This window comes from Haliotis rufescens, unplaced genomic scaffold, assembly GCF_023055435.1.
Source record: "Haliotis rufescens isolate VD_foot unplaced genomic scaffold, xgHalRufe1.0.p SCAF_55, whole genome shotgun sequence".
Classification (NCBI taxonomy): domain Eukaryota; kingdom Metazoa; phylum Mollusca; class Gastropoda; order Lepetellida; family Haliotidae; genus Haliotis; species Haliotis rufescens.
In genome coordinates, this window is record NW_025964279.1 from 934,423 (window position 1) to 1,165,476 (window position 231,054).

The 231,054-nt window shown below is 40.5% G+C and overlaps 7 protein-coding genes and 1 long non-coding RNA gene across 15 annotated transcripts; 5 read left to right on the forward strand and 3 right to left on the reverse strand.

Moving 5' to 3' along the window:
* The first annotated feature begins 3,210 nt into the window (after positions 1-3,210).
* Positions 3,211-60,195, forward strand: LOC124144983. Its single transcript, XM_046514607.2, has 5 exons — positions 3,211-3,477; positions 11,884-12,069; positions 21,798-21,953; positions 52,203-52,298; positions 58,293-60,195. The coding sequence occupies exons 1-5, from the start codon at positions 3,306-3,308 to the stop codon at positions 59,471-59,473; spliced, it is 1,791 nt and encodes a 596-aa protein (XP_046370563.2). The 5' UTR covers positions 3,211-3,305; the 3' UTR covers positions 59,474-60,195.
* A 15,363-nt stretch (positions 60,196-75,558) lies between these two features.
* On the reverse strand, positions 75,559-91,136 carry LOC124144984 (deacetylase Atu3266-like). Of its 2 annotated transcripts, none has more exons than XM_048385192.1 (6): positions 86,705-86,856; positions 83,368-83,484; positions 81,325-81,475; positions 79,277-79,362; positions 77,271-77,659; positions 75,559-76,015 (listed from the first exon to the last, which is right to left on the reverse strand). In XM_048385192.1, the coding sequence occupies exons 1-6, from the start codon at positions 86,802-86,804 to the stop codon at positions 75,773-75,775; spliced, it is 1,086 nt and encodes a 361-aa protein (XP_048241149.1). In that variant the 5' UTR covers positions 86,805-86,856; the 3' UTR covers positions 75,559-75,772. The 2 variants fall into 2 exon arrangements, with proteins under 2 accessions (XP_048241149.1, XP_046370564.2); XM_046514608.2 differs by lacking the exon at positions 86,705-86,856 and adding an exon at positions 90,695-91,136 and having other exon boundaries at positions 75,561-76,015.
* Positions 91,137-95,497: 4,361 nt separating this feature from the next.
* Positions 95,498-161,307, forward strand: LOC124144985 (protein split ends-like). Of its 5 annotated transcripts, none has more exons than XM_046514609.2 (18): positions 95,498-95,694; positions 111,400-111,669; positions 131,846-131,992; positions 135,914-136,180; positions 136,367-136,542; positions 136,868-137,068; positions 137,885-138,069; positions 138,514-138,645; positions 138,909-139,136; positions 139,562-139,707; positions 139,988-140,137; positions 140,778-150,772; positions 151,136-152,916; positions 153,241-153,373; positions 154,293-155,083; positions 155,397-155,600; positions 156,292-156,450; positions 156,852-161,307. In XM_046514609.2, exons 1-18 carry the CDS (start codon positions 95,612-95,614, stop codon positions 156,981-156,983), a joined length of 15,180 nt encoding a protein of 5,059 aa, XP_046370565.2. In that variant the 5' UTR covers positions 95,498-95,611; the 3' UTR covers positions 156,984-161,307. The 5 variants fall into 5 exon arrangements, with proteins under 5 accessions (XP_046370565.2, XP_046370567.2, XP_046370566.2 ...); XM_046514611.2 differs by having other exon boundaries at positions 151,136-152,907; XM_046514610.2 differs by having other exon boundaries at positions 138,520-138,645.
* On the forward strand, positions 116,252-124,924 carry LOC125374363. Its single transcript, XR_007218585.1, has 2 exons — positions 116,252-121,247; positions 121,575-124,924. It is a non-coding gene; the product is annotated as an uncharacterized LOC125374363 (long non-coding RNA).
* A 7,161-nt stretch (positions 161,308-168,468) lies between the features above and the next one.
* LOC124144987 (metal tolerance protein 9-like) lies at positions 168,469-188,021 on the reverse strand. Of its 3 annotated transcripts, none has more exons than XM_048385184.1 (10): positions 187,928-188,021; positions 185,445-185,648; positions 182,244-182,415; positions 180,980-181,073; positions 180,196-180,331; positions 177,906-178,062; positions 176,328-176,498; positions 175,310-175,438; positions 174,552-174,665; positions 168,469-173,004 (listed from the first exon to the last, which is right to left on the reverse strand). In XM_048385184.1, the coding sequence occupies exons 2-10, from the start codon at positions 185,499-185,501 to the stop codon at positions 172,700-172,702; spliced, it is 1,335 nt and encodes a 444-aa protein (XP_048241141.1). In that variant the 5' UTR covers positions 185,502-185,648; positions 187,928-188,021; the 3' UTR covers positions 168,469-172,699. The 3 variants fall into 3 exon arrangements, with proteins under 3 accessions (XP_048241141.1, XP_048241139.1, XP_048241140.1); XM_048385182.1 differs by having other exon boundaries at positions 185,445-185,651; XM_048385183.1 differs by lacking the exon at positions 187,928-188,021 and adding an exon at positions 186,846-187,125 and having other exon boundaries at positions 185,445-185,651.
* A 2,686-nt stretch (positions 188,022-190,707) lies between these two features.
* LOC124144988 (ATPase family AAA domain-containing protein 3-like) lies at positions 190,708-202,814 on the forward strand. Its single transcript, XM_046514616.2, has 15 exons — positions 190,708-190,962; positions 191,819-191,895; positions 192,319-192,480; positions 192,873-192,942; positions 193,207-193,372; positions 193,942-194,011; positions 195,013-195,168; positions 195,520-195,576; positions 197,109-197,234; positions 198,373-198,497; positions 199,135-199,186; positions 199,386-199,456; positions 200,056-200,223; positions 201,528-201,636; positions 202,524-202,814. The coding sequence occupies exons 1-15, from the start codon at positions 190,752-190,754 to the stop codon at positions 202,713-202,715; spliced, it is 1,812 nt and encodes a 603-aa protein (XP_046370572.2). The 5' UTR covers positions 190,708-190,751; the 3' UTR covers positions 202,716-202,814.
* Positions 202,815-208,204: 5,390 nt separating this feature from the next.
* LOC124144989 lies at positions 208,205-214,462 on the reverse strand. Its single transcript, XM_046514617.2, has 5 exons — positions 214,137-214,462; positions 213,370-213,518; positions 211,988-212,166; positions 211,083-211,264; positions 208,205-210,051 (listed from the first exon to the last, which is right to left on the reverse strand). The coding sequence occupies exons 1-5, from the start codon at positions 214,405-214,407 to the stop codon at positions 208,604-208,606; spliced, it is 2,229 nt and encodes a 742-aa protein (XP_046370573.2). The 5' UTR covers positions 214,408-214,462; the 3' UTR covers positions 208,205-208,603.
* Positions 214,463-220,098: 5,636 nt separating this feature from the next.
* On the forward strand, positions 220,099-228,893 carry LOC124144990 (troponin C-like). The gene is made up of 2 exons (XM_046514618.2): positions 220,099-220,383; positions 228,032-228,893. The coding sequence occupies exons 1-2, from the start codon at positions 220,179-220,181 to the stop codon at positions 228,088-228,090; spliced, it is 264 nt and encodes an 87-aa protein (XP_046370574.1). The 5' UTR covers positions 220,099-220,178; the 3' UTR covers positions 228,091-228,893.
* Positions 228,894-231,054: the final 2,161 nt, after the last annotated feature.

The following is a 231,054-nucleotide window of genomic DNA, read 5'->3' on the forward strand; positions in this document are numbered from 1 at the left end:
GGTGTAAATATACTCATTGCTATTCACACCTTATTGTAATGTGATGTGAAGACATTGATAATACTAATGACTAAGTATTTAATTGAACAGTACTATCATTCCCCGAAAATGCAATATTAAAAAATCAACGGAAGAGATGTGAGGTGACGTGAAATGGAGTTTAACCTGGCGTTCAAGATTATTTCAGTTATGTAGCGAGTACTTGCGACGTGCGTGCGTGGTTGCTTGTATTTGTCCGGACGTATGCCAGCATTTCCGGCCAGCCCACTGACATACCATGCTGCAGTTTAACATGGATACCAAACTCAGACACTGTTTACGGACTCCAAACCGACCTGTCCTTGTTTTATCCCCTCAATGCCGAACTGCAGACAGGGTAACAACAAGTACCATATTTTAATGGGTTTTTTTGTGATGTGTTTGATACCGCCATGGGATCGAACCCCGACCTTCCGCTCTCCGGACAGCCACTCCATCCGCAACACCACGGATAGATGCCCGTAGTCTAATGTAGAATTGTTTCTCTTCGCTGTCAAGGTTCGCTGGGTTTTTATTTTGTTCGAACCCAAGCATCGTCCCACTTATGACCCTTGGTGTTGGCATTGATTCAATCTTAAGGAAGACCCAGGATGCTCAGTTGTCTAAAGCGCCGTAGAGTTGCGCCCCACAGCCGCGCCAGAACCCGCATGTCAACGGTTCGAATCCATTATTAGCCATGGATATAATTCTTTTCTTTTCTTTATAGATATACCCCTACTTTCTTGTCTCACCAGTGTGGTAAACGTGGACATGCGGCATATTAGAAGTACCTGGAGTTCTTGTTTAAAGCGACGTTTATCCAACTCACTCACTCACGGATTGATCTACCCGTGAATACACGGTTAAGAATTGATCTACAGCAACACGTGCTTGTCGTAAGTTACTAACGGGCGAATGGTCGAGTGGCACACGAAGCTCATGTCTAATGTCCCCCGCCGTGACATTGCTGAAATATTGCTAAAAGCGGCGTAAAAACATACCCACTCACTCACTCCAGTCTCGATAATTTACAAACCGTCATTTTGCTGCGATTCTGCTGAGTGCGACGTTAACAACAAACAAACAAACACTCATTGTTCAGTGTAAAGACGCAGCATGCTAATGTTTTTTAGGACTGAGTGAGTGTTTTGGACATATTTTAAGTTATATCATGTGGGATGTGGGAGGACAGTGATGCAGATATCGGACGTTACCACGTCGACGAAACCCACAAGCATGTGCATGGTGCTGACAAACGTAGAAACATGATCAGGGTGAATACGAACAATTCGCTGTGCAGAGTTGCGTCCCTTTGGCACGCCAGAAACCTATGATCATTATTTCGAATCCCTGGTCGCCCCGATTATGTTTCTAGATTTGTCAGCAATGCTCTTGGGTTCACCGAAGTAAGCAGTTTTTGGTTGTCTTGTCTACTACAGCAATATATTTGTGAAACTAAATTTTGTTTTGAGAAGATGTATGTTTCTGCTTGATGCTTTATTTCAAAGATCAAAGTTTTGTAGTCCGTATTGTTTAAATTCATTTTTCAGATTATAATGCTTTAATAGGTCATGCTCAGTATAGTTATGTCTAAAAAGGACAATATTGAAAATTAGAATTTGTAATTTCGTATGAGTTACACCAATGATATCAATGTTACTCCATTGACCAGAGTGGGTGAATATGGTTTTACGCCGCCTTTACCAATATTCCAGCAATATCACGGCGGGGGACACCAGAAATGGGCTTCACATATTGTACCCATGTCGGGAATCGAACCCGGGTCTTCTGCGTGACAAGCGAACGCTTTAACCACTAGGCTACCCGACCGCCCCTCCATTGACCAGAACCGTTAGTCAAATATCAAGAAATATATGCCACTTTTCACTTCTTATTACACACAATCGCCTTAATTACAATCGCATATGTGTTATTTTAGTGTCATTTTTATGCAATGAAAATGGGATTTCTTTACATAAATGCTAAACTAAAGTCTCAAAACCTTTTTAAAAAGGTTCTTTTTATGTTTGTGTTGCACCAATGACACTTGTTGATTTGGTTTGTTGTTTAACGTCGCACTCAGCAATATTCCAGCTATATGGCAGCGCTCTGTAAATAATCGAGTCTGGACCAAACAATCCAGTGATTGACATCACGCAATTGGGATCAATGACATGCATCAACCAAGTCAGCGAGCCTGACCACCCGATCCCGTAAGTCGCCTCTTACGACAAGTATAGTCGCCTTTTACAGCATGTTTGGGTTGCTGAAAACTATTCTACCCTGGATCTTCACGGGTCCAATGACACTTGTCGCTACCCCACATTTCTCCGCATTTGACATAGACATGGCTGCAGGTAGTTCTTCAAATAAAGTAATACATTTTCTCATAAACCTGGAATGATATATTGCCACAAGACCCATTACTAAATTATCATAACAATGGAATCGATGTAAATGTAAAACAAATTGACGATAAATTGTCATTGGTGTAACACTAATTTAAGATACGTTTTATGGTTTTAAATGATCTTACAAAATATCGTTTTCTGGATACATGAAACACACATTTAAGTCACATTGACTTTTACATTCCATAAAAGGTGAACAGGGGAAGGGACAATTCAGTTTCTTTTCAATTTTCAAAGGGGGATTACTTTTCCCCCAGCTGTTTATGATTTGTTACACCACTGACAGTGTTGTTGTTTTCACAAGCATATAATTGTGTATGTGTATGCCTTATATAGAGTGCAATACTAGGTTATTCACGAGGTGTAACGAAAAGATCATAAAAGAACCATATGAATAATGAAATTGGTCAAAACGTTTCATTTAACAGGAAAAGATGCAACCTCAAAGTGATGTCACAGTCCACTGACCAGCCAATTTTCTGTATTTGGAATTATTTAATTTAAAAAAAAAATATGATTATATTACGTGAAAGGTGATTAAATCTTGTTTACTTATGTAAAGGAGTGTATTTAGTAATCAAACATATTTTTGATTTCTGTCATTTTCTTACAAATACTCAACTGACCATAAACAGGACCAATTTTGATAATGACACGTATATGTACAGATTTTTGTAACGTAAAACAACCTGTAAACTGCTGGTTAAGTCACTTGAAGTCTTATATGGGTAGTCATTTGTAGAAACCAGTTGTATCGAAAATAGCATCAGCCACCTGCTAATGGCGTCTGTAGAAACGAAATCTGAGACCTGAGGATTCATAACTTTGTGAACTTTACAGGAACATTTCACAGCCGTTATTAGATGTCATAAACCAATGGATACAAAACTGCACGAAGCAGTTCGCTATGGAAGTGTGAATGACGTCAGAAAAGCTCTCGGACAAGGATATGATCCGAATTTAATAGGCCTTTACGATTGGAGCCCTGTGCACGAAGCTGCACACAACGGTGAAACTAAAATACTTTCATTGCTGTTGAAAAACAAAGGTGAAGTTAACCACTGTCATGTTACATCTTTCGAATCAAGAGATGTTTAAATTGTTTTATTATAATTGTTTTCTAAATGTTGGGGTGTGAAGTTAATCTTGTTTCCCAATCCATGTTTATCATAACCTGTCTCAAAAGTTTGAATGAGAACTGCGTTAGTTCGCTGCTGCTTTGAGTGTGGTAAATATCGGTATGTAAACATGAATTGTTTTGTGCGTAGCTAGGTGAAACATATACTCTCTTTCGATTGATAACACTGTGCAAATAGGTGTCATGTGTTTTCTACCCAATACACTTGTCATTTTCTCACAGGTACCATTTTTTTTGTGGCACTGTTAATTCTTTTTTTTCCCATCCTGTGTTGATTGTTTAGCACTGTCGTTATATTCCATGACATAAAGTGTGATTGCAATTCACGATATTTAAAGCAAATTCATGTTTGATTGTGAGCATATATTTAACAACCCAGTGACAAGTTTTGTTTGTTGTTTCATGCCAGACATGTACTTCAGCTGACAGACGGCAGCATCGAAATAAATTATTATTATTATTATTATTATCATTAGCACCACACTGTACCATAGACCATGTAGACACCACAAAATACCAAAATCTGCAATATTATGTGCATATGGTGTAACCTAAACTATCTCGAAGATCTGTATCCTTTCACCTTTATATGCTCATCTTTAGGAGACACTCAAAAGCAATACATTCCAAATAAAAAAATATTTAACTCAACCTTCAGTCCATCAATATATTTACCTTACGGCAACCTCAAATTATAAAGATTTAAAATCTGTCATGTTATCTTTCAAGTATGCCTTCCAAGGAAGAAATGTCTCATACGAAATGTGTGAATCTGTGAAATGATTTTGCACTATATTGTATGCACTTCAGGTTTGTGGCCTTTTATACACTGTACATTTGAATAGTATCACATAATCAACCAAGTAAACAATGTGACAACTCAAACAAAAATAAGTCACCTCTTGTGACAAGCAGTAGAGTGCTGAGTACCTTTTCTAACCCGGGAGAAGGGAAACAACTGGACTGTCTACTTTATATACCATACACAGTAGTGAATTCTTCATCATATGGTTCCTTTTTCACATGTTTAATCAGTTTCAAAGCAGCTTTGTGTAGAAGTTGCCTCAATATTGTTTGCTTGGTTATTGAAATGACTAATCTTAATTTGTTTTTAAAAAGAGTGGAGCAAGTAAAAATAGCAGCTATTTCATTTTGTTTTTTGACCAGATCAATTAAGTACTTGTCTTGCATATTTTTATACCAAAGTATCACGAAATATCTGAAAATATAATTAATATCTCTTTTTCAAATAAAAACTCAAACACTAAATTCATTACTGCGCTGTGTGTATTATCATTCGTTCTTGTGAATAATACACACCAACCTCTGGAGTTTGTTTTGTTTGAAACATGCTGTTCTGTCACTTCGGGTAACGTATTTGCAGGAATGAGCCGGAGAGTACAAAATGTCAATGTCGCTGTAAATTTGGAGATACATGTAAGAGGTTACTATCCACATTTTTGTTTCAGGATTTGTGAAAAATATTTTTACAATATCTAAAAAGTGACAGGCAGATCTTTCAAACAAGTATTGAGATTAGTTAAAAATTATATGACACCTAAATGGCTTGTCAAATGATAGGACCATAATAATTCAATATTGGATGGTGTAAGTCAAATTCCAATTCTGGTTTATGCAACATTTCTACATGACAGTGTTTTTGGAAAAAACTACAATTTTTTAATTAAAATAGGCATAGAGGAGATAAGCAGGAGGTCATGTCAACGACCTGAAAATAGCTATCCTGATATATCATCAGAACTATCTGATCATTGATGTTCAGATTATTTATGTTAAAATCTGCGAAGAGAAAATATTAAAGTCTTTAAGATGTTTTGTCCTTGAAAGTATCATCACTTTTTGAGAAAAGAATCTACAGAAAAAATAATAACTGTTTTGGTGTTACCCTCTCACACCAGGCAAAAACCTCATGCACAAACTTGTCTGTTAGCATCATTATAATACATTTTATGTTCTCAAATGGATTGTATTTGCTGAGCTTATGTTTTACTAGACTTCACCTTCACTCTAGTGGCAAAGTCACACAGTGCTTATAAGTACAATTGGCAGAAGTAATTTAATATTTTTGATAAGTATCTGAAAGGACATTTATGAGTTCTCCAAATGAGTATCACCAGGATAATTTATGCAAGCTCATATCTGTCCACTAAACAGTATATATATGCTTTATTTACCATGTTAATGTATATAGATTTTTATGAAGCTAATAATTCCAAACACTCAACAGCTGTTAAACGTCGACCACGATCTTGAGGTTTATAGATAATCTCTTAATCTGTAGATTAGCATAATTAGCCATGTCCACAGCTTCAACTGTTCCCCATGCCTGGGCTCTGAATGAAATAAACACTAATCAGTCAATGCCTTATCAAGGTCAGTTGTCTGCGACATTACATTGTTACCAAGTTTTCTGTTGTTAATTAAATGTGTAGATTAATACCTATTGTGTATCAGGGAATGTGTAACTAACTTTACAAACAGCATCAGGCTGAAACTCAGGGTTTTAGATCGATTCATTTCCTGGAACATTGACTAATTATATTGCAAAATGTCCTGAGATTTTATTAAAATGTGTTAATGAGACAGCACATTCATAAGAATGTCCTTTCAAACATTAATATAATCATGGGTGTCCCCCCATTAGTTAGACGTCCCAATAGTTAGACAGCTTATAACAACACTTTAAACGGTTGAGTGCACACTAATCCTTATGCTTGTTACCCCAGACTTTAAAATGGAATAGTCCAGATAAGATCTGACAAACAAAGCAAAGCAGCTTTAAACAGATACTTTAATATTATACTTAACATTTAATGACACTTTACATTTGATAAATTTTATACAGTTTGTAACAACACTTTGTGACCATGTGACAGTTTCTGGTAATGTGCACATTTACATTTAATTACTTTTACAGTTTATTTATCCCAGACGAAGCAAGTGTCCACAAGCATCTAAATACTCAATAGCAGACTTGTCACCCTGTGGCAACTGATCTTTGAGGCGTACCAGGCGGTTCTCTGTCTCTCTGTAGATTCTCTTGCGCCAGCGTGGTGTGGTGTGGTTTCTTCTCGCGCTCTTTTATGAAGATTACTTACAAAGTTCACTCTGGTTTCATCTTCAGGCGTATGTTTATGTTCCGACTGATTGCGAAGAAAGTCACTGACAGTCGTACATTTCACATTGCACGTCTTGACGACACATCTCTACTTTCCTTAAACCAGCAATATCGATACTGATAATGATACGTACCCCAAGATCCTTTTCATTTGTTTGATAAGTAGATAATCTAAACTCAACTCCTTCAACTGATCATACAGTAAGACAATTAAGCTACTCCATAGTTCACATAGTTAATCTCATGCCTATTGAACCTGTGCTGAGAGAAGGTTATTTAGGTTAATTAAACGAAATTGTAACATATATACTCGCTAAGCTGTGAGTCCCCTATCCCTACAGTACTTCAATCTAATTAGGACTGATCCATTACACCTGTAGGTATATTCCCTCTTTGCCTAAAGAAAAATGTCGTAACAATTGGGACGTCTAACTAATGGGACGTCTGACTAATGGGATATAACCCTAATCATGTCTCTCGCAAAATCACAGAAAATACACAACAGATTAATGTATATAAACACAAAGGTTCAAAGAAGTTCTTTATTTGCCCTCAACAGGATGTCCTCTTTTTAGAGTTATTTTTTACTGAACTGCTCTGTGAGCACTAGAATTGAAAAACTGGTTCCTGACAAGCCCAACTGAACTAATAGTCTTTTGTAGAAAAAATTGAATCATTCTATGTGCCAAACACTTTTGAGCCTGCAAACCTGAACTGGTCTTTTAGGCATTTTTCTTAAAACAAAGATTTGTGTTCTTGTATGGATAAATTTTTGCTGAGATCACTGGACCAATTTTAATTTTTCAAGACTTCAAGCTTCAGACAAGTGGTTGGTTGGTTGGTTTGTTGTTAAAGGCCGCACTCAGCAATATTCCAGCTATATGACGGTGGTCTGTAAATAATTGAGTCTGGACCAGACAATCCAGTGATTAATATCATGATCATCGATCCACCCAATTGGGATACAATGACATGCATCAACCAAGTCAGTGAGCCTGACCACCCGATCCCATTAGTCGCCTCTTACGACAAGCATAGTCACCTTTTACGGCAAGCATGTCAGACAAGTGAGTTAGGTTGGTTACTAATCTCAAATATGACTGGATAAGAAGGGCCAAGTCATCTAAGGCACCACAGTTTTCACTGTGCAGAGTTGCATCCCTTAGGCATTCCAGAATCCTCTGATCATGGGGTTCAAATCCCAGATTCGCTGTGATTCTTGGTTTGTGAGCACCATTTCTGTGCTCGTGGGTTTCACCAAAGTAGTTGACGTCTGAGACCTGCATCACTTAATACGTCTTTCCTACTTCGAACTATCATGCCAGATATCACCGAAATACTGTTTAAACTTCAAACCGGCATTAACTCCCTCTATAGGTCAGCAATCTTAGAGACAGGAGAGGGGCGGTCGGGTAGCCTAGTGGTTAAAGCGTTTGCTCGTCACCCTGAAGATCCGGGTTCGAATCCCGACATGGGTACAATGTGTGAAGCCCATTTCTGGTGTCCCCCGCCGTGATATTGCTGGAATATTGCTAAAAGTGGCGTAAAACCATACTCACTCACTAGAGACAGGAGCCATAAAAAAAATGTTTGTGTATATTGGTGAATTTCCTGAATACAAATAACATACATTAAATATATTAACAAATACTTGCTCTCATTAAAAAACACCATTTTGTTTTAATATTAGCAAAATTTAAGGAAAGCTAATCTGTAATGTAAGGAAAAGAATTGGCATTGATATTAGGAAATTAAAGCTTAAATACGTCCTTTCTTTGTTTCAGTTGAGGAGTTGGCAAACAGTATAGAAGGGTATTTGTGTGACAGCTTCTGCTATCTATCTATTGAGCATGTTGAGTGTCTCGCGTTAATTACATAAACAGCTTGTAAATACACCTTTCCTTCCTGCTAGCCAATAGAGAGATCTGTTGTCAATGTCTGTCAATCAGCGGAGCTCTATAACCATGATAACCATTATAACACCTAACCCTGCTTTCAGTTGTGGTTTCAATAAACATCACTGATCGTCCTGTAGTAGTGCAGTGATCCCTTGCTACAACGCTACCTTCGGGGTCCAAATAATTGATGAGCGTTATAGATGATCAGCGGTTTAACGAAGGTCGAGTCGTAGATGGTAGATGACCAACAAAACAGTATACATGCTCTGCCTACCTAACATGATCTACGTTGCACGTTTCAGAGTTTAAAAAAAGATTAGTATAGAAGTTATTTATGATTCGTAGTGTAAAAAAAGATTTATCAAGTATTAATATGCGCTTTCAAAAAAAACCCATATCGTATCCCTTCGGGTGAATAAGCAGGTAGATATGTAACAAACTTAGTCAATAAAAGTATGAAATTTGATTTAAAACATCACTAATCATGATGATTTACCATTTAAAATGTATTTCCTGCTCTCTAAGTCATGTTTTATATGCAGAGATTAAGATTACCGCGTGTATTTACTCGTAAACTGAGCCGGAAATAGCAATCAGCTGTGCACACGTTTCCTCCCAATCTACCGGTGATTCAGTTAAAACGTACCCAGTGATACCACTTCAAAGAATTTTGATGCAAACGTTAGTCCAGATAAACAAGGAACATTTTTATTTATTACCAGATATTATAATAATAGGATTAAATTGCGTACTTCAGTTCCTATATGTTGACTGGTATTTCCGGTGTTACGTGATCGCGGTGATCAGCTGATTTTCTGAGATGGGGGAAAACAGTGTGTCATTGGAAAACTTGAGTTTATTGAAAATGTCAGTAAATTTTGGTAGCCATGCCTTACCACTCGCTTTTACCGAGTTAGCGCTATAGTGAAGGGCGCAATAACGAGGGAACACTGTAGTACCAAGATGGCTGTGAGTGAGTGAGTTGGGTTTTACGCCGCTTTTAACATTATTCCAGTTATATCACGGCGTGTCAGCTTAATGTGGGAGGAAAGCCCCAAGTGATGCAGGTCTCAGACGTTTACCACTTCGGTGAAACCCACGAGCACGGGTATGGTGCTGACAAACCTAGAAACATAATCGGGGTGAACCGGGATTCGAACCCACAATCATAGGTTTCTGGCGTGTCCAGGGGACGCAACTCTGCACAGCGAATCGCGGCACCTTAGACGACTGGGCCACCCGTGCCCCCTCAAGATGGCTGTGGACATGCTGTGATATTGTTTAGAATCTTATGTTAAACTTGTCATGAAAATGACAGAATAGCTCATAATTTGTTTGCATATTCCATAAAATAGATAAGACGAAAGGTAAATGTTTTTTAGGCTTGTACAATTTATCAACATCCTTAAGAGGTGGTACAATACGTTGATATCTCATATCACATGATTAGAAACAAACGACTTGTGGTCGTTGTTTATGTATAGGTTAGACCACATGGACCCAGTGTCTTATTGTGAAATGGTTAATTAAACCACGAGGCATGCAGCGCAGAGTGGTTTAATCAGCCATTTCAAGGATTAGACACTGGGGTCTGCATGGTCTGAGTGGTCTAACATACTTAAACCATGTCCAACATTTATTCCACCTAAAATGTTTAAAAAACATTGTTTTGTTAAAGGTGTTTTGAAAGATATTCAGGAACTCTATGCTCAACTGTGAGAACACTGTGTGAGTCGGCCCCGCGTGAAGCACGTGAAATGTGTTCCCCGAGCCTTTCGCACGTGTTCCTCGCATTTTGCTGATTTGGGTTATGAAATGCATGTCCCGGTGCAAGTGTACCATTCATTTTGGACCAACACAAGCACATTTATCAATCAACTAAATATTGCTTGCCCATGTTGATGGGCCTATTATGAGCAAATATAGCCCTGATCAAGATAATGGTAATTTCTAAAATCTGTTCGTTTCGTTGAATGAAAAGCTACAAAATCACAAGCACTGTACAAATACTAGAATGCATAGCGTAACATCCTGTATAAAACTTGCATAAAGCACATTTCGCAGTTCATAAAGCAATAAGCAATTGGTACTGATGTAAGTAAATATTTAGTTGTTAATTTCATACCCTTTCTCCCATGTCGCCGTGGCAGAAGACGACATTCGTTAGCCTTCAGTGCGGAATTCACGGGTTCGAATCCTGCTGGCGACAAACGTTTTTCATGAAATTGTTCTATCATCAAGACAAATGATAGGGGAAAAACAAGTTCCGTCATTGCCAAGTGCTGTCTAACTAACAGTTCAGTTAGTTAGACCACGGTCAAATACAAAGGAGCCATGGTTTAACGGACAATTAAACACTGCAGGGAGAATACACCACTCATAACTCCACCCTCATGGTATATTCTCCCTGCAGTGTTTTTTTGCACGATAAACAACTTCCACTTGTCGTTTATATCTTAAATATACTACTCAAAAGAAGTTAAAGAACACCCGATGTATTGCTGTTGTGAGCTGATGGGACACACTTGGGCCAGCCCGTGAACAGAAGGAAAAGTCCCTGAAACAGCATGTTAAGCGGAATATATTTTCTTTGATTTTCGTTGATTTAATGGATTTTAAAATACCAATTTGTCTTGGCCCAAGGCAGTAAAAATACATTGAATACTGCAGGGATGGAGATTAGCACAAGCCTGCTGGCCTGGATGCGAAAGTGTGACGCCTTAGATGACTTGGTCAGCGTGCCCTGTTTAACTTGGAGCTTTCCACCCGTTGTTCTATGCAGAATAATTCCTAAGAACCCTATACTAATCATAAGGGATAATTAAAGTTAGGATTGAGTGGTTACATGTTGTGACCTGGCCTATTCTGTACTATTGTACCCTAACAGATCGCTGTCCCAGCGGTAGAAACTAACATGTTTGGTCCACTAGTCCTTATAATGATAACATATAGCAAAACCCTTATAAATTGGCAAATTTCTACTCGTCCTTATGATACCTTTACTATTGGGCAGATTGGCAAGGACTATAGGACTAGTGCCAATTTCTAACGCTGTGTCCAGAGTATCTCCTGCCTATTTAATCCAAATTGAATTTTCGACTCAATCGTTGTTTGAAGGGCATTTATGAAGATACATGTATCTGGATATATTTGCACAATATATGTATTCATAACAATATTTGGTTAATTTCAATGCCGTCGTGTATGGATTCGTCTTATCACAGAGATGTGTGTGTATGCTTTGAACTGATGATCAGTGTTATAATGGCTGTATTTCAGGTGATGCCAATGTCTGCGACAATCTCCGTGGCAACACAGGTCTGCACTATGCTGCTGAAGAGGACCATCTGGACTGTCTCAGACTCCTGCTAGAGGTCGGAGGTCAACCTGAGATTTGCAACAGCGATAACCTGACAGTATTTGGTGTTGCCACGGGTGAAAGCAGAGATTTCTTGGAGCAGTTTGGTAGGTGACTTCCTGATATCCTATGTAACAACACAAGACTCCAGGAAACAGCTGGCCAAATACATGATAAGAATTGCCTGGAATTGGGCAGAGAGTATTCCTTGCTTGGTGTAAAAATAAGCTGAGAATAAATATCGAGTGCACACAATTCCATTGACGTAGGTAATAATAATGCAGCGCTTCGAGTGGTCAGCCTCGCTGACTTGGTTGATGCATGTCATCACATCCCAATTGCTTGGATCAGTGCTCATGACATCAATCACTGGATTGTCTGGTCCAGACCTGATTATTTTCAGACCACCGTCATACAGCTGGAGTATTCCAGATTGCAGCGTTAAACCTCCAACAAACAAAAACAGTCATACAAAATTTTGATTGTGGGATAGACTGCCCCCCCCCCCCCCCCTGCCTCCCCCATTGCCCATACACTCCAGAGAACCAACTAAAATGAGAATCAGGTGGTCACAATGTCAGCTTGACTGCATACACAGTAACCAAAGCTCATGCTATCATCCCCTGGTTTGCCCTGACTAGATGATATTATTTTGTGGGGATTCCGGATTAGAATTGCAATTGTTGCTGGTATTAGAGAGGACTTAATGGATCATTGCAATACTGCTGATGCAGCTTAAAGCAATATTTACTCACTCCCTTGATGGAGCAGTGAGCATGTTCGGTGACTTGGTTAATTGTGTGCCATCATACCCCAATGGTGTGGATTGTTGCTCACAATATCAACCATTGGATTGTCTGGTACACATTCGATTATATACAGGCTGCTGTCATAAAACTGGAATATTTTGCGTGAGGCGTCAAGGGACACCTACCCACACACACAGATATTGCCATGGTATGAGTGTAATGTTTACTCCATCTTTAGACATACATCATGAGTTACACCGAGTTCAGGGGGCACGGGTGGCCCAGTCGTCTAAGGCGCCGTGACTCCCTGTGCAGAGTTTCGTCCCTTGGGCACGCCAGAAACCTATGATTGTGGGTTCGAATCCCGGTTCGCCCCGATGATGTTACTAGGTTTGTCAGCACCATACCCGTGCTCGTGGGTTTCACCGTAGTTACCACTTCAGTGAACAGTTCTCAGTACGCCGAGACCTGCATCACTTGGGGCTTTCCTCCCACATTAAGCTGACACGCCGCGATATAACTGGAATAATGTTAAAAGCGGCGTTAAACCTAACTCACTCACTCACTCACTCACTCACTCACTCACTCACTGAGTTCATGCAAGACAGCACTTTTGCCCCATTGACACCGAAATATTATGTGGCACACTAAAAAAAATATGAGCGGAACATCTTGGCCCCTTTTTTTTAAAGAATTTTTTTGGGGGGTTACGAAGTACCAACCAAATTGTAATGGGACAGAAACAGTAATAAATCAATCGGCGTACTGAGAACTGTTCTATGAGTGATACTGATATAAAGATGGCAAACAGGGCTTGAATAGACACCACTGGTTTATTTGTCCACCCAGGTAACAAGACAACGACTGCTCAGTCCAGATTTCCACTATTCTCTGGACTACCCTCAACACACATGAGAATGTCCTGACTATAATCAATTTTGTTTGTTTATGTTATCAACATGGGGTACATTGACAAGATTGATTGCCGCCAGATAGATGTACATGGTTTAGTGACCATTGATTTCACCGAGTGCTATTGATTAGACTGCCAATTACTACATGACTTGGTGACATGGCTGGTTCAGTGAGCGATGCGAACAGTCAGACATGCTGTCTGGTTTTCACATGTATTGGACTGCCTTCACGGTCTAGTTGATAGTGCTTCTGCATGGAGAGTAGTTTTAGGTCGGTGACTCAAGATCTGCCGTATCATACCAAATGACATTATAATAAGAATGGTACGTGTTGTTACCCTGCCTGTTTAAATAGGTACAATAATCTTCAAGTAATGACCTTTTATAAGCATGTGAAACTGGACTTTGTCTCAGTTGTATTATGTGGACATATCACAGAGTCTGAATATAGAAAGTATATTATAAACAAAGTGGAACCTTGTATCACCTGGAAAAAAGTTATCCTTAGTCAGCAATATTCCATTGCTCCTTGACTGGTGGCCTGTTGTCTGGACCAGCCAAACTCCTATCCCTGATGAGAGTTGTTATTTGAACAAGAAACTCAGTGGCTAGCTCTGAGAATTGCTGTTAGACAATAGAGATAGAGTTTACAGCATTTAATAGTTCTTTATAATCAGCTGTTAATTTGTTTCTTCGTTGGTTGTAAAATGCCACTCTCACCAATATTCCAGCTATTCTGACACTAGATTGAAAATAATTGAGTCTGGACCAGACAATCCAGTGATCGAAATCATGAGCATCGATCAATGCAGTTGGGACATGCATCAACCAAGTCAGCGAGACTGAACCAGTTCAGTGTAAATAGGAATGCTTTTAGGGTTTGTCTAACTTTGACCACTGCCTCCACAGCCACACTTTGTTTTAGAAACCATGTTGGGCTTTGACATCTGAGACCCGTGAAGATCCGTGGTAGAATAGGTCTTCAGCAATCCATGCTTGCCATAAAAGGTGACTGTGCTTGTTGTAAAAGGTGACTAACGGGATCGGGTGGTCAGGCTCGCTGACTTGGTTGATGCATTTCATCGATCCCAATTGCGTGGATCGATGCTCATGATATCAGTCACTGGATTGTCTGGTCCAGAGTCGATTATTTACAGACCACCGTCATATAGATGGAATATTGCTGAGTGCAGCGTTAAACAACAAACCAACCAACCAACCGACATCCGAGCAATATCATGCATGTCTCCATTATGGCCCTCAGAAATTATTTTTGACATGCTGTCATGGGTCAAGGTCATCCTTAAGGTCCAATGAAAAGGTTGTGACTGACCAATGTATAAGGTTAAGGACACAGTGGAGGTCATTCGTAAAGTATGTTTGCCAATTTCACTAAAATGGCTTTTCTGAAGACTTTATTCTTTGTTCTTATGCACATACTCGTTATATTGTTTGAATTCTTACATTTGACAAGTGATGACACATCATTGTGACCTACTTTAAATGAATAGCATTTGCTATTTTGTGAGAAACCATGATTTTCTTGGAGATCTGAGGAATATCATGTATATCTCTTTTATGGCCCCGGAATATTTGTTTATTGTTATTGTCATACTAACTGTTTGATTGGTATTCTAGTTGGTAAGTAAACGTTGCTAAATGCAATTAACAAGTTGTTGTTATCCATTATGGTCAAGGTCATCCTCCCAACCACAGCCTGAAAATGTTTGTTTTCACCATTTAGCTCAAAAGGATTTAGTGTACAGTAGAACACGGATATAACGAACTGCAAGGGACCAGAGAAATCAGTTCATTATATCCGTTGTTCGTTATACACGTTTTCGCTCGGAAACGTCCGCCATCTTGGATAAGACAAAACACAGATTTTCCAATGACAGACATAAAATTTTACAGACAATATTACATGTACAGGTAAGATTAACACAATGCATACTTAACAAGGTTGATCCGTTTCCGCTGATTGTATTGATTCGCCGCCATTGTTTTGATTCGCCGCTGATTGCATACAGCCAGTTGTCAGTGACACTTGACACTGAGTGAGATTTTGCAGTTCGCTATACACGTCACTGATTAGTGATAGATGGGCTTGTTGGTGATCAGATATCAGCTCGCTGTAGAGAGTTCATTATATACGTAAATTTTATATGATATTATATAGGAGATCAATCAGGGATTTTTTAACAGTTCGTTGTATCCGTTTGTTCGCTATATCCGTGTTCATTATATCCGTGTTCTACTGTAGGTCAATGAAACATTCTAAAGGCAGAGTTCAGATCAAAATAGGTTTTGAGTGACCTTTGTGAAAGGTCAAGGTTACTGTGAAGGTCATTCATGATGTACATGCAGATAGTTTTAGGTCCTAGGCTTGTATTTGTATGACATGTTTTGAAGATGTTTGCATTAATATTTTCAACTAGAAATAATCAAGCATGTTATTGCAGAAATTGAGGATCAAGGCTAGACTAACATCTAGTCTCTGAAATGAACATATCGTACAGAAAAAAACAGTTGTTCAGTTATCTTAATAAAAATATCATAAAAGGGAGCCCAATGACTTTCTTCATTTTCAGATACTGCAGTAATCTAAACTTGCCAAACATTATAGACTTGCATGGGCTGTATTTGATATATATTTGTATCAGGGTCTGTAAGACAGACGAGATCAAGGTCATTAATCTGGAAGTGGAAGGGCATATTACTTTCTTATTTAGTAGCTAGATCGAAACATACATGGGACTTTTGACGTAAAGCTGTCTTGCTTTCGACATGCGTCTCACAAACATGCACTTTTTGTTCTGAACCTCACTGCATGTTTTTTCCCAAACCAGAAGTGATATCATTCAACCCTAATCCTCATCTTCAATTTCAAAACACAAAGTATTATTTGAACAAAGGGACTTTGAGAAAGTATGTTGATCTCTTGAAAGAGTTATTTGGGTCCCGCTTGCTGACACAGTGAGTTGTTGTGGTTATTCGGGGCAATCCTGTACATGCCGTGATTCAAAATTGTGGGCTTCGTTTGTTTTGTTGACAGAACATGACATGTGTGATTAACATAACATGTGCCCCATCCTGTCATGTGCACTCTGCTCGGTCTCGGGTTGAGGGAAATGTTTACAAAGGTGATTATTGAAGTTAATGAGAAAACATATGTTGATGACACAACTTGCTGTTATTCATGTGAAGTATTGTCATCATGTAATAATCCAATAAGTATCTGGTTGCAAGGTAATTATAGTTAAAATTATTGATGCACAATTCATGTTTGTTTGTTGTTTAACGCCACAATCAGCAATATTCCAATTGTATGATGGCAGTCTGAAAATAATTGAGTCTGGGCCAGATAGTCCAGTGATTGACATCTTGAGCATCAATCTATGATGCAGGGATGTTGAATAAAGGAAGATCTGTCGCCATGTTTTTGTGAAATGATAATTCGTACATGAGGGTGGGGTTTGGGGTGGTTCTTCTAAACCTTGAAATGGAAACATTATTGAAGAGGAAAAACCCCGCATGTCCTCAGTTGAAAGTGGATTCATTGAGTTAGATCATGATGGGGATCTTTCTTTCATGAGCAGTCATGTCATGACCAGTGGGACACATTATAATGATGGACACACAAATCAGTGATGTCATGATCAGTGGAACACATTATAATGATGGACACACAAATCAGTGATGTCATGACCAGTGGGACACATCTTAACGATGGACACACAAATCAGTGATGTCATGACCAGTGACCCACATTATAATGATGGACACACAAATCAGTGATGTCATGACCAGTGACCCACATTATAATGATGGACACACATATCAGTGATGTCATGACCAGTGGGACACATTATAATGATGGACACATAAATCAGTGATGTCATGACCAGGGGCCCACATTATAATGATAGACACACAAATCAGTGATGTCATGACCAGTGACCCACATTATAATGATGGACACACAAATCAGTGATGTCATGTCCAGTGGCCCACATTATAATGATGGACACACAAATCAGTGATGTCATGACCAGTGACCCACATTATAATGATGTACACACAAATCAGTGATGTCATGTCCAGTGGCCCACATTATAATGATGGACACACAAATCAGTGATGTCATGACAAGTGGCACACATCATACTGATGTACACACAAATCAGTGATGTCATGATCAGTGCACGCATTATAATGATGGACACACAAATCAGTGATGTCATGACCAGTGACCCACATTATAATGATGGACACACAAATCAGTGATGTCATGTCCAGTGACCCACATTATAATGATGGACACACAAATCAGTGATGTCATGACCAGTGACCCACATTATAATGATGGACACACAAATCAGTGATGTCATGTCCAGTGGCCCACATAATAATGATGGACACACAAATCAGTGATGTCATGACCAGTGACCCACATTATAATGATGGACACACAAATCAGTGATGTCATGTCCAGTGGCCCACATTATAATGATGGACACACAAATCAGTGATGTCATGACCAGTGACCCACATTATAATGATGGACACACAAATCAGTGATGTCATGTCCAGTGGCCCACATTATAATGATGGACACACAAATCAGTGATGTCATGTCCAGTGGCGCACATTATAATGATGGACACACAAATCAGTGATGTCATGTCCAGTGGCACACATTATAATGATGGACACACAAATCAGTGATGTCATGACCAGTGGCACACATCATACTGATGTACACACAAATCAGTGATGTCATGATCAGTGCACGCATTATGATGGTGTACACATGAACCAATGATGTCATGACCACATAAACACACAAACCAGTGATGTCATATATGTGGCACACTTAATGATGGTGTACACACAAACCAGTGATATGTGGCACACTTCATGATGGTGTACACACACAGCAGTGATGCCATGATCAGATACTCTCATTGTGATGGTGTACACATAAACCAATGATGTCATGACCACATAAACACACAAACCAGTGATGTCATTTATGTGGCACACTAAATGAGGGTGTATCAACAAACCAGTGATGTCATATATGTGGCACACTTGATTATGGTGTACACACAAACCAGTGATGTCATATATGTGTCACACTAAATGATGGTGTCCACACAAACCAGTGATGACATTTATGTGTCACACTTGATTATGGTGTACACACAAACCAGTGATGTCATATATGTGTCACACTTAATGATGGTGTACACACAAACCAGTGATGTCATATATGTGGCATCCTTAATGATGGTGTACACACAAACCAGTGATGTGTGGCACACTTCATGATGGTGTACACACAAACCAGTGATGTGTGGCATACTTAATGATGGTGTACACACAAACCAGTGATGTCATATATGTGGCACACTTAATGATGGTGTACACACAAACCAGTGATGTCATTTATGTGGCACACTAAATGATGGTGTCCACACAAACCAGTGATGTCATATATGTGGCATCCTTAATGATGGTGTACACACAAACCAGTGATGTGTGGCACACTTCATGATGGTGTACACACAAACCAGTGATGTGTGGCATACTTAATGATGGTGTACACACAAACCAGTGATGTCATACATGTGGCACATTTAAAGATGGTGTACACACAAACCAGTGATGTCATACATGTGGCACACTTAACTATGGTGTACACACAAACCAGTGATGTGTGGCACACTTAATGATGTTGTACACACACAGCAGTGATGTCATGATAAGATGCTCTCATTGTGATGGTGTACACATAAACCAATGATGTCATGACCACATAAACACACAAACCAGTGATGTCATATATGTGGCACACTTAATGATGGTGTACAGACAAACCAGTGATGTCATATATGTGGCACACTTAATTATGGTGTACCCACAAACCAGTGATGTCATGAGCAGTGGCACACATCAAAGAATAAGGGTTGTGTTAAGCATCATAGTTTATTTTGCTCCAGATACCTGCTGCACAGTGTTCCATTGTCTCTCTGAGAAATATATTCCGAGAACCATTTGTGCAGTTACCAAAAATTCACAGCATTAGCACAGACCTTGTCTGATGGCCATTAAGCCATGTCCCGATCATTGTCCCATCTGCTTGACCTCCGTTTCTAGGTTTGTCAGCACCATACCCGTGCTCGTGGGTTTCATCGAAGTGGTAAACGTCCGAGACCTGCATCACTTCAGGCTTTCCTCCCACATTAAGCTGATACGCCCGTGATATAACTGGAATACTGTTAAAAGCGGCGTTAAACCCAACTCACTAACTCACTCGCTTGACCTCAGTAGAATGAGGAACTAAAAGTTTCTGTGCCAAATTCTGGACAGTATGGCTGTTTGTTTTTTTAAGCCAACATGCAAAGTAGGGGTTGCACTTCATTAGCAACCAAACTATAAGTTGCATATTGGACCCATGAAGATCCGGGGTGGAATAGCTCTTCAGCAACCCATACTTGCCGTAAAAGATGACTATGCTTGTTGTAAGAGGCGACTAACGGGATCGGGTGGTCAGGCTCGCTGACTTGGTTGATACATGTCATCGATCCCAATTGCGTGGATCGATGCTCATGATGTCAATCACTGGATTGTCTGGTACAGACCGCCATTATATAGCTGGATATTGATGAGTGTGGCGTTAAACAACAAACAAACAAACAAACAAAGAAAGTTACATATTGTTTGTGGTTGCCTAAAGACATCAGAAAGCTGAATAGACAATTAATATTTGACCAGGAAATATCCAGAAAGTATATTGGCTTAATAAATATTAATCAGTCCTTTTAGTTTTGTAATTTCAAATAACAATGAACATCAGGGAAAAGGTGGCTCCTTGGTGTGAGTGCGTGTGTGAGTGTGTGCGTGTGTGAGTGTATGCGTGTGTGCGTGTGTGAGTGAGTGCATATTTAAGATTGACTGTTGAAGTATATAATCAAGGATCTGTATCATTTATTTTTATCTGTATTTTAATGACAAGAGCCATTTTCTTTCATCCATAATTTGAACACTGGTTCTACTGAAAAAAATAAATTAAAAATATGCCATGCACGTCAATAATCACAATAATAGCTTGGCTGGCCTATTGCTTCAGTTTTCTTAAGATTCCTTTCTGTCATATATCATAAGACAATGTAAGGGAAAAACATCTTCAAAGATTTCAATTTCAGAGGCTAAACTTGCTAAATGTCTAGCTGTTAACAACAGACCATTGAGTGGGGAGATAAGATAATTCATATTTTTGATATTTTGCCAATATGCTGTTATTATCTGGAATGACTGGGATCCCGTCTGCCTAAACAAGCAGTGGCGGTGGCCAGTTTCACCTAGCCTGCAATAGCACGCCATTAAACATTGCATTCATTGATCATTGGTAACACGAAAACAAGCAGACGACGACTACGTGCAAGTTGTGAGAGAAGTATTGCTCTTGTCAGAACTAAAATCAGCGTGGCAGTTCGTTAAAAATGTTATCGCCCAAAGTAAACTTTTTGAGGTGTAGACATGTCTCCAAATGTATTTACATTTGTAAAAAAGGATGCGCACCAATAATCGGACATGGTACAGATTTGTACCTCATTATTTGAGTGGCTAAAACCGTCAAGGTACTTTTGCGAACATACAGTGGAATCAGTTTATTATCGGGACAGACACTTAATTAACTGAGCTGTGATGGCCTGAGCTGTAAGTGAGATATTCATCATCATATAAACAATGCCAACACTCCTTTAATAATACAAAACCCATGTCACATGGAGAGCTTCAAATTTATACAGCAGGGCAAGGTAAACACCGTAACACCAACCCTTCGATTTTATGACCAAGTCCAAAACAAACAAATATGGATGAATGAGAGCCGCCTCCACAGAGACTCTTTGTGTGGGTAGATACAGCTTGTAGGTCACCATGCTATGGTTACTTTGATGGCTTCAGGTGAAACGGACATAGGTGTGACCTCTAACCCCTCCCACTCATTGTAGTTCGTGCCTGTCTGCCTGGAAGACCAATCCATTTTGTTTATGAAGGGGGTGGAGGTAGTGAGCTGGGCCAGACTTGGGGCATGTGGGATTGTTGGCTATGATCTGGTGTGATCTGTCAGTGTGTTTGTACCATATGAAATTTTCCTTTTAGAAATGGAGCCGGTAAATGATCCGGGCAAGATGAAGCCAGGAGAGGGGAAGGATGATCTGAACAATAACATGGATACCGATGAAGAAGAGAAAGAAGGGAGGAGAAGAAATTTGTCAACAGGTGTGCTCAGGTGTGAGAGTCAAGAGGAATTCCCAGGTAGGCTATGGGGAGGGTTTCGTCGGACGGGGGGGTAGATTTCCTCATGTTTGCCAGGAGATTGGGTTGTGTTTGTCGTGTTCTGTGAGGTCTTGAGTTATTACTTCATTCTTTTATTTAAAATTAATAGATCACGTATGTTGTTTATTCAGCTATTCTAATGTTCAGATTCTTGTAACCCCCATGCCGCACCCACTTACTCCATAAGGTTTCCATGGTAAGGTTCAACATGAAGGAGTCCTCACAAAACCCTTTTGTTAAAAGTACCTGGTTCAAGTTCTCGTGCAGCAAACATCAAGGATCTAAAGACCCCCGTTCATTTCTAACACTGGTTACACATGAAGAATATGCAAAGTAGTCTTCCAAAAGTGTAGTATTTGTTGTGCAATAAAATGCTAATGAGACTGTGGAGGCCATTTCCTTGTTAGGAAATATGTGTCCAAGGCTCAGACTAGCAAAACTGTCTTATTCTAAGCTATGTTGCCTCTGTTCCCTCTGTTCGCTCTGTCCTCTATCCATCTATCCCCCTCTATCATCCTCCATCCCCCTCTATCTTTCTCTATCCCTTCTCTAATCCTGTCTATCCTCATCTATCCCCCTCTATCATCCTCTATCCCCCTCCATCCCCCTCCATCTGCTTCTATTTCCCTCCATCCCCCTCTATCTTTCTCTATCCCTTCTCTAATCCTGTCTATCCTCATCCACCCCCCTCTATCCTCCTCCATGCCCCTCTATCATCCTCCATCCCCCTCTATCCTCCTCCATGCCCCTCTATCATCCTCCATCCCCCTCTATCCTCCTCCATGCCCCTCTATCATCCTCCATCCCCCTCTATCATCATTCATCCCCCTCTATTTTCCTCAATCCCCCTCTATCCTCTTCCATCCCCCTCTATCCTCCTCCATCCCCCTCTATCCTCCTCCTTCCCCCTCTATCTTTCTCTATCCCCCTCTATCCTCCTCCGTCCCCCTCAATCCCCTCTATCTTCCATCTGCCTCTATTTCCCTCCATCCCCCTCTATCCTCCTCCATCCCCCTCTATCCTCCTCCATCCCCCTCCATCCCCCTCTATCTTTCTCTATCCCTTCTTTAATCCTGTCTATCCTCATCTATACCCCACTATCATCCCTTATCCCCCTCTATCCTCCTCCATCCCCCTCAATCCCCCTCTATCCTCCATCTGCCTCTATTTCCCTCCATCCCCCTCTATCTTTCTCTATCCCTTCTCTAATCCTGTCTATCATCTATACCCCTCTATCATCCTCTATCCCCCTCTATCCTCCTCCATCCCCCTCCATCCTCCTCTACACCATGTGATTACCATGTTTACAGTTGGGATTATCTGCATAATCAAAGCTACAAGCAATGAAAGTGTTGATGACATAAGCCGTGTTTATTAATCTGATTCTCATCATGTACTGCAATATAAAATGGCCTAGTTGCATATTAATGAATAAATATGCATGCTCACATTGTTTAATGTCCATAAAGTTGATTTACATTAGAATGTTGAATCATGACTTGTAAGCAAGTAAGCCTAGAATGTGTTTTCACCCTTGATGGGGACATATTGGGTTATGTCATCATATTCAATAATTATTTAAAAACTGCACTAACAAGACATCCGTGGAGATTCCAGGTAAGGATTAGGGCTGGGACGGGTAACTCGGGTACTCGGGTCGGGTTGGTACTGAGTACTATCGGATACCCACAGGACTACCCGGATACCCACAGGACTACCCAGACCCGTGGTTAGTCACGTGATATATTGTTTCATGCCGAAGACCCGGGTTTGATTCCCGACATGGGTACAATGTGTGAAGCCCATTTCTGGTGTCCCCCGCCGTGATATTGCTGGAATATTTCTAATAGCGGTGTAAAACCATGCTCACTCACTCACTCACTCACTCACTCACTCACTCACTCACTCACTCACTCACTCACTCACTCACTCACTCACTCACTCACTCACTCACTCACTCACTCACTCACTCACTCACTCACTCTGTACCTTGACTAACTGAAGCCATTGTCTGGTCATGATGATTGCATCTCTCTTTTCCCACATCAGGATTAGTATTACATCCCACAGGATCGTATCACTGCCATCAAACATCACTTTGACTCTATCACTGGCATCAAGCTTCTAGCGAGCTTGGGAATGTAAATTAGACAGAGATAAGTGGGAACTGTAGTGGAGATGTAATCTTTTAATAAAATAGAATTTCAATATCAGAACTGGTTTCTACATTAAGAAGTGTATGTAATCTGGAGAATTCATCTTTGGATTATGTTGGGTTCAATGTTATGAAATCTTTGTGGTTGATTAGACTGTTGAGTCATAGCGTTTGGCTTTTAGAAAGTGGGTATGTCGGTAATGACTTAATGACCGTGTGGCTAGACAGGGTGAGCGGTCTCATGGGTAAAGTATTAAAGTCGGTGAAGCGAAGAAGATTGTTGAGCTTGATAATGGTACAGAGGATGTGATTAAGGGGTGGAGTAAAAGAAATAGCTCTGAATTATATACTGAAGAGTGAAAGTAACTGATCATATCAATTTATTTACATGTAAATAAAGATGGATGATTATGCCCTGTGCGAAATTGAGCATGTAAATCAAGGGGTCATTGTTACCACCCTGATGCAGAACAGGGTAGAAATTGTATGTTTTTAAATCACATTATTGTGAATTGATGCTCACATGACCTGGTTGAAGACTGATTAGACTTGGCAGTTACAGTGATAAGCAGTGATGATGCTCGCATTATCAACCACTGGTTTGCTATTCAACACTGATTACATGTTGCAGTTACAGTGAAATAGCAGTGATGATGCTCGCATTATAAACCACTGGTTTGCTATTCAATGCTGATTACACGTTGCAGTTACAGTGAAATACTTCAAATAGCAGTGATGATGCTCGCATTATCAACCACTGGTTTGCTATTCAATGCTGATAACACGTTGCAGTTACAGTGAAATAGCAGTGATGATGCTTGCATTATCAACCACTGGTTTGCTATTCAATGCTGATTACACGTTGCAGTTACAGTGAAATACTTCAAATAGCAGTGATGATGCTCGCATTATCAACCACTGGTTTGCTATTCTAGCTGATTACATGTTGCAGTTACAGTGAAATACTTCAAATAGCAGTGATGATACTCGCATTATCAACCACTGGTTTGCTATTCAATGCTGATTACACATTGCAGTTACAGTGAGATACTTCAAATAGCAGTGATGATGCTCGCATTATCAACTACTGGTTTGCTATTCAATGCTGATTACACATTGCAGTTACAGTGAGATACTTCAAAAAGCAGTGATGATGCTCGCATTATCAACCACTGGTTTGCTATTCAATGCTGATTACACATTGCAGTTACAGTGAGATACTTCAAATAGCAGTGATGATACTCGCATTATCAACCACTGGTTTGCTATTCAATGCTGATTACACATTGCAGTTACAGTGAGATACTTCAAATAGCAGTGATGATGCTCGCATTATCAACTACTGGTTTGCTATTCAATGCTGATTACACATTGCAGTTACAGTGAGATACTTCAAAAAGCAGTGATGATGCTCGCATTATCAACCACTGGTTTGCTATTCAATGCTGATTACACATTGCAGTTACAGTGAAATACTTCAAAAAGCAGTGATGATGCTCGCATTATCAACCACTGGTTTGCTATTCAATGCTGATTACACATTGCAGTTACAGTGAAATACTTCAAATAGCAGTGATAATGCTAGCCATCAAGAAAGCTGCATTCTTTCATTCACTTAACATATTTGCCTTGATGTTAATCTCCAACACCTCCAGGACACCATCAATGTGTTTGCCTCATTATATTTGCCCTGAAGCAGTGGAATCCATGCTGTTTTATCTTCCATTATGTGAGGTCCACATAGACACTTGTCAATATAGGGTATTGTCTCACACATTCCTCATCACTGATGACAGCTAGGTGATATTGACAAGGTTGTCTCATGGATTTCATTAGCGCCACATGCTTTTGTGTGAGAGGAGAAGGAAATTGTTGGGGTTCCTGAGCAAATAATGTCAAGTGACATTTTCATCTCCAGCTTTGCTCTGAGACCATGAACACCCTGTGTGGGTTTCTATGACAAGGCATTGTTTGTCAAATGTATGATAGGTAAATTCGGAGGTTTTCACTTTTGTTTTGTTTGAGCTGGTCAATTTCACTTCCAATTGTGTATTGTTGTTGAGGCCGGTTATCAAGTTATCAATATCAAGTCTTGTCTTCTCAATGAAAATCATTTTTAAAAACATTGAGATTTTGATTGGTTATTAATTACGTATGCAGGCTGTTATTATTCAAGTCTGGACCTCTAATCCGGTGATTATATGATCAATGTTGCAGGGGTCCAATTCAAACCCAAAATCACCTCAGGCGTGACGATGGAACTGGTGCACGATAATATCATACTCCACTAGATATGTAAACACTGAACTTACCGTATTCGACGTAATAAGCGCCCAGGGCGCTCTCAAAATTAAAAATAGGGGGCTCTTATTAGAATATTATTTTGGTGAGAGAGAAAAACAGAGTTGAAAGATACATTTCGTGGTTTATGCTGACAGCCTGAAATGTGCATGTACGACAGATGTATTGTTCCAGAATTTAATTGCCCATAATTAAGATTGCATATAACACGAGTGCGTATTATACGTGAATAAATAAGTCTTGTGTACATTGATCAATAGGAAGGGGTGCTAATTTGGATTGTTCACAAGCCAATATATTAGCAAATATCGTCGTGGGCGCTTATTAGAGCGGGGCGCTTATTACATCGAATACGGTAATTACCATATATAACTGTGTATCAGGTATATTTTTTGTACCTTGAATTTGGAGGGTTTTGATGTTGTTTCTTTCCTCAACACAAAGACATTACTGTGAGCATGTAACCCTGGAAACACCATGTCAACAAATCCCTACTGAAGTATATGTATATGTGCAATCATAGGGGTCTTTTTTCTTCAAATGTCACCGAAGTGTGACCCAGGAATGTCAGATATGTTACAAAATGTACACCTGTACGTTTGACACCTGCAATTCATTAGACGGACACCTGACAGGTAAATAACCATGCCGGACCTAATTTGTGACCTGGAAGCTCAAGTATGTGTCCAGTTTGACCGCTTGACCACTTAGCTTTAACTGTAAAGGTTTCAAGAACTTAATAGTCTTTATAGCAATGACTCATTGATCCTTATCTTTGAAGTGATAATAAATTATATATAGGAAAGACTGGTCGGCTCAAGGAAGAGGTCAGATAAGGCACAGGGTAATGAAGGCTATTTTAGGCTGTCCGTCATATTTCTTCACAAGAAATGGATTGTTTGTTTTCACTGAGAATGCAACCTTGAGGGCATGTAGTGCAGAGTGAGGTGTTTATTATTCAGAGAAACTTTGGAAAGTTTAATGTCATTAAGTGAGTGAGTGGGTGAGTGAGTGAATGTTGACTGCAATCAGTAATATGTCTGTCACAGCGACCTGTAACTCATCGTCCCCATGGGAATCCTTGGTGAGAATTGGTCCCCAATGCTGGTCCAATCACATTAAAATCAGATCTTAGTTCTTGCTATCGCTAAACAAAGATCTGAGGACATCCCATTACAGGTCACGTCAGAACGACCTTTTATCCGACCAATCAAAGCGTCGCTTACCAGATCATGAAAGTGACAGTCGGATGTGTTTTCTTATCATGCAACCTCGAAAAACGTTAACGCGGGGTATTCCGAAGGACAGTTACGACCCGTACGACTGATTCCGTCAAATTATCATCTATCTCTTGCTTCCGTGGGATAAATATTTGAACGGAGGCGTTGCAGAGTATGCGGGAAGCACTGCTACACAATCTTAACCATATATTAGACATTCCGGAATGTTCGATTGTTCAGTTTTCAAAATTTTAATCGAGAACATATTTTTTCATCAAGCGTAGTCTGAAATGGAAGTCTCCAGGTTGAAACGAGTGCCGTAAAACTCGAGAAAGTTGCTTCCTAATTGGCTGATGTCCACTTCTTGTTAGTCATTTAAGTGGTCAGTCAAAGTTTGCGAAAGGTCGTTGTGATGTGACCCGTAATTGGATGTCCTCAGATGTTTGTGTAGCGGCAGCGAGAACTTAGATCTGATTATAATGAGATTGATGCTGGTCAAAAGAGGCAACTTAATCGATTAGGTGGTCAAGCTCTGTGACATTGTTGATGGTGTGTCGTCGTAGCCTGTGGGCTCTCACTATCAATCATTGGATTGTCTTGTTCAGAGTCGATAATGTAAAGACCGCCATCATATAGCTATTAAACAACAAGCAAACAAACACTGCATTATCAAGTGGTTTGCGATGTTATCTTTGTTTGGTCGAGTATTTTGGGAAATACATCATTATCTGTGAAGTCAACCTGAAGTTTCAAGCCGTTTTAATTTGTCGTGTAAATTGTATGTGCATGTACCACCACTGGAAAATCAGGTAATTAGTACATGTAACATGTTTCGTTCCACAAAGTGATCTTTGGGCTACGATTGTAGTAAGTCTGTTTTGAAAATAGGAGTTACGATCACCTTAGTGCTAAGATCCCTTTGTGGAAGGGGGCCTTGGTTGAAATTCCTCCTATTTCAATTTCACCCCACTTTTAGTTCTCTATCCAACTCCATCCCCTCAAATCCTCAACTGTATACAGAGCCTGCAGACCTGTTGAGCCCAAGCCACTCCAACATATTGATGTTTCATACTTTGACAGCTCATTTCAAGCGTGATGGACATAACTGAGTTACTATCATCAAAAAGACCGGAGCAGTGAACGCTCTTTAAGCTAGAGGCAACTGCTAAGCCATTTAATTTGCTGTTTACCAATTACTGTTATCAGCTAGCGGGCGAGGAAGAATGTGACACGTTCTGCCTAACAATGATGGCGTGTGCGGCCAGTGTTTTCTTATGTCATTGTGGTATGTGGTAATTGGCTGGGCCTTAGCAGGGGCTGAGGAGTCGTTGTTCAGTTCATTACTCTCACAAGGGATGTTAATCTGGGTTATTGCCTGGTTGCCAATTAGGGAGTGTGTGAGTTATGCCCCTTGGAAATGCTTAAAAGGAATACTGGTTTGATCAAAAAGTGAGTCCACCGTTGAAATGGATTAAGTATTGGTAGGATTAGGAGTTTTTAGCTCACCTGACTGAAAGTCAAATGAGGTTATGTCATGGCCTGTTTGCCCGTCATCCGATTTTATGCTAATATTCTTCTCACTGTGTGTTAAATGCTGAGTAGGGTCAAAAAACAGATTGTGATGGATGTTGTGACTCTACAGACAATAGAATGTTACACACCTTACTTCGAGGTTGAAAAAAGGCCAGAATATCTTTTTACTAGAACTTATTTACTCTTGGATTTCTTGGATGATCAGTTTTCAAAATTGAAAAAGAAAGTTAATATCCCTTGCTGTTAAAAATTAAGGGGGCAATGCATTACACTTGAGTGCGCATTATAGTTATCAAAGTGTCTGAGGGTGATTATGATGTATACGCATGGGCATGGATCGTTACTTGTACTATCAACCTTTGGTTCCAAGTGGCATTAAACTCAACTCACTCACTCACTCACTCACTCACTCACTCACTCACTCACTCACTCACTCACTCACTCACTCACTCACTCACTCACTCACTCACTCTTGCTCAGACTCAGTTATTTACAGACTGTCGTTAGGTAGCTTAGATATTGCTGATGCGGTACAAAACAAAGTTCAGTCACTCACTCATGATAAGAGAACTTGTACCTGCCAAAGCCTATAAACATTTGCCCAAACACAACCTTGTATGTCAGCCAGTGCATGAGATTGTCATGGCATGAGGACATGTTACAATGCATGAAGTTTTCATGACAGTTGAGATATGGTGACAGGTTTGCATCTGATTTCATGAAATGAAGATAAACATGGTATTTGCTTCAAAGTTTGTTCAGATAAGGAGTGGAGTACTATCACAATGTGTATAATTCTTCAGCTCCTTCAAACCTCCTCTATACACAATGTGTTTTGTATGTCTTGAAGGAGTAAACAAAAATATTGTATGTCTCTTGCAAAAGTCCCCCACAAAAATACAAATATTGTAAGGAAGAATTGTTGTTTTAGATGAACATATGAACTGAATTGATAATTATTAACAAAGGCATCTTTTCAGTAGACTTGAATTGTACTTGAACTGCAGACTGCTTGGGAATAACGATTTCATATTCCACCTCGGACCTGGGATTAATAATAAAAATGTCCTGAAAAACATTTTGTTGTGAAAAAAAGAAAGAAAGTATTTGGCCCCTCCAGAGAAAAATATTGAATGTTTCGAAGTGAAATATATCCTGTCTCTGACAAACGTACCAGCCCCACCCTCCAGTAATAAGTGATGGGTTTGTTTTCATTTATTATGTCTACCACACAGTCTATTAAAGAAATGAGAAAATTACTTTATTAATTTTGTTCAAAAATTAATTGAAGAGTCTACAAAGGTATATAAAAGTGTAACTTCATATAATAAAATATTGTCGACACTGCGTTTCAACGCTGTGAAATACACTGACATTAATCTTCTGTTATCATCATTGTCATAAACCAACCTTGTCTACGCTATAAAACAAGATCCTGTTTGAATGAAACTGACATCGTTGTCGTACATTTCGGAACCTCCTCACATTCCGGACACACCCCTGTGTTACCTACACTTCCATCTGACAAGATACACGACATCAGCTGGCCATCCTTCACATTCACAAAGTAACGTGGGGGTATCAGATCGAGACTCTCGGAGGCAAACAAACCTGGAAAGATGGGTGTAGGCTGATGAGACAGGATTAACCACCTGTCATACTCAAGTGATGGTTCAGATAATGATTTGTTTGTATTGCTGAAATCTATTAGTACGTTGTAAGTTGTTGAGGTATTTGCATATACAGTTACAACTTAGGTGGTTTAAGGATAGAAAGATCACCTGTTACATTTTTATATAAAGTTTTTAGTACAAAACTTAATGTGTGATTTCTAAGTTTCACTGCTTTCTGTAGTGGCCAAGTTATTTTGAGCTTGAATTTGTGATTTCATTGCAGACCATGTAAGTCAAAGCATTTGAAGAGTTGCCTCCCTTTTCTGTGATCGAATCCCATATTTGCTCCAACTACAATCCTTGGTTTCTCAACCACCTCTGTAGTCTAGTAGATAGAGTGTCTGCTCGGAGAGCGGAAGGTTGCTCTCAGACCCGTGAAGATCCGGGGTAGAATAGGGAAACCTATACAAAGGGAAACCAATCCCATCCAGAGTAAAAACTAAGATTAGCTTATCCAAAAGGTCACAGACGTCACTAATCGATAGTAATGTTGTCCACTATGACAATTAACAGTTTTTCTGATGTTAAATCTGTGGTGCGTTCTTCATGTTGTTGACATGTTGATTCAAATAATAACGTTTCACAAAATAAAGAGGCAATGTTTGAACGTAAAGCAGATTAATTATGTGAAACAAGCCCCGTCTTGCACGCCATTTTGTCAAGTTTATTCAGGGACTACAACCAGCTTAGCTACTTAAGATTGGTCCGGACCAATTGTAAGTTTCGATTGTAGCTGACAATGATCTTAGCCTACAATCGCTTTGTGCAAGTGGATGGCGATTGTAGCCGAAGCCTGAGATCGTGATCTTAAGGATTTACAATAATTGTAGCTCTAAGAGTAAGATTGTTCTGCGCAAGTGGACCCTGGATTCAAATCCCAGATTCAAGTACTTTTATCCATGGGTTGTGTGCCATGCTCATGAGTTTACTAGTCTGTCTCCCAGACCCAAGAGAATAACTTTATATGGATCCAACTCTAGTCTAGAATGATTTGGTAAGTCTAGATAGCTTCAGCCTGAAATTAAGGCTTTTTCTGGGCTCCATTTGGATTTAATTTTTTAGATTTTGTAATACTTTTTTTAAAAATAAGATAACTTTATTTCTGGGACTAAATGTCAGTCTAGAGTTTCTCCAATATAGTAAACATCTACGACCTTCGTTTCTGCCTGCTGTCACAGTGATAAAACTGAAATACGGTACAAAATACATGTACTTATAACCCCTCTCCCTCATTCATCCTTTAGATACGGAGCTGTCTTTCTGGCCCATTAACCCCGTCAGATGACTATTGTTCCACCCAGCCCACGACCCTAGCCTCCCGCTTGAGATAAACCCTAACCCATTGTATCCCCCAGCCAGGTACAGGTGTGAACTGCCACACTGCATAGAATCCACAGTTACTGCTACTCTGTCAGTGTATTGCAAGGTGAATAGGTTATTGCTAAGTGAGAGAGGGAAAGTGTATTTGATTGGTAAATTTCACATGGTAATGAAAATAGGAAAGGGAGCAAATATATACCATAGGTAAATTTGACATAATGATGGTTTCAGAACATGTGGGTCACTTGACCGATAGTGTGTGTGTGTGTTGTGTACTGAGTGTGTTGTGTTTACTGAAAGTAAATATTTTTTCAGTGTTTATATTCTTATTGGATAATTAGAGCAAGACCACTTTGAGCTGTGACAGTATACGGTGGTCGTGATGAAGGGTTGCCAGCTGTATCCCTGTAGTCTGTAATCGGGGCGGTCGGGTAGCCTAGTGGTTAAAGCGTTCGCTTGTCACGCCGAAGACCCGGGTTCGATTCCCGACATGGGTACAATGTGTGAAGCCCATTTCTGGTGCCCCAGCCGTGATATTGCTGGAATATTGCTAAAAGCGGCGTAAAACCATATTCACTCACTCACTCACTCACTCACTCACTCACTCACTCACTCACTGTAATGAATCAGGTCTCAGCAGGCCAGTGGTGTGCTCCACGTCTCCATATTGTTGGGGACCCGTGAAGATCCAAGGGGTAGAATATGTCTTCAGCAACCCATGCTTGTTGTAGGGGCGACTTACGGGATTGGGTGGTCAGGCTCGCTGACTTGATTGATTCATGTCATTGTATCACAATTGCGTAGATCTGTGTTCATGAAATCAATCACTGGATTGTCTGGTCCAGACTCAATTATTTACAGACCACTGTCATATATAGCTGGAATATTGATGAGTGTGGCGTTAAACAACGAACAAACAATATTGTTGGGGTACAATGAGACACAGAGATTTATCATGGCAGACAGATTTGGAAAAAGTTATTTCATTAAAATAAGGGATAAGTTCAACAGTATTCCATCATTGCACATCATGCGATAATGTCAATTAAACGTTGAAGCCTCGTCTTCTTTATTGGTCCTGATATCAGTGAAGTACAAGTCACCTCTCCAAAGCCATGACATCTACAATAACATGGAAATTTGTTTCACTTCAATTTGGGAAATTATACTGACATTTGCTGCAGGTTAGGGCCGAATATCGGCCTCTGGGCAGGTCTAGATATATCCACGGGCACAATCCGTCAGATCACACATTGCAACCACTCACCTCATTAACACAAGGACAGGGCACTGGGGGCAGAAATGAACTTGGAATGTTAAAGGGGGACTATGTACAACAGCCTGGTACCTATCTACAGCCTGTGTCTTGACACTGTAATTATTCCTGTTCGCAAGACCGAGGCAGTGTCTGTTCAACTAGGGTCATCATTTACTGTAAAATTGGCGTTTATCATAAAATTTGAGTCAGAATAAAAGGTAGTTAGGACTGACTTGCATCCAACCAGCAAGGACTGCAATGGCTTGAGCATAGACCCACTTTAAATATTGACATGTCTTAGTGAGTTATTGTTGGCTGACCATCCTTCACCTTTACATAGCTGGACAACATTGAAGTGTGATTGAACCCAATTTTCCATTTTGTAAATGATTCTTGTTAAGTGCTATTTTCTGATCACATGAAACTGACCAGAGTTAAGACGTGACAATCTTGTCGTAAAAGGCGACTAACGGGATCAGGTGATCTTGGTTGACACATGTTTATCGTATCCCAATTACTTGGATCGATTCTAATGACATCAATCACTGAATTGTCTCATTCAGATTATTTACAGACCGCCGTCATCATAGCTTGAATATTGCTGAGTGAGGCATTACACAACTAACAATAAACCAATCCTCCAACATCAAGCTTACAAGCCGTAATAAGACTGGAATACTGTCTTTAGTGGCGTTAAATCTAACTCACTCACTCACTTACAACATATGGAGGATCCATGGGTCTTTAGATATTTTGTCTGTTGTATTTTTACGAGAGAATCCAAAGTATATGTCATGTTACATCAAGGGCTAAGTATTTGTCTCTTATACAGACACAGAAAGAAAAGCATCCAAGAAATCTATACTATTTTGGCAGGTTTAGATTTCTGAAAATAAACAGATTTCTTGGACTCTTATTTATTATATAAGACAATTCAACGAAACAAAGTCATAAAACAGTTTCATTTCAAGGACTAGGGGCTGATCTCACTTAAGGGGCGGTCGGGTAGCCTAGTGGTTAAAGCGTTAGCTCGTCACGCCGAAGACCCGGGTTCAATTCCCGACATGGGTACAATGTGTGAAGCCCATTTCTGGTGTCCCTGTCGTGATATTGCTGGAATATTGCTAAAAGCGGCGTAAAACCGAACTCACTCACTCACTCACTCACTCATTCATTTCAAGGACTAATGCCAGTCAAGACAAGGCATCCCAGAATTTAATCCTTATTTCTTCAATGAGAAATCCTGATAATCTGTGGATCCTGGTAGTGGAACGAGGGGGGAAAGGTAATTCCACTTTCGGAATCTACAGATTTGAGTGATTTCTCCGACTTTAACCATGTTCCGGTTGATATAAAATTTCTCTATAATTTTACATAATGACCTTTTGTTACAGCAGTTTTTCCTGATGAAATGCACATTCAGAATTGTCAGTGAATTTCTGGCTCCGAATCAACTACAACAATAGCAAGATGTCGCCATAATGGTTTAAGAAACTGCTAACCTGTGACAGTCAGAGAATGAGGTCAAGTTGACCTAAAATAAAAACTCCACTAACTGAAGTCCATTCAAATCAATCACCAGTTTCCGTTTTCATGCTTCTAAACCTAACTTGCATCCATTAACATATCTATTGTAAAGCACTACAGTAGATCAGTGACGGTGAGCTTTCTTAAAATGTAAAGGTGTTGAAGCAAGTCTCGATTTCTTTTACACAGTTTGCTAAAATGCAAGATTAAGATACAAAGTTCTGAAGAAAAAAAACAGCTATTAATTCCTGGTATGAAGACTATTCAATCTTCCACCCTTGTCAAATTTCAAGTCACGTGTACAAGTATTGAGGATAGCTGTTGAGCTATCCCACCATGTGTCAATGTTGAGCAAGGAAACAAGATAATATTTTACTCTTGTGGAAATAATCTGAAAACCAAACAATTACGGTAATGACGCTATTGACACAGTAGCTGTAATACACTTGCTGCGTGGCCAGCCGGACACTGGTGCATTTCACTCACTCATTTGTGATTTGTGTTTTCTTACTGTATGGAGTTGAAATCCATGATCTATTCCTGTCATCGATCCCAATTGCGTGGATTGATGCCCATGATATTAATCACTGGATTGTCTGGTCCAGACTCGATTATTTACAGACCGCCGTCATATAGCTGGAATATTGCTGAGTGCGGCGTTAAACAACAACCAACCAACCAACCAACCAACCTTGTAAGGATATGTCCTGACACTATGGCATACCCAAAAGAAGTTGAAAGTTTCTAAAGCTATAGAAGCAGTGCTTTGTGCTTGACACAGTTCAGTGTGAATCTTGAAACGACAAGGCTATCGACAGCCTGTAGGGTTGTGTTACTTCTGCACTGAGGAGGAGATATACATAATACATATACACATAATCACAGTCCCAGTGAGCCAGCTTGTACATAGCGGACATGTGAGGCTTCCACATCAATGTAACTGACGATTGGCGTTTTTTCAGTCTGTGGCATATTTACACATCTCAACAGGTTGGTCCAGTGTTTGTATTTTTACATGAATCGGTTGTAAGATGATGGTGTGTGTTTCAGTGCTGTTAAACCGGAAAGCTGTCTGTTGTTTTTTTCAACCTCTTATTCAAACTTAAATTATCACGTTAACTTGAATATGTGATCATGAAGGTGTTAACAGCCAAGAATGTGATTGCAACACAGTAGTTGACAGTGTTAGATGTGTAGGCCTAATGTTACAAGGAACATTAGCCTATAATCATCATCATCATCATCATCATCACAGTCATCTGTTTATGTACATTAAGTGCATGCGAAATATTGAGCACAAAGCAATGTGCCTCATAAAAGTAGTTCAGGCGGATAGAATTATTTGTGATGTAGAAATTGTCTATTTGATATGATATGTGTTGTGAAGCTGTATTCCCTGAAACGTTTGTAGTTTTGTCTTTTTGAATACCATCAACATCAAATATTGTCATTACATAATGTTCATCATCATCATTGTTCTTGTTTTCTTCATCATCATCATCATCATCATCATCATCATCATCATCATCACCACCACCATCATCATCATCATCATCACCACCATAGCTAACATGACCAACACCACACAAATTTATTCCCCAAATGTCCAAGTTTTGCCTTTGATGTTTCAGAAATATGTGAATACGTGAATTTTTTAACATATTGTGGTGGCCAAGTCTTCCCTTGTATATCATTACCTATTATTTACAACGACACAGCACACTGGCATATAATTGATTGTCAACTGTTGCTCTATAGAACTGCACCTGTCACTGCAATATCATATTGATTATTCTACAGTGAATATGTATGACATTTAATAACTGCGTACAACATGTCAATCCTCATACACTCTGCATCCATATTTATTTTCAGAAAAACATTAAGGATAACGCCGCCAGTGATCAGTGTTGTCTTTAATTTTCATTTATGTTTAAATCTATGTCCTGTTTAAGACATGCAGAGTTGCATGCTTTTGGCACAGGACCTATGTTCGTGGGTTCAAATCCTGACCGCCCCAAGTATCTTTCTAGGTTTTCTTCAGCACTTGCCCATGCTCGTAGGATTCACCAAAGTGGTAAATATCTGAGACCTGCATCACTTCGGGCTTTCCTCCCACATTAAGCTGACACGCCGTGATATAAATGGAATACTGTTAAAAGCGGCGTTAAACCCAACTCACTCACTCTACTCTATCCTAACAACAACTCACTTTGGTATGACAAGTCGACTGACCCTCCGCCCTCGTCAAAAAATTTCACAACAAAAATAACTGCTTCCTTTTATTATATAAACAATGCTGCTTGTGCTGTGTCGTTAACCATACCTGTGTTTGTTGGTAAACATTACATGTAAACTGTTGTGTATATATCCCATGTACAGTATTGCTGTTTGTAAACACTCACGCATACACATATTTTTTCGCAAAATAAATACATTAAATATTCCATGGGTAAACGTCTAAAAGCTGCGTCACTTCAGGCTTTCCTGACACTGTAAACATGGTAAACTGTAAAACAAAATAATAATTGATTAAAAAAAGATATCTGAATATCAATGTCCTCGCTAATCCATGTTCTTGTCATATCCCAAATATATATACTGCTCAAACAAAGAACACCAATTCTTTCGTATTACTATCGTTAATCTGTCATGCCATGCCAATATAAAAAATTGAGTGTTTTGTTTTGAGCAGTTAACTATGCACCTTTCCCTGAATATTTGACATCTTAACCGAAACCATGATAAAAGAAGGGGTGTCATCGTATATGTAGCAATCCATTGTTGATGTCAATGTATCAATACAAATTTATGAATGTGGCTACTAACTTAATTATTCATTGCCACATGTAATAAAGCAGTCGTATCTCATATTTAGCATTAAATTGATCATTTGCAGGTCTAGATTGTTGTTTTTTATCTACACACATACAAAATAACTACTTTTGTTATTACTCAATATACACTGCTTCTGTGGTCTCGTGCCCGGAGAGTGTAAGGTCAGTAATTCGATCCCCAACTGCGTCATACCAAAAGATGTTAAAAGATGGTACGGTACTTGTTGTTACCATGCCTGTCACTCGGCATTTAGGGGCTAAAACAAGGACAGGTCAGCTCGGAGTCAGAGAACCTGATCTGAGTCGGGTATTCATGTTAACTGCGGCATGGTATCTCAGTTGGCCAGCACTAGAATACCAGCATTAGCCCGGACTAGTGCAAGCACCGACATACACACGTGTGCATACACGTCACTATATAAATACAATAATCTTGACCCCGATGCTAATTCCTTGATTCCATCTGCTACCCTCTCTCTATTACATCATAGCCATAAAACCCATATTGGCTGTCCTCATATTATAAGATCTTTTAGATTTTCAACAGATGTTCTCTTCACCGCCACTATCTCTGAACTAGTTTCAGGTAAACCCTATTCTCAGGCTTATGCAACTGTGCATGCATGAGGCTGGAAATCGTGACTTATTTCATGTGCGTGCTGAAGTATATATCAACACATTTCATGGTGTTCAGCACAAATTTGGATATGTTATCACTCTGTAACTTCAAGTTCATCTACAAGACAAGACACAGACATCAGATAAAACATACTATGCTTATCAGTCATCCATAATTTTAATATAAATCAGAGCTCCAGATAAGCTGCGTATCTGCGTAAAATATGCATACAAAATGCAGAAATACGGAGTAAAATAAAATCCAAGCGTGTCAAATACGCAACGAACATTACAAATTCGCTGCAAAAATAAAACTTGTGCGTATCATCAAAATATTGTGAAGTAACCCTGCGTATTCAATTAGCAAATCAGCAACTTATTTTGAAATTATAAACGGACATTCTGTCAACCTTGCCAAACTCCACAATGACAGTTACATCATGATCATTTGCCATCACACTTTCTTGTGGAAGTATCGTGGTATTTTTGAGTCCTATAAAGCTCTTGAACCAACACGACACCAGTTTGCAGGGCCTAGATGAATAGTGTTTTTAAATATTTAACTTAAATACCCACATGTGTAAAAACTAGTGGGTAACAGAAATTTGAATACCCAGATAGATTTACTAATACCCAATGATTTTAAAATGCACCAAAAGCTTATCTGGAGCTCTGTTAATGTAACAAGAAAAACGTCATACGTCCACTGACATGGTCCGATTTACAGTTAGGATAAGCTAAAACTGTTTGAAATTAACATCCATTGTTCGTGATATTGATACCATTACATGGTATTTAACTGACCACCTGTAGTGAAATCAGCGACTTACTGAGGAATGTACATATAAGCTTTGACTCGGTGTGTTGCTCTGGACCAGATCCTGGGATTAGCTGGACTCAAGTGTTTAAATGTCTGTATGGAGAAAGTCTTGGGATGTCTACACATGGGGTGTAGACTTGGAGGATTCGCTCTTTTTCTGCATTGAATTTAGACATTTCTACAACCTGGATTATCTGCTGTGATGTGGATGAGTCTTCAGCCCTTATGGGGATGTTAATTCACTGAGGAATATACAGTGACTGTCTTGAGGTATTCCTTTCAATTTTCATTCTGGATGTCTTTAACTGTATAGCTGATTGAAACAAGAGCATGTCTGAATAAGGTTTGTTTTTGTGTGTTGACTTCATGAATAACACGTAGGTTGCAGTATATTGATTATAACAACCTGTCAGTCTGGTGATTGATAGCAGCTGTCACAACATGCATTTCACATGTGTCCATTGTTCTCATTACCTCATTATGGAGGGTTTAGATAGTTGAAGAATTGATCAATTATCAAGTGTTGATCATGATGAAGTGAGCAGTGCATATGAGTTGTAGATGAGTCTGATTATTTATAGGATGTTGGTGGTTGAGGAAGATTTGAATATGTACATGAGGGACGAAGAGAGGACAGAACAGGATTAAGTGTGATGTGCCGGAAAGGGATGGAGAGAAAGAAAATGAAAATGGTTCTCATTACAAGATGTCAAGTACTGACATGAAAAAAGTGACATTGATTACATTATGGATGGAAAAAGACGTTTTTTCTTTCTTTTTTTGCTGCAATTATTGAATGGTATAAGGTAGAAAGGAATAGAGGGATAGAAGGAAAGAGTGGTTGGAAGAGAATGTAGTTTGTGAGAGGGGAAGAGTGATTAATGGTGAGAGGATGGAAAGAAGGAAGGAGGAAGTCGTGTCCATCAGGAAGAAAGAAATGAATGAATGACTCATTGTGGGACTCAGGGGATTATTGAAGGAATCAGAAAGTGAAACATGAGTGCATTCCCTGGCTGGTGTTTTAATAGGTCATGCAGTTTATTTTCAAAAATAACTTTTTACATGATACCATTTGGGAGGTGACACTGAAATACACGGATGTTGTGTGATGACCTGATGATAACCAACTGCAATATACGCGAGTGGCTGTGGAAGTAAGGTGACCACTTCACATGTACAGAATAATTCCACAGCAGACCTGCTTGATTCCGGTAATGATTGATGGCATTTAACTTTTGCGATAGTATGATGTGCACAAGTACCTTCACGCAATTCAGGTTTCTTGGCCTTTTTGGACAATGTCCACAATATTTGCTCAGGAATTGAAGAAGTAGATTGAGGTTTGTTGTTTGCCATCTGAGCCTAAGTCATGAACATGCCATTGCCAACTGGTTTCATTTTGAATTAAATTTGATAAGTAGCTTAGGTGTGGATTATTTGTATTTGGTAATATTATTACAGCCATGAAACTATCAGAACTTTCATACTGTATTGATGTGAACTATTGATGTGTTGACTTGTCATCACTATCATCAGGTCAGCATTGCCAGGAATTGATAACACTATTACCCCTGAGGTAAGAAGACATTAGAATAGTTCTGTTGAAGGAGTGAGTGAGTGAGTGAGTACGGTTTTACGCTGCTTTTAGCAATATTCCAGCAATATCACGGCGGGGGACACCAGAAATGGGCTTCACACATTGTACCTATGTCGGGAATCGAACCCGGGTCTTCGGGGTGACGAGCGAATGCTTTAACCACTAGGCTACCCGACCACCCTCTGTTGAAGGAGCTCAGCTGAGATGAGTGTAATGTGGGTGTGTCCAGAACAGCTTCACCCCCAGGCTCTGAGGACATGAATTGTTGTGAGAAGGTTTGGGTGGGTGGGTGTTCTGGGTGTTGGTTATTTTTATCAGTTGGCAGATTTTATGAGGCCTTTAATCTACAGGCAATGATAATTCTACTCAGTTTGAAATCCAGGCACGTCTCTTTCCCTATCAGTTTGTCTTAAATAATGTACACAGCAATGTTCAGGGATGTGAAATCTCTGTGGAAATTCTGAAAATCGCGTTTTTTAAAACAGTAGTCCTAGGAAAAAAATCATCTTCCTCGTAAAAATATAATCAAAGATTTAAAAAAAATTCTCGGGGAAAAATATAATCGTGTTTCTGGACAACCATCGTGGATTGTCGAGTTTTCAATCAGAGCTTTCAGCCTCACATATGCCTTTACCATTTGTCATGACACATACGTTTTCTATCACGAATACTGGCACTATAACGTGGGGTGTGGCATCACACAGAAATTGGAAATGCTCAGAAGATGGCTAGTTTTTAAAGTTGTCTTTTAGCTTATAAGCATGATAACATGATTACAGTTGTTCAGAGAAAACTGTCTTGTTTCATCAGCGTTCGAAAACCCATAACCTTGTCTTAAAATTGGAAAATCTGACACTTATGATATTGTTTATGCCAGAGAGTTAAACCCATTAGGACCCTCTTGTACTGGTGTTTGTTTAGGGACTTTAATAGGGCGTGTACAAGAAATGATCAGACTTGATTGATGGCTACAAGGAAGGTGCCTTCCTTTGACTAATTTAATGTGTCATCTTCACTGACATTGTTCCAAGATGGATGGATTCATGCTCATTGTATTGATCACAAGTTTGTCTGGGCCAGACCCTGTTTATTCTGGTGTGGACTCTTTGTCTTTTTGGTTTTGGTTTGGTTTGTTGTTTAACGCCGCACTCAGCAATATTCCAGCTATATGACGGCGGTCTGTAAATAATCGAGTCTGGACCAGACAATCCGGTGATTGATATCATGAGCAGCGATCCACGCAATTGGAATCGATGACATGCATCAACCAAGTCAGCGAGCCTGACCACCAAATCCCGTTAGTCGCCTCTTACGACAAGCATAGTTGCCTTTTACGGCAAGCATGGGTTGCTGAAGACCTATTCTACCCCGGATCTTCACGGGTCGGACTCTTTGTCAGGGTTGGTCCTTAGTATGTTAGGTTGCAAGAGCTGACTAAGATGGAGATCGGGAGATCAGGCTGTGTCATTTAGCCAGTTGAGTGGGCCTTTGTTCATGTTTTCAGTAACTGGTTTGCCTGGTCTGGACTTGATCGTTTACGAGAAGCTTGATACACCTGGAATATTGCTGACGGTGGCATTTTACAGCTTTCACACATTCACTCAGCCAGATTGAGGTTTTGAATGAGTTACAGAAAATAATTTTAGGGATAATGCTGTGAAGCACACTTCTACTATTGTGTGCATTTTAAACTTGTAACAAAAGAAGGGGTAGCCGAGTGATATAAGTATTCAATTGTCACAACGAAGGCCCGAGTTTGATTCTCCATATCGGTACAAAGTGTGAAGCCCATTGCTGGTGTCCCCCAACCCAGATTTTGCTTGAATATTGCTGAAAACAGTTTAAAACAATTAAACAAGCCTCCCACCAGAACAATATGGTTACAATTGGTCAGTAAGGAAATGTTTAATTTCAAAATCTGTATTTAGCTGTGGGGAGGTTCCGATGTTCAATGGTGATGTATTTGATATGGGTACCTTAGTTGTGTTTTGGAACTTAACTATTGTATGTTTGTATTTTGAGGGTCAATCCAATTTTTAAGTGTAAAAAAAAAAGTTTGCAGAAGTTTAAGAAATATGTTCGGTGTGTATATCTGTATCAATGTACCTACACAGTGTCGAGAGATGCACAACAGTGATGAATCCATCTTGTCGGTGACAACTCACCCATATGGTACCTACATACATGTGTCATTAGGATCATATTCATAGCTTATAAACACACTTGAACAAATGTCTTCCAAGCAAACATGGAACACAGCAACGTGGATATACTAGACCCATTATTGTCTCCTGGCTTTTATATGTTCCTGGGGTCAAGCCGCGATATTAGCTGGTTTTCTATGGTCAGTGAGAAATATGATATTTCATGTATAGAGGGCCATTTGCTGTGGAAGAGAGATTGAGTCACAGACACAGGGTATGTTAGGCAGGGACAGGTGAGTGTGTTTAGACAGTTTATGGCTGGACTAATGTTAAACTGTAATTAGACATAGGTGAAATGCTTGCTATGATTTACAATGCAAAGCTGTGGTAGCCTAATTTTTTTCCATGGTATTCCATGGTAGTCCTTGATCTCAATGGTTTTCCATGCTGAACTGTGGGAGCCTAATTCTTTTCCATGGCATTCCATGGTAGTTGAAGATATCTATGGTTTACCATGTTGAACTATGGGAGCCTTATGATTAACCATGGTAGTCTAAGATATCTATGGTTTACCATGCTGAACTATGGGAGCCTTATGATTTACCATGGCAGTCTAAGATATCTATGGTTTACCATGCTGAACTGTGGGAGCCTTATGATTTACCATGGCAGTCTAAGATATCTATGGTTTACCATGCTGAACTATGGGAGCCTTATGATTTACCATGGCAGTCTAAGATATCTATGGTTTCCATGCTGAACTGTGGGAGCCTTATGATTTACCATGGCAGTCTTAGATATCTATGGTTTTCCATGCTGAACTGTGGGAGCCTTATGATTTACCATGGTAGTCTAAGATATCTGTGGTTTTCCATGTTGAACTATGGGAGCCTTATGATTTACCATGGTAGTCTAAGATATCTGTGGTTTTCCATGTTGAACTATGGGAGCCTTATGATTTACCATGGTAGTCAAACAGTGTACCGTGGCCATTTGAAACCATAAACAATGTGCTGGTTGACCTTGGGCCTTGAACACCATGATTTTTTTCTAGCGAGACCAAAAATGTTCAACCATTTTGCAAAACAGAGCATGAATGGAATCATTGAAATACATCTAGTCATCTTCCATGACACAGCTCGGTTTTGTTCACATCCATTGCCAGCAAGATTGGAGATTAGTGAAGTGAATGTAATACATCTGTGATGTACGCTCAGTTAATTACTCTTATACTGGCCGGGCACCTGTGGTGTTACATGTGATTATATAACATTGTGTGTGTCCAGCTTGGCAGTGGGTGAAGAGCTCTGGAATCTCTGCTGACCACATGGCAATGACCTGCTGACAGTTTTATTACAAAACAAGATCCCCCTAGAAGTTTTTTTTCCAGGAATTGTACTGGTGAATATGCTATTCTCAGACAGTCAGTCGTGTTTTGCCTCGTGATGATTTGTAACACGGATGTGGTCATTTATCTTTCAGCATTACCATGATCGTGGGTTGCACCAAAGTTGTAAATGACTAGGCATCCTTGTTCGTTTATCTCGACTTGCCTATTATGATAGAATTACAATACACCCCTGGAGGGGAGTTTGGGTACCCTAGTGGTTAAAGCGTTTGCTCATCATGACGAAGATCTGGGTTCGATTCCCGACATGTGTACCATGTGTGAAGCCCATTTCTGGTGTGCCCCGCCGTGATATTGCTGGAATATTGCTAAAAGCGGCATAAAACCATACTCACTCACTCAATACACCCATGGACTTATCATTCAGTAGAGCCTTGGAGCAAGGCTATAGAAATTGCTCTGAAACATTTCCCATCCTGAATAGTGATCTATATGAGTACACCCTCTGAGGGACCAATCATTAATTAAGGGTGGGAGATGCTCTTATATACTGGAAAAACAAGGACCAAGTCCTTGTAGAGAAAATGCAAAGGCACTTTATGTTTTACTGTAAAATAAAATGTCCATGTTTTTCAAGACCCTCCCCAAGAGATGTTATATTTTTGGTTACCCTCCCCTGATTCCCTCTAACCCACCCACCCCTATAATAAATGACCGGTCCCTTAATGAAATTCTGCCTGCCCTGAAGTAACCTTAACATTAGAAGAATTACTCAGGCAAATTTCCATCCCTGCACTCAATCACATGTGTAATTCTGGGTTTAAGATAAAGTCATTTTGGAGGCTGCTGACTGCTGTCATCCAAAAGATACTTTCAAGTTTGGTTATGAAATGGAAGAATGTCCCACAAAAAAATCATAAAATTATGAAAAGGTCTGAATGCAATTTGTCGTAAGCTAAATCACTGTGATTTCTGCTGTGCATGTGAGCTGTCTTTAACTTTTTAGCACCTCGATAAATCATGTTGACATTGACACATTCATTAAAATATGTTGATCCAGCAGTTTTCAAACACACTCCATTCATGATGTAATCGTTCGCCCCATTTGTTTCTAGGCTTGTCAGTACCATACCCGTGCTCGTGGGTTTCACCAAAGTGGTAAACGTCCAGTGACCTGCATCACTTTGGGCTTTCCTCCCACATTAAGCTGACACAATGGATATAACTGTAATACTGTTAAAAGCGGCATTAAACCCAACTCACTCGCTGATGATGTAATCACATTACATGACTAACAATGGCTTTCAAAGTTATCATGTTCAAAACGTTGATCAATCTGTATATTTCATCATGAAATCCACAACACACTGTGTAACCCTGCTACAGCGAGATTTATTTCGTGAGATTTTCATCATGCAATTGACAGGGGGAAATGTACATAGCCGCGACCTCTTTGATGTCACCCATGACCTGTTGGTGTAGATTTCATAGGCCAATGCGAAGTCTTTGAGTGGGGCTGTGTAGCTTTAGTTGGGCTTGTAGGGGAGATGTGGCTTGCAGTGGACACGGATTAGATTTGCTGCACGTATGAAGGGACAATTTCAACATCCATGTAAGTCAGACCTCACATTTCATGCATGAAGTCATCTTATTATGCGTTTTGGATTTATATTTGTGATTTTTCTTTTGTGTTAATTAGGACGTAGTGTTGTTGTGTTCAACAAATGTAGATGTTAGACCGTGTGTTCCTGCAGATCGGGATACCTGCTCATGTCTTGATCTTTATGGGGCAAAGACTTGAATAATCAGTTAACACAACTCTCAACAAACATTTGACGTATGAATGTTATACGTATTGGAGATCTAATAGTAATATCCTTGTGTCAGTGTTTCTATGGTACTTAACAGGTTTCATGTTCTGTGTTGAAGGATCGGGTGTAAGTATGTTTTGTAAGACTATTGAATGTGATTAGTATTAATGTAAGTGCATAATACCTTTGAATACCCTACCTCTATTACATCATAGTCATAATTCCTGCTAATGGCTGCCATGTTTGATGTTTCTTTACATGTTATTTCATGCTTGATGGAAGTGTTTAACTCTTCAAAGATTCAGGCAATACTACCAGTGTTGTTGAAATGTTATCAGTTTGGATAAAATGTTACCAGTCCTGTTGAAATGTTACCAGCCGTAAATTGTTCATGCATTACTAATTTCATTGAAATGTTACTTGTCGCTATAAGATGTTACTAGTCTTGTCAAAATGTTACTAGTCATGTCAAAATGTTACTGGTCTTGTCAAAATGTTACTGGTCCTTTCAAAATGTTACTAGTCTTGTCAAAATGTTACTGTCTTGTCAAAAGGTTACTAATCTTGTCAAAATGTTATTGGTCTTGTCAAAATGTTTACTGGTCTTGTCAAAATGTTACTGTCTTGTCAAAAGGTTACTAATCTTGTCAAAATGTTACTGGTCCTTTCAAAATGTTACTAGTCTTGTCAAAATGTTACTGGTCTTGTCAAAATGTTATTGGTCTTGTCAAAATGTTACTGTCTTGTCCAAATGTTACTGGTCTTGTCCAAATGTTACTGGTCTTGTCAAAATGTTACTAGTCTTGTCAAAATGTTACTGTCTTGTCCAAATGTTACTGGTCTTGTCCAAATGTTACTAGTCTTGTCAAAATGTTTACTAATCTTGTCAAAATGTTACTGGTCTTGTCAAAATGTTACTGGTCTTGTCAAAATGTTACTAGTCTTGTCAAAATGTTACTAGTCTTGTCAAAATGTTACTGGTCTTGTCAAAATGTTACTAGTCTTGTCAAAATGTTACTGGTCTTGTCAAAATGTTACTAGTCTTGTCAAAATGTTACTGTCTTGTCAAAATGTTACTGGTCTTGTCAAAATGTTACTAGTCTTGTCAAAATGTTTACTAATCTTGTCCAAATGTTACTGGTCTTGTCCAAATGTTACTGGTCTTGTCAAGATGTTACTGGTCTTGTCAAAATGTTACTAGTCTTGTCAAAATGTTACTGGTCTTGTCAAAATGTTACTAGTCTTGTCAAAATGTTACTAGTCTTGTCAAAATGTTACTAGTCTTGTCAAAATGTTACCAAACCTGGTGAAACGACATCCTGTCAGTCTGCAAATTTGCAATTTTTGTGAAACATCTAAATTGTCTTGTAAATTGTACTTAATTAATCCTCTCCTGTTAATCTCATTGGCTTAAACTGTTATCTTAATCCTATCCAATCGGCTTTATATTCTTATCTTTGTACATTAATCCAATGTCTTTGTCACTGACTTTGTCATTGTGTTGTTATCTTTATACAGTCATCCCACCTTGTGTTGTTAAATGTCATGATATATATATATATATTTTATAGTACTCTATGCACTTACTAAGCATTCACCTGATGAAGGAGCAAGAAGTAGCTCTGAAACGTACAAAGAATAAAAGAAATTACTGTGCATAAAAAAGTATCATGTATTAATTAATTTTAGTTAATTTAGAATTTTGTGTAATGAACAAAAACGACTTTTGGAAAGATGATAAATGCAACAATTTTGCATCAACTGAGAAATGCTTGTTAATCACCATTCCATACAGTATGTCAACATTTTGAAAAGTCGCAGCGAAGACATTTGAGATTCAAGAATGATTTAGAACAAATTATTCCAAGGTGTTGTAGCCTGTCAAAATATCAGTGTACCAGGTACGTTACTAATGACCAACAGGTGATTGACGATACATGTATATTCATGTTAGTATTTTCATGGTCAGTGGTCATGACTGACCAGTGACATTCATTACACTAATGGGCAAGTCATGAACAGAGCATGGAAGTGATGGACAGATAGCAGCTTGCAATGTCTGCAGGCAATGAACATTGTGAGGTATTTCATGATTGTTAATTTCCTTTGTTCTGTGTGACACAGCCTGTTGGTCACATGCGATTACAGGCTTGATGTTCTCTGTGATTTGGAGAATGTTTCCAGAACACAGCTGATTAATATGATGTGGGTCGTTGATTTGGATGGCTGGTACAGTTTGATGATTGGAGATAACGTGATATTTACAATCAGATCCTATTCTTGACCTGGTATGGCTGGCATGGAACCCTGTGTGGATGGATCCCTGGTTAAATGAGGTTCCCTGCAACCTGTGCTGGTTGTTAGAGGCAACGATGGATCACGTGGTCAGGCCACTTTGGGTCCTGGACGATGTTAGCCATCGTACACTGACAGTGTGGATTGTTGCTAATAATGTCACTCACTGGATTGTCTGGTCCAAACTCTAATATTTACAGGCATCCGTGATACAGTTGGAATATTGCTGAGTGTGGTGATAAACCCCAAACACCAAACACCACAAGTAATACACCACACCACACGTAATACACCACACCACACGTAATACACCACACCACACGTAATACACCACACCACACGTAATACACCACACCACACGTAATACACCACACCACACCACACCACACCACACCACACCACACCACACCACCATTCCACACCACACCACACCACACCACACCACACCACACCACATAACTCCACACCATCACTCCACACCACACCACACCACACCACACCACACCATCACTCCACTCCACTCCACACCACACCACACCACTCCACACCATACCACACCACACCACACCATCACTCCACACCACACCATCACTCCACACCACACCACACCACACCACACCACACCACACCACACCACACCACACCACACCATCACTCCACACCACACCACACCACACCACACCACACCACACCACACCAAACCATCACTCCACACCACACCACACCACACCACACCACACCACACCACACCACACCACACCACACACTGGCATGGAATATCAGTTTCATATTTTTTCTTCATTTTCTGTACAGGTTAAAGTCAAATGCCTTTCTTCTTTTGTACCAGTTATTCTTAGAAGTTATTTTGCCTAAGATCTTTCCATAATGTCACATGTCAAGAATGTGTCACAAGCTTGACATTTACTGATGTCAATTTCAGTACTTAGGTGTCCATTTCACCTTTAAACCTTTACACCATGTAGGTGCTTTTGCCACTGAACCCACTTAGTGCTCTGGCTAATGGCTATTACATCTTGCTCTGCTGTGGTCATCCTTGACTGAGATAGGGCTTTCCGTGCTACATGACCCAGAAATGTTGAAGATGTCAAGAGGGGTGTCTATTTCACTTCCGTAACACAGCATCCAGTTGAGTGTGTTCTCTCTCAATCTAGGTATCATTAACCACAAATGTTGTAACAGAATCTTCTTTTTAACTTGAGATAGTCATGGTTGATAGTCTGAGTGAATGAATGATGTTTTATGTCACAGTTGTCAAATTCCAGCCAAATAACCGTGGCCTGTACAAATTCATCTGGGCCAAGCACAGAAGTGGTTTATGGCACAGCAGCATGTTTGTTTGTTTGTTTTTTAACACCGCACTCAGCAATATTCCAGCTATATGACAGCGGTCTGTAAAATAATCGAGTCTGGACCAGACAATCCAGTGATTGACATCATGAGCATCGAGCCACGCAATTGGGATCGATGACATGTATCAACCATGTCAGCGAGCCTGACCACCCGATCCTGTTAGTCGCCTTTTACGACAAGCATAGTCGCCTTTTACGGCAAGTATGGGTTGCTGAAGACCTATTCTTCCCCCGGAATCTTCACGGGTCTCACAGCAGCATGTGTAATTAAGGGATGGTCCTTGACGTCTTCTGTGTTATTTAAATCTAGGGACCCCTTACTCTAGACTTAAACATTGGGGTAATGACAAGGGCTCCTTGACATTATGTGAGTAATTTTGTACTGTGCATTGGTAACCACCCTGGTGTCAGAGAACAGTGGCACACATTCAGCGTGGTGACATTGTGACCATCCAATCCCTTTTTAGTCACCTTTTACTCCAAGCATGTTGTACTGGGGACCCATCTCCCCTGGAATCCCTTTGCATTTGTCCATGTATTTGGTGCTTTGATGGTAGTCATTCTTGAATACCTGACATCCTTGACAGATTATGATATTAATAATGTTAAATGATTTAAGATTCATGTGGTGTATGTCCCCTATCCAAGACCCGTGAAGATTCCGGGGTAGAACAGGTCTTCAGCAACCCATGCTTGCAGTAAAAGGCGACTATGCTTGTCGTAAAAGGCGACTAACGGGATCCGGTGGTCAGGCTCGGTGACTTGGTTGAAGCATGTCATCGATCCCAATTGAGTGGATCGATGCTCATGATGTCAATCACTGGATTGTCTGGTCCAGACTCGATTATTTTACAGACCGCCGTCATATAGCTGTAATATTGCTGAGTGCGGCGTTAAACAACCAACCAACCAACCCCCATCCAAAACTTCACAATTTGTCAATTTAAATAAACTCCGGCATAAACTTAGTTTTGTGTGTGTTCAAATGGCTCAGCACTCTTGTACTAGCCTGCAGACAAGACAACACACGGCATATTTTACCTTCAATGAAAGGCTAGGCTAACCCTTACTTGTAAGAAAAGACAAATGACTGGCTCCAGGCCAGTGATAATTGATAGTACAACACATCGCTAGGTGACCCACAGGGCAGATTGGCATTTAATAGCTAACATGATCAAAGCTGTGACAAATCTGTGTTGAAAGAGGGCTCTTTATAACAGAAGGAAGTTATGTATTGTGTTTGAATTAAATACTGCTCTAGTCTTATGATCAAACCCAAATTGATAATGGTTCAGGTATTGGACAAATTTATATGTGTTCCTATAAAATTTGTCATATGGACTCGTGACCAAATGCTTGTATTGGTCTGAGTAGAGTTTAATGGTTCATGTCATGGTCATGATGGTGACTGTAAATGCATGATAAGTTTACAAATGTAAAAAAATATTTAGATTTTACTAAAACTGGGCCAGACAGACTAGTGACAAAGAGTTAGCAATGTACCATTGTTTGAGACCCGTGAAGATTCCGGGGTAGAATAGGTCTTCAGCAACCCATGTTTGCCGTAAAAGGTGACTATGCTTGCCGTAAAAGGTGACTGTGCTTGTGGTGAGAGGCGACTAACGGGATCGGGTGGTCAGGCTTGCTGACTTGGTTGATGCATGTCATCGATCCCAATTGAGTGGATCGATGCTCATGATATTAATCACTGGATTGTCTGGTCCAGACTCGATTATTTACAGACCGCCTTCATATAGCTGGAATATTGCTGAGTGCGGCGTTAAACAACAAACCAAACCAAAACCCCAAAAAACCATTGTTTTGAAGTGGGTTAGAAATGGTCTCTCGTCTGTTGTGAGAGGGGGAAGGTACGTGGGGTGGTACGGTGACATAGTTGATGCATGTTATTGTAGCCTGACAGTGATGTGCATTGTTCATAACATCAATAACCGGTTAATCTCTCCCAGACTCTATTATTACAGGCGTGATATATCATTGAATAGTGCTGAGCGTGGCGCTTTCCTTGCATCTGAAGCTGACATGCTGGGGAATCTATCTTCTCTCTCTTTCGGGGCGGTGGATAGCCAAGTGGTTAAAGCGTTGGCTCGTCACACCAAAGACCCGGGTTCGATTCCCCACATGGGTACAATGTGTGAAGCCCATTTTCCGATGTCCCCTGCAGTGATATTGCTGGAATATTGCAAAAAGTGGCATAAAACATCACTCACTCACTCACTCACTCACTCGTACTGACCAATATTTTTTGGACATGTAATAATGATATTGACATCTGAAAAGCTGTCAAGATTTCATTCTCTTCATTTGCCAGTTTCCCTTCATGTTAGATGTAACTAGGAATGTTGCAGGTGTTCTACTACCAACTGTCTGTTGTCCATTGCAGCCATGGGACACCTCCACCTGTCGTTTGAGTACCACATCCACAAGGGCTCACTCAAGATCAGGGTGTGGCAAATCTCCGACCTGCTCCTCCCCCCACGTAAGTACATGTGAAATAACATAGTAAATATTCTCTTACAAATAGCAATTGTGGCCCATATTTTAGTAGAAATCCATAATGAGAATAGCTATCATTTGCTGAAGGTCACTGCACATTATCACAAAATTATTAATTTAACGGGGGATAAATTGTACACACATACAAACTGTCATACGTTTTATATTGTGTAATGATCATTGAATGCAATCTTTAAGCTGGGTTAGAAATTAGCCCTAGTCCTGTAGTCCTTGCCAAACTGCCCAATAGTTAAGGTATCATAAGGACTAGTAGAAATATGCCATTTTTAAGTGATTTGCTATTTGTTATCATTATAAGGACTAGTGGACTAAGAATGTTAAAGGTGTTTAAGGATACATCAAATGTGTCCAATAAGATAGATAAGATAAGATAATATTTATTGCAGAAACGTTCCATTACGGGACAGATGCAATTTTAAAAGACAAGACATTATGATTCATATATACATATATACAGACCAGTTTTACAGATACGTAAACATCCGTCTTTAAAATCAGGGAGGAAAGAATGTTATAAAAACAAACAATGAGAGATTGTTACGATCCTGTTTAGTGCTGCTAAAGCATGTTAATCTTGGGACCATCCAAATTTTGACTTTGAACCACTTTGACCTTTTGACTTTCATGCTTAATTTCCAACACTGCATTACCTGGTCACGCCGCCTACTCCCAACACAAGCAGTACGTCTGTATGAGTTACAGGACCACCCAAGGCGTGACTGCTAGGTCCTGTCTAGTGTCATGTCCGCTCTGGTTTTACATCCTTTGACCAGATAAGTACTTTGTCGGTCAGTCTGTCCACACTTGTGTCCAGTCAGGACTGGAGCGTCATCAGATCTGATTGATGTGGTTGCAGAACTTCAAGGAAGCAGGCCATCTTTCCAAAATATAATCTCAGCAAAATGATATTTGAAAGCCTCTGTTTCAATGGAAGTTTCAACAGATTGCTTAATGGAACAGGGGCCAAGACATTACTTTGATGTCAATGAACCCAATCCATAGTTGGCTTGCCGTAAAAGGCGACAATGCTTGTCACAAGAGGCGACTTACGGGATTGGGTGGTCAGGCTCGCTGACTTGGTTGATGCATGTCATCGTGTCCCACTTGCGTGGATGTGAGATGGGCCCCCACCTGAGATAAGGTCACTCGTACTCATGTCTGATGTCAGTGAATCGCAGATTTCTGCAACTCTCACAAAAACTCTCTCACATTTATTTGTCAAAGAAATAATACAATATTATCTACAGTTTATATTGACAATAATATACTTAATAGTATTCTGACATTAGAATAATTGTAAAACAAATATATTAAATGGTCAGATTTTGAGGAAAACTGTGCTAATTTTGGACAAAATTAGCTGTTTTTTTTACAGCAAGATTTTTGAATGTACATTTTTTTAATATTTACTTTCTTACAAAAGTGTTTGTAACATCTTGTGGAGAAGTGACGGGTAGCCTGCAGAAGGTGATGCTAGGTGAATCAGCATCATACCTTTACTTGTGGATTTCTACAAAGTTACTTTGGCCTTCCTCTCACATGAAGCTGGTTGTGTGATGCTTGACACATCATTAGTAGCATAGAACAGTGTTCAGCCTCTAGCAATATGCATCTGTTATAAAGTGGTAGAACTGGAAACACAGTTTAGCGACCAGTCTCTAATTATGTACAGTTTTTGCTTTTACGCCGTCCCATACACAAAAATATGCAAAGGTAAAATACTGGGACACAAAAAACAAATCTAGATGCGTCCTTGAGATGCCTAGAAATTCTATTTCAATCTAAATAATGTTAACTTCAGACGTAACTTGTTTTGGTTTGGTTTGTCTTTCACTCGAGAGCACAGTCCAAAAAGCCATGTGACAAGCGTGTATCCAGTCATATTTCTCTTCCATGCCTGTCTGTAACTGCATCGCTGATTGGTTTAAAAAACAGAAATAGAAACGTAAGCCAAACGCAGACCTCGTAACAATATTTTGTCCATATCACTTCCAGAAATGCTATCAGAAGATGCCAAAAGTTTGAGCGAGAAGAATATGAACACCAACATTTAATTTCTTCAAGCATTTTGACTTGATCTACAGGACTTGTGTTAATTTTTAAACCTGATGAAATTTTGCCAATGTGTTCATGAGATTTAGTCATAACTGAAGCTGTTGTTCGATCTAAAATTCATGTCATTATGTATTCTTGATGAAACTTGCAAACAGAAGCCTGAAAATGTCCTTCTAGAATGTTAATAAGCGGCACCATGAATCATCCTGCAGTAATCGGTCAGTTAATGAGCTTGCTGACATTCTCAGCATAATCAGTGCTCTGTAATGGCTGACATTTCTCCAGTACTGCCTGATTGAAACCAGTTAAGCCAGACTTTTCATTTTTTTGGTTGAAAGATTCAAAAGTGAAACATTTTGTCGGGAGGTCTTGAAAAAGTAAAAATGACATGCATTGTACAGGATATTTTTAATCATCTTAAAGTTTGATTTTGCTTGGTTGGTGATAAAATAGAATAATCTTGGTCTGGCTTGGTCCTCATGAATATTATAAAATGCTGGAAAAACATTGTTTTAGTCCCATAAAAATGCCTTGGATTATTTTTATTGTCAAGGCAATCGTAACCGTCGGCTGAATTAAAAAACCTTGTCATTCAGGTTTATTTTTTTTGTATTTTCAATTTTTTAAGGTCAGATGAATGAACCAAGCAAACAAATGTAAGGTCTCCGTGAACTCATGTCCTATATGTTTAGTGCTGTCATTAAAGGCTGGCCGATGGCTCTGTAGATTACATGTAAATACCAGGTACATATTTATCCCTAGGCTCTGTAAAACCTGAATTTTCAATCACCTGTCAATGTGATGAAATTAAACAGTTTTTACAAAGCAAGTGACCGACTTTGACCAGTCTATCTTGCACCAGAAGTGGGTAGTCCAGTGGTCTAAGGTGCTGCTATTGGCTGGAAAAAGTTATGTAATGTAGCCAGAAAGGAATGTGGATATGATAATTGATTCTCTTCTCATATTTTTATGTATTGAGTCAAATTCAGTTTCAGAAAAGGGGTGCAACAAAACTCCCAACATGACGCTACTTTGGCATATTTGTACAACTCATGCATGCAAAATAATTTTTATAACTGGCTTCATAGAATAAATTGTTAAGTTTGCCCTTCAGGCTGCAGAAACTTATTTTAACTGGGCCTTTTTTATTTTTGCTGTACCATTGGCACTGTTATCAGAGAGGAAATTTAAACCTTATTTTGTTGATTATCAGACGTTGCCCACACACTGCTGATAAACATAACAGGAAGTGGTGAGCTGGAAAAATGTTTTACATACCGTATTTGACGTAATATGCGCTTGGGGTGCTCTCAAAATTAGAAATAGGGGGCTCTTATCATATTAGAATATAATTTTGGTGAGAAAAAAGATCGTATATTTCATGGTTTATGCTAACAGCCTGAAATGGTACAAAAGAAAAGTATGTGTGTATTATACACGACAGATATATTTTCCAGAATTCAATTGCCCGTAATTAAGGGTGCATATAACACACAAGTGCGTATTAAACATAATAAATAAGTCTTGTGTACATTGATCATTTGGAAGGGGTGCTAATTGGGATTGTTCACTAGCCAATATACATGTACAGTGTATTAGCAAAATATCGACGTGGGCGCTTATTAGAGCGGCACGCTTATTACGTCGAATACGGTATGTGTAATTTCATGACAGGTTAATGATTTCAGATTTATTTTGAATTGGAAAATGTGCAGAACTGCCCCATTTAGGAGATATGTCGCACATCATAACTGATAGAGACGCAACAATGCCACACTGTAGAGGGAACACTGCCCAAACATGATCAGATCAGCTCCACAACAGTTTGTAGACTGTCTGGTCAGCAGATTATTAGAGATGTTATCAATAACCCTGGTCTTTTATATCATTGTGTGTGATATCCTGAAATTCATTTTTTTAAATACTAATTTAAGAGCAGCTTCATATTTTTCTGTATCTGTTAACGAAGGCCCTTCGTCATAATGAATAAATTGCAGGTGATTCTGTGGCTTTTGATTGGGCAACCAAGCAAAAGATTTTGCATTTTTGTTTCCACAAACAAAAAAGAAAATAGGACACACCCACCTCACAAACTATTGTTTCCTGATTGGCTTGAGTCATGTTGCCGATTTTGTACTGTTGTCTACAGTTTCTTGTGTTAATGATTAAACAAGCAGTCTGTGAAGCTATTATTATGATGTATTTATTTACAAGAATTAACTTCAATTTCTTTGTGACATTTATGGAATTATAAATATAAAAATCATTCTGCACTCTTTGCATAAATCCGCTACACATTTATACCTACAAAAAACGAAGAAAATATTGAAGTCAAATTGTAAGAGGTGTATGATATGTTTATGATATAAGAATTATTTTGTAATGAAAAACGTGGCCAAAATCTCCATAGAAGATATTTCTTGCATCATGGCTGATATATAGATATGCAACACTCTAGACATGAGCACTTTCAAGACAAAATATGACAGAATTTGATTTTGTAAATAATAATGTTTAAATTCTTTATTAAGCTAATGTTGTCTAGGGGGGTTGTCATTGATTGATTAGAAAGTTTAGTATTGTTATATAGGCGCAAAAGTATCACTTTATATCGATTAATAACAAAATTAGTTATTCTGTTTATGTATAGACCTGCATTTAATCAACCTGATGCTAAATATGAACTAGACTGATCCATCAAAATGTTAAAAAATTGAATCTTCTGCCTTCATATTGTCCATCTTAACCAGGGGGCATGGGTGGCCCAGTCGTCTAAGGCGCCGCGATTCGCTGTGCAGAGTTGCGTCCCTTGGGCACGCCAGAAACCTATGATTGTGGGTTCGAATCCCAGTTCGCCCCGATTATGTGTCTGGGTTTGTCAGCACCATATCCGTGCTCGTGGGTTTCACCGAAGTGGTAAACGTCTAAGACATGCATCAATTGGGGCTTTCCTCCCACATTAAGCTGTCACGCCGCGATATAACTGGAATACTGTTAAAAGCGGCGTTAAACCCAACTCACTCACTCCATCTTAACCATGGTAATCTTATGATGTGTAAACATGTCTGTGACAGTGAAAAATTAATTTGTATCAATATTCATAAATTTGTTTGGATAAAGTATGGACATTAAACATTTATAGATACATCAATATAAGGGAGTGGAGTACTCTGTTTGGGTGGGTGGGTGCTGAGTAGGACACACAGTACTACCCATACCTGTGGTTAGTCACGTGATATATTGTTTAATGACAAAAACTCTCTATAGCTCAGTGGTTACTCTACAAGTCACTATTGTTTGCAGACCCGTGAAGATTCCGGGGTAGAATAGGTCTTCAGCAACCCATGCTTGCCGTAAAAGGTGACTATGCTTGTCGTAAAAGGTGACTAACAGGATCGGGTTGTCAGACTCGCTGACTTGGTTGATGCATGTCTTTGATCCCAATTGCGTGGATCGATGCTCATGATATTAATCACTGGATTGTCTGGTCCAGACCCGATTATTTACAGACCGCCGTCCTATAGCTGGAATATTGCTGAGTGTGGCGTTAAACAACAAACCAGCAACCAGACTATTGTTCGCATTTCTGATGATGCACACATTCCTTTTGACTTGTATATGTTCGAGTAAAGATAAAGCTTCAGTCAACTTCAGCATGATCTGATCGTTTTGTACATGTATCTAAATATCTTTTGCAAGTGCTGCGGTAAAACAATACCCAATGACACATTTTGTTCCCAACTCTTCAGATCTTCAGTAGGTATACCTGGGTTGGGTCGGGAAATATAGGGTGTTGGGTACCCGGGTTGAAAATATTTACTCATCACCCCTTAATCAATATCACAATATTTGATAACATCCATAATTATAGTAGTTTGATATTTGTTTGTATATTTTTCAGCTCATACATCAATGATCAACACTATCTTTGTTCGGAGTTACCTCATCCCAGACAAACCCAAGAAGACCAACAGGAGGACTGAAGAGGTGAAGGTCGCTCCTAGTGAGGCCCACGTCGCAACCAACCGTTCTGCAGAGAATCCAGGAATCCAGTACGTCTTCATGCCATCCAATTTTCATTTCGCAATGCCGCTGCAATACACCGGCGTGACAAAGGAAATCATCAACGAGAGAAGTGTTCAAATCGAAGTCTGTATGACACAAAGGTACACAAAGCGGATTTTCTTGGTTGCGATGATCAACATGCCGCTCAAGCTTGCTGTGAAGAAGCTTATACGAGAAAAGATCCCATTAATTCCATGCATGAACTATACAATCCCCAACAACATGAAAGTTTACAGTGCCAGTGAACTGCAATTGGAGAGTAGCCTTGGAGTGTTTTATAGTTCGCCTATGTTGCAAGACTTTGGTAAGGGAGATTCACTGTCTGTGCCTCAGACACCAAGATCCGCCAGTGATATTGAACTTCACGGAATTACCATTCATGAAGAGAAAGTGCCTTCAACGTCCATTAATATGCATAACGGGTCACATGATTTTGACTTTGAACCAGAGCTAGATGAGGTCAAGGTCAAGCGAAAAATTGTACCTGATTTCAGTAGTATAGACATTCCTGCCAGTGACCAGGTGTTGCCAGGTCAATTGGAGGAGGTCAAAGTTCAAGGTCAGAAAAAGAATGGAAAGGATTGTGTGGTGAACGTGGGTTCAGGGGATCAGAGTGCAAACTCAAATCACAAACTCAAGAGAATCAAGCCACCAAAATTCAATGGTGACATGGAGATTGAGATGGAAAATGTACCGAAGTCTGTCCCCAGTCCTGTACATTTAGAGGAAGCTGTTGCTTCTCCAGGTCCATCACGGCCAGAAACTCCAGTCTGGGATTACTACGACTTTGATGATTTTGAGCTAGGAATGGAACCAATTGCAAATGACGTTGAGAGTAACACAGAAAATGGCAGTGATGCTAAAATGGATTACAAAGGTGTAAATCTCAGTCAGTCGGCCGTTGCTGCCATGCAAGGAAAATCAACCTCAAAGGTCAAGGACGTCAACCAACCAAGGTCATATATTCCGACAATAGTTGTGGATGATATTGAGAATGAAGAAATGATTCGATTATAGGTGGTGCCTCATGGAATATATGTTTATCATTGTGAAATATTTGTGGATATGATATGTTGCATTTTTGTGGATATGCAATGAGGTTCTGTGATAGCTTAGTACAAGCTCAGTTCGTTTGTGGATATTCTAGTGCCAGCTTATTCTGTTTGTGGATATATTACTAAATATTCTTTGGTAGTAACACAAGAATTTCCGTTCAGTGCCAGCCACGAAGAAGACACGGCTACTGATATTTTCAAGTTACCTGTGCATATAGTATGGATGTGGATCTATATATATACAGCTATATTTACCAGCTCCTATGGATATAGATATTTATGTGGTAGTGTTATCTTCCAACCCATATATACAACAGCTGAAGGAAGTGCACTTATAGAAAGTCTACAAGCAAGTGTTGTGCCTTAGCAGAGACAATTGTCTCTGTCCTTATCCAATGAATGGCTAGCTTCCAGGAACTGGCCACCATGTGTCGGTCTTTGTCCACTGTCCTGGATGTGAGAATCTCACAGTGTCCAGGCTTACAGGTTGGATGTATGATGCTCCCTGTCTCCTTGTGGATTCAATTGGATGCAATTTCATTTTGTGTGCAAATTGCATCGAAGAGTGAATTATCGTATTCGACATAATAAGCGCCCAGGGCGCTCTCAAAATTAGAAATAGGGGGCTCTTATTAGAATGTTATTTTGGTGAAAAAAACAGAGTTGAAAGATAAATTTCGTGGTTTATGCTGACAGCCTGAAATGTTTATGTACGACAGATATATTTTTCCAGAATTAACTGCCCATAATTAAGGGTGCATATAACACACGAGTGAGTATTATACGTGAATAAAGTCTTGTGTACATTGATCACATGGAAGGGGTGCTAATTGGGTTTGTTCACTAGCCAATATCTTAGCAAATGTTGCCGTGGGCGCTTATTACGTCGAATACGGTAGTTACATTTTTTACTCTTGGCTGTTCTACAAGGAAACCTAAATTATCGTGTTCAAAATTATGGTATTAAGTCAAAGGGGTTCTGACCATGGCCCTGTTCCACAAAGCTATCTTAGTGCTACGACTATTGTAGAACTGAATTCTTAGAAGGTATAGAAGTTGGAGTAACATGAATACATGCCACTGTTATGGATAACAACTTCTTTATTCTTTGAAATGGCGTTTAGGGGTACCCCTTTATCAGGTAAATAGTAAAGATATCAATAGTATTCACTATTGAGTTAAATTTTATGTTAAAGTATGGGAGTTACAATGATCTTTGCATGAAGATTGCTTCACGGAACAGTTCCCAGGTCAGCATCCTGAATTTAAAACTTGGATATTGAGGAGTTGTTCTGTTGTCAAAGCCTTAAGGAATACATTGGGAACACTGATGTTTTTTCAGGCTTTTTGATAAAACTGTGACTAACCTGATTAGAAATGAAACATTTGTGTTGGGTAGAGTGTTATAGTACATTTAACTTGTAATGGCATCAAATTTTCCTCACCAATCTCAAGTAAATAACCTGATAAAAAGTAGTACATCTGTTGAAATTCGTTTAAACAAATTCAAAGAAAAAAGTGATCTGTCAGTAGCCACAGCATTTGGACGCTGTAAATCAGGACAAACCCTAAAACATGTTCAGTGCCTTATCCAGACTTACATCATCCGACTTGGGTTTTGCTTTCGAGATTGTGACGTTGTAAGGTAACACCATTCGAGTAATGCAGTAAATAGATACCAAAATGGATTCTGTACAGGATAAACACCTTTTTAGAATATACACCTTTTCATCTTTGCACTGAGAGCTTTAAACCGCCAAGTATGACCAAGTGTTCTTAGAATATGCCTGAATGGATACCTCTTTTGAGTACTTTTGTCCTGTGTGGCAAATGACAGTGCAGAGTTATTTCTTTTGTATAACAAGGACTTGTTCCTATGGTTACAGTGAAGAGGTTTGGTGTTACATATTGTTGGTTTAAGAAGTTGTTGTGTTAGGGCCTTGTTGTTAAATGGCTTTTAATACAGTATAATGCAGTTAGTCAACTGATCCAATGTGTTTAAAGCTGTTACGAAAATAGTAGCAGGAAGACATGCCGTTGAAAGTTAATTTTACATTTTATGAATGCTCATGAATATTTATGTGGAGACTGAATGTTTAACAAATTTATGCCGGAGCCAGCTGGTCGTTCACAACACGTTGTCATGTATATGTGTACAATGTGCCAGTCTCATGATTGTGTGCCTGTTTTACACTGGTTTACATGGATCAAATACCTTGGAACTTAACCACCTGATTGAAATCCCTGCCTGTAAATTGTTTTCAGGCAAAGACCATCACCCTTCAGATTGCTTCTGGATGGGGAAGGGTATTGGATGTGTAAAGTGTTTCACATTGCTTTACAATGCACAAGACCATATTGAAATACGTATCACAATATATTGTATAATTAAACATTTTGAATTCAGAAGCAATTTGAAACGTCAGTGCAGGATATGAAGTTCACAAATAGAATAGCATAATGTTTAGTCATTCTATAAATACGCAAAGATGCACGCTCCGGGACAGTGATGACTTGGTGTTAACCACTGCCACAGAAGAACTCCAAGAAGCGAACTTACATTATGTAATTACGGAAACATTTCAAAGGTATTTGGCAAGTGGATAACTCATGATAAAAATCACTATTTGAAATCACCCAAAAACCGAACATTAAAATATAATATTGTGATACGTATCATGGTGAAAATAAACCTCAATTTACTATTATACCGGTAATACAGCACACCCCTACTACTGGAGAACTTGTAGAGCAGTTGACCTGTTGTACCAAGTCTCTCTGTTCAAAGTGTCTGTGACCTAAGTTCACCTAATTGAGTGGGCACTGACGCATTATAAGGAGCCTCTCCTTCATTATCTTTTTTTCATGGATTTCCTTATTTAAGCATCCTCAATAATCCAATGTATACTACCCAAAAGACAGATTAACTATAGTAATATGAAGGAATCAGGTGTTCTTTAACTTCTTTTGAGTTGTATATCATCTTCCCAAGGCAAAGGAGTTAACTGACCATAAAAGTCCAGTTTCCACCCTTGCCGAACTAGGCTGGTATTATGGAGTTACATTTTGGCTGGACTAACGAGTCTATGCATAGTCCCATCAAAATCGCGTAATGAAATTGACATCCTGTTCGTAAACTGTCATACAGATTTTGGTCGCGTGCAGGATTTGCAAAGCACGTCTACCGCCAGCTCGGCGTCAAAAGATATTTTCAAAATCATTTCATGTTTTAAATCAAAGTGGTCACGTGATTTGATGCACTTCCTGAAGTAAGACCCGTTTTATTACAATATACATTTTGATTCTCTTTCGGATCATCTTGACTGGGTCCCCCAATTTTGTTTGAAGCAAATGTAAGTGATATGAGAGGTGGAATCTGATTGGTCAATACGATGGACATAGAAGGGACATAACTCGTAATAGCCACTGGTGGCACTACGATCGAGCCCAGAAATTCCAGCCTAGTTCGGCAAGGGTAGAAACTGGACTTTTTCGCAGTTAACGCCCTTTCCACGGGAAGATGGTTGTATATATGTTAAGTACTATATATATATGAATGATGAGTTTATACGTCTTTATCTCAAATTTATTGTATTGTATACATCTTTAATCACTTCCTACTCTTCATACTGATACTAATGTTGAATTGCATGGAAGCACCCTGAACAGCGTGTTGATGCGTCTACAGCTCTGATGACATGACCTTGATAAATGTTTTGTAGGTGAAGAGATGATCTTGTTTAAGTATTCATATTTTGTTTGACCAAATTGATATTATTAATATATAAAAATGCATTCCTTTATGTCTTCATCATCACCAGATACAATGTTTCAAACCATGTGTTTGCTTTCGATCAAGTTAGCATGGAAGCATACAGAAACTGAAAGTTCCTGATCCTACTAATGTTACTGGGTACTGCAATTGACTCTGGTTCGATTTGCCACAAAGGTACAACTTGTGAGGTCCACCATACAAGGTGCACCCTGTTGTAATATGGCTTTTACAGACAAAAACTGCTTCATTGTACAGCTCTTCTACTTGTCACTAAAACAATTACCGAATTTGCTGTAGTAAGCACCCTGCCAATTATTTTGCCAGAGACAAATGGTAATATATCATCAACATTTGACAGCACATTCTTTTATATGATTACCAAATTTGAAACATATCTTCAGGAGGTTTGGGATGATAATAAGTCAATGTTCTAGAAATTGAACAGGGCCTGTTCCACAATGCTATCTTAGCGCTAAGACTGTCGTAAGTCTATGTTAAAGTATGGGAGTTACGATCGTCTTACGGCTACGATCGCTTTGTGGAACGGGACCCAGATCTGAAGCTCTACCTTCTCCAACCCCTGACAAACTGTTAGATGCAGCTAAAACCAAACATTTACATATTTTCTTGTGTATCTTACAGATCTATTTTACAGAAAACAGCAAAGCAGAAGTGGTATATTATTCCCCAGTTACTATTATAAAAAATGTTTCAGTTTTATTGACTGTGGAACCAAGTTTGATAAAATTATCTTAAAAAGAAATTAACTTTGAAAATGATTTTAATGACAGTCCTCATTTACCAATTTTCTAAGCACTCAGGGTACTTTTTACTGTGGATACGGTAGTCATTGTTGAAACACAGAAATAGGTTGACTTATAAGTGAATAATTTATTAATGTAGGAATTCAGGATGTGGTTTTAGGAATGTCAATTTACATTAGGCCTGTGTATTGACCTGGATTTTGTATAGCAATATATTGCCATACTTTAACCTGTAGTGCGTATTGCAATATACCGTATTCGACGTAATTAGCGCCCAGGGTGCTCTCAAAATTAGAAATAGGGGGTGCTCATTAGAATAAAATTTTGATGTGAAAAAAAAAACAGTTGAAAGATCGTAAATTTCGTGGTTTATGCTGACAACCTGAAATGATACAAAAGAAAGGTCTGTGTGTATTATACACGACAGATATATTTTCCAGAATTCAATTGCCCATAAATAAGGTTGCATATAACACACAAGTGTGTATAATACACGAATAAACAAGTCATGTGTACATTGATCAATCGGAAGGGGTGCTCATTGGGATCGTTCACGAGCAATTATTGCCATGGGCGCTTTTTAGAGCAGGGCGCGTCAAATATGGTATTGCCAATTTACATTTTCATGAGTTAATCAGACACCTTAATTATATACTCTTGGTATTGAGAGCAACACAAACAGGCTATCACTGTGAGGAGCTTGATAGTCGCGACGTGTACACGCTAATTGATAAAAAGATCGTCAGGCAAGTTGTATCAGAAAGATACTATTTTCCATCTCCATATCGATTAGGAACACATAAATATACTTATTTATATTTTCCCCAATATATTGCTACATTTACAAACGTATCGCAATACATATTGCCGAAGATTTGCACCACAATATACAGGTGTACCGGTAATACCCCACACCCCCAGTTTCCATAAAGGCTAGGTGTTAGGTTTTCATGAAAGAGCCTGTTTGAAATGAAATTATACAATACTATCAACATGAAGGTGTTTGGAAATAAGAATAGTTTCAAACACAGCATTTTGTTGGGGTGTTAGAACAATATGGGGCAGGTCATTCTGTGAAAGAAAATAATCTCCCAATAGAAGGGAGTAAGAATCCAGGTCGACTCCCTAGCCTTGCTGGCCATCCACCAACATGAAACCGAATCTCTCAGTTCATGCCTCAAAGGCGATGTATAATCTCACAGAGGAGAGTCATGTATTTGTAATGCTAATATCAGGTAGGAAAGATAGTGGCAGTGGCGTTTGATAAAATATAACCTGATTAACAAGTCCCACACAAACAGTGAACATGTTGTTACAACAGATGCCGGAAGGCTAACCTCTTGTGTGAGATGTTTTAATTACCGTATTGGACGTAATAAGCGCCCTGCTCTAATAAGTGCGATATTTACTAATATATTTGCCCGTGAACAATCCCAATTAGCACCCCTTCCGATTGATCAATGTACAAAAGACTTATTTATTCGCGTATAATACGCATTCTGGAAACATATATCTGTCGTATATAAACATTTCAGGCTGTCAGCATAAACCACAAAATTTATCTTTCAAGGCTGTTTTTTTTCATCAAAATAACAATCTACTCAGAGCCCCCCATTTCTAATTTTGAGAGCACCCTGGGCGTTTATTACGCGAATACGGTAATTCATCTATTGAAAGTGAAATTTGTACTTTGGCTTTTTGAGAATATGTTCTTTGCCGGATATTTCACTGTATTTTTAATAAATCTTGAAATTAACTCACAACCACCGACAACATGTTCTCATATTCCAGATATATTTATTTCTTATTTCGGCCAGATCAGTTTAACTTCATGTTTTACAGATTTGTCCCCCCAAAATATTTAAGGGCAGGAGAGGTGAGAATAAATATAAGAATAAGACTTTTAAGTGAATGAGTGAGTGAATTTAGTTTTGCGCTGCTTTTAGCAATATTCCAGCAATATCAAGGCAGGAGGCACCAGAAATGGGCTTCACACATTGTACCCATGTTGGGAATCAAACCTGGGTCCTTGGCGTGATGAGCAAATGCCTTAACCACTAGGCTACCCGACCTCCCCCACTCTCTTTTGAAGTTTGGGTTAATTTAGGGAAATACAGTATCAAGGTGAAGTCTTGGCTGAAGCAGGGAAGAGAATAGCTAAGTCAAAATTTCAATGAAATATGAATACATGTATTTCCAATTACAGATTTGGGAGGCTTAAAAGTAATTAAATTCTTCTGGCCTGACTTTAAATCCTCCAGTAAACTGACATTGAAATAAACATGCTGTATATTGTTGACCTTTTCACATTTTGCCACATTTAAAACCAGAAATGGCTAGATATGGTGTTATCTAGAAAATGTCATTAAAACATTTAACGCTTTGTCCTTTACCTTGGTAAACAAAGCACGTCCACAGTTTACTGTGAATCTACCAAACTGATTGAAGGAAAATACCTGGACCTTGCCCTTAGCAATAAATCTAATGATAATGCATAGGATTTTCTGTTTCTCATCGTATTACCAATATGTTATGATCGTTCACAGTGTATACAATATTTAGCAATTTCTCTGAAAATTAAGATGTTGTACTCCGTTATGTCATACACTATCCTGCTGGAATCTCAAAACCTATCTGAAAGACTGCATCTTGAGTCCCCTTTAGTTTGTCAGGAATATATATTTCCAGTTTAACTAAACCTTGGTTCATTGTCATGCTGTATTGTGTATAGAAAGATCACACCCAGAATGCTGTGTACACTACTGAAATTCAATTTTATGTTTTTATAGATCTTGTAATAGGTGAATCATATGAATGAAAGCATGACCCTTTCAAACACATAACTTCTAAACATACATATTTTGTAACAGGCGTTGTGTGCTATCTATTTTAAGAAACTTGCATGGCAACTATTTACAACCCAAGGAAATCATATAAGTCAGTGAAATACAGAGGTGTATTACGTTCTGTTGTAAGAATCTCACACAGGTTGTATGTTTCAAATGTACATGTACTATACTAAATCAGGTCAACAATAGCTTGCATGGAGGGTTATGGCCCAGTCATTTATACAAGGCAGCTGGGCTGATCTGAACTAGGGGAGATAACCCATTCACACATTAAAAAAAAATCATGTTTTTGTTATATGTAATAAATATTTAAAAAGTGTTTTTTCCAGAAAAACAGGTGTATCGGCATTAAGAAAAGGGCATCTTTTTTAGTAAAAAAATTAAAAAGAAACTTTATATACCAGAACATGCATATTCATACTAAAAGGTTTCTTAAGAATATTCCAATGAAACAGTCTCTTGGCACCATTGCAGACCAGTAAAGTAAGGTTAGGTATTTTCCCACCCAGATTTGATACCTGAAGAAAGTAAAAGCCGTCTTTATTCGGCATAACACCAAAACCAATTACTGGCAAATCCTTCAGCATTGTTATCCGTCACTCTTCATGTTATCAATTTCAAGACAAAATCCTCAAATGGATTGGTAATCCCTGCTGATGCTTCTTTCACGTAACTGGATTCCTGCTAGATTCTGGCACAGTGGTACTTTGACATTCTGCCATGAAGCCCGAGCAAACAGACATGTGTTGGAAGCTGATTGTTCATTTGTATTTGGATGCTGGACAAATTAGCGTGTAACAAGAAAGATCTGTTGGTGATCGGACTCTGCAACTGATAGCGTTCCTGGGATTTCATGACTTCCATCACTGTGTCAACTGGTGGGAATTGTTTCTTGGATACCGTTTTATTGATTTGTTTCTCAATATTGCTTGATAAGAGTGAGTGAGTGAGTTGGGTTTAACGCCGCTTTTAACAGTATTCCAGTTATATCACGGCGTGTCAGCTTAATGTGGAAGGAAAGCCCGAAGTGATGCAGGTCTCAGACGTTTACCACTTCGGTGAAACCCACGAGCACGGGTATGGTGCTGACAAACCTAGAAACATAATTGGGGCGAACCGGGATTCGAACCCACAATCATAGGTTTCTGGCGTGCCCAAGGGACGCAACTCTGCACAGCGAATCGCGGCGCCTTAGACGACTGGGCCACCCGTGCCCCCCTCAAAGATAAGAAAGAATTGAGAGTTGGAGTATTTGGGGAAAAGGGTTTCCAATATCTTTACTGCATTTACAAAGATGTTTATTTATCTAATTTGTACATGTACTAGTAAATCATGTTACCAATCATAGTTTTATATAACTTGATAACTAGTTGTTACTGTTAGTTAGTTTTAGGCTAGGAAATTGATAATTTTAACATCTTTGAACCTGAAATACCTGTTTGCAATCTCCAATAATTTTAAAAAAATATATCCTCACAGATTTCCAGAAATACTCGCCAGTTCCTAATTCTTGCTGTTTATTAACAGAGAATCTGTTGTCCACAATGGCTACTGAGTGTGGATTATCCATTAGTACATGTAGTTACAAGAGTGATCACCAGGGAAAACCCAACTCACAGATGTAACAGGCTGATTGTGCTCCATCCTCCTCGATGATTGCAACCACCTTTTGGACCACAGGACAGACTATTGCTGAAACATAATTTGCTGATGTTAAACCCTGATCACTCGACTTAGCAAGTTATTGTCTGGCGAACACAGCACTCAATAATGACCTTTAAAGGTGTATGGTGAAGTATTTTAAACTTTGGCATTAAAGGTGGTCAGTAAAAGCTACTCATAGGATTCCAGACCTAAATTGTCACAAGACATATGTATGTCTTTATTAAATATGGTATGGATAAGTGTAAAAACAAGTGCGACGGATAGGATTATTTATCTAACAAAGATTACTGTCTTCTGCATTACTAGTCAAATGACAAGGACAGCAGCATAATGTCCCTTCAAAGGCCAGATAGACAGGGAGCAAATTACAGTTTGATAAAATTATGAAAATGTCCTTTTGCCATTAATTTTTGTGTCCTGCAAAGTCCCAACAAGGTTTGCAGTACAGTATGTATACCGTATTCCACATAATAAGCGCCCAGGTCACTCTCAAAATTAGAAATAGGGGGCTCTTATTAGAATATAATTTTGGTGGAAAAAAACAGTTGAAAGATCGTAAATTTTATGGTTTATGCTGACAGCCTGAAATGATACATACGAGTGCGTATTATACACGAATAAATGTCTCATGTGCATTGATCAATCGAAAGGGGAGCTAATTGGGATTTATATTGGCAAATATCGCCATGGGCGCTTATTAAGTCGAATATGGTAATCATATTCCTACACCATCATTTTACAGTCATTGAAATATTGCCGACCCACCAAAATTAAATGTATCAGAACCTTATCGCTTTTTAGTTACATGATTAATCTCTGACTGACATGTCCCTGGTTATTGGATTGATATGAATTTTGTATCAATTATTCGAAAGAATATTATATTTCATTGGAAATAGATGTGTATTTCTCTTGTATACAAACCTAATCAAATCTTAAGAACATGTTGAGTTTCATACATCTATTTTTGTATTAAAACCTTGCTAACATGCTCTATGCCTTTGATCAGATTTCATTAGAAGTCCTTGAGACAAGTCCTTATGGTTTAAAGTGTATAAAGTGTATAATAGTGTACAGTTCAGTATGTTTATGGTTACATATATGCTGTTATATATACTCTTATAAGCAAGCAGGTTCTTGCTGAATAGTTTTCTACTGAAGACAATGGAAATTCTTCCTAGGATCACTATGTTACTTACCGTAAATAAATCTTCATCACATATTGCTCCTGTGTTGGATTTTCATTGTGACTATTATTGCATGCATGTGTGGTACCCTACTGCTAATACAGTAGTCAAATGTGTAAGAAGTGGGTGGTCTGGCGAGTGTGGGGATGTTATATTTTATTTTGAACTGTTCGAGTCATCAGGGGAATTTTATGCTTACCGTATTCAATGTAATAAGCACCCACAGCAATATTTGTGTATATATTGGCTTGTGAACAATCCAAATATAACCTCTTCCGATTGATCAATGTACACAAGACTTATTTATTCGCGTATGATAGACATTTGTGTGTTATATGCACCCTTAATTGTAGGCAATTAAATTCTGTAAAAATATATCTCTTGTACAACGAAATTTATCTTTCAATTTTTTTACCAAAATAATATTCTAATAAGAGCCCTCTATTTGTAATTTTGTGATTGCCCAGGGCGCTTATTACATCGAATACGGTAATTTGGATACTTGGGACTCCCAAATAAGTTGACATGTCTAAGTTTAAATGATGATAAATATTGAAAGAATTCACAGGGACTGGAAGGTGAGTTGGAGACAACTGGGAAGTCAACACAACCAAGTTGTCCCCAGCAACATTTGCTGGAGAGAGGATCAGGTGGTCAGACTTGGTGACTTTGTTGATTGTGTGTCATCGCACAGTGTGGTTTGTTGCCCATACAAATCGCAAGATTGTCCGGTCAAGACCAGTTATTTTAGGCCACTGTAATGTAGCTAGAATGCTGGGGACAACATTAAAGGGCAAGTTCACACGGAAATTAACCTATTTTTCTTGTACTTTTTCCACATTAAAAGTGTTAACCTAGAAGTGTCATAGACAAAAATATAAAAATATCACAATTAATTAACATATTTTTCGAATTAAAACGATTTATATTTTTCACATTTACCAAGTGTTCTATTTCCACAACAAAAACACCATGGCTTATGCCCCTTACAATATGACGTCATTGGTGCCAATTGATAAACATTATGACGTCATCATGCTTTGTTAGAGCCGCTTCACGTGGTGTAGGTCTAGGTGTGTGATTCTAGCGTCTCAGATGCCAGCCAGCATAGTGTTATGCTGAGTCACCACTGCGCCGGAGTGTGTCGTAGGCCATGTTGTTTTACCGCAAACTGGTACTTGATATCTTTTGCGTTGAGAATAGACAGGGACCCAGTTGAATTGGCACCAATTACGTCATAATCTAAGGGGGATAACTCAGGCCTGTTTAGCTCGAAAAACGAAGGCCTCATAACGGCATATCATTTTCACACTTTTGTGAGCTTCCTACTTTCACTGTGAAAAAAATGAGTGTATATTTTCAAACAGATACTAATTAATTCTAAAATTGCGTTTTGTTTAGAAAAAGAAAGAAAGTGATTTTTGCGTGTACACTTCCCCTTTAAACAACAAAGTCTTGACTGCAATGAATACTGTATTAACATGAAGTAGAGTATCCCAGGACAAGACCCCATGATATTGTCCGAGTCCATTTATCAGGATCAGGTTGATACAGTGGGTGGTTGGGTATGGCGCTTCAGTACTCTGTGCATAAGTGCATCCTTTGTTGAGGGTTCGAATCCCAGTCATCCTGATTGGTTTTAGGGTTTGTCAGCACCATACCCATGCATAGGTTTCACCTGCATCACTTTGGGCTCCCACATCAAGAAAGGGGCGGTCGGGTAGCCCAGTGGTTAAAGTGTTCGCTCGTCACGCCGAAGACCCAGGTTCGATTCCCGACATGGGTACAATGTGTGAAGCCCATTTCTGGTGTCCCCCGCCGTGATATTGCTGGAATAATGCTAAAAGCGGCGTAAAATCAAACTCACTCACTCCCACATCAAGATGCCATGCCATGATATAACAGGAGTACAGTTCAAAGCATCAATAAACCAGACTCACTCAATATCTAGATCACTGAGTATCAGCTTGGATCGGTGCTCATGCTGTCAACCACAAGTTCTCCAGGCTGCTGTTATACAGGTGGAATATTGCTGATGAAACACACCATCACCATCCAGTCATCATTTGAAGGTTCAACTCAAGTAATGGCATTGTTCGAACAAGCTTGAGGAATATGGCTGAAACCTTATTGGGTTGTCTTGCACCATAATAGAAATCACATTTGTTCACAGCATTGAATTAATATAAAATTTGAATTTTGTAAGAAATCAAACAGTGTTTGAATTGGAAATGTGTAGCACAATGGGATTCAGATTTGTTCTATCTCTAAATTATAATAATACTTTAAATATTTTCATTAAAATTGAAATAATATTTGATCATGTTGACTCGGGAAAATGTTTATGCATGATCCCCTCAGAAAGCAAATAACTGGTAAAAGTGTTATTTAGGTTGGATGTCTAATCATGGTTATAAATATAGTTTGTCATATTGTCTAAATACATACACCCCCCATTTTCCTGAGAATATACAATGTACTCGACAAGTTGCTAATATCTTTAAACTGAAATCAATAATTTAACAATAGATTCCAAATGCCTTCCTGCGGACTGACTGAAGGTATTTTATAGGAGCTTCAGGCAATATTGTCAGGGTTATTATCAACAGAAAGTGCCACAGCTTTGTGTTGTAGTCTGTCAAACAGACCCTGATACAAATACATGTATATCCAATACAGCCCATGCAAGTCTATAATGGTTCGCAAGTCCAGGTTACTGCAGTAATGAAAATGAAGAGAGTATCTGGGCTCCTTTTTTTTTCTATTTTTATTAAGATAATTTAACAACTGTTTTTTGTTCATTTTAGGGACTAGATGTCAGTCTGTGTTGGTTCAATTATAGATAATTTTCACAGAAGTGTGAATGAAAACAATATGTAGCAACCTACAAATGATCATGTTAAGTGTTATCTGGTTTGTAACAACGTCAAACCCGTTCCTCTACACAAACCTTGCACTGACTTTTCCTTGAAGAAAGTCAAACTTTTTCCAGGCTTAGGCATTATCGCCATCTCCATAACACCCATGTAAATATTCCCCCAAAAGCGTCGTCATAATTATTGTTGGATTTTCAAAGACCATACCCAATAACAAAAAACATGCATGAGCACAAACATCATCAACTTGCATGTTAATCATGCACCACTTTTACTGATATTTTGGGGGCATGGGTGGCCCAGTCATCTAAGGCACCGCGATTCACTGTGCAGAGTTGCATCCCTTTGGGCACGCCAGGAACCTATGATTTTGGGTTCGAATCCCGGTTTGCCCTGATTATGTTTCAAGGTTTGTCAGTACCAAACCCGTGGGTTTCACCGAAGTGGTAAATCTCTGAGACCTGCATCACTTCGGGCTGTCCTCCCACATTAAGCTGACATGCCGCGATATAACTGGAATAGTGTTAAAAGCGGCGTTAAACCCAACTCACTCACTCACAGACTGATATTTCAGGTGAGGTGAGGTGGAATTGGGTTTAACGTCGTGTCCAAGATTATTGCACTTATATAGCAACGTGCATGCATGTGTGTGTGTGTGTGTGTGTGTGTGTGGCTGCTTGTACCGGTACTAGTCCGGACTGATGCCGATTTATAGTGCTAGCACACTGAGATACCATGCCGCAGCTTAACATGAATACCCCACTCAGACACAGTATACTGACTCCGAGCCGACCAGTCCTTGGTTTAGCCCTTTAATGCCGAGCGCCAGACAGGGTAACAACAAGTACCATCTTTTAACGTCTTTTGGTATGATGCGGCCAGAGATCTAACCCCGGACCTTCCACTCTCCGGGCGGACGCTCTACCACTGGACCACGGAGCCGGTCTGACTGATATTTCAGACACCAAGTCACAACAAAACATTCCAGTTATATTGTGTCTGGATTCGACAGCATAGTAAGTGATATCATGGGCAATGATCCACAATGTTTGAGTACGAGGATACACAATCAACCGTGTCTGACCACCTGTGACATAAGGTCACCTCTAAAGTCATAGGTTAACACAGAATTAGGACCAAGGCTAAAACAGAACCCCCACATGAACAACAATAAAGTATGAGCAATGATTGTTTTATGCCACACCAGCAATATTGCATCTATTAGGGGCAATGTCTAAATGTTGGCTTTATCACTTTTATAAATATCACAAAACAATATAAACTGGCAGAATTTTTATTTCCCTTTGATAAAATATAAATACGGTTGTATCATAAAATAAATCGAATATTTGGCAGTAATTGCCTGAGATCAAGTAATGCACATTCTTTCTTGACTATATATGTAATAATAATCATTGGGGATGTCATTGACTGGAAATATGGCATCGGTATATATCGCATCAAAGTATCACATTACATCGATTAATCACAAAATTAGATATTCTGTATGTGTAAAAATAACAATTTACTATCAAGACCATCTTCCAGAGGCAAGAGAGTTAACTGACTTTAAAAGTCCAGATTCCATCACTTGCATTTGTTTCAAACAAAATGGCGGCGCCCAGTCAAGACGATCTGATCGATCATAAAGATCTATATCACGGGAGCACTTTGATTAAAAACATGAAAAGGTTTGGAAAATATCTGTTGACAAGTTGCTGGTGCAATTGCTTTGCAAATCCTGCACTCGACTGAATTCTGCACGACAGTTTACGAACCGAATTTTGATTTCGTTGCGCGATTTTGATTGTACTATCGTTAGTTCAGCCAAAATGTAACTCCATAATACCAGCCTAGTTCGGCAAGGGTGGAAACTGGACTTTTATAGTCAGTTAACTCCCTTGCCTCGGGAAGATGTATCAAGACTTGCTGAGAAACAACTTGCTAAATATGAACTTAGCTGATCCATCACATTTAAAAATGGAATGTTCTGCCTTCGAATTGTCTATCTTAACAAATGTCAACATTTATTTTGCAATGAATTATTAATTTAGTGTTGATATCAATACATATTAATTATCACTACATTGACATCATGAGTGAGTGAGTGAGTGAGTATGGTTTTACGCCGCTTTTAGCAATATTCCAGCAATATCACGGCGGGGGACACCAGAAATGGGCTTCACACATTGTACCCATGTCGGGAATCGAACCCGGATCTTCGGCGTGACGAGCGAATGCTTTAACCACTAGGCTACCTGACCGCCCCTCATTGACATCATGATATGCAGGGACACCCCCAACAATCAATCTTCTGTCTTCACAAAAACTTAAGTAAATTCTACAGATAACCTAATATTCAAAGATAACACAGATGTTTATTTCCTGATTAAATCACTTGGGGAAGAAAAATTTGAAATTCCCATCAGTAGTACTCTCCAACTTATAACATTATCAACAAAATAAAAAAACTTATATTGTGACAGACATGTAAAGATGGCATGAACAGAAAAGCTGTTAAGTAGATACAGTCAGTTTCAATCTCATTAAAATCAGACCTCAGTTCTCACTACCACTAAACAAAGATCTGAGGACATCCCATTACGGGTCACGTCAGAACGACCTTTCATCTGACCAATCAGAGCAGCGCTTACCAGATTATGAACGTGACAGTCGGATGATTTCTGATCATGCAGCCTCGAAAACTTTAACTCCGAACAATAGTTACAGGTTTAACGACTGTATCCATACAATCCAGACCATCTATTAGCCATTCCAGAATTTCTTTTGTTCAGGTTTCAAATTTGTAATCGAGAATTTGTCAAAATATGTTTCGAAGCATAGTCGCCAATTTGAAATTAGTGCAGTAAAGCACGAGAAAGCTGCCTTCTGATTGGCCATTCCACTGGTCGGTCAGAGTTCGCGCAAGGTCGGTCTGACATGACCCGTAATGGGATATCCTAAGATCTTTGTTTAGCGGTAGCGAGAACTAAGATCTGATTTTAATGAGATTGATCACTCTTAATCTCTGTGATTTTTTGTCTAAGATTCACATTTATCATATTCATTTGTTTTTTCTATAGGCAAACTGTGCTGTCCTTCAGACATGAAGCCCGATGAAGTCGGTTTCAGTATTTCAGTTATTCTACGATAGTGAGGGTTTAGTGGCGTCCCGAACATCGGTGCTATCCCACGCATTTATACCATGTTTGATGCTGTCAATGTTGGGATAGTTTGGGTGAGGTGACACATCGAATCGCTTGCCATTTCGCCAGACCCCGACAGGGATAAACCGTTTCTTCACCTTCCGAATTTGACCATAGCAGTCCTCCAAATCGATGTCACATTCCTCGATCTTCAACATAGAGATATCAGCCTCTCTTCCTACCTGGAGAGAAGAGGGGAAGCAGCTATATATGGAATGAACTTCAATCAGTACCAGCAGGATCAAGTTCAATATAAGTACTTCAACAGAAAATATGTCAGAAACAAAACACTGTGCCTTGTTTTTACTTGACGGGTAACAAGAGTGTGAGTGAGTGAGTATGGTTTTTACGCCGCTTTTAGCAATATTCCAGCAATATCACGGCAGGGGACACCAGATATGAGCTTCACACATTGTACCCATGTCGGGAATCGAACCCGGGTCTTCGGCGTGACGAGCGAACGCTTTAACCACTAGGCTACCCGACCGCCCCTCTTCTCTGATGAAGTTTACGATTTACATGACTATAGTATACAGTACCAGCAGGATCAAGTTCAATATAAGTACTTCAACAGAAAATATGTCAGAAACAAAACACTGTGCCTTGTTTTTACTTGACGGGTAACAAGAAAGCAAGCATTTTACATTCAAGACTTTGGCTTGCATGCAGTAATCTTTAAGCCGACAAGGTAAATCTTATTGAAAATTATATGTATGTAATTGTGGTTGAGACTCTAAACAGTGTTCTCCACATTTTCTTGAATGTCATCATTACATTAGATCTTCTTGTTAGGTCTAGATCACCATTACATAAGTTTTCCAAATTTAGCATAAAATTTGACATTAATATTATTCTATAAGGCGACCCAAACTCAGATGACAATGTCAGTGAATTTCTCTTTAAAGCCGTACATATTTTCTTTAAATTTAAACTAATCCATGCTTTTGTCTCCAATTGTGCTTGTTGTAAATAATACTGAACCATTCTGTACTTTTGAAAAGGAAAGGATCAAGTAGGCTCCTGGAGCTTTTTCCCAATCCTATTGAAAGTAAACAAGAGTTTGCCACTAACCTGGCTATATCCCCCGCCCCTGTTGCAGAATCTATGACATAATTAAATCTAAACAAACCCTAACCTTATTTAACCAAGGTGGAACTTGTCATGGAAATTGTAAAAAAAAGAAGAGTTTGGAACCTAAGTCCATCTTGTTGCCATGGAAACGTAAAAAATAAAAATTTCTTAAATTCCTAAACAGCAAAAGGCACCAGTTCAGCATGTACTTGACAGACCTGCAAAGTTTCATGAAAAAATATTGAACGGTTTCTGAGTTATGCTCCGGAAACGAAACGTGACAGACAGACGGATGGATGGGGCCCGTTTCTATATCCCCCGCCAACTTTGTTGGGCAGGGGATAATAAAATATGTTTGAAACAAACCTGGAGAGACCCAAGACAATTAGATCGTTTGATGGCAGCTGCAGGTTGTGACGTCACAGAGGCAATGACATCATTGAGAGGCATTCCAAGTGCGTACATCTTGGTCATGACCGTTGCTAGGTCATATGCCGGACCGTCCACACTTTCACAATGGAGGTCAGTGCTGATAATGTCTGGCCAAAACCCTTCTTTGGTACATATTTCAGCCACTGTCCAGCCGAACGAACCAGCACCGTGTCCAATGTCGAAATAGATCCCTCTTTTTTTGGCTTCCCATACATCTGGGTGAACAGCTTTTTTGTCCTGGTCAAGGATGTGTGACAAATGGGGCATGAAGGCGTGTGTGTAGATATCACCGGGCTTCATGTCTGAAGGACAGCACAGTTTGCCTATAGAAAAAACAAACGAATATGATAAATGTGAATCTTAAACAAAAAATCACAGAGATTAAGAGTGATCAATCTCATTAAGATCAGATAGTAGTTCTTGCTACCGCTAAACAAAGATCTGAGGACATCCCATTACGGGTCACGTCAGACTGACCTGGTGCAAACTTTGACCGACCAATGGAATGACCAATCAGAAGGCAGCTTTCTCGTGCTTTATGGCACTAATTTCAAATTGGCGACTACGCTTCGAAACATATTTTGACAAATTCTCAATTACAAATTTGAAACCTGAACAAAAGAACATTCTGGATTGGCTAACAGATGGTCTAGATTGTATGAACTATCATTCAGAGTTAAAGTTTTCGAGGCTGCATGATCAGAAATCACATTCCGACTGTCACTTTCATAATCTGGTAAGCGATGTTCTGATTGGTCGAATGAAAGGTCGTTCTGACGTGACCCCTAATGGGATGTCCTCAGATCTTTGTTTAGCGGTAGCGAGAACTGAGGTCTGATTTTAATGAGATTGAAGAGTGATGGGACATTTTTAAAACACGAGGGTCTGATATTACTTGGAAATGCAAAGATAATATGTGTTTAGGTGGTGGTGAAAGGGGTTTTAATAATGTGATCCAAGATTATTTCATTCAGAAAGCGAAGTGTGTGGTTAATTGCTTGTACAAGCCCCACTCAGACACAGTATATCCGAGACGGCAAACACTTGTTTTATCCCTTTTATGCAAAGTACCTGACAGGGTAACAGTAAGTACCACATTTTACAGTTTGACGCCACAGGAGGATTGAATCACCGACCTTCCACTCACCGGGCAGACGGTCTATTCACTGCACCAATGGAGGCGGAGATTATATGGCCCGGGTACTGTGGCAGTTAGTGGCATTACTTGTTTTATTTAAATGATTTTAATCTTAATTGACATGAAAATCACCATCATTGTTCTTCCATCAGTTTTTCTCCACCAAACTCAAATTGCCTGTCCCCTTGTGAACGGGTTCCTTGTATCCAAACCAGCTTACAAGGGTGTCAGGTGTTCATAAGGGAGCAACCATTATATTTGATTTTAGAGGGACAGGGGTCTAAATTAATAAAGCCTCTGTTTTAATTAAACATTCTGTATGTATGTCTCACAATGTAGGAAAATAAATAGTGTTATTTATATTTAAATATTTAATCTTAAAATACAAATGGAGCACATGTTTATGTTGGAAAATATAATTAAGCTCCTAAACATTAATAGAAGGCTGTTCTGAAGCCAAAATCCATCCCCGCTACGCCCCACCACCTTAAATTCAAATGGTTGCTCCCTTTTGCATTCCCGAGAGTATTGTGTGTCATCGTACCCAACAATGTGTATCAATGCTAATGCTGTCAAGCACTGGTTTGTCTATTGAACCCATGGAGGGGTGGTCGGGGAGCCTTGTGGTTAAAGCGTTCGCTCGTCACGTCAAAGACCTGGGTTCGATTCCCGACATGGGTACAATGTGTGAAGCCAATTTCTGGTGTCCCCCGCCGTGATATTGCTGGAATATTGCTAAAAGCGACATAAAACCGGACTCACTCACTCACTCACTCACTCACTCACTATCGAATCCACCCACCTTCTTGCTTAGCGACTGGGACTGTGGACATAGTGTGGTGGACCATGAGTGGAACACCACTCTCGGTAGAGGCAGCCAGGGCTCTTCTGGAGAAACACAATCATTGTCAGTTAATAACCTTTCCAGTGGGTTGTTTCAGTGCGTTTTCATGATACAAATTATTTCAGTGGTCACGTTCAAAGTGACAGAATGATCAAAGGGCAGCAACTCTTTAAGCCCTATAAGTAGCGAAGGATTTTACTGCACATCATTCTTTTTTGCAGTTGGCATAATATGTCTTGAAGGCATAAAATGTTTGTGAAGCCAACAAAAGGTTGAGGTATGGGATATGTGAGGAGAGAATAGATTTCAGGAAAAGATTCAGAAATGTTCCATATACCAACACTTACCTGTCACCCTCTTCCATATACCAACCCCACCTGTGTACCTCTTGCATATACCAACCCCACCTGTGTACCTCTTGCATATACCACCACTACCTGTCACCCTCTTCCATATACCACCCGAACCTGTGTACCTCTTCCATATACCAGCCCTACCTGTGTACCTCTTCCATATACCACCCCTACCTGTGTACCTATTCCATATACCAACCCTACCTGTGTACCTCTTCCATATACCACCCCTACCAGTGTACCTATTCCATATACCAACCCTACCTGTGTACCTCTTCCATATACCACCACTACCTGTGTCCCTCTTCCATTAACCACCACTACCGGTGTACCTCTTCCATATACCACCCCTACCTGTGTACCTCTTCCATATACCACCCCTACCTTTGTACCTCTTCCATATACCACCCCTTCCTGTGTACCTCTTCCATATACCACCCCTTCCGGTGTACCTCTTCCATATACCACCCCTACCTTTGTCCCTCTTCCATATACCACCCCTACCTGTGTACCTCTTCCATATACCACCCCTACCTGTGTACTTCTTCCATATACCAACCCTACCTGTGTACCTCTTCCATTAACCACCACTACCTGTGTACCTCTTCCATATACCACCACCACCTGTGTACCTCTTCCATATACCACCACCACCTGTGTACCTCTTCCATATACCACCACCACCTGTGTACCTCTTCCATATACCACACCACCTGTGACATCTTCCATATAACACCACCACCTGTGTACCTCTTCCATATACCACCACCACCTGTGACATCTTCCATATAACACCACCACCTGTGTCCCTCTTCCATATACCACACCACCTGTGTCCCTCTTCCATATACCACCACCACCTGTGACATCTTCCATATACCACCACCACCTGTGTCCCTCTTCCATATACCACACCACCTGTGTCCCTCTTCCATATACCACCACCACCTGTGTCCCTCTTCCATATACCACCAACACCTGTGTCCCTCTTCCATATACCACCAACACCTGTGTCCATCTTCCTTATACCACCCCCACCTGTGTACCTCTTCCATATACCACACCACCTGTGTCCCTCTTCCATATACCACACCACCTGTGTCCCTCTTCCATATACCACCCCCACCTGTGTACCTCTTCCATATACCACCACCACCTGTGTCCCTCTTCCATATACCACCACCACCTGTCCCTCTTCCATATACCACCACCACCTGTGTCCCTCTTCCATATACCACCACCACCTGTGTCCCTCTTCCATATACCACCACCACCTGTCCCTCTTCCATATACCACCACCATCTGTGTCCCTCTTCCATATACCACCACCACCTGTGTCGCTCTTCCATATACCACCACTACCTGTGTACCTATTCCATATACCACCACTACCTGTGTACCTCTTCCATTAAACACCACCACCTGTGTTCCTTTTCCATATACCACCACTACCTGTGTTCCATTACCATATACCACCCCTACCTGTGTCCCTCTTCCACATACCACCACTACCGGTGTACCTCTTCCATATACCACCATCACCTGTGTCCCTCTTCCATATACCACCACCACCTGTGTCCCTCTTCCATATACCACCCCTACTTATCCCTACCTGTGTCCCTCTTCCATATACCAGCCACCACATGCCCCTACCTGTACACCTCTTCCTCCGTCCTGCCATTGTCTGTGCAACTCTGTGACACTCTGACCTTGACCCCGACAATCATGTCTGTGTTCTGTGTGACACACTGAACACACTTGGTCACATCCACCTGGTTCAGATGGTCGCACTCGCCACCCGAGGCTGTCACACAGGAGAGAAATCTTTATTACAGGCACACCAAAACAAGCGTAACAGGTGTATACTCCGGGTACAACAAGAACTTTGAAGTCCGAAGATCCAGTTCGTTAAAAGCTGAATTCGATACTTCATCATGTCCTGGTATTTTCGAATGAACAGTAATTCATCTGGGGGGAAATATTGAAGACAAATGAAATCGGGACATTTCTAATGACTTGGCGTATTCTATATTTGGCGGAGGTAACTGATCCATCACGCTTGAACAAGATAAGACAAACCCTGTTCCCACCAACACTTGTGTACGTGGCTTTGTTAATTGGCTTTGCCTTACATAGTCTTATGCATAAAAAGGTTGTCCACCAGTCTCGAGGGGGGCATGGCAACATAAACGTGTGTGTTTGTTTGTTTGTTTGTTTGTGGTTTGACGCCGCACTCAGCAAGATTCCAGCTATATGACGGCGGTCTGTAAATCATTGAATTTGGACCAGACAAACCAGTGATCCAACCATCATAAGCATCGATCTTCGCAATTGGGATACGATGACATGTAGCAACCAAGCCAGTGAGCCTGACCACCCGATACCTTAGTCGCCTCTTACGACAAGCATAGTCGCCTTTTACGGCAAGCATAAACTAACACAGAGGGGACATCAGCCCATGTCCCCCGAGGGACCAGTTCACAACTCATTTATCTTACCGCACACCTGAATAAATATATATATATACTGCATGAATGTCCGAATTCCAGAGTTAGGCAAAGTAGCAGACGACAGAAAACAAACTCAGTTATATTCCCCCATTCCTGACCAACTCGCGTTATTCCGGGACAAGCCGAATAGCAGGTTACGGAAAGGGGCGAGTGGTGATGAATGTTATTCCCCTGGCTCAATTTCATTCGAAAAATATCGTTAATATTCGGAGAATGGCATATTACATAATTAATTCGAGATTCAAAATTGTTGCCGATGTTAGCCATCAGTTCGGCAATTCCAGCGGGGAACATAAGAAACGTACCTTACATATATGCTTGCTCATATGGTGGAACAATCCCAATTAGCACCCCTTCCGATTGATCAATGTACACAATACTTATTTATTCGCGTATAATACGCATTCGTGTGTTATATGCACCCTTAATTATGGGCAATTAAATTCTGGAAAAATATATCTGTCGTGTATAAACATTTCAGGCTGAGAACATAAACCACGAAATTTATCTTTCAACTCTGTTTTTTCCACCAAAATAATACTCTAATAAGAGCCCTCTATTTCTTATTTTGAGAGCGCCCTGGGCGCTTGTTACGTCGAATACGGTATATAAGATCGTAAACAAAGACTTCCGGTTATTATCTCACCTAGTTTGATAAGGCACAATGGCTTCCTTAAAATGTAATTCCACAATACATATCCACCAAAAGGCGTGATTTAGTATCGTTTACATCGTAAGTAATTTAATTGGCTTCGAACACGTCCCTTCTGCGTGACGCTTTAACCACGAAGCAATCACACTGCCCCAAAACCAAAAGAATGGAGGTCCAGCCTCTGATATTAATGGTTGGATTCTAAAAGTAATCCAGGATTATCCAGGGTGTTGTATTTCTATATACCCTTGACCCATTCGCTTCCATAGCTTCCTTTCGGAAGTGACATCATCAGCTCCCTCGCTCCTCTCTTCAACTCAGCACAGAATTTCTTTAGTTTATCTTAATAGAAATTTAATAAAAAGGAGCCCAGAGATACTGCAGAAATCAAGACTTGCCAAACATTATAGACTTGCATGGGCTGTATTTGATATATTTGTATCAAGGTTACTTTTGCGAATAGGTCAGGAGTATATATCAAAACAGACTTTTTAATGGTCTCTTGACTCATCTACGTGAATGAAAATGGCCTACCCCCGGCCGAACAGCCCGCCGACGCCAGTCCATGGGATGCGATGTGAAGGAACGCCAGAAGCCGGGTATCGCTTCTCTCCGCGATGAACTTCCTTAATCCAGGAAATGTAGACGCACCTGTGGGATATTAGTAGAGTTGATATCCTTTAATTTAAAACAGGGGCGGTCGGGTAGCCTAGTGGTTAAAGCGTTCGCTCGTCACGCCGAAGACCCGGGTTCGATTCCCGACATGGTTAAACTGCATGTGTGAAGCCCATTTCTGGTGTACCCCGCCGTGATATTGCTGGATAATTGCTAAAAGCAGCGTAAAACTAAACTCACTCACTCATTTAAAACACCCTCGCAACCCTGTCTATTAATCTGTCAACCGTATTTTCTTTACGAACAACCACATATAAATTGCCACCATGACAGCGCACTTAACTGCATGTGAATACTGTCCTTGTTTATATCATATGGGTATATATGACATCTACATATGAAGTGTATAATTCCGTCTACATTACGTTTAGATGTCATATATAACGCCGATTTCAATAGTATTCCAGTTTTCCATGAGCACGGGTATGGTGCTGACAGACCTAAAAACATAATCGAGGCGAACCGGGATTCGAACCCACGATCATAGCTTTCTGGCGTGTCCAAGGGACACAGCTCTGCAAAGCAAATTCCGGCGGGTAAGACGACTGGGCCACCCGTGATGTACGTAAATTAAATCTAAGAATCTCATAAGAATATCAAACATCAAGTCCAATCAGGCAGCGACCTGTTCAAGTACACGCAGGCTCAAATCAGCCGAGGTGGATCAAATTCTGTGCCTCTTGAACCTTGCACTGAACGTCGAACAAAGATGGTGCAGTTGCGTGCCACGTGTTCATTCTGCACGTACAGCTGTGATGAAGGGGAAGCCCTTTTTCTCATATGCGCAGTCATTTCAACAGAATGCGAAGTGCATACGCGCTTGGCAACGGAATGCTAATTTAGAAATCATGCAGCGTCAGTGTCCCATATCATGTATTAAACACGATGCTATGTCTAAGTCAGTTCCGTATTGTTCATGAGCGACCGAATCGATGAACTTAACCGACTACAACTCCCTTAACATGTATCCGTTGTGAGTGAGTGAAGTTTTACGCCGCTTTTAGCAATATTCCAGCAATATCCAGGCGGGGGACACCAGAAATGGGCTTCACACATTGAACCCATGTGGGGAATCGAACCCGGGTCTTCGGCGTGACGAGCGAACGCTTTAACCACTGGGCTACCCGACAGCCCCACAATGTTTGTTGAAACGAAGCTAAAACGCTTCCTAGTATTTCACTGAAATATTTTTGCCATGACACATTCACGATGTCCAATTTATTTTGTTTGTTTGTTTGTTGTTTAACGCCGCACACAGCAATGACGGCGGTCTGTATATAATCGTGTCTGGACCAGACATTGCAGTGATTGATATCATGAGCATCAATCCACGCAATCGGAATACGTATCAACCAAGTCAGCAAGGCTGACCCCCCGACCCCGTTAGTCGCTTCTTACGACAAGCAAGCTGAAGACCTGTTCTACCCCTGATCTTCACGGGTCACACCAATAAGTTATTTCAATATCATATATACTTCACACGCTGTTCTCACATGTGGGTCTTTGAAGGGTACCCACCCCAATTCATGGAACAGAACCCGCGATAGTCCGGGTTAGAATAAGCCTCAAGAACTATTTCATTTCGTAAGTGGCGATTAATATAAATGGTTGGTTGGTTGGTTTGTTGTTTAACGCCGCACTCAGCAATATTCCAACTATATGACGGCGGTCTGTAAATCATCGAGTCTGGACCAGACAATCCAGTGATTGACATCATGAGCATCGATCCACGCAATTGGGATCGATGACATGCATCAAAGCGAGTCTGACCACCCGATCCCGTGAGTCGCCTTTAACGACAAGCATAGTCACCTTTTACGGCAAGCATGGGTTGCTGAAGACCTATTCTACCCCGGAATCTTCACGGGTCTTGGATGGGGGACATACACCACATGAATCTTAAATCATTTAACATTATTAATATCATAATCTTTATAGGATGTCGGGTCTTCTGGCTCGATGGCTTGGCTGAATTTGAGTCATCTTACCCCGACGTTATTCATAATATCAACCACTAGTTTGTCTCGATTATTTGCGGTGTAAAACACACACACACACACACACACACACACATACACACACGTTCACTCATTCACGGCACACTGAAACTGACAGTGTGGGTAGCATGGCATTGTTGCAGTAATATGGAGGCAATTTACAAAATACAGGTATTTCGTTAAATAATATTCCAGTTTAGCTTGGACGTATTATGTTTACACCAGCGATAAGACAAACGCTCGAGGCTCTTGTCTTTGCGTGACATCCATCCACATTGCTAACACAACTTGTAATATTGCAGCAGACGTCAATTCACAGCCACCTATATATAACACTGTCTTGCATCAGCAGTTACGTCACGACCATATATTTGGGTTTGCATGCGTGCAAGTCACACGTGCAGCATATGAACATAGTGCACGTGCACAACACGCATTCTGACACGACCTATTTTTCTGATGATAGAGAACACTGAACCTTGAGCACGACTCTCCTCTAAATATATCGTCGGCAACAAAACGCCTGAAAAAGACTGCAGAGTTGCAAGCACGCGGTCTACGCCCGTGATACTCCCGTGTGTTATTCTGCGTATGTAAATGTACACGCTATTTTACACGGGCATATTGTGGGGGATTGAAAATCACTAAAAGACGCACTCAGCAGTATTCCATCTATATCACTGCAGTCTGTAAATAATCGAGTCTGGAGCAGACAAATCAGTGAGTGAAAGCATGAGCAACGATCAACGCCTGGGTCACGATGCCACGCAGACAACCACGTCAGCGACCACCCGAGAGGTGAAATGGGGTTTAGCGTCGCGTAAAGATTACTGCATGTGTGTGTGTGTGTATGTGAGTGTGTGTTAGCCCGTGCACTGAGATACCATGAGTATCCCACTCAGACACAGTATACTGTTTGTTTGTGTGTTGTTTAACGCCGCACTCGGCAATATTCCAGCTATATGACGGCGGTCTCTTTCGGCAAGCATGGGTTGTAAAGACCTATTCTTTACCCGGATCTTCACTGGTCCACTGACTTCGAGCAGACCACTTCTTGTTTACCCGCTTAATGACGAGCGCCAGGCAGGGTAACAACAAATACCATTTTTTAACGCCTTTTGGTTCGACGATTGAACTCGAACCCCCGACCTTCCCCTCTCCGGGCAGACGCTCTACCACCGGACCACCACTACACTCACTATAACACGATTCTGAAACATTTGACAGGTCGTTTGTAGTTAGGAAAATATTGTCAAGCATATGAACATGAAACAAAACATTGTCTCCACAATATGTCATCGGTTTCGGTGGTAGATGCTGCCACGTTGGTTGCCTGGCAGGAAATATCGCAAGCATCCTCGAGAAAAATACTCCCGAAAAGCAGACACTGTCTCCATTCCCGGTGCCGCGTAACCTTTGTCGACATCAGGTAATTGCGGATGTGGCGACACGTGCTTACATTGAGTATAGTATGACGGTCTCCAGAGAATATTGTGTAACATTTAGCTTTGGCTCAGTTTCCACGGACGCATTCCCCGCGTATAATGTCACCATTGATGCACGTAGACAGTCGTCACTGGCGACGTTGCCTGCATGTTACGCAATCGTCGCACGTCGCCAAAAGGTATTTTGAGACAGTTTATACATTGATCACACATTTCGGAGAGTAAGACTGTTAATTGTGGTCCAGACGCGTGTTGAAAGTTTTTATGAGATTTTGAAACGATATGTTATATTTTTATTGTTCGTTTTGACTGAAGCTGTTAATTATTTTTTTCTTGTTTCTGCAAAAGGAAATAATGATCACTCACTATGGATTAGGACTTGTGTGATTGAACTTCATCAGCAAGACAGCTTGTGCCTCATGATTGTTGAGTGCTCACTGATCCATTGACCGGGGAAGTAATAATAATAATAATAATACTAATAATAATGGAATCATAAATGGACTTTATGATTTCGTACTTGTGGAGCAGCAATAGGATTATTATTATTAATATTAGTAGTTGTTGTTGTTGTAGTAATAGTAGTAGTAGTAGTAGTAGTAGTAGTAGTAACAGCAGCAGTAGTAGTAGTAATAATAACAGCGGTAGTAGTTGCAGCATCAGTAGTTGTTGTAATTGTGAGAGTAGGCGTAGTAGTAGTAGTAGTAGTAGTAGTAGTAGTAGCAGCAATTACTGCAGTAGTAGTAGCGTTAGTAGTTGCAGCATCAGTAGTAGTTGTAATTGTGAGAGAGGTAGTAGTAGTAGTAGTAATAGTAGTAGTAGTAGTAGTAGTAGTAGTTGTGGGTGAATGAGTAAATATTACTTTAAGCCGCATCAGCAATGTTGCTGCTAATCGCGGCAGTACAAGCACTAGTAGTAGGCGTAGCAGCAGCAGTAGTGGTGGAAGGCGTAGCAGCAGCAGCAACAGTAGTAGTAGTAGCTGCTGCAGCAGTTATTTTTTTTCATACATATACTAGTATTCAACAAACCTCAACACGAACAAAACACAGCAAATAACGCAAAACAAAGCCACGTCAGCAATACTGGTTGTATTTTACAGGCGCTTCGCAGCTTCTGTCTTTGTCAACTTTACATTATGGACTGTGACTATCCGTTTCTTGAAAAGGAGTGTGTGCATGTCAAAATGTGTGATCAAAAGCTGGTTGACGAAGTCAGTATGTACACAATCCTGCGGAAAATATGGTTCAGATAGATGTATATATACACCAAAGGATTTCGTCAGGGAAGTGAATAAGCTCTAAATATAAACATGACTTAAATAGACTGTGTTGGCATGCCTAGTAGTATGACATGACCTTCTTTAAACTTGCACGGTTGTTCTTTATCTTCTTTAAATATTGGATAGAAATTGGAGACGCCACATCAATAGTGCCTGCTGTAGCTTCTAAATCTACAACGTAAGGTCATTTGATATAGTTATATTATTGAAAAGAGCATTTACTATAAGGTATTAACGATCCTAGTCCGCCTCTTCAATTTTATTGAAATTATTAAAACAAAATAAGACTCTCATTATTTATTTTAAAAGTCTTTGCGTAATTATTTATTCAAAATGTATTTATTTATTCAATTATTTCTCAAACGTGGACATCTGGTGGCAAGTATGTCACCCGCACAACTATATTTAATTACTTTAAAATATGTTAAATTTTGTATTTAAAAATATAAATGTATATTTGATGAATTAGTTAATAAAATAGGTGAATTTATTCATTCATCTCTCTCTCTCTCTCTCTCTCTCTCTCTCTCACACACACACACACACACACACACACACACACACACACTGGTGATACAGGCCAAGCGGTTTGTCGAACGTATTAGATGATGTGGCAATGTAGGTTGAGCACGGTGCACCAACAGATGCTGTCCGACGCAGGCACAGCTGCAGTATTGTAAGCAGTCCGTTCCAACCACGCGGTGCGGTAAATGCAAATAATGACCATTATCTTCCTCGTCATGTAAACTGCCACGTTAAGTGCTGTAACTTGTCGCGAATGGAACGCAACCGCGAGTGTGGCTTGGGATATGAAATGACATAAATAAGATACGAGATTCTATCATTTCCATGAAACGTGAGGATAGTGAGTTAGTTAACAAACATATGTTAGTTTTCGTGAGTAAGTCAGGCTTTACGCCGTTTTGGGGGTTTCTGTACCTACGTTAGTGATTGAACCTTGGTCTCGATCGGGATAAGCGAGTGCTTTGAGCAACAGATTGTCACATTAGTGGCAGTGAGTGAGTATGTAATTTTACGACGCATTCATACCTGTAAATAAAAAAAAAAGCACAACAGATGACACACACTGTACCCATTTGATAAATTGGCTACGCAACAGTTAGTGTTAATATGGTCGATGTGTTGTAAACATATTAATGGGTCAAGTGAAATTTACAACGGGAACAGCGATGCAGGGAATCGGGGCACGATCACTCGAGATCAGCAGTGTCATAAAATCTGATCCCGATCCACCCGATCCACACTTAAATCGGAAACCTGACAAAGAATGTAGATCGAGGTGAGAGCGACGATGATAAAGGACCATTGTAACTCTAATAAGCATGGCCGATTTAACTCGCGTTTGATAGGTTATTGCAGAATTTGAGGCCTGTCATTGGTTCGTTTACAGCCTTGTCGGCAGGATATTAAAAGCAATTGTTACGTCATAATCTGGGGATTCTGTTAAAAGTGTGACGTCACAATGTTTAACGTCATAGTGCTTAACATCAGCGAAACAATGGCCTTTTTAAGAATTGCGTTTATCGTTTATGGGTTTTTAACGTAAACACCGGATTTACAATGTTCACACCTGTTTTACCTTCATGCGTCATGCACGTAACGAGTTTTGAATTCAATTAATGTAAATACGTCAATGAATGAGGTGAGGTGAATCACTTGCAATTTATTTACAGGATCTTGACCTTTAGACGTGAGACTTCCTTTAGTAACTGAACTAAATTCCCTTGGTAAGTATTCAACATAATAGTACGTAGGTATGGGGGTGCCATTAGACTTGCACAAGTCTCTAAGGAAATGATTATTAGTTTAAATCATAATTCCTAGATAATATAAATATTAAGAACAAGTTGTCCACCAAAAAGGCTGTGTACTGTCCGCTTATCAAGACTTGCCCATTATAAGTACACAATTAATACACATCCATGGTCTTCGTGACTTGGAGCAAGGCTAGTGTGCCATTTACTTGCAGCAGTTGAGCTCACGTGTAACCTAGCATCGTCAGCGGCAGTAGCAGTGGTAGTACAAGTAGTCACCGTAGTAGTAGATGTAGCCGTAGTTGTCGCGTTAGTGATAGTTAGCACTGGTTGAAACATTCTGCGGTGTTGAAATATTGTATTCTCCAAAATTTGCTTTGCTTAAATAATAATAATACCTTATAACACCTAATAATACCTTATAATATCGGAATTGCGATATGTACCAACGTGCTTGCGAAATGATGGTACATTTGTCAGCACCTGGTTTGAGCTGCTTTCATTGAGAACATTATTGCATGTAGAATACTGGATTGATCTCCTGTCTTGTGCGAATATCCGATACAAATGTAATACCCAAATCACATAATTCTTCCAACTTGCATCATTCTCTTTGACATAAGTAGGCTTCCCCAAAGATAAGTAATTATCTCTCGCAATCGACAAGCGTGAGAGAAGGGCCACACCCACCTGCCGAGCCTGCGTCGACAGCAGTCGTGACGCCACGTGCAAGACAACTCTCATCGATATTTATGCCTAACGGAGTTGCATGTTGATAGGCGTGCACGTGACAATCGATCATCCCTGGAATCACAATATACCCGTCAGCGGAGACCACATGCTGAGGGTCAAAGGTTACGGACGAGTCCATGTCGATCACTGCAATTTTCCCATTGCGTACACCTACACTCCCCCTTCCATCAAGGCCAGTAGCAGGATCAACGATTCGGCCGCCGCATATGGCGAAATCCACTTGTTCCATTGTTTCGAGCAGTTTATGTGTACACCTGTGTATAAAACAGCTACTGTACACAATCAAAGCTATAATCCAAACCTCGGGAGCTAATTTAGCAGTATTGTTTGTTGGACACAGAAAGTAGGCCAGTCTCGTCCGAAATCACGAGGTGTATAGCCTGTTTCAAATTATATCGGAGATGGGCCAGGTAAAACCTCGCTCGTATTTTCATTTCCTCGTCTACAAACAAAGTATTGGTCACAGTTATTGCAACTTCGTTGACGTATTCCAATTGTCTTTTTACACTAAAATGTTGTATTTGTCACACATCTCCAACACAGTCAGTTTGTGACGCATATTCTGTGGATCATTTTATCATAATTTACCTGCATGCTTGCCTGCCCATGCTGTTTGCTGGAATCAATATTTTAAAATGGTATGTTTCCCTTATGAAGAGATTCTGAGTGTCTAGTAAGTATTATTGACACACCGTGTTGTTTGAATGGGACACAGCGTCCTGTTGGGGTACTGAGACTGAAACGGAGACCCGGTGAACGGACACGCAATTTACCGTAACACTCATTGTAAAATGCACAAAGGTAAATAATATTTTTTATCTCGGAAAATAATAGGTACGATTTTACAAATATCTTTTCTGTTAGATTGGGCTTTTTAAATAAATATCATTCGACCGAGAAGAAAGAGGAGCAAATATTAAGCAGCTAATGTATTGTGATGAAAAACAAGATTTGTGTTCCGTCACAAAATTGCATGTGTCCAAATAATATCCAAACCAATAAATTGACCCAAACCAAAATCCTCGATCCGGCGACACACATTGCCTCATCGTGAATATTGAGGAAACCGATCCATTTTTATGTCATCTTTATTAGCCAGACATTGTGGAAATTCAGGGTCACAGCATGCATTTGGTCCAAGTATGGGAGTCACGATCGTCTTAGGGCTAAGGTCGCTTTGCGGAACAGGGTTGGTCGTAAGAGATCTGAAGGTCAGCTCTGTGACCTGGCTTACTGTATGTCATCGTGTCCGAATGGCGGGGATTTTTGTTCTTGTTTTCAGACACTGGTTTGTCTGGCCCCAGACTCGATTATTAACAAGCCGCCATGGTGTAGATGGCAGTGTCGTAAAACAATATTCATTTACGCTAACATGCGACATATTAATGCTGTTATGATGTTCCAATACCCATTAACGGTAGTTTAAGGCATGTATGAAACGATATAGATTACGAGGGCTCGGTTCCATTTTGGGAATTTTCATTGCCAAAGAAATCCACCGCCCAAAACATTGATATCTATGTCAAGTTAAATAAAAGACAGTGAGTACACAGCCAGAGTATGATAAAAAAACAACCTCAAAGATTTAAAAAATGAACATGAACCCTTTCGTTGTTGGACGTGTCTTTTTGTGAAGACAGATCTGAAGGGGGTGATGTTTTCTACTTCCCCCATAAACTATTATGGCAACAAATATACTCATCCATACACACAACACCGAAACAGGGAAATCGGGTGGGTTCGGTTGAACGTTTGTTTTGTTTGTTTGTTGTTTAACTCCGCAGTTAGCAATATTCCAGTTATATCATGACTGCGGCCTGTCAATTAACAAGTCTGGTCTTGACAATAAATGATTGATATCATAAGCAACAATACACACCTGGACACGCAACCAAACCTAACTGGGGACGTGTCGACGATGTTTCAGTTACATAACGACGTGTCAGTTTAAGGAGCACAAGCGCCCATTGCACACACACAAAGAGCGGGCTCAAGACTGTTTCCACTCTCGAGGACGGGTATCTGGTACGAACCATGAATCACTAGGATTGAACTCACAGTCTTTGGATTGTGGGTCGACTAAGGGACGCAATTCTGCACAACGAATTGAGTGCTTTATACGACCGTGCCACCCATCCTCCCACATGAAGCTGGAGACCATGCACAGTTGCAGTCGAGAACTATTACATATTGGTATGTAGGTTAATACGTTGGGATGTGTTTCTTCTCAATGCGTGATCGGTAATAACTGAACGGATGTGCGCATGCGTGCATGGTGGCACGAGGAAATCGCAGATCATGTGTCTCATTGACTAACCACACACCAGGCGTGCCAACACGTAATGTACTTTTATCATAGACTCCGGGATTGGGGTGTAATTTCTGAACGTGTCTTTGAATTAGCTAATCGCTTTATTCTTTATCCTCGATTTCTAAGAAGAGCCACATACGAACTGTATAGGTGTTACATCAAACGGAATTAAAGGAAACAACAGGGATAACAACAGAGGATTTATACGTCTTTGCGTCAGCAGTTTTTCGAGCATATGTTAAACATGGTTAGCAACCATTCTAGGGCTGGGACGAGTCCAAATTTACTACCCGGGTACCCGCCGCCCTCTCACCCGCCCCACCCGGTACCCACTGAAGGTCTCAGGAGATGTCTCAAAATGTCCGATTGGGAACTTTTTTAGCATAGCCCTGGCAAAACGTATTTAGATACATGTATTTAACAATCTGGTCATGCATACACTGAAGTTGACTTAAGTTATATCTTTATTCAACCATATGACAAGTCAGAAGAAATGGGTGCATAGTCAGAAAGGAAAGCAAACATTAGTGACTTGTAGTGTACCCATAGAGTTCCAGATAATTTTAGTCATTAAACAATATATCACGTGACTAACCACCGGTCCGGGTAGTCCGGTGGGTTCCCGGTCCTACCCAGTACCCACCCGACCCGGGTACCCGAGTTACCCGTCGCAACCCTAAACCATTCAGTACACGTGTGCGTTCGTGCGTGCGTGCACTTCAAACCTCATGTGGTGTGACCAGCGTATATTCATAAAAATATTAATTATGCAGATGACAATGACTCAATTGCGAGTGATTCCATGACATTTTATTGGCAAACCGAGCAAAGGTTTAGCGTTTATGCTTCCAGAAAGCACGGCTTCCTTGTTGTCTGATAATAGGATGGATGGGTCTTAATGTGCTCCATTGTCACGTATTTCGTTGTTTTGTTTAAATTTCTGTGTTTTAATTATTCAATGATTGAAGTAATTATTGTTATTTGTTAACTAAACGTAGATTTAAGCTGTGTGCACACCTGTTTTTACGTTCATATCTCCATATATCCAAACGTTTGATGTAAATTCTAAAATGGTACATCAAAGAGTGAATCAGGTTTTTACAACTTTCATAAATATTCCATCAATATCACGTCGGGGGTGACAACAAATGAAACGTACCAGACGGGGCGGGGGAGAGCGGGTTTCACGTCAATCACAATGTAGGCATATATCATATATTTTTCAGCCATAATCATAATCACTGTGTCATACAGGAAGTGGTCGGGTGGGGAGTAGGCTAACCATTGGTCAGTAGTCATGGCCCACTCCATCGTTTTTCAGCCTCAAAGTAGCCCTAATGCTTTAAAGCCTAGAGCCCATGTTCTGCCAAGGTGTAACACTGTTATTAGGTCCATGTGTGGAACAGACATGCTGTCTTGTTGCATTAGGGTAATCATGAAACTGTAGATTGGTAATTGCACATTTAACTTTGAGTGAGTGAGTGAGTTGGGTTTAACGCCGCTTTTAACAGTATTCCAGTTATATCGCGGTGTGTCAGCTTAATGTGGGAGGAAAGCCCGAAGTGATGCAGGTCTCAGACGTTTACCACTTCGGTGAAACCCACGAGCACGGGTATGGTGCTGACAAACCTAGAAACATAATCGGGGCGAACCGGGATTCGAACCCACAACCATAGGTTTCTGGCGTGCCCAAGGGAAGCAACTCTGCACAGCGAATCTGCACAGCGAATCTGCACAGCGAATCGCGGCGCCTTAGACGACTGGCCCACCCGTGCCCCCCATTTAACTTTAAGTAAGCAGACACGGAAAGTGGTGTTTCATGGCCTTGAATATTCATTTTCTAGTTCTTCCAATAGTCCCGAGTCTAGTCGCATTTAAAGAAATGAACTGACCTATGAAGAATATAATTACTTACATAGTTTGGGAATTGTCAGTTGAATGGGTGTTGTTATTATCGGTTAATCTCAATTATTAATTACGAATTTCATCAGAATTATTATCATCATAAAGTTTCGTGTTGATTTATAGAAGTACACTAGTAGTACCATCAATAAATAGGTTCGTTAATAAAGATTTTGTCATTATTTGTTTAAGTTGATAATTTTGACGTTTAATAGATTATCTACGGTATTGGATATTCTTCGTCTCGGCGGAGTTATTGAAATCCATTGCATATTTCGCACAAGTGTAGTCTAAGCCTGAACATATACAGAAAGAAAGGCACACTACCAAAGTATATATTGCAGAAAGAAACAGATACAGTGTTTTAAACACCGAGAAAAACTGTGGTAAACAGGATAATATATTCTGGCACGTCTCTTTCAGAGCTCAATGAACAAATACAACGCCGCCGCCTCGGGGGAGTATTTATTGAAACAGGCTATAGCTGGATGAAAGGTCGGAACAGAATCTGAAAGCTATGACGTCACTTCTCTCTGTGTGCTATTCCTAGCGCGTCGAAACGATCCAACGATGTATACTCACGCTGGCGGATAGGTTTATGGAACGCGTTTGTTTCATTAAACCATGTAGTTAAAGAAGAAATGGTTCGAGAAACACGGTATTTGTTGGTTAGAAACCTACCCGAAAAGTGTACAGAAGATTCAGTGAATAACCATTTTCAACGGTAAGTCACCTCATACTATTTTTGTGGCTGTGGCCGTTCGGTTGTACCCTCGGCCATTTTGAGCCAGTCTGGGTATAAGAAATGATTGACATTTGGCGCAAAAGAAACGATACATATAGTTGACATGTACTATGCATGGTTTTATGTTATATCTGCAGTATTTTGGTGTTTTGATCAATGTTTAGTTCGGCGGCTATGACAGACCATACTGCTCCTGTTTGCAATAAACATGGCGTATTCAAGGTTCGTCTGTGATCGAAGCCCTACCATTGCTTGACATGTGCTCGCTTCGCTTTATCAATATGGGTCAAATTTGATTTCCCTTAGTCGCACAAGCGTACATTTTGTGGTTTCTTGCGTTAATAATGTTGTGTCCGTGACAGAGATGTAGGTGTATTAAAATGTGCAAAGCACGTGTTCATTTGTTAATGGTGTTGGTTGAAGACAGAATAACTTTGGTTGGTTTGTCACCGAATAAAGTCATTTCAATAATTTCTCGTGGATCGTGTGAAGTGTCGGAAATAGTGATATTTACTCTGAAATATGGCCCAAAACATTGATTACATAATGTTATCGATTATGCAGGGCAGTCGGTTCTCACTCCCCCAGCTAACAGAAATTGGCGTGAATTTGTGCAAAACAATACTCCCTGTTTGTCAGTTTTTGAGTATTTTTCGTTTTAAAATATTAACAGCCAACAACTCATTTCTTCTCCAAGCTAAGTTGTACTCATGACTTGTGAAAAGAGTAAGACAGCATTAACCATGTTAACATTCTTCGTCTGAATGGAAAAACCTAGGTCTGTGCTGATTTGGATAATCTGTGCTACTCTGTGATCAATGTTTGTAACTATGTATATTGGTGAAATAATTGTGTTGGTGACCTTTTGATTGTTGGATAGACAGACTTGTAAAACTTGACTGTCCCTATTTAACTCTCACAAACTTCCAGATGATTTCTCAGTTTCTCGGTTGGTCTGGATAATATGAATGTTGAATATTGATTGACAGAAAATGCTATGCTTATGAAAAACTGTTGTATGAAGTCAGTGTTTCCAGTGAAACATATGCTCCTTCATATTCAACAATTATTGTGTTTGGTAGTGAAAGATATGTATTTTTACTGACATTTTCACTGTTTTGTTGATTTGTTTTTGACAGGATAACTTTGTTACATTGATCATGTGACTATATTATATATATTTAATGACATTTATTAGGTTTCATTTATTGTTATCAGTAGCCATAGTTTTCATTGGTAATGCTTGAAATATGGCTTGGATCAGCAATGCTATTTGATGTAGAATTACACACAAAAAAGATATTGGACACATCCTTCATTAAATGTGTGTGTGTTATGAAGTAGAAGTAGGAACAAAGCAAGGATTGTGATGAGATCTGTATCATGAGGGCTGTGTGATGCATACAAATTGCAATGCATATCATAATACAAGGGTACACTGGATTGTCTGGTCCAGACTCGATTATTTTACAGACCGCTGTCATATAGCTGGAATATTGCTGAGTGCGGCCTAAAACAACAAACCAACCAACCAACAAGGGTTGTGCCTCTCATGATTCACTACTTGGAAATTGTGAATATTGTGCAGTGGTTGAATCAGTCTTGGATACATATTATATTGCTTATTGATTGTGTTCTGATATGTTATGAACAAGATCTTGAGCATTTCTCGTAAAACTGGAAATATCGATAATTTTTGTCATGACACTGTATTGCAGACTAATATGTGTTATCAACTGAGTTTCATTGTATTATTATAACCATAATGTATGTCATTATGTACAGTAGTATGTTATTAATCAGGTTCATGTTATTTATCTGAGATTATGGTATTGGTGAAGGGAATTCAGAGAATTAGTGTAAAAGCTCCAGTCCAGGTTAGAATTGGTCCCAAGCAATAACAGGCTCAGAGACCTGCATAATTCTGTGTCACAATACAAAAGTGGCATGAAATGTTGCTTCATGATATCAATCACTGGTTTTTGTGGCCCTAGTTTGATTAATGCTTCCATCATATTTCAGAGTTTCATTCAACAACAAACTAACAAAAACTGTAGAAGCAATCACTGCAAGCATTAACAGTTGTTTGGGGGAAATTAGTTTGTCCATCCATACCTTTTTATGTGCTCAGTGTCATATATGTGAACTTCAGAAGTTGTTTCTAAAGCATCAGTCATCATTGTTCAATAACCAATGCCTCCAGCTTATGTGATGGTAGCCTGATGTTTCTTAATTGCAATTCTTCATTTCAATATAGGATTGTATTCATGTGTTAACCTTGTGACAATGTTTATCTGACAGTTCCCGACGACTGTAAGAAACTGGCACTGCACCTTCAGACGGTTCTCAGTTGTTCAAGTAGCCATGGTACTTATAATAATCTCGAAGGTTCTCCTCCACATATTGTTATTAGGGCTAGTAACCAAATGAGATGGGTTTCTTCTGCTGTGTTCAAATTTCGCCAGTCAAGGACACCAACAAACTTAGATCTGTATGTCTTCGGCAAACTGCTGATTGGATTGAGCTCTGCTCCATGCAATCACTTGCTTTTCTCATGGCCTTGGTCTAATTTCCAACAATGGGGACAAATGTGAAGCCAATTCTCAGGGTTCACACGACGCAGAAATCCTGTGTAGTTGATACAATTTGTATCCAAAATAATTATATATTTTTATAAGACTTATTTGTATCAACATATTTTCTTTCTTTTTTTTGTTATCAATGTCTTGTAGACAAGAAATGACTCTAAATTGTGCTCATATCTAGATGACTCCAGGTTTTCATAGGCTATTGTCCAGGCATTCTGACTGTCCCTGCCATCAAATGGCAGCCTTACTCTTGATAGCTTATTCTGTTTTTTTGTCAGAATATTTAAGTAACAATTGCACAAAGTGGTATGTTTGAAAATGTCCTTGTGCAGATACATGTTCCTTCTTTGTATCATGTGATCACATCATTCAACAATCCATATTCCTGTTTTGTAACTGTTTCCAGTTTGTTTAAATATAAAAACCGAACCATATCAATTATGGCCAGAACTGGCAGGTTTGAACAAGTATGTTCAGAGCTTTGGATAGATAAAGCTTTGGACACATTGGAGAACAGAATTCATTATATACTCTTCAGTGATACAAAACGAACACTACTTGTGTATGCATGAGCAATACTGCCATTCCATGCGCTGTTAAAAGTATGAATGCTGTTAAGCATGAATAACATTAATCATCTAAGATGGCATTCCATTTATGCTTGATGTGTAGGACTTGACAAGAAGTCATGAATATAATATCTGATTGTGCCAGAATCTAAGACCAGTGTATGAAGAATATTTGGTCTGGTATTATGCAATGTTTTTGTACTTCTTATGTACCAAAGCTAGATGTTTAGTATCAGGAAAATCACCTAGTTCTGGTCATTCGATCCTGTGTACGGTTAACTGTTTGTTTGAACTGAAGTTAGCAGTGGTGGCAGTGTAGCTTGATGGCATGAACTTGTCATGTCTATATTAACTACTGCAGTTTTAGAAATTGAAGGACTCCTTCAGCCTGGCTAAATATTGAGGCATTACCATTAGTGTTGTGAAAAGGGCCGTTGTCTTCCATCCTTCAAACACTGTACCCAAGTCTCTCCTGTACAACTTTTGTCAAACATAATCATAATATATACAGAGTCTGCAACTTGAGCCACTTGTCTGAATCTATTACAACTCTGTTTGGTCCGGTATGCACAGCTAATAATAGTTCATATGCACAAACACTAAACTCTACTGAAAAGGATTTTGAGACAAGTTCGGACTAGTTGACTCCAATGCTTTTGTCAGAGACCAAAATGTATGTATACCTATTTCTTTTTGATACAATGAGTAGTACTGAACAAGTAGATACTGAGATACCAGATACTCTATGTCATTACCGTGTATCCCTGTATCTTGTGTTACAATAGAATCCCAGTATTTTTTTGTAGTCTTTGCCAAGAGCTTTCGAGCCCACTGTCAAAAATGTTGTGGCGTTTTCAGTAGATTTCATTGTTACTCTATGAAGTATTCTGAACTGAACGTGCCTGATGGAAAGACATGACACTTTACACCTGATCAGTGGGCACACTCTTGAACAGCATCACAATCCTTTTTATTTTGTGCTGACTGTTAAAATATAAACACCAAAGTCATCACCATCATGTTAAATGTTTGTTTTAGGGGGTTCGTACGTTCAGATACTATATATAAGCAAGCCTCAAAGCCCCACCTCATTGAAACACTGATTGCCATTTTACGATAGTTAAGAAGTGGCTAAAGTTGTTCAAGATCCCATTGACTCCACATTTCCAGTTCCGTGATGTGCCAGATGCTGTTATTATCAATCTAGCTTTGTAAACATCCTGATGAATATTGTCTCAAAAGGGATATTAAACACAAAAACATTTCTGCTGAACTGTTAACAGCATCCATGGTGCACTGATGTAAAGTGTTATTTATTCTTTAAGGAATCGAGATATTCCTCATTAGGATTATTTGTCTGAGTGAAGAACAAGGGAAATACAGACATTAATATAGCTGTTTCTGGCAGAGGTGAGAATGAATCTAGAAGTCACCACATCCGATTATCTTATTTATATTCAATTTGGTAGTTGTATTCTAGTATACAAATTTTGCTTCTGTTGCAAATTGCCAAGATGTTGAACACATGATAATGTGTAATAAATATTGAGATATTATTTGTTCACATCAGATATTAAATATTGTGTACCTGTTGAAACTCTGCCACACACATCTTCAGGGAAACAAGCTGTCTTTTTGTAGTCACTCATGATAGATAGATATGTTTGAAATTCTATATTCTTTTAATTGTCCTTTGAATATTTTAACTTTGGAACTGAAGGACTAGTAGCTGCTAATGCTGCCCTAATTTTGAAAGCCATGGCACACGTTTGCTTGAAGTCATTTTGATTGGCTCACGGGTGCTAGATGGCAGTTTTGTAAAGGTTTCCTGTTCAGCTTTTGATCAAACAGGTACAATATTAATCCTTTGAGAGCAATTTCAGAATTAATTGGACTTTCCATCTTGATTATTCATTGCTGAAATAGAAGTATTTGTTTCGCAGGAGGCATTTACTACACAAATTACCTTTATAATATTCGGTGTAAAGGCCAGATATAAATAATAGCTTTAGATCTGGAAACACAGACCACTCATGCACTAATTAGTTGTATTGTGTCCAACTCTGTCTGTAGAATGTGGCATTTCCAACTGCTCTGACTGGTGACAGCTGTTACATTTGGCAAGAAGCCAGAATGCTAATTAGCTTGTATACACACTATATACTAGTTCCCAGTTCCCAGCGCATTCCAAACAACTGAGTCATGTGTGTGGTATTGATAAATCCAGTCCTGCAGTTGATTTATCAGCTCCAGCACAAAGTTAGAATCACATTAAATGACCCTTGTCCTCAGAGATGGATTATTGCTGCCATGTCACAATCATAAATTTTCAGTGATTGCTTCAGTAATATCATTTGGTATGTTGTTTACTTCACGTTCAGCAGCTACGTTGTGGACAGTGAAGGAGAAGTTGCCTGTGGCAGTGAAGTTAGTAAATGCCCTTGGTGTCTCCTGTAGCTCTCCAATCCTTCGCACCATGTTCACAGGTCAGCAACTCAGTAGCCCTGGCACAGTAAAGGTCATGGTCATATGTTTATGGACCACACAAATCCCAAAGTCATCAGTCGGCCATTAATGTCATTTTCCATGGTAATGTAAATGTTTCTGGTGTTAAATATGCTATATATTTGTATCCAGAACAGTATTATTCATACAAAATTTGCATATATTCCCAATCTCTCTCTTGCCATTGAGCCACAGGAAAGGTCAGGTCCATCATTGGACTGAATTTTCAATATGATGTTTGAGTTTTGCAAGGTGGCAATTGGTATTATATTCCTCGTCTGTCAATTAAAACATCCTGTGAAGTAGTGCGTTTTACATCTTAAATGTCCACAACATTTGACACAGAACATGCCTGGAGGCTGCAGCTGGCGATCATCAATCAAATGAAGTACGAATCCAGATGGACAGCACTGAAGTTATATTTTGCAAGTTATGATTGATTTCTATTTCTGCATTCCAGCCTTCATTTGCAATCATATTTTTCATAGATGCAATTTGAGAAAAAATATTTGTTGGGCTGTTGAAATAAGCTGTGAAAGTGGTATCACAAGTCCAGCCTTCACCAGTAACACTTGATGTTCAGTAAAATGTATTCAAAAAGCCACTTGTTCCTTTCAGGGCATTGAAATGAATGCAAGCAGAAGATACTGAAGGTCAACAGGAATTTGCATTGTCATTTTTTCTTTGAAAAAGCAACAATATTTTTTATTCTGTTTGGTGGCATTTAATTTTAGAGAATGATTTTCCCTGATTTTTTTATGCTGTGTGTGTTATTGGACATGGTGAACAAGATTTTGGCAATCAAGAAAATGGTTTTAATAGATCTAGGTCATTGATAAGTCCTGTTGAACCATAAAGGACAGATTTGACGTAAGAAGAAATTTGTCATGAATATCATGAAGCAAACGTTTTTAAGACTCCTTCCTTCCTCCTAATGTATCAAAACAGCCATTAAGGACTGGATACATCAACATGTGATTTAAATAAAAAAAATCAGCCATAAAATGAAATTCTAGACACGTCACTTAGAAGAATATCTTCCTTGTATGAAATTTGAATCAAATGAACATAAGAAGATTGGGAGTGAATTAATGATTTTGTTTTCTAAAGCTGTTCATAAAAACTGGTTTTGACAGTTGACCAAAGGTGTTATGAGTATGGCATATGTACGCCATTACATGAGTGTTACATAACTTGATAAATACCCCCATTCAAGCTTATTATGCTGAGTTTAAAAGGAATAATTTATCAGTCAGTTACAAAATGTTTGAGGGGAAAAAGGCGAAGACAGTGGTAAATATATTTCACCATGTCGTTTTACCTGTGAAAAGAATGTTTCTGTTATACACACATGATAGTACATGAACATTTTCCAAAGTGAAAAAGAGAAATGATTTTTCAATCTTGATGGATATTGATAAACACATTCATTCAAGTAAACTGACTTGTTGAATCCTACTTGAAAGCCACCACCAGAACAGTTGAAGAAGAAGATAATTTTACAATCAGCATTATTAAAAAAAATCTTAGACATCAAAAGGGATTTTTTTTAAAATGTTAATTTCCAGAACATCTTGTATCAATAGTATATGAATCATAAACTGATGTGGAACATTTCCTGCAAAGAAAGAAAGCCATATTGAAAATATATTAAGTAGGTCAACTGTTTCCAGACATCAAATGCTGAAGCAAAATCCAGTTATACATGGCCATGCTACTGCTGTAAACACTGACATGGTGAAGGCAACAATGAGGGTTCAGTGAACACCACCAACATAAATGATTCCACATGAAAAAGACAGACTAGGATATGGGTTAATACAAGTTCAATCAGAAACCCAAAATATAACCGACATTGAGATAACTTTCACTGTACACAAACTTAATGTTGCGAAGCAGAACAACATGAACATTTTTTTTATTGTCATGCAATAGTAAATCAAAGTATTCAAAATGGCCTCTGCTTTCAGCCTTTGACTAAGCATGCTTTCAGCTATATATCATGGCCTACATAAATTTACATAATGAGGCCTTGCTGTGCTGACAAACCTTAAAAAATCAACAGCAGCCTTTCCGACAGACATGAAACTTTGAAACTTTGATATATGTTCATGAAAGTTCGTATTCTGGAAAGTAATATTAAAGATACAGTTTAATTGAAACAGTTTGCTAAAGCAAGTAGCGTATGGCGGAAAGCTAGAATCCTTTGTGTTATTCCTGGTCCCGGGCAGCGCATATATATCCGCTCTAATTCATATTTGTTGGAATTTTCACGCACAGTATTAATTCCATATATTTCACAAAGGTTTGATATATTCCTTTTCACACAATATTCACTGGTGAGAGACTTTGATGGGCAGAAAAATGGCTGGAAAATCGTTGTGGGTCTGGTTTGAAAATTCAGCTTGCAGCCAGGCCCGGGCGAGGGCTGAGATAGTGGTCCCAAAATAGCCCAGATACCAGCTCGCACAAACACTGGGCTGTTTGAGCCTGTTATGTGCTGGTTGCCATGACAACATGATTAATCTTTGCTTGCTTTTATCTCTAGCCTTGAGTGTTTTGGCATCTTGCCAGGGGTTTTGTTGGCAGAGGGCCAGCTCGTGTTTGCCCCAGCAAATCATTGGATCTAGTTGAGACATGCAAAGTTTCCATGGCTAGGTCAGTGCGCAGGCTGTTTTGAAAGTCAACCACGCAGCCAGCCAGCAATTTTCAGTTGTGTCCTGACTTCTTTTTATGCTACCGTTGTGGAATGGGAAAATGCAATAAACACATCTCAATCTGGGTGTATTTTCAGCAGTTTTGACTCTGCTACAATCAATATGCCGATATAAAGCTAGTTTATTTCAATAAATTGAGTATCCCTTTGGCCCAGAAATGTGACGGATGAACGGCTAATATGCGCAGTTTATTATTGCAACGCGAGTTGTGCTATGGTTGGTCCTGCCTGCCACATTGATTTGCTATTGTGGGGAGCTTGGAGCAGGGCTTATTTGGGATTAATTGTAATATGGGAGAGGTTTTGATGTGCCATGGAGATGGATTTATGTTAATGTGTGGGGCTCAGATACATGTGTTCTGATTTAGATGTCACTTCTTGTCAATGAATTATGTTAATTTCAAAATGTCGCCATACTGTAGGAACCAAGTTTCTTTCCTGTCAGAAATAAGAACAGTGTCATAATGAATCATGATTTTCGTAATCTGTTGAAAAGGTGTGCTTATGTACCCTACCAAATTAAATTTAAGTAGCTTTGTTTTTTCAGAATTCATTCAAATTGTTCTTATTTCACACCATCTCTCAAGCTTCATATATGTCACTGATGTTATATTTGTGAAATTAAAAGACACTGTACTTGTGTAATGCCCTGAAATTTACAGCTCTTTAGAAAATGTGACCGTTGAACCCACGTCCCACCAGCAAGCAGATCATGTCAGAACAGGAGGCCATGGCAGCAAATTAGGTTTTGGGTGTGCACCTTTCAGTAACAACCTTCAATTGACATTGGGGTGACAATAGTATTCATCGTCATTATAGCACTGGAAGCTCGTGTCAGACATGCTGACAATCTTTCTTCCGCATTTCCATATTTTTTTAGTCCCATAATAAACTTAAATCACATGAATACCAATGCTCAAGCATGCTGAGTGAATGTAGGAGAGATTTTATCAGGATATTTCCTTTGTGAGTTTGACATTAGCATGTCGTGTTGTGATGGAAGCGTGGTGACTTAGCATAAGAGTTATAAGAGTTATAACCCGAACAAGCTGACGTTGAAGTGCAGCGCATTGTCATGTTGTTGTTGCACATATTTTCTAGGGGCTTTTGAATTAATCTAAATTTCACTCTTTAGGTTGTGCATTATAACTTGAAGTATATTTCTGAAATATTTCATAAAGTATTGAATCTTAAAAGATGACTTGCTCAGGTTAATATTTACAGAGAATTTATTCCAGTTTGGAAGTGTTGTTTTTGAAAAGTCGCACTCATGGTTTGAAAAGGAATTCTGTCACAAAGATATATTTGTAGATATAATTTTACTTATTCTGAAGTTCTAATATCAGACTGGCAAGCTCGTCTTTGTGGGAAACTGACCATTGTACAGTGGAAGGATATATACTTGATGGACTAATTTTGGCAAGGAGAGAAGCATATTTTGAAAATATGAGCTTGGGTGTGTTTTACATTGTGGCAAACATTAAATAAATTACAATTGAAATGTTATTAACAAGCTGATGAATTACAGGGTTAGAAACTAACAGTTTTGTCCACTAGTCCTTATAATGATAACATATAGCAAAACTCTTAAAATGGGCCAATTTCTACTAGTCCTTAGGATACCTTTACTATTGGGCAGTTTGGTAAGGACTACAGGACTAGTGCCAATGTCTAACCCTGTGAAATTGCCCGACAGCTGTTTGAACAGTAGTGAAACCCACCAATAGACTCAATCCAATACACCTCGGTAGGTAGTGCGACTCCATTTAATTACTGGCTTATCATTTGTGTTGTGTTTGCATTTCGTAACAGTGGCATAGACAGATTTTAATTTGGAAGGAATATTAAGGATATGGATCTATATATTTCATTACTGAAGTGTAGCAAATGCCATATTCTCGGTGCTATCTAATCAGTGTTTCTCGGAAACCAGCTGTGAGATAGATACAGATCACATGACCTCAGCGAGTGTTGCTTATGACAAATAGCCCATAATAGTGTGATGAGTCATAGCAGTGTGGAGAGTCAGTGAGCAACGTGGCAGATGTGCCTGGTGGAGAGATCAGGTGATTCTACAACTAGGAAAAGGTCAAGCTTGGGAAATGTATATCCAGACAGCACTGAAACAAGAAGTCCTGCTATGAACAAGATAAAAATAAGCTACAGAGCTTCTCTTACAAAACATTATTGATTTTCGTGTCACTTTCCTAGACTCGCTTGTTTTTCAGTAGTTTGTGTGAGGGCTGAACTTTCTCTGCTGCTGATCTGAAAATTAGATTCTACAGTGTACGTTTGGAATTTTGATATCCTTCCTGGCTGCATCTAGCCTCATTATTTTGGGTGTTGTATCTAAATATAACAGTGTTTTGATGTTTGTGGGTGAGGAATTTGATATTAACGGGCTTATCTGTGGAATTTGAAAGGAGCTTTTGGGTTTAAATAGTGTACATTTCATAGTCACATCAACTTTGTACTGCCACTTGAACGAAATGATAGCGATAGTAGGGTACAATGTACAATGTGTCTTGTCCATTTCTGCCATGATATATTTACGGAATATTGCTAAAAATGGCATAAAACCCAACTAACTCACTCAATAAAATCGTCATGCAGAATCATGAGTATATATACACATGTCCTCTCAAATCGCTTCAAAATTCAATCCAGTCTGACTTGGAGGCAACTGCTGATTCCCATCCTTGCATGTGAGAAATTAATATGATTCACATGAAGATTGCACAACATTTTATAGCATTTGTCTGTGCCAAACACTTTCCCAGTCTTTTCTTTTTGAATCATTTCAGGGGATTTTTAACATGTGGACTATTATCAGCTAAGTGTAGGAGACAAAAACACTTCTTGACACAGGCTTTGGACTACTGGCTGGTCAGAAGCTACTATTTGGTACATTTCTGATGAACTCACCCCTTGGTTATGGCTTCTCAAGATAAAATGGAAATAGTCTAAATATTTTACACCACATTCCTTTCAAGAAACATGAAATATCACCCAAAATAACAAAATCTTATCTTGATGCTAAAAGCTATATTCTTAATGTGACTTGGGGCTAAGGATGTTTGCCTCGAATGCAAGCAATACTGTGCACAGTAATTGGCCCATCTCCAGCCCTGTACAAGTCTCAGTCCATTATCTGTCTCTCCACAGCGACCAGAGCATGTAGACTGTTGTTCAGCTTGATGATATAGACCCACACCCTGGGAACCCGAGTGTCATTTGAAACTTGGCTAGCTGCCAGTTGACCTTTGCCCTATCCCAGTGATAACACTGGGCGGAGATTCTGATGGTGTCTCTAATGAAGCCGCAGTAGAAGTAGAACGGGGGGACAGGGTAGTATCCTGTAAACAGGTCGCTTCCCCTCAGGGTGTTTACCACCAAGGAAAGTGACAATTGTGACTCAAAGCTTGGCTGTTTGCCAGCTGAGCAGGTTTGGGGTTTGCTGTGACCCGTACAGGCAAATCTATCATGGCAAAGTCCACAGTCCTTGGATAGATTTCAAAAGTCAACGATTGACATTTTTATGACCCAACTTGTTTGGTGACTGGGTAATGGTGCTTGTACAGAGATTGCCTGGCTGTGTTCATATGTAATATGGGTGGAGGTAAATAGGTCCTGTTGGATCAAATAAAGCTACATGTGATTAAATACTTGAATGTTAGGTCAATAAATCATTGTTGTGTGAATATATTCCTCTTTCAAGTGAAAATTCAGTTCAATGGATGAACGGATGTGATAAAAGCTGAAACTAAGTAATTGTTAAAAATGGTAGGTTGCAAAGGAACAGTTTGGCATTTGAAGATGAAGAATTTGGTTTGAAATAATTTGGTCAACTTTACAGAAAGAATCAACAGTCATCTGCTATGACTTCAGCATTTCCTTCCACAACAGTTTATTATTTAGACGTCCATTCCCCTTTAAGACACATAATGCGCAGAAGAGAAAACTAAGAAAGCCTAAATCAGACATGGCAATGTTTCCACAGCCAAAGGGTAGATATCTGGTGTAAACATGTTTATATTGCTGGTATTCACCAGCAAGGAGCATGCCACAGATACACGCAAAGTGCACTAGTATCTTCTCAGAGTACTATCTAGATGGGAATTACAAGCAGGTGTGCACCTAGGCCAGGTTCACTGTTCCTGCCGAGTCAAGCCTGTCTATCTTCTATTGGCTGTGTTGTGTTGTTGAGCTGAACAGCTAGCAAGGCTGGTGGGTTAGCAGAGATCTCACATGTGAATTCAAGCTGTCATGGTGGATCGGGGTGTAGCTGATAGCAGAAACGTCTAGAAGGCTGAACCAATTGCACTATGGTTTGATCACATGATATGCCCTGCATTGGAAGTGAATAGAGGTTATTATCAGTGATTATGTTAATGGCTGGACAGGATACAAAACAAACAGTCTTTGGATTTTGGAGACATTAATAATATACTGCTCAAAAGAAGTTAAGGACCACTCGAGCCTTTCAAGTCATGGCGTGACAGATTAACAAATACTATGAAAAAAATGAGAGAAGTAACTAGTATGTTCCTTTCTCCCCCCCCCCCCCCCGATTTTGAAGGGGTGAGGATAGTGAGAGAAATGATTCAATAGTTGACCAAAAAACACACAAATAAACAACACTAAAAATAAACAACACTAAATGCATAATATGGCAACACTAATTACTGAAAATAACATCTGTCGAATTAGATAGAAATGTGTTTTGTTGACTAGCTGAAACATACACCCTGTTCACACACAAAACTACTTGCTGTGTCTGTTATGAGACAATCAAGCAGACAGGAAATGGACGAGCACTCACTTATTAATGTTGAAAAAGCATGTCTCATCACTGACACAGCAAATACTTTTGTGTACAAACTCAATATGTTTTTATAGCTGTTTGGTCTTTTGTGTGCAAAATTGACGAATAGCAACGCATAATTTTCATTTTCCGACACGTATTTGTTCTTTTTGTGAGTATGCCTGAACTCGGAATATGTATACTTAGGTAAAGTGAAGTCAGTTGTTCACTTGATAAAACATATATGATACAAGTCGAAATAAGGAATTGCATCAAACATGTTTTGCGTCGAAGTTGGAAATGTCCTTCATGGTTAGAGTTCGTAGAAAGTGCATGCTGGAATAAATGCATAAATTCCTGTATGCTTGTCTCAAGGCAAGGCAGATGTGGTTGCAGAGTGCTTGAATTTGTAACAGGGCCATTTGCAAAACAATTCAGGTGCCAAGGTCATGGTACAAGAGAGAAGACAGACCAACATTACAGTGTCAGGTGTTGTGCAATATTAATGATGAATGTTCCCCAGTTCGTTATCAGTTTCCAATGACAGCTTCATGCTCTGATAGTTGGGTCGTTGCAAGCAGCAGCTGTTGGTATCTTGCCTCCCAAGGACATGTATAATGTAGTCACTCAGCATATGCATAGCTGATAAACCAACAGTCGGACCCAAATTTCAATATAGGCATGTTTGAGTCAATGCCACAGATGTTTGCTGGGCATTAGACCTTGTACCCAAGTGCCAGCTTGTTTGCAAGTCATATTGAATTAATACGTGGGCAATCAATTATAAAAGGGCCAAAATATGAACTTGTACTTTTGGTCAATTTTCTTTTCACACACTCTTGTAATGTGAGCCATATCACTTTGTATCTCAGATTTTTTTAGCAAATCATACTTTTGAAGTAATTTAGATGTTCATAATGTATAAACATACTGTATCTTGTATGAAATGAATCGGCATTTCATGAAAGTATTCTTCTGAATGGAATTTGTTTTTTCTAACTGTAACTTTGGCATTGAGACCCAGACTCCAACCCGAGGTAATCACTAGGGTGATATGATTGGCAGCAATCGTTCCTGATAAGAGTGTTAGCAAGTACATCCTTGCTTGTGTCCTTCATTGAATTGGAAGTCAACAGACCCTGGCTCTATGAGTTATGTATTTCTGCACAAGGTCTTTTTTATTTGTGGATATGGTGTAATAGAATTGACTCTTGGTACTATTTTGCCTTGACTTTATCTTTACAAGTTTCCAAAAAGGGGAATTTCATGTCATTATTCTTAATATGACTAATATGTCAGTTGAGATTTGTTTTGTCCCTGCCGTGATATTGCTGGAATATCGCTAAAAGTGGCGTAAAACCATACTCACTCACTGATTAGTTTTGAAATATTTAAGTTTTGTTCCAGGGTCATAATAAATGTTCATATCTCCCTGTTCGATGTAAAAGATTTTCTCACAACCAGTCTGTCTGTAAAGGCCCTTCCTTACTCTCCTGAGCAATAAAATAACATGTATATCTGGCCAGTCCCGCCTAGTCAGTGTTTCATACAGCCTCAGTTTCAGACACAGATAGACAGAGTGTGTCTGGTGGCACATCACTAGGGACAGTTAAACTAAGACCCCACAGAAACATGGAAATTATGGGATAGTATTCTCTGTCTATTTGAACCACCCATAGCCAAATTGACACACAGATTTCCAGACATGGCAGTGCTTGGGAATACATTACTAACCTTATTCAGTAGTGCACTGCAAAAGTTGAAATCCAGTACCACTCACCGGAGACATTAGGGTCTGTTGACATTCAACATGTTCTGAAATTGATATTACAGCCTGAATGCATACCACCATGTTATGGGAGGATGCTGAAGTACAGGATCAATAGATTTGTCCTAAAACTAGAGAAAATCAATGGAAGTATGTTGGTAATACTTGGCTAAAATGTTCATGGTTTGTTCATGGATACCCATTGTGCTATAAAGAATATAGGCCAGGAATGTATTCTGTTGAGGACCAACCATTTCATATTCGATGTGGATTGAAGGTTTTCAGTCACTGCTTCGATAAAAAAAATTCTGTGAAAGGAGGAGCCAAGCCAATATTTGTATCAGGACAATTTTATTGTTCAATGTTGTTTAAACTTTGGGAGAAATTATTTTATGGGTTGATTTCAGGAACAATATTTATTACCAAAAAATCCCAGCATCCATAAAATCAAATTGTCTGCCCCTTGGGTAGACCTCGAAATCAGTTCCTTCTTGGTACTTCAACTATTTCAAAGCACTAATAGATGAGCTCAGCTGTAATGGCCCAGTTTTAATCAAATGTGTCCTTTTTAAGTTCTACATCTGGTTTCAGGAATGGAACAAATAATACAGATCCTCCATTAAATCAAATATTACAGATCCACAATTGTTGAATTTCAGACAAATAGAACATAATTTTATTTATTTAGTTTTCCCTGTTCCGTCTTTTTCACCTTGAACTTGTTCCAATTTCAGATATGGTAAAATCCAGAGTGTAAAACTCCACCTGAATAAGGAGAGTGATGGCGGCCCAGCAGCCACAGTGGCGTTTATGGACATCAAGTCAGCGTCCAAGGCCCATGGAGCAGAGAACTTACTGGAGAACTGTTCCCTGAGAACGGAATACTGCGAGGGATCTACAACTGGAAGCATTGTCACTCGGACTCATGAACCCGACCGCGGAACATTTCATGTCCCAACCGGAAGTGCTGCCCGTGGATCAGGATCATTCCCTTGGCCAAAGGGGTAAGTTGACATTTCTGCCTGCCGATGTTGGTTGATGGTGGTGTTTCTATCGTTGGGATGGCGTCAATCTGTCGTCCAGCTCCCGGTGGGAGAAATCCGGGTGACAGGTCCGCTCGTCTGACATGTACTGTAGTAGTCTATCTCTTTCTGCCAAACATCCAACACATCACTAAACCAAATGCCATACGTAGAACAATGACTTAGTACAAGACTTACCCCTTGCGTATCTTCTGCAGTGTTCACAGAAAGCATTAACAGTCGTTCACATAGTACTAGACACTGTAGCTGCACGTCTTTTGGGATTGTCACGTGACCAAAGTAGATGCCTTTCATACCTGCATCTACGCAACTGGGTGATCACGCAGTTGTAGAAATTAAACCGTAGAAGTATGAGCTGACTTCCAGGTGCAACAAAATTGAGACTGTTTTCTTGACTTTGAGTTCAATTCAGCATTTAGTTACTTTTCCGTTGCTAGACAGGGACACAACCCCTGACCATCTTTGGAGCATTGCCTATCAACTTGGGACTAACAATACAAACTGCCATTTTGGATTTTGTTTTGGAACACTACACCTACATAAGCCTTTGCCTTGGTCGGTTTTGTTTTGTGCTGTGCGTGTAAAGTAAAACTTCAATTGTGTGGTTTAGTTGCTATTTCACATCGTGACCAGCTTTTATTTTGCTCCCCTCTTATGTGGAACATTGTACTCTTTTGGATATTCTATTGGAGTACCACCGGTGTACTTTCCCATCATGGATTTTTGTTTTAGTCCCTGCTCTCAATTGGAGTTGCTACCCTGGAGTATACAGCTCACTGGATCATAACGATGGATATATCACGTTCTCTAAGATTATCACTCTTTACTGTCTTTACACACTTTCAGAAATACCATGCAGTTAACTGTCGTGTATGGAGTATTGATATTTGCGTGCGCGGTTGTTGAAACTGTACTTTTTTCTCGCTCTTTTATTTTGGATTTACACATTTGACGTTGTTTAGCAGCGGAAAACGGATATTTACCCATCGCTTGGATTTGTTTACGTGGAGTACACTATTGGAGATCTCAACATGGATTTTACATACCTCATGGATTGCTATGCAGTCAACAGTTGCATTAATGCACACATGGATGGACAGGCAAACGGACATACTAGCAGACGTGGATTACTTGGAGTACTTTCCTACAGACACAGTGTTTGCCTGATGTAGCCTGGTGAAAGCCAGGTATGCTTGGTAGGCATGGAAAGCTCACTGATGGAGTACTTGCTGTGGATACCACCCCTTGGATTAAATACCCAAATGGATTGTACTGTCTGTGTGTTCTTTGATGGATACTATGTATGTGATGCCAATGGATACCTGATGACCATGGTCAAGACTGGATATGGTTGCAGCCACTTCGTCCACAGATGCGACCAGACATGTAGCTGTAGCCCATGTCAGCAGCTGGCTGAAAGACGTCTGCTTCCTTTTCTGGCAACTGTTGTCTGCTGGTTGCAGTCTGCCAGGTCTTCCACTTCAGACCATGAACAACACAGATCACCATCAAGAAGGAAAAAGTGCTTTTGGTTTTGCAATTTTGTTCAATTTTATGTTTTATTTGAAGCTTGAGGCAATGTGACTTAAGAACTGATATGTTTACAGAACTTTCAGGCCTTAAAACTTACATTGCAGATCAAGTATTTATTTTTGACTGAAGACTTTAATTCAGTCCAGAAGCACAAAAGCCCTTACCTGGTAAAGATTTGGTTTCAGTATTTACCATTTGACAGTTACAATTTTAAGATCCGATAACAGCTACTTAGTTTTGTTGACAAATTGCATGAAATTGAAGAAAGGAATATTTGGATGAGAACTTCTCTTGATAGTAAATAGTTCCATTTCAAAGTACATTCTTACATCATACGAAAATAGAATTATCAAACTGTTTTTAGAAATCTCATTGGAGAGTTTGATAGAGACAAAAACTTCAACTGCAAAAATAATCCAAAAACTAAATGGATATTGCAAGGAAAAGAACCATGAGAGGGATAGAAAAAATCTCATTATGTTGGTTTCTTGTAGGAGTTCAAATATGAAGTCATGTTTCTGAAATTACCAGCATTGCAAGTGCTTCTTTGACGTGTCAAGCCTGTTGGCTTGTTGCTTCGCCACAAAGAGGTTCCAGGGCTGACACTCAAACAGCCAACCTTTAGATCTTAATGGACTGCTTTGTCGAGATGACTAGCTTGAATAAATTTCAGATGTGCTTAGCAACCATTTTGAAAATGCAGCTTTGTTTGTACGAGTTATTTATGCAAGTTTGCTACGTGCCTGTCCTTGTGCTATGACATTTAGGAAATGATGCGCCTTGCCCAGGATTCCTCTGGGTTCTCCTGGACTTTGGCCAAGAATTCTGAATACCAAGCACAAAATGTGTTGGAAATAACCACAAGTGCTTTCCCTGGCTTCGCTCTACTAACAGGAAATGCTCTCTGTTTGGCCTTGTTCTCATCTGTGAAGTGAGTTTTTCTTTCTTTTCTGTAAATCAGAATTGACTTCAAGGTGCAAATGTCAGGAAGTTTATTTTTTCCTCACAAAATTGCCAACTAATCATTTGTTGAATTTATTGATTGTTACTTTTTTACAGGGCTTTTTAATGCTCTATTTAGAAATGTTTTGACTATTTACATGTTTGAGATTTTATGAAATAAACATTTTCAAATATGAATTGACAAAGGTTTTGTTGTTTGAGCCGTGGAAATGGAAGAATGGTGGCAGCAGAGAGATGGTGACCTTGCTGGAGTGTCAAGGTCATTTCTATCAGTACAAACAGGCAAGATTCACTGAAACAGCTGTATATATATATGTCACATGCCTAGTCCGTGTACACTTTCACACACAACAGTACACACAAGGAGGTTTTCATACACTGATGGTGGAACAGTGATGGCTGAGGTCTTATTGGGTTGGCTTGAAAAGTGTGAACACAGTCCTCGTGGATTGAAGTATTTATTCAGTGTAATTTGGCCAAATTCACCTTCTGTGACTAAAAAAATCTTTTAAATAGATTTGTTTCACAGTTTTATGTTGCCTGTTGTAATGCTGGGTTTACATTTCAGTAAATCTGACAGTACTAAGGTGAAACTTCTGTCTGTCAATCCTCACTTGTTTGTTTCTGCCTTGCTTTTGTCAAAAGCCTTTGTGGAATTAATTTTCTTTAGATTTTTATCAGTGATTTTTTACCCACCTTAGCTTTCCGGTATGCCATGGCATTTTGTCCAGCCTCGTCTACTTTGTCCCCAATCACTATGATATGAACTGAGTGCTTGGCACAAGGACTTCACCCTGGCATTAAAATCACAATTCTTTATTTTCTTTAAATGGGAAAAAAATTACAAAGGAACATTTAAACGTCTGAAATATCTGAAACAGTGAATGGTGTGTACGGTATAGAAACAAGATGTCGTTTTTTGTGACAGGCACCTTTCTCTTCACTGAACTTGGGTTGTAGATCAAATTTCTTTTTCAAATCTGATGACACTTACCACAAATGTTTTCAAACCAGTGTTCTTGTTAAATTTATAGAATATTACATTGATCAATACCATAATACCCACTCTCATCAAACAGACCACATTATACGTCCCACCACCAGCCATACTCGTCTCACTTGGATAAATAAAGGTTTTCCTGTATAAGACACTGCGCCCAGTATTTGTGTATCTGGTGAGTGACGCTTCCATGCATTATGTTACAGTATCATAACATCCCTTGCAGACTTGTGGTTCTGTGGTTAGTGAATAGTTGGGTTCATGGACAGTTGAGCTTGTAACCAACTGTCCTTCCAACTTAAGATTATACAGTCATTCGTTTCAACATGGAACACACCCATCTCAGGGATATACATCTGAAGATGTTTGCTTAACAGCCCCCGTCTAGTCTGTACTCTGCACAATGGAAAAAGAGTGCTGCATATAACTCCACCTCACATTAGGTTTGCATACATGTTGGATATGTCTTGTGACGATTAGATCGTCTGTGTTCAGTGTAGTATAAGATGTTCATAGAAGATCCTGTTGTCTACACAGCGTTTCTTGGAAGCTGTGGACTTTTTTTTTTTGCTGTTGAAGAGAACCTGTTTATAGGCTTGTCAGTCAGCTTTTGCATTGCAAGCTCAGGCACAGTGTTGAATTGTTTCCAACAACAGCGACGTCGAAATGTGCCTTCAGTATGCACAAATAGAATGGATGCAGGAAAATATAAATGTTTCGTTTTGAGGGACACATAATAATAATCATTGTAACAAATTCTGGACAAGAAAATTAAACGTCTTGTTTTTAAAATAATTATCAACTCTTTAAATAATGAAACTAATTATAGCAGGTCCCATGAAGCCACAGTTTTGTAAGTGAAGGTAAAACCCTGTCAGATGTAAATTGTCATGAGAATCTTGCAGAATAGGTTAGAAAAGAGAGAACTGTTTGTACAGAGCAGTGGACATTGATACCATATGTATATTGTGGTGACTGGTTCAGCCTTTAATTGTCATTTAGACTTGACTAAAATTCTTTGTACTTTTCCTCAGTCAAATGCACACAGGTTTAAAGTGCAAAGGGAAGGCTTACAAAATCTGTTATTTTGTCATCAACAGCTATTTATTTTGTTGCTTTAGAGCATCAATGAAAATGCATCCAGTGAATGTTCGTAAATGTTGTCATGAATTCAGTTCGTCAAAACACCTTGTGTCATGTAAGTCCACATACTCCCCTTCATAACACACCAGTTGGAGTACAAGCGGCTTTGAAATGGATTATGTGAATATGAGACGGCAGGTGTGGCTGGTTATGATGATCATGTCGTTCCGTTGACAGCATGACTGGGCTGATTAATTATTTACCACGCGAAGTATAGACTTGGCATTGTGCCAAAGCTGGCATGATTACACAGTCCTAGGACTTATCCAGCCTATTAGGTAACAAGTGTTACCTCACTTCTTTGTTGATGCTGAAACTTTTACAGTTCATCCCCACAGGGTGGAAAACGTCATTGTTAGACCCTAATCACACGTTGAAGTCTGCCCATGAGAACAATAAGTGGACATTGTGAAGTCTATTACTATATGATTAAAAGGGTTCAGCTTTTGGATTAATCTCGATGAATGTAGACTGTTTTGTGGTAGGTAAGCTCTGGTAATACCACTATTAGTTTTGGCCGTTTCGGTTGGAAGGGTTGAAAGAGTGGTTAATGCATCCTTTGTTATTACTCATTTCAAAATTGATTATGGTGTAGGCCTTGAGGAAATGACCATTGATGAAATGGTCTGTGGAATATTTACGCTTTGTTGCCATGGTTGTATTTGGGGATTGATATTTCATGACAAAGGACTCACATTTTGCAATTTTACCACTACATTTAGCTTGGTGTTTGGGTAGTAAAGAATGGCGGAGTGCTCAGCGCATTGTGACACTGTGATGAAGTCAGTTCTCCAGCTCAGATAATAAATCCAAGCCATGTCAGTCAAAATTATTAATGATACATTCTCCAGAAGATCTGTCTCCATTAATACATCAACTCTTGTAAATGCTGTTATTAGTCTCATATTGTCTGCTGCGTGCAATGTGTAAGTCCTACTATGTTGAGTTATATATAGTTATATTTGTACTATAGATTTTGTAACCTGCCCCTTGAGGGTGTTTTGTACAATACAATATCTTGTGCAATGATATGAGTATTGTTTTGGAAAGTCATGTATCAATACAAGATGATACAAGTAGGGAGAGAGGCTCAAGCCACAGTTTCAGTCAATTTGTTTTCAGAACATGTGTCATGTTGTCTATCTATCACACAGTCTCACAGTTCCTGAACTATTATTTTCTCTTCTGCCTTGCTCTTTCTGTAATGCAAAAGCCCCAAATGAAGCAAGTGTAGATTTCCCTCAGGTTCAGAGTCTGTTATCATCTGCAAGAACTCCTTCAGGTGTCGGTATACAGAGTAAACATGAAACTATCATCGCTCGCTTGACCAACATCCTCACTAGAGGTCAGAAATCTTTTCTAACATTTGCATCTTAATTAACAAGCACAGGGTGAGTCCTGCTCCATGTGTGTGAAATATGTATGCCTTGTATGCAGTCCAGTTAGTATCCAACAGGCAAGTCAAGGTGTATCTATAGCCCATTTCTGGTGTCCCCTGCCGTGATATTGCTGGAACATTGCTAAGAGCGGCGTAAAACCAAACTCACTCACTTTACAGGACGATCTCAGCTGATTGACTTTTTCACTTACTGGTACTCTTTGTCCCAAAACCGATTCATTTTGTACAGACAATGTTTGTATAGTGCTCTCTCAGTGTAGGACATCTTCGAAGTATTAGACAGTTGTTGGTCTTTTTACTTTCATTGAAAAGGTTTCCTTTGTAAGAAGATATGATAAGGGAATGGACTATGGCCACATGAGGGGATGACAGCAGCACTCAATGGAGAGAGGACAGACCTCAGCAAGAGGGCCAATATATGGGCAGACTGTAAAACCTGGGGACCTTTATCTGATGGTTGTAGAATGGGATTGTTTTTATTGATAATGACCCCAGCACATGTCGTCCCAATGCAGATGTTTATGGTGTCTGAATCTCCCATCCTCCTGGGGCTCCTTTTCAATTTAATTGATTCTATCAAAATGATATATTTTCAGAGACTATGAGTTAGTCTACACATGCAACCTTACTGTCGATATGAATTGTATCAACATGAAGTGCATTGCGCCAGCCCTACCTGGTCGTGTCCAAGTTTGACCGTAATCTTGTGTAAATGATACTATGTGGTGTGAGGGCATCCTTGATCAATGAATATGCAACCAGTGGTGTTGATGGCCAATTCTGAAACTATTATATGTAAATAGATGTTTCTCTTATTGCTAACAATCTTTTTGAAGTTAGATGACAATCCAAGACTTGAAAAGGTCCTCCCTTGTTTCACTAGTGGTGAGGTTTCCGTTTGGTGTGACTGAGACTATTGTGGAAGGAACAAATTCAGAATCGACATAGCCACTAATCATGAAGAATGTCTTGAGGCGAGACTTTCCACAAGGTAATTTGATTGCCTTCGCTCAGTGTCTGGTTGCCATGGCAACCACTCAGGGAGCAGGATTAATAATTGATTTTCTTTCACTGACTAGGTTCTACGGGGAATAAATCTAATTTGCGAGTTTTTTATTCTTCGATTAGAAGCCAAGGAAACTTCCAAAGTGTGTGGGCAGTACTAACATCAAACGAAAATAGAGCGAGCAGATTGATCAGGCGATGCAGTGAATGGCCCCCAGTCAGGCCTGGCTTCTACTTTATCAAGTTTGCCTGCCATCTTTTTGCCTGTTTTTGTGCTTATTGGTTGGATGAAGGTAGCTGTTGATGATTTGCTGGCAAGGAGAACCGGCAACTGATGCAATAGCCTCCATTTTATATGGCTTTGATTTTGGACCATGTTCAGATTTACCAATATCATTCCCTTGTTGATTGGAATCTGCTCCAGTGGATTTAATTTGCAGGGAAATGGAAGAGGTCTGGATTTTTTCTAGTGATTTGGATGTATTTTCAAAAAAGGGAATATCATTGCATAAGCAAAAGAATGTCCTCCTGTGCTAGGTTAGTGTTGTAAAGGCTGCAACATTTTTGAAGACAAAGTCAATTCTAGATTTCCAGACGCACCGAAATGAGTTTAAAAAAAGAGATGTTATAATTGACTTCAATGCAGTGGGGAATTAAAGATTTGTTTTGAAATTTAGTTTACATAGTAATGAATTAAAAATGGAGCAATCTTGTAAATGCAGTACACAGTCACCGGTTTGGTTCAAAGGTTACTGTTATTGTCAGTCGTCCTTCACACATGATACCAGGCTGGTGTTACATTAAACATTGTTGACATCAGAAATAACAATGACTGGGATTTGTCTAACATGCAAAATTTGCTGTCAGCTAGATGACTCATAAGGTCATACAGTCTGCTGTGTCGAGCAGATGTCATTCAACTTGGGGGGAAAACACAGTTGAGTCTGTATGCTTTCTGCTGCACCTTGTCTGTTCACCCTTTGTGTTGGATTGGGTGTTCGCTTGCTCTTATTGATTTGTTTTGTCTTGAATAAACAGGACATCATGGATGACAGATGTAAGAGTTTGTGCATAACATGTCAGATCCAGAAGTGACATTTGCATAAATAATGTTGCTGACATTATAGCCAGTGTACTTTACTGAAATCTGTTTTCAACTTTCAGCACTAGTTTTGGGGGATATTTTTGTGTTGTAAATACATGCTATGCTCATTAGACCTCATACAAGTACATGCTACTGATTGGAACTATTCGTTGTCTTCAAACGCACATGCTAGTCTTGATGTCGGAGCAGACGTGAAAATTAAGGCCTTCGCTCTTGGATACTTTGAAGATTGACCTAATTAGACGTGGTCCTTATCCATTTCAAAGGTCTGATGCTCAAAGTTAGTCAAACAGTCACTGTTAGAAGCATGGGAGTGTCATATATATCCTGAAGGAGCTCTTACACGAGACAGTCGGATATGGAAGCTCCTCCAATCTGACAATGACAGAATGTCATCAAAGTCGGCAGCTGCAACTGGGGCTTCCAAGGCTCCCTCCTGGACTTTGTTGTCTCACCAAACAGAGTTCTTCAGCATGTATGGCCAGTCTTAGATGGCGCTCACATCGTGCACTTGCCATCTTGACTTGATGTATGTTCCATAATGAGGATCTCCAAGAGTCTAGCTCAGCCTTTGCACATGCTAAGAGGAGGGGCTTGACAGAATTGAATGTGTAGACAAAAGAAAATGAGACTGGTTGGAACAAAAGGAAATGAAGTTTGGATTATAGAATTGAAATGTCATGTTGTCCAACTCATAGAAGTGAAAGGAAGGAGTATTTTTGTGATGACGTTTTAAAATTCGTGCAGAAACTGACGAGTGAATTCTAGTCTGTGGTTGCCCTCAAGCACTGCTGTGGCTCTCCTCTAATACTTGCGTCATTATTAGTTCTGCCTCCAACACATTTTGAATAAACATGTGCCAGGTTTTCTCATTTGTAATGACAACGGGGAAAGTGATACATTTATGCGTTAGGTTATCAAATCACTGCAATACCAGTACTTTATCTTAGTTTCTATTTCCACTGAGTAATGCTGTTTCCTGGGGTACAAAAAGTCAAATAAACAATATTTGAGTATGACATAGAAAACTGATGGCAAACATCATGGTTATTTTTGCGATGAGGAATTCGCGACTGGTTACGAGTTAACGTAATCTCATCATGGTCAATAATTTCACATTGCCACACTTAAAATATGACCCCTTGCCATCTGCTGTGACAACTCAGCAGGCTGAACCTCAAGGCTGTCTACAGGAAACAGCCTCTACATATCTCCCTGGCATCTGCTTCCCTGTCAGTTTGTCATAAGGAAAACAGGATGCAATCACTGAGCAGTTGTGTGGCTGAAGGTGAGGCCCATGTGGATCAACAGGACATGAATACAGCCTCTCTGCATATTCACTGGCCTACACATCCCTTGTGTAATCGCTTCAGCATTCTAAAGTAGACTAAGTAAGGCTTTTGAAGTTTTTGTTGAATAATTCATGCTTTCGTTTTTTACTTCCACAAATACTTGTTGTTTTACAGGACAGCTATGTTTTTTTCTGAAAAATTCTTTTCATATTTTTTTACCATAAATATGAAATAATGAGGATTGCCATAATAAATGAGTTTTTATAGTTGACCATCTGAAATTTCACATTTGAAGTAGCTGACTTTCGAGAGGGAAGTATGGGAAGAAACATGATGAAAATAGATTATGTTAAACAAAAATATCAACATTCTCACAGTATAACCTAAACAAAAAATGCCTTTCATTTGCACATGCTGTTTATTCAGGGCTAGTTTTCCAGTGTAACTGAGCACCAGCTTGTACACAGTCGACCAAGGAGAGAGCTGAAGCTATCTGGACCTGGCCCTGCCTCGTCAGCAGTTGAAAACGTGTAACATTCACATACCAGATACCTGTGTATTTCCATTAAGTGCCACAGGTGTTGTGGCCAGCCCTTGATTCCAGCGATTTGATTGGGGCAGACTTGTACTGTATCTACAATCATCGGCCATTGTAATGTTGCTAGCCCTGTGTTTATCTGGATTTTCATCTGCCAGTGAACAGGATATATTTAGAAGGAAAAGGTGGCCTGTTTTTGCTCAAAATGTTGGATAGTTGCCAGTTCACCTTTGTTGAGTATTGTATGAACAAATAGGCTATTTTGGATCATTATGGAGTTAAAATGTGACCTTTGTGGCTGCAAGGAATATGAATATCCCATTTAGGATAACCTGGACATGTCCTACATCATTAAATATTGAGATGACTTTTGTTTGGAGCTGGTTTATTTATGATGTGAGGGAAAGACATCATCAGTGATAAGCAACTTGTGTCTTAGATCTGTTTGTTATGTTTATGTGAATGTGTGGACATGTTGGGAATAGTTTGTCAGCTTCACATTAAGTAAATCTTTGACTTGTTTAGGAAAAATGAATGTTTATTATTGTGTGAAAATGTCATGAAGACATTTTAAAGGCATTTATCAGTGACAGTGTGAAGCAGGGTTTGGAGTCAGTCAAGTTCTAATATCTGGGACAAGAGTTAAAGTACATTTATGTTGATCACGAATAATGTGCAGCCAGAATTATTTCATAACTATGGCAAAATTTGTTCGAATGGGAAGAAGAATTATGTTACGAACACCAAGTATCTTCAGAACTTTAATATGGCACCAAGAGAACAAATAGCAAGCACACACTCACTTGAAGCATTCTCAATCTTTGGAAATTTGCATTTTCCCATTATGTCAGTATGAACTACCAGTATAAGAGACATTTGGAATTGTCCAACTTCTGGGAGAAAAGCATGACATCAGTGTTGATCTGTGAACCAGGAAGTTTCCTTTTTTCACATAGCTGCTCCCAACGTACTTGTTAAAGCGAGAATGACCTTCCATCGCCAGCTTTGGCTACCTAAACCCATTTGCAGATTCTACAAGTGGGTTCTCTGCCTGTAGGTTTGAATTTCAAACAGGCACAGGGGAGGAAATCTGTTGGAGCATATTTGAAAGAGGTTGTTGAAGCTGGTGCCAACTGAAGAAACCAGCCTTTCAGAATTGCCGTTTCTGATAAGGGCAACTTCAGGCAGTTGCTCACAAGTGAAGAATGTGCTGCTGTCCCCAGGACATTCAAGTTGAAGATATCACAGACCTCACAGCAGCTTGCAGCTTTGATTCAGATAGAAATAAAAACAGTTCTTGAGAGTTAGTCATGGAAACCTGTTTAATGTCAAAAGATAAGCTGTGGAAGTTAAGATATTGCCCAAACTTGAAATAATCGCTTCAATAACTTTTAAAGCGATCTTCCAGTTTTTTGTTTTTTCCTGTTTACATGAAACCAGTAATGGTGATTATGGCACACATGATCAGATTGTAATCCGAAATAGAATTGATTAACTTATGTGTATAAAACATTTGGGATTTATGATTGAACTGACTTTCATTCATGTGAAGGGAATATTGAATAAGCCAAATTAGGTTGTTGTGTCAACATGATGTGTTAAGTGTTACATAGGTCACAAGTAGCTTGTTTCCATTTGGTTACAATTATCTGTGGCCAGGTCAGATTGACCTAAACCTGATTTGGTTACATGAGGCACGAGATCTCATTTCAGGATGCTCACTGACAACATTGACTGATGGAGTATCATTGTGATTTATCCTCCAATAACCACACCATTTTGAATGGCTGGCTAACTTTTCCATGAAATTTATACTCAAGCTACAGAACTAGTTTCACTGTGGCATCTTTAGGAACTTCACTCCTGTTCAAAATGAATTTGTTTTGGGGTGGGGTGGGGGGGTGTCCTTAAATTTGCTCCTACAGGATTTAAATCCAGGGACCCCCTAAATCTTTAAATTTTAACATAAGGGCAGTGACAACCCCTTGAATTTCAAGGGTGATTTTGAACACTGATCTATTTCTAAATATTAGTAAATACCTCTTGTAAGTGCTTGTGTAATTGGTGTTCCATTTGGTGTACATTAATTCGCAATGCAATCACCATCACAATGGTAGGTCAAATATCAAAAGAACCCTTTACATGTGAAGTGCAGTTTGTAATTTTTGTACTGCATATTGTATCGTGTATTGTATCATGACTTTATGGAGTCGTGTATTGCATCGAAATGAAGTGTATTGATTAACATGTTTTAAACTGATTTAAAGGTGGCACGTAGATCAATGCTCATGATGTCAATCACAGGATTGTCTAGTCCAGTCTCGATTATTTACAGACTGCAGTCATGTGGCTGGAATATTGCTGAGTGTGGCACTTTTCCAGTCATTTTTCAACCAACATGCCATGTGCACAAGGTTATGATATCAGGCACCGACTTGTGGTTATTGGCACAGACTCCCAGTGTACAACTCTAATGCAAGCTGATTTGGAGGCAGACAAAGCAGAGGAGAAAGCATATTTAATGTATTGAGCTCCAAGCAACGTGATCAGCTTTGTCTATAATAGCTGCAGATAGAAAACTACATAGAAAAAAACACACATGAGAGGACTAAAGAATCAAATGCCATTGCATTTTCTCATGTCCATCTGTATCACAAGTGGGTCTGTTTCTATGTTGTGATAGAAGTCCCCACAGATCCCTGACATTATTTCAGTGGCCTCTTGTCTGAACCAAAATTTCAAAATTTAGATAGATGCTTTTGACAAAAAGAACAAAATAATAATATGGTTTGCAAACTGAATATTCCTGATGTAAAGAACGTGAAATTTTCCAGACTGCCTTTTGTAGATTGAAGGTCCATTCACTCATTTTATGCAGACTTGGTTTTCTCCCGTCTACAACCATTTTGTGCTTTCTTTCTTCTGTTCCTTATATGTTCTGATGGATATTGCACAATGCTCTGTTTTCGCCTCACGATATTCCATTACATGTCTGTAAATAACTCCTGATTTATTGATAATCCTGATCACAGCAAGCCATTTGGTCAAATTGATTATCTTATACAGAGAGGACAAAATATCATTGGTGGCTAGCTGATATTTGACGTGGCTAACAGGCAGACATTCATGGTTTACTACGAAATAGTTTTTTGAAAGGTATTTTGTCAAAATAGAGAGAGTTCTGACACTGGTTTTGATGTCTTTTGTCAATATCTGATACTTTGTTTTGAAGCAGACATTGTGACATCCTCTTGAATTTCAAACCATTTATCACCATTTTATGGTGATATTCAATAAGAGAGTTCTTGTTCCTCTGAAAATAGCAACAGAAATGCTGGAAAACTGTAAAAACAAAGTATCTGTTTATGATTCTTGCACAATATCTGAATGATCAGTATCGGAAAAAGTTGGAGAACTTTGTCAAGCTTTACTGATGTCAGCCTTCACCAGAATTGACGGGGGTAAGATGGCCGCCAGGTTTTGTTCGTGTCTTCAGTTTCCCAGTTCAAATATTAATGGAGACTGGCCAGGGTTGACAGCCCTTTCACAAGACAAAAGCAAGGAGCACAAAGGGACTGCTGAAGGGGTGTGGACGCTGAGCTTCTGAGATATGAGGCTTTCACAACTGTTGTACTTAGCTGGCCGAGTGGCAGACCTCTTTGTTCCCAGCAGATTTTGAACAGGGTAAAATATAGGGCTGACCTTTCTGGATCACTAATAATGTTAGTGTGAGTTGTTCATAATTGAAGAGTGGTGGCTGGTTCTGACATCCAGCATTATGTATGAAATCCTCAGAGATGGCTTGACACAAATGGCACAATGCTGTTTTTGATCCCAGCAAATAATTGGCATCACAAAGAAAACATGATAGAAACTTGAAAAAAGTACAGTTGAACTGAAATGATGATCAACATTAGAAGGGCTGTTCAAACTCTGGAAATAAGTCTTTATGTAATGGAATCGTGAAAAATAATGGACCACTGACGTGTATTTTTCTCATCCTTCTCATCCTTCTGTGACAAGAAAGAATCATCTTAGATGAGCTTAATTTCATTAGACGAAATGTCACATGCAGTGTTTCCATGACAACCGTGGCTTGACATTTCTCTTTCATATTGAAAACATTGTCTTTAATGTCACATGGGAGACACTGTCATTACTCTCGGCAAATCAATGTTCATCTAATATTCAGCGGAATTCCCTGTCGAGAGAAAAAGAAATCGGCATAATACTACTTTGTAGTTACTGATCAGGATGTAGATGAAGAACAGTGATAATAAAATTCCATCAAGTAACAGGTGAGTTGAAAGAGAATACAGAATCAAATATCCCACAGTCCTACCGTTGGGGGTCAATAGCCCAGCTATCGGAGGCGAAAATCTCATTTCACTCTGAATACAGATAGCAACCCCATGGGCAGTGTCAGACATTATTGACAACCACCTTCCAGTATGTTTGATCCTCAATTACTCTAATGGCCTGTTGCCATGGCAACTACCTTGGATCAATTCTCTCTGTACACTGCACGATCCAACTATTGAGAGCCTGGATGGTTTTGATCATGTCTATAATGAGAAGCTATCTGGAGACAGGTTGTTGGAACAAACAGCATTAAGCACTAACATTGCTTCAGTGAAATATCTATTCAGTTCATGGATTAGGTTGAATTAATTCGAACTGACTAAAACTGTGCCTATGACATATTTTCTTCACCAACTGGTGCAAGTCTCAAGGAAAATGGGAATGGCTATTCAGCCAACTTTATAAATCCCTGGTATCAATCATTAATGAGTACTAATTGTAAATTTCAATCACAGTAAGAACTGAATCAGCTGCCAAACAAGATTGTCAATATGCCATGGAGGATACCAAGAGCCAATGCCCACTAAAGTTGGGAGAATATTTACATCAAAGTCTGTGAGCTGAAATGCTTGTGGTTAGTTGGTTTAGTGCAAATTGCCTGATCGGTTGATAATGTAGACTGCTGTATTAAGGTACTACAGAAGGTCCTTTGTTCTTGTACTTCATTATGCTGACATTTCAGAATGCTAACTGGTGTTCCATATGGTGATTTTCTTTTCCAGCACTTGAGTAAAAATACATGGCTTTCTGCTTAATGGATCCTATACGATTCTGCCTTCTTTTCGAACGATCCCTGGAACTAATAATAGTGGAATGGGAATGGACATTGCGTGATGGTCTGATCAACCTCCCTGTGACTGCAGAGTGAGGTTACAAATAATGAATGAGGAAGCCTTTGCCAGACACACAGCTCTGCATGCCATTAAACAACCAAGACTAACTAAAAACATGCTTCTCATTCCAGTAGGCTTAGACAATTGCAGGGGCTTCATCAAATGCTCCTGCAGAGACCATCTGGGAGCAATTGCCCATTGTACCTGACCAATGAGGTTAAACTGGTCCTGCAAACCAGCTACTCGCACCTGGCCTCAACAGCCATTGGGTTGAAGGAGGCTGTTCAGAGTTCAATATACCATCAAGGCTTTGCCTTAATTGGCCATAAATATTAAAGGGGCATTGGCTGAAATATTATCTTGACAGAATTGTTTAGAGTGAGTGGTGCAAATGACCATTCCAGGGACAGATAAAACATCTGGAGTTGAGGTGCCCCAGACCCTGAAATAGCAAAGCAGGTTTGAATTTCTGATATGTGCGGTGGTATGCAGCTGAATTGGTGTGGGTCTACCACTTGAGACAATGAATAATCCAAGCCTGTGGGTCTGGTTGACCATGAAATACATAGATGTTGTCAGTGGATTAAGCTGTTGGTGTGTAATAACAATCTTTCCCAGGGGCATACTTGATCTGCATCTTCTGTCTGGTCAGTTCTCCCCAACTGGACAATATCTGTTTATAGTACTTCTGAAGGGTAATAACTCCACTGAAGTACTGTAATTCCTCGTTACATGGCCTTGACCTTTGGTCAGCAAGGCCTGCAGGCCGCAGCCCCAAGGTTGTCTGTCTGATGAGGTAACTTAATGAAATACTTATGATGTAATGATCCAGTCCACATCTGCTGGCTGTTGGGATCACAATGAGACAAGCAGAAAGGCTAATGGATCTTTTCACTCTTCATGTTTAGATAATGAGGGAAGGTGCGGATGAGAAACTTGCTTATGAAACCTTCAAATCAAGATGGTCGAATAACTGTTTGAAGTAGCTATTGGCTTTAACTTTAACACTGAATTGGAAAGATGACCAACGGCTGACCTTGCTGTCCGAGGGTGATAGTCTAACTGAGTTTATTAGGCAAACATGTCTGATCAGGATACATGCTCAGAAGGGCCACTTCCGAATAGGAAATAGGTCGAGGAAAATATTTGATGTTAGTCCTTTTGAATGATTTCTTTTGAATAATTGTCTGGTCAGTTTTATTCATTTTTGCGCACATAAATGTTTGATTGGAATTATGTCATTTGAAGTAAAAAACAGCACATCACATAAGACTGAATTGTGCAGCTTTATTTGACCATATAAAACTTGCATCAGATCAATCTGTTATTGAAAAATGCAACCTTATGTTTGTCTTCACCACGCGCAAGTTAAAATAAATGATAAATTTGTGTGTGACTAAGCCTGACTGTTCAACACAATAATCTGGTTTTCATATCAACATATTAAGAGGCAGCCATTGTCAGGAGGGAGCAGCACCTGGCCTGTTTCAACTGGTCAGAAATTCATTAATCACTTCATCTTGGCACAAGGAGAAATTGCCATGTCCAGCTGATGGAAGTTCATTACGAGACAAAGATGTAATACAGTGCCTTGATTTATGAAGGTTCTGTGCCCTTTGAATTCTATTTGATATGTGCATTTGCAATGTATAAACTGTTGACCACCCAAGAAGTCCACACATTGGAGAAAAATTAGCACATCACACATATAGGCAACACAAAGATGCAGTCAGTAGTGTCATCTAATTAAGTAGAATTGTTCTTCTCATCTTGTTTTGTGAAACTACTAATATGGTGTCGTGTTGAACTGATTCTCAAGCCACTTGTTGGTTGCATTAAACAGAAGAGTTTGAAATGATTCATGAATTTTGAAGAGTCCCTATCATGACCCTAATGTTTAAGATGACAGATTTAAGGTCCTTAGATTTGAATACCAGTACAATGGTGGAAGAAGACCAATAGACCCTTGCAATACACTCAACACTGCATGAGAAATAAGACCCTTCACCAATCAATCTCAAACTGATCAAGCTCTAAAATGTAGATCTGTTCAACATTCCTGTTTGATTAGGATGGAAAGCCCATCAGCATCCTGTGTTGTGCATTCCTTTGTGAGCTGTACTTTAAGGGTTCAGTTGAGAGTGTTATTCCTGCTAATAAGTGTAGACAGTCCAGGAACTGTTCAGCATAGCATGAGACCATCCCCCTCCTAAGAGAAGAGTCATTGCCTTCTTGTTTTCCTGAAATACTTTCCAAAGATTAATGACTGTGGTTGTGTAAGCTCCCTGGTGTGTGATACTCCCTTGATCTCCCCCAATGGCAGAATAATGACTGAACCATCTTGATTAAAGTTGCTATTTTGGCTGACTCAAAAATGTCAATACTGCAGCCGAACTGAAAAGTAAATCCATGGTGAAGCTTTGATCACGACTTCAAATCCAGTGCATATTATGTGCCTAGTGACGTCGGCATTGCTTCTGCTTCGATACTTCACCAAGGCAATGCAATTGATCACCAAACCTTTTGAAGCATTCAACAATAATACCACCCAATGGACCCTGTGTTCAGTCTGGTGTTGATATCACAGCCCTTTATTAGATCCCCTATAGAGAAGAATTCCCATCATTCACACTGTGACCCTTGTGCTAAATCCCTTGTGTAAGTCCTGGTCATCAGGGGGACCCCCCATCAGTTGCCCACACCATCATCCTTCCCCTAGGGAGGGGGGAGGGGCACAGACATCCAGATCACACTCGCAGGCATTATTATGGCCCAATAAAAAGGCTTTGGGTTCTGGTGCTTTAAAGTACACATAAGTGCATGGAGGTTCGTTGGGGGAGAGAGAGGGTTTGCTTCATGGCTAGATAGTAACGGGTGTGGAAAGGGCTTGTTAAATGTCTCAAGATTGATCAGATATGGTTGGAATGAAAGACATCCAGTGAAGTTGTTGTTCAAACATTTAGGTGTTGAAAGCTTCTCCTCTGTTTGGTTTTCAGCTGCTAATGACTTGACCAGACATTTTGGGTTGGAGGAACACAAATGACATTTATGGTATTATATCAAATGTTGATTTTGGGTTTGTTTGTTTAAGGAATGACATGTTTATGTGAGGAAGAAAAACATTTTTGTTCCAGTAATATGGATGGGTCCCATGGCCACCCAAGACTTCAGGCGTTGTCTCTGAAAATATATGATTTTGATAGAAAGAAGCAACTACATTTAAATTGAAAAGGAAACCCCATGAAATGGCTGTTTCAGAATCTGAACCTGAGAAAAATCCTGCTTCATTTAGGACTACAGCATTATCATAAGGGCTGAGCAGAAGGGAAAATAATAGGTTCAGGGAGGAGCCAAACGTTATTATTATTTGTTTGTGTAAAAATGTCTTTTATTATTCCCCCGGAACAAATTACTTATTGTCAGAACCGTCCCAGGCTCATCCACAATATCAAATGGTCAGGCCCATTGTCCTCACGGTATTGTTCATGCTACCTATGTACACTGTTTTTGTGGTCAATAAATAAGATGGCTCTGTGAGTTTCTTTATATAACAGGCAGTACATATGCATGGGTGTTTCACAAATCCATACTTACACAGTGTTTTGGAAAACTGTATTGACAACCTTTTTCAATAGGATGTAGTGACAGAATGCAATGGCCATTTATTCTGTTCTCAAGTTCATAGGTACTGCAATCAGTGGAACCTGGTGCATATGTACTGAAGTATATGGAACTGATTACCCTGGTTTATGGTTGGTGGAGCTTGTGATGGAGGTACTGTGTTGAGTTCCACTGGTATTATGCTCTGTGGATTGTCTGTTCTACATCTGCAATCCTGCTCTGTCACAGTGCAGGGTTTCAGATTGGTTCATTTTCTAATACATTGTCATCCAAAATGTCCTGAAGACATTTTCCACAGAAAATCACTGCAGCAGTCTGTAAATAAATAAATGGCCTCCATTCCTCTTACCTTGCCCCTTTTCTAACCCAGAATTCTTAGCAACCATATGTATTCAGTGGAAATGATTGCTGTTGTAATAGCTAGTGGAACTGATTACTCGCACAACTGTTTGCCCTGGTATTCTCGTCAGTGGAACTGATTGCCCTGGTATTATAGTGCAAGGATGCCCTGGTTTTATCGTCAGTGGAACTGATTGCCATGGTATTATAGTGTGAGGATGCCCTGGTATTATAGTGCGAGGATGCCCTGGTTTTATCGTCAGTGGAACTGATTGCCGTGGTATTATAGGGTGAGGATGCCCAGGTATTATCGTCAGTGAAACTGCCCCAGAAAAGTTGGATTGCTGTTGAAGGGAATGAAGTGCACGTGTTGAAATGTTGCTCAACATACCCCATGACACCACAGAATGCCACAATATAACCTATTGTTCATGTCAGTTGCAAGGCCTAGCTTACACTTCAATGCCTAGGAAGATCAAGAAAGATGCTTTTGTGCTCTGACTATTGTTGTTTATGCACGACTGCCTCTTATGCAATTTTTGTTTAATTGAAGGTTTTCCTTTTTAGTGAAAACACAATAACACAGACTGAAAGAACTACGGTCTGTGCTATTGCATAGCCTAGATTTTAATGTTATTGATGTTTAACCCATATTTACGCCTTCCTATCCCAAATGGACATTAGGCAATATGAGTATTATAATAAAGAAGTTATAATGTGCCTAATTCCACTCCAGTGAATGCTCCTGAGGCTATCATGTATTGTGGATAATATCTCTGAAAGAAGGAATGACAAAGGATATTACCTTATGTTGATGTTGATAATATTGCAATTGAAACACAGTGGAATCTGTCAAATATACATTCTTTACTTTCCACTGTCATCATTTTAGCCAATGCCCGAAGCCCTGTACTAAAACATGTGCATGAACATTTGGATATTAACAGCATGCTTTCTATTTTGGCATTATGAACCAGTTTGTATGAATATGTTATGTTTTCCAGAACTGAAGATGAAACCCTGCCTCCAAGTGACACAACTGCATTTGAAAAGCCAACTAGCGTATTTAATAATGATCAACAGTATCGAGGACGCCCAAGGGAGAGGATATTTGGGGTGGGCAAATTCACCCATGGAAAACACACTGATAGGTGAACTTGTTTTCTGTCTATTTAGCATGCTTGTTTGTCCGTGTTTCTCACTGATGTATTTGGGTCATTCAACCTTGAACTTAGTACACAATTAGAACAGTATGCTTAAACTATTTGGCTGAAGAAAAAAAATTCAGTCGGTTTTCAGGCAGCTTTTTTTTTATTACAATATGTGGAAATATTTGTGTTGTGCAGCTTCAATAATCTGCAGTGGTTTTTTTAAGCAAAAATAAGATTTTGACTTAGTCACTGATGTCTCAATACCTATTTAGCATGTTTAGTCCTAATGCATGCAGTTTTGAGTGTGCTGTGTTAGCACAATTTTCAAGCAGGGTCATGTACAAGTGGTACCATCTGGTACGTGTGGTGGGTTATCATGTATTTAGGGTACTAAGCTTCTAACGACCATAAGATACTAACGACTAAGATGCTGAGTGTATTATGACTAAATGCTGATCAAGTGAATACTTTAAAGGCAGTTTTAGCTCTACTAAGCTGTTCTCGTACTATGTTGGATCTTTCATACAGGTATCAATGAGTGTGTGTGTATCTGTGTGTATTTTTTTAATACCGCCTTCATCAATGTTCCACCTGTATCATGAAGGCCTGTAAATAATTAATCCTGGACCAGACAATCCAGCGATTCACATCATGAGCATCTATTCACGCAATTGGGATACGATGACATGCATCAACCAAGTCACCAAGCCTCACCAACTGATTCATTCAGTTGCCTCTTATGACAAGCATAGGTTGCAGGGGACCTATTTTAACCCCGGAATCCCCACATGGAGACAAGCATGGGTTGCCGGGGACCTATTCTAACCCGAAATCCCCACATGAAGTCAAGCGTAGGTTGCTGGGGACCTATTCTAACCCGGAATCCCCACATGGAGACAAGCATAGGTTGCCGGGGACCTATTCTAACCCAGAATCCCCACATGGAGACAAGCATAGGTTGTCGGGGACCTATTCTAACCCGGAATCCCCTTGGGAGAGGTATCGATGAAAATCTAGGTCAATGAGAGAATCAATGAGGTGATGTTGCGTGTTGAATTCATCAGTGAGACTGAAGGTAGATGATATGAGGTGCGAAAACATTGTGATATCCATATGCTAGGTATAATACAGTATACATGTCCATTTCAATATATGTAATACAGTGCTACATAAAATATAATGTTTTTTCCTTAATAGTATGACACATGATCATATTGGCTTATGAATACTGTTTTCTCTTAACATATATGAAGGTTGAATGTGCGAAGTAGCATAAATATGAAGATATCGTCAATTATGAGAGGGTGTCATTATAAGGAGAAATTTGGATATAGGGATTGGGTAAATTTGAGCACAAATTTGTCACCAACACCACACATTCTTTGTTATCAGTCCTAGTTAACTTATAGGTCTTCTAAGTCATCTCTGTCACAGTATTGGATCCAGAACACAGATGAACATACAAAGGACCAAAATCCTATTTTCAATAAAACCTGATAGATAGAGCTTCTGTCCATGGTTCGATCCCCGGCCATGTCATACCAAAATATGTTTAAAGATGATACTTGCAGTTACCCTGCCTGGCGCTTGGCACGAAGGTGCTGAAATAAGTACATGTGGATGTTAAACTGCGGCATGGCATCTCAGTGGGCTGAGACTAAACCAGCATTAGTATAGATGAGTACAAGCAGTCTCCCTCACACCACACCACACCACACCACACCACACCACATCACACAGAAAATTGCACATTTAATAGATTTCTTCAAATGACCATTCTGTGGTATTAAGATATTGCTGTTAAATTACTCTCTTAAATCCATTTATAGACAGACAGAAATTGCATGACTCTTCTCCGCACACACAAACCAGTTTTGCCAAATCAACTTTTAACATATCATTCTCTATCCAATTCCTGTTGATTCTATATTCAACATCTTGCTGTATGGCCATAGTCAGTGGCATTTGAAATTTGTAGACCACACTGCCATTTTGAAATTTCTCATCTGATCTGAATTTAAACAAGATAGATGAACCCTCGAGGGAAATTACCATCCCGAGCTACATTGACTCCAGTTAATAAATCTTTACTCATTCCAGCCATTTTATTTTATTTTTTTTCGCTACATGTAAAAAGCCTGAGTCATCATGGGTCATGAGATGAGAATAATAGACATGCTCACGTTGCCAGGCTCATTTTTGTTGTCATGTGACATATAATTTTATGATGCTGTGTGTGGAATGGTTGATGAGTGGCTCTTCTCTACTTCAGCACTAATTACACAGTAACCACTGTATCAGCTTTGTTGGCTGCTAGTGTGATGAGGAGAGTGTTCCTGTAGCTTGTTATCAATATGTTTTCGACATTACATGCCCGTTTTGCTCCCTTACCGGCTGATCATATTAGTTGGCAGTGTGTTAGAAACTCTTGATGAGAACTTCGACCGGTGTTGCTTCAACTGTTAAAAGTCAGTTGGCAGGTCAGTATGATATGACCCTGGTTGTTAGCTATTTTCAACTTTGCTTCCTCTTTCGAACAATTGCTCGTTCATTATCAATCTTTATCGTGCAGCAGTGTTAAATTTACAGTGGTATTTATTGTTTGTGAGTATGCAGTGTAATGTGTTATTATGATGCACTGCATGTGCTTGTGTCATAGATAATGGCGGAGTGTTCCGGATGCAGGTACTCGAGTTGTTATTATGTCTCCTTTATAGGTTAACATATCTGAGCTGTACTGTACGACTTCATGCTTCTCAATATTATATTAAAGGCTGGTTTGTTTGACTAGTGTGCAGAACACAGACTGGGCGCGATGTTTTAAGGACAAATAATGTGTGACATTTGGTGACCTAGATGTATTATCATCCTGTGAACTTATGCCCATTTAAAGAGGGACATTCATGCCTCGTATCACATGAGGTATTTGTCGGCTGAATGGCTGGTGCTTTGACAAGTTTTATTCATTTCTATTGACGTTATTGCGAGGTGAAGTTTCTTGTGGAAGTGAAGAGGTAAATAGTTTTGTTTTCCTGACTTTGCCTGATATCTTCACTTCGGTGACAGTTGCAGATATACGTAGTTGTGGTGTCAGGGTATTACATTTGTCTAGCTGGTGTATTGATTAGGTGATATTTTGTCAAAGTGAACTACTGCCAGGTGTTTTAGATTTGCCCAAGGAACACATCTGGGTTTGCGTCTTGCCAGTAGGGTTCTTGAGGGATATTTGTGTTACAACAGTCATGAATAAGACATGCTTCCCAGATGAAACCAACAGTTTCCTTTCAGTCCTTGTGTTATTGTATTAGGTGTTATATGGTTTTGTTTTGGACGTTACCACACTTGTTTTCTGTGCTGACACGTGCTGGGAAATAGTCATGAATGGGACGACAGAAGTATCATCATTGGCCAGAAATCTCTTGTTGGAACCTTATTGTGACCATTGACTAAGAGTAAAGATTTTATGGTATGATGCAACAAGGAAAGTTTTGTCTGTGAAAGGAACTGAATCTACTTTCAACTGGTCATGTGACTTGATTTGTGCTGAGGTTGACATTTTCCATCCGATCAGCAATATTGCAAGTTGGTTGGAATATATTAACTTGAATGTTTAAGTTGCAGAAAGCCACATCTCGGGTTATTGGTACCTAACAGCACATTACATGTGTGTAATGCCTAAAGAGCCTAATCAGAGGGGTTTTTTTAAGTCTTGAATGGACAGAGTGAGAGGCTTCCTAGACATGGCATATTGATTTCTGCTGCTGTCTTGATAGGTTGGTTATGTCTAAACTTACCATTTCCAAGGTTGGACAAAGACTATATCTTGCTAATAGGGGCATGTGACACATTTTTCCATATCTTTCGTATTTATTGGGTTGCTCATCTGAATTGCTTCTTTACCTTTTTCATTTTTCTTTCTAGAACTGGAGCCTATCCCGGGAGACCAGGAAGACCGCCGATTGATGGGTATGGTCCGGAGAAAGAAGGGTATGACAGAACACGAGCAGTGTCGCCACCCCATCCACCAGTCATCGCTCGCCCAGCAGAGTTGCCAGCACGTATAAAATCTGTTTCCATATCCCGGTCTCCTAGCCAGAGTCGGTCCCGCTCACCAAGGTCAAGGTCTCGATCAAGCAGTAGTGGAAGCTGGTCTTCTCCCAGCAGCAGGTCAAGATCAAGGTCACGGAGGTAAGGGCACCGTGAATGGAGAAGTGAGGTTGAGTTGATGACACAGGAACAAAATATGAAATGCTCAACTTGTCCGATTCAACATTATTTTTGTTCTTTGTTGGGACATCATAAGTGAACAGCAACACATTTTAAGATGTAGTTCAAATGTGGGGATGTCTAAATAGTTTCTCATGTTTTTATCAGTCAGGGAAGCAGTCATGGCAGTCGGTTACAAGGGTCGGTCACAGCAGGGTCCAAGCTTCCATCGTTGGATGGCAAGGACTCTCAACACGATAAACAGAAGAGTGATGACCAGTCGAGTAATGCTGAGAGGAAACCTCTTGGCATCTGTGTGACAGGGTTACCACTTCGCTCTAGTGGTATGTCTGCGCCATATATTTTTGTACTTGCTTCGAAATTACAGAAATTGCTTTCAATTCAGGTCATTTCACATGTGTTCCTACCCGTGTTTGACAACTGAGAGATGAAATTTTGTTTGGGTGGAATTATTGCTTTGTGTAAATTCAGCATCATGTTTCAAGGTAGTGTTTGTTGGCTAATTTGCTGCTTATTTAGTATTGCAGATGATGTTTGCTTTTATCAAGTTTTTGTTTTCTCCTGTGATAATGCCATTATGGTGATGTCAGTTTGAGGTGAGAGTTTCTTTGTTGTTATTGTTGAATTGAAACTTGGTTTTCCTTACAGATACAAGTTTACGTGATGGGTTGTTCCATGAGTATAAGAAACACGGCAAGGTAACATCAGTGCAGGTCGTCGGCGATGCAGGCGAGCGCTATGCCGTCGTCAGTTTCCGCAGGCCAGAGGATGCATCCAAGGCTCTAGAGGCATCTCAGGATAAGATGTTCTTTGGAACTCGCATCAAAGTTACCCAGCACGAGGGTGTAGGTTAGTATGCAGAAATTCAGCTTTATTTGAAATCCAATTATTTGATATGGAATTGGTATGGTTTGGTTATTATCCTATTGTAAGGTGTCCAGGCACAGTTTTTGCTGTTAGTGGTCATTTTTGTTGTAAAAGGCTTGGGCATATGGGTTTGGTGAACCATTGGATGCGTGACTGCAAGGTAATAATACATATCGTCATGGCTTGGAAGTGACCCTTGAAAGGGTGACCAGTGGCGAAGATGGCACAGGGTATTCTGATCTGTGGAATGGGTGTCTCACTCATGCAACCACCAGGTGTTGCATTGGGTCATTGTGACGCGCATCTTTCACTATCATCAAAAACTGCCCTGGACCCCTTGAACTTGGCTCTTTAGCTGAAATACGCTATCATTTGTTGACTATATTTTGTGCTGGTGTAGTGGGAAGATCAATCAGTAATTATAGCATTTATTAAATTGACTTAAATATTCAGTGTAATTATATTGACCTTTTCACTATAAATATCAATGAAGTTTTCAAGATAATGTGCATGTATCTTGGTTAAAATGTAAAATGTTAATATTGACATTGCCTTTTGTTTCTTAAGGGACAGTTGGGGGAACCCAGTGGTTAGTGTGTTAGCCAGTCATAAGCAAAGCCTGGGTTCTATTCCCCCTTATGGGTTCAGTGTGTGAAACTATTTGTCCCAACTGTGACATGGCTGCAAAAATGCTAGAAAGCAGTACAAAACGTTACCTTCTCACCAATGTTTTTGTATATTTCCATGCATATGTGACCAGTCCATTGGGATCCAAGAGCTTTCCTTTGTTCTCTGTAGCCTCTCAAACAAGTATGGACTGTCGTCTTTTTGCAGAAGTAGATGATACGGAATTCCGTCCTTCCGAGTCCGAGCTGGATGAGTACCATCCAAAAGCTACGCGGACATTATTTGTAGGAAATCTGGAAAAGGATACAACAGTATCGGATCTCGTCGAGATATTCAAGGAATATGGAGAAGTTATAGTGAGTTTTACATAAAATTGGATATTGATATTCAAAACTCTTCTCAAGCTAACTGTCAATTTAGTATTTTCTGTCAAACCGTATGTAATTTAAATATTAAAATAGTTTTATCTAGATTCTTATTATATAAGTAGTGTTCTTGATCCACCATGTTGATGTCTTATATTTGCTTTTAGAAGCTTCACCCCATGGAGAATAAAGGAGCAAAATACACTTCCAGTTGCCGATGATTGTCAGAAGAGTCAACTAAAATGAGATTTGGGTGGTTTCAATGTGACCACACAGACCTCATTTAATCTTCCATTATGACAATCATTCGGGGCTGGGGGCCTATTCTGCTCCAATAGCTCCAGCAGAAAAATTGTATCTCTCAATTCTGTCCGATTATCATTTGAAACAATGAGCTCAGACAATGACATATGTTACTATATTTTGTACGTTTTGACCCAGGATGTTGATATCAAGCGTCAAGGCGCAGCTTCTGCGTATGCGTTTGTCCAGTATGCTGACATCGTCAGTGTTGTGAAGGCGTTGCGACAGATGGAAGGGGAGCACATAGGAGCCAATAAAATTAAGGTATCTGTTGGTGTAATGTGGTGTGATTTAAGTGATTTGTGAATCTTTTAGAATGATACTTAGATTTCGATTTTGATTGGATAGTGTTTATCATGGTATTCATCATATGTTAGCATCTTCAAAGAACAGCAGCACTGAAAGGTTAATTTGTAAAAAAGAACATTTCAAATGCCCTGAGAAGTTAGTTATGATATCTGTTTACTGTTTACACATTCCTATTTTTAAAACTGCTAGGTGTTTTTCACAGTTTCATTCGTTTTCAGCTTGGCTTTGGCAAAAGCATGCCTACAAACTGCGTATGGCTTGACAATGTAGGTGACAATGTTGGTGACAAGTATCTCTGTCGAGTGTTCGGTCGCTATGGAGAGGTTAGTCACGATGTGATAGACAGAACTAAAGGAAGAGCTTTGATCTATTTCTCCAATCTTGATGATGCCCAGTACGCTGTCAATGAGATGAGGAATCGGAGTTTGGGAGGCAAGAAAATACAGGTAAGATCAACAAAACACATTTGAAGTGTCATTTTGCTGTTGTCTCAAAATGGAAAGAAACCGAAAAAAACTGAATGAAGAAAAATTTAATTTTAATTTGATGATACTTTAGTTGAAGATATCCTGCCTTATGTTTTGATTTTATGTTTGATGTTTCCTGTGCAGTTTTATTGTATGATCATACATGAATTGGGGGCGGTCGGGTAGCCTAGTGGTTAAAGTGTTCGCTCGTCACGCCGAAGACCCGGGTTCGATTCCCGACATGGGTACAATGTGTGAAGCACATTTCTGGTGTCCCCCGCCGTGATATTGCTGGAATATTGCTAAAAGTGGCGTAAAACCATACTCACTCACTCAATCACTCACTCACTACATGAATTAGCTTTTTGAAAAAGTAGTCCAATTTGAAATGACATATTTTTCAGATTGACTTTGCTAGCCGTGAGTGTCAAAACAAATTCTTTGACAAGATGGAGAAGACGGGGCAGCTGCGTCCTGGAGAGTGGCCAGATGAACGAGGGGGAACTCGATTCAGGAGAAACTTTGAATTCCCTGAAACTTTCCAGGAAGAGTAAGTCAATATCTGTTTTTTCTCTCTGGATTTTCAGCATGATGTTAGAATATTTTGCTAATTATCATTACTTATAAACAAAAAAGTACTTAGAATTGGAGCTTTTTCAAGGCCTTGTTTGGTTTGTGTTTATGAGACACAAATGTGTTTGTGACAGCACAAATATCATGTCAAGATCTCCTCATGTTGTGTCTGTGTTTTATGTAATAATCTAGAAGGCGCAACGGAGACAACAAAATTGAAGACATGCAATCTTAAAGATTTTGAATTTGATCTCCAGGCCGACTCGAACTTTCACCCCCACTACACAGTTCAAGAAAGGCTTTTTCCGGGGAGCCAGAAACAGCAGGGGCAGTACCTCGACCTACAGAGATAGAGGGAGAGGCTCCACTGAGGGCTTCCAGGAAGAGTTTGCCTCTCGCAGACAGAGGTGTGTGTGTGTGAAAAATTGGATATGTTTTTTCGTCCTTCATTGTTTACTTTTTAAAAACTAGGTGATTGGGTGGCCCTTTTTGCTGTTTGCAGGACTGATTTGATAAAAATATTGTCTCTAAATGAGGTTAATGCATGTATTTATTGACCTGAAAAAAAGTAATATTCACCTCAGACTTTGTCCTTGGTCACCATTGCCTGTTTTGGTCCATTTTTGTTTATATTTTCTAATAAAAAGACTCGCAGATTTAACATGTGTTAGCTACAATAACGTTCCAACAAATTGAGGCGTAGGTTTGGGGAATACCATTTCCTTATAATTCCCATTCTATTTTCAGAAACTGAAGCCATTACTGTAAATTATCCCATGTGACATGATTCTCTGTGAATGAATATGGCCGAAGTCTTTGCATAATATATTAAAGTGTGTTGTTTTATCTTAATTAAAGTCTTCAAATACACTACATACACCCTCATGGATGTGCAGTCTCAAAGCTGTTGTGTTGATTGCCTGTTATGGTAACCTTACTTGTACCTTCATAAATACCCATATATACCCATTATTGTGGTTAGACTATGGTTTTAAGCCTTTGCCCAACACCTTCTTCCTTGTCTCTAATGCATTTCTATTGTTTCAGGTCAGCTGATGGGTTTTCCCAAGGCAGTGGTGAATACTTCAAGACAGAAGATTCCTATGAACAAGAACTCAGGGAATACGGCCATAGTCAGAGACAGAGAGAACGTGGCCACAGTAGCCCTAGACGTACGGATGAACGTTATGATGAGAGACCGTCACGGCGGTCATCTCGGGACTTATCACTGGACTCTTATGATGATAGGAGTAAGGATAGATTGGACCTTTATGGGCGGAGTGATAGCCCAGGCAGTGATCGGAACTCTTACCGCTCAGAAAGTCGGTACCGAAGTAGGTCCGACGATAAAAGTTATTCCAGAGATCGGTTTGATCTCGAAAAACACAGAGACTTTGATCTTCATAGTGACCCAAGTAGGAGTCAGTCTCCAGTATCATTCCACAGCCCCACCAGAAGTCCGACACGGAGAAAAGATGATGAATTATCAAATCGGTCGTATACTCCTCCAACACCAACTGAGGAAGAACCACCTATGTACCGATATTATCCTGATGACTATTCACGGAAAACCCGTTTAGAACGGAGTAATTCAATTCATCGGCATGTGTCTATGGATGATTCTGTGTCTACTAAAAGTCAACCGTGGAGTGTTGTGTCAGTGACTACAGGGAAACCTCAGTCAGAAATTGTGAAACCGCCCGAGAAAATGTCTTCTCGGAAACGTTCTTATGAGGAAGCCATGCTAAGCAAAGACCTCGCCAAAAATTCCAAGAAATTGGAACGAAGTGAAAGTCATAGTGCGACTTTAAAATCAACAGCCTCAAAAATCAGTGTGACAAAAGCTTTCCTTGCGGAAAAGATGAGACTTGAAAAAGGTGATAAGACACGTTTGATACCAAAAGCATTCATTGAAGGACAGATTCATGGGAGTCCAGGTTCAACCAACAGCCACCCAGAATCAGAAAATGGTTCATTAGGTGAATCTGACTTATTAGAACTGCATAGTAAAAAGGCTTTACTACTGCAAAAGATTCAGCAGTTAGAGGACACCTCTGATGCTGATCCTAACCTCAGTGAGGATGTGCGTAATGTTGTGGCAAGAAGATTCGATGGAACTAAAGGACAGCTAATTAAGAGTCTTCAGAGTGGTAAGCTAGAGGAAAAGAAACTTGAACTTGCTGAAGAAATTAAGAAAATTGACAGTACTAAAAGTTATCGCAAACAGATGGAGAAATTACGGATACTTGAGACAAAAGTGACTGCTGATGATATTGCACGAAGGAAAAAGTCACCTTCGTCAGCCCTTCCTGTGATAGTGACAAAGTTGGATGAGAGTGAAGGTGAGGACCACCATACTGATTCTCCAACAGACACTGGCTCAAGTTTCCGGCAACAGGCTAAGCGCCGGAAATTTGATGTGAAAGATGGTGATATAAATTCAAAAGTGCGTACATATCGACGGAACGATAAATATATCAGTAGTGACGATGAAATGACTGAGAAAGGTTTGAAAAAGAAGGATTTAACAATAGATTCCTACAGTAAGAATGTGAAATTACACGATGGACTTACAAAATTGGATGTTGGTTATTCAGGGTATTTCCCTTTGTCCAAATCTCCCCGACATGACATTCATACTCCTCTGGAGCCAGTGGAGAGACATGAAAAGAAGTCTCTCAGCCTGCCCATTATTATTAAAGAGGAGTCGGATACCACTTTAGAAGATCCTCGGATTAAGAGACATCAACATGCTTTTGACGACAGGATATCATCATCTGCTGTTGGCAAGGAGATCTCTCCTCATGTTGTGCCTGCTGATAGCTCTACAAACTCTCCAAAAGAAGAGCAATTGACTTTTGTGATTCGTAATAGTCCGGAGTACCAGAAAAGTCCCAAGGCTTTTGAGGATATATCTGTGAGTCACCATGCTGATGATGTGTCTGAACTTAGCCCTAAGGATATTAATCTTTCAACAAAAACCTGGACTAGACCATTTCCTTATGAAATGCCAGAGACTTCTGCTAAGGAATCTATCCAAGAGAAAGGCCTGTCAGAAGTGGAAGGTGTTGTTGACTCTACATCTGTGATGATATCAGCAAAGGAGGAAACAAGTCCTTCCTCTGCTGCTATTGAAACTGCTATTGAAATAGATGATTCTTTCTCGGATAGTAGTTCAGAGGAACCCAAGACTCCTGGAGAGTTAAGTCTGGAGGAGAGAATACGAATCCTGGATGAGAAGATGAGTATGCCAGTAATGAACAAACCTCTGGAAGCATCACTTCTCACTCCAAGTACGTCCGCTTCCTCACTGACCTCACCCCTGACTGGACTGTATTCTAAATTCAGGATCAGGAAGAAGCAGGATGCTACCCCTGGTCTTGGTTTTAGCCAAGGTTCAGAGGATAAGAAACCTGAGCCCTCAGACATTGTGAAGCAGTTGATGTCCCGACGGAGTAAAAGTATTCTTGATCAAGATTCTAAACGTCTTGAGCAGATTAACGAGAAATATGAACCAAAAGATGTGACAGTGACACTTGCCAATTCCCCACCCAAAACTTATAATCAGGTCCAAACAAAAGCTGCTGTGAAACAGATGCCAGTAACATCAATGAGTGCTCTTCAAGGAATAATGGGTTCCTTTAGTTTTGATGGTTCAAGTAGTTCATTCCAACCCCCTTCCTCTATGTCCCATTCACTTCATCAGCAGGTAGTGCATGCTCCTCCATTGCAGCAGTTCCCAGGATCAACGTCACCAGCACCTCATCCTCTAACACCAGCACAGTTAAAAGAATCTACTAGTCACCATTCTACACCATCTTTCACAGTACCGTCATTACCAGTGCAGCCACCTCATCAGCAACAGCAGCAGATAGTATCTACCTCAACAGTTCACCCTCATCTTTCTCCATCAGCTGTCAGTACCCAACAATTGTCACCACCAATCAATACCCAAATGTCTGCATCATCTCAAATGTTGGCCTCGTCTCATTCAGGGTTCATGTCTGGGTTCCAGTCACCCAAACATCCAAGTGTTTTTCCTCCAGAAACTCTGAAGCAGCAACTGAAGCAAATCCCTACCAGTGCTGCTTCTATTGCAGGTAGCATTGTAGTGGAACCTCAACAAAAGTCAAGTCACCCTTTAGTTGTTGTCAGTACTCCAAACAGTGTAAGCGAACCTGTCTCAAGCTCAACTGGAACCATGTCAGTATCTCCAACAGCAACAGCCATCCCAACAGCAAATAAAGAAATGCATCACCTTGTTGCTCCAGTGCAGAAAAGACGACCCTCTGATTCATTACAAACACCAGTCATGTCCTCCAACCATAACACAGAACCCATGGACACCCAGTCCTCACCTTCCAGAACTCCCACTACATCCAGAACGGACTCTACATCTTCATATACCAGTAGTCAGTCCATTACTAGTCCTGTTGTAATTCCTCTGGAAAGTAAGAAGGAAGCTCCTGGTGTTGCCAAGTTCAATCCTGATCAACACTCGACTCCACTGAAGAAAGAAGCTTTACAGCCGAAGGAAGAAAAAGAAACAAAACATTCACTCCCACCTGTTTTGATGCGTTCAAAGTCAAGTGATGAGAGAGCATCAAAGTCAACTAAACTGTCATCCCAAAGCAAGTCTTTTGAGATGACAGAGAAGAGGCCTGAAGCATCCAGTGATAAGAAGAAGGAAAATGTTCATAAAAGTCATGACAGTCACTCCCAGCATTCTAGCCACAAGGAGAAATCCGATGCAAAGAAAGATGGCGAGGACAAACACCACCACAAGGCATCTTCAACAGATAAGAAGGTTTCCAAGTCCCATAGTCAAGAGAAGGAACACAGGGAAGAAAAGAAGCATGAATCCTCATCTCACAAGGACAAGATACGCCATGACTCAGGAGCCAAGCTCAAAAGTCACAAAGAAGTTGATAATACCAGTAGGGAGAAGACCAAACCCAAACATAAAGAGAGTGAGAGCAAGAAGGAAAACAAAGATCACACTTCTGAGAAATTCAAATCAAAAGACAAAGGTCATGAGGACAAGAAGCATGAAAAGGACAAAAAAGCTGAAGAAAAGAAGGCTGAGGAAAAGAAATCTGAGGAAAAGAAGGAAGACAAAAAATCAGAAGAGAGGAAAGCAGAAGAAAAGAAGGATGACAAAAAGATTGAAGAGAAAAATGAAGGAAAGAAGACTGACGAGAAGAAACCAGAGAAGAAAGATAAGGTAAAGAGCAAGGAAACAAAACCTGACAAAGCAAAAAGCTCCTCTTCTCAAAGTGAAAATAAGTCAGCATCCAAATCTCAAGATAAAGGGAACAAGGATCACAAGGAGTCAAAGAAGTCCTCTTCTTCCTCTTCCTCTTCATCCAAAGACAAGGTGCCTAAAGATTCAAAAGATCAGAAGGACCAGAAGAAAAAAGCCAAGGAAGGAGAAAAGGTGGAAAAAAATTCAAAGACTTCATCAAAAAGTGAAAAAAAGACTGAAGGAAGCAGAGACAAATCAGAGTCTAGAAGCACGAAAGAGAAATCTGAGAAGAAAGAGGAGAAGAAGGAAGAGAAAAAAGAAGATAGGAAAGAAGATAGGAAAGAAGACAGGAAAGAAGACAGGAAAGAAGACAGGAAAGAAGACAGGAAAGAGAGGGAGAGGAAGGCAGCAGAGAAAAAAGCAGCAGCCATAGCAGAGAGGAAGATGCTAGCTGAGTTTCTTGTCGATGACTTTGAACCATATGTATCAATGTATGATAAAGTCAAGAGACGGTCTATTGAGAAAAGCAAGGAAAATGAAACAGAAGATGTCCGTAAATACTTTGACCGGTTTCAGAAAAGACGGAAGCAGAAATCTAAGTCAAACCGTGGGGATGACAGTGATTGCAGCTCCTTTAACTCAGATGATGAGAGTGGAATGTCAGGTACACAGAACTCTGAAGAAGAAGAACCTGAACCTCCAAAAGAGAAAGTGCGGAAGAAAAAGACTCAGGTTATTGAAAGTTCTTCCTCTGATGAACTTGAAGAATATATCAAACAGAAACGGAAGAAGAAATCTAAGACAGTCATGCAGAAAAAGGCAAGAAAGTTTCTGGAATCATCCTCCGATTCTGATGATGATATGGATATTCTAAATGATGATGAGCCTATCATTAAGTCTGAAAGCAAGAAGCCTTCTAAGAAAAGGAAGTCAAGGGAGAATTGGAGTGATGATGATAATGATGACTTTGAAGAAGTCAAAGTTGAGAAGAGGTTAGAGGACAGATCATTTGTTGATGCTTTCCCATCTGAAATGAGCATAACTGAACCAGAGACAATGGATGAAGGAGAAAAGAAAAACGTAGACCTGGGAAAAAATGATAAGTCCAAGAAACCAAAGAAGAAGAAGCCAAAGGACAAAGAACCATGCTCTGCATCAAAGTCAAAGAAAAAAGATACTGATAAACCAACCATTGAGGAAGAAGAGGAAGAGGTATTTCAGCTGGAGGATTTGATAAGGAAAGGAGAGGCAGAACTTCGTCAGATGGAGGCTTACGCAAAGAAAGCAGAAGAAGTGAAGGAAAAGCGGGCAGAGGAGATTAAGGAGAGAAAGATGGATGAACTGAAGGAAGTAAGGGAGGAGAAGGTTGATGAGGTGAAGGAAAAGAAAACTGAAGAAATGCGGGAACAGAAATTGGAAGAAATGCGGGAAAAGAAATTGGAAGAAATGCGGGAAAAGAAATTGGAAGAAACAAGGGGAAAGAAATTGGAAGAAGCACGTGAAAAGAAATTGGAAGAAGCACGTGAAAAGAAATTGGAAGAAGCACGTGAAAAGAAATTGGAAGAAGCCCGTGAAAAGAAATTGGAAGAAGCACGGGAAAAGAAATTGGAAGAAGCACGGGAAAAGAAATTAGAAGAAGCACGGGAAAAGAAGTTGGAAGAAGCACGGGAAAAGAAATTGGAAGAAGCACGGGAAAAGAAGTTGGAAGAAACACGGGAAAAGAAATCGGAAGAAATACGGGAAAAGAAGTTGGAAGAAATACGGGAAAAGAAATTGGAGGATAAAGAGAAGAAGAAAAGTAAGCTTGAAAAGCAGAAGACTCCTAAAGAGCACAAGACCTTGAAGATAGAAGAAAAATCTGATAGCCATATGTCAGAAGGTAAAGAAGAGAAGAAGTCAAAGAATAAATCTGAGGATAAGTCATCAAAACATAAGAAATCTGAAAACAAGGTTGAAGTCAAACCTGAGGAACTGAAGACTGTTAAAGTAGACAAGTGTGAACTAAAGCCAGACACTTCTAGTTCAAAGAGTAAATCTGAGTCAAAGGTTGAAGAAAAAGCAACTAAAAGCAAACCTGATACCAAGCAAGAAGACAAGCAAAAACCCAAGAGTGAATCTGCTGAAGAAGAACCTAAAACATCTGCTCCCAAATTTGATTCTAGGCCTGATGAAACAGATGAAGAATCTAAAGTGAAACCTCCAAAGATTGATGCAAAGGAGAAGAAGTCCAAGGCAAAGACAAAGAAACCTAGCAAAGAACCCTCAGATATTGAACCTGAAATTAACAAGCCATCACCTGTCTTATTCACATCAATTGTTAGAGACCCTGAAAAGAACATATTTTCTGAAATGCATAAATTATCTGAATTTGGAAACAAAGAGACCAAAGTTGAGCCACCAGTGCAGTCAGAGACTTTCCCCTCCTTTGATCGGCACTCTAGTCAAGAGGAGGACTCCGATAAAGACCTTGAACCTCCAAAAGCAAAGAAAGCAAAGAAGAAGAAGAAAAAGAAGGATGGGAAAGGCAAGGATAGCAAGATGGAAATAGATGACCATCCAACAGTAAATAACACTGAGAAACGAGAACCCCTCTGTTCAAGCTTTGGACAGAAATCTTCAAAACTTGATGGCCCAGACATTTCAGAGTTGGCCAAAAAGACGTATAACTTTGATGCCTCACAAGATTCAATCCTTGAGAAGTTTGAATGCAAGTCTTTTGGAGAATCAAAGAAGAAGGATGGTCCCTTGTTTAGCAAAAACAAACTGAAGAGTCCTAATAATGATAATAACAAGTCAAAAGACATTCTGAAAGATTTCAACAAAGATGTTTCCAAAGACATTCATAAAGATATTAGTGCTAAAGAAAGTGTTGTAGATTTAGTCACTGCAACTGTCAAAGAGCCTCCTGCAGTTGATCATGCATCAGTGGATTCTAAGTTTCATGAATTTGATGTCATTTTGTCACCAGAACCCTTACCTGATATCAATGAAACTCCTGTCCCAGTTGAAATCCAAGTGACAACAGAGACTGAGAGTAAAGAAGCTGATATTGGTTTTAACAACAAGGCTGAAACGAAGAAAAGCAAAAAGGGAACCAAAAAGGACAAAGGTCCAAAGACTGACAAGCCAAAGAAGACAAAGAAAAAGGATAAGGAGAAACATGTATCTGAAAATCTGATAGAGAAACTGATAGAGAAACCTATTCCTGAGACCGTAGAAAAGAAGGAGGCTGAGCTGAAACCTAAAATTGCAGCTGAAAATAAACCTGATGTACTTGAATTTAAGACTAAGGAAATAGTTAAACACCAGTCTCCCAGGGCAATTGATTCTTCTCCAGATATGATGAAAGTATTTGACATCTTAGCCAGCCCTCCAAGGGAATCTGAAGATACTGCATCACCTCCCGTGGAAGTGAAGAAATCACCTTTTTTATTCCAATCTCCAAAGAAGGAGGCCATTGTTGAACATGATGAATTTACTTTTGAGGACAGTAATGATGCACCAGAACCCTTCCCTAAGAAGAGTTTGGATCCGGATTGGACAAAGAGATTCAAACCAACATTTGAAGAAGCTAAATCTGCTGATGACTCTCCACGATCACTGGAAGAAATGGATCCAAAGAAACTTGTTATACATTTCCCAGAAGAAAAGGATGATACAGAAACACAGGAGGACCTAACAATCCACCTTGGAATCCCAAACACAGCATCCTTGCCCAAGATTCCAAGCTCAATGGCAGAAAGGACTCCATCAACAGATGCTCCAAGCTTTCCCTCCTTGCAAAATTCCCAAAGTATCTCATCCATTTCAATGGTGTCCCCAGAACATCCAGAACCTGAAGATACCTATCCCTCTTATACGGACATAACTAATGATGAAAAGGCTGCTCAAGCTGCATCTGATGAAGCTGCTCTAGCAGTAGCATCTATCTTGTTTGAAGACCTGGATCCAACAAATGCTTTCAAGAGTGATGTCCCTGACATTGCATTACAACCTGCTGATGAACATCTGGAAGAACCAGTCTTGGATGAGAAGGACAGATTGTCTGATTTGAAAGAGGCAGAAGCAGCAATTGCTCATATCCAAGGTAGTGATATGTCTCCACACCTTGTTGGGAAAGTTGATCTTGAACCTACTCCATCTGATAAACCGGAAGGCCCCCAGCAACTTGAAGAAGAAAAAGAAGAGGTACCTGGAATACAAATGGATAAACAGGTTGATCCTATTCCCAAACCCTCGGAGAAAGTTCAGCCTGAAACTCCTGTCACTATTGCTGATAAGCCTATTCCTGAAACAAGCATATTTAGTTCTCCAGATATGGATTCTAGTCTATTTGATGACAGATTGGTCATTGCAGAACCCAAACCTGAACCTGCTCGCAAAACTCCCAACAAGAGAGTTCCAAGGAGAGGTAGGCGATCAACCAGGAATAAGGGATCTCGAGATGAAGTTGAGGCACCTGTTGAACCAATTCATCCAGAGGATCAATCCTCTTCAGAGCCACTCAATAAATCTGGCTTGAGTTCTGACAGTGATAAATGGGACTTTGATAAATCTGAAAGTGAAGACATTCCTCAGCATGTTACCCCAGTGATAGACCAGCCAAGAAGATTAAGATCTCCAAGGGCAGATAGGTCTCGTGGACGAGGAGCCTCGAGACCTGGGAGGAAACCCAGAGCGTGTAACATCAACAAAGAAAATGCTGCAGAGATTTCAGATCCTGAGCCAGTGAAACCAGTCTGGGGTGAGGAGACCACAAGAAGGTCTTCAACTTCGGATGAGAGCTTTTCAGGTAAAACATACCCATTCAGTTCACGCCTGGAGATGTGTGAGAGTGCCATGGCAAAGACAGATGACCAGGAGGAAGAGGATTCTACTAATTACAGTTTTCCAGAGCCAGAAGAGGGCAATTTGGTTATTGCTTCTGAAGAAGATGACAAACCATCTCAAGATGTCAGCCCATGTACTCCTCAAAGATCTACTCGTAAACGAAAACTGCCAAATTACAAGGCAATGGTATCGGGAACCTCCCCACGTCCAACCAGATCTTCTACCTCTCCCCGTGCTCAGAGAGGCGATGCTCAGTCTCCAAAGAATTCAACATCCCCAAGGGGCCGAGCTTCTCCAAAAGCTGCCGAATTGGGGTCTCCTATTGTCAAACTTGAAAAATTGGAGATGGATGGTGGAAAGAAAGAGTCTGGTCGTAGATCAGATGAGTGGAAATCCCCAAAGTTTCCAGCATTTCCAGAAGATAAACCACCAACCTCCAAGGAAAATATCTACAATTTTGAGACCAGTGAGCAAGATCAAGAGGAGAAGACTGAACACTACCGCACACTCAGAAGTAGGAAGAAGAAATCGGCTGATGCGGAACCAGTTAAAACTGAAATTGAGACTGGACCAGTGCATCAAACACCACAGACCAGATCAGCTATTCCTCCACCTCAGCCAACCTCTGTTCCTCCTTACTCAACACCAGCTTCACTCTCTACTCCAACTGCATCAGGCGGAACTTATCTGACACCAGCTGAAGTTCAAGCTCAGGCCATCAAGAACATCATGCAGAGTGTTGCAGCAGAACATGCAGCAGAGCAGTCCCTAGCTACTCATCCTGTGTCCAATGATTCCTCGTCCTTCATGAGCCATGTTGACAAGATCATTGATGATGTGTCCAAGGGAATCTTTGGTATGAGTGATGGTGGAGAGAAGCAAGAACCTCTGAAGCATGAGAAGCCACCAGAGACATCAGTGCCTGTGTCCATGCCTGTGCCAACCCCACCAATTGCAGCTACTTCAGGTTAGACATTTGGATTTAGTAGAGTTCATGTAGTCTATTTCTTAGTTTCAATCAGGTTTTTATCAATACCAACCTGTGACTCCCAATAAACATGTCTATCACTCCCTTTAACTGTTTCTGATAATGATTCCAAATTGAGAATCTGCTATATTCCAAGGATAGGTTTCAACTCTATCATTGTCAAATACATCAATATTAGAAAGATTTAGTTATTCTGATGATGACATGACACAGAGGACCACATGAAAAGCTATGTGTGTAACTGGTCATTATTACTAAACACTTTGGGGGTAGTATAAAAGTAAGCCTTTTGTATGGAGTTTGTGTTGAATCTAATCCACATTAACCATTTATTATTTTCAGAAGAAAAGTGTGTCAACTCCAAAATCTATGACATCCTTACTCAGAATCTGAAACAAGAGCATGCAATTAAATCTGAACATTCCCAACTCAGTCGACCATCTGAACCTGGAAGTTTACTCTCAACATTTGTCAGCATGCCTAGTCCTGCTCTTGTCACAATAGCTTCACAGATCCGCAATGACCCTGGGATGTCTCCAATTTCTTCCATGCACCATCCAGTGCCCGAAAATCCCATGCTTCAAGCCCCCAGCCCTATGCCTACAGCAAAGATGCTGAACACAACCATGCCATTGCCGGCACCTATTAAGCATGAAGACAATCAGATTAACAAACTTTCCTCACCATCTAACATTTCTCAGTTCAGTGACAATGTGCAGAGACATGGCCATCATGTGGGTAAATCAACAGCAGGGCCTGTAACACAGCCAATGGTTAGCGTACCAACCAGTACCATCATGCAGAACCCTGTACCATTGATTAGCAAAGCTTTGGCTTCTCCTGTGTCAGCTCCAGCTCAGCCCAAACCAAAAAGCATTCCTCCACAAATGACAACACCTCCACCTCCACAGATGTCAAGCTCTGGGATTCAGCCACAGAGACCACAGAGTGTGCAGCTACCTGTGACCCATGTACCAGTCAGCAGTGCAGAAACAATGAACATTCAGAGGCCGCCAAGTGCACACAGTCATGTCCAATTCCAGGTGATGCCAGGAACGCCAAGAGACCAGCCTCCCAAGTCTCAGCTTCTTGAACCTAAACTTGAACCAGGTAAACCCGGCCCTGAAGTCAAGGGAAAACCATATCCACCTCCTCACATGGGTGCACCTCCATTCATGATCCCTGGGATCCAGGCAGGTCAGAGGATGCCGGGACCTCCTGGCTTTCCCTTCATTCCTCATGTAGACCCAAGACTTATGTCACCAGTGAGTCCCAGAGAATCCCCGAATCACAGCAAGGAGGGTCTCAGAAAGCCAATGACAAATCCTCATGCCATTAACCCAAGAGACATGTCCCGTCCTCCAAGTCAGGGACAGATGCAACCTCACTTTGTTGGGGACATGCCCAGACAAGCAACATCTGAAGCCTTGCGACAAGCCCACCATCAGAGGGATCAGAACCGTCAACCAGGACCTGTGGAACAGATGAGACAAATTGCTGAACTGAAACGACAGTCTGTATCAGATGTTGCCGCTGACCAGTTGAGACAGAGGGCCCAAGCTGATCATATCCGTCAGCAGCTGGCAGCTGGGGAACAAATCATATCTGCTGAGCAGCAGAAACGTCATCTAGAGGAACAGCTGAGGCGGGAAGAACAGATGAGGCGAGAGGAGCAGATCCGACATCGTCCAGAGATCCACCACATGCAAGAGCATCTGCAACTGCAGGAGGCAATCCATCAGGGCCGTAGTGGAGAGAGACAGAGGGAAGGTGAAGTCTTACCTCACATTATCAGACCTACAGACGATCCTCAGAACCTGGTGAGAAGGGAACAGATACATAGAGCAGAACAAAGGTTTGCTGACATGCGTCACGGAGGGATGGAAAGGACGACAGACATTCAGAGGATAGTGAATCAGAAGATAGAATCCGAGGTTCGTCAGGGGCGTCATCCCCAGTCAGGACCACAGCCCAGGATGCATGCACCATCTCCCGACGTTGCCATCTGTGTCAAAACTCCACCTGCAACATCAGCAGCCAATGCCTTCATCGCTGGAGTTGTCGTCGGCCACCCGAGTTCTCTCTCTCCCAAGACCGCCAGCCCTGTAGGCCAGGTGAGCAAGGTTGGGCAATGCTTACTTTGTTGTTGATGCGTAACTCAATTTATGGTTTAACTAGATCAGTTTATGCTAAAATTATAAATATAATATTTCAAAAATACTTTAAAAGTGGACAGTATGAATGACAGATTAAGACAAATAAAAGTTACAGTTCAAGTCAGCAGTTTATGTAATAATCCAGACTGGATAACGCTCCTCAGTATAAATTCAGGTCAAATTCTGTCCCTATGACCAAATGAACATCCAATAGATGTGGAGCATGCCCAGTAAACCAGAAGGTAAAACTAGACATCAGTATGTCAGTCTGAATATTTGCTGCTGTTGCAGGTGATTGAGCGTCTGCCTAACCCACATGTGCCTGTGTCGGGTCAGCCTGGGCGCATGATCTATCAGGAGGCCCAGATGCAGCAGCAGCAGCAGCAACAGCAGCAGCAGCAGCAGCAGCTCCGGCAGAACAAAGGTGAGGAGGCTCATCCGAAGGACATCCACATCCAGATAACATCAGTCTTTTTAGCTGCCACCCCAGGGTGTTTTCACAGTACCCCATGATTGTTTCCCTGGGTCAGAATAGAGAGCCACTTCAGCATTAGAGCCTGCTAGGTCCCTACGTCTTATTAACTAGTAGACCCGACTCCGTGGTCTAGTGGTAGGGTGTCCACTTGGAGAATGGAAGGTCAGGGTTCGATCCATCCCAGATGGTACTTGTCTGGCGTTCCGCTGTTAAGGGGCTAAAACAAAGACTGGTCGGCCCGTATACTGTGTCTGAGTGGGGTGTTCATGCTAAATTGCAGGATGGTATCTCAGTGGGCTAGCACTATGAAATCGTCCGAAATTAGTCAGGACTAGTACAAGCTTGCACGGGCGCACACATCGCTATATAATAATCTTGGATGTGATGTTAAACCCCATTTGACCTCACCTATTAACTAGTACCCTTGCAAAGAGTCCTTGACGCTGTTTTATGCCTCAATCTTAGACGATGATTACTTTGATACTTTAGCATAGAATTATGACAGATACTTTGTGGAAAGGTCTGAGGGTCATTTCTCAGTACTTAATCAGGGTTCATATTCCAATGATAAGGACTATTGCTCATCTTATAAACCACTGGTACAGTCTCCTGAGATATAATTGGAGCTTTGCTGAGTGTAGTGTAAAACAATATGTAGTCAATCAGTGAACCTTGGTGCCCTTCTGTTTTAGTTCAGTTTGACATTGAGTGAATATGTGAGCCCGACCACAAATAGATGGACAATACTGATGCTTCATGGAGTCTTAGGTTCATACACTGTTTGTTTAGCTGGTTGTGTGAAGTTAACTCTAGGCCACAGAATGGATAGATGTGTTGAATGTACATCAATGTTTCTTGTTTGCTTTAGATGCAGACAGTCCTCGGAATGCACCTACTCCATCATCACAACCAGAGATGAGGCCTCCATCCAGAGAGATGATCTACTTCATGCAGCAGCAGCAACAACATCAGCAACAACAACAACAGCAACAACAACAGCAGCAACAGCACCGCCAGATGATGCTCCAGGAAGCAGCTGCACGTGAGAGGAAGATGCCTGAACATCCTCATCCCTCCCAGTCCCCCACAATCCTCAACCTGGCCGACCCTGAACTCCGACAGGAGGGTCGCAGCAGCAAGGGACCACAGCCAGCCTATCCTTTGCCTTACGATCACAAGATGATGATGTCTCAAGCTGACGGGCGGATCCCATCCTCAACACCCAGTGCGTTTGTTCCACCAGGAGGGATGGTTGGACAGAGACCCGAAATGCCTCCAGGAGTCCCTCCCCATCTCTACAGACCAGACCTCTTCCCACAGGGAATCAGACTGCCCATTGACCCACGGATGTATCCGGGTATCGACCAGCCAGGCTTCATCCCTGGTCGCGACGTGTCGCTTGTTGTACCACCAGGTCACTTCCCACCTCAGATTTTAGACAAGATGAGGATGGAGCAGCAGCAGCAGGTGGAGGCTCATCGTTCTGCCTCCCGCCAGGAGCAAGGTGGACCCCAGGTGATGATGCCTGGGAACCCTACCCAGCCCCAGAGTGCCCACATGCCAGGTCCTGGGGTGCCAGAGTTGATCCAGCAGTCCCTCATGCAGACCCGCAGTCCCTTGTACGACATGCCCAGAGACAAACACATGAGAAAACTGGAAGTAAGTTTGACACAGAATATGACCTGTCATGAATAATTGCGTAAAATGAGATCAGCTATTTTGTGATAAGTGAGGAAATTTGCGAAGGCAGATAAGGTGTAGTCCCTGCCATGAAGGATTTCATACGTTCAAAACTTAGGAGACCCAGTATATCTGATCAGGATGTTATAGTGCCGTATGACAGTGAATGTACTTACCATTAGATCATGTTAAGGTATGGGGTGGAATGCGAAGATCATTTTGTGTAGATGGACCAAGGCATTCAGACGATTGTAGAAGTTACCGTCTTTACATGTGCAACGTTTTCTTCCAGCAATACCCAGTTGTGTGGCAAGGTGCCGTGGCGCTGAAGAATGACAACAGCTTGGTACAGATGCACTATGTTGCTGGTAACAGTACCCTGCCCAAGGTCACCCTGCCTCCCCAGATCCCAGGGGGTGCCCTACAGCCGCTGAGGATAGCCCAGAGGATGAGGATGGAACACTCACAGCTGGATGGAGTCTCCAAGAGGATGCAGGTTAGCATTAGTATTGATGTTTTCATGTCCATATGAAATATATGTATGAAGGTATGGATCAGGCCTGTGACCTCAATTTATTGGTTTTTGTCCCACACTCCATAGATGTTTATATCCATGACTGACATACCGTATTCGATGTAATAAGCGCCCAGGGCGCTCTCAAAATTAGAAGTAGGGGGCTCTTATTAGAATATTATTTTGGTGAAAAAAAACAAGAGTTGAAAGATAAATTTCGTGGTTTATGCTAACAGCCTGAAATGTTTATGTACGACAGATATGTTTTTCTAGAATTTAATTGCCCATAATTAAGGGTGCATATAACACACGAGTGCATATTGTACTCGAATAAATAAGTCTTGTGAACATTGATCTATCAGAAGGGGTGCTAATTGGGATTGTTCACTAGCCAATATATTAGCAAATACCGCAGTGGGCGCTTATTACGTCAAATACGGTACCTGTTTTGGCAATCAATATTCAAGTCACTGAATATCACAATGTTTATAGAAGTGCTCAGTTCTAGTGTTTGTCTTGTGAGATAAAATGGTTCACGAGAACTCAATTGACTTTCCTTTCTGAAACCCTTTAGTTTCCTTGTGTTATCGTGCTGTCGAGTGTGACTTTGACACTAAGTGATTGTATCCTGTTTATCCTGTTCTTGTAAGCATTGCTCCATATCCTGTTTCAGCTGCAGAAGGATTTCTGCATCCTCATGGCTATCCCCTTCGGCCGGGACCACCAGGACCTGGAGGAGCAGACCAAGGCCTTGTCTAAAGGTGTCATAGAGTACTTGCTTCTGAAACAGGCAGCTGGCATTGTCAACATCCCGATGCCAGGGTCAACTCAGGTGTGTAGACCCTCGTCTTTCATCCTTCATATGTGAGGGGCAGTGTGGTAGTGGACAGCGTTTATCTGACACCCTGTCCCATGGGAACCCTGGTTACGATAGATCCCCAGCACACTATAACTTGTAAGAGGCAACTTGTTAGTAATGGGTGGCCAGGCTCGGTGACTTGGTTCTGACAATGAGGGATGTTGTCTGGTCAAATTATTATAGACTGCCATGATATAGGTGTAATACTGCTCGGTTCAATTCCCCAATTTGATACAATGAAGCCATTAATTTTCTGATGTCAGTAAGCTTAAAAAAAGTTTTATGGTGCTGTTTTCATGTTGGTGTGGCTCCTTTTGATGTCTTGGTTTTACTTGTACACAACAAATTGTGATGTGATCTGCTTGTATTTCCAGCCTGCCTATGTGGTGCACATCTTCCCACCTTGTGAGTTCTCGCATGACTCGGTAGCCCGGAACACAACAGGTCTGGTGGAACATATTCAGGATTTGGCTCATGCACTCATCATCATCACTACCGTGGGCTGAAGAGGGCATCGTACAGAAGAGTGCCCCACGGAGGAGGAAGCTTGAATATGCTTGCAGTATGCTTGGGAGAATATTGACAGACTGGATTAGCTTACTGGGAATATGCTTGCAGAATACAGGAACTACGCCAGGAGTAGATTATGTTATGAGGAATACATTCAAATATCTGGAGGAAGAATGGAGTACTACATGTATTTATTTGGAGCAAGCTATTACTTGGAGTACCATTTGGAGATTATGGCAAGGATACCCAAGGATGCCGAGGTGTATCATGAGCCGATACTTTAGGTATCCTGATACCCAGTGGATAGATACCCAGGGTGCAGCTTCACCTATGGATATACTTCGATGATAAGCGTTACCTGATATACAGATCTGATATACAGCCAGATCTTCTGGCTATCTCTGGCAGCACAGCCATGAGGTATGTAACAAGCCTGAAGATACCCGATTACGGAATATACCCGGAATAGAGTTTAACCCGATTGCGACAAACACTGGAATATACATTGAACCTGGATATGTAATCTGTGAACCATTTCCAATGATGTGGTTTATCACCTTTACCGAATTTTGAAGACAATAGACTTCTTGAACGTCACACTGATATTTCCCAAGGCTTATTTATGAAGAAACAGTTGTACATGTGTGTTGGATTAAAAACTGAACAAAGTTGTTCTTTGCAAGCCAAAATCATTAGATTTTGTGACTTTACTTAACTAATGGGAACAATATGCCAGGGAGGTAGCGTATGTAGTGGTTTTTGCTTGTCTGTTTGCAGGCAGGGACACCTGTGTGGCTGGTGGCAAGCTTATGTGCTTATTCATAACACGGATATGACTATCATGATTATTATTATTATTATTCTGATTTGTCTGGAATTGCATGGACCTGCTAAAAAAGACTGGGTCTGTTCAGTTCTGGATGTGAAAAGGCAGCTATTTTGAGTTTGAATTGTTTTGCTCGTTTGTGTTTAGTGTATGTACTGACTGTACAGCCACTGTATGGATTACTGTACGGATTGTACAGGGGACCACCATTGAGGGTGGGTGATCATAGAGCTTTAATGATGCATGCAACGACCACAAAACAAGCCGGCAGAGTGCAGGAGGGCGCAGATCGGTCTGTCTGTCCGTCATGTCTGTCGAGCTGTCAGTGGTACCGTGTGCTTCTAAGGATGTACATTGCGATCTCAGGACCTCATTTCAGTGTCGCCGGCACCTGGCCGACCTCAGGATATCTTCTCATGGAATTGCTAGTGTGCAGTAGACAGAGCACTCCTTAAATATGGAGCCATCAACTGGGTTAATTTTACCAAATTTCCTTTTTAAGTTGATAATTTTAGCTGTCTCAGATTGTGTTCTTTAGACTTGCTTCTATTTGCATGGCTGGCTTGAAGGTACATTTTATGTTGTCCTATCAGTATAGTATTCAGACAGTTGTTTTTATAGAGCTTGCGTACGCACACACAGATCAAAACACGTAAGCCAAAGACAGAATATTGGACTGTAAGATATTCTGTGGTGGGCTTGATGTCGGGAAAAATGGCACTAACTATGAATGCTCAAGAGGGCTTAGCGCCCCGTGTATATATGTACAGGAAATTGTCGTGTACAGCTGTAAGTCACTTCATTCATAGATTCATTTTGATCATCACAATGTGTGCTCTGGCAAGCCATTTGTAACATAAACTGCAGATGAAATAGAAATGTGATTGATTACAATGTTAATTGGAATTTAAATCTAACACCTTTTTGACCTGAGATGCAATGTATTTATTTTAGCGCAAAATATATCTGATGAACTCAGTTTCTTGTGTGCAGCCCTGAGTATGGAATCAGCAATTTTCACCTATTGGGAACTTATTTGCTGTCATTCGTTTCCACATTTTCATGTATTTAACACCATCTTCATCATCATGTTGATCATTAACCATTATGTTTATAAGTCACGTCACCCCATGTCATAATGTCATTGGCTCATGGAAATGTTGTCATTTCATGTCGTCAGCGCGTAGATGTACGTGTAATGGGAGGCTACTCTCACCAGATCAGGGATACCATTCTGTCATGTAATGCGTCCTCTTCTGCATCCGTTTGTCCGTCTTTGTTATGTTACGGTTCCTAGAACCTGTGTCTTGTACTTAAGCTAAGCTCGCAACAGAATAACTCGGAGGGTTTCTCCTCACAATGATTTTGAATTGTAAGCAAACACCTGTATCAAATATGCTGTGAAATTTATTAGAATGCAGCATATTATGCCGAAATAACTTTGTGATTTTAGGTTCTGAGGCTTGAAAATTTTGGAAGGTATTTATGTCTTTGTGCTATTTAATAATAACGTGTATATGGAGAGGAAAGTGACATACCATTCCACCCAGTAGTGTGCAATATTTCATCGTTGGGCTAGGCTACATTGATTTGAAATTGTATGGGTGATCTTGTGACGAAAAGAACACAGAAATATATTAATACTAGTTTCTCGCCAGCTGATCAGCTGTTAGATGGAAACTTAATGAAAATGGCACATGATTGTCTAGCCATAGTTTGTAGTGCTATTGTTGAAGTACAAACAAAGTGATAACTGTCAGTTGTGAGAGTATCGTGAGAAATTTATCATGACGTGAAGAGCGAGGAGAGTTTAAAACTTGTCTTGTGAAAATAGGCTGCTGGGTAGCACTTCACAGTTGACTATTGACAGAATTGGGTTTATGGTTGCCAAAAGTCCGCCATCCACTGCCATGAAGCTTGTCAAGTCCTTTTTGAATATGCTGATTGTAATAATGGCTGAATCAGTACATATCATTGCACTTGCGGAATGTGTTTAGTGTTTATCGTCAGGAATGTTTGAGACAGGTAAAATATTAAAGATGTAGATCAGTGTTGATTTATTTATATTCTCATGAGACAAATATAGAATTAATTTATTTTTTACTACCTGGCATAATTGATTTATTCATAAGGAATAAAGAATTATGTACTGTTGCTTTTGGTAATTTAATCTGCAAGACAAGTAATGGTACAACTATAAATTATTTTTACATCTGCAACCATGCATGCTTGGATTTCTCTTGCTATTTAATATTTAATGAAATGTTTCAAAAGGACTTGACTGGCACTGCTTTGTTTCTTATGACTACGCGATAGAATTCCACCATGTTTATGTGAGTTACTGATAATGTTGTCATGAGTGTGTACAGATTGTAGTTGTGGCAAGCCATGTGCTCCTTGTCATATGAATGGTGTAAATATCAATCTAAGTTAATTCTAGTATCTCATGTGGATCACATTCATAAGTAAGTTGCCAGTATCGCTGTCAATACGGTTTAATGTCCTGAGAAATTTGAAGTGATATTCCTTCCTTTCTAAACCTTTTCTAGATTACTAGATTTCTGATTTCCCCTCTCGTGTTTCTCTAAGAGATCTTTCCTTTGCCTATCAAAGCAAGATGTTACACACAATAGAAAACATGCTGGATTGAAGAGGGAAGTAACAGCGTTTTGTGTAGTTGTTTTTTCCTAAGATGCTGAAACATGCATTTCAATAACGATATTCTTAATTATATTGGAATTCTGATTCTGATGTGTCATTGTTTGGCTTACATGTATTTGTTATTTCTTCTCAATGGATTCTTTTGAAATTCGCCTGAATTGAATTTTGTAGCTTTTTTGGACTTGGTAGCTATTTTGTTTTTGAAGGAAATAAGGTTTTCATTGTGTGTATTTCTTGGTTTGGATCATGACTTTCTCCTCAAAACTGCTGTGGTTTTGACTCTTGAAATATCCCACTTTTTTCTCGTACATCATCGTTTGTTTCTATTGCACTGTGTTAAGGGATTGGCCGAGACTGTCATCAATTTCACTTAATACTAAATACAGGGCAATTCATTTTCATTATGGGTTGGTAAGTTTCCTTGTAGTTACAGGGTGGATGGATGTTAACAGTCACATAGGTATAAAAATGATACTAATATTTTACTAATACGGTTGCTGTAGATGTAGATGTGATAAAGATAGATTTGATGAAGGGAGGGGTGGATTTAACTTATGATGACTCAGCATGTTCATTTCTGTGAAATTGGTTACAGTCTGCCAATCCTATTTTTGTTATTAAGGAGCTTCTGAGTGGTAGCCATGGGATGTGTTGACACAGATCATGATGAATTTCTCTCAAATTTAGCTGGCAGCATTTTACGTGACAAATGTACCATTTATTTTTGAAAAGACGATTAGTTGTATATTTTCAGGTGTAGAGTGTTAAGTTGTATATAGCTGTTGACCATGCATGATGTGATAAACTCTATGGAATAAATGTACAGAACTGTAGCAATGTTTACTGTTATCTTTTTCTGTATGGTAACAAAACAAGCACCTTGACATGCATTACATGCAAGCAGCGTAACAGGACTCCACAAAGCAGTCATAGTGCTTTGACTGTTCATAGGTCTATGGTAAAGTATCGAGTTTAAGTTAGCGGTACAATTGCTTTGTGGAACAGGGCCTTTGAACAATTGACTGCCATACATGATGGAGAAATCATAAGATTCTGTTGATTCTGGAATCTGATGCGAATGATTTCTATAACTTAAATCATGTTTTGGTTGATATATTTCTCTCATGTTGCATAATGACCAATAGTTGCTTCTGTTTTACTGTCACAAAATGTAGGTTCAGAATAGCTAGAGTTTAGAATCATCTGCAAGAACAATTGTGTGAAGTCATAATGATTTCAAAATGACTCATTTCACCTGAATGGAGTTTCTTGCAATGTTCATGGCCAATACTTGGCACAAGAAGACATGCTTGAACTCCTTCTGGTAGTCCCGGGGCGGTCGGGTAGCCTATTGGGTAAAGCGTTCGCTCGTCACGCCGAAGACCTGGGTTCGATTCCAGACATGGGTACAATGCTTGAACTTCTTCTGGTAGTCCCCTGAATGGAGTTTTATGCACTGTTTTTAGCCAATAATTGGCACAAGAAGACATGCTTGAACTCCTTCTGGTAGTCCCCTGAATGGAGTTTCGTTCAATGTTTTTAGCCAATAATTGGCACAAGAAGACATGCTTGAACTCCTTCTGGTAGTCCCCTGAATGGAGTTTCATGCAATATTTTAGCCAATAATTGGCACAAGAAGACATGCTTGAACTCCTTCTGGTAGTCCCCTGAATGGAGTTTCATGCAATATTTTAGCCAATACTTGGCACAAGAAGACATGCTTCAAACTCCTAGTAGTCCCGTGAATAGAGTTTCATGCTGTGTTCATGGCCAATAATTGGCACAAGAAGACATTCTTGAACTCCTTCTGGCAGTCCCCTGAAGGGAGTTTCGTTCAATTTTTTTAGCCAATAATTGGCACAAGAAGACATTCTTGAACTCCTTCTGGTAGTCCCCTGAAGGGAGTTTCGTTCAATTTTTTTAGCCAATAATTGGCACAAGAAGACATGCTTGAACTCCTTCTGGCAGTCCCCTGAAGGGAGTTTCGTTCAATTTTTTTAGCCAATAATTGGCACAAGAAGACATGCTTGAACTCCTTCTGGTAGTCCCCTGAATGGAGTTTCATGCAATATTTTAGCCAATAATTGGCACAAGAAGACATGCTTGAACTCCTTCTAGTAGTCCCCTGAATGGAGTTTCATGCTGTGTTCATGGCCAATAATTGGCACAAAAAGACATGCTTGAACTCCTTCTGGTAGTCTCCTGAAGGGAGTTTCATGCAATGTTTTTAGCCAATAATAGGCACAAGAAGACATTCTTGAACATCTACTGGTGTGGAGGTTCACCTCACAATGTTGTTTTACTGGGCTTTACCTGGTGCAGTCAAACCAGGTACCAGTGGTCTGGGGTTTGAATCCTAGGTTTGCAAGATTTGCGTCCTTAAGACTGGTTTACCAGTACGTCAACAGTATGTCCACAAAATTGTCACCTTGGGCCTTCCTCCCACATCAGTTGACTGAAATACTGTTGTATTGCAGTGTAACCATGGTAACACCCAGTCCACTCAAGGTGTTGTTTCACAGGGTTGCAGGATATGAGTTAATATCGGGCTTGTCTCAGTCATGACGTCAATCGCAACTGGCCATTGTATGCTGATTTTATTAATAGAACACTTAAAACTACATAGATCTTGAGTGTCAACAGTCAGGCTTGCTGCTGTTGAATATTTGCCATCTTTTTATTATTATTATTATTATTATTATTATTATTATTAATATTATTATTTTAAAACGTTCTACATGACCAATGCAAATGCTTTCATTTCAGAGCGTGGAACAAGTTTGAGGTCATTTTCTTTAATCTGTGATGGGAATCCGGAACAGGAACTCAACCTGTCACGAAGACGTGTCATGGTTATCTTCAAATGTCATGTGCAAGGCTCATGATCACACACTCTGCTTCTGTAATGCAAATTACTCAGGATCTCTGGCATCTTATTCATCATCTTTTACTCGAGATCATCAGGCCAGACCTTTTTTTTCTTTTTCTTTTTTTTTACAGAGCTTTGACCCAAAATTCAGGTGGGTATGTAGGGAAAAAAACTAGAAAAAACACACCATGATAACAAATACAATATCCAATATATTATTTATTTCCTCTTGCAAATTATCATAAGTCTTTGTGCTTTGAAGTTTTTAAGATACATTTTCAACAGGTTTTAATTATATACTCACCGACAAAAGAATCGCGAATATCATACGTGTTGGTTCGTATACTTTGAATTAATCATATTCAAGATATATTAAATTGGTTTGGTGCAAAAACAAACAAACAAACCAAAGCTCATGTGACGTCATAGATCCTTGACTCCGGATTAGCGTGTAATGTTTGGAAATCACATGCAGCATATGATAAGAATAAAGACACACTGTGGTAACCCTACCTGATTGTTTTGTCATTCATTGGTACACATTGAAACATCTCTTCTTTACAACAGCCCATTCCTGGTGTCCCCCGCCGTGATATTGCTGGAATATTGCTAAAAGCGGCGTAAAACCATACTCACTCACCCACTCTGCGTTCGATTACCGACATGGGTACAATGTGTGAAGCCCATTTCTGGTGTCCCCCGCCGTGATATTGCTGGAATATTGCTAAAAGCGGCGTAAAACCATACTCACTCACCCACTCTGCGTTCGATTACCGACATGGGTACAATGTGTGAAGCCCATTTCTGGTGTCCCCCGCCGTGATATTGCTGGAATATTGCTAAAAGCGGCATAAAACCATACTCACTCACTCACTCACTCACTCACTCACTCTTTACTTACATCCTCCTCTATATGCTTCTGTAGTTCGCGTTTCTTTTGGGGGTGAGTATAGTATTTTCAATAATTTATATTTATGTATAGCGACTGTAAATAAGTTGTTTTTTTTAAACATATCTGGTCGGCGGAATAAAAAAACCTTTCCATTATCATTGTTTTCCTTATTTTTTAGAGTTGGCAGATTTATTAAACCAATTTTAAATTTTGTTTGTCCTCAGTTATTTAAGAAATGGATATGCCAGTTTGCCAGACAACTGATGCTAACCATGAGGACCAGACTATCAGACACATGCATCAATGCATGATGTGTCATACATTACACTTGACTTCAGCTTACTCCAGTATATACCATTTTCGATGTCATAAGCGTCCCGCTCTAATAAGTGCCCACGCCGATATTTGCTGATATATTGGCTTGTGAACAATCCCAGTTAGCACCCTTGCGATTAATCAATGAACACAAGACTTATTTATTCGTGTATAATAAGCACTCATGTGTTATATGCACCCTTCATTACTGCAATTCAATTCTGGAAAAAAATATATCTGTCATGTATAATACGCACAGACTTTTCTTTTGTATCTTTTCAGGTTGTCAGCGTAAACCACGAAATTTACGATCTTTCAACGCTTTCACCAAAATTATATTCTAACTAGAGCCCCCTATTTCTAATTTTGAGAGCGCCCTGGGCGCTTATAACGTCGAATACGGTAATTGAGTTTCGAGGCAGAGTTGATGGACCGCCACAGGTGTCCTTTCTGCATGGGTTTATGTGAGGTGCTTTTTATTCTGAATTACCAATTGTGTTTCTCTTCATATTCACAATGTGGTTCATCATTCTAACGAGGGGCGATGGGGTGGTCCAGTGGTTAAAGTGTTGCTCATCTCATCAAAGGTCCGGGTTTGATTCCCCACTTGAAATTGTGTGAAGTCTTCCAGTATTCTGTGCTCTGACAGTGCTAGAATATTGCTAAAAGAGGTGTACAAACATACTCATTGTTCTGATAATCAAAAACAAAAATGTACCGGTACCTCATGCAGTAGGGCTGAATGGTAGAGGTTAAGAGTCTAGGCGTTTACTATTCTGGGGGATTTTTGTTAGAGACAGAATATCTTATAATTCTTTATTTATTTCTTGGAATGAGGAACAAATCAACTTTCGTTTTTGTTGTTAAAACTGATATAATGTTCCTGATTTTAATACCTCAATCATTAATCCATATCTCAAAGAAAATAGGAAAGTTCAGGTCAGTGGAGGAAAATTGAACATTTTTTTGCTGTGCATAAAAACTGATTTCGAGTTTAGAGATAAACAGTGTTTTCAATGTGGAACTATGTCCCCTGCAGAATTAACCTTCCTAAATTCAGTGAAATCAAGGTGATTTATACACGAGTAAAAATTATATGTTATTGTGTCATCCTAACCAGACATTTCACATGGTGGTTACGACTTACATCTGCTGTTTTACCTGTGAATATCCGGGTTAGAATAGGTCTTCAGCAACCCATGCTTGCCGTAATAAGGCGACTATGCTTGTCGTAGAGGCAACTAACGGGATCGGGTGGTCAGGCTCGCTGACTTGGTTGAAGCATATCATCGATCCCAATTGTGTGGATTGATGCTCATGATATTAATCACTGGATTGTCTGGTCCAGACTCGATTATTTACAGACCAACATCAGAAAGCTGAAATATTGCTGATTGAGGTGTTACACAACAAATTAAACACACAAATAACAGATATTTTGAACACAGAGTTTGTGTACAATACTGCCACACTTCAGTGAGTGCGGCGTAAAACAAACAAACCAACCAACCTAAATTTGGATTAAGAATACTTAAGTAAGTCTTGCATGTCTCAGAGCCACCGCACGTCACTATTATAATGTCCCACTGCTCATTGTGATGCAAACCCTTCCAAGCTCTCTGTTGGCCCTAAACTATATCCTCTTTCTTGATTTCTATGAAACCTATTATTGTACATGCAAAATATTATAATAATTATTTTCATAATATGCAGAGTTGGTTGGTTGGTTTGTTGTTTAACACCGCACTCAGCAATATTCCAGCTATATGACGGCGGTCTGTAAATAATCGAGTCTGGACCAGACAATCCAGTGATTAATATCATGAGCATCGATCCACACAATTGGGATCGATGACATGCATCAACCAAGTCAACGAGCCTGACCACCCGATCCGTTAATTGCCTTTTACGACAAGCGTAGTCACCTTTTACGGCAAGCATGGGTTGCTGAAGACCTATTCTACCCCGGATCCAGAGTTAAAGACCTGATTTGAATGAGATTACATGTTAACATACATCTAGGCCACATAAGTATACAGACACACAGGAAGATGGGTGTTCTTGTCATATGGGTATAAGAAACACAGCTAAAAAAGAATTACTGTTAAAATGTGGTTGTTCTTCTTTGTCCAAATACAACGACAAACAAGCCAAAGATATTCACAACAATTTATTAAAAGAAAAAGATAAATAACATTTGAAATGAGGTATGTGGAAGTATTTGATTAATCAATATTATAACAAAAAATTGTTTGGTAATGTTACAGCCATCTTCCCGAGGCAAGAGAGTTAACTGACTGTAAAAGTCCAGTTCCCACCCTTGCCGAACAAGGCGGGTATTCCTGGGCGCGATCGTAGCGCCACCAGTGGTTATTACGAGTTATGTCCCTTCTAAGCCCCTCCTATGGACCATTTAAATTCCACCTCTCGCATCACTTGCATTTGCTTCAAGCAAAATGGCGGCACCCAGGCACCTAGTCAAGACGATCTGATCAAAACTCAAGATCTATATTGTGATAAAACGGGTCTTACATTGCGAAGTGCATCAAATCACTTGAGCACCTTAATTAAAAACATGAAAAGATTAGTAAAATATCTGTTGACAACGAGTTGGTAGTACATATGCTTTGCAAATCCTGCACTCGACCCAAATCTGCATGACTGTTTGCGAACCGGATTTCGATTTCGGTGCACAATTTTGATTGGACTATGCATAGACTCGTTAGTCCAGCCAAAATGTAACTCCATATAATACCAGCCTAGTTCGGCAAGGATAGAAACTGGACTTTGATAGTCATTTAACTCGCTTGCCTCGGGAAGATGTGTTACAGCAAGTTCGGAGTAGGACTAACTTGAAGATCTTGGCGATCTTTACAAACAATTAATCCTTTTTTCACATGAGATGACATTGGGACAGGTTCGTTTTACACTCACTACTGGTCAAAGGGAGATAATCCATGTCTTTTTGTTGAACACAACACGGCTATCCTATCATGAAAATATTGAGCAAGGATGGTGTAAGTAGCAAATAAACCATATGTCACGTAAAATTGGGGGCACGGGTGGCCCAGTCGTCTAAGGCGCCGCGATTCGCTGTGCAGAGTTGCGTCCCTTGGACATGCCAGAAACCTATGATTGTGGGTTCGAATCCCGGTTTGGGACCTGCATCATTTCGGGCTTTCCTAGCTGACACGCCACGATATAACTGGAATACTGTTAAAAGCGGCGTTAAACCCAACTCACTCACTCACTCATGTAAAACTAATAACATGGCAATAACATACTTTGCAGGGGATGAAAATACGCCATTCACCATGTTGACTCATTTAAGTAGTAAAAGGTTTGTTTAATGCTGCACTCAACAATATTCCAGCTATATGACAGCTGTCTGTAAATCCAGTGATTGGCATCATTATCATCGATCTACACCAACTGGGCTATGATGACATGCATCAACCAAGTCAGTAAGCCTGAACACCTGATCCCGTTAGTCGCCTTTTACGACAAGCATAGTCACCTTTTACGGCTTGCATGGGTTCCTGAAGACCTAGTCTAACCCGGATATTCACAGGTAAAACAGCAGATGTTAGTCGTTACCACCATGTGAAATGTCTGGTTACAATGACACAATAACATATCATTTTTATGCGCCAGAGCTTTGGAAACACAAAGAAAATGGCAACCCACACAAATCCACCAAATTAATTTGTTATTTGCTATTAACATGATGGATGCTATTAATACGTTCACAGTAAGTTTCACTCTTTGAATGAGGAATACTTTATGTTGAAAGTTTAGCGATTACCAGGGACACGTTGGACCACAGGAGTCCGTATCTAAAAATAGACACCCTCATGCATATTCATGACCATCTCCTTCGGGCTCGCGTGTGGAGATGGTCATGAATATGCATGAGGGTGTCTATTTTTAGATACGGACTCCCGTGGTTGGACACATAGGCATAAATGGGATAAAACAAGGACTGGTCAGCTTGGAGGCTGTACACTGTGCCTGAAACATCAATAAATCCTGACTTACATGAAAGGAAATAGTGCAGAAAACGGGAAAGTGATTAATTTTTTACATGAAAAATGAATGTACAACCAGCCAAAATTCTAACCACAAACTGATGAGTGATAGAAGGGAGGTAACTTCATCAGTGATACAAGGGAGGTAACTCCACCAGTGTTTACAGCTATGTTCTAGGAATATTGTTCATCATGATGTTCAGAATGTCATTCTCGCTTAAATTAAAGCGTGTGGCAGTTTTGATACTTTATAAAATATCTAGGTACTTAGCAAACCTTTTTTATGGGCAAGGTGTAAATGGGCCTAGTTGCCCAAACACCCATAACACATTTTACTCATCAATCATCAATCAATCAGCTATTGATGCATCAGACTTGTGTGCTACATTCACATTGCAAATCAGGTTTGTAGATCCCAATCCTCAGTGATTTCTTCAGATCCAAAGTACAAAACAAAAAAACAAAATACCCAGAATGATTGAAAGCAACCATATCTTAATTAGTAACATACATGATAATAAAAAATATATAACGGAAGACCCACTGCAACAGAATAAAAAATATCTATTTAGGTGGTCATTTTGGAATAATACAGTTGTTTCCATTCATCAGGAGTAGCAATAACCACACCAAGTAGAAACAAAACAGGGACATATTAAAATAATATCAGTAAACATCAACATTCCAACATGAAAGCAGTACCTTTGTAAACAAAATCTCAATCTCATTAAAATCAGATCTTAGTTCTCGCTGTCGTCAGAACAACCTTACGTCCGACCAATCAAAGTGTCGCTTACCAGGTCATGAAAGTGACAGTCGGAATGTGTTTTCGAATCATGCAATCTCGAAAACGTTAAAATGGGGTATTCCGAACGACAGTTACGGCCTGTACGACTGATTCCGTCAAAATTATCATCTATCTCTCGCTCCCTTGGGATACAAATTTGAACGGAGGAGACGTTGCACAGTACGTGGGAAGCACTGCCATACAATCGCCACCATATTTTAGACATTCCGGAATGTTCGTTTGTTCAGTTTCAGTTTGTTCAGAGTACTGTGTCAACATATTTTTTAAGCATAGTCAAAATGGAAGTCGTCAGGTTGAAACGAGTACCGTAAAGCTCGAGAAAGCTGCTTTCTAATTGGCTGATGTCAACTTCTTGTTATTTAATCGTTTCAGTGGTCGGTTCAAAGGTCGTTCTGACGTGACCCGTAATGGGATGTCCTCAGATCTTTGTTTAGCGGCAACGAGGACTTAGATCTGATTTAAATGAGATTGACAAAATCTATTTGTTTAATAAATGATAAGAAAACAATATTATGCTTGTAATATGGGTGTGTAAATATCCATGGAAATATAAAACAAAAATATATATGTGTACATTATATTAGTACATTTGTTCTATGGGTCTGTTGGACGAAACAACAATGAAAGAGAATTGTTGTATTCATTTGCTACAACAAACGTGAGTCTCTGGATTCATTTACATTCACATATCAGTGCATACAAGCAGACCCTGCACAGAAATGGCTTTAGCTTAAAAGTCAAATACAAACGTAACCATGGTAACTATGATCACATCATTATTAATTTTAATTTTAAAGTCCATCTCTGTTTCTTTGAATATCTAAGTCTCAGTATCATCAAAATTATGATTACTTTTCAGTTGTCAGTATATATGATCACTGTTACATTTCTTTTTGAGTACTTTTCATCATTATCACACATCATTATCACATCATTATATCACATCATTATCACACATCATTATCTCACATCATTATCACACATCATTATCACACATTATTATCATACATCATTATCACACATCAAGTTTCATCTGCCACCATTATCTACATTACATCTTATTGAGCAGACAGATTTGACACTGAGTCGATGCCGCCCAAACTGGATTTGTGTAAAAGTGATATGAGCTGGAAGTGGCTTACAGGTCCACATATGTCAAAGGACGTTAGAGGACTCGCATCAAAGCAAGGCTGAAGGCAGCGTCAACGTTTCCTGCCCTGTGAGACTAACAAATTCCTCACAGCGATAGCTCATTCGCGGAGCTCTCTATACTATCGCTGCCACCAGTCAAAACTCCCCACTGTCATATGTGGTCACAGCCATGTTTGGAGTTGAACTCGCAACAGACGGACCATTATGCTTACAAACAAGCGATGACAGCCAAGACGCCGAATACTCTTGGCCTAACTAAATTATTTCCTTTCTTCGACTATTTGAATTCCTATTTCATTTCAACTATCATGTTATTGGTGTAGTAAGAATGTAAGGGGGAATTTGGGTGATTTTCCGTCTGCAGTCTCGAACCAATCTGATCAAACAAACAAAAAGTTAAATTCATCTGGGAAATATGGTCAGTCGTAAACCTTTTCAAAAATAACTGTATTGGCATTCCAAAAGACAAAAATAAAAGTATAAACGTTACAACATTTGGGGTTAGAGGGCAAATTTTCAGATTCTTGTAATGGCCGCGCCCACACTGGTGGCAGCGACGTTACCGAGAGTGTAACGAAGGTGTCACGTGCTGGGAAGGAGTTTGTGAGACTAATAGACAAGGGAGGCAACTCCACTCTCACCAAAACGCCACATAGATGATAAATCAAACAGTGAAGTATCAACACAAAATAAAACATATATACATACACAGCACATTATAGATATGTCAGTGAACTGTAAAACACAATATGGATGATATATGCCCAGCTACTGAATAATTTGACACTCAGGTACATAGTGTGCTTTGGCCATCAGTTATTTCCATTGATGATTCATATATTGCTTCATGTAGTGACAGAGTGTATCATTTAAGCCCAAGCAGATACATTGCAAGGTTAGAAGATGTAGAGGCAGTCCATGCTTGCAGACGATCGAGCCTGGACAAGACAATCCAGGGTTGACATCATGAGCATCGTTCAACGCAATTGGGATACAATGACATGCATTGTCCAAGTCAGGGAGCCTGACCACCCGATCCTGTTAGTCGCCTCTTACGACAAGCATGGGTTGCTGAAGACCAATTCTAACTCGAATGTTCACTGGGGGACTGCCAACACAACAAGGGGACTGCCAACACAACAAGGGGACTGCCAACACAACAGGGGGACTGCCAACACAACAGGGGGACTGCCAACACAACAAGGGGACTGCCAACACAACAGGGGGACTGCCAACACAACAGGGGGACTGCCAACACAACAAGGGGACTGCCAACACAACAGGGGGACTGCCAACACAACAGGGGGACTACCAACACAACAGGGGGACTGCCAACACAACAGGGGGACTACCAACACAACAGGGGGACTGCCAACACAACAGGGGGACTACCAACACAACAGGGGGACTGCCAACACAACAGGGGGACTGCCAACACAACAAAGTCCGGGAGACACAAAGTACAAGAGGGCCGCAGGTCAATGATTAGAACCCTGTCTGGGTCGTACCAAAAGATGTTGAAATATGGTACTTGTTGTTACCCTGCCTGACACTATGCTTTAAGTGGATAAACAAGCAGGCGATGTCCGTATACTGTGTCTGAGTGGGGTAGTCATGTTAAACTGCAGCACGGTATCTCAGTGGGCTAGCACTATAAAATCAGCATTTGTCTGGACCATTACAAGTCGCCACACACGCAAATATAAGTTCAATAATCTTAATCATGACTTCAAACCCCAATGCCTTGTAATAACAATGTCCTCTATGATACAAACTATAAGTAAATGCCGTAACCTGGTGGGTTGAAAAGAAAGGTTCATTGAGATTCGTTACCTTGCCTTTGTAGGGTGTATCATGATTTTGTTGTAAGGAGTCTGTTTGACAAGACCTTTTGGAGAAGTGCTTGAGGCCATGAATACACGGAACACCTTACTCCATTTCCGGAATCTACATCTTCCATCCAAGATTCTGATAATTAACTCTTACTTATAATTAACTCTATTTTCTTTCTCTTATTCATAATTTAGGATTGTTGGAGGATTTTGAGTCAGAGGAAAGACGTGAAATATCTTTTACACGAACTCAATGTTCTTCCTCTAACCATCAACTCCACCACTTCACATTCTTCCTCTCATCATCAACTCCTGCACCACCAACTGTTCTATACAGTCTTATGTTCTTCCTCGGGTCTGTGCGTGGTCTCGTAGTCGAGGTGTACGAAGGCTCGCTCCACCCGGTCCAGGTTCTCCAGGCGCTGCTGCAGCGACTCCCCGATGTTGTGCGCCTCCCCCAAGGACATCGTCTCCGGCAACACGATGTCCACTTCCACCAGGTAGTTGTTGCCGAAGTGGAACGCCCTCACTGTGTCGATGTGAGTGATCTCTTTGTGATGGTTCAGAGATATCCAGGTTAGCTTGCTAAGAAAGTCAGGCTTAGCCGTGTGTCCAGTTAGCAGTTTGATTTGCTCTGGAAACATACACACATTGATGCAAATGTAAGGCTAGGAGCTTTTGTTTATTGTTTTACTCAGCAGTCAGCAATATTCCAGCTGTACTCATGGGGGATGGAGTGAGTGAGTGAGTGAGTTGGGTTAAAGCCGCTTTTAACACTATTCCAGTTATATCGCGGCGTGTCAGCTTAATGTGGGAGGAAAGCCCGAAGTGATGCAGGTCTCAGATGTTTACCAGTTCAGTGAAACCCACGAGCACGGGTATGGTGCTGACATACCTAGAAACATAATCAGGGCCAACCGGGATTCGAACCCACAATCATAGGTTTCTGGCGTGCCCAAGGGACGCAACTCTGCACAGCTCACGGGTGATGGAAGATAGCAGTGTAAAAGAAACCTGTATTGACGATGACAACTACATAGCGCTTAAGCCATGTACCATTTTCAGGAACCAAATGTCATGGGCATAGTGCCAACAGACAGAGGGACAGTAGTACCCAAGGGTCTCCAGTCCTCTACGTCTGAGATACAAAACATCACAGCAACATTGTCTTGCTGGGAACGCCAGGCATCACTTGTCATTACTCAAGAGTATCTGATTCTTGTGCAGAAAAAGCATCTCATAAAAGACATGGATAAATATGCATTGTTTTTCAAGTATGCTACAAGTTAAGGATGGAGAGGTGTTCCTTTAGAATCTAAGTGTAAGTGTACTTAACAAAGAAAATCAACCAATCTCATTAAAATCAGATCTTAGTTCTCGCTGCCGCTAAACAAAGATCTGAGGACATCCCATTACGGGTCACGTCAGACCGACCTTGCACGAACTTTGACTGACCAATGGAATGACCAATCAGAAGGCAGCTTTTTCGTGCTTTACGGCACTAATTTCAAATTGGCGATTACGCTTTGAAACATATTTTGACAAATTTTCGATTACAAATTTGAAACCTGAACAAAAGAACATTCTGGAATGGCTAATGGATGGTCTAGATTGTATTGATTCAGTCATTAAACCCGTAACATTCGTTCAGAGTTAAAAGTTTTCGAGGTTGCATGATTAGAAATCACATTCCGACTGTCACGTTCATAATCTGGTAAGCGCTGCTCTGATTGGTCGGATGAAAGGTCGTTCTGACGTGACCCCTAATGGGATGTCCTCAGATCTTTGTTTAGCCGTAGCAAGAACTGAGGTCTGATTTTAATGAGATTGAAAATCAACCAAAAGGAAACATGTCATTTGAAATTCTGTTCGTCACACATGTTCATAATTTCTCCTGTATTTGTCCAGTTTACTTAATCATACTGGCTGTTTGAAAATCAGATCAAATCTATTGAGTGAGTAAGTGAGTTTGGTTTCACGCTGCTTTTAGCAATATTCCAGCAATATCATGGCAGGGGACACCAGAAATGGGTTTCACACATTGTACCAATGTGGGGAATCGAACCCAGGTCTTTGGCTTGACGGGCAAACGCTTTAACCACTAGGCTACCCCTATGCCCCTCAAATCTATGGAACCAATTCAGTTGTCATCACTGGTGAAAAAAGCATAGTAAAACTCACCGGCTCCAGTCCTCCACCAGCTGATGAAGATGAAGAAGCCAATGATGATGGCACCGATGGGGTCGATGAACACCACATTCTTGTCCTGTACAATCCCCACAAACTGGGCTGATCCTGGAGTTGACACGTATAAGTTCTATGTCAGCAATTTGGTACAAACTTGGCAAATACATGACAGACAGACAGACATACAGTGAGGTGAACGAGCGAGCGAGTGAGTATGGTTTTATTCCAGCAATATCACAGCGGGGGACACCAGAAATGGGCTTCACATATTGTACCCATGTCGGGAATCGAACCCGGGTCTTCGGCATGACGAGCGAACGCTTTAACCACTAGGCTACCCGACCGCCCCTTACAGTGAGGTGAGGTGAGGTGAGGTGAGGTGAGGTGAGGTGAGGTGGTGTTTAAGACACAGTATACCGACTCTGGACCGAATATTCCTTGTTTTATGCCATTAATGCCGATCGCCAGGCAGTTCTGCAAGAAAACCCCAATGCATCCTGGGTAGACTGTGTGCTTTAGTTATCTGAACTATTCACAGACTATTCCTGTTGATTAGTTCTGAGATTATCTTTTTATATATGTCTGGGCGACAAGCAGACACACACAGAGACACATGAAGACACACACATCCCAACACCAAACTTGTTAGAATACTGACAATACTGTACAAGATAACTGCAAAATTGCAACACATTAATTCTACAAGTTGCCAGCCCATTTATGATGCCGACCAGAACAGTTAATTAACTTACCAAGATATCCACAGACGATGGCGACCGTGTTAGAGACGATGTCGTTCCGATGATCCTGCATGAGAATCGCCACAGAACTACCGTGACGCCGATAGAAGTAGCACATGAGGAACAGCGCCAACTTTATCACTGAAACAACAACATAGACCCACTGAACCTTGACACTGTTGAACATGTTAGACTTGACACCACATCACGACACAGGAATTGTGCATTGGTCAAAATTAAATCTACTATCACAATACTGTAGTTGTACAACTATTGCAGTACTATATCCTTCTTCTTATTTATCATCATGATAGTATTGTTTGTTGTTAACGTCACATTCAGCAATATTCTCGCTACATGACAATGGTCTGAAAATAATCCAATCTGGACCAGCCAATCCAGTGATTGACATCATGAGCATCGATCAATGCAATGTGACAGGCATCAACCAAGCCACCAAGTCTGACCACATGACACCAACCAGCAATTCTAACTTACAAGACCAATTCCAACCCACATCTTCATGGGGGCGCTATTGTAACAATTAACTGTACGCAATCAGTGGTGAATCAACACAATGGCGGCGAAGCAATACAATCAGCGGTGACGGATCAACCTTGTTAAATTTGCATTGTGTTAATCTTACCTGTACATGTAATCTTGTCTGTAAAACAAACATTAAACATATACAATTTATGAGATTGTGTCTAAGTGTCAGTACACTTGCATATGCTATCATGGCGGGCAATAGTAAGAGGAAAGCTGGCATAAAAACCAAGAAAGACCAAAGCTGACGAACTTGCAGTGGAATTAGGCCATGAAGATTTCACGTGTAACACTGCAATAACGTGTATTGTGTTTTGTCTTATCCAAGATGGCGGACGTTTCCGAGCGAAAACGTGTGTAACGAACAACGCATATAATGAACTGATTTCTCTGGTCCCTTGTAGTTCGTTATATCCATGTTCTGCTGTAGTTGCCACGCCCCCAATAGGTATCAGTTGACCACCTGACATGCTAGTTCACTCACCGACCGTGCTTGCTGCAATAACTATCGTCACAACATCAAACTGGGGGACAGCTCCATCGTGATTGGCCAGAGATATGATCTTCTGTATGGACTCAATGGTCAGCTGCAGTGATGCTAGCGACATCACAACTGATAATATCACAATCGCCACAGGTTCTAACTTTGTTCGACCTGGAATATAAATATGAGCATTTCTGATTAAATGCAATGTTTTTATACTTACCTGACGCTACACCTATAGCACTGTGTAGCGTCAGGTAAGGTAAAATTTAGGTTAACTCACATGCCATGCTGAACCCACTGGAAATACTTCATAGATAAGGGACAACAATAGGTGACTTAGTGAGAATGTGATGGGTACTCAATATGATAGTACCAAGAGTTTGCCACTAACGTGGCTATATCCCCCGCCCCTGTTGCAGAATTTATGACATAATTAAATCTAAACAAACCCTTACCTTTTTTAACCGAGGTGGAACTTGTTATGGAAATTGAAAAAAAAGAAGAGTTTGGAACCTAAGTCCATATTGTTGCCATGGAAACGTAAAAAATAAAAAATTCTAAAATTTCTAAATAGCAAAAGGCACCAGTTCAGCATGTACCTGACAGACCTGCAAAGTTTGATGAAAAAATATTGAACGGTTTCTGTTGGGCGGGGGATAAAAATACCAACATGCCATACCCTATGGACAAAGCACAAGAGATATTACTGCTACTACTCTCCCCGGCCGCGTCATACCAAAAGAAGTTAAAAGATGGTACTTGTTGTTACCCTGTATGGCGCTTGGCATTAAGGGGCTACAACAAGGACTGGTCGGCTCGGAGTCAGAATACTGTGTCTGAGTGGGGTATTCATGTTAAACTGCGGCATGGTTTTTCAGTCCGGACTAGTACAAGCAGACACAGACACAGACACAGACAGACACACACACACACACACACACACACACACACACAAACACACACACACACACTGCTACTGCTGCAGGTTATTGGAAGCTAATACATTTTTACAAATCCCTCATACAGCAGTGTCTGTTGATGCTCTGATGCTGAGTTAGCATCGGCAGTAACTTGAGCCATTGACATGTTAAAGTGCACACAAAAGAATATATATATAACTTTTTTACGTCTCCTCTCCTCCTTTATCCATCCTGTTCAGTAAGTTACTTGGCACATATTCTACCTCACAATGCCCCCAGGGTGTAACAGAAGCCTGAAACCTTGCAGTGCAGTAGTGCAGTAAATAACTGTACTCTATGATTGGTTGGTTGGTTTGTTGTTTAACGCCGCACTCAGCAATATTCCAGCTATATGATGGCTATATGGTCTGTAAATAATCGAGTCTGGACCAGACAATCCAGTGATTGACATCATGAGCATCGATCCACACAATTGGGATCGATGACATGCATCAACCAAGTCAGCAAGCCTGACCACCCGATCCCGTTAGTCGCCTTTTACGACAAGCATAGTCGCCTTTTACGGCATGCATGGGTTGCTGAAGACCTATTCTACCCCGGAATCTTCACGGGTCGTACTCTATGAGAGTTGTTCTGTACAGAAAGGTTGACTGACCACTTGGGTACAAGTGCGGATTCCTCTTCTTCATGGTGCTGGACGTCCACCAGATGATGATCCCCGACAGCAGGTCCACCACCGAGTCCACCAAACTGGAGATGATTGAGATTGAGCTGGACAGAGCTGCCGCCACAATCTTGGCCACGAGCAGCACCTGCAACATTGATCATGATCATCTATAGATCAAACAGAGATTGAGCTGGACAGAGATGCTGCCACAATCTTGGCCACGAGCAGTACATTGATCATGATAATATATAGATAATCCAGAGATTGAGCTGGACAGAGCTGCTGCCACAATCTTGGCCACGAGCAGTACCTGCAACATTGATCATGATAATATATAGATCATACAGAGATTGAGCTGGACAGAGCTGCTGCCACAATCTTGGCCACGAGCAGTACCTGCAACATTGATCATGATCATCTATAGATCAAACAGAGATTGAGCTGGACAGAGATGCTGCCACAGTCTTGGCCACAAGCAGCACCTGCAACATTGATCATGATCATCTATAGATAATCCAGAGATTGAGCTGGACAGAGATGCTGCCACAATCTTGGCCACGAGCAGTACCTGCAACATTGATCATGATCATCTATAGATCAAACAGAGATTGAGCTGGACAGAGATGCCGCCACAATCTTGGCCACGAGCAGTACCTGCAACATTGATCATGATCATCTATAGATCAAACAGAGATTGAGCTGGACAGAGACTCTGCCACAACCTTGGCCACAAGCAGCACCTGCAACATTGATCATGATCATCTATAGATCAAACAGAGATTGAGCTGGACAGAGATGCTGCCACAATCTTGGCAACAAGCAGCACCTGCAACATTGATCATGATCATCTATAGATCAAACAGAGATTGAGCTGGACAGAGATGCTGCCACAGCCTTGGCCACAAGCAGCACCTGCAACATTGATCATGATCATCTATAGATCAAACAGAGATTGAGCTGGACAGAGCTGCTGCCACAATCTTGGCCATGAGCAGCACCTGTAACGTTGATCATGATCATCTATAGATCAAACAGAGATTGAGCTGGACAGAGATGCTGCCACAGTCTTGGCAACAAGCAGCACCTGCAACATTGATCATGATCATCTATAGATCAAACAGAGATTGAGCTGGACAGAGATGCTGCCACAATCTTGGCAACAAGCAGCACCTGCAACATTGATCATGATCATCTATAGATCAAACAGAGATTGAGCTGGACAGAGATGCTGCCACAATCTTGGCAACAAGCAGCACCTGCAACATTGATCATGATCATCTATAGATCAAACAGAGATTGAGCTGGACAGAGATGCTGCCACAGTCTTGGCCATGAGCAGCACCTGTAACATTGATCATGATCATCTATAGATCAAACAGAGATTGAGCTGGACAGAGATGCTGCCACAGTCTTGGCCATGAGCAGCACCTGTAACATTGATCATGATCATCTATAGATCAAACAGAGATTGAGCTGGACAGAGATGCTGCCACAGTCTTGGCCATGAGCAGCACCTGTAACATTGATCATGATCATCTATAGATCAAACAGAGATTGAGCTGGACAGAGATGCTGCCACAGTCTTGGCCATGAGCAGCACCTGTAACATTGATCATGATCATCTATAGATCAAACAGAGATTGAGCTGGACAGAGATGCTGCCACAGTCTTGGCCATGAGCAGCACCTGTAACGTTGATCATGATCATATATAGATCGAACAGAGATTGAGCTGGACAGAGATGCTGCCACAATCTTGGCCACAAGCGAGCACCTGCAACCTTGATCATGATCATATATATTGAGCTGGTACACAAACCCAGTGATGGGTTGACAATGGCTGTTACTGGTACGTCATTTACGAAAAGAGGTGAGTCAAGGTGAAATGGGGTTTAACGTTGCGTCCAAGATTAATGCACGTTATATAGCGACGTGCACGCACATGTGTGTGTGTGTGGCTGCTTGTACTAGTCCGGGCTGATGCCGATTTAAAGTGCTAGCTCACTGATATACCATGCCGCAGTTGAACATGAATACCCAACTCAGACACAGTATACTGACTCCGAGCCGACCAGTCCTTGTTTTATCCCCTTAATGTCGAGTGCCAGACAGGACAACAACAAGTACCATCTTTTAACGTCTTTTGGTATGACGCGGCCAGGGATCGAACCCGGACCTTCTGCTCTCCGGGCAGACGCTCTACCACAAGACCACGGAGGCGGTCTATTTACAAAAAGAAGACACATGACAAACATAAGACTTGTTTGAAAGCTACTTACAAAATTAGCAGCAAATGAGATTTTGGACATGATGGAAGCCACTTTCTGACCATACTCTGGTCCCTCAGAGTTGTGCTGACCGTGCTGCAGTGTCTCGTAGGCTGTGATCAGCTCATCCTGGGCCTTGTAATACGACCTGTAACAGCAAGAGAGGAGTCAGTCAGTCAGTCAGTCAGCCAGTGTCAGTCAGTCAGTCAGTCAGTCAGTCAGTGTCAGTCAGTCAGTCAGTCAGTCAGTGTCAGTCAGTCAGTCAGTCAGTCAGTCAGTCAGTCAGTCAGTCAGTGTCAGTCAGTGTCAGTCAGTCAGTCAGTGTCAGTCAGTCAGTCAGTCAGTCAGTCAGTCAGTCAGTCAGTCAGTCAGTCAGTCAGTGTCAGTCAGTCAGTCAGTCAGTCAGTCAGTCAGTCAGTCAGTGTGGCTTACACCAAGCTACAGTCATGGATCAGTGGTTGATGGAATGAGTTTCAACAACACTTCAGTTCAATCATGGCATTTCAGCTTATTGGGAGAGGAACCCAAAAGGATCCAGCTAAGGGACATAACTCTGTTGTAAGATTATGGCAGTGCCAATCGCTTTTACACCATAAGGGTTTACTGTGCTTCAAGGTCCTTGCACTTACAAAGCAACATGGATGCATGTGTAGTTAATAATTGTGTAGGTCGATGCTCATGATGTCAATCACTGGATTGTCAGGGCAAAACTCGATTATTTACAGATGGCCGTCATTTAGCTGGAATATTGATGAGTGTGGCGTTTAACAACAAAGAAATAAAATGATCTGGTCACCTCATTCTCCGTGTTAGTCGTGTGTTCGGGTCTTGATTCACAGCCTTCTTGTCAGAAAATGCTGACAATGGGATTCTCCAGGAATGATCATCACCTGTACAAATCAATTTGAAAGTGACTGGCCATTGTTTGTGTTTGTTTGTTTGTTGTATAACACCGCACTCAGCAATATTCCAGCTATATGAAGGCGGTCTGTAAATAATCGAGTCTGGACCAGACAGTCCAGTGATTATTATCATGAGCATCGATCCACACAATTGGGTGAGTGAGTGAGTGAGTTGGGTTATCGCCGCTTTTAACAGTATTCCAGTTATATCACGGCGTGTCAGCTTAATGTAGGAGGAAAGCTCGAAGTGATGCAGGTCTCAGACGTTTACCACTTCGGTGAACCCAACGAGCACGGGTATGGTGCTGACAAACCTAGAAACATAATTGGGGTGAAACCGGGATTCGAACCCACAATCATAGGTTTCTGGCGTGTCCAAGGGACACAACTCTGCGAATCGCGGCGCCTTAGACGACTGGGCTACCCGTGCCCCCCCACACAATTAGGATCGATGACATGCATCAACCAAGTCAGCAAGCCTGACCACCTGATCCCGGTATTCGCCTCTTACGACAAGCATAGTGGCCTGTTACGGCAAGCATGGGTTGCTGAAGACCTATTCTACCCTGGATCTTCACGGGTCCCGTTGTTTATGCCGCTGTCAGCAACATTCAAGGTATGTCAAAGTGGCCTGATAATACTGTAGTGTGGACCAGGCAAATCAGTTGTAGAAAATATTTGTAAACCTTGTATTTTATTGATGTCAACTATTTATATTTTCACTTTTCATTGATGTGTTGCCATTAGGACAGGACTACTGCATTACATCATCAGTTTTGTTTGTTTGTTGATTAAAGCTGCACTCTGTAATAGTCAAACTATATGATGGTGGTCTGTAAATAATCGAGTCTGGACCAGACAATCCAGTGATTAATATCATGAGCATCGATCCACGCAATTGGAATCGATGACATGCATCAACAAAGTCAGCGACCCTGACCACCCGATCCCGTTTGTCGCCTTTTACGACAAGCATAGTCATCTTTTACGACAAGTATGGGTTGCTGAAGACCTATTCTCATTGGGAAACAATGACATGTATCAACCAAGTCATCTTGTCTGACAACCCTAGCGTTAGTCGCCTCTTTCAACAAGCATGGGTTGTTGAAGGCTGATTCTTCATGGGAGATATCCATCAGTTGTAACACTTCATCTTACCACTGATGAGGTTTCCATTGGCTGGAACAACCTCTGTCATCAACACCATGCTATGCACGGACAACTGGGAAGATTCATTGCTCCTCACCAGGGAGCGCTGTCGTGGTGCCACGCCCATCAGCACTCTTTCATCACTGGCAGATTTGGGAAGAAGTGATGTAGATGCTGTATCCTGTAGAGGAAACACATTCCCAAGTGAATATATTCAATATTTACACCAGACCAATACATTTTCTTGCTTTTCAAATGTTCTTGATCAATATGCCAACAGGCAGAAAATAATACATATCAATCAAAAATTATCAGGATTGACTTGAAGGTAATTTTGCAAATAATAGCTGAAATAATGTATTTTAGGACATAACAAAATTAATGAAATTCACTGGCTATTTCAGCAGATCAATCTATTTTCTTGTTCACAAATATTCTGAGGCAGGAAGATCAATAAAACAACATTCAGTTATTACGGTGTGTCAGTCTATTTGGAAAGGAAAGTCCAAAGAGAATGTTGGAAAATCCATGATCATAGGATTACAGAATGCCAAGGGGACATAACTTTGTACGACATGGCCACCAGCTGACCCACATTGTAAGGAAATCGATCAGACGTGTACATCAGAGTGAGTGAGTGAGTTGGGTTTAACACCGCTTTTAACAGTATTCCAGTTACATCACGTCGTGTCAGCTTAATGTGGGAGGAAGGCCCGAAGTGATGCTGGTCTCGGACTGTACATCAGAATGACAATTACAACATTTGCATGTTTTGGATAAAAGTGTGTATGTGTGTGTGTTTGTTGGTGGCCTCCACCCTCAGCAGTATTCCAGCTATATGTCACAGTCTGTAAATAAACCAGGCAATCCAGAGGTGAGATGAGGTGAAATTGGGTTTAACGTCGCGTCCAAGATTATTGCACTTATATAGCGACGTGCATGCACGTGTGTGTGTGTGTGGCTGCTTGTACTAGTCCGGACTGATGCTGATTTATAGTGCTAGCCCACTGAGATATCCAGACAATCCAATGATCGATATTGTGAGCAATGACTTACACCATCGGGGTTTGATGACATGCAATCAAGTCACTGAGCCTAACCATTAAACCATTTGGTTGTCTCATATGAATAGCACAGGGTACTGGGAACCTACTGTTATCCCAAATTTGGTTGTCTCATATGAATAACATAGGGTACGGGGGACCTACTGTAATCCGGAATTTGGGTGTTTCAAATGAATAGCATAGTGTACTGGGGACCTACTGTAATCCGGAATTTTGTTGTCTCGTATGAACAGCACAGGGTACTGGGGACCTACTGTTATCCTGAATTTGGTTGTCTCGTATGAACAGCACAGGGTACTGGGGACCTACTGTAATCCGGAATTTGGTTGTCTTATATGAATAGCACAGGGTACTAGGGACCTACTGTAATCCGGAATTTGGTTGTCTTATATGAATGGCATAGGGTACTGGGGACCTACTGTAATCTGGAATTTTGTTGTCTCGTATGAACAGCACAGGGTACTGGGGACCTACTGTAATCCGGAATTTGGTTGTCTCAAATGAATAGCACAGGGTACTGGGGACCTACTGTAATCCGGAATTTGGTTGTCTCAAATGAATAGCACAGGGTACTGGGGACCTACTGTAATCTGGAATTTGGTTGTCTCATATGAATAGCACAGGGTACTGGGGACCTACTGTTATCCGGAATTTGGTTGTCTCGTATGAATAGCACAGGGTTCTGGGGACCTACTGTTATCCCAAATTTGGTTGTCTCAAATGAATAGCATAGGGTACTGGGGACCTACTGTAATACGGAATTTGGTTGTCTCAAATGAATAGCATAGGGTACTGGGGACCTACTGTTATCCGGAATTTGGTTGTCTCATATGAATAGCATAGGGTACTGGGAACCTACTGTTATCTCAAATTTGGTTGTCTCATATGAATAGCACAGGGTACTGGGGACCTACTGTAATCCGGAATTTGGTTGTCTCAAATGAATAGCACAGGGTACTGGGGACCTACTGTAATACGGAATTTGGTTGTCTTATATGAATAGCACAGGGTACTGGGGACCTACTGTTATCCGGAATTTGGTTGTCTCATATGAATAGCACAGGGTACTGGGGACCTACTGTTATCCGGAATTTGGTTGTCTCAAATGAATAGCACAGGGTACTGGGGACCTACTGTTATCCCAAATTTGGTTGTCTCACATGAATAGCATAGGGTACTGGGAACCTACTGTAATCCCGAATTTGGGTTGACTCACATGAATAGCATAGGGTACTGGGGACCTACTGTTATCCGGAATTTGGTTGTCTCATATGAATAGCATAGGGTACTGGGAACCTACTGTTATCTCAAATTTGGTTGTCTCATATGAATAGCACAGGGTACTGGGGACCTACTGTAATCCGGAATTTGGTTGTCTCAAATGAATAGCACAGGGTACTGGGGACCTACTGTAATACGGAATTTGGTTGTCTTATATGAATAGCACAGGGTACTGGGGACCTACTGTTATCCGGAATTTGGTTGTCTCATATGAATAGCACAGGGTACTGGGGACCTACTGTTATCCGGAATTTGGTTGTCTCAAATGAATAGCACAGGGTACTGGGGACCTACTGTTATCCCAAATTTGGTTGTCTCACATGAATAGCATAGGGTACTGGGAACCTACTGTAATCCCGAATTTGGGTTGACTCACATGAATAGCATAGGGTACTGGGGACCTACTGTTATCCGGAATTTGGTTGTCTCATATGAATAGCATAGGGTACTGGGGACCTACTGTAATCTGGAATCCCTACAGGGTTTTGGACTTAAAATGTATCTAAAAGGGGATCATAGCATGTTTAAAAGTTTTCAAGAAGCCATCATAATGTTCAATCCTCACCCTCTTTCTTACCCAATATGGTTGCCCTATGTTCTACTATCCATAGTCAGGGGCGGTCGGGTAACCTAGTGGTTAAAGCGTTCGCTCGTCACTCCAAAGGCCCGGGTTCGATTCCTGACATGGGTGCAATGTTTGAAGCCCATTTCTGGTGTCCCCCGCCGTGATATTGCTAGAATATTGCTAAAAGCAGCGTAAAACCATACTCACTCACTCACTATCCACAGCCATTGTGACCACACAATCCCCTCTTGAATAGTGTATTGACCTGACATACAATGTAATCAATAAAGTAACACAAACCAGTGTTAGAGATTCCCTCATGGACAGCTTCTCTAAGGAACGAGTCTTCTTGTCCATGTTGGTATCGTTGAGCTGGGACTGGGATTTCACTGATTAAGATTGAGGATTAATCTCTGCAGGATTCAGCTGTGTAGAATAAGCCATCTTGCATTGCCTTTATCCTTTATGAATGTAATCCATTTTCTTTTGTGTACACTGGACCATCTGCTGAAGATATACATGACAATAAGAAATATTTGATCCTCTTGATATAACAGATGTGACTGTGAGAGTGAATTTGATTTTTTTCAAAGAATTATCAATAATGTAATAACACAACAGAGCTGGATAAGTGCTGAGACAAATGCCACAAACCAATAATCAGGACCAGTGATTTGTGTGTGTGTTTGTTGTTTAATACCACACTCAGCAATATTCCAGATATGTGACAGCTGCCAGTAAATAATCAAGTCATCATCAGACAAATGATCCACGCCATTTAGGCAGGATGAAACTTCATCAGCCAAGTCACCGAGCCTCAAAACCCATGAAGATCCGGGTTAGAATAGATCTTCAGCAACCCATGCTTGCCGTAAAAGGCGACTATGCTTGTTGTAAAAGGCGACTAACGGGATCGGGTGGTCAGGCTCGCTGACTTGGTTGATGCATGTCATCGATCCCAATTGTGTGGATCGATGTTCATGAATGTAAATCACTGGATTGTCTGGTCCAGACTCGATTGTTTACAGACCGCCGTCATATAGCTAGAATATTGCTGGGTGCGGCGTTAAACAACAATCAAACAAACAAAACAAACCGAGCCTGACCATCCCATCCATCCCGTTGCCTCTTACGACCAGTATAGATTGCAGGGGACCAATTCTAACCCAGAATCTCCATGGGACCAGTGATTTGAAATCATTGAGATCCTACAGGTGAGCAACAAACATAAAAAGCTAGTCTCCTCATCTTCTTAACCTTGATCAGCAGAAAGCGTCTGCATATTTTTGACATAAAGAGATAAACACAGCTCACAAGGTATGCAGTCAATTGCTTAAAATGTCAACAAAGACACCCAATTAACCAAAGTTGCCATCAGCATGAATATTAAACAATAATGATTTGAACCAAGTAAATACATGCCATAGTTCAGCTCCCTCAGTCTAGCAATTTCAGAGAAGATGTTGACAGAGCCAAATACAGTAAACTATGGTTATAACGAACTCAAATGGACCAGTAATTTTAGTTCATTATAACCGTAGTTCGTCATAAGCATATATATACAACATCCATACAACAAATGGCCGGGACCAAAAATTAAGTTCGTAATAACCGTCAGTTCGTTATAAGCGTGTTTTACTGTATACATTTTTAGAAAGTGTGAGAGCAAAGTCAAACTTTAAAAATTCCACACATAATTACTGTGTATTGATCCCACAAATGTAGCTGTATGAATAGTTTCAACTTTATTGTTCTTGTGGTTTCTGCGGAGTTCTTTACAGAAGACAACATACAAACAGGCCTTGGAAAATAATCTGCTCATAGGTTTTCGGACATCATATGTTTTGGGAGAGTCATGTTTATCCCTATTACTCACGCTATAACAATTAAGGGGTGTGGTGCCACACAGACATTGAAAATTCTCAGATGATGGCCTGTTTTTAAGATAAAGTCATCTTTTATAAGTGAGTGAGATGTTTTACACTTGTTCTTGCAATTAACAAGACATTACAAATGTTTCTTTAACGTCCAAAAACCCTTTAACACGGAGATAATATTTTCTTTCATAAACTGATGATGCAAATTGTTTATGTAGCATACAAGTCCTTGTGTGACCATACATATCTGTGGGATTGCTTTTAGTAAACAGCCCTTTGATTTTGCATTTTAACACTTAACAAAGGTTATGCCAAAGCATAGACCATAAAATTAATATATTTATAAGTTCATGTGTTTTGAATAATAAAAATACGAAATGTTTCGTATTCTAGCTTTCATTTGTTTCTTCAAAAATATTGTAACCCAGCGTTAGAAATTGGCACTAGTCCTATAGTCCTTGCCAAACTCCCTGCTAGTAGTTAAGGTATCATAAGAACAAGTAGAAATTTGCCATATGTAAGGGTTTTTCTGTATGTTATCATTACAAGGACGAGGCTAGTGGACGAAAAGGGTGCAGGCTAAAACGGCACCTCAGCAAAACGTCACCGATTTCTCTGGCGAAAACGGCACCGCATTTGGCGAAAACGGCTACCATGAGTCGGGCGAAAACGGCACCTCTATTTTTAATAACCATAACAACGATGTTTGTAGTAATATATAGGGTTTATTTACATTGTATTTGATTACTGATGTATTTACCTTTCCTCTTTTCAGAGATATAAGTAAATATAGGGTTTATTTACATAGTTTCTATCGCTGGTAGCCTTTGCAAAAACTGTCTAACTGCAGAATGTGAGAATGTTGAGTGATGAAATATATTTTGATTGTTGAGTTGATGTGCTTACATTTTTGGGGAATTTGTTTTCGCCAGGCCATTTAGTGTACTTTAATCGATGGGCCGCAATGAAGAGAAACAGACAGTAACCAAAGGCCTATTCACATTAGAGTTATCGCTCTTGGGTAAGTTCTAAAAGTAGGCGTGGATATTAAATGGATTTCTGTAATTGAGCACAAATCGGTCTGGGTGTGATGGTGAATATTGTATCAATTTTCCCATTCATGGGGACAGAATATTATGCACACGCACACACATTCAGATTAATATTTTTTAGAAAAAGACCCGTAGAGTTAAAAAAATGTAAATTCTCTTCATTGTATTAACCAGTAGACACAGTTGTCACGGAAACAGACCGATTTCTGTTTTACAGGCAGAATCCTAAACAAGGGGAAATCACCAATAAGTGTTCACCTCACATTCTTTTATATGAAGAAATTATTAAAAATGTGCTCAAGCAATGCCGTGCAATAGTGAAAACAGCTGAAAATGCATAAGTGCACTAAAATTACTTCAATTATTTTCTCCTCTTCTCAGGGAATAAACGACCAAAGAGGAGTGAGATCGGCCACTAAAAATAATTATATTTCAACTAGTGAGCAGTGAGGATGATGGCCGTTTTTTCTACGATCCTATTTCTACACGCCTGGATAGAACTGTAAAGAAAACACATCGTCATATTATTGATTACATTTCATAAACTCATAATTGTCTTATTTTTTCTTCAATAACTTGCAAAAAATGATAATGTTCGTCAAATGCACCGGAATGTATTCACTGAAAGTAAGAATTACTGTATGAAAAATATTGAAATATTTTGTGTCCTCGCTCATTCAGTTCAACAATTTAAACAAAACTGTATTCTAACCTGCAGAGATGTCAGTGTGAAAAGAACAGCGCCAGAGCGGATCAACAGAGTTGGTGAAATCGCCACATATTTCTGGCGAAAGCAGACCACTGTCAGTCAAAATTGTCAAAATATTAAGTGGATACATACTAAACTGCAGGGCAAAAGGTGGGGTGGGGTGGGGTGGGGTGGGGTGGGGCGGGGCGGGGTGGGGCGGGGTGGGGCGGGGTGGGGCGGGGTGAGGTGAGGTGAGGTTTAACGTCGCGTCCAAGATTATTGCACTTATATAGCGACGTGCATGTACGTGTGTGTGTTTGTGTGGCTGCTTGTACTAGTCCGGACTGATGCCGATTTATAGTGCTAGCCCACAGAGATACCATGCCGCAGTTTAACATGAATACCCCACTCAGACACAGTATACTGACTCCGAGCCGACCAGCCCTTGCTTTAGCCCCTTAATGCCGAGCGCCAGACAGGGAAACAACAAGTACCATCTTTTAACGTCTTTTGGTATGACGCGGCCGGGGATCGAACCCAGGACCTTCCGCTCTCCGGGCGGACGCTCTACCACTAGACCACGGAGGCGGTCGCAGGGTAAAAGAAAGTATACACTTGAAAAAAGGGTTTGACCTGAACATGACAAACGTTATCACAACGTACGTTACTTGACTGAAACAGTCGCTGAAACAGTGCAAATTTCATGTACAAAACATAACTGTGGTATTTACTTGCATCAAATACATCACCATCAAATAACCACAGCCAAAAGTCCACGCGTCAAAACGGCCACAAACACATGACGCGTTAAGGGGGCCACAGCAAAAGGCCAAGAGGGTCACAGCAAATCGTTAAAACGGCCACAAAGCAAAAGTGGCGACATTATAAATATAAAGTACACTTTGGATTTATGAAAGAGAGCAAACTAATTGAAACTAACCTTATTTACACATCACATGTAGACTTTATCATGTGACCCTTTTGACTTTCGGTGTGTATTTTTTTACCTGTTCCCGTCTGACCCATACAGTTAGTAAGTGAGTGAGTTTGGTTTTCCACCGCTTTTAGCAATATTCCAGCAAAATCATGACAGGGGGCACCAGAAATGGGCTTCACACATTGTACGTACGTCGGGAATCGAACCGGGGTCTTCGGCGTGACGAGCGAACGCTTTAACCACTACCCGACCGCCCTTCCCTATAAGGGGTATTGTTCAAAATAACAATCTATCTCTTTTGAAAAACTCGAAAACATCATTACCAGATACATCATAAAATCGTTCTGCGTAATTATCTGGTATTATGACTATGAGATAAAAAAAACAAACCACACACACTGGAGAAACGAGGATGATACATTTATCGATCATTACAAATTAATGATGATTATGATGACATGGACAGTGATAGTGGACACTCTTCTGCGTGTGTATGCAAGAAATCACATGTATATTGTCAAGACTGCCCAGGGTAGCTTAGATAATAGATGTTGTTTAATATGCATCGGGTCAAAAAAATAATTATTGCACCTCTGATTAATTTTTCTTTCAAACTGGTTTAATAGGGAGTGAAAATAATCATACATGTCTCCACAGTTTTTGGGAATAACACAAAAAATGTACGCAGAATGTGTTTAAATTCTGATTGAAAACATATCATCTCCAGCCCACCTAAACACCCTGCAGTACACTCCAATTCTTTCAAGAAAATGAAATGAGTTGTGTATATTTATTCATAAAAATCTATATGATAAATTAGAAAATAATCACATTTGCTTATGCCTTTGCCCATTTCTATAATTTGTAGTTATTATTACACAAATCTGCATGATCTTAAGTATATGGCATAAAGTATACCGAAAAAAACGTAATATAGATCCTGCCCAGAACAAACTCCGAAATCGCTAAATTACCGATGCAGGTTTTCGAATGTATCGTTGACCTCCAATGCGCATGTATTACGGAACCACGTGAAAAATCTAGCAGACAAGCATGTCATGGTTGTTTGGAATCAACACCGGGCAGGGGAACCCTCCTCAGTACCCTGCACCCCCTCCGCCCCCACCCCCGGGAAGTGACGACAAGGGATCAGGTTCCAAGGGTGGCGATGGGGGAAAGGGACTTTCTAAAATGGATGCATACCGGTTTGATTCTGCAGCATTGGAGAGGGCTGCGAAAGCTGCAAAAGATCTCGAAACATCTAGTACGAATACCATTTTGTTTATATACTTGCTCCACAATAAATGTCAGCCGATTAATATCATATTTTTTTTAATTAGTTGTGTCACTTAACATTTTGAGTCCATTTGGTAAATTAATGTGCTTTGAATGCTTATGAAAGTCAAACTATGTGACCTTTACCAACAGTTTAAGATGTTTCATCATTCGAATTTATTGAGTTCCATTTAATGGATGTTAACACCAGTATATATGCAGTGTCCATTAACATTATTTGTTATTATTAACATGATGAAGGAAATCGTTATTTGAAATCACCTTATATTTTGTATTATAATTTCATATATGTTGATCAGCGGTCCAGATAATCAGTGTTTTTTGCTGATGAGGTAAAATAAATCACCATTACCAATTAATTTTGAGTTGCCCGAGTACAAATATGCAGGAAAATTGTCAAAATCCCTAAGAATAACAACACTGTGTTATAACCCAGTGAAGACATTTCAGAACAGATAAATATCTACTTGTTGAATGCAGTGAGTGACCTCTGTCTACTGCAGTGAATGATGCACAAAAGCTCTGTGTTAGTTGTATTACTATGCATGCAACATGTGACACACTTGGGGCAACCCATAAATGGTTGCAAATTTTATGTTTTTGGAAAAAGAGATTCTCTTTGGCTTTTATGTACCCAATAGACTCTCCAAGGGAGTAATAAATATTTTGAATACCCAAAGAAAACTGTCAAGATCAACATACACAATGTGCATGATAACATGAGTAAATACTCAATGGTTACAAAAAATACCTGGAGACATGACACAATAAGCATGATAATTAAATGAAATAAGTTTGCATCACCGAAATATGAATTTTTTCAGAGTTTTCCAAAGAAGCTTTGGAACTCACAAAACAACAAGAAATCACCACTCAATTTGAACATCAAAAGAAAATAAAGGTATTTATTTCTTCTGCACAATTATTGTACATTAATTGTTTTTTGTATACCAGCTATTTTAACGTAAGAATATTTTTGACTCGTCCATTCTCTACTAGTACTATTTGTTTGGTTAGTATTTATAAAGAGCCAGAAATTTGAAAAGAATTACTGAATTGTTCTTGACAGGATTTCCTGATAGTCATGTCCAGATCATAAGGATGCAAGAACTGATTGTTTGTCTTCATGCTTGATGCTTGAAATATCTGAAAATGAGGAATCTGTTTGTGTTGATATTTGTCTTGAAATCATGATGTAAATGGTTACTCTTAAATAAATGTTGAATCATTTAAACCATTTTGTTACCAACTGAATGAAGTATTGACCTTTAAAATTTCGTATTTTTGTTTTTTTTCGGTGAAGCTTGATGCTTTTGTTTTGTAGGAATATGAAGGCCAACTTGAACAGATGAAATTGGAACAAATACGAGTTGCACAAGATGAGAAGCGAAAAACATTGGCTGAGGAGACAAAACAACATCAACAGAGGGCTCAGTACCAGGACCAGTTGGCCAGAAAACGTTACGAGGAGCAGCTAGCACAACAGGTGAATGTGGCTTGTTTAACCTTGTCTTAATATGGGATTCTGGGGAAGAATAGGTCCCCGTCATCATTTGTGGGCTGCCCCCGTGTTGATTCCAGGTTAGAATTGCTCCTTAGCAAACCGTGCTTGTCGTAGGAGGCGACATTATGCACCGGGACTTGGTTGATGGTGTGGATCGTTGCTCACAATGTCAATCACTGTATTGTCTGGTCCAGACTTGATAATTTACAAGGTGCAGCTTTAAGCAACAAAACGCATTTATTTTGATTATTCAAATCATTAGGATTGTCCTTTCAACTAATAATAGAACAAGTGTGTGTTTAAGTATTGTTGTTTTAATACAGTTAAATTGATAACACAATTAGAATGCTAAAGAACTTGAATTTGCTTTTTAGGCAAGAACTCAGGAAGAGACATTACGGAGGCAAGAAGAATCTGTACAAAAACAGGAAGAGATGAGAAAAGGTAAGGTCATCATCATTATCATGATCATAATCATCATTCCGAATTCGAATCGGTCCTCAGCTGGTCGAAAGGCGACTTAGTCATTGCGTGGGGTGGATAAGGTGGTTAAGTTTAGTGATTTGGTTGACGGTGTCATCGTACTCTGATGGTGTGGATTGTTGTTCACTTGATTCTCTGGGCCAGACTCTACTATCTACAGGCAAACGTCATATAGCTGGAATATGTCTGAGTGTGGCATTCAATAAACCAAAAATATATTTCCAGCAACTCTTGAATACGAGGCTGATTTGCGCTACAAGAATGAGATGAAGAGAATAGAAGCTGAGCTTCGCGGAAAGGCAAAGATAGACCGGGAGAATCAGGATATTATCCGAGACCAAATCAAGCTGAAGGCTCAAGAGCAAAGACAGACAGTATTAGAGTCAATCAAGTGAGTAGCACCTGGTCCTGTGGACACGGGTCACAGGTCACAGGTCAGGAGAAGTAAAGCAACGTTGGTTGCAGAATAATGTTTGGCAGCTTATCTCGTGAGAGTTTCTAGGGCTTCGGTCCTGCCCCACACTGAAGCACATGTTGTACATGTGGTGTCGCCTATGGCAAGGGACGGTTTGAAATATGCCTCATTTCTCTCAGCGGTGAATGGGGACGTAGTAGGATGAGATTGTAACCTCGTGTCTAACAGGCAGCTTGGGATGTATACTCCCCAGGGAGCTGAGATTTAAATTGAACACATACTAATGCATTGACCATGGTATTAATGTAGCGCTTTGAACATGTGTTAGGGTGTTGATTTGTATGTCATCGTACCCCAGTTGCGTGGATCGATGCTCGTTATATCAATCACTGGATTGTCAGGTCCAGAATTGATTATTTACAGACCACCATCAGAAAGCTGAAATATTGCTGATTGAGGTGTCACACAACAAATAAAACACATAAATAACAGATATTTTGAACACGCAGAGTTTGTGTACAACACTGCCACACTTCTGTTTCCAGAACCGCAGGATCGGTGTTGGGGACTGGGTTCCAAGCATTCATATCCGACTGGGACAAGGTGTCTGCCACAGTAAGTCTGTTCGTGGAAAGCCAAGTAGGACTTTAGTTCGTCGTTAATGCTGATCTGTAAATAATCCCGTCTGGAGCAATCCAGTTATTGACAACATGAGCATCAATCCATGCCATTTGGATACAAGGACATGCAATCAACAAAATCACTGAGCCTGATCACCTAATTTTTAAGGAAATCTTGGATTACGATGCACAGAAAAAATTTCCAGCTGCCAAGATGGCGCGAAAAAGAGAGAGTGATGAGTTAATGGGCTTGGTCACATGGTTCCGGTGCGCATGCGCAGAGTGAGGGTGCGTTTGGGTGAGCTGTTTTCTCTGTTCTTTGGGAACAGCACAGGACGTTTCCACTACCTATTCGGAAGAGAGAGAGATAAGCAATAAGTATGAGTCAGGATAAGTATAAATGATAGTTTTCACCGGATTCCCCACGAAGAGGTAGGTCTTAAATGATGATGATATATACATTTGCTTTTGCTGAATAATTGTTTTCGTCACCAGTAACCTTTGCTGGTTGAAAGAGGCGATCAAATGGATTGGGAGGTCCGGCTCAGTGATAGGGTTAATTGCGTGTCAACATACCCCAATGGCATGGATCATTGTTCACAATATCAATCACTGGATTATCAGGTCCAGACTCCTTTATTTACAGGCTGCCATCATTTAGCTGGAATTTTGCTGAATGCGGCATTGAAGAACAGCAAAAAAAGAAGAATTGTGATAGTGAATATCCAATGGACTTATGCTTCATGTCTCATGGGACCATTTGTGTCATATTCTAATGCATTTCGTCGGAGAGAGTTTTTCAGTCAACGGTCTTGAAAGAGGAGCCAAACATGTCTTTTTAATTTCATGACATTATTTCTTCTTTAAGTGGGACCAAAATCATTATTTGTTTTTAATTCTCAGTACTCCACCCCCCAGAATATCAAATAATCGTCCCCTAAAGCTGCAACACACAGACCAGCCCTTGTACAACTGTCACTCTAATTCTGTTCCCAGGCTGCCGGCCTGACATTGGTGGCCATCGGCGTGTACGCTGCTAAATATGGTACAGGTGTCGCTGCCAAATATGTAGAGTCTCGGTTGGGGAAGCCATCGCTAGTTCGAGAGACCTCACGGTTCACAGCGCTCGAGGCTCTCAAACATCCAGTAAAGGTAAGAGCAATAGCAGAATCACTGGATTGTCTAGTCCAGACTCGATTATTTACATACCGCCGTCATATAGCTGGAATATTGCTGAGTGCGGCATTAAACAACAAACAAACCAACCAACCAATCGTGCTTTACTCCAAAATGACATGCCATGATATAACTGGAATAAAGCTGAGTTAAAACTCTCACTCATGCACGCAGCCACGCACTCAACCACCCACCCAGTAAGAGTGAAGTCTAACATGATGGCACACATAAAGTGAGTGACAGTAGGATTATGACAATTATGTTTGAAAATTTTCATTCAATACTCTCTGTTGATAACAATGACATTCTGGATGTTTTATGTTGCAGACTGTACAGAAACTTCAAAAGAAACCTCAGGATGCACTACAAGGAATCATTCTTAGGGTATGTCCAGCACTTTGCCTTCCTGATTAAGAAAGTGATGTGGTTCCGATTACCCAGCTGTTCCCCAACTTTCTTCCAATGATACACACTGTTAGTGACAAAGATCACACATGAAAATATCTGGCAATCATTGCTGATTTTACAGTACCGTTAGTTGCAGTTTTTATTTGGCCTTTAGGCATGGCAATATTTGTGTGTCCATGGAACTCTGTGTATGAGCCATACTGGTAGGAATTCCATAGCAGAGAAGCTGGACAGCACTCCTTACTGGTCATAAAGTACAGAGAGAATCTCATCCGAGTGCCTATTGCATCACATCTGTCAACACAGGCTTGCTGAGGATTTTAAAAACGAGTGTTGATATTTTTTAAATATTCTATTTATCAGTTTGTAAACAGTAATAACCATTGTCTTGAGTGTTAAATGGTAGAGCTATCCGGCTACAGTGGCCAAGATATAAGTGATGTCATTTGATTGTGATGTCATGGTCATGATGTCACAGTGGTCTGCCTATCGGATATTGTGAATGGTGTCGTGCTGTGATGGTGTAGATTTGCTCATGATATCAGCCTTTAGTTTATCTGGACAAGAGGTAATAAACATTCACTCACTTCCACCTGATAAAGGGTCTTTGTTGTGAGTAGTGGATCAGGAAGCATTACGTATTCAGATTCAGTATAAAATGGATTTCGCTGCATAGAGTTGCCTCCCTTTGCCATGCCAGAACCACACTGCCTCTGTGATGTAGAGCATCTGCCCGGAGACTGGAAGGTCTGTGGTTCCTGGTAGCGTCAAACCATAAGATGTTAAAAGATTCTATTTGCTCTGGGCTGGCATAAATTCAGATTAGTACGAGCAGCCACACATGCACACAGTGAAATGATTTTGAACACTGCTTTAACCAATGCTAGCATCCGCTGCTCTTCAGTTCGAACCATAAATTGTTCAGATTTTTGTTCTTTGATTTGTTATCCACATTCTTGTGAAAATGGGTTCACCAAAGAGTGTATCTCCACAGCTTACTGTGAGCCCCCACATTAAGATGACATGCTGTCAAATAGCCGCTGTTGTCATCGAGCAAAATTTTAGTGAGGCTAAATGTTCTGAAATGTCCTCAAATATCCCAAGCCCAACTGTCTCCTGAAGTTTAGCAGAGATTTTTTATTTTGATCAAAATTAAAAAAGTTCTCCCGTTTCTGTTATGGATCAATTTAGACTAACTAAATTACAAAATCAAACTAGTATCCTAAACAAATAGAGCTTGTGAGATCAGAGTTACCTCCCTTCATAACATTTAATGCATGATTTGCAATTTGAATATACGTTATTGATTCTTTTGCAGAATCAAACGTCTGACAAATACACTGTCACATATTTAAGCTTGTCAAAATTAAGGCCAGTTAGCCCACCTGTCGTTTGAGACTTGAACACTGCTAGAAATGACTGAAATGCTGTTCAAACTCCTTCAGTCTTGGTGCAAATAATACCTTGTTGCTAGTTTAATTACTATTGTGATGTTTTGTGTCTGACAGCCCTCCCTGGAGGAGAGACTACGAGATGTTGCTATTGCCACCAACCACACCAAGAAGAATAAGGGTTACTACCGGAACATTCTCATGTACGGCCCACCAGGAACAGGAAAGACCATGTTTGCTAAGGTACATTAAGTTGATTTTAGGCTGGCCAACATGATGGGGATTTGTTGGCCACAGGAATGCTGTCTTAAATGTTGAATACTGTAAATACTGACTGGGAACATCCTTCCTCTTTCCTCATGTAAACAGCTGTCATGTTCCAACATGTCATGTTCACTTTTTCTCAGACCACCTCCGTGTTCTAGTGGTAGAGCGTCCGCCCGGAGAGCGGAAGGTCCGGGGTTCAATCCCCGGCCGCGTCATACCAAAAGACGCTAAAAGATGGTACTTGTTGTTTCCCTGTCTGGCGCTCGGCATTAAGGGGCAAAAACAAGGACTGTGACCTACTGATTAGATTCTCATATGGCGGCACAGAACATTTCTTAAAAACAGGACCAAATTATATTTCTTTTATGATGCCCACCCTGAACCCCCTGAATATCAAATGGTCAGCTTCTAAAGCTGCAACAAGCATATCGACCCTTGTATTTGTCACTCCTGGGATAATTCTGGGGTGGGGCGTTGTGCTTTTAGCCCCAATGTTTGAAAAAAGGCCCACATTTTTTAAATACAATGGGGCAGTTTAACTTTATACTGTGTGGCAATTGTGTGTGTGAGTGTTCCTCTGGAATATTTGAAATTTTCCGTAAAGGGCCAAAGTCAGAAAATTCCTTGAGTGAACCCTGTCACTCTAATGCCAATCCCTGACTGCCAGCCAGTTATTGGATGCCACTGGCCTACCTTTGTTGCAAAGTGTGTTTTGAATCATTTGAATCACATCTGCAATCTGACCCAGAACCTGGCCCAAAACAGCTTTTATGCTTTTATTGCTGTGAGTGAGTTGGGTTTTACGCCGCTTTTAACATTATTCCAGTTATATCACGGTGTGTCAGTTTAATGTGGGAGGAAAGCCCAAAGTGATGCAGGTCTCAGATGTTTACCACTTCAGTGAAACCCACGAGCACGGGCATGGTGCTGACAAACCTAGAAACATTATCGGGGTGAACCGGGATTCGAACCCACAATCATAGTTTTCTGGCGTGCCTAAGGGACGCAACTCTGCATAGCGAATCGCGGCACCATAGACAACTGGGCCACCCGTGCTCCCCTATTGCTGTGAACTGTAGTCGGATTCTTATCAGGCACTTTGTGCTACTTTCAGAGTTTAGCCCAGCACTCTGGGATGGACTACGCCATCATGACGGGCGGCGACGTTGCACCCATGGGTAAGGAGGGAGTCACAGCCATGCACAAAGTGTTCGACTGGGCACAGACGAGTCGGCGAGGGTAAGTACAGACATCATGGTATTGCTGGCCTTACAACTACTGTTTGACAAAAGTGAGGGTCTACGCAACAAATGCCAGTATTAATTAATCGGACCAGTCATTTTATGATAGGGTTTGCCTGTCTGTTGAAGGATAGCAGAAATGAGAATATTTTGATATTATGGTGGAAAAATTAAGTTTTGCAGCTGTCTTGCAGATGATTGTGGGATCAGTCAATTTAGTGTGGCATTGCTACTGTTAGCTAACAGAATGAACTTGTCAACCCAGATCATCAGTTTACAGTTCTATGTGTGAAACTCATTCTTTGTGTCTCGAGTGTTGATATTACTGACATTGTGCGACAAGTGCTGTAAAACCCAAGTTAAGAGAGGGAGCATTTGTTAAGTAGTGGTGGAACACAAAAATTCACAAAATTCATTTGAACAAAAATGGATCAAGTAGACAATTGACTGGATGTAAGTTATAAATAAGCATTAATTTGTTATAAAGATGATAAATAATTTTAGGCTTAAGATATTATTTTAAGAATACTTTTGTATCAGGGTATTTTCATGTTGTACTAATGGGTGTTTGGTTTGAAAGTATGGATAGATATAAAACACATTTCAAACATTAAACTTTGTTACTGGTATTCCAGAGTGCTGCTGTTTGTTGATGAAGCAGATGCATTCTTGAGGAAGAGAAGCACGGTAATTAATAGTCAAATCTGACACTAATGACTTTAATAATAGCTGTTGAAATTTATCTGAGAAACATATTCTCAACAAACAAGAATAATTTTAAATAACCGCATTGAGAACTGGGATTGCTACCCAGCATTGTGTTGCAATGCAAGCGAAAACAACAATTCATTATTTTTTTTTACATTTCCTTCTTTCCTCTTTTCAGGAAATGATCAGTGAAGACATGAGAGCGACGTTGAACGCGTTTCTCTACAGAACTGGAGAACAATCCAAGAAGTGAGTGAACTGGGGCAGTTTATTTTCAACGTCACGTTAGCAATGTTTCAATGAAAACACGGGATTGGGTGACTCGCTGACATGGTTGACTGCATGTCACCGTATCCCAATTGCCTGGATCGAGGCTAATGTAAATCACTGGATTGTCCAGTCCAGATTCGATGATTTACAGACCACTGTAATATAGCTGGAATATAGCTGAGTGTGGCGTATACAAACAAACAAACAAACAAACAGTTGCGTCACTTAGGTATGCCAGAAACCTATGAAAGTGGCTTCAAATCCCAGTTCACCCTGAGTATGATTCTCGGTGGGTTTCACCAAAGTGGTAAACAACTGAGACCTGCATCACTTTTCAACAAACAAATAATACAGTGTCTTTCCTCACCAACGGCTACCCCAGCAGGATTGACATCATCACTGTAGCTATAATTCGTGTGGATATTACTAGCCATTATTAAAAGAGGGCTTAAAAAACTTCCAACACTGATCTATGCCATGGAAACAGGAATATGTTCCATGGTCATACAGAATCTTGTTCTACGAACTTCTTCACATTGTGATAATCCAGATCGCTCACCATCTTTTTCCGTTGTCAGATTCATGCTGGTGTTGGCGAGTAACCAGCCCGAGCAGTTTGACTGGGCCATCAACGATCGACTGGATGAGATGGTGGAGTTCGACGTCCCAAGTCTGGAGGAGAGAGAGAGGATGGTCAGACACTACTTTGGTCTGTACGTCCTGCAGCCCGCAGCCGAGAAGAAAAGGTCTGTTAGTCTATCAGCAGCTTCGTTTGTGTTGTTTAGAGTGAGTGAGTGAGTTTGGTTTTATGCCGCTTTTAGCAATATTCCAGCAATATCACAACGGGGGACACCAGAAATGGGCTTCACACATTGTACCCATTTCGGGAATCGAACCCGGGTCTTCGGCGTGACGAGCGAACGCTTTAACTACTAGGCTACCCGAGCGCCTCTGTGTTCTTTAGAGCAGGGAGCAGGGGTGGCATAGTCATATGAGCCTCTGTTGTAATATCTCTGCAGAGTTGCACTTCTCAGTTGTTCCAGAAACAGATGATCATGGGTTGGAATCCGATTTCCCCCGATTATCTTTCTAGGTTTGTCAGAACCATACCTGTGCACTTGGGTTTCACGAAATAGCAAATGTCTTCAGACCTTTTTGTGAGAAGAAACCGACGTGCCATGGTATCAATGAAATAATGTTCAAAGCAGCGCTGAACCAAATTCACTAATGTCATCCATTGACAGTCTGAGCCTAGATGTTGTTGTGAAACTTTCTGTTTATAACTGAGGCAATCCTTACTGTTGAGTTGATATATATAGTTACATTACAGTTAGAAGACAAATGAAGTGAGTTTTGAATGGTTGGAATTTTCCTTTTTTCTGCAATTTGGCCTGAGGATGACTTTTCAGAATAAGCACAGGCCTGGGGTCTGTTCTGCAATTTGGCCTGAAGCATAAAGCAATCGTAGCTCCCAAATTTTATGATAGAGTTGTGACAGTCATAGCACTATAATCACTTTGTGGAAGGGGGCCCAGGGCGATGACTAGAATTGTATTTGGGTCCATGAAAAGGGGAATTAAGAAAAAAAATATCTGCTCTTGAGAGGACTGGTTTTTCATTAATATGGAAGTTCTAGGGGAGAATTATTTTTCTTTTATATTTCAGAGGGGGCACGGGTGACCCAGTCATTAAAGGCGCCGCGATTCGCTGTGCAGAGTTGCGTCCCTTGGGCATGCCAGAAACCTATGATTGTGGGTTCAAATCCCGGTTTGCCCCGATTATGTTTCTAGGTTTGTCAGCACCATACCCGTGCTCGTGGGTTTCACCGAAGTGGTAAACGTCTGAGACCTGCATCACTTCGGGCTTTCCTCCCACATTAAGCTGACACACCGCGATATAACTGGAATACTGTTAAAAGCGACGTTAAACCCAACTCACTCACACACACTCACTATTATATTTCTGCTATAGTATACTTTTTCATGTTGTGACTTTACTGTGAATCATGTTGTGAGTGAAAGCTAACTGAACTTGTTTTGCACTCACTCAGGCGTATGAAGGTGGACCAGTTCGACTATGGAGTCAAGTGTACTCAGATTGCTGCCATGACGGAGGGTCTGTCTGGCCGTGAAATCGCCAAGCTGGGAGTAGCGTGGCAGGTGAGTTCTGGTTCTGCCACATCGGGGTCCATTCCTTTCACCACGGAGTTTGATTTAGGCTTTTGTCCAAGAATATGCTGATAGGCCATGATGCTAGTAAAGTACTACAAGATAATGTCCAAAGATACTTCAACACACTACTTTTGTTATTGAACTCTATGGATGACCTGGGTTAGAATAGGGAACGAGGACCCCTGTCTTTGTGGCAAGGGGTTATCTAGTGGTCAGGCTTTGTGACGTCAGAGAATGTGTGGAGGCATGTGGTCCTGTGTGCAGTGCACAGGTCACATCAGGTGAAGTTTAAGCAAGGTTGGTCATGAAGAGTACTTGGATGAGTGACCGTGTTTGGCAGCTTGGCTCCAGAAAGCTTCTTGGGCTTCGGTCCTGCCCCACATGAAGCACATGTGGTGTCTTCTTAAGCAAATGGCTCTGTTCAAAACATGCCCCTGTTCACTCAGAAGTGAATGGGTACCCGGTACTATGAGATGGTAATGAATCTGTTAACCTTCTTCAGGCAGCTTGGGTTGTATACTCCTCAGGGTGCTGAGAATGAAACATGGGAACTTGCTTATGACTTCATGCTTGTCCAGATCATTGCAGGTTGCCATGATACAGCTGGAGTAATAATAATAATAATAATAATAATAAGTGCATTTATATTGCACCAGATTCCATTCACCAAGTGGATGCTCAAATCACTACACTATTATTACCCCGGTCAATGGATCAGTGAGCACTCGATTTTCATTCTCATCTCCCTTGGGAGTATACGACCCAAGTAGTGACGTAACTTTAAGCAACACTCCTGATAATAAGGTGCTCTGAATTTCTGTGGTTTCCTGTTGAGTTTGGTGAACTTCAAAAAGTGCTGTCACCTTGTTCTCTAGGCCCAAGCGTACTCCTCGGAGGACGGGATGCTGACCCAGAAGATGATCGACTCCATCGTGCAGGATGCAGTGAAGCAGCACCAGAAGAAGATATTCTGGAGGCAGGAACAAGAAAAGATGTCCCAACCCACTGCTTTCAAGTCGGCAAAAGATGCTGCATCGTTTAACGCGCCCACGCCAAAGCCCTCTTGATAACTGTGGCTTGTTAGGTTCAGCAATTACATAGACTTGTGTAGGAGTACATGAGGAGTGCATGTAGAATGAGCAAGGCATTCTATGATGCAGTGTAAATACAATAAGCAATTTGGTTTCTTATAATGGAGACCAGGAATGTAATCAGAGCTGATGTTTCCTACACGACTTGTTGCCAGACTTGTTGCCAGATTGATTGATACCATTCACAGTGTTGGTATGTTTGCGAGAAGGGAAGATGAAAACAGGACCTTTGGTATTGTTGAGATCAGATGTATGTGTGGATAAAGTTAGATCAGTGTTTGCGCAGCTTTTGCACCTGATTAGAACACAGGTGGCCAAGTGGTGGTTACAAAGGGTTTGCTTGTACTCAGAAGACCCGGGTTTGATGTCGCACAGTCTCAAAATGTGAGAAGCCCATTTCTGGTGTCCTCCCACTGTGATCTTGCTGGAATATTGCTAAAAAGTAAAATCAGTGTAAAACCATTTTGAACACTCACAAATGTATCTCGGAAATACGTCCCCTCACGACATGGTGACATGTTAACAAGTGCGTATGGATAGTCACAGGTTAATAACGATTCAAGAGAACATGTTCATTTTTATGAGAATTCTTGACAATCTTCAAACAAAGATTTTTCAGTTCTGAATTTTCTTCATTGTTGAGATGAAGTTATAGATTAGCCTTTGTCCCCCTGAGATGTCTTCATTTCAGTCAGTTGGGTCTTTCCCGTGAAGATCCGGGTAGAATAGGACTTCAGTAACCCATGCTTGCCGTAAAAGGCGACTATGCTTGTTGTAAGAGGCAACTAACGGGATCGGGCTGTCAGGCTCACTGACTTGGTTGAAGCATGTCATCGTATCCCAATTGTGTGGATCGATGCTCATGATATTAATCACTGGATTGTCTGGTCCAGACTCCATTATTTACAGACCGCCGTCATATAGCTGTAATATTGCTGAGTGCGGCGTTAAACAACAAACCAAGCAAGCAACCAACCAACCTTGGGGATCGCAGCGCAGACCTACATCATTTTCACTCCACATTAAGCTGACACAAGGTGATATATCTGGATATTGTTCAAAGCAGGGTTAAACCTAACTCACTCACTATTTCAGTCAGTTGAGATATTGCCATCACAAGGCCAGTCTTGTGTCATGCATGTTATCTGGTCATATACATATACATGTAAAAATGTGCCATACAGAGCTCTAATGGAGAGATTTAACTGTGAAGATGTCCATACATGAGTTACTAGCTGAAAAAATACATTGGATAGAGGTATTCACAAAGAAAACAAATAAATTCGAAATAGATATTAATGGGTATCAATGTGTGAAATTATAGTTTGTGCCATAAAGGGGGGCTTATGTATTAAGTATTCTTGGGAAGTTGGGGAAGCCTGCATTTGTAAAGGACATAAATGATTTAGTTTGTTCAACAAGCTTCTGGAAAAAAGAATTATGAATATTTTGCCGCGGGTTGTGAATAGTTTACACCAAACATTATTTGATTGTCATTGTGAATGTGGGGGCATGGGTGGCCCAGTCGTCTAAGGTGTGATTGCTGTGCAGAGTTGCGTCCCTTGGGCACGCCTGAAACCTATGATTGTGGGTTCGAATCCCGGTTCGCCACGATTATGTTCCTAGGTTTGTCAGCACCATACCCGTGCTCGTGGGTTTCACTGAAGTGGTAAATGTCTGAGACCTGCATCACTTCGTGCTTGCCTCCCACATTAAGCTGACACGCCGTGATATGACTGGAATACTGTTAAAAGCGGCGTTAAACCAGACTCACTCACTCACTCATTGTGAATGTTTAATGGTCAGTCCCTTCGAATTGTTGAGTTAGCCGAGAAATAGTGTCTGATTAGAATCTCAGTTCAAGTGGACAACTGCTTCACAAAAACTAACGCTTCCACCAGGTGTGTTGGGTGGCCCTGTACACCGGGGAATCTTGGCTGAAACCTTGTTATGAGCAATCACATTATAATCAGATAATTTTCTCTTATACGATATCCCTCTGCATCAGGAAAGCCCCATCATACAACTTGCATATCCAAAAACAAAACTAAGCCACCAGTTCTGAATGTAAAAAATAAAGGCCAAATCATTTTCTCAGTGTCATGTCATCTACACCCAAAAGAGAGTACTTTCCAGGGATAATTTGTGATCTGTGTCGGTTTACTTTTGTTAATATTGAAATTTGCAAATCGAGGTGGTATCAAAATGAAACAAAATTGTTAAGAAAAATTAACATTCTACATTGAGATTCAACCGTCAATGTTCACCCAAGGTGACCTTTGGAGGTCTTCATGCAGAGAGGTATGATGCTTGTGTTAAGTTCTGAATTTTAATTAAACAGTCGTGTCAAAAATTATTTGTAGGATAACTGTTTGATTATAACAAGGATAAAGCTAAGTGTGAGGTTCATTAGAAAAAGTCCTGTGTATTGTGTGGTTAGATAGTGTGACTACAGTGAGCTGTGAGCGTGTGTGAGATGTACTATATATATTAATGGGTTGCATCTAGTATATACCATAGTATCATGTCCTGATGATAAATACATACATGACATCTGACTTGTGTTTTGTTTTATGTGAGATAGGTTCAGTATTGACATGGATGTGATTATTACTAGTATTTCCTGCCACAAAGGATCATGGGTACAGGAATGTCATCCATCCATTTGTCTGTCCATCTGTCTTTCTGCTTCCAAATATTGACCAAATAATGCTTGAAATTTTACTCACTGATGTTACTGGTCACAATATTTAATGAGATCGAAATTTACAGAGTTAAGGTCCTTTCTCAGCTTTTCAACAGCTAGGTTGCATCCATAACTGTGTATGCATTTTATCCTGTGATGCCACAGGCAAGTTTAGAGTCGGCTTGAGTTCGCTAAAAAAGATATCACGTCCCATACGAACTAGGGCTGGTACTATTCCAGCCAGGATGACATATTCAGCCAGAACAAGCTGACTTTTTGGTGTTTGCTGTCAATTCTTTACTTTATATGATTGTTCAGAAAATATTATGACGCCATCCATTGTTCGTGACATCTCAAATTTATTACATGACGTCATCATAACAGACTGCCTGCATGGTCCATTGAATGGACAATGCGCACCCCCTCAGACACTCCTTTCGACAGATATGCTCTCTGAAAATGTTCGGGATTTTCGTGTTGTGAGCTATCTCCTGTAAACTGTCACTGTGAAGGATTTCACATCTGGCACCATCGAGACGTACCTTCCAGGATAAGGAACACATACATTTTATCACAAGCTATGAACAAACATTTTAAATATTATTATCATTGCAATCTGTTTAAAATCAGGTCTTTCACTCGGATACGATGACTCTCTGCGACAGGATCTGCGTGTCTGTAAGGCAACGGGGGCACGGGTGTCCCAGTCCTCAATGGCGCCGCGATTCGCTGTGCAGCATTGCGTCCCTTGGGCACGCCAGAAACCTATAATTGTGAGTTCGAATCCCGATTCGCGCCGATTATGTTTCCAGGTTTGTCTGCACCATACCCGTGCTCCTGGGTTTCACCGAAGTGGTAAACGTCTGAGACCTGCATCACTTCGGGCTTTCCTCCCACATTAAGCTGACACACCCTGATAATATCTGGAATAATGTACAAGGAAAATATCGCCAACTCAAATCACTTACTCATTATACGGTAACGACGGAAATACTCTAGCAAGTGCAGAAGACGTGAACAGACATACAAAGCCTTTTTACCCAATGGTTTCATTTATCATTCCTAATGGAACATTTGTTCATGGACAAAAAAATTATTTTTTTTAAATAGCATACCATCCAGCTATGTACATTATGGACGTCGACAAGGTGGTGCACACTTTGTAAATTAAGATGAAAAAGCATCGGTCATGCATTTCGATACGAAGCAAAGATGAAATAAAGGAAAAGTGTAGATTCATTCGCAAAACGTTTTGTGTGAGATAATTGTTTAGCTATCATCAGTTATCGACTGTCTGTTAGTCAGAAGTCCTAATCGGTATTTTCGGTGATTGTGGTGTGTTTTCTTGGATCTGTTGTTGGTGTTTTGGAAGTGCAAGTGGAAACCACAAGGTTTTGTTGTCAGAAGTGATACAGTTGACGATACTACAGAATCGTTTGCTTCAACACGACGTCTGTTATCAGCCATGTTACCTGTCGTTAGGCAGCTTCGAGGATAGGCTTTGTAAATATTTCTTTTAGCTACGACACCTATACGGCAATCTTGGCGTTAAGAGAGCAATTCGGAATTACCGATTATCTGTCCCTTGTGAATTCATCTGTCCCCCAGAAACCCAACGTGTTCAACATGCAGTTAATACACGGCCGTTTTATGGATATAGACCGCTCACAGGGCTGACGACAAGGATGTACTTTCGGGAAAGTAATGCGGTCATTGGTGTACACACACACTGGTGCATTGCATTGCGATTACCAGAAGTGTATGTACCTTGACCACAGGATGCCTTGACTATAGGATGCCATGACCACAGGATGCCTTGACTATAGCATGCCTTGACTATAGGATGCCTTGACTATAGGATGTCTTGACTATAGGATGCCTTGACTATAGGATGCCTTGACTATAGGATGCCTTGACCACAGGATGCCTTGACCACAGGATGCCTTGACCACAGGATGCCTTGACTATAGGATGCCTTGACCACAGGATGCCTTGACTATAGCATGCCTTGACCACAGGATGCCTTGACTATAGCATGCCTTGACCACAGGATGCCTTGACTATAGCATGCCTTGACTATAGGATGCCTTGACCACAGGATGCCTTGACCACAGGATGCCTTGACTATAGGATGCCTTGACCACAGGATGCCTTGACTATAGGATGCCTTGACTATAGGATGCCATGACCACAGGATGCCTTGACTATAGGATGCCTTGACCACAGGATGCCTTGACTATAGGATGCCTTGACCACAGGATGCCTTGACTATAATATAGGATGCCTTGACCACAGGATTCCTTGACTATAGGATACCTTGACTATAGGATGCCTTGACTATAGGATGCCTTGACCACAGGATGCCTTGACTATAGGATACCTTGACTATAGGATGCCTTGACCACAGGATGCCTTGACTATAGGATGCCTTGACCACAGGATGCCTTGACTATAGGATGCCTTGACTATAGGATGCCTTGACTATAGGATGCCTTGACCACAGGATGCCTTGACCACAGGATGCCTTGGATGAATTTTGTAAATTCAATACGTCAACGCAAGAGTTTAACTGATTCTCTGCCGAAACTTTCCCTTGGGCGTGAAAGACATAATTTTGATGAAAAGGATAGGAATATTATGATACCCTGACTCTACCTTGGAATCAAGAGAGACAGTGCAATAACCTTATGTTGAAAGAGTTGGCTCGTTACACTAAAGCCCCGTTCAAGATATGATGTTAAATTTCCCCAGTCGTGATTACGTTACATTACAACGTAAATATGAATTGAGTCATTTTATTTAAGTCTCAATCTTCACCAAGCAATATGTGGAAGGTCACCATTAGAGTGTTTTTGGTTCTACATGAAGCAGTAATGAATGCGTACGATACTGATATAAAACGAAGCTATATCGAGCACCGCTGCCATAACGATCAGGGCCCCATTCCACAAAGCGATCGTAGCGCTGAGCTGATCGTAACTCCTATGCTTCAACATGCTACGATCGCTTTGTGGCACGTGGCCCTTGGCGCAAAGACCTTCCTCAGTTTACACTCTTGTCATGGAATTTCAAAAGGCGCATTACTAAGATCGCATCGTTGGACGAAGCCCATTTGTTCAGATACGTGATTATGCAGTTCATGGTACAACGATCGGGTACATTTTGTGACTATCCTCCTTCAGAATAAGGTCTCGCCAATTTTAGTCACATCAATATTCTTGTAGAGGATCTCCCACCACGAGTAATACTTGAGCAGTGCAGTCAGCCCGGTTCCTTTCAAGTAAATGCAGACCCCTACCGCCAAAAGTAACACGAATAACAGGATCAAGATATTCGTCACGGATAGCTCGGGCGCTGCAATAACATCCAATTCGACAACCCCAGTCTTTGAATCTGTCAAGGGTCCACGTCCTTTCACTGGCGGCACCTGCTTGTCAGAAAATCCAAGAATTCCAACAGGTTCGACACCACCTCCTAGAGATTCAGATCGTTTAGTGTCTTCACACAACATATCTTCTGCACACACTCTTTCAAGATCTTCAAAACATCTGCTTGTGTCTTCAGAGGAGGCAAAGCTCATGAAAGATCGCTCTGGTTGCGGGTTTGGTATGTCATCCAGCATGAACGACCTGGTCAGGAAAGATTGTTCATCGAGGTCCCCGGTCACTATCCGGTCGGAGGTGTTCTGGACATTGCGCCCCAGGCCGATGCCTCTGTACACGCCTTTATAAACCCGTCTGGTGTCTCTGTCGAGGTGGGAGTAGCTGTCGGAGAAGGTGGAGGTGAAGCTGTGCACGGACTTGTCAGATGGTGTGATGTGGATGCCCTCAAAAACATTCGAGAGGCTGCGGTCGTTCACGGAGTCGGGAGAAGCGTATTCAAAGCTGTCTGCGGGAGAGGTGTATTGACTCGTTTGAACTGAAATATTGCTGATAATCGACTGGCTGATGTCAGGAACTATTGCCGAGTCAACTTCTTGCGACGCATTAACCCCAGGGTCCACGTTAGAGTTTACGCAAGGCTTGGCATATGCCGGGAACAAACATTGGACTGGGGAGATATCAGTGCCAAGCTCTGACTCCTCGGTTTGGAAGGACTGATGCACACAGCCTTCGGTGTCAGTTGATGAGGTGACTCGGATGTGGCTTCCAACGGGTAAGCCAATACCAGCATGGCTCCTCATTGACGAGAGCGCTTCGGAATGCTCCGTGCCATTTTCACTCACACAGCTCTGGAGCTTCACGTCGCTTGTCATCATATCTCCCATCTTGGGTACATCACACGCTGAACATGTCGCAGACGTAGAACTTGCGTCTTTTGTAGGCGTGTAGGCAACTGCGTACGAGTAGCCATGGTCCAGTCCTGACCCGAAGGATCCTCCGCGTGGCATGGGCGAGTCAGATCGAGGCCTCTTGGGGAACTGATGATGAGGAACTGGCGTCAACTCCGAGTCCTCCTCACAAGACCTGCTCCTGTCATTGGCTACAGACAGGTCGAGTGGCTGGGTGGAGTCATGGTCAGAACCCCAGTCAGCGGGGGCCGCTGCTGGGATGTCGACACTTGACACATTCCTCCTGCCCTTTCTCTTCTGGCGGTTTCGAGATCGATTCCGTCCGATTTTCCCATCTGGAAACATACAAATTACTCGGTGTTGGTTACATCTTTGTTTGTTTGTTGTTTAACGCCGCACTCAGCAATATTCCAGTTATATGACGGCGGTCTGTAAATAATCGATTCTGGACCAGACAATCCAGTGATTGACATCATGAGCATTGATCCACGCAATTGGGATCAATGACATGCATCAACCAAGTCAACGAGCCTGACCACCAAATCCCGTTAGTCTCCTCTTTCGACAAGCAAAGTCGCCTTTTACGGCAAGCATGGGTTGCTGAAGACCTATTCTACCCCGGATTTTCACAGGTCGTTGGTTACATCTCGCCAGGTTTATGTATGAGTGGCTGAATGGTGTTCAACGCCACAGCATTATTCCAGGCATATCACGGTGGCCAGAACATAACAGAGCCTGGACCAGCCAAACCAGTGACAAAGACTGAGGAACGTTTTCGGGGGAACAATGACACGCAGTCCAACACTAACCACCCTATTTAGTCCCCTCTGACGAACCGATCATTTTTATCTTTGGGGTTGTGTGGACCTGGGATATTTTTTAAAAATGTGTTATTCCAGAAAAAAGTTTTTTCTGGCCCCACCTTGCAGAGAAAAATATTGCGTGTTTTGAACCAGTGGCTGAATATGGAATGGTTGGTATCTCACAAATTACAAGTACTTTCGTGCTTTCTATGATCGTCGTCAGAGCCGACTAAACGTTGATTGGGTATTGTAAGACTAACATTGGGATTCGTTGATCACAATGTGTAGACTAGCAGATAATGTGTCATCATACCGACTGCGTGTTCGCTGCTCAAGCCAACGGCCATTGGTTTTTCTGTCCCGGAATTGATTGTTTCAAAACCGCCAAGATACGGCTGCAGTATTGCTAATTGCTGTCTACCAGATGATCACTGGCATGGAGCAGAACAGAAGAATAAAAGTTAGATAAACCGGATCTTTATCTTTGACTGACATGGCCACCTGTCTATTGACTCTACCAATACACAGGTCCGAAGTGAACTGATGACTGACAACTGTCGTACCTTCTGTGTTAATATCTTCACTAGCTTCGCTGGACGTAATGAGGCCGCTTCTTGATCCTGTGACTCCCACCATCAACTCGTCGTGAATCTGCTGCAGAGACATCTCCTCATTGCTGGGGTCGTCTGGTATCGCCACGAGACGTCGCCACAGTGCGTCATCGCCCTCGGCAAGAAGGGGGAGGCTACAAGTATCAAGTTTTGTTCTCACGCTGTAAATCGCGATGCCGTGTGCCCGGTGATACGACTATCACATTGTGGAGACACGACACAAAATACAAAACGATATATAGAGCCGAACGATAACGAATGCTTAAACACTATGACTCTGGTACCTCATGTTTTTATCACGCATTGGGATCGAGTGGATTTTACTGATTGACGTGAGCATGTGTCCTCGTACTCCCGACAGCACGGGCCCCGTCTCACAAAGCGATCGTAGCCATAAGGCGACCGCAACTCCCAGAATTTGACATAGACTTACGACAGTTGTAGCACTTCGACATCTTTCTGGAACGGGGGGACGTTGGATCGTTGCTCATGATATGGATCAGTAACGGGTTTTCCCGACCCTGGTGCTGGCCGAGATATTTACATAGTTATGATCGTGGATTCGAATAACAGATTCCCTGATTATGATTCTTGGTTTTTCGTGCTCTTGGGTTTCACAAGTATGGACGCCGAAGACCCGGGTTCGATTCCCGACATGGGTACAATGTGTGAAGCCCATTTCTGGTGTCCCCCGCCGTGATATTGCTGGAATATTGCTAAAAGCGGCGTAAAACCATACTCACTCACTCACAAGTATGGTACAGGCCTAAAATCTGCATTACTTTTCTCCCACATAAAGTCGACAAACCGTGATGTTCTGTTCAAAGTGGCTTTACACCACTCACTCACTCACTTACCGTTCACTGCTATTCATGTACGCTTCCGACAGATTGACAGTTATCATCTGGAGCAAGGCCAGCAACTCTTTCATCTGGCTGACGAGGGTTAACTCCCCTTGAATACTCCCACTCTCTCGGCTTGTGGTTATAATATCGTCCATTTTCTGCCTTAAAGCTACGACAGTCGCCTGGGTTTCCTGTCAATACGTGGAAACAGTGTTAATTCTGATGTAATGCGTGAGTAACACGCCTGTTTTATGAACTTTTAAGGGGACACCAATAATTGGATTGACACATTCGGGTCAACTGCAGTATTTGGCTCCCCACTTCGGGTGTTTCCGTAAGAAAACCGCTGCCTTCGACAGCTTCGCGTATATATAAGCGCGCACGAAATCCGTTAGGAGGCATTTTTGTGCAAAAAGGACCCCAAAAATGAGCAGGACGTGAAAAGTATGGTCCAAAACTCCGCCCCTAAGGGGGCCGAGAGTTTTACGATAGAAAGTAAAGCCGTATTCTCGTGGTGTCGACTTTGTGTTGTTTGTGGGCGGGACATAAATGACGTAAGACGCCACATGTCTGATCATGTGACAATTCCTTATACTGCAGTCTACCCGAAACCATTCTACCGTCTGGTGTGAAGAATAACCAACACCAACGTGACAAACCTAACACTTAACCACTAGTCTACCCCGCCGTCAAGCAATACGGCGTTTTACGGCGGCCTGTAAATAACCAACAGTGGGCCTTCAATATTTTTAGTTCATTTGCGAGACCCATTGACATAAAATACCTGAAATGAGAAGAAAGAAAAAAGAAGAAGACTTTTTACCATTTTGGGGACCAACACAACTCGTTTTACATTTAAGTGAAATGAAGAAAGAATACCACGAGATTTTATCACCGCTTTTCGTTGAAATTGTATGTAGAGGAATACGTATAATAATTTTAATTCTGACAAAATGAACCATCTTTCGGTATCTAGCCATGTTGAAATGTTTCTTTCATTCAGTAGCAAAACTTATCTTGAAGTTGAACATTGTTATTTAAAAAAACCACCTAGCTTTGTTGACTGAAGTATTTTTTTTATGGACATACCTCTATGACATCATGTAATATCCACAAAAAAGATTTCACAATCACGCGATTCCTTCTATATTATGTGTACCCAGACCTTATCATTTAACCCTCGTTTTTAAGGAGTGAGTGAGTGAGTTTGGTTTTACGCCGCTTTTAGCAATATTCCAGCAATATCACGGCGGTTTTTAAGGAGATCGAACAGAACACCAAAAACTCAGTCATACCTATTTGTAAAACAACAAAAACACAAAGACCAATAACACTAATAATACAATAATTTTCAAGCAATACAACTGCGAGTAATTCATATTTTGCCGTCTCACCAGGTTCATTGGGAATGCAGACAGCATGTGGAGGAACTCCTTCTGTTCAGCGTTCAGCAGCGCCACCTTGCGGTCGAGATTTGGGAGCATGGCGATGTGTTCATGTTGTTGAAGGTTGTCCGAGATCTTGCCCAGCTTCACTTCGATCTCTGCAAAATCGACGGTTTCATGAGGAGATAGGTGACATAGGGGAATAGACCCCTAGAAAATAGAATAGAAAATGTCTTAAGCAACCCATGTTTGCCGTAAGAGGCGACAAACGGGATAGGGTGCTCAGGCTCTCTGACTAAGTTAATACATGTCATCGTATCCCAATTGCGTGGATCGATGCTCAGGGTGTCAATCACTTGATTGTCTGGTCGATTATTTACAGATCGCTGCAATATTGCAGATTGCGGCATTAAACAAACAAACAAACAAACATAGTGGAATAACAAGTTGTAACATCCTACTTAGGTAATTTGGAAAATTCGGACATGTGTTCTATCTGCAATATGATGTAATATTGATAATTTTCCAGTAGATTTACGATGTTGATTTGTGATATTCGATGTTTATGAATTGCTTTGATATCCAATTTCGAGATTTAATCATATAAAACCATACAAGCAAGCAGGATCATTTCCCCTGATTATTTTGGGCTGGTATTTCCTATCTTTGTACATAATGTTATGGGGCCAATGTTATGTTTCAGCCACGCAGTCAGTCGTCGCTTCTCTACAAGCATAAAACAAATATGACTGACAGGTATCCAGTATAACACTCACCGTTCAGCATGGACGCTTTCTGAGCCTCGTCTAAACCTTCCATAATGATGGTCAATGTACCCGCAATCTCCAAAATACTAGATGCAATGAACACCAACTGAACATTCGTTCTTGGAAAAATGTTTCTCCGCTGACCTGGTGATTTCCGAGGCTTTTGATTCTTTAGGCGTTGAATTTGAAATTTGAGAAGATTTTTGAAGCGACGAAATATCCGACTATGTTGAAACGCAGGGACAATTCCTTGTGCAATGACACAGTGTTCAGGCAGCATAAATCCGCCTTGCCGTTATTACGACTACGGAGCATGTGTTGACGTCACCATAGCAATATTCATCACAAAGTGAATGTCGTCATAACATGGTGACGTCATGAACCATTATGTAGAACGACGCCCTTTTTATGACGTCATAATTGAGCACGATCGCTTCAATCGGCATTGTTTCACTCGGCATTTTCCGTTACCTTCATACCATCTTTGGTAAATACTTGCATTAGTCCGTTCTATACTGATTTCTGAAAAAGCGCGTTTGTTTACAAACAAAAGAAAAGTCAGATCAAATGATATGCAAATAAGCCTGTGGCAGTGAGGTGAGGTGAGGTGAAATTGGGTTTAACGTCGCGTCCAAGATTATTGCACTTATATAGCGACGTGCATGCACGTGTATGTGTGTGTGTGGCTGCTTGTACTAGTCCGGACTGATGCCGATTTATAGTGCTAGCTCACTGAGATACCATGCCGCAGTTTAACATGAATACCCCACTCAGACACAGTATACTGACTCCGAGCCGACCAGTCCTTGTTTTAGCCCCCTTATGCCGAGCGCCAGACAGTAACAACAAGTACAATCTTTTAACGTCTTTTTGTATGACGCGGCCCGGGATCGAACCCTGGACCTTCCGCTCTCCGGGCGGACGCTCTACCACTAGACCACGGAGGCGGTCCCTGTGGCAGTGGTGTTATGCTGAGTCACCACTGCGCCGGAGTGTGGTGTAAAGATATATTTTCATGCACCACACTGTCGCAGTTGTAGTAGCATATCGAAATGATTCAGCAAAACAATGTGTAAAGCGCCCCCAAATACTTGCATTGGGCTAATCTGTCCTGATTTCAGAATCAGCGCGTTTGTTTACAAACAAGACAAAAGTCCGTTCACGTGATATGCAAATTAGTCTGTGAGGTGAGGTGAAATGGGTTTAACGTCGCGTCCAAGATTATTGCACTTATATAGCGACGTGCATGTACGTGTGTGTGTTTCCGGGCGGACGCTCTACCACTAGACCACGGAGGCGGTTAAAAAATTAGTCTGTGACAGTGGTCAGTCACCACTGCGCCGGAGTGTGTCTGCCTTCCAGGAACGAATGGGAACCAGTCTACATCTTGGGCGGCATTTGAGAAGTGCATGATTTTAAAGTAAACAGCAAAATACTCCCGCATAATTTTGAACAACATGACGGCCGTTTTTTACCGAAACAAATATTGTTTTTATGGTACTGAAAATTAAGAATATAACTTCATATTGATGTCGTCACGACTGACATATGGGATCGAGGTGAACCGAGTTCTTAAATTTCGTAACACGACAATTAGTGCGTGGTTGTTGTTTTACACCTCAGCATAATATTTGTATCACGGCTGTTTGGAAATATTCGAGTCTGGGGCACACAAACCTGTTATTTCAAGACTGGCCGGCCATTTGATAGTTTCAATTAAAGTATTTACAACGTTGTTTAACAATTTGTTATAGCTATTTATTTATCATATATTATATATATCATAGTGCTAGATATCGTTTCGAGGCGTGGACCGCCTCCGTGGTCTAGTGGTAGAGCGTCCGCCCGGAGAGCGGACGGTCCGGGGTTCGATTTTCCGCCGCGTCATACTTTAAGACTTTAAAAGATGGTACTTTTTGTTACCCTGTCTGGCGCTCGGCATTAAGGGGCTAAAACAAGAACTGGTCAGCTCGGAGTCAGTATACTGTTAGTATATATGTTAAACTGTGGCATGGTATCTCAGTGGGCTAGCGCTATAAATCGGCATCAGTCCCGACTAGTACAAGCAGCCACACACTCAAACGTGCATGCACGTCGCTGTGTAAGTGCAATAATCTTGGACGCGACGTTAAACTCCATTTCACCTCACCGTTCCAAGTTGTATACTCCCCGGGGAGCTGAGAATAAAAATTGAGTGCTCACGGATCCATTGACCGGGGTAATAATAGTGTAGCGCCATGAGAATCGACTTGGTGAATGGAATCTGGCGCATTATAAATGCACTTATTATTACCTGCCCAGCTGCAAACCGCATTTACAGAAACGGCAATTCAGAGGTCACTCGCCATTCGCTGTACATTAGGTAAATCTGCACCCCCCATATAACATGCGTCTTCTATAGATATCGACATCAAAGCATGTCAATGCTTCACATTTTGTATACACAACACATCCCTCCATTACCCGTTAATACATTCGGGCCGCTTTGATCCCCGTGAAGATCCGGGTTAGGGTTTGTCTTCAGCAACCCATACTTGTCGTGAGAGGCGACTAACGGTATCGGGTGGTCAGGTTCGCTGGTTGATGAATGTCATCGTACCCCGTTTGCTTTGATCCAAACTCATGATGGCAGTTACTGGATTGTCTGTTCCAGTTTCGATTATTCACGAACCGACGTCACAACGCGGGAACATTGCTGAGTGTGGCGTGAACGCCAAGGAAACGGCCGCTTTGACATGGTACCAACCAATCACAACACGGCCTGCTTAAAACGAGAGGGAAACAAGCGAGCGCTCAGACCAATGAGGGCTACGATTACATCACATAAATCTTGCGGACATCTGTCCTCGACATTGCTTCAATACAAGATAACAGTGGGGTTCCACATTGCTTCAATACAAAATAACTGTGGGGTTCCACATTGCTTCAATACAAGGTAACAGTGGGGGTCCACATTGCTTCAATACAAGGTAACAGTGGGGTTCCACGTTGCTTCAATACAAGGTAACAGTGGGGTTCCACATTGCTTCAATACAAGGTAACAGTTGGGTTCCACATTGCTTCAATACAAGGTAACAGTGGGGTTCCACATTGCTTCAATACAAGGTAACAGTTGGGTTCCACATTGCTTCAATACAAGGTAACAGTGGGGTTCCACATTGCTTCAATACAAAGTAACAGTGGGGGTTCGAAATTGCTTCAATACAAGGTGTCAGTGGGGTTCCACATTGCTTCAATACAAGATAACAGTGGGGTTCCACACTGCTTCAATACAAGATAACAGTGGGGTTCCATATTGCACCAATACAAGGTAACAGTGGGGTTCCACATTGCTTCAATACAAGGTAACTGTGGGGTTCCACATTGCTTCAATACAAGATAACAGTGGGGTTCCATATTGCTCCAATACAAGGTAACAGTGGGGTTCCACATTGCTTCAATACAAGGTAACAGTGGGGTTCCGCGTTGCTTCAGTACAAGGCAACAGTGGGGTTCCAGATTGCTTCAATACAAGATAACAGTGCGGTTCCACATTGCTTCAATACAAGATAACAGTGGGGTTCCACATTGCTTCAATACAAGGTAACAGTGGGGTTCCACATTGCTTCAATACAAGGTAACAGTGGGGTTCCACATTGCTTCAATACAAGATAACAGTGGGGTTCCGCGTTGCTTCAGTACAAGGCAACAGTGGGGTTCCAGATTGCTTCAATACAAGATAACAGTGGGGTTCCACATTGCTTCAATACAAGATAACAGTGGGGTTCCACATTGCTTCAATACAAGATAACAGTGGGGTTCCACATTGCTTCAATACAAGGTAACAGTGGGGTTCCACACTGCTTCATTACAAGATAACAGTGGGGTTCCACACTGCTTCAATACAAGATAACAGTGGGGTTCGAAATTGCTTCAATACAAGGTGTCAGTGGGGTTCCACACTGCTTCAATCCAAGGTAACTATGAGATTCACACAAAATTCATGCAGGCCAAATTTGGGCTTTGTCCTGATATAAACATCAAGTGTTTATTTGATTTAAGACTTCTGTGCGTGTAGAGATAAATATCATTTAATAAATTGATCAAATACCTAAAATATGTCCAACTTCTAATGATGACAGATCTGACAATTACATTTGATTGGAAGTTTATCCAGGCTAAGGGGGCACGGGTGGCCCAGTCGTCTAAGAGTTGCGTCCCTTGGGCACGCCAGAAACCTATGATTGTTGGTTCGAATCCCGGTTCGCCCCGATTATGTTTCCAGGTTTGTCAGCACCATACCCGTGCTCGTGGGTTTCACCGAAGTGGTAAACGTCTGAGACCTGCATCACTTCGGCCTTTCCTCCCACATTAAGCTGACACGCCGCGATATAACTGGAATACTGTTAAAAGCGGCGTTAAACCAAACTTACTCACTTATCCAGGCTAATATTTTGTAACATATATTCTGGGCATATGAAGTCCGGATAAGAGGAGTCACTTCCCATAGATCTTACACTTCTGTATATTGTACACATTCTGTAATATCCATGTTATCCACACAACAGGTATACAAGTACATGTGCAACACCTGGGAGCTATTGTCTTCACGACGACCTACAACGCACGATCAGCTCGCAAGGTCCGCGAACAGCTTTTGTTTCATTTGACCTTACACGATTTCACGCAACTGCGCTATGGTCTGTTTCAAGATAAACGCTCATTAAGACGAAAATGTATATGTCACTCGTCAAGCTTTGTCTTAAATTTAACTTCTGTCAAAGATTTGTAAAAAAATAGCATTTGTAATGATTGAGTAAGTGGGAGTTTTAACGTACTGAGCTTTTCAGAAACAACATCCCTCTCTTGTTCTTTGAAGATATAAGGTAACCTGAACATGGACATCACACTTTCCAAAAGGATTGAGGGGCGGTGGGGTAGGCTAGTGGTTACATCGTTCGCTCATGACGCCGAAGGCCCGGTTTCTATCCGCACATGGGTACCATGTGTCAGAGACCCGTGACGATCCGGGTAGAACAGGTCTTCAGCATCCCATGCTTGCCGTAAAAGGTGACTATGCTTGTCGAAAGAGGCGACTGACGGGATCGGGTGGTCAGGCTCGCTGACTTGGTTGATGCATGTCATCGCATCCCTATTGCGTGGATCGATGCTCATGATGTCAATCACTGGACTGTCTGGTCCAGACTCGATTATTTACAGACCGCCGTCATATAGCTGGAATATTGCTGAGTGCGGCGTTAAACAACAAACAAACAAAACAAAAGCATGTGTTAGACCCGTGAAGACCCGGGGAAGAATTGATCTTCAGCAACCCATGCTGGTCGTAAGAGGCGACTTTGCTTGGCGAAAGAGCGACTAACGGCATCGGGTGATCAGGCTCGCTGACATGGTTGATGCATGTAATCGTTAAACAACAAATAAACAACGAAAACAATTCGTGAATCCCATTTCTAGTGTTCACCGCCTTGATATTGATGGAATATTGCTAAAAGTTGCGTAAAACCCAACTCTCTTGAAAATGATTAATAATTAAAACATATATAACTCTTTAAAAGGATATAATAATTAAAAGACATACATGAAATTCTATTGCCCATTAGGTATGTACGACAGATTGAAATGAGAGAAAAGGGTAGGTGTGGCATTGAAACATTGCCCTAGAGTATATTAATTAATATTAATTGAAAATTTAATCAAACTGAATATATGAAGTATACATATAAGACACAACTCCCATGTATATTACAACAACATTAGCAGAAACCATCTATAAACTCGGGGGCAGGTTTTTGTCATCAGGTGGCGCTATTCTGATATCTGAGTCTGAGTATCGCCTTGGACCACAGCTTCACCTCTCAGCAAGGTGTGGCACTACCTTCTGCCAGGCATATTCCTCCGCCAATCGAAATCGGTTGGACGGTATAACACCGCACGATTCCAAGGGAGCCATTTTTGGAGAGAAGCTATCGCCCAGCAAATATTCCCGGCTTTCGCTCCTAGCCAGTTCGAAGGGGGACATTGAAGGGGGAACTTGTAGCGAAAGAACCAACGATGGCGGGCGCTGCTGAGGAAGAGAGGAAATTCAAAGAAATGTTCAGGATCTTGGACACACGAATTATCGGTTACATTTCCTGTGAAGCGCTTCAAGGGGTGCTATCCCCCATGAAGAACGAGGTGGGTCTGAAGGAGGAGGAGATTAAAGAAATGATCTTTGAAGAAATCGACAAGAATAAGGATCAGAGGATAACATTCAACGGTAAGGATACATGTGATATCGACAACGGTCAATTTCACATCGCTGTGTGACTGTAGTGCAATCAGAATTCCCAAAAATATCGTTATGAAAACAATAAAGTTTGTTTTTATTTGAAGTTTGCCCTCTCTGTGTGATATACAAGTATGTAACGAAATGAAAATACTAATTTGACCCCTGAAACTAAAGTAAACCAAATTGGTGGAATTGTAACATATGACCTTGGTTGAATACACGTGCATAGAGTCATGAAACGACGGTATCAATTAATTCTGTGTCATTTGCACGTGGGTTAAGAAGAAACATATACACATGAACAGATCAGGAAATGTTTTCAATTAAAAGTACGTTTATGTATGTTTTTTTTCTGAATTGTGAAGGTAAATTTCACGTAGTAATCAGCTCGATGAACAACTGCTATCATTAAGATGCCTTTTCTGACTTTGGCTTTATCAAACCCAGTCAACATCACCGGAATCATTATAAGAACCCAAAAAATCATCGCCAGAATGCGTTGTGCAGTTCTCCATGATGCAACGGACATCTGCCCTTCACCCCTTACTAGGTCAAGAGGTCACTTCCGTGTCACGTAACATTTTAAAGAGAATGAAGTGAGGTTCAAACCTAAACCGAGCCTTCATGGGTGAGCCACGCGAAACAGGGGAGATGTTGTATCATTGAAATCTGACAAGGTTATCGTGAATGAGGCAAATATACTCCCCACAAGAACACACATATATGTACATGTACATTGGTGCAAGGAGACTTCATATGGACGGTGTTGGTGATGAGGTGAAATGGGCGTCCCTTTCATGATTATTGCTCACGTATAGCGACGTGCATGCACGTGGCTGCTTGTAAAAAGGGCCATCTTTTAACGTATTTTGGTATTACGCGATTGGGGATCGAACGCTGACCTTCCGCGTTCAGGGAAGATGCTCTATCCATGGAGGCGGCTCCTTACCAGTGGAATCAGGCAGGGTGCATGTATATCTCTATGCGCATCGTACATAATAGAATGGATGATGCTGTTTAATAGCTGATAGAACTATTATACATATTCCAACTATTCCAATGTAATGGTATGCTATGTAATACAAGCAGGAGACTGATATTCAAATACCTTATAATGGCTTGAAATGGTTAAAAATCCATTTACACATAAGAAATCATGTTCGGACAGAGTGAATGGATTTGAAATATGCAAGGGAATAAGCGATTGATTTAGAATCGGTGTGCGTTTAAAAATGTGAAACCAATTTCTGGTGCCCCCGCTGTGATTTTGCAGGAATATTGATAACAGTCGCGTACAACACTCAGATCGTGAGAACTGATTAGTTCAAACTACACGCAAAGCTTGTTATGGCTAGCCGTCTTTGACGTCACCCCGTTACACTGCACGTGCCGAATGAGCTGCACGGGCGCGGCATGCATCTCGCTGCACCAGGTGGCTTGCATACATCTGTATCTTTGTTTTCTGACTAAACATCAGTTTCCTCTTGCACTTTTAAGAACATAGTACCCTTGGTTAAGGAGGGGCTCCTCGGTCGGAGGGTTCGATAAAAACCTGGTATTTCTGAAGTTAATTTGTTAACTTCTTTCGGTTAATTTTGCTTACGTTACTTCAAACGTTAAAGAAGGATATGTAGTTCATTTCTGGGTAAACAGATTCGGTTGACACGAACCACACACTTGGAGTTTTTATCACGTTTTACCCTAAAATAATAATCATATCCCCAGCATTGTATGAACAAAAATAGTCCTTTTCTGACAAACTATATTTGAGTGTCCACAGAATATAGTTTGTTCAAGATGGTTTTTTTGTTTAAAAAAAAAAGATAATTGTGGACACACACAAACAACCCTTCTACGAGTGCTGGCGTTTATCCATGCCGTCGGAGTACGATGACACGCAGAGGTCAGGCAGGTCGAAGTTGTATGTGGTAGTTTCTAGTTACCAACAAGAACGATCAATTCCAAGCAGCTGTTAGTGTGTGCCGTTTTACTAATTTGATATTGTGGGAAATATGTTACTTGTTTGGTCGTATCAGTTTACAACATGGATTTTTTCATCAGTGTATAGTACTCATGTCATGGCATCGGGTGTTTTTAATTTCTCTTAAGAAGTATACTTTGCCATTTGGCGTAGTGTATATTTAAACGAACCATTTAATTAATTTTAGGACCCAAAGATTATATACAATCATTGAACTACCGTGGATATGCGACCCGTGAAGATCCGGGGTAGAATAGGTCTTCAGCAACCCATGCTTGCCGTAAAAGGCGACTATGCTTGTCGTAAAAGGCGACTAACGGGATCGGGTGGTCAGGCTCGCTGACTTGGTTGATACATGTCATCGGTCCCAATTGCGTGGATCGATGCTCATGATATTAATCACTGGATTGTCTGGTCCAGACTCTATTATTTACAGACCGCAGTCATATAGCTGGAATATTGCTGAGTGCGGCGTTAAACAACATTCTACAGCATTCTACAGCTACCCTGGATATGCATATGTTTTTTGCAAGTAACAGTCTACACCTTGGGTTTCAAGTGCCCACGCGAAACCGAAAGCAACTCTTATCTAAGGGGAATGTGAACCAGCATTGTATGACGATAACGCTTGTTCTATAGTCATCAAAAAGTACAAAAATACATCTTCCAAGCATTCCTTGCATTCCAACTATATCCAATTTCAATCCGGAACCCTCAATAAATTAATAAGTATAGATAACGAAGGTCTTAGATAATCGCCCAGTCTCAGTCAGTGCAGCGTGTCCGCATATTCTCTGTGCTGACGAATACCGTCTAGTTTGCCAAGATGGCTTACTTTTGAAAGGTCAGAGGACTACTGGGGATTCCAGTCGGCGAGGGGAAGCGAGGAGTGGGGCGGAGGTAGTGTGGGGGGAGTGTTTATTGTTACAAATGTCATATTATCGCAGAGGGAGATCTGTATTCGCCTGACTAGAAAAGGCAATCGTCCCTGGTAAACATGTCAGGTATTTTTCATTGAGTTGTGTTACATCGGGTTTCATGGAGGCGAACCAGTTGTATTAATTCATTTCATATTAATAAGTGGTTAATGATGGGTAGCTTTCTTTCAGTTATTACTTTCAATAATTTTAAACTTTGAAAAAAATCTTTATGAAGGGAGAACTTTTAAACATTTTGCATGATACGATTATTTTCAGTTTGATACCTGTAGACTGTCAGGTGATGAAATTATGTTCCTCATAAGATAAATGTTTGTTAACCTTGTGCACAATAGGTCTGGGACGAGTCCAAATTTACTACCCGGGTACCCGATCTCCTACTACCCGACCCTATCTGGGTACCCACTTGCAACTCTCAGGAGTTGGGAACAAAATGTCTGATTGGTAATTGTTTTACTGCAGCCCTGGATAAACTTTTCAAAACATGTATCAAACAATCAGATCATGCCTTCACTGAAGTTGACTGAAGCTTTATCTTTACTCAAACATATACAAGTCAAAAGGAATGTGTGCATCGTCAGAAAGAAATGCGAACTTAAGCAGCTTCTAGTGTAACCACTGAGCCATAGTGAGTTTGTCATTTAAACAATATATCACGTTACTAACCACGGGTCCGGGTAGTCCTGTGGGTTCCCTAGTCTTACTCAGGACCCACCCGACCCGAGTACCCGAGTTACCCGTCCCAGCCCTTGTGCACAAGTAACGAAATTAGCACGTTATAAAAGCATACGAATTCTGTTAACAATGTTTCTCTCTTTTCAACTGATAATCTGAAAGCTCACAAAGCTCACAACCTAATATTATAATTAATGATTTGACAACTTGGTTTGTGCGTAATTATTTTGTTGACAGAGTACAACACTGTTAGAAACACTTGTCGATGTCATATTTTCCTGTTGTGAAGTTTACAAATTCTGTAAATAACACTTAACATAAGTGGAAAAAAGATGATGAAACAGAGAATACATTCTTTCCAACTGCTCTTGTGAGAACAATAAACACCACACACCTCACACGATCGATGTTTATGCACGTGGTGGTGTTTATTTCACTATGCTTGATGATCTCACGCGATCAATGAATTTGGCACGTGCTTGTAATTGAAACCATTCAAATGCGAAAACGAGAAAACTGACATTTCGTTACTTTTTTCTGAGCTTCATTTAACATTCAAGAAATATTGACGACTACAGTATCATATATAATAGCTGAATATAATAGTTTCTGAATATTCCCCTGAGAGTTTCACGTGGTAGAGTTTATTTCAACATACAGCTTCTTTGGTGAAATCAACATCAGTGGACACCGGCTCACCTTAGCTAAATTCTTTAAAGTTCACCAAAAGAGCGTTTTCCTTAAAAAAAAAAACCTTCCCATTCAGATTCAGACGAAATGTGAAGAAATTAAAATAAATTAATAAAAAAGTATTTTCTTTAAACGAAATCATGTCGAGGTGAAAGGTTGTATGTTCTTGTAAATTGATATTGTACATAGTCTGGTGTATCTATAATCTGATATGAGAATCACACCAAGCTTACCATTTATGTATTAAAAGGCGTATTAAGCAGTACCCTTCAACTCTAAATAACACCGACATTGTTTTAAAACGGCCATTGATTCAGATTAAAAGCTTGTAAAACCGGGGGTACTGAAGACATTATGAAGAAACTTCACCTTCAGGAGTCCCCATCACCCCATGCTTGTCGTAAGAGCCGACTGAAATGTGAATCGGATGGTCACAATGTGGACCTGGGTGCCTTTGTTCCAAACAACTTTAGCACTACGACTGTCGTAAGTCTATGTTAAGGCATTGGGTTACGATCACCACAGCGCTAAGATCGCTTTGTACAACAGCACCCTGGTCGATTTATTCCCCCGTTCCCCGACGTGCCTCCTATGTGGTCCAGTGGATAGAGCGTCTCCCCAAGAGCGGAATGTCGGTGGTGAGATCCGATCGCGTCATACCAAAAGACTTTATATGATGGTGCTTGTTGCCCTGACTGACGCTCGACATTAACGGCTCCAAACAAGGACTGTCAGTACACTGTGACTGAGTGGGGTATCCATGTTAACATTGAGGCATGGTATTTCAGACGACGTGCGTTACAAATATGGCATTAGACCAGACTAGAACAAGCAGCCACATACACGCACGCATGCGCGTGTAAAGATCTTGGAGCCCAATTCACATGTGTAAAACCGGAATGTGCATGCAAAACCGGAATGCGAATCGTAATTGCTTGGAGGGCTTGGTCAACAAATTAATGTGGACCACATGTTGACTATCTGCTACTTTTATCAATATCACACTCGATACACATGTCGATAAATTAACCAAGCTCCATGTTTTACCCTCAAACAAATCCTAACGGGCAGCATGCTCCTTAGAATGAATGAAGACAAAACCAACATCTAACACGTGCATGGATGTTATTTTACCAAACATTTTCTCAGCATGTGTTTGTGTGTCGGTGTGTGTTCGTGAGGGTGTTGGGTTACCTCCTGTACGTGTGCCTTTTCATCACAGAGTTACGTCCCATTGTTGTGCCAGGATCTGATCGTTTGTTCGAATCGCGTATTAGTCCCGATTATAACCATTGGTCTGTCAGCACCGTGACCGTTTCATCAAAGTGGTAAACGTCTCGGACCTGCATCACTTCGGGCTTTCCTCCCACATAAAGCAGACACGCCGTGATGTAACTAGAATACTGTTCAAAGCGGCGTTAAACCCAACTCACTCTCGTGGGTTTCACAAAAGTGGTAAACATGTTCGATCTGCGTAAGTGGACACGCCAGTCATACTTACATATTTAAACATATTCAAACCAACAGTTGATTTGGCAGATTGTTCCTTATGTTGGTGGTAGGGTAGCCTTGTGGTTGAAGCGGTCGCTTGGCACGCCAAAGACCTTGTTTCGATTCCCCAGACAGGTATCATGTTGCTGAGTAACCCCCAACCCCCCACCCCCACCCCACGTCCTTATATTGGATGTCGACCACCATTGTAAGGAGAAACATGAAACCCAAACCAATCTAGATTATAAATAAACCAAGTCTAGCTCTATTAAATCAGCATTAGAACAAAACCTGTTTCAAATGAGAGTAGACTACATGTCAGTCGACTAGTGTGTTTCAGTCTTGAACTCACTCCCTGGCGTTAGGGATTGTTTATGAGTTTAAATTCAATATCTATCCTCCAATATATTTGAGGACGTTTAAACGATGCGAGTATTCATGTAACGTCCAGTTATAATTATATAGAATGCATGTCCTTGTTTCAACGTATCTCGTGTCTCATGTGTAGGCTATGAAATATATGCCCGAATCGAACTCTGTTGAAACGCTTGGTCAAAACAGAAATGGGCGCGGAAGGGCTACTCATTTAGAACCCATTTCGCAGCCCACATTAAATCCAATTCGGGCCCATGGGTAAATGCTGGCAAAGATTTGAGGTTGTGATGGATTAGTTCGGAGTAGTACAAGCCGACACGCACACGCACACGCACACGCACGCGCACACACGAGCTTGCACGTCGCTTTATAAGTGCGATAATCTTGAACGCGACGTTAAACCCTATTTCACCTCACATCCCCTATCATGACCAAAGACACTAGACTCTAGCAGCAAGAGAATACATTGATATCAAACAAAGATCCTCTTATCTCTCAGACACTTGTCCGGTATAAGCACACGGACCCAACGAATGGGCGTTCATCAGAGTGATCCCTGTGGGCGAGCTTCAGTGGTCTGCCAGTGTTTCATCATGTTAGCATACCTGTAAAATAAGACCGGTGTTTATCGCAGAGGAGAGCAATCTTGTTGACCCAGATATCAGGTGACTTCATTACAAGACCCGAGAAAACAAACGCGGGCCACCTGGCACACACACGTTGTGGAATTCCCGTAGATGTGTTTGTGGTTTCCGTGGACTTGTGTACTGATGATAATTATGAAAATAATGAAGATGCTGCAGCGTCTGCTGTCGTCAGCTACTGCTGCAACAACTTTTTCCACTCCAGCTACATTACTACTGCTACTTCTACGACTATTGCTATTACTACTACTACTGCCACTACTACTACTACTACAACTACCACTGCTGCTACTACTACATCTACTACTACTACTACTACTACTACTACTACTACTACTACTACTACTACTATTACTGACCGCCTTCGTGATCTAATGGTAGAAAGTCCGCCCGGAGAGCGGAAGGTCCGGGGTTCGATCCCCGGCCGCGTCACAACAAAAGACATATAAAGATGGTACTTGTTGTTACCCTGCCTGGCGCTAAAACAAGGGGCTAAAACAAGTTAGCATGCTGTGTCTGAGTGGGAAATTCATGTTAAACTGCGGCATGGTATCTCAGTGAGCTAGCACCATACATCGGCATTTGTCCGGACTAGTACTACTAGTACAAGCAGCCACACACACACACACACACACACACACACACACACACACACACATGCATGCACGTCACGATATGAGTGCAATAATCTTGGACGCGGCGTTAAACCTCACCTCACCTACTACTACCGCTGCGTTAGCATAGAGAGCCTTCCCCTCAACGTTTATATATGGTTTCTACAGTTGTTTTACAAGATCAACAATAACACCGTCTTAACCAAATATATATTTTTTCCATTTCAGAATTTCTGAAATTCATGACAACAGAAGACGAAGAGGAAAAGCCCGAGGAAGCTACATAACGTCACAGCGGAAATATGGATGTGGATTTTCTTCCTCCGATCACGTCACGTGATCTGAGTTTGTGGTTCCTAACCGTAGGACATTAACCCCCATCACTTGTGTCATGATTAACCCTAACACTGTCATATATTGCCATACTAATGTCACTGTGCTTCGGGTGGACTCTATTAACACTCTTTCGACGGATCCTAACCAGCATCTTGAGTCGAGCCTCTGTGGTGATATCAGCGGGATCGTGCAATAACAATAATATATTAACATATTTTATTTTGAATGTTATTAACAGCCATAACTGTTGTAAATAACAAAGTGTTCACCACAGTCAAAGCTACCAAAGCACTTTCGTTCCCCCCCCAACAAAATGGCTCATGTTCCTGTGAAGCCATGGTAACCGACTATTATTCCCCTTCAAGGAAATTCCAGCATCTGGAACGGTCGATTTTCCTCGCCTTCAGCAGACCAAACGTCTTTTTTTACCCCAAATTCTGTTCAGGTGTTCCGTGACCTTTCCATGTCATTTTACATGCGTCATGACCTTTGAGATTTGTTGACTGATTTTTGCATGGTGTTCAAAACATAAGTATATATCGAAAACCAAATTGACATATCAGCTGTTGATGTGAGAATGAACTATGTCTTCGCTACACTTTCTCGAACTGCCCGTCACTCACTTGACTCCAAATCTTTGAGGACATAATTCATTCTCATAAGAGAGTATATATCTCATTAATACTTTGTTTTGGAGTAGTGTCATTTTAATTTATTTGACCTGTAGCATAACAATAAATGTGTTAATTTATAATAAACTCGTTTGTTTTCTAACAATAATGTAATATGGAACTAAAACATCGTACACATAAATTGGCATGAAACCCTCCACTCGCCCTCCCCAATCGTTTACATTTTAAATTTAACAGAATTAAACGGTTATGGCTTTTAGAAAGGGGAGCACGGTCAAATGGTTTTACTATCTGTCGTCACCATTGCCCCGTGACCGTGACCCGCAATAAAGATTTATACTACCCCAAAAAGTAGAGGATTAACTTAAGTCACATGAAAGAATCGGGTGGCCCGTCACTTTTTTAGTGGTATATATCAAGTGATAAATACTCTCAAATACAAACCATTATGTAAAGATTGACAATCACCTTGTGAAAAAGCTCTTCACAAATACTAATGAGTGAGTGAGTGAGTATGGTTTTACGCCGCTTTTAGCAATATCACGGCTTGTCAGCTTGATGGGCATAAAGGCTCGACGTGATGCAGGTCAGACGTTTACCACTTTTGTGAAACCCACAAGACTAAGTAAGTATGGTTTTACGCCGCTTTTAGCAATATTCCAGCAATATCACGGCGGGGGACACCAGAAATGGGCTTCACACATTGTACCCATGTCGGGAATCGAACCCGGGTCCTCGGCATGACGAGCGAACGCTTTAACCACTAGGCTACCCGACCGCCCCCACAATACAAATGACTTTGATACACTTTGTCATTAATTATGAGTTATCTTCAATAATTTGTTTTTATTTGTCTTGTAAGCACCTGACATAGATGTCACCTTAATCACGCAATCGTACACAAACTAATTCTTTCGTCTGCATATATGGTGTCAAGAGGCATTTTTTAGATTGATATACTCATTTGTTTAACGTATTTCTGAAGATGCATTTGAGATCACAGATCCAGTATGAAGCGAGCCAAGGTTCGAAATTGTTCCCGAACCTCCCAAAGAGAAACATCGTGCAGAAATTTTGAAAAATGATGTCATGTTCTTCTGGTGATTTTACTAAGAGGGTTCCGTTATTTCGTCGTTTACGAATGTAAAATGTACCGTTACGTATGTCTAAAACAACTAACCTTTACTAACAGTGGACTAATCACGTAGTCCATGGAACTACACACTCACACATTTCCGCATACGCACACTTGCACACTTGCTCGCTCATGATATTGTGACACACATTATACCTGTGGATATGCGTGCTCAAGCAAGCGACCAAGGCGATCTCCGACGACATAGCGATTTCAGCGCTACGACCAATCAGATCCAGGTTCTTGCTACCGCTGAACAGATGAGATTGGCGACTGTCATGGTTTCCAATGATAAAGTGAGGAAGTTACGCTCGCCTTTGGGCTGAGATCACTTCTTTAATGCTTACCGTAAAAGGCGACCATGTTTGTCGTAAGAAGCGACGAACGGGATTGGGTGGTCATGCTCGGTGACTTGTTGGTCATCGTATCCCAATTGCGTTGATCGATGCACACGTCAATCACAGGATTGTCTGGTGTAGACGCGATTATTTACAGACCTCCGTCATATAGCTGGAATATTGAGTGCGGCGTTAAATAACAAACAAACAAACAAATCACTTCTTTAAATGTCTCCCAGGTTTCTCAAAATGTTGAGCGATCGTAGAGCTCAATGATTACCACAACTTCCTTATTTTCGCTTTTACTTAAGGAAGTAGCGTTTAGTTTGATTGTACAGTAAACTACGGTTATAACGAACACGCTTATAACGAACTGACTGATATAACGAACTTATTTTTTAGTCCCGGCCATTTGTTGTATATATGCTGTATATATGCTTATAACGAACTACGGTTATAACGAACTAAAATAGGTGGTCCCTTTGAGTTCGTTATAACCGTAGTTTACTGTATTTCTCGAAAGTTTACAGATACTGTAGAGTGAGTGAGTGAATTTTGTCAGCAATGAACCGGGCCACAGAACCTGACCTCCCTACTCGTATTAATCGGCTCTTACAGGCACACTTGACTGGGGACCAGTGTTTTATCCCTAAAATGTCCACGGGGTACAGTAACTGAGTACAGAGAACTCCTCTCCTTAACTAAAGAAAATCACTCGTACAATTTTTTTTACATCAACAAACTAACACAAGCACATATTAAAAAACAACAAACGAACTAGAACTTTCAAAAAGGTAAAGGAAAACGTCG

Coding starts and splice junctions, on each gene's coding strand:
- LOC124144984 (XM_046514608.2), bottom strand. CDS start 90,986: ATGGAACAAGTGGATTTCGCCATATGCGGCGGCCGAATCGTTGATCCT. Junction 83,485..90,694: donor TGTCGACGCAGGCTCGGCAG/GTGGGTGTGGCC, acceptor AATATCCCACAG/GTGCGTCTACATTTCCTGGA. Junction 81,476..83,367: donor GGCGGGCTGTTCGGCCGGGG/GTAGGCCATTTT, acceptor CCTGTGTGACAG/CCTCGGGTGGCGAGTGCGAC.
- LOC124144985 (XM_046514609.2), top strand. CDS start 95,612: ATGGTTCGAGAAACACGGTATTTGTTGGTTAGAAACCTACCCGAAAAG. Junction 111,670..131,845: donor TCATTCCCTTGGCCAAAGGG/GTAAGTTGACAT, acceptor TATGTTTTCCAG/AACTGAAGATGAAACCCTGC. Junction 139,137..139,561: donor TGGGAGGCAAGAAAATACAG/GTAAGATCAACA, acceptor CATATTTTTCAG/ATTGACTTTGCTAGCCGTGA.
- LOC124144989 (XM_046514617.2), bottom strand. CDS start 214,407: ATGCTGCCTGAACACTGTGTCATTGCACAAGGAATTGTCCCTGCGTTT. Junction 211,265..211,987: donor TACATGAATAGCAGTGAACG/GTAAGTGAGTGA, acceptor TGATACTTGTAG/CCTCCCCCTTCTTGCCGAGG. Junction 210,052..211,082: donor TGAAGATATTAACACAGAAG/GTACGACAGTTG, acceptor GTATGTTTCCAG/ATGGGAAAATCGGACGGAAT.
- LOC124144987 (XM_048385184.1), bottom strand. CDS start 185,501: ATGGACAAGAAGACTCGTTCCTTAGAGAAGCTGTCCATGAGGGAATCT. Junction 182,416..185,444: donor TGAGGGAATCTCTAACACTG/GTTTGTGTTACT, acceptor TTTCCTCTACAG/GATACAGCATCTACATCACT. Junction 178,063..180,195: donor TCTCATTTGCTGCTAATTTT/GTAAGTAGCTTT, acceptor TCAATGTTGCAG/GTGCTGCTCGTGGCCAAGAT.
- LOC124144990 (XM_046514618.2), top strand. CDS start 220,179: ATGGCGGGCGCTGCTGAGGAAGAGAGGAAATTCAAAGAAATGTTCAGG. Junction 220,384..228,031: donor TCAGAGGATAACATTCAACG/GTAAGGATACAT, acceptor TTTCCATTTCAG/AATTTCTGAAATTCATGACA.
- LOC124144988 (XM_046514616.2), top strand. CDS start 190,752: ATGTCATGGTTGTTTGGAATCAACACCGGGCAGGGGAACCCTCCTCAG. Junction 192,481..192,872: donor AGGAGCAGCTAGCACAACAG/GTGAATGTGGCT, acceptor TTTGCTTTTTAG/GCAAGAACTCAGGAAGAGAC. Junction 199,457..200,055: donor ACTGGAGAACAATCCAAGAA/GTGAGTGAACTG, acceptor TTCCGTTGTCAG/ATTCATGCTGGTGTTGGCGA.
- LOC124144983 (XM_046514607.2), top strand. CDS start 3,306: ATGGATACAAAACTGCACGAAGCAGTTCGCTATGGAAGTGTGAATGAC. Junction 21,954..52,202: donor GAGTCAAGAGGAATTCCCAG/GTAGGCTATGGG, acceptor TGTCCATTGCAG/CCATGGGACACCTCCACCTG. Junction 52,299..58,292: donor CGACCTGCTCCTCCCCCCAC/GTAAGTACATGT, acceptor TATATTTTTCAG/CTCATACATCAATGATCAAC.